This window comes from Castor canadensis, chromosome 18 (assembly GCF_047511655.1).
Source record: "Castor canadensis chromosome 18, mCasCan1.hap1v2, whole genome shotgun sequence".
Taxonomy (NCBI): domain Eukaryota; kingdom Metazoa; phylum Chordata; class Mammalia; order Rodentia; family Castoridae; genus Castor; species Castor canadensis.
This window is the reverse complement of record NC_133403.1, coordinates 39,946,688-40,230,712: the sequence shown is the minus strand read 5'-3', so window position 1 is coordinate 40,230,712 and position 284,025 is coordinate 39,946,688. Positions and strand designations below refer to the sequence as shown.

Here is a 284,025-nt window from a genome sequence, read left to right as displayed (position 1 = left end):
TAAACCAGGGTTTCTTCCATGAGCCTCCAAGTGAATTCCCACCCCAGGCCTCTTTCCGATGAGGTAGCTGCCAGCTAGGCCCAAGCCTGAGGCAGCCAGAGGGTAGAGCATGGGGCCAGCAGCAAAGGTAAGTGATCTTCACCTCTCCCCAAGCTCCCAAACCTCTTTTGTGGGACTGTCAGTCTACCCTGGCTTGACCCTTTTCTCTACTTAGGGTTCTGGGGACCTTTTTTTTTGTGTGTGTGGTACTAGGGTTTGAACTCAGGGCCTTATGCTTACTAGACAGGAGCTCTACCACTTGAGCCACTCCTCCAACTGTGTGTGTGTGTGTGTGTGTGTGTGTGTGTTTGTTTGTTTGTTTTGCCTATTTTGGAGATAGAGTCTTGAAAACTATTTTTCCCGACCTAAAACTGAGATCCTCCTCATTAGTTAGGATTACAGGCATGAGCCACCAACGCCCAGGTGGAACCTTCACTTCTGACATGTATAGACCTGGTCTCCTCCTCTCTGCCAACTTCATCTGAGAGATAGTCTGAGTTCTGTCTCACCAGCCAGTAAGGGCTTCTTCCTAGTCACCCTGGAATAGCTTAGAACCTGACTTTGGCAGACTCTTTTCCTACTGAGGAGCCTCCTTCCGATCTTCCCACCCCACCCTGGCAGCAGGCAGGCCCTCCATGATTGAATCCTAGTTACCTTGACAGCAGGTCTGGCTGCCTCACTCCCCAGCCACTGAGAAACTTGAAGACTGTTTTTTAGCTGCAGTGTATTTGCTCAGGCTGGGCATCCTCCCATGTATACTGCCTGCTTCCACACATTACAGCTTAGTTCAAGTGTCAGGCAACTCTCAGTCTTCTCTGAGCCATTGGTTGTGGTCTCTAAATTGGTCTCAAAAACTTCGCAAACTTGAACACAAATTGCCTCTCAATAAACCTGTTGGAAAAAAGGAATGGATGAGTTGCTGTCAATTTGTCTAGGGGGACCCTTGACCCAGAAGGTGCAGCTTCTGCCCAGTGATGAGAGAGTTTGTGTTTCTACCTAAGAGTTTGGGGTGGGTCCTGGCCTCCCCTTCCTGCTCTGCTGTTTTTGGGTTTCAGGGGTAGTCAATGCTACCCTCTGGTGGCCATGCCTTGTCTTCACTTGCTGGAAATAACCTGGCATTTATGGAACTGCCAGGTTGGCAATTTGCTCTACAAAAAGAAATTTACTTGATCTTTACTGAAAGCTTGAAAGTCGGGAGTCTGTGGGGTCAGAGGCAAGAAGATTCTGGGCAAATCAGCCCCTCTCTGAAGAAACCGTCATTTGTCCCATGATGCAGCGGACAGGGTTTTACTAGAAACAAGCTTCACCTACCCTCGATGGAAAGGTCACACACCATGCTTGGACCCCTAGAATCCTTCTGCCACCCCTGACCTGGCTTGAGTAGATGACACAGCCCAGGAGAACAGTGATCTCACCCCACAGCTGTTTGATGAGGGGTGAGAGAATTTCCTGGGAGGAAATACATGAAGTCGGTTGAAGAGAGAACACTTCATTACATTTCTTGGTGGGGGTACGGTTTTCAATCTCTCCAAACTACACGGAAGGGGACCCGGCTGATCTCAACTAGCTCCAAGGCCTACCCCGTCCCCAGCAGTGTCTTGCTAGATTCGCGTCTCTGGCCCCTTGTTGGAAGGAGTGGATTGCTCACGCGGTTTGAGCGGAGGCGGCTCATTGCGGCTGTCCAGCAGAGGGAGTCACCTGTCCGCGATGCGGTCCTAGGGCAGTGGGGGGAGTAGGTAAGCGGAACCGCACTGTTAGCCTGCGCACACCCACAGACGCTCTGAGGGCCGTGGTCAACCTAGGTGGGCAAGCACGACCTCTGTCCCAGCATCTTCCTGAAAACCACCGCAGCTACATCCACCCTACGGGGAAACTGAGCCACAGGCCGACTTGCGCCAAGCTACATAGCTGGTGGGACAAACTGGTGGGGGGCTTGCCTCAGAACTTGAGAACTGGCTCCTCGAACCCAGGTGCTGGGATGCAGTCTGCCAAGCAAGGATTCCCTCTCCAGAGGGTTGGGGGGCCGAGTCGGCCAATCAGAGGGTCTCCGCCAGAAGGCGGAGCCGTGCCAGCCTGGAGCTCCCGAGTGGAGCAGTGGCATCAACACAGTCTTGTCCGCGGCGGGGGTGGGGGGGCGCGCAGTGACGCGCAGGATGGAGATGGGATTGAGAGCTGCGCTTGAGGCTGAGCACCCCTTCCCTCAGCTGCCTCAGTTTCCCTGGGAATGAGAGGTGCACATCCAGGTCCCCGACCTAGTAGAAAGGAACTGAAGCTAGGAGGTGGGCCCGGGAGCCTGCCTGGTGGAGGTGGCTCCCGCACCACCGGGGAGGGGCTTCTCCAGCCCCGCCCCGCAGCCCCGCCCCCGCCCAATTGCTCAGCCTGGCTGTACCCGGCGCGCAGCCTCCAGTGCTGCCGGCACCGGGCGATGGACGCCCCGGGGGCCCCGGCCCAAACCGCCGCCCCTGGCACAGGGAGGAAGGAGCTGAAGATCGTGATCGTGGGTGACGGCGGCTGCGGCAAGACATCGCTGCTCATGGTGTACAGCCAGGGATCCTTTCCTGAGGTGAGGCCCACCAGTGGACCGGAGGGGATAGGATGGGGGGGGGTGCGCGGATGACTTGGGACCCCAGGGGGCCGGAGATGTCCCTCAACCCGCGCGCCTTGCTGGATCCTGAGGTCCCTGGCACCCTAAGCACGCCGCCACCCCGGGGCTTCCCCTCGGGAATTCCAGAGTCCTGAGAGTTGCAGGGGCGCGGGGGATGGGGGCTGAGCCAGATGTAGTTAAGGTTTTGGGCAGTGGACCCCATGCCTCCACCGCTGTCCTCAAAAACCAATCTGACCCTCTCCCATAGCACTATGCTCCGTCGGTATTTGAGAAGTACACGGCCAGCGTGACAGTGGGGAGCAAGGAGGTGACCCTGAATCTCTATGACACAGCCGGTGAGTGAGTCTGCGCACTGAGGGTCCCGGTGCTCAGTCCCAAGGGTCCCCCCTCACACTACACTAGGGCATCCCCACAGACAGCCTCTTCCCAGGAGGCAGGGAAGCCCTGGAGTCTGAGAGGACCCAACTGTAAGTGGAGGTGATTTGAATGGAGGGGTGAATTCCTGGACCACTGTCCCAGCCTCTGTACCCTTCCCCAGGCTTGTTCCTCTCCTGTGGTTCTACAAAACGTGGGCTGCATGTCTGCCTCCCATGGTTGCAGAGTGGTCTCTAATTTGAGTCCCCTGGAGCTAGTAGGATTGCGTAGGCTGTGTTTCTGGATCCTGAGGTGCTTGAGATGCTGGGGCTCCAGGATTCTGTGGCTGGCAGTTCTGCGTCCTAGGACTCCAAGGTCCTGTGGGTGTGAGTTTTGTGCCTCCTCCAGCTTCTGGGATTCTGTAGCTACAGTTGGTTTTGTGCTTTCCTGGTTTCCAAGGGGGAAACAAGACAACTTTAGAAAATGAACTGAGGAAGGAACCTGCCACACACACAGCTCCTCACAGGGAGGATTTGTGTAATTGTGTGAGTCATGAGTTGTGTTGTGGGGGTGGAAGAAACATGGTCCATAGGAAGACCCTGACTCCCTCTCAGCATTGGGGGACAAAGGTTGGAATGACCAGGTAGAGCCTCACCCAGCTCGGTGACTCAGTGTTTAGTGACCTGAGTGGAATCACGTCACAGATAGCTTTCCCTGCCAGCCCAGCCTGTGCCTGTAAGATGAAGTCTCTGACTGACTTTGGATGGAGCCATAATCCAGACATCCCTTCTGGAGAGGACCAGAAAAGGGGCTGTACCCACTCCAGACCTCTCCTACATTTTTGCCTTGGCCAGGGAGTTATCCACCCCTCCAGTGGCCTCTGAGGATCCCCCTTTTGGATGAGGGCCTAGGGTAGAGCCCTGCCTCCAGCCTCAGGTGAGCTGGGAAAGCCAGAGGCCTCAGAGAAGTTCCTAGGGCGTGGCCAATAGGGTAGTAAATGTCTGTTTGGGACACTTTTGCTTTCACACGTCTTATCCAGGAGCCAGGAGGAGCCAAGGTCATTAACCCCACTTTGGAAGATGCGCTGATGGGGCAGAAGTGCAGCCACCCACAGCCCCAGAGAGGACAAGGTGTCTGCTCTTTCCTCCTCCCTCTGTCAGCAGCCTCTCCTGTCAGGTCTCGGTGGGATTCCTTGTTTACAGCAACCTTCCCTGGCAGACTGAGAGCAGAGACCATTTCTGCACTTCCTGGCTTCATCCTGAGAAAGATGGTCAGCGATCGTGTCAGAGTACGTTGTCATGTAGGCTTCTGGAAAGCCACTTGGAGAAAAAGTTTGTGCCAAGAGCCCAGGAAGGGATGGAGGGACTCCCAGTGGTTGTCATCAGAATTTTGTAACCACTGTGCAGTGATGGGCCCAATCTTAGCTTCCCACCACCTGCTCTGGAGTCAGACTTGGGCTTTGATGCTGGATGTGTATCACTGGAGACATCTAGACCTCAGTGTCCTCATCTGTATCAGGGCTAAAATAGTCATGAGGATTAAACCAGATTAATTTGTATAACACATAGCACAAGAGGCTAGCTCTCAGAGGGTCTGGGTATATATTATCATTGTAAATTTTTCATTTGTTTATCTATTTACTTATGTGCTGTGCCGGGAACTGAACTCAGGGCCTTGTGCATGCTAGGCAAGTGCTCTGTCACTAAGCTATAGCTGAACCCTCATTGTGATTTTTAAAAAACCTTCCTGCCACTTAGACCCAGGCCCCTGCATTGATGATAGAGGAGTAGGTAGTGGTTGTCCTTGAGGACACAGGACCTGCAGAGCTCTGTGCTGGCCCCCAGCTCCTGTTGCAGAGAGGACAATCATCTTTCCTGGCCATCTCTCTCTTCTGACCAGCAGAAAAGCAGCGCTGGGAGTCCCTAGGGACACAGGTAGCCTCATGGTCAACAGGCAGGGTGGACGAAGGAGGGATAGTCAGGAGGAACGATCTAGCTGCTCCCTCAAGGGTGTCCACTGTGGCTGGGGGAAGCCCTGCAGCAGGAGGAAATTCCCTGGTCGGTGAGTAACCTGTTGGTGAGACCGGGTGATTCCTCTTCTAGGAGAGACTGGAGTGAATGAACAGGGCTTCACCCAGAAGATAATTCAGCTCTAACCATGGGTGGATGGAGATCAGGAGAATGTGGCAGAAAAGGATGGTCAGTGACCACAAAGAAAGGTGGAGGCTAAAGGGGTGAGGGCAGTGGCTGAGCTAGAAATGGGTCAAGTAAATGCTGTAGAAAGTTCTAGAACCTCATGGGCTAGACCCAGTGGGGAGGGGAACATCTTCCCAGTCAGTGGTGATCAGAGCTTTGGGACAGGAGGGGTCCTGGAGGCTAAATTTCTCCACATCTAGGACCAAGTGATGGCCGCGGGTGGTGTTAGGACCTTGCCCACAGGGCTGCGTGCAAGGCCAGTCTGACTGCTTGTCTCCATCCCACGGAAGCAGTTACAGCCACCACAGCGGTCTGACGAGTGCTCAGTGCTCAGAGGTGGAGGGAGGGCAGGGGCCAAGCACCCATTGGCTCAGCAGCATCGTCTGTACCCCAACATCCTCAGAGACAGGAAGCTGTGGTGGGGCCCAAAGGTTCCTGAACAGAGGGGCGGTGGGGCGAGGGGGCTGTTAGGACACCAGCTAGAGCCAGCTCATTTGGGACATGAGGGGTGCAAAGTCGTGAGATGGGAACAGTAGGAAAAGAGAGGCCCCCGGAGTTGCTAAGACAAGGGGTCAGAGACAAAAGGGGTGTCATGGGCCCTGAAAGCCTCAGGCAAGCTGAGGTGGCCTCTGCTCTAGATCTGGAGCTGCCTGGACTCCCCTGTCTCTGGGGAGGAAACAGGTGGGTGGGCCCTAGCAGAGACAGTAAAAGTGGGTTCCTCCTCTGGCAGCTTCCCCTTCTCATGCTGCCTGCACTCCTTCCCCGACCAGCGCCCCCACTAGAGCTGGGAACCACCTTTGTGTGCCTCTAGCAAATGTGGGGACCACTGTGGCTCGATGACACTCCTCTCTCCTCAACTCACCTCCAGGCCTTAGGGACCCCTGTCCTCAGAGAGGACTGCCACGGCAAAACCATATCCCACAAAGGAAATACCCAGGGTGAGGTTAGAGTCTTACTTCCGCCCGCCCACAGCACCGCCCAGTGCAAGAAGATGGGTGACTTCAAGAAAGGCCAGGCCCAGAGACCTTTCCTCACCAGAAGCAAGTACATCCTTTTGCATGGAACCCTGGGGCTTTTAGAACATCGGAAGCCCATCATGGAGGCTGGGCAGCAGCCTGTGTGACTGTGGGTGGGTGACTGGGCTCTGTAAATCTTGGCATCTTTGTAGGCAAAAAAAGGAAGGTAAATAGTGTTACCTGGTGGCCAGGAGGCCCCGCAAAGCTTGTGGATCCTAAGACTCCTGGATTCCAACCCCACCCAAGCTATTAACTTCCCTTGGAAGTTTCTGTTTCAGTAGTAACTGCATTAGCAGTCTCTCAGCTCTGCCCAGCCTTGCCCAGCTCCAAAGTCCCTTTTTTTTTTTTTGGTATTACTGGGGTTTGAACTTAAGGCTTTGTGCTTGCTAGGCAAGCACTCTACTGCTTGAGCCACACCTCCAGCCCAGCTCCAAAGTCCTTTTACTTCCCAAATCAGGGCACGATCATCACTCCCTTTCCCAGATAAAGAAACTGAGGCCCAGAAAGAAAGATGCCAAGGTCCCAGAATGTATGTCCGAGTGGACTCTGCTGCTCCTGACTCACAGGGAAGAGGATATCCAGAACCCTCCAGTGCTCCCAAGGAGCCATGGTGCAGTAGTACCTGAAGTCCACAGCCTGGTCCCTGTAAGAGGCCCACACTGAATCAAGGGAAAGCTGAGCTGAGTGAGATCAAGCCAGGAAGGTAACCTGGAGGAAGACCTGGGGATCTGGGCTGGCCACCCATCCCTTCCCAGAGGCCCTCTTTCTTGAAATACCTGTGTTTGCAGTTATTTTTCTCTCACCTGGTCAAGGGTAGGGTGTGTAGGGTGAGCATCATTCCCTACTTTCTGGGGTAGGCTGAAGGAAAAGCATCCTGATCATCCACTGCCGTTTGCAAAGCTTCCCCTTGGCTGTGTGACCTTGCGTAAGTTGCTTCAGCTCTCTGTGCTTTGGTTTCTCCATCAGTAAAATGGAGATGACAGAAGTGCCTCCCCTGGAGGGTCGTTGTATGGAATGGCGAGTTCATGCAGATGAAGGGCTTTGAGCAGGATAAGTCTTCAGGAATGGATACTGTTCTTACTGGTCATCTTTATAATTACTCACCTGCTTTTCACAGCTCCATTTCACACATGAAGAAACTGAGGGCAGGGGGTTCATTCCTAATGAGGAAAGCCTACTGGGAGAACTGGTGTTTTTAGACTGGCCTGGCAGACAGCTGACCTTGTTATTGGGGACTGACCTGGTGCGCCAACTCACAGGGTGCCTATGACCTTGACAGAGGCCAGGCTCAGCCACTTGGGCTCTCAACAGGAAGAACTTTCCCTGGCCAGCGCAGTCACAGGCAGCTGCTTGAATGAGCACAGGTCAGGAAGTGAAATGCCCGGGTGAGCAAGGGCTGAAGGGCAGAGAGCTGGTTACACTTTATTCCTCCTCTCACTCGCTTGTTCCTGTGCTCGCCAAACACTTATTGAACTCACCTGGGTTACAGGGAGCACAGTGGGGAGCAGTACGGAGGTGGCCCTCTTCTCCCTTGGAGGAGAGAAACCAAAACCAAGAAAATACTGTGACGTCAAGTAGCGAGATGTGCCCTGAAGCAAAAGAAAGCCACAGTCATGAACAGGACACCTAGGAGGGTGTTGCTTCAGGAGGTAACATTACTGCAAAGACCTGAGCAAAGGAAGGAGCAAACCATGCTGTGACCTGTCAGAAGAACTTTCTGGAAAAGGGAACAGCAAGAGCAGAGGCCCCTCCTGAGCTGGCTGGCTGTGATTGCTCCCAGCTCTCGTGGTGAGACTTCCTCCATCCCGACTCACTACATCCACTGAGATCACTCCTCCTAATGTCACCACAACCCAAAATTGCAAAACCAGTGGCACATCTCTGCTGCGTTTGACAGGAGTTGATCCACTGCAAGACAACGATTAGCCAATATTTCCTGGATCTAGCAGGTGCCAGGAATTCTTTTCAAGGATAGACATGGTCCCAACCCTCATGGTATGAACTGCCTACAGGACAAAAGTCCTCTAAAAGACCAACAAAGTATAAGGTGTATTATTATGAAGGTAGAAGTAGAGAAAAAGCAGTTATCCTGGGAAAGACAATGATATAACTGAATATTTAAGAATAAAATGCAATGAAGAAAATAGAGGGGGGGAAAAAGAGAAAGAAATGAGGGGACAATATTCCAGGGCTGGGGAATAGCAGGTGCAAAGGCTCTGAGAGGCACAAGGGATTGGTGAGTTGAGAAACAGTTGAGTGACAGCTTTGGCTGGACTGCAGTGAGTAAGGGGTGGGCACCAGGCTTGTGGACCACGAGATGTTTGGACTTTATACAGAAGGCCACAGGGAGTCATTGCGAGTGTTTTCACTAGAGATGGGGCAGAACTGACTGGTGTTTTAGGAGCTGTCCAGCAGCCATGTGCAGAATAGACTCATTGAAGATGCTGTAGGAGACCAGAGAAGAGGTGGCACAAGAAGCTGACCAGGTTTTGATTGGCAAGCAATTGACAGAGCTTCACTGTCCATGGGACTTTCTGCAGTGTTGGGCATGCCATATACCTGAGCTGCCCACTAGGGTGGCCACCGACCCTGTATGCCAGTTGAAATGTAGTTAGTGCCTCAAGGGGCTGGTGGCGGCCCTATTGGACAGTACAAGCCAGAAAGACATGGACAGAGGTTAGGAGAGGGGACCATTTGGGGACATGTGGGAACATGCTGGGCCAGTCTCAGAGTGTCTCCACAGCTTTGTGGTGAGGAGGATGGAGGGGTCTGAGCCCCCACCCCTTCCTTACTGTTGGAAGGACACCGTGGATAGTCCTCTTCCTCCAGCCACCACCATAATGATGGCCCCATGTGTTTGGGGCATTGGTTGGTGACAGCCCACAAGGTAGGTTTTATTAAGATGTCCATGTTCCATGGTGGGAACACAGGCTTCCTTAAGTGCTCTTTGTAAATCAAGGTCACTGTAGCAAGTAAGAGGCAGAGCTGGGAATTGAACTCATGTCTTATCTGCCTCTAGTGCCTGTGAGCTTGAGCACTGTGCTGTGGTGGAGCTGACTGAGGACTTTCAGGGTCTCTGGGTTGAGGGGGACAGCCAGAGAGAGAGGATAGCTGTGCCTTGCATCAGTGGGGACAAGGAGGGTCAGGAGCAGGATGTGACATTGGTAAGGCAGCTGTGGAACGCAGGCTGGTGCCACCTGGGCACCTCCAGCAGTGAGGGGACAAGGTGGGGTGGGAGTTCCTGGGCCTCTGTGTTCCTTGCTCAGCGTTCAATGGAAGAACATCCTGGAGCCTTTCTGCAGAGGTGGCTGGGGTCGTAAATGAGCCTGACTCCATTCTCACTGCAGGAGTTAAAAAAAATACCAGAGCATAATAACTAAACACCAGTGTAATCCTGGCCTGCCCCTCACCCAAAGGACACCATTGGTGAAATGAGTGAAATCTGAATAGGCCTGTGGCGGGGTCAGAGGACAGGGTAGCTGGCTTCCTGGGTTTGACACACCACCTTAGTAGGTAAGGAACTCCCTCTCAGCTTTAGAGACAGTGTTTATATACAGATAAAGCAAGTGGGTGAAATGTAAACACTGGATCTGAGTGCTGGAGCTCTCTCTACTCTGCAGCAATTTTTCTCTAAGTTTGAAACTGTCAACATACAAGGTTACTTCCCCCGCCCAAAGGGGAAAAAAAAAACTTTAGAAAGCAGAAGAACCCAGCCATGGGCCTAGTCTCTAGACTCTGATCGGGTTGGGGTCTGAGAAGGACAGACATCAGATTGCTTCACTGTCCCCAGGTAGGACTGATATGCAGCTGAGTGGACAGATGCTGTGGGGTGCTGCCATGCTCTTTACTCCCTGCTGTCCCACCAGAATCCAGGAGGCTGGCCAGAGCCCAGCACGCATTCTGGACACCCACGGTTGCCCAGCCCCCAGATCTAGGGGCAGGCAGGGGGGCACATCACCGTTGACAGAACTGCTAGCAGTTTCCTGCTCTTACCCTGTAATCAGCCCAGCTCTAGGCTCTGCATGGGTTTGTTCTCGTGTAATCTATTATGGGCTGCCCCTCCCCTGTTTTATAGATAAGAAACTGAGGCCTAGAGGCCACCCAGCCCATCAGAGCCCAGAGAGTGCCCAGGTGGACAAGTGCATGCATCTCTCTGACCCTCTTCTGGTTTCAGGGCAGGAAGACTATGACCGATTGCGGCCCCTCTCCTACCAGAACACCCACCTCGTGCTCATCTGCTACGACGTCATGAACCCCACCAGCTACGACAACGTCCTCATCAAGGTGAGCTCCCCCTGCCTGCCTCTGGCGTGGGGGCCGCAGAGCTAGGGCAGCCCTAGCACTGATGCCCTGACTCCTCCCCCCACAGTGGTTCCCTGAAGTCACACATTTCTGCCGCGGGACCCCCATGGTGCTCATTGGCTGCAAGACAGACCTGAGGAAGGACAAGGAGCAGCTGCGGAAGCTCCGGGCGGTACAGCAGGAACCCATCACCTACATGCAGGTAGGCCAGGCCCCAGGCCTCACCTACCAGTCCCCAGGCACAGCCATGCCAGAAACCTCCCAGGCCTTTGTCTTCTGCAACTGGGGTGTCTTAGCAGCCTTTCCAGGAGCTGAAGCAAGCAGGACCCTAAGAATAATTTAAAACTACTAAGTCCACACCCCTTCCTCCACCCCATGGATCTGAGTGCTTTCCAGTACTTAGCTCGTTGAATCCGTATGCCTCTAACACAGGTACCGTTAACAACCCCCCCAGTTTGTGGGGGAAAATTGAGGCCCAGCTAGGTTAAGCAGCTTGCCCAGAGTTACACAGCAAACTTGAAGTGGAGACAGGATCTGAGTCCTAGTCACTCAGGTTCCCAAATCTGCACTATCAACAGCCATCTGTTCAGTCTGCCCAGGGGCACTAGAATGTTGGCCCTTACTTCAAAGTAGGCATCCACTGTCCCCAAGGGTCATGGGTAAAATCCAGACCCTTTAGCTTTTAGGTGAGGCATGGGAGAATACATAGAAGAAAAGAGAACACATACACATACATAAATTAATAAAGAAACTTTAATACAGGCGAGATGGCAAACACCGGTAATCCTAGTACTCAGGAGGCTGAGGTGGAAGATCAAGAGTTCAAGACCAGCCTGGGCTTATAATGTGACCTTGTGTCAAAAACATAACAAAAAAATCTGGTGCGGTGGTTTGCACCTGTAATTCCAGCTACTCAGGAGGCAGAAACTGGGAGGATAATGGTTCAAGGCTAGCCTGGGCAAAAAGTTAGCAAGACTTCATCTCAACCAATGAGCTGGGCGTGGTGGCACACACTTGTCATTCTAGCTACGTGGGAGGCATAAACCAGGAGGATCAGAGTTCAGGCTGGCCCAAGCAAAAACTTGAGACTCTATTTGAAAAATAATTCAAGCATAAAGAGCTAAGTAAGGCATGGCTGAAGGGGGAGAGCACCTGCTTAGAAAGTGCAAAGCCCTGCATTCAAAACCCCAGTATTACCAAAAAGAGAAATTTAATAAAAAGGAATAAGCATTAATAATAGTAAATTCATATTAAAAATAAAGTTTTTTTAAAAAAAGAAAACCGCTACTAGCAAACTCAGTGGTCCAAAGTGTGTCATCAGAGAAGGGAGGAGTGTATAGAGGTCCTTTCTGTCTTGAGGCCCTCCAGCTCTTCTCATTGGCCCGAGAGACACAACCCAGCCCCAGTTCTCAGAGCTGGAGAGAGGACAGGTGGGGACAAGCATGGGGCGGGCTTCTCCCAGAAACCAGGGTGCAGCCAGCTATGGAAATACCAACCTTACACTAGAGAGAGCCAGCACTGGAATGGAGAAGGGACAGGGGTGCCCATCCAAGTCTTCTTCATCTCTGGAGAGCCCCCAAAGCCACCTCCAAAGCCCTCAAGCCCTAAGGAGGTGTCAGGAGGCTCCAGGACTTCCCCACTGCAGGCCCCTCATCTAATGCTTTCTCTTCCCCCATCTAGGGCTTGAGTGCCTGTGAACAAATCCAAGCTGCACTCTACCTGGAATGTTCTGCCAAGTTTCGAGAAAACGTGGAGGACGTCTTCCGAGAAGCTGCCAAAGTGGCTCTCAGAGCTCTGAAGAAAGGAGATCGGCAGAAGAAACAGCGGTACTGCCTGCTGGTGTGACCCCAGGGCAGGCAGCCCTGAGACAAGACTGACAGGACTTGGGAACCAGGCCCAGACCATTCCTGAGATCCCACCCCATCCCCAGCTCTGCATCACCTGTGTCTGGAGACAGAATTGTAGAACAGTCTGGAACTCTCCTTTTTCATGAACTCACCTTTGGGCGAACCCTGGAGTGCAGTGAATGAGGCTGCCAGATCCATCTCCTTCCACCCTGGAACCAGCATTTATGCCCAAATGGGATTCTGGAGGGCCCTTGTCCCAGCTCCCCCAACCCCCAGCCATGTGTGTCTCACTTTGCAAATCCAATGTGTACTTGAAACTTAGAACTACAATGGGAATATGGGCAAATGTGGACTTGGCAGTGGTCCACGTGGTGCCCCAAGCCCACTGCTCCTGTGTCACTGCCTCCCTGGGCTCCTGAGATAGGCGCAGCTGCATCCTCCAGCCTCTTCCTTCTTTCCCCGGGGAACTCAGGGGCCACCATGGATGGGCCCTATCTAGAGAACACAGGCAACAGCCCGGACATGGGACCGGTACCAGCCCCTCCCCATTCCTCTGTCCCACACGGAGGACCTCAGCCACAGCTTGGTCACCATCTTTTTCTGACTTGGGCCCATGTGCCTGGGGGAGAAGAATCGGTCTCTGAAAAGGTCTAAGTGTGCCCTGGGGCACCCATGTGATGCCCACTCAGGGTCTCACCTCTGAATACACATCTGAGACTTGGGATAGAGAGTGCCACCAGCTCTCTGGGGACCTGTTTCCCCATCTTCAAAGGGATAGGATTAGGCCATTTAAATGGTCAAGCTCTCCACATTCTGCCTGTCACAGACTGCTTCTGCCCTGATGTGGAGCTCAGGCCCATCCTGTCCTCCTTTCAGAACTGACATGCTCAACCCCCAGCACACGAGGCAATTTCTCAAAAGTGGCCCACAGACTGCCGTGTCACTGACCGCCAGATTCCTGAACCCTAAACTTTTTTCTGGAACATATAGAATTGGGGGTCCAGGACTTTTCAAACAAGTGCTGCAGTGGCTAATACCCACGAGAGAACTGCTGGTTCTGGGGTAAGCTGAGGAGATGGCTGGCCCCCGGCCTTCCAGTACCATCTCCTCAGCCCCTTTGCCCACTGCTAAGCCCAAGTTGCCAGGGAAAGAGACTTCTAAACCCCCTCCCCAGGCTCCCTAAGGCTCTGTTGTCCCCCGGGGGGGGGTATCAACCAAGGACCTCTTGTTCTCACAGAACCTGAGACCACATGGACAAGTGATGATAAAGGGCAGAGGTCAGCAAACCACAGCCTGGGGATGACGTCTGGCCCCTGTTTTGTAAACTGAGTTTTACTGGAACATGGCCTTGCTTTTGTTTTGCAGCTCTGGACTGGTGTACTCGCCATGGCACCACATAGCCCACGTATTTGCCACCTGGCCGTTGATAGAAAATGTCTGCTGAGTCCTAATCTGGGGCAAAACTCAGGTGCTTGCAAAGGGCAGAACAGGAGACTCAAGGGTGGACGACCCAGTGAGGGAAGCAGGGAAGGGACAAGGGGGTGGGTGCCAAATTGGAGAACAGGTGCCCTGTCTTGCCCAACTGTGGGAATGTTGCCAGGTCTTCTGGGGTTTTAGGGAAAGTTGAAACCTGTGTTCTTATGTGGAATCTCACTGTGAGGGAAGGGAAATATTATTTTCAAAATGTAACTAAAGAATTTAAAACCCTTGAGAGCCAAGCATGTCTGTGGATCTTCATGTTGGGTACCAGCTGTGAAGTCTTTTCTTCATGGATCTGCAGGGATATAGTTAAGGGTAGCTGAAGTCCGTAGGTGGAAAGGGGTTCCTCTGTCCTCCCCACCTGAGAACCTGGAGCTGGCTGGGTGACCAGCACACCTGCCCTGGCCTCACAGGGTGTCTCCCCTGTGGTAAGCCTGTTCAGGCTAGCCCTCCTTCCCTCATGGTCCAGAACCTCTGAAGTGGAGAGAGGTGGGGAGTGGGCAACCTCTAGATGGCTTAAGTCCCAGTCAGCACTGGGAGGTCTGGGTCCTACTCCCTGACGACTCACAGCAAGTTTGGGAAGGAGGGACTGAAGGGTGGCAGTCAGGAAACCCTCAAGAGCCCACTAGAACTTTCAGTATCAACACCAGCCAAACAGTCAAGAGGCTGGGGTGCCCTCTGGTGGTGGTCCTCCTTAAAACCCCGCTACCTCAGGGCCACCTTCTTCATGGTGACTCAGGAAAGCACAAAGCATGAGGCAGAGACAGGCAGTGGTTCTCTGAGAACTTAAATAAGCCCCAGCCACAGAGGGTGGGGACCATGGAGGGGCTTACAGAAGAGGCGGTGACCCAGGGAAGGGGGCTCCACAAGATGTGGTTTCATTCCACCTCACCCCTGGGACATAGTAAGTAGCAGGTCAGTATAAGTCCAACCCTGGAGGCACATCCAAACCCCACTGAGGGGTTCAAATGATGGGAGTGAGGACAGAGGGGCTCCCTGAGGCTTTCGGCCTCTCCCTGGAAGACTGACCAAGACTTGGTCATTACCAAGAGCAGCAGGGAAGGCCTCAGTTTCCAGGGAAGCTGGAAGGACCCAGCATTAAATAACATCATAAATAGGCTAGGATGAGTTAACACTGTGCGCACAGGTGGGCTTCACATTCCTCGTGCCTGGGGACCAGGGCCTCAGCCCTTCTCCCAGCGATACCGCTGGCCCCTGAGATGATGCTGCCCGTGGACACCGGTGACCAGCAGTTGGGGTGCTGACTGGAATCCCCAGCAGTCTCAAAAGTCCTGAGGTTCACGGCTGCTTTGTCTTGTTTCTGTTCTTCTGGAGTTTGGCATGTACAACTTTGAGTGTGGTCAGGAAATTGCCAAGGAAGAGGACCAGGAAGGTGAGCGCCAGCACGAACACCTGGGGGATCCCGAGACACAGTGCCAGTTGTGCCCACGCAGAGGACACAGGGTAGACAGGACAGGAGGGAGAGGTCAGCTCAACTGCCATTGAAGAGCCTGCCCTCCTCCTTACCCCAGGAACCCAACAAAGCTACAGGGATGGCCAGCAGAAGGTAGAAGTGGGCAAATGGAATGGAGGGACCCAGGGTCAGGCAGGGTCCTAGGAGAGCATCTGGTGGGGTGAACCTCCTCGGCTCATAGACCCTGAGGGCCTCCCTGGCCTCCTGAATTTCCTCCCTCCGTCTCACAGACCCCAGCAGCAAAGAAAAGGAGGTAGCTGAGTACAGAATTCTCCCCAAGTCAGCCCAGCTCTCCCCAGCTCCCCACCCTGTGCTAACACACACACACATCACACACACACACACACCATACCTGCCATTCTCTGCATTCCTCATGGCTGGAGAGTTCAAACAGTGTTACCGCATTGTAGAGCTGCCAGAACTGGAGACGGGAAGACAGGCACAGCTCACCCACCCATTCTCCTGCGACCCACATGGAAAGCCAGGGAAAAGGACCAGCCCCCTCCCCGCCCCAGCTTTAGGTATCGGCAGTCCAAGACACCCCTCCCCCAGGACCCTCATCCCCCCCTGCCCCGCCCATGAAACTGCAGGCATCTTAGGTAGAGCAGGTCTAAGGGCCAGTTCTGTCTTTTATCCCTAGTGTCCCTGGACCCAGAGGAATGGGGACGGAAGAGATCCCTGAGGCTTTCTGCCCCTTCTCCAATCCCAGTCAGGAAGGAAGACTGACTCAGATTTGGCCACTGCTCTGAGCAGCAGGGAAAGCCTCAGATTGCAGGGAAGCTGGGAGACCCTGGCACCGAATGTATCTTGAATAGTGAAGCTACGATGGCTGATACTGTGGACAGGCTTGTGAAGGAGGGAGAGGCCTGAAGACCTTCTGTTCCTGGGAGAGAGCCCAGAGAAAGGCACCCACAAACTGCAGTGAACTCACATGACCACAGAAGAGGAAAGGCAGGAGGAAGGTGAGACCTCGCCACATCCAGGACTGGAACCCTTCTGTGAAGAGGAAGGAGGAACTCAGGGTCATCAGGTACCACAGCCCAGCCAGAAAGGCACCCTAATATTAGCTAGGGACAAATGCCACACAGGTCGTGTTCACCTTCTATAGGTGGGTGAATGGTATGAAAGGAAAAAAAAGAAAAACAAAACCCAGACAGCCTGCACAGCCCATGCCACCAGCCCAAATGTTCTTTCTCCAGCCACCATGAGTCAGATGGCCTGGCAACACTCTTTTTACAGTTTTACAGGAACTGTCTTTTTACTAATTTCCTCATTTGAGCAGGATTTAATGGTGTATTTTAAAATGGACACTTGCACAAATCATTTCAATCATGTCTTGTTAAAGTAGGGCCTGTTTTGCAGAGCAATTGGATGGCCACCTGAATAGGCATCCGGAATGATAGCAGAGTTTCATTTTTTTGGCAACACTGAGGCTTGAGCTCAGGGGCTTCACACTTCCTAGGCAGGTGCTCTACCACTTGAGCCACTCTGCCAGCCCAATAGCAGACTCTTCTTAGAATAGTTTCCTCTAAAAGTTTGGATGAGGGGGTCTCTAAACCCTTCTGACTGGACTCCCTGTGTGTGAAAACGAAGCATATATCCCCAATGGATATGTTTATCTACTTACATGTAGATATGTTTACCTAAGTTATATGTACAACCAATACTAGGTGTGTGTGTGTGACTTTTCTCTTCCTGAGATGGAGGCCTCACTCTCTTGCCCAGGCTAGCTTCAAAACTCCTGGGCTCATGTGATCCTCTGGCCTCAGCCTCCCAAGTAGCTGGGACTACAGATGTATAACACAGAGCCCCATGTTATGTCTATTATAAAATGAAGAGAAAATTAGGTACTTAAAAAGGTTAAGGTCAAGGCCTAGCTCCTAGGGCCTGGCATTTAGCCGGCCTCACACCTGGCAGCTGAAACAGAACCTATAATGGATTATGAAGAACAACTCAGGGAAAGGAAGGTGGCCCTGGCTTTGCTGCATGGGAGTTCTTACATTCTTGCAGGGACATGCCCCCAGTGAGGACTGCTGGGCGGGTCCAGGGCTCCTCTCCCCCTGGCCAGGTACTCACCCACCGTGAGGTCCAGGTGATTCCTCTCGCCCAGGGCCCGCAGCCTGTAGAGGCAGCCCCTCTGGTAATAGTATTGTAGGAACTGGACGCAGCCTGCAGGGGGAGCACAGTGCCCAGGCTCAGGGCTGTGCACCCCAAGACAGGGCAACCATGCCTCTCTCCTCCAAGTCCAACAGACCTTACCAAACTGCAGGCTGGTGGGTTAGCAACAACCCTGTCCCACCTTCTACCCCTGACACACACGCATACACACACACACACAGTCCTTCACACTGGTCTGAACCTGCTTTATCCCTATCCAAATACAGAGTTCAGAGGACCCATGTAAGCCTCAACTAGATTAGAAACTTCTAGAGGGATGAGGGGGAGAGACAAGGGGAGCAATGTAACTAATATACAATACAAGTCTAATCAGAATTGTCACTATGAATCCGCCCAACCCTGTATAATGAATATATCCTAATTTTTAAAAAAAGAAAGACAAAAAGAAACTTCTGGAGTAGGCACTCAATGTTTTCTGGAATGCAAGATCTGCAAAGCTGGGAGTTATAATGCTAAGACATACAAGAGATAGTTCCGTACGGAGGGAAGTTCTGCAGCTGTTTAACAGCAGCAGGTCATAGGCCAGGTACCAGGACTCACACCTGTAATCCCAGCTACTCAGGAAGCAGAGATCAGGAGGATCACAGTTCTAGGCCAGCCCAGGCAAACAGTTCATGAGACCCTATCTTAAAAAAACCCTTCACAAAAACAAAGGCTGGTGGAGTGGCTCAAGGTGTAGGCCCTGAGTTCAAACCCTAGCACCACAAAAAAAAAAAAAAGGTTATAATAATACAATTCAAGGTACAGAAAGATGACATATTTGTAAAATACACACTGCAATACACATATATGTATATTTATGAATAAAACATTTGAAAGAACAGAGTTCTTTTTTTTTTCTTTTCTTTTTTTGTGGTACTGGGGTTTGAACTCAGGGTTTCACACCTGATAGGCCAGAACTCTACCATCTGAGTCACTCTACCATCTGAGTCACTCCACCAGCCCTTTGCTGTGCTGGGTATTTTAGAGATAGGGTCTCTCAAACTACTTTCCCCAGCTCAAACTTCACTCCTCCTGATCTCTGCCTCCTGAGTAGATAGAATTATAGACGTGAGCCACCAGCGCCCAGCAGAATGGAGATCTTAACATTGATCACTCCTAAGGAAAGGATTATATGCAGCTTCCAGTTTTGGCCTTATATATCTATATCTGTTTGCAAACAGGCTTTTATTTAAAAATTAAATTATGATTTTATGGGACTGGGTATGGTGGTCCCAGCTAAAGAAGAATGATCCTTTGAGCCCAGGAGTTTCAGACCAGCTGAGCAACATAGCCAAGACCCCGTCTCAAAAAAAAAAGGAGGTAAGGAACCGAGGGGCAGCTAAATGGTAGAACAAGGCCCTGGGTCCCATCCCCAACACTAAAAAAAAACAAAAGGCGGGGGTAGGAGGGAACCCTTGGAACTGGTTGTTTTATATGAATCCAGAGCTATTCTTGAATGAAAAAAATATGTTTTTTTTCACTTTAAGGATTTATTTAAAACTGAGAGGCAAGGTTCACACTGTCAACATTACTCAATTCCCAAAAGGTGCACTGGGTCCTGCCTCAGCAAAGCTGGCGGGGGGGAAGGGGAGGAGGCTCCAGCAGCTGGTGTGGGCTGGGGTCAGGAGGGTAGAATGGAGTTGATCAGGGGGAAAATGACTCTTTTCTGGGTTTCTGGTCAGGGGCCTCTGCTTCCCCAGCCTCACTTTCAAGCAGGCCAGCACTGATATCCACTGGGGATGCCGTTGGGGAAAGCCCCCAGGATACCAAGCCCTCCCCCAAAGCTGAGTTCAGAAGACACTCACTCTGAAAAATTGAAAATGCTAAAAACTGATTGCGAAACTTCTGATAAATTAGTCCATTAGGCCTGGAAAAACAAAAGAGCCATGTTGTGAAATCAGACATTCATCCCTGTCCCATCTCTACACCACCCAAGAAAGAAAACATCTTAAAGTTCAACTGAGGTCCTGGATTTCTGCCTGTCTTTGTCCTTGGGGCTGGACCAAGTCACGACCACCATCCTTTCTTGAACCAGAGGGGCTCACTCAGTCACTCTGAAGCCTCGTGCACTCCCTCCAGCCTTGCTGCTCCCTGTCACCTCTGCCCCAGCTAGCAAGGACTGTGTAATATTCCCCAGAAAACTCCCAGGTGGCTTGGCAGGGCCTGGGAAGCTGGGCCTTTGGACCAGTTTTTTAAGTTCACACTCGCCTTCCAGACCCCAAAAGTCAGTTCTGGAAGCCCTCCCTCCCCAAATCTAGATCAGCTCCTCCCCATTCCCCAGCCCCAGCTCTAGTTCCCAGGACAAGTGAGTGATGACTCACCAGGTCAGCATCACTCCAGACAGGAATGCAGAGACGTAATGATGAGACACCCACCAACCTTTAATTCTCGGGGGAACAAGAGAAGGAAAGACACTCAGGCAGGGAGAGAATCGCAGATGTCACTTCTCTACTTCTCAGCCGTGCAGGCAGAGGACATGCTGCAGCTAGAAACAGCCTCTTGGAGTGCAAGGTGGACCCAAGCCATACCTTGCCCTTCTCTCAGTCCTACAGAGATATATAATCCTAAACGAACTACCTCAGATTAGCACAGAGACCCACTCAGGCTTTCAGAGGCTTCTGTGACACTCAGAACACATCCCTAACCTCACCAGGCCTTAAAGCCCACCTCCCTCCTCACCAGCACTAAGATGCTCCAAGCATCCTTGCCTTTCCTTGAACTAGCCAAGCCTGTTGCTACCTCAGAGCCTCTTACGGACTGAACTGTGTCTCCCAAAATTCCATACTGGAGTCTTAACTCCCCAATACCTGAGAATGTGACTGACTACAGTTGGAGATAGGACTTCAGAGGTAACTGAGGTTAAGAGAGGTCACAAAGTGGGGCCCTAGTCTAGTATGAGTGGTGTCTTGGGAAGAGGAAGAGGTACCAGTGATGCTTGTGCACAGGAGGCCATGTGAGGACAGGACAGGAAGGCAGTGTCCACAATCTAAGGAAAAAGGCCTCAGGAGAAAACAGCTCTGCCGACACCTTGACCCTAGACGTCCAGCCTCCAGAACCATGAGAAAGAAATATCTGTTGTTTAAAAAGCCTAGTTATGACAGCAACCCAGCTGATTAACACAGGGCCTTTGCACTTGCTGTCTTCTCTGCTCCAAGACTTTTGCCTGCCTGGTTCTGGGTCCAAATTCAGGTTTCAGACCAACTGTCACCTCCTGTAAAGGGCCTTCCCTGCTCACCTTACCTAAAACAGCCCCACGGCCCCACTCCAGACCACATTCCTGCTTCATTTTCTTCATAGTTCTTACCTGGCAGTGAAGGAAGTGTGGTTATAACTTCTCCTCAACATCAGGACCAATCTAGGAGGAAAGGAGTTGGATCCTCCCCTTTTTCCCTTCAAAGTCCTGGGGTCTGTCCCTAGCCTTGGCTGGCTTCCCTAGCTCCCCTCAAGGAGCTTCTATCCAAACACATGGCAGCAAAATGCTTTGCCAAAAGCACTCTGGGAGCAATCAGGCTCCTCTCTCTAAAGACTGGGCAGGAGGGACTGAGATGCCTGTGTGAATAGTAATCACCTTGGACCCTCCAAAACTCTCATTCTCATTCATTCATTCTCTCTCTCCCTCTTACACACACACACACACACACACACACACACACACACACACACAGGGGCAAGGCTGAACAGGGAGATGGATCCAAGGTATTACCTCCCACAAGAAAGGGGAACCACGAGGACTGCCAATGGGGCAGGGGATGCTAGCCAAGACTTCCTTTCTAAATTCCATTTTTGTTTGAAAGCATCCTGTGACCTGTTCTCTTGTCCTAACTGCCAGATCAGTCAACAGTTCTAGACATGTCATTCTTAAATGTCACATGACATTCCAAAGTATGGGTCTGCAATAGTCTACTCAGCTCTTCCACAACATCATTATGCCTTTCAAAGCTGTCGTGACATCCTTGTGGAAGTCTCCCAGTCTCCATGGTGGCTCCAGGAAAGTGGCTGGGTGAGGGCACAGTGCATTGTTACTTGTCAAACTACTCTCTAAATGAGCTCTACGCCAGGCACCAGTTGCTCATGTCTGTAATCCTAACTACTGAGGAGGCAAAGATCAGAAGGGTCGTGGTTCGAAGCCAGCCAAGGCAAAATAGTTTGCAAGACTCTATCTCAAAAAAACCCTTCACAAAAAAGGGCTGGTGGAGTGGTTCAAGGTGTAGACCCTGAGTTCAAACCCCAGCACTGCAAAAAAAAAAAAGTAAACCAGCTCTGCTCTTACACTCCTATGAGCAGTATGGGACCATCTGGTCCCCCAAACCTCACCAACAGTGAAGATCACCTTTTAAATTTCTGCCAATCTTATTTGGTGAAAATTGGTATGTCATCGAAGTGATTTTTGTTTGTTTTCTTTTCTTTGTGACTCTGGGGATAGAACCCAGGAACTCGTGAGTGCAAGGGCACCCTACCACTAAGCCAGCCTCTGTCATTGAGGTTTTTTTTAATTTGCTTTTCCTTAGCAAGCAGTTTGGATCTGTCTTAGAAACTTCCCATCAGAATAAGCAGATCACAAGAGCAGGGGCTAGATCTCAACCATCCCCGCCTCTCTTCACAGCACACCCAACACACTGGACATAAATTAGCTGTTCAGAAAACAGCCTGCACACACCTCAAGAGTTACAGTAACACAGGCTTTATGTGGCTCTGTATTCCTAGCACAAACAGCACCAGGTAAACAACAGGCACTTAATAAATGTTGACATGAATGTCTAGGTCATATGGCTATTGAAAGCAGCAGCTAGTCTGCATGCCACAGCACAGAGATGACACAAAGGACAGGATAAGATATCCATCTACTTCTTTGTTCCCAGTACTCCAGCCAGCCCCAAAGTCCCCCTCTTGCCTGTTAGAGTCTAAGAGACTCTGGATCCAGTTTCCTAATAGCAAAGGCAATTGGTCAGACCCTCGGACTTGCAGCTTAAAGAGTGACCAGAGGTCTTGCTGCAGCCTCCTCAGAGCTCTGCAAACCCTAGAGCCCTCAGGTCTCAGCCGCCCCCACACTCCTTTATCCTGCTCCCTGTGGAGGAGTGACTTGAGCTAGAGGCTTGAGCTAGACGCAGACTCTGGGCAACAAGCTTGACTGAGCAGCAGCTTTTAATTTCACAGCCGCCGTAGCCAGAGCCCAGCTCCAGCAGATCCCACCAACCATTGTAGCTCAGTGCCATCAGTGAAACTAGAAATCACTTCTCCCTCACACTGGAATTCATGATCCCCATCCTGCATCTGCAGGCCCCAAGGCTCTGGGCTGGCTTTGTGCAGTGTGTGTTTATATAACAATTGTTATTGCAATATAATTCAGATACTACACAATTCATCCATTTCAAATACACAGTCCAGCGGTTTTCAGCATATTCACAGAGCTGTGCAACCATCACCATAATCCATTTTAGAACCCTGGATCACCCCTAAAAGAAACCTGCACCCCTACGTAGTCATTCTCTGGGTTTCTTTGCCCTGGAAATGAAGCTTGCAGGGGCTTGTGTTTTTTTGTTTTTGTTTTTTTTAATGAGCAGACTGTAGAGGCCCCAAGAAGAACAAGTGATGAAGAGGTAGAAACAGCACATCCCTGGTCTGGGGGCGAGGTGGGGTGTGTTCTAGAGGATGGCTACTTACCCATGTTTGCTATGTGCAGAAGAGATGTGCACCAGGCACTATTCAACCCATCAGGTTCTGGCCTTGTCCTTTGAGCTCTCAGGACAGTGGGGGAATGGCTTCTACACTGAGGACTCTCCCCTGTCTGGTCTGCCACCCTCTATATATTTGTTCCAAGGCTAACACCTAAAAAAGCCAGTGAGAGCCAAGCACCATGGGTTGGCGCTAGAAAAGCCAACATGACTGACAATTCATGATTCATTCTGGCCTAGATGAACTATAATGGACAATGGACATTGGGCAACTGTCAATCACCATCTATCCTGGTTCCCAGGGCCTCTGCTTCTTTATGGGGAACCACCGCACCCGTAAAGTGGTTTGGATGAAGCTAAGGAATATATCTGGGCACGTGACTACAGCTGGCCAAATAATAGAGACTGGCTCAGAGGTCTGTAGGGAACCCAAGACTAGGCAATCATAAGTCAGTCTGAAGGTGCTGCATCTGTAGTAATAAAGGACAAGGTTCTTTGCTCTGGAGTTACTGATCTGGTGGGAGGCCAGCCTGGGCTGCAGGAAACCAGGCAGGGGAAAAGAACAGGGAACCAGAGGAGGGGGCTGTTAACATTGTTGGGATCCTTTTCACCACCTTCAGCTTCCCAGTTACATGGGCTGTAAGTGCCCCTTCAGATGTAGTCCCTATTGGGTGGGTTTCTGCCATTTGCAAAATATGCAAGGGAAGCTGACTTGTCTGTTGAGCTACAGCTCAGGTAGGAGGCATCAGACACACATCAAGGGTGGCTCTGTCTCATAATGGGGAAGTTCCCACCTCTGTACACCCAGACCCTATTCCCTGACCACTTCTCCTGACCCAACTCTGATCTCAGGTACAACTGGAAACTGGACATCAGAGCCTCAGTGAGATCAAACAGGGCAGCAAGCCCCCAGGAAACCCACATGGTTCAGTCCTGCTACCCCAGGTCACCAGCATGGCCCCAAGGACCCCTCCTCACTACACAACTTGGGTTCAATTCATCTCAACAAGATCTGTAGAGTGTCTACAAGGTGCCAGCCAGGAGTTTCTGAGCAGGCTCTGGGATCCATAAGAGATGCCAAAGGGAAAGTTCTTCAGAACGTGGATCCCTCCCAGCACCTCCTCACTGTGCTTTCTGGAAAAAGTCTCTTAGCTGTTCCCTGGTAAGGGGCTGGAGTGGGACAGAACCTCCAAGTTTCTTCTCACTGGCAGGGTAAGTCAGCCCTGACTGGGAGCCAGAGGAGGATGGAGGCTAACTCTCCAACAGATGTTCAGGATAAGTCATAAGTTTTAGTCACCCAGATTCAGCCCACCTGCCTTGCAGACAGACCCCACAAACTGGTCTGTCTCTGTAGTCATTCTAAAAGCTGAGGCCCCTATTGGGCTCACCAGCTTCACTCCAGACTCCCCCCTCCCAGGTCATTTTAGGGAGACAGGCCTGGAAGAATGGTTCTGCTGCAGCTTGGAACTGCTTGGTCAGTGTTGGCAATGAAGGGCTTTAAAAAAAAAACAAAAACCAAAAAACTCTGTGGGTGCCCCCAAGAGGCCCAGTGTGAGTTCTCTCATAATCCCTAACTCAGCGTCTAGCACAGAGGAGAAACTTAGTAAGTGTGTGATGAAGGTATGGAGCCCATCTGCACGGGCTCCAGGGAACCCAGAAACTCTTGCTAAACTGTTAGGCAAGTAAGGCTTGGCTCTGAACTCCAGCTCTCCATTTAGTCCTCCCGCTGAGCTCCACACTGTCAGGGACATACTCAGAGTCCTTACTCCTTTTCGCTAATAACTTATCATCCACTGCTTAACTGAGAGAGAGACACACAACAAGCTATCTACACTAACTGTTACTGAAGCGTGAGTGACTGCTAAAGACAGCATGCCCCCTAAGCACTCTTAATAAGAGTCCAGCAGATGGGTGAAACTCCAAGACTGAGAGTGAGCCCATGGGTGCAGGAAAAGAACAGGCAACAAGGTGGCCTTGTCAATTGCCCCAGACTGATTTTCTCACCATACACTATCTTGGCTTCCTTCCAGCCACACACCAAAGCAGACACAGACTGTCCAGTCTAAAATTAAGGGAAACTGTGAATGTTATTTATTTATTCAGTAAGGTTTTCTACTTTAGTGTTTCCCAAAGCATGGGGTACAAAGCACTCAGTTTTAGCTGATGCTAGAAAGTGAACCACATGGGAGGAGGTCAGTCATTTAGTTCTCTTTCCATCCTCTGGATTAAGTCAAGGAAAGAGGCTCAGCTAGCACAGCTTTAATGCCTCTTGAGATCTGCTTGTCTTCCTTTTTCTATACACACACTCACACACACGGAGAGAGAGCAGATCTTAAGCTCAGAAGCTCAGGACCAAAGAAGAGCTGAGTTCAGTAATTTCTACCACAAAAAAAATGAAAGGATATTTTTACTGGTGATCTCTTTCTTGCAACTGATGCTGGTTTTCCATGGATGGTGGTGAAATAAGGGTTCCTTTTAAATTAACATTTACCAAAGTTAAAAAAAAAAAGAGAGAGATGGGCACGGTGGCACTTCTGAGTGCTTCATCACTCAGAAGGTTGAGGCAGGAAGATCTTGACTTGAGGCCAGCCTGGGCTACATAGAGAGACCCTGTCTTAAAAGACCGAGAAAGGGGTGGGGGTTGATTTAAAATGTGAGCAAACTGTCATCCAGGTGGAACACGGACATGGCAAAAAAGCAAGGATAGAGCAAGCATGAGAATAGTTTGAGGAACACCAATTATCTACACAGCTACATGCCACAGACTGCATTTCTAAGAGTCCTACCATGCCTACCAGCAGGTCTGGCAAGGGGTAAGCACTAGCCCTTACATAACTCTTGGCTCTAAGTTCTGGGTGAGATCCAGCAGGGCAGGCACCTGCCATAAAAGACCACTGGGCAGAAAAGTGAGAAGGGACAGATGATTGAGGAGGTGGGGCAGGTGGTAGACATCCCCAATTTTTAGACACTAAGCTCTTGGCTGAACCTCACTAGCTCCAGGAGGGGGGAAGTGGGAGGGGTTGGAAGGGTGTTAATGGTTGCCCTGAAAAGGAATCAGACCTTCACAAAATTAGTCCTCTGAGTGAAAAGTCACAGATTTTTTTTTTTCTTTTTTTCCAGTGCTGGGGACTGATCCCAGGGCCTTGTGTATGCTAAGAACCAGCTCTACCACTGAGCTATACCTCCAGCCCCCAAGTCATGGATCTTAACTGGGCCCCAAGATTCTGCTCGTAGGCAGGCAGCAAAGAAAAGAGATTAAGAGAAAATAGTAGGATTTCTTGAACTCACAATCCTTTAGAGATGGAGGCCTCCAATCATGCCTAGACTCATTCAGTGACACTGTAACACAATCACTCCCCTAGGACTCTGAAACAGCCCAAAGAGGGAATGGCCTTCCCAATGTTACATAGCTTCTCAATGACACTCCTGGCAGGGCAGTTTTGGCCCAAGACCCTGATCCCCTCACTCTTCTTCCCTGCTTCTTGCAGGAGATCATCTGCTTTTGTCACCAAAATCCATCCATCCTCCTAGTAACAATAGCCCAGTGTCCCCTCCTGGCCAATCACAGCAATGCATACACTGGCAACAGTGATTGGTTGAGAGATAGGCATGTGAGCCAGACACCACCTGGACCAGCCAATGGAATCCCGCCAGTGATACTCTTGGAAGAGAGGAATGACCCCTGTCTGCTAAGAGTAATGATCTGAGCCAGGAGCTGGTGGGAGCCTACTACCTGGAGACTGAGAATAAAGACAACAGAAGGCAGAGGCAAGAGACAGACAGAAATTGCATCCTGATGATACCGTCTGAACACCTGGATTAAGCCATACCTGAAGTCAGTCCCTATAAACCCATTCTCCGACACCACAGAGTTCCCATTACACTAAGCCACTTTGAGTTAGGGCTCCTGCTGCTTGTCAGCAAGAGACTGACTTGTAAATAAGTGATACTGCACCAACAGCATCAGCACCTCCTCCCAAGAAGGAAGGGAATGCAGGTTAATGCATCAAACCTCACCTGACCCCTCCATGACATACTTCCCTTTGGCCCCCTCTGCACCCCCCCACGAGCTGGGACCCCAGTTACCTCGAGCCGTTGCTGATGAGAATACTCTCCCGAATGGTAAGGGTGCAGTAATACCACACGAGCAGGAAGTTAAAGACTTCGTCCGTCACCCTGGCGTGAAGAAACAGCCCCCGGGGGTGGGGGGGCAGTGTGAGATCCAGGGACAGCTAGACCATCCTCAGCCCAACAGGACAGCAAGTCAGAATGAGAGCTGCCCAGGGCAGGCACACCTCTGGAAACCGCTAGTACCACCCCAGCAGCAGAGTCCAGCCCTCTGCACCTCCTCTCCCCATCTTATGCCCAGGTTGCTGCTCCCCTCTACCTGGCAGAGGCTCCTCTCCTCCCTACATGTCAGCCCAGGGCAACCCATCTCTCCTGGAAACCCTTCACTTGGGGTTGATATGAAGTTTCTGGTGATGGTAACAGGACTGACTTTAAGAACAGGAGCCAATTCTGTTTTTCAGGTTGTCTGCAGTGGTAAGAGGTACTCCCCCTCCAGCCCCTAAAACCAGCAGGAAACTTTGGGTAAACTTTGTTACACATATGGCCTGTATGGAACGTAAGGCTAACTGAAGAATGAACCCCAATATTTCCTCTATAGTGACCACAGCCACAACTGATCTGAGTTGGCCTCCAAGGTAGACAGAGTGGGCTGCTGGAGCCTGTGGGACATGGTCAGAGTGGAGAGCTTGTCAGAGACCCACTGGTCTCAGTCTGCCATCTGACACCCTACAGAGTCTCCCTGGGTACAGGGTCCTGGGAGAGGGCAGTGATGGACACCCCTCCAAGACACCCACCACTGCTGGTCTCTGAGGAGACTGTGACTCCACCAGAGAAGCTCCTGAGCACCTCTCAGTATCACAGACTCCCCCAAAGACAGCATAGGTACGAGCTGTCTACATGGAGAGGTGGGATATACCTGTCTCCATTTCTCTCCCTGACCCAGAAGACCCATTTCCCTGACTATAACAGCCGGGAGGCAGGGGGGGAAACGGAACTTTAATAAACAATAGAACAATGTTGGAGGGTGTCTCTGAAGCTATAATTGTTTTGTGGCGGCAGATTGCAGTCATTCTTGCCCACAGAGGCAATCTTGCGGTGGTCTCTCAAGAATCAGAATCACACTGGAATCCCAGGACCTGAGTTCAAATCCAGACTTTGCCCCTTCCCAGCTGTGGGGACTGAGGACGGGTGAGTTACTCCTCCAAACCAATACTTCCTATCTGCACAGTGTGGATAAAGTCACCTGCCACGTGGAGCTGCCTGAGTTTAACACACAAAGTGTCCAGGACAATGTCTCCAGCATGGCAAAGCTGAACATCTTCCCCATTATAATTCTGGGAGCAAAAGACTGTCCACAATCTGAGACCTGAGCTCGGAAGCCTACAGCTGAGGAAGCAGAGGCCTACAGGACTCTGGCAGGAATCCAGGGTGATGGAGAACAGCCCTCCCCAGGCAGAAGGCCACTTTCAATTCCAACCTTCCAGCTGACCTGGAAAGAGGCAGGAAGCAGGCCTGATAGTCTGTTGTGGATACCAGGATATTTTTCACTGGTCCCTTCCCAAGTGTTCTGGGGGAAGAGAGTAGTGAAAACAATTTCTGTGGATCTAGCCCTTGCTCCAACATGCATGCGGTGCTGGTCTTAATCTGCTCTGCAGAGCATGTGAGTTTCCAGTGGCTGCTATAACAAGTCACCTCAAACTTAACTGATTTAAAGCAACACACGCTTATTCTCTTACAGTTCTGGAGATCAGAAGTACCAAGCTGTTGGCTGGGCTGGTCCCTTCTACAGGCCCTAGGAGAGAATCCTCTTCCTGGCCTTTCCAGATTCTAGCGGCCACTACATTTCTTGTCTCTGGTACAGACCGGAAGGAGTAGGTGTCTCAGCCCCATGGGAAAGATGAGGAAGCAGACACGAGGAGGTCAAGGGTTCTACTCAAAGTCAACAAGAGCTGGAACTAGAATCCAGAATTCTGAAGCTGTGGACTTAGAAGTACCAAGAAGGGCTTTTGGGTGGGGCATACAGCAAAGAAATGACCCCAACTGAGCAAGAATAAGGAAAGGGAATCCTACTAGTTGGATGCAGTGGATATTAAGCTGTGATGTTTTTCCTGGCAGCAAAAACAGGAAATGTTAACATGTCAATGGCAAGCTTCCCTGTGGGTGCCAGAAGAGAGATGAGTGGCCCATCCAGTCCTGCTACCAAGCCAGGACTGAATCCAGGTGTACTGGATTCAAATAGTGTCCCTTCCAAAAAATTCATGTCCACTAGGACCTCAGAATGTGACCTTATTTGGAAATAATGTCTTTGTAATTGTGATTAATTAGGATGAGGTCATGCTGGGTTAGGGTGTGCCCTAAATCCAATGACTGATGTCCTTATGAGAAGACCATGAGTGAGACCTGTGGGAAAAGAGGCTGTCAGAGATGACAGAGGCAGTGATTAGAGTAAAATAGCCAAGGAACAAGGACTGCCAGCAACCACCAGAAGCAAGTAGAGTCAAAGAAGGATTCTCTTTAGGGCCTCAGAGCCAGCCTGGCCCTGCCAACAGCTGGATTTCTGACTTCCGGCCTTCAGATCTGTGAGATAATAGTTTCTGTTGTGTTAAGCCCTCCAGTTGGGGAGACTTTGGGTGTTTGTTTTGTCTTTTGGCAGTACTGGGATTTGAACTCAGGGTTTCACACTTACTAGACAAGCACTCTACCACTTGAGCCATGCCTCCATATTTTTCAGGTAGGATCTCACGCTTTGCCTGGGCCAGCCTCAGACCTCAATCCTCCTACCTATGCCTTCCGTGGAGCTGGGATTACAGACATGAGCCACTGTGCCCAGCCAGGGGGGACTTTGTTATAGAAGCAATATGAGACTGTCACAGAAGGGGAAGGGGAGAAATAGGAATATCCAGGTCCTGGGTAAAGCTGAGAACTTGGCAACACATCACAGGCTGTCCCTGGAGGGCTCCAGGTCACCAAGAGGGACATGTGAGCAGGCATTACTGGTGAGCACAGCCTTTGCCCTCAGGGACAAGGACCAGGCCCCAACAGAAGGCTCTTGCAGGCCCAGGGCACCTGGGATATTCGAGTGGCTGGGCCAGCAGCTGGACTCTTAGCAAAGCCAGTAAATACACCCTTGACACGTGGGCCAAATGCCCACGCCATACTTGGCTGTTTTCCCTAGGGGCAGAAAACTCAGGGCAGAGGGAGGAGTAGACACTCTAGGCAGCAAACTCCTGCCTCCCTCCTCAGCGCAGTCCAAGCCTTTTTTGGGGGGAGGAGGCACAGTACGGGGTTTGAACTCTGGGCCTTACACTTGCTAGCAGATACTCTACCATTCGAGCCATGCCTCCTGCTCAGCCCATCTTGCTTCTGTATCCAGCACGTGGGCCTTGCACAGCCATGCATGGTGTGAACTCAGTGAATTAACTGCAACAACCCTGTGAGGTTCGGCCTGATGGCACCTTGTGTGACACATGAGGAATCTAAAGCTCCCAAAGGGAATTTGCTCATGCTAATAGCCATTTGGTCTTAAAGCCAGGATTTAAACCCACTCCTCATCCCCCAGCCCCTGACAAGCACTGATCCACTTTCTGTCTTTATGGACTGCCCATTCTGGATATTTCTTATCAATAGAATCAAGCAGTACATGGCCTTTTCCATCTGGCTTCCTTCACTTAGCATGTTCACAAATATTGAAGCTATTTTATGGCTAATAGTCCGTTGACTAGATAAGCCAAATGGGATCTTTGTTAAGTTGTCATGAGGCCCTTCCAGATGCCCTTTAATACCCTTGCCAGAAAATGGCAAGAATGCCATTTTTCAAGAGTACTAGTCTTTCCCTACCTTACTCGCTACTGCACCACTCACCATGGATGTAGGAGAGATCCTGCATCCCTTGGACCCCACTCTCCTGATCCCATGCCCACACCCACACCGCCATGCCCACTACCTGTAGTGAAGAACAAAGCGACACGCCACGGCACCCAGAAGCAGGATTATGGTTAGGTAGAGCTTGAACTTCTCATACTCGTCCTTGTAGGCAAACCTGCCATGACAGATAGCCAGGAAAGGTCCTGTATTACTACTCCATGCCACCCTGCCTGGGGGCTGGACCTTCGGTGACATCAGACCCTAGACCTACTACCACTGTTTCACCCACCCCTCAACGAACTGCTCATCTGCTAAAGGGGAACCTGGCCTTGAATTAGTGATAACTAATGAAGGACAGAGGCCCAACTACAAAAGTTTCCCGTCCCCGGACTCCTGGGTCAGTAAGGGCTCTGGACTCATGTTGGGGACAGGTAGGGCTAGAAAGGGACTCCTTCCTCAACCAAGAGCTGCAGCAGAAACACCAAGGGCCAATGTCACCTGGAAATGGATAGGTTTCGATAAACAGGACTCCCAATTCCTATGAGAAATGCTGTGATGAGGTGTGAAATAGAGCAGAAGACACTCCACTCATGTATCAACCCATACACAGATGGCGGACAGAGTCATAGCCACCCATATATTGGCACTGGGAAAGGAAGGAAAGTTTCCCCATGCAGAGGAGGACAGAGTTTAGAAAGAATGAAAGTCAGAACCCCAACTGCTAACAAGCCTTGATTTATGCAAAAATTCTACCTTGGACCTATCTTCCCTGAATGGAAAGAGCAAGACGCCTGAATTCCTTTGTACCAGTAAGGGTCCCGGCATACTCACTTGGCCTGGTTGCTGAGGAGGGTCACATTCACATTGCCAAGGACCAGATTCAAGTACAGCCTGGAAGGAAAGAACTGTGAGGACGCGTTCCTTAAGCGCCCTGGGAGCAGCCCCAACCCCAACTATCTGAGCTTAAAGAGTGCAAGTTGAGCCCCCCACATGAGAAAACAGGATGCTAAGATGGCGGGCAAATGGGTCTAAGAAAAATGATTAGCGAACAGAACAACTGTGATCATGACAGTATGATTATCCAGTTCCCCTCCCAAAGCTGGTTTAGAGACCACAGTTCCCAGTCTTCCTTGCAGCCAGATGCAAGCATGTGACTACGTTTCAGCCGATGAGGAGAAAGCATAGGTCCAAAGCATGGGTCTCTTTAAAATTGCTTTATAATCTTCCTACGTGCACGTATCTTTTATGTAAGCAAGATGAATTTTTACATATTTATACATTTAACTAGCAGCCAGATCACAGAATGAAACATTTCCAGTCTCAGAAGCTCCTTCATGGCCACTTCCTACCCAGGACAGCAGCCTCACCTCACCAAAGGCATCCACTGGCATGCCTACTACCATGAATCCGTTCTGCCTATTTTCTAACTTCACATAATGTACACAGTGTGGAATCATTTATGCCTGGCTTCTGCCCCTCACTATTTTGTCTTAGCCACACCCGTGTTGCCAGAACTTTTGGTAGCTCCCTCTTCATGGTGTATAGCATTCCAATGAGTGGACAGACCACCACTAATTTATTTCCTCTACTGTTGTTGAACATTTGGCTTATTTTCACCTTTTGGCTTTTTGTTTTTGCAGGACTAGGGAATTGAACTCAGGGCCTTGCACTTATGAGGCAAGTGCTCTACCAACTTGAGCCACAGCTCCAGCCCCGTTGTTTCCTTTAGTTTGTTTTTCAGATGAGGTCTTTTACTACCTTTGTCCAAGCTGGCCTCAAACCCTCCCACCTCTGCCTCCTGCATACTTGGCTATTTTTCTGTGTGTGCTAAGACTACCAAAAATCCACTCTCAGCAAATTTCCAATAAGTAATATTGGAAATTTTTTTTTTGGCTGTACTGGGGTTTGAACTCAGGCCCTCATGCTTGCTAGGTAGATGCTCTACCTCTTGAGCCACTCCGCCAGTCCTTTTTTTGTGTTGGGTATTGTTGAGTTAGGGTCTCTGTGACCTACTTGCCTGGGATAGTTTCAAACCACCATCCTCCTGATCTCTGCCTCCTGAGTAGCTAGGATTACAGGTGTGGGCCACCGGTGCCCAGCTAAGACAATATTCTTGACTAAAATCCTCATACTGCCCACTAGTTCCCCAGACTTACTCATACTACTCAACTGTGTTTGTCTACTTTGACTGACACCTCCCCATCTGCCCCTGGTAACCACCAAGTCACCCTCTCTTTTCCATATATTCATTTTTTTCCTATTAGATTACAAATACAGGTGAAATCATGCAGTCTTTTTCTTTCTACATCCAGCTTACTTCACTGAGCCCAATGTCACCCAGGTACATCCATGTGTCTTCAGTTTTAGGCTAGCTGTGAACATTCTTCTTTTTTTAAATTGAGACATAATTCATGCTCCATAAAAATCTCTTTTAAAGTGTACAATTCAATGCTTTCTAACACATTTACAGTGTTCTATCACCAACCATTATTAAATTCCAGAACATTTCTATCACCTAAAAAGAACCCTGTACCACCAGCAGTCACTCCCTACTCCACTCCCGAGTCCCTGGAAAACAGGACCATACAATATGTAACCTTCTTTTTTTTTTTTTTTAAGTTTTTTAAAATTATCATATTAATAATATTATCATATTATTGTTGTACTGGGGGGCACATTGTGACATTTACGAAAGTTCTACAATATATCATAATTGAATTCACCCCTCCATCATTCTCCTTTACCCCTTACCCCCAAAATATGTGTCCTTCTGTGTCCAATTTGCTGTGAGCATTCTTTTACAGGACATAGCACTATTTCCACTGGGTATAAATTCAGGAGTGGAATTTCTGGGTCACAGTGTATGTACGTGTTTAGCTTCCATAGGAAATGGCAAACATTTTTTTGTAAAAAAACCTTTCCTGATTCTCTTTTCCCTTCCTGAGAATGCAATGGTGGGAGTCATCTTTGTCCATGTGGATGAGGATAACTCCCACAGGGTGGAAAAGCAGGCAGCTGGAAGTACCCTGGGCCCCCAGATGACTCATGAGCCCACCACTCTTGGCCTCTCTTGCTTGAGCCATAATATGGTTGGTCCTGTTACACTAGACTCTCCTCGAACCACCAACAATGGTGCAAATACAAGCTTGTGAGAGCTCAGGGAAGAAGGGTAAATTCCATGGAGGGACAAGGATTTGGAGAGGCTTCACTGAGATGGTGATATCAGATACCTGAAGCTGGAGAGGAGAAAACAGAAGAGCATTCTTTCTAGCTGTGAGTGAATTCTCGGGCATTGCAGTCTGCAGAAGTAACTGCAGCTGAAGTGTAAGCAGGATATCTAGCATTAAGTCCCTACATCCTGCAAGGGTAATTGCAATGCTCTTCAGAAAACCACTTCCCCCACGGGAAGACACATGACCATGGCTTGGCCAATAAAAGCAGTGCATCCTATTGATTGGTTTAACAGTGGTCATTTGCCACTTAATCTAGGCCAATGAGAAACAGCTCTGAGATTTCTCCCAGAACCAATGAGGAATAGACTTTCTCTGCTAGAATTGCTAAACAGGTAGGATGCAAGCCCAGAGCTGCTGGGGGACAGTTCATAGAGAAACCCTGTCTAAGAATAAAATGTAACTGAGTACCAATGGCTCACACCTGTAATCCTAGCTACTCGGGAGGCAGAGATCAGGAGGATCGTGGTTTGAAGCCAGCCCAGGCAAATAGTTCACGAGACCCTATCTCAAAAAAACCCTTCACAAAAAAGGGCTGGTGGAGTGGCTCAAGGTATAGGCCCTGACTTCAAGCACCAGTACTGAAAAAAAGAAAAAAATGAATGAAATGTACACATTGGAAAGTAAAGTAAAAAGAAAGCTAAATGAGAGACAGGCCTTAACAAAATAATTTGAACAGCAGAATCCAGCCATACCTGAAGCTGGATTCAAAATGGGGGGAAAAAAATCCCCCATTTTTTCTTAGGCAACTTTGGGATTCCTGACTAAGGAAAATGCACAAAAGTCTAGGAAAAGAGAAGATGGGGAGGTGGATTTGAGCATCATTGTAAAGAGGAGTCGTGAATGTTGGGCTGCTGTTTCATTCTGTAGAAATTATTGCCAAAAAAAAGAAGAAGGAAGAGGGAAGAAAGAAGGAAGAATAGGGAAGGGGGAAGGGAATGCAAGGGAAGGGAAGAGAAGGAAAGGAAGAAAATGACTGCTAACTAACTGGAGGAGTTTTAAACACAAATACACTAAAAAAGAAGCCAAGAGGAACAGCTCAAAGTGTAATAGGGCTACCAAGTCACCTCCCAGCCCACTGTGGGTCTAAAAGGGATTCCCCTTTCCTCCTCCTGATGGAGGCGCTCACCCAGTTCCAGTCTGAACCAGGAAATGGGGTCAGGGTCAGAATGTCTCATGTTCACATCCTGGCCTGACCAAAGTTGGGCTGAGCCCCTGTGGATGCATATCCCTTAATGTTTCTGAATCTCATAAAAATGGGGATACCTTAATCTGATACACTGGGTTGTTGAGGACAAAATAACTGAAGTCACAGGAGTGTCCAGCACAATGCTGGGCATGCAGTAAGCACTCAATAAATGTTGGTACTTTTGGGAGAGTACACTCCTTCCCGACCCCAGATGGCACACGCACAGTAGATGCTGACTTCCCACTAGAATTCTCCCAGGAATATAACTGCCACCAAGCAGGAGTTGAGGCCCCCTCTGGGCTCAGAGGACCGAATGGGTAAGCATCCTCCTCCTTCCTATCCTTGCCCTTCACTTCCTCTCAATGTCGGCTCCCAGCAGGGAGGTATGAGCCCCGTATGATGGGTGGGTGGGCTACGGCTCCTACCCGTTCTTCTTGGGCAGGTAGGCCTCCATGTCGAAGAAGACATTCTGCCGTTCCTTGATGTGTGCGCTCATCTGCTGGACGAGCTCCGCCTCCTCCTGACTGGCATGGCGCTTGTACCTGTGGTGGGAAGTATGGTTGAAGAGGCAAGGGCACTGTTCAGTAGCAGGAAGAGCCTGAATGCTCTGGGCATCACCCTGGGTGTATCCAGTTCAATCAACACCTCTCACAACCTCAGTACCCCATCTGTCCCCAGGTGACCTGTGACCTTAGCAAAGTCTTTGAACCTCTCTGCCTTATTCCATAATAGAAAAATAGGGACAGCATCAGGGTACCTCACAGACAACAGCCTGCAGTGAAGCTTCTAGAATGATACTAGACACATGCTACAGACTCAATGAACATTAGCTGGCAAAACTATTTTGCTTCCACACTACAACAGAAGAAACTGAAGATTACTAAAAGGATGGACCTAGAGGCATGCAAAAGTATACACAATCAACCAACCAACCAACCAATTTCCCTTCAGTGAGATGAAACACTCAACACCAGAAATACAAGTCGGAAGACGCAGCACCCTCAGAGCGGGAGAGATCCTTGGTCTAGACACTAACTCACAAGTCAACTTTTCTACCTGGACCTTCTCAACTGGGGACACTGAACAATGTCTGAGGACATCCTGGTTGACACCACAGAAGTGGCAGGTACTCTTGGCATCTAGTGAGGTGAGTCTAAACATCTTACACTGCTCAGGCAAGTCCTCCATAGCAGGGAATTACTAGCAGGGCAGACCGTGAAAACCCTTCGCCGAAATCAGCTTGCAACCCTAGAGGCTTGCCACAGGAAGATGTGCTCTGCCAAGGAAACCATCTATACTCTCTACCCCATGACTAATGGGCCCCCATTCCCAAAATGAGCAGCCAAGGCTAGGTGTATAATTTTTTTATTACTTTTCCCCAAAACTGTCCACAAGAGAAGGGAAAAACTAGAGGGAGTCACAGATTATGGAATGAAGGCCCAAGTAAGTGATGTGGATTACGTCACTCAGCCTTAGTTTCCTGCCTGCCTAGAGGGGATAATAACATCTACTGGATTCCTTCAAGGGTAAGAGAACTTCCCAATCCATGAACACATGAAGATTAGGAAGCACACACAATCCAGGATCAGGAACCAAACTAAGTCATGAGCTCAAGTATGTTCGTCTCCACCTGGGATGCCAACCCGACACCAGAGACCCTGGTGGGGCGTACCCCTCCACAGTCATAGGAATACCTGCTATTCATGTGGGCAGCAGGAATTCTTCTTAACAGCACCTCAACTTTCACCTGAGAAACTGCCCCTCATCCTCCTACACTTGGATCAGGTATATTCCTTCCACCCCCAAGGTCCACACACTGAGCACAAGAGATGATCTTGCCCAAGCAGAACTTCAGTGATTGGTTCACATGAACAATCTCAGCCAATGAGGACCATACTCAGAACTTCTGCTAAAGTTGGGAAAAAGAAGTTCTCATTCTGTTGGGGTGGTCAAGCTAGGGGGAAGGAAGGCTGGAGAATCTAAGCTTGGCACTCCACATGGCCACCTCAATGACCAGGAGGGACAGTCTGAGGGCAAAGCCACTCTACAGGAAGGCAGATTTAGAGGAAAAAAAAAAAAAAAACAGAATCCTACAAACACCCTTTGACCCCTTGGATCCTGCATGCCTCAAGCAACTCCTGGTTTTTTCCATTAAAATTTCCATTTTTTGCTTAAGCTAGATTTTTCTTTTGTAATCTATTTATTTGTTTATTTTTTTTCTGACCTCCAACTCATGATCCTTCTGCCCCAGCCTCCCAAGTGCTGCGATTTCAAGAATGTGCCACCATACCCAGAATTAGGCCAGTTTTGAAATCTGTCCCTTAAAACCAGGAGCACTTTTAAGTCACAGCCCTGCTTACCTCTGGAGTGTATGCTTCAGATCCCTGAGGCGCTTCTTCTGCTTGCTGATGGAACCACTACACAGCGTCTGCAGAGCGGTCAGCTCCTCCAGCTTCTGCTTGTAGATCCTGTGGGTCTCCTAAAGCAGCCGGGATGGGGGTTGGGGAAGAATGTGAACAGGTCATTTTCATAGGTCAGGAGATGGTGACTATACAGGTCACAGTTTGACAGCTAAAATGGTCCATCTATCAAAGATACAGCTGGGAGAATTGGGATTGCAATTGGGAAAGGCAACATGACACAGTGCCTGTATAATAAGTACCTGCTGCTTTTTCCTACCCAGGTTTCAGTCTTTTTTATTATAACAGCAATCAGATACGCCACTGAGGGGCATATTCATGTCAATTTTATTTTTTATTTGAGTGCAGTTTTTTTTATTTATTGCAGCTATTCACAATAGCCAAGTTATGGAAACAGCCAAGATGCCCCACTACTGACAAATGGATCAAGAAAATGTGGTATCTATACACAATGGCATTTTATGCAGCCATGAAGAAGAACGAAATGTTATCATTCGCTGGTAAATGGATGGAATTGGAGAACATCATTCTGAGTGAGGTTAGCCTGGCCCAAAAGACCAAAAATTGTATGTTCTCCCTCATATGTGGACATTAGATCAAGGGCAAACACAACAAGGGGATTGGACTTTGATCACATGATAAAAACGAGAGCACACAAGGGAGGGGTGAGGATAGGTAAGACACCTAAAAAACTAGCTAGCATTTATTGCCCTTAAGTCAGAGAAACTAAAGCAGATACCTTAAAAGCAACTGAGCCAATAGGAGAAGGGGACCAGGAACTAGAGAAAAGCTTAGTTCAAGAAGAATTAACTTAGAAGGTAACACACATGCACAGGAAATCAATGTGAGTCAACTGCCTGTATAGCTATCCTTATCTCAACTAGCAAAAACCCTTGGTCTTTCCTATTATTGCTTATACTCTCTCTGCAACAAAATTAGAGATAAGGGCAAAATAGTTTCTGCCGGGTAATGAGGGGGTGGGGGGGAAGGAGGGGGCCGGGGGAGGGGGGAGAAATGACTCAAACATTGTATGCACATATGAATTAAAAAAAAATAACATTTTTGTTACAAAGCAACATATGATAAAAATGTAGATTAAGAAAAACAATAAAACAAATTCATCCTTAAAAAAATAAATAAAGGGGTGGAGTGGGTGGTAAGGGAGGGGGTGGGGGCAGGGGGGAGAAATGAACCAAGCCTTGTATGCACATATGAATAATAAAAGAAAAATGAAAAATAAATAAATAAATAAATAAATAAATAAAAAGGTTTTTTTAGGGCTGAGAGCTGGCTGCTCGTGCCTGTAATCCTAGCTACTGAGGAGAAAGAAATCAGGAGGATTGCAGTTCAAAGACAGCCTGAACAAATAGTTCTCGAGCCCTATCTTGAAAAAAATCCATCACAAAAAAGAGATGGTAGAGTGACTCAAGGTGCAGGCCCTGAGTTCAAACCCCAGTACCTTCGCCTGGTAGCGAAGGGGTGGGGGGGAGAGGGAGGGGGTGGAGTGGGTGGTAAGGGAGGGGGTGGGGGCAGGGGAGAGAAATGACCCAAGCCTTGTATGCACATATGAATAATAACAAAAAAAAAAAAAAGAATTGAGAGATGGTAAGAGACAGAATCTCACAGTATCTGCTGTGGGGCCATATATGGTTTGTCTCAAAGTTCTATGTGCTAGAAGTTGGTCCCCAAGGTCATGGTATTAAGAGGTGGTGGACCTTTAAAAGGCAGGACCAAGTGGGAGTTAACTAGTCCCGGGAGCACCTTTGGAAGGAATCCATGACTCCCCTGCAGGAGTGGGTTAGGTTTCCCAGGACTGTATTAGTACTCATCAGAGTAGCTAGTCATAAAGAGAGATTCTCCGCCTTAATCTCTCTCAAACACCTGCTCTTCCACATGCACCCACTCCACTCTTATGTGCTCCTACCATGTTATGACACAGCATGAGGCCTTTGCTGGACATGGCCACCTGAGCTTGGACTTTTCAGCCTCCAAAACCATAAAGAACTTAATTTCTGTGCTGTAACAACACATTTTGTAACATCATTTTGTAACAACACAAAATGATTTTCAGCTTTGGTTTAAACAAGTCTGAATGGCATGCTATGTAATACCCTAGTTGTATGAATTGACAACTTTTTTTACTTTGAGTTGAATTTCTGATCCTGACAATGAAGACAGGTCTTGCTAAGTCAACTAGAAAAAGCACATACCTCATCCTTGAAGCCATCTTGCCTACCCTAGTCAATAAATAATTATGATCACTCATTCTTAGAAATAACCATTCAGGACCATAATAGGAAACTTAATCCCAGTGCTAGAAGGATGGAACACAGTGAGTTCTTGAATTGCTGCCACAGCACACCTCTCAATAAGTAATGCCTCTGCAGGCAAGGGAAGCAACCAATACAGAGGAAGAGGAACATGAAACTAAAATCAATAAGCCAGTGGACATACTTTAAATAGCTGTTTCCTCAGCTGGCAAAGAAATATATTTAGCAGAGGAAGAGAAGAAGGGGATGGTCACACAGTGAGGACACAGCTTAAACTCTCATGTCTGCCAAGCAGCATTCCTAGATATGAAGCTGCACCAGAAAACATGGAAGAAGTGAAGGCAGAGAAGTGAGTAAATAACAATTAGGGGGAACATCCAAGAATACGTAAGTGAGCCACCCTGGTCCACTTACTTGGAAGAAGGAAAGGACCAGTAGCCTCCTCCTCTCCTTCCTTGGCTACCCAGAGAAGACAATCACGTTCTTTCTTTTCATATTTCCATTTATTTAATTTTAAAATAATTTTAAACTTGCAGAATTATGAGAACAATAGAAAGAACTCCTCTGATACCCTTCCTCCAGAATTAACTGACTATTCTATTTTCATTATACTATATCTGCTTATCTCTTGTGTATGTACATACACTTTTTCTACATTAGGCATCAATAACCCTCAGGCCAAATCTGGTATCTAATTCCGAATGGGCAGTAAGATGGAAATGAGTTATTTAGGGTTGAAAAATCATCGAAAGAATATTTCATGATACATGAAACTTACGTGCAGTTGGAACTGTGGAATACATACATATGATGTAATTGGCCCCCACATTTACATGTGGTCTGTGGCTGCTTTGGCCTGCAATAGCAGAGTGGTTGTGACAGACCATATGGCCTCTACAGCCCAGAATCGCCACCGTTTGGCCTTTTACCAAAAAGGCTTGTCGACACCTGTGCTACTCATTTGGGAGTTAGCTGTAGACAGCATGCCTCTCCACTTCTAAGTGCTCAGTGAGCCTCTCCAAGGAACAATGATATTCTCATGTCCAGAATACAATCAACATCTGACCACTCTACAACATCTGAGCACACCCACCATCCCAGTTCACATCTGGTCAACTGTCTCTGCCACTGTACTTCTTCAGATCCTGGGTCCTGTTTGGTTTCATGTCGTGTATTCCTGCTCATCTCTCTAGTCCCCTTTAACTCAGAACAGTGGCTCAAACTTTGGCCTCCGTGAACTGACATTTTAGAGAGTTATGTCCAGTTGTTTTGAAGGACAACCCTCAGTCTGGGTTTGCCTGATGTTTCCTCCTGTTTAGATTTTGTTTGTGCATTGGGGCTGGAGTGCCACGAAGGTGGTGCTCTGTCCTCTGAGTCTCCTGTCAGGAGGGACAGTGTCCCTGATGTCAGTTTAGATCACTCAGAAAAGATGCCCATCTGATGTTGCCACTGTGCAGTGACCAACTTTTTCTATTGGTAATTAGTAAGTTACCTTGGGGCTGGGGCTGTAGCTCAGTGGTAGAGTGCTTGCCTGGCGTGCACGAGGCCCCGGATTTGGTCCCAAGCACAAAAAATAATAAATAAATAAGGGGAAGGGCAATAAGGAGTAACAGAGGGGGGTGAATGTGATTAAAGTATACTATGTACATGTATAGGCATATCACAATGAAACCTCCTGTACAGTTAACATATGCTAACAAATTTTATTAGATCACAAACAAAAAAGGTATTGGGTGGAAAGAGGCAGAGTATGAATCACTTATGAATTCTTTGGTGCTAGACTGCCCTCTAGGTTCAACATTATCTGTTGGTGACAAAGGAAACCTTCTGGGACAGTCCAAGGAGCACAGAAGCAGAGATAACCTTCCAGAAGGTGTGGCCTTTGGATAAAAGGCTCTAGGAAGATAAAGGGTGCACCACCAACTGGCACTCTTTGGTGTTAGGTTCTTAAGACAGAGAGATAAGACAAAGCCCGCAGAATCGGCTGCCAGATGCTCACCAGGCCCTCTTCAGTGTGAATTAATATTTAATTTCACAAGTAAAACATGAAGACATTATTCCTGTTAAAAATTAAAACACTACAGCTGCAGCTAAAGTCTGCTTTGAATATACCTCTAACCTATATCCTCCCTCCTCCCCAGAAGTACCCATTGTTATCAATTTCTTCTTCCAGACCTTTTGCTATGTATTCTTCCAGGCCATAATCTATATATCTGTGTATTTCTAAAGAACTTTATGTTTAGCATGGGGAAGGGTGCAAGGCCCTTAGTTTAATCCCAGAACCCCCCAAAAATGAGAGAAAAGAAGAAACCTTGTGAAGTATGACTAACATACAGTAACTGTAAGGTCTACAGATTTAATGTATACAATGTGATAAGTTTGAAGACAAGTATACAACCATGAAGTCATGCTATAAACCTATTCATCACCTGCAAGTATTTCCTCCCGCCCTCTTTCCTATTACTTATTTCTGTGTAATAAGAACACTTAACATATTTTAAAGTATACAATACAGCACTGATACCTGTAGGCACTCTGCTGTACACAGGCCTCTAGGACTAACTCAGCTTGATTGATTTTGCTCTTGTTTTGTTTTGGTTTGGTTTTCTTTCTTTCTTTTTTTTTTGCAGTGTTGGTGGTAGAACCCAGGACCCACACATGCTAGGCAAGCAGTCTAGCTTACCCCTGAGCTATAGGCCCAGCCAGGCTTCCTCTTACATATCTGAAACTCTGTACCTTTGACTAACATCCCCACTTCCTTCTCCCTTTAGCTACGTATTTCTGTATTCTACACAGACCTACTTTTTCACACATACGGTAATATGCGCACACCTGTATACACGTACGTGAAAAGCGAATACTGCTGCAAAAAGCAATTGTCCTTAACGGTTCCTTTTACTAACAGGATGACTCCCAAGCTACAGCTAGGCATGTGGATGCCCAGCTATGGACTACATTTCCCAGCCTGCCTTGCAACCAGCTATAATGGAATAACTAAGAGTTACCAATAAGATGCAAACAGAGGCAATGTATGCAAGCTCTGAACCACGTTGTAAGGCAATGCTTTCCATCTACGGCCTCCCATCTATGGCCTCCCTGGCTGGGACGCAGCAGAAATGTGTAGATGCCACATGATTCAAATAGCAGAGTCCACGGCCCCTTCCCGACCAAACCAACCTTGGTTCTGGGGTGACTTTATGGGACAGAGCTTCTCATATGTGATAGTTTTAAAATGTGGCCACTCGTTCTATGTGTCTCACATGGAGAGGTGAGGTCACTGTTTCCCTTCACTTCAGTCTAGGTAGGCTTGTGACTAAGTCACCACTCTGACCAGTAGAATGTGCCAAAAGGATTGCCATGCAACTTCTGAAAAAGTCACAGGAGGCCATGCAGCTTCCCCCTTATTTGCTGGAATTTTAACTCTTGGAGAAGAGGCTAGTAACCCTAAGGCCATCATGCTGAATGGAAGTTCTAACAACACAAAAAAGGGCACTCTGATCAATGACATTAAGACAAATCTTCTTGTTTCTCCAGCCTAGGCACCAGACATGTACATAAAGAAACCAGCAAATGATTCTCACTCTGGCCATGTAAGTTATCCTGAGCCATCCAAGTGTTCCCAGAGAAGACCCCACTTATAAAGCATGGCCAGGCTCCTTCCACACACACCATGCCCTGCCTAAATTTCAGAGTCCGTGAGCTTAATGTAGTTATTATTACATGCAGTAGGAGAACCCACACTTGCCCTGGGCCCCACCTCCCTCACGTGAGAAAGAAAGGGGTGGCCTTCTTGAAGCTGTTTCATTTGGGGGATCTATTTGTTAGGGAAGCATAGCTCATACCGAAACTCTTCATAGTGCTGGGAAGGACTTCAAGCTTTGGTATACTATAATTTACTTATTTATTCCCCTCTTGCTGGATAATTACGTTGTTTTGGGGCTCTGACTGTAATCAGCAATACATCATTGACAACAGCCTGGCACTGCCTCTCTCAGCACACATGCAAGTATTTCCCTAGGGAAGATGCTCTCTGTGAAAGAGAAGTGGAATTCCTGCGTCAGAGGATACGGCTTGTATTTAGTGTTGTTTGTTTATTTGTTTGTTTTGTTGGTACTTGGGATTTAACTCCCAGCCCTTGCTAGGCAGGTACTTTACCACTTGAGCCATTCTCCAGGCCCTTTTTACTCTACTTATTTTTCAGGTAGGCGCTTGCATTTTTTGCCCTGGCCAGCCTATTTATACCTCCTTTGTAGCTGGGATGACTGGCGTATACCACAATACCCAGCTTATTCGTTGAGATGGGGATCTCAAGAACTTTTTGCCCAGACTGGTCTTGTACTGTGATCTTCTAGGTACGCATCTCCTGAGTAGCTAGAATTACAGGTGTAACTAAGCCACCATATCCAGACTCTTTTTTTTTCAGCCCTGGGGATTGAACCCAGAGCCTCACACTTGCTAGGCAAGTGCTCTACCACTTGAGCTATGTCCCCCCACCTTTTTGTTCTTTTATTTTGTTTTTGAGATAGGGTCTTGCTAACTTTGCCAGGACCAGCTTCAAACTCTTGATCCTCCTGTCTCCATCTCCTAAGTAGCTGGGATTACAAGCATGTACCACCACACCTGACTGTTTCTAGTCTTCATAGGTCTTGGCAAACTACTCCACAGGTAGCTGTTACCAACATATAACCCCACCTACAGCATATGACAGTTGTACACACCTCCCCAACACTCAATGCTGTCAACATTTAATTTTTTTCCAGGTGCTTTTCCAATGTTTCACTGGTGATATTGTCTGCTGAACCCTAAGGCATTAGATACATGGGGATGGGAGACCCATGGGCCTTCCTTCCCATAATTTTCCTCTTGGTATCTGAGGTCAATTCTGTTCCCCTATAGTTCTCTCAATCTGCCACTGGCCAAACCACTTCTCAAGGGAGAGCCCATACCAGAGATTACACACCTGGTACACTCCCAGCCTTGACTCAGGCTTAGGATTAGCCAGCCACAAAGTGGGGAAACTGGGGAAGGGGAGTCAGAAGCAAGGACTTCAGTCTACGGCCGTACTACCCTGAACACACCCGATCTCATCTGATCTCGGATGCTAAGCAGGGAAAGGCCTGGTAAGTACCTGAAAGGGAGAAACAAGGACCTTATTAGTGTCAGCAGTAGGAAAGGCCACTGATTCATTTTTTGGATCCTTACCTTCTTCTAGACAGTGGTTTCTCTCATTTCTGACTCATGACAAAATACACACAACATAGAAGTCACCATGTTAACCACTGTAAATAGTGGCATTAGTACAGCCACACTGTTGGACAGTCATCACCACATTCACCTCCAGAACATTCCAATATGTGAAACTGAAATGAACCCATCACACAGTAGCTCCATCTCCCCTCCCCCCAGCCCTGGAAAACCACCATTCTATTTTCTGTCTCTGAATCTACTCTAGGTACATCATGTAAGTGGACTCATCAGTATTTGTCCTCTTGGGACGGGTTTATTACTTGGCATAGTGTGTTTGAGGTGCACCCATGTGGTAGCATGCATCAGAATTTCCTTCCTGTTGAAAGCCGAATCATGTTCCATTGTGCAGCTACAGCCCCCGCCCCCACCTTTGTTTAGCCATTCGTGGGGCACATTTGGGTTGCTTCCAACTTTTGGCTGCTGTAGTAATGCTGCTCTGAGTATGGATAGACAATATTTTTTAAGACCTTACTTCCAGTTCGTTCAGGTACATACCCACAAATGGACTTGCTGGATCGTAAGGTCACTCTATGTTTAGCCATACTGTTTTCCACAGTGGCTACACCATTTAACCACAGCTATACATGGGCATTTCTATCTGGTGACAAGGTTACCATTCCTGTTTTCCCTCTGCACATGAGGGTGTCACCATCACACTCTCAGTTGGCCCTGTGTCATGAGTGGCTTCTTCCAGCAATAAGATAAAGGAACTGAGGTGTTCCAATCCTCCCTCTCCTCCAAGCAACCTTGGCCTCTCAAATGGAACCAGAGGGCAGATGGAGGCCTTCTGTTGTTTTTGCCAACCAACAGCCATTCCTCTTCTGATTTGTATCCACCAGGGTTTCTTTGGAGACCCATTTCTCCCCACATGCTGTCCATGAGATCTAGTCAGGGGTAGGATTGGCCCCACCCCAGGCTCAAGGAGGCCATATGACCCAGGACTGGTAAACCACATCAGCTCCTGACCCAGCTGGCTGATTCAAGGATGACTGCCCAGAACCAAAGACAGACAATGTGGGAGCTTGTATAAGAACTGTTGTCAAAATTAGAGATAAGGGCAGAACAGATTCTGCCTGGAACTGAGGGGGGTGGGGGAGAGAGGGAGGAGGCAGGGGGTAGGGGGAGAAATGGCCCAAACAATGTATGCACATATGAGTAAATGAATAAAAAAAGAACTGTTGAAACAGAGCAGCTCTGTTCCAAAATAGCAAGACAGAGGCCCAGAGTTAAGAGGGCTGTCCTACTGTGTTTGGGGGATCTTGCCTGAGGCTGATAGAGAGGTGAAAGGTGAGCCCTAATGATTTTATTGGAGCCTCTGCTTCCCAAATGCGGTAAGAAAACACACTCCATTTTGTTCTGTGTTGATTTGCTAGTTTGGGTTGAATGTCTTCATTTCAGAGGCAAATGTCAGAATCCAGATTAACTGCAAGGAGCAGAGCATCCCTTCTGGGCAAGATTAACCACACTAATTAAGAGGCAAAGCCAAGGATCTTGGACATTTTATTACCAGTCTTTTGCCCAGAACACTGTCATCTTAAAGACGCTAAAACCCAGGACTTGGAGGCTGGTTGATGGATTCCTTCATCAAGCCAGTAACTAAACAGACACCCAAACATGTAGATCTCTAAAAAGCAACACTGGGTATTTTTCCACTAAACCACAAACCTAAAGCATCATTTTTGTACTGCCTTTTTTTTTGGGAGGGGTGTGTGGGGGGGTTGTTTTTAAAGACAGGACCTGGAGGGGCTAGGCATGGTGGTGCATGCCTGTAATCCCAGCTCACTAGAGAGGATTATGGTTCAAGGCCAGCCCAGGAAAAAAAGTTAGTGAGATCCTGTCTTAACAAATAAGGCAGGAAGCCAGGCACTGGTGGCTCATGCCTGTAATCCTAGCTATTAGGGAGGTTAAGATCAGAAGGACTGACGTTTAAGACCAGCCCAGACAAATAGTTCATGAGACTTCATCTCCAAAATAACCAGAGCAAGATGGACTGGAGGTATGACACTTTGCAAGAGCAAACCCCTGAGTTCAAACCCCAAATAATAAGGTAGATAGAATGGTTCTTATCAGTCATCTCAGCTAGGCAGGGCATAGGAAGGAGAATCATAGTCCCAGGCCAGCTCTAGGCAAAAAACAAGACCCTATCTAAAAATTAACCCAAAGCAAAAAGGGTTGGAGGCATGGCTCAATTGACAGAGCACTTGCCTAGCAAGTGCAAGATCTGAGTTCAAACCCCAGTACCACCAACCCCCCCAAAAAAGAAAAAAGACAGGATCTTGCTAGCCTCAAACTCAAAATCCTCCTGATTTAGTCACCTAAGTGCTGGGATTGCAGGTGTGAACCACTACACCCAACTTCTAAAGCATTATTTTGAACAACTTCACTGGTGTATAATTTACATACCATAAAATTCACCCATGTTAAGTGTACAGTTCAGTGATTTTTGCACATTTACTAAGCTGTACACCATCACTGTATCTAATATTAGTGCATTCCATCGCCCAGTAAGATTCCTGGGGTCTATTAGCAGTCTCCCCATTTCCTCTTCTTTCCAGCCCCTGGCAACCACCATGCTCCTTTCTGTCTCTCTACATTTGTCTGTTTTGGATATTTCAGATAACTGGAGTCATATCATATGGTCGCTGCATCTGGCTTCTTTGACTTAGCATTTGAACTGAGTTCAAACTTCAGCTTCACCAAAAAAAAAACAAAACCAAAAAAAACTGGCTAAGGAAGGGCTAACTGAAAAGAGGACATGAGGGCTGGTGGAGTGGCTCAAGACATAGGCCCTGAGTTCCAACCTTAGTACTGAAAAAAAAAAGAAAAGGACATTTGAAGCCAGGTGTCAATGGCTCACACCTGTAATCCTAACTTCCTAACTACTCGGGAGGCAGAGATCAGGAGCATCAGTTTGAAGCCATCCCTGGGCAAAGTCATTTGCAAGACCCCACCTCAAAAATACCTAACACAAAAAAGGGCTGGCAACATGGCTCAAGTGGTAGAGAGCCTGCCTAACAAGCATGAGGTCCTGAGTTCAAGCCTCAGTACTGCAGAGAGAGAGGGACAAAGGAAAGAAGGAAGGAAGAGAGAAAGAAAGGGGTTTTTGAGGTTTATCTATGTTGTAGCATGTATCAGGGTGTTTCTTGCTACTCAAGAATAAAAGTGTAGTGCACATAGACTGTTTGTTGGAATTCTGGGTTGTTTCCATTTTTGGGATATTGCCAGTAATGCTGCTGTGCAGAGATGACAAGTCTTTGTGTAGACGTGTATTTTCATTTCTGTTGAGCTGATGCATACAAATGGAACTGGTGGATTGTATAGTAAAAAAAAAAAATGTTGGGCCCTACTAGCGGTTGAACCCAGGGCCTCACACTTGCTAGGTAAGTACTTTACCACTTGAGCTATGCCTCCAGCCTTGTATAGTAAATTTCTAACTTCTAATGAAAACACCACACTGCAGAATTGGTATTTTTATTTGTAAGCTTGGCAGCAAGGGACTGGAACACAGGAGACACTCACCCCATGGGGAGTCAGCTCTCTGCAGACAGAGCCATTTGCCTCCTAAACCAGCTTATTAAATGTGATTGACTCCCACATCAAGTTGCTACTTCTAAAAATAACCCAGAGAGCTGGGGGCACCAAGCAGTGGAGCAGCTGTGGAGAAAATACTCCCTTGTGCAGTCCAAAGCAAGCCCCAGTCCCCCGACTATCTAGTTCAAGACCAAAACAAATAAACAAACAAACAAACAAAAGCACACTTGATAAGGATGGAGCTGCAGTGCACTGGGGGGAGGGGAGGTAATTATAAAGAAAACATTTCCAGCAAAGAAGCAAATGCTAAAACACTTATTTTTCCAAGAGCAAAAATACAATCATAGTATACTACTTAATTCTGCCATAAATGGTGATCACATGGTCCTAACCACATAAATGACTGCTATTCAGGCCACAGAACTATTTCTCTTTAGAATCCTTTCGGTATTTTTTAGTCTCCTCTTATCTTATTATGAAGTACTTCAGACATTTAAAAAAAAGAGAGACAATCCCATAATTAACCCACCTCCTTGCTTAAGAACTAATAGAGCCCCATATCCTTCCTAGAAGATATTCCCATGCTCCCCCTCAAAGAGGTGAATCATTTTTTGCTGGTTATTTCTGCACTCCATGCCCACCCCAGGTCAGTTCTATCTTTCTGACTCCCATGCTCTGTGCCTCTGACTACGCTGCTCTGCCCCCTCATTGGCTTTGGCCAATGGGAGTCCCCAGCAGAGGAGGTGGAGGGAAGAAAAGAGAGGGATGGGGTGTTTGTTCTTCCTACTTCCTCCCTGTTTGCTGCTTTCTTTAACCATGACAGCTCCTGATGACAGCTCCAACCCCAGCAAGGAGCTGTGGCCACGCTCAGATGACTCCAATTTCCCAGCCCCTAACCCTCAGGGTTCAGACTAGCACCAGCTCCCTGCTGCTGCCAACTACGGGGGGGAGGGGTCCCCATACCTCAGAAAGTCATCCCTTTTTTTCAGTGGCACTCTTAACAAAGTCATTTGCTTCTTGCCAGTGCCCTGCTATACTGAGTTTGGTCTTTATCATTCGCTAGCAAGTCTTTATACTTAGACCACATACCTATGTATCATTAAGCAATGCAGTACTGCTTTGAATGTTTTAAACTATATTATCAGTGGCCTTCTGCTCAGTGTTGCTACCTGTAGCTCCAGTTCATTCTAGCCCACTTTGTGGACATTCAGTTAATTATCCATTCTGGTGGATAGTCAGGTTTCCAGTGTCTAGCTTTTACAAGAACATATTTAAGAATTATTATACAGGTCTGTTATTAGAATTCTTTTCCTTTGGTGGGACTGAAGGTTGAACTTAGACCTTCATGTTTGCAAAGCAGGCACTCTACTGCTTGGGTCACATCTCCAACCCATTTTGCTCTGGTTATTTTGGACATGGAGGTCTCAAACTATTTGCCTAGGCTGGCCTCCAACAGAGATCTTCCTGATCTCGGCCTCCCAAATAGCTAGGATTATAGGCGTGAGCCACCACACCTGGCAATTATTAGAATTTTTAACTGTGTGGCTACACATTGCTAATAAAAATATAGAATGGATTCCATTTGGATAGTCATGCTAACATTAGATCTGTGAATTGGGATGCCGGTAGCATCTTCCCTCCATGTCTAATTCCCATCCTCCACATGTAAAAGACACAAACAAGTGAGTCTTTGATGAAGGATTTGGAGAGCTGGGCCACCTCTCCTGTCCTCTGAGGCCCCACACTCAGCCCCAGTGGGGAGGTGAGGTTAATGACTCCAGGTCCCAGCACGGCTGTGAACCATCTGGAAATGCCTTCTCTACACAATGAGGCTGAATCTTAAGATCCAGAACAGGGCATTCAGACCTCCTGAGTCGACATTTATAGCAAGAATTGCCAGCCAGAGGAACCTCAAGGCACCTACAGATGCTAGACCAGGAGTGTCAGAAACTGGTAGCAACCCTGTACACTGCAACAGAAATGTGGCTACCACCAGAGTGTGGTGCCTTTTAGCTGTGCCTCTTGCTGGTAGTAAATATTCAAGAAATTACTTTTATAAAGCTCACTTTCTAAGAATTCATCAGCAAATAGATTTTCAGATGCTGACTATACTTACTAGGACCTGTCACCATAGAAACACTACCAAGGATGGCAAGTGGATTTCACCTGAAGTGTATCTGTTCTGTACTAGGAAAGCTTCTGAGTCATGTGCCAGGGTCCATTAGTGATGTCTGTAATATGAGCAGTGGGCAGAGGCATAGCTGGGAGGCAGGATAGAAGGATAGTTAAGTGATTAGGTTCTGCAGTCAGACTGAGTGCCAATCAGCGTCTGCCACCTCAGTTTCCTCAGCGATGAAAAGGCTGGAAGGTCAGTTATGCACAACAGGTCATGTGCTGTCACCAAGACGTGATATCAAAAAGCTTCTCAGGAAGCAGCGATCAGGAGATCATGAGTTAAGACCAGTCTGGGCAAAAAGTTCACAAGACTTCATCTCAAGCAATGGCTGGGCACAGTGGTATGTACCTGTCATCCCAGCTATGCAGCGAAGCACAAATAGGGAGACCCCAGTCCAGGCCAGCCTGGGCATAAAGAGAGACCCTGCCTCAAAAATAACCAATGCAAGCTGGGCGCCAGTGGCTCACGCCTGTAATCCTAGCTACTCAGGAGACAGAGATCAGGAGGATTGCAGTTCGAAGCCAGCCCCTAGCAAATAGTTCGAGAGACCCTATCTCAAAAAAACTCATCACATAAAAGGACTGGGTGCAGTGGCTTGAGTGGTACCATACCTGCCTAGAAAGCTCAAGGCCCTGAGGTTTAACCCCTAATATTGCCAAAAAAAAAAAAAAAAAAAAGTGCGATATAATGTGCAAATGAGAACTGTCCCCAAGATAGCAGCTTAAGTGGTGTCCAACATGTCACTATGTTCCCCTTGGAAACTTAAATTATCCTACAGTGCCCCTATGAGCTTTCTGCAGCTCCTGGGGAGGTCCCTTGACACACAGTTTGAGAACCACAGACATAGACATTTCTTTTCCAGCCCCTCCACCCCCCCAACCCCCCAACCCCCATACCCCCACCTAAGAGAGATGCTCGGCTAGCATCTCTTTGTTTTTCTCTTCTAGCATTTAGATTTTCCTCCACAGGATTACCCCACTATTACAGTATGGATGGCACTGACGCTATTTCTAGGCTCCAGAGGCAGACATGTGACCAAGGCCTGGCCACTCAGTGCCACAGTGATTATTTGAGTAAGGGATGATCACATGACCTAAACTGACACAATGAGAGTCACCCCAGGGACTCTTGCTGGAACTAAGGGGCAGTTGGGAGAAGATGCTCTTTGTCTGCCAGCTTTGCTAAGTTGGTAGATGTCAGCATGAGACAGCTAGAGGCCATCTTTGCCACATCGTAGGAGAGAGTGCCTGAGAATGAAACTCAGAGAAAGAGACAAGGAGAGACATACACAGACATCATTTTGAGCTCCTGGATCCAGCCTTGCCTGAAGAAATTTGCCACTGGATTTCCCAAGGCATAAGCCAATAACTCCCTTTGAGCCTTAAAACCTGTTGAGCTTAGTTTCTGTCACTTTCATTGTATAAAATCTCCATATGAATGAAAAGATCCAGCAAATTCAAAAGTTTTCTTCTACAGCTAAGAGCCTCAAATCAAGATAGTTCTGGAGCCCAATGTGTTAGGGACACAAAGAGCACCTGAGTCAAACAGCAGACCTGGGTTCAAATTCTGATTCCATGATTTTCAAGTTGATAAATATCTCAGCTTCAGTCTCCTTATGAACTGTTCCATAAAACAGCGAGGTTGATGTTCAGATTAAACAAGATAATCCATGTAGCACATGGTTTGCTGTTGTGGTGGGTGTTGTCATTTTTGTCAGACTTTGTTGTTTTGTTTTGTTTTGCAGTACTGAGGTTTGAACTCACGGCCCATACCTTGAGCCACTCCACCAGCCCTTTTCTGTGATGGGTTTTTCAAGATAGGGTCTCGAGAACTATTTGCCTGGGCTGGCTTTGAACTGGGGCCTCCTGAGTAACTAGGATTATAGGAGTGAGCACCTGGCTCCTGGCCAACAGGAGTTCCTGGGATACAGATTTGCCTGGAGTAGTAGTTAAGAACGGACTCTAGTGTTCAACAGCCTGGATTTGAATCCTGGCTCTAGCACTTTAAGTCACGTGATGTTAGGCAACCAACTTAATCTCTGTAAAATGGAACAACAGTAATATAGAATAACAAGATCTATTTCACAGGGTTTTAATGGCATAATACTGACCTTCTTATTTCTAGGCCTCTCTCCCTGTTGTTTTTTTGGTTTTGTGGTGCTGCAGCTTGAACTCAGGTCTTCATGTACACAGCAGCAGCCAGAGGGATGTCCTTTCACTGGCAGTAAAACCAAAATTATTACAATCACCTACAAGACCCCTATAAGGTCAGACACTGGAGAAAGCTGCTTCCTAAGCTGGGAGGGACAGGGTCAGGTTTCCAGTAATGCAAGGTAGGAACTGATCGTTAAATCACCTGCCACTGTCTCTAAGTGACCTTCTGTGGTCACATCATAGGCCAGGGGGGTCAGGCATGTACTGATTTCAGATTGATGCTCAACTCACAAGCATGGGCAAAAACTCAACCACCCAAAAACTAGGTCTTCATGAACATTCAACTTTCCCCAGAGCCCATCTAAGGTCCAGACAGATGAAAATCATAGTCATTTCCAAAAACAATGATCCTATTCTCTCTAAAAAGTCCCAGGTACTATATTGGGTTTTTTTTTTTTTTTTTTTTTTTGCTTTTGTTTTTTTGTGAAGAAGGGGGATTCCAAAGACCTTTCAAATTCTCCAGGATCTGAGAATTAGGCTTCCTCTTTCCTTCATTTCAAAAAGGGAAGGAGAGGTAAACACAGACATGATATATCACCCAGAATGGGAAAGATGCAAATATGAAATCCATGAATCCCAAATTCTCAAGCACATGTTGGAAAAGTTATATTGACCAGAATTTTCTGATGGAAGAGAAAAGTCCCTGCTATTGTTAATCTTTCTAGTTGCAGTCTGCTCTTTCCCCACCACCTGCATTACTCTTTGGTTCCCCAGTAAATGTCTCTGATTGGGAGTCTCTGTCCAACACACACACAATGTACGTAATTCCAGAGACTGTCACTCCAGGAGTTCAAAGCTCTCTCACACAGAGGAGACAGGAGTCTCTCAACATTTCAAGAACTAAGTTCTAGCCCCAACTTTACCTAAATAGTGTGTGATCCCATCTTGGTCAATCAGCATGTCTAAGCTTCAGCTTCCTCATCTGTAAATCCAAGATGTAGATGGTACTTTTGCTCCAGTCTATGACCTTGAGTCACTGGCCTCTGACCCAGCAGCTGACCACCAAAACCTGCAACCAATAGGGTCCCTCTTCCCCAAAGTAGGATCCAATCTGTTCCAGTTGCCCTATAGCTAAAGAAGTCCTCCCAGCTGGGTTTTCTTTAACCCTTAGGGATGAAATCCAGATTAACTCATGATTCCTCTGTCCCTGACACATCTTGACATCCCACTGTCCAAGTAGGAACATAACAACAAATTGCAGGACTCCTGCAACATTTGCCTGCCAAGACTTGCTATCTAATTGCTGTTAATTGGATTAATTGCAAAGCTCTGAAGTATAGGTTCTTTTTCCAACCCCTCCTAATCTAAGGCTGGGCAAGGGAAAGGAATTACAAACAACAAAAGTCCCACACAGAAAGCCCCTTCTACTCCCAACCCCAAGACCCACTGTGCAGCTTCATAACTAGGCATGACCTCAGAACCCAATGGGACAAAGCATTAAGAAATGGCTAAGTCTTTGGGTGTGGTGGTGCACACCTATAATTCCAACACTTGGGAGGTTAAAGCAGGAGGAGTCAAGTTCAAAGCCAGCCTGGGATATATAGTAAGACCCTGTCCCAAAAATGGAAGGAAGGAAAGAATGGCTGAGACTTCAAAAGGGTTCCCCAAACCCTGGAAGGGATCCAAGTCCTAAAGGAGAAGGCCCCAACCCACACATGCTAGAGAGGCCCAGAAAGAGACAGGACAGTCCTGGGTACCTTATCCTCTGCACAAGCCTGAAACAGCACCCTGCTTTCCCGCTCAGGCTCGCCAGGACCCCCCACTCCCTTACTGAGACATAGTCTCAGGTCTAGAAAGACCCATCACAGACACACCGCAAGCTCCTTCCTCTCCCCTCTTCTGGACACTGAGGAGGACAAGCCGACGGCAGACAGGTGGTACAGGGACAGAGAAAATGCCAATGTGCCAACTAAGCAGAGGAGAGGAGGCATTAAGAGTGTCTGATGTGATTTCAGGCAAACACAACACAGCCTCCTGAGAAAACAACCCCATGGCTGGAGAGGGAACAGCTCCAGAAATGGTCCCGGTGTCCCTCCTGGTCAAGCTCAAGGTTTCCGGAGAAATCACTAGTCCCCAAAGCATGCAGCTGAAGCCTTTCTGGGCCTGTCAGAAAGGACACTCCTGCCAGGACCCTTTTGCAATGCCATTCACTCAAAGGACGCTTCTAACACTCCCTTTGCCCCACCCGAGGGAAGGCTCTGGGCCAGAAGGGTGAAGACTGGATGCAGCCTCTATCACTGGGTGAGGCAACCAGCTGTCAGAACTGACGGATGCGTTCCACAACGCCACACTCAGTCTGCAGCAGCTCAGAGGAAGCACCACACTAGAGCCCCCAAAGACAGGGGATAGGGGTCCCTAATCCTCAAGTACATCCTAGGGGTTCAAGGTGAACCGCTCCTAAGCACATCGCCCAAAATGGAGCTGCAGGAGAGGACTGCCCCACCAGTCAGCGTGGAAGGAGAGTTGAGCTGCCAACAGCAAGTGCAGAGGGTAGGGCTAGAGACCCTTGCAGCAGTGGGAGCTGGGCTTCCCCAGCACCCACCAACCCCCTCACGCTTCTTCCACACGGACACACGTGGAACTTGCCCTCAGGAGCCGCAGACCAACTTTCTGCAGCGATGGAGGTGTGCGGAGGAGAGAGGAGAACCTGAGCAGGATCAGAGAACGCGTGAGAGCGCGGGAGAACGCGGGGCTTCCACCAAGCACCCCATGAAGGTGAAGAACTGAAGCGCGGGGTGATGGGAGGGGACTGGTCTACGCGAATCACCAGCCCCCACCCACATGGTCTAGCCAGAGGCACCTCCTGGGCCCTGACCGCCCCACCTCCTAGGCTGTAGTAGCAGGAAGGGGATGGCACCGCAGCACAGGTAGCAGAGCTGCGGGACCAGGTCATCCGGCCCTACCTGCAGTTCCTGAAATTCTCCCTCCAGTTCGTGCCACTCGCGCTCGCAACACTCCAGCTGCCCGGACATGGTGCAATGGTGCCAGGCGGCGGCAGCTGCTCTCGCAGCGTGGCCTCGCCGGCCACCAGCAACCTCACGCCCGCACGCCCGCCTGCCTGCCGGCCGCCTGTGCGAGAACCAGCTGTTCCTGCGCAGCCGGAGCCACGCGCGCACCTGACGTCACGAGCCCCGCCCCGGCGCCCGCCCCACCCGCCTGGCCCGAGAGGCGGGGCCCGCGCATGCGCATGCTCCTCCCGGGTGGCGGTCTTCGCGGCGCAGGGTACCCGCCTGGACTGTGTAGTTTGCAAGATCTTAGCTGGGGGCGGGGGGTGGGAGGTTGGGGGGGGCGGTCTGTCGCTTCTCCCTTGGAAGTGCCTCAGTGTCTCCAGAATCTTTCTCTTCTCGGAGGGGCGTGACGAATTTGTCGACAAGCTGCGTTTGCAGAGCTATGTTACTTAGATGGTGGTTTAGGGAGTTTCGACTGATGGGGGTGGAGAGAGGTTTGTGGGGAGGTGAAAGCTCATTCACCCCTTAACATGGCCTGACCTGGGCCAAAGCCAATGTCCTGGAATGCCGGGACTGACTTTCACCAGCAGCAAGGACGGGGGCTGGGCGGGGAAGCGCAGAGAGGGCCTGTCATCTCATATTGCCATTATATTTACAGCATCCAATACACCCTAAATTCCTGCCCTCTAAGACACGGCGTAGCTCTTGACAGCTGCTTCTGTCGCTCAGTGACACAACTACTGTCAAGCTGACTGAATCCTGTCCTTCCCTCCCCTCTTCAAAGTCCTATAAGATCTGCTCACAGCCTGGCTTTCCGATCACACCTCCCACCTCTGGGACATGGATGGATACAACTCTCTAGCCATTGTTTTCCTCGTCCTGACCTTGCATTCTTCTGTCTAAATTCTCAGGTGGTTGCCTCTTCTTCTCATCATGGGAGCCTCAGTTCAAATGACACCTGGGGGACTAGTGAAGTGGCTCAAGTGGTAGAACACTTGTGTAACAAGTTTGAGGCCCTGAGTTCGAACCCAAGTATAGCCAAATGCACTTCTATTAGCTTCCTAGGGCTGTAGTAACTACAAACTGGGCACTTTAAGTACGAGTAACTGGGATTACAGGTATGAGCCATCATGCCTAACATTGTTTTTAAAACTCTTGCATATTCTGGGCACTGGTAGCTTGCAGCTGTAATCCTAGCTACTGAGGAGGCAGAGTCAGGAGGATAGCAGTTCGAAGCCAGACCTGGACAAAATATAGTTCAGAGATCCTATCTCAGGGGGAAAAAAAAAACACAAAAATAAGGGCTGGTGTAGTGGCTCAAGCAGTAAGAGCTCCTGCCTAGCAAGCATGAGGCCCTGAGTTCAAACCCCTCAGTGCTTCCAAAAAAAAAAACAAACCTCTTCTAGAGGCAGACACAGTGGCTCACACTGTACAAGTGTAAACAAAAGGTTCAATGGTCCAGGCCAGCTAGGCAAAAATGTGAAGTCTTACCTGAAAAATTAAAAAAGGCCTGGGGTAGTGCCTCAAGTGGTAGAGCACTTGCCTAGCAAGCTTGAAGCCCCAGGTTCAAACCCCAGTACTGCAAAAAAAAAAAAGTCAAATGATGGAAGGAATAAACTTTAAGGGTCTTCTTCCCCTTAGAAGTTCACATTTTGGGTTCATAGTTCCCTCTGAAAACTCTGAATGGGGAAAACGCACATAAACACAATGAAATATTTGCAATTATTTTTTATGTATGGGATTGATTAATAAAAATTAATAGGAGCTGGGAAGGCTACTTGACAGGCAGAGATCAGGAGGAGGGGAGGCAGTGAGGAAGAATGATGGAGGGGGTACAAGGTACATTGTAAGCATATATGGAGATGTCACAATGAAACCCCCTGTATAATTAATATATGCTAATTAAAATGCTTAATTTTGTTCTCTTTTTTAAATTTAATTTTATCATTTTTACATTTACTCACATGTGTATATATTGTTGGGAGCCACCTCTTCCCTTCCCCCCAAAATGCTTAAAATTTTTTTTAAAAGCCAAACATGGTGGCACCAGCACTGAGGAGGTTGAGGTAGGAGAATCTCAAGTTCAAGCCCAGACTGAACTACATAGCAAGACACTCAAAAAGGAAAAAAGAAAATTGAGCCAGGCATTGATGGCTCACACCTGTATTCCTAGCCATATGGGAGACAGAGATCAGGAGGATCATGATTAGAGGCCAGCCAGGGCAAATAGTTTGCAAGACCCTATCTCAAAAAAACCCATCACAAAAAAGGACTGGTCAAGTAGCTCAATGTGTAGGCTCTGAGTTCAAGTCCCAGTACTACAAAAAACAAAAACAAAACAATAATTTTTTAAAAACATTTTATTGAATATCTACTATGTGTCAGTCACTGTTCTAGGCTTTGAAGACAGAAACAACTAAAACAAGGCAAACCCTCCTGCCTTTATGAATCTTACATTCTAGTATGCCCTGAAATCCAACCTGAAGTATTTATGGTTTAGAGGGCTTTTTGTTGTTGTTTGGTGGTGCTGGGGGATGGAACTCAGGGCTTTGCACATGCTAGGCAAGTGCTCTACCACTGAGCTATACCCCCAGCCCAGTGTTTTTTTGCTTTGTGGAGGGAAAACTTCAGATATATCTATAGTAGAGAGAATTGTACTTAGCACTCAACTTCTTTCTTTTTCTTTCTTTCTGTTTTTTATTTTTGTGGGACTGAGGTTTGAACTCAGGGCTTCACGCTTCCAAGGCAAGCCCTCTACAGCTTGAGCCACACCTCCAATCCTCAGCAGTCAATTTCAGTGCTTATCAACTTCTGAGCTATCTTATTTTATTTACATTCCCACCCACTTGTTTGTTTTTGTATCACTTTGAAGTAAATTCTAGGCATCACATTCCAAAGGGATTTCTTTCTATGAGATTTAGTGATGGGTAATTACATATAATTATAGATATTTAAAAAGGTGGGGGAGGGCCTGAGAGCTGCTGACTCCCACCTGTAATCCTAGCTACTCAGAAGGCAGAGATCGAGAGGATCATGGTTCAAGCCACCCCAGGCAAATAGTTCGCAAGACCCTACCTGGAAAAGGGGTACTGGAGTGACTCAGAGTGTAGTCCCTGAGTTCAAACCCCAGTACCACCAAAAAAAAAAAAAAAGAGAGAGGGAAAAAATAACCTTGAAGTAAGAAAAAAAAATTTTTTTTGAGACAGGATATCGCTGTGTAGCCTAAGTTGGCCTCAACCTCACAATTCTGCCTCTACCTCCTGAATGCTGCTTATAGGTATGTGTCACTACACCCAGCAAGAAAATAATTTATTCCAAGTCAAGGCATGAGTGACCATGACTTGAAAACAGAAACTCAAGTTATCCAGAATGACATGGGTCCTCCAAGAACATGGTCCTTCGTGAGGAGAGTACATAAGGTTTTCCTTCTCCCAAAGGAAGGTAGGTGTGGTCATCAAGTGGACAGACTACAAAGAGACAGAAAAATCTTCCCCAAGACTCAGATGTTGGCTTTTAAACAAGGTGTGGAAGTTTCCTAGAGGATTAGGTGCTGTGTCATTCCCAGCCTTAAGGTTGAGAGGGGTCAGAGGTCGGTCAGGTCTATCATACATTTTATGATCTTATCCAGTAGTCAGAACAATGCTACCTCAGACACAGAGCCCAGTAATAAAAGGTACAATAGTGGGATCTGCAGAAAGATAGCCCAATCTAACCTTGACTTCTTGGTCTATAACATTCCATCTCTCCACAAGGTCATGATGCTACAATCTGCAAAATTCAAACAATTCAAACAAGCTTTTTTTTGTTTGTTTGTTTAGTACTGGAGTTTGAACTAAGGGCCTCACACTTGCTAGGCAGGTGCTCTACTGCTTGAGCCACTCTGCCAACCCAATCTATAAGAGCTTAAATGCAAAAGTTGCCTCTTTTGAGGACTAAAGTTCAGATAGTAAAATTCATTCTGCTTGGCATACAGTTTCATGAGTTTTTTTGGTTCGGTTTTTTTTTTTGGCGGTTCTGAGGTTTGAACTCAGGGCTTCACATTCACTAGGGAGGTCCTCTAACACTTGAGCCACTCCATCAGCCCTTTTTTGTGATGGGTTTTTTTGAGATAGGATCTGTTGACTGTTTGCCTGGGCTGGCTTGGAACTGCAATTCTTCTGATCTCTGCCTTCTGAGCAGATAGGATTACAGGAGTGAGCCACCAACCCCAGCATGAAATATACTTTTATTAACTTGTTTCAGTGCCTCATCTGCTAGTTCTAATATTTGTGTCTGTTTGGGATTGATTTTCATTAATTCTTTTTCTCCTCTTTATTTTTCTGTTGATCGTCTTCCTGCTTCTGTGCAAGACTGCTTTTATTGATGAATATCAGCATTACAAATTTTACTTTGTTGGGCTCTCGCTCTTTTCTTTGCAGTACTGGGGTTTAAATTTAGGGCCTCCACCAGCCTTTTTTATGATGGGTATTTTTGAGATAGGGTCTTGAGAACTATTTGCCTGGGCTGGCTTCAAACTGTGATCCTCCTGATCTCTGCCTCCTTAATAGCTAGAATTACAGGCGTGAGCCACTAGCTCTTTTTCTTTTCTTCCTCCTCTTCTTCTTTCCTCCTCCTTCCTCTTTCCTTGTATTTTGGAATTCCTCAGAATATACTTGAGCTTCATAATGAATGCAATCAAGTTATTTGCAGATACTTTGATCCTTTTGGATGTTGTTTTGACTTTTAAGTTCAACTACTGAGACAAGATCAAGACCTAATAAATCATGAGGTTTTCCAGGGAGCTGATGGTATCAGCACTATCCTCAGGCCTGTGTGAATACCAGGCATTTGAACTTCTACCCCTTTCAGGTGGTTCTTTGGCCTGGGGTAATCATCCTTTTGTGCATGAACTGACCAGTACTCAGCTGACTGCTGGAGGGGTGCTCTATAGAGAGCAGCTGTCCTTACTTGGGAACTCTGACCTCCTTGGGCCCTCTGGACTCTCAGCTCTGTCTTCTCAACTCAGGAATCACTATCCTGCATTGTCCTGCCCATTGTCTTGAAAGCCATTGTTTCATATATAGTTTGTCCATTTTGGAGGTTGCTTGGGGGAGAAGGTAAGTCTCATCCCTGTCACTGTATCTTGGTCAGCATAATGCATTTGATATTATTCTACACTGTTGTGAATATTGGTCGCTCATTTATTTATTTATTTTTTCTTTTCCTGAACACAAGTTCATTGTATGAACATGTCACATGTCACAATTTTTCCACTTAGCCAGCCAAAGGACTTTTGGGTTCTTTCCAGTTTGGTTTGATTATGTGTGTGTGTGTGTGTGTGTGTGTGTGTGTGTGTGTGTGTGTGTTACTGGGGCTTTGAAATCAGGGCCTCACATTTGCTAGTCAGGCACAATGTCATTCAGGCAACGCCTCCAATTCTTTTTGCTTTAGTCATTTTTTCAATAGGGTCTCAAATTTTTGCCCAGACGGGCTTACATCTGGATCCTCCTATTGTGTCTCCTACATATCTGGAATGCTGCCATGAACCACCACACCCAGCCAACTGACTGAGATGGAGTCTTGGTAACTTTCATCCTCCCCATCTCTGCCTCCCGAATAGCTGGGATTACAGATGTGAGCCATGGTGACCTGCCTCTATGTAAACTTTTTTTTTTTGAACTCAGGACCTACACCTTGAGCCACTCCACCAACCCTTCTTTTGTGATGGCTTTTTTTCGAGATAAGGTCTTGAAAACTATTTGCCTGGGCTGGCTTTGAACCTCAATCCTCCTGATCTCTTCTCTGCCTTCTGAGTAGCTAGGATTACAGGTGTGAGCTACTGGTGCCCAGCTATGTAAGCATTTTTTAAAACAGACTCACTCCTGTAATCTCAGTACTCAGAAGGTGGAAGCAGGAGAATCTTGAGTTTGAGACTAACCCCCTTTTTTTTTTTTTTTTTGGTACTGGAGTTTGAACTCAGGGCCTTCAACTTGAGCCACTCCACCAGCCCTATTTTTGTGATGGATTTTTTTGAGCTGGGATCTTGAGAACTATTTTCCCAGGCTAGCTTTGAACGGATCTCTGCCTCCTGAGTAGCTAGGATTACAGGCGTGAGCCACTGGCGCCTGGCCCAGACTTACACTTTTTGAAAAATGGAACAATCTGGTCATACTGGGCTCACACTCTGGCATGGCAATTGGCTGGAACAAAGTAACAGATGTCTTCTTTACAGGGGCTGCCAGTGGCCACAGTTCCCACTCTCTTCAATTGTCCTTTTCTGGCCTACTCCATGTATTTGTTACCTGCTGATCTCTAGAGATATTTGAGTTTGAGATTCCTGATACAACGTGTCAACAAGATTCCAAAAGCTGGGCTGGTGGAGTGGCTCAAATGTAGAGCACCTGCTTAGCAAGTGAGAGGCCCTCAATTCAATCCACAGTAGCACCAGGAAAAAAAAAACAGCAGCCAAATCCCTTGGATGGTAGAAAAACAAAAAAGAGTTTATTTAATCCGATTTAATAGTATCAAAAGAAAACACAACATGGGGGCCTTGAAGGATGAACACAATGTTACCACTCAGAGGATTTGGGAAGAAGATGCCTCCTTTGCAGGGCTGTGATTCAAACAGATCTCTAGGTCACAAGCTGCCCGTGGGCAGGAGAGGCTGGCCCTATCCCCCAGGGGGATCTGGGCAGGTTCCACATTATAAGCAGGTTGGCCTGAAAGTTAGGTTGCAGATCTGAGACTTCTCTTTGTGGGGTCAGGACTCCACATGTATTATCCACAAGCCTTTCTCTACATGGCACAGGCTGACTGTTCCCATCAGAATAACCTCTTGGATGCCAGAAGTACACAGTCTTATCTGACTTCCATCCTGGCCCAATTCCTGCCCCAAGCACTTTTAGACTTGCTCATCAGCAGCCTGGGGCTAGACCTGACTCTCCTTAGAGACAAGACAGTGTATTACAAGACTATTCCCCACCCACACCACCAGAGGGAACTCTCTCTTACTTGTTTTTTTAAGGCACTCCACTTTGAGCCATCCCCAGGACTTTACCAGCTGGGGAGAGTCACAGAAGTAGCAAGCACATAGCAGCATATGCCTGGCACTCTTCTGTATACCACACAGCATGCATTAACTAGTCACGACAACCTTAGGAGAAAGAAGCTTGATTATTCCTGTTTGACAGTAAGTATAGATGCTCAGGAATTTACAGTGGGATTACCTCCCAATAAACCTATTGTAGGTTGAAAATATCATTAGTTTAAAATGCATTTAATACACCTAACCTACCAAACAACATGGGTTAGCAATATAGTACACTGCAGTGTCAGGTTTTTCCCTTCACGATGCAAGAGCCAACAGAACTACAGCTCAGTGCTGTCACATGGGTCCATACTATATATGGTTAGCTTGGGTTAAGATCGAAATCCAAAATTCAATGCATAGTTTCTACTGGATGCATAATGATTTTTGCACCATCAATAAAATTTTTTATAATCCTAAATCCAAGCCAGGTGTGGTAGCATACAGCTGTAATCCCAACATTCGGGATATTGAGGCAGGAAGATGGGAAATTTGAGTCCCAACTGGGCTACATAGTCCTAGAAAAAAAATCCTAAATCCAACAATAGTACATCGGGGACTGTCTGTGCTTTCCAGTGTAATTTCTCCAACTTGTTTTGTTGAGACTTAGATTTGAACTTGGGGCTTCATGCTTGCAAAGCAGGCGTTCTATTATTTAAGCCACTCTATCAACCCTGTTTTGTGTTGGGCATTTTTGAGATTGGGTCTTGAAAATTATTTGCCTGGGCTGCCCTCAAACCTCAGTCTCCCGATTTCAACCTCCCAAGTAGCTAGGAACACAGGTGTGAGTCACAAGCACTCAGCTTTCCCCAACTTTTAATGTATCTATGAACTGCACCCCAGGATCTTGTAAAATGCAGATTCAGCTGCAGTAGATTCCATGAGGGGTCCAAAATCTTGTCATTCCACAAGCTCCTATGAAGAAATTTACCCAAGATCACCCAGCTATTAGCAGCTGTGTTACTTACATATTACAAAATACTCAGATCCAATTTCTTTTTTTTCTTTTTTGGTGGGACTGGTGTTTGAACTCAGGGCTTCCTGCTTACAAAGCAGGTGCTCTACCACTTGAGCCATAGCTCCAGTCTATTTTACTGTAGTTATTTTGGATATGGAGTTTCTCAAACTATTTGCCTGGGCTAACCTTGAATCTGAGTCTTCCCAATCTCAGCCTCTCAAGTAGCTAGGATTACAGGCATGAGCCACCAGTGCCCAGCTCAGAGCCAATTTCTTAAGAAGTATACCATTCCAAGTCAAGTAGCTCAATCCCAGGAGGTGGAGATGGAAGGATCAAGGTTCAAGGCCAGTGTGAACAAAAACATTAGTAAGGGAGCTGGGGAGTAGCTCAGTGGTAGAGAGAGTGCTTGCTAGCATATGCAAGGCCCTCAGTTCAATCCCCAGTACCAAAAAGAAAAGAAAAGAAAAAAAGTTAATTAAGACTTTATCTCCAAAAGTAGCTGAAGTTGGGCATGATTGCCCACTATTATAATCCTAGCTACTTGAGAGGCAGAGATCAGGAGGATTAAGGTTCAAGTCCACCCCAAGCAAAATGTTTGAGAGACCTCCTTCCATTTAAGCCAAAAAAGTTGGGTATGGTAGAGTACACTTGTCAACCCAGCTGCCCCAGCTTCAGGGGAAGTACCAATAGGAGCATTGAGGTCCAGGCCAGCCCAGGCATAACCAGAAGACCCTATTCAAAAAATACCTAAAACAAAAAGGGCCTGGCTTAAGTGGTAGAGTACCTGCATAGCAAGCTTAAGGCTCTAAGTTCAAACCTCAGTACCTCAAGAAAAAAAAATTCCAGGGACTTTTCCTTTACTTACTTCCCACAAATGCCATGCTCAAAATAGTCCCAAACACTATAACAAGCAATTTATACAAAGATGTTTAAAGTAGCACTTTTTAGATCAGCCACAAACTGGAACCACACTAGGGAAACAGTTAAGTAAGCTGTACTCTTTCTGTAGCATGTAATGCTGTATGGCTGTTAAATTGATAAGTATCTATAAACAGATATAGTAAATCATGTTTGGTTTAAAAAAAAAAAAAAAGGGTGTGTGTGCTGGTGGAGTGGCTCAGTTGGTGGAGTGCCTGCTTAGCAAAAGTGAAACCCTGAGTTCAAAGACCACTTCCACAAAAAAAAAAAAAAAAAAAAGTAGAGCCCACCCCTGTAACCCTAGCTTACTGTGGAGGCAGAGATCAGGGGGATCTAGGTTTGAGGTCAGCCTGGGCAAACTGTCCTCAAGATTTTATTTGGAAAATACCCAACACAAGAAAGGGCTGCTGGCATGACTCAAGTGGTAGAGTGCTGGCTTAGCAAGCGTGAGACCCTGAGTTCAAACCCTAGTACTGCCAAAAAAATTTTTTTTTTTAAAAAGTAGAACCAAAAATAATATGCTCACAGTGATTGAAGTTATGTGATCATTCCTGTGCCCTGAAAAAAAGATGGAATTATGATTCCTTTTTTTAAACTGTAGTTCCTAAATTCATGACTTCCTCCCCAGGACAGGTGATAGAAACTCACAACTTGGCTGCTGTTCTGTCTTAGAGTTGGCCATAAAGAAACTCTGGCCTATGTTGTGGACAGTGCATCCTAGCCCAACTCATTCCAGAGGAGTTGGCGTCATGCCCTGGAGGAATGCTGCACAGATAGATGCACAGAAGGGCCAGGAGGAAGCTGAATAAACAGGCTGTGCTGGGTTTCCCTATCCACAGTTGATTAGCCATCATGCCTGTGCAGTGGGTATCCAGTATCAAAATACCCCTTATGTCCTTATGGACTTTTTTGCATTGCTGGACCTACTGGGGATAGTAAAGTTCACCTTGGACGGGGGGGGGGGGGGGCTTGTGATTTGTTTGGCCCAGTGGGTCAAACCTGAGTTCAAATCTTGGGGGCTCAAAAGGCTGAGGCAGAAGAATCTCTTGAGTCCAGAAGTTCAAGGGCAACCTAGGCACATTAGTGACAGCCTGTCTTTAAAAAAAAAAAAAGTCGGTGCTGGGGATGTAGCTTAGTGGTTTAGTGTTTGCCTACATGCACAAGGCCCTGGGCTCAATCCCCAGTACCACAAAAAAAAAAAAAAAAAAGAGAGTAAAGGCCAGGCGCCAGGAGGCAGAGATCAAGAAGATCAAGATTCAAAGCTAGCCCCGGGTAAATAGGTAAGGAGATGCTATCTCAAAAAAACCCATTACATAAAAAGACTGCTGGTGGAATGGCTCAACTTCTAAGAGTGGATGCCTAGCAAGCATGAGGCCCTAAGTTCAAACCCCAGGGCTGCCAAAAAAAAAAAAAAGAATAAGTCAAAATAAAAATTGAAAAAAATCCCACCTGGGTACCTTGTGGCTCACACCTGTAATCCTGGCTACCTCAGTACTACCAAAAAAAAAAAAGCTGAGCTGGGCGTATGTGCCTATCATCCCAGCTACTTGGGAGTCATAAACACGAGACCCTACTTGAAACATACCTAAAATATAAAGGACTGGGCTGTGTGGCTGAGGTGGTAGAACACCTGTCTAACAAACTCAATGTCCTGAGTTCAAACCCCAATACTGCCAAAAAAAAAAAAAAAAAATGTGTCACTTAGTAGATGGCTGCTCTTGAACACCTCATTTACTTTCTCTGTAAATATTGCAAATCCTTCTTGTAGGATCCAACGTACTTACAATTACATATTTGTGTTTTCTGAAAAACAGATATTTTATTTAGAATATTTTTAGATTTGCAAAAAAAAAAAAAAAAAAGTGCAGCCAGACTCCGGAGGTTCACGCCTATAATCCTAGCTACTCAGGAGGCAGAGATCAGGAGGATCAAAGGTGGAAGGGAGCTCAGGCAAATAGTTCAAGAGATCCTATCTTGAAAAAAGACATCACAAAAAAATGGTCTGGTAGAGTGGCTCAAAGTTTAGGCCCTGAGTTCAAGCATCAGTACCACACACACACACACAAAGTTAAAAAATGTCTGGGAGTGTAGGTTGGTATAGAGCATTTGCCTATATCATGTGAGAGACCCTAGGTTCCATCCCCAGCATGCAAAAAGAGCTCCCATATACCCTTTGCTGATTCCCCTATTGTTGAAAGTTTTACATAACCATGGCACGTTTATCAAAACAAAGAAATCAACACTGGTAAATTACTACTAACTAAAGTAATAGTAATCTATTCACCTTTATTTATTTATTTTTCAGTACTGGGGCTTGAACTCAGGGCCTACCCCTTGAGCCACTCCACCAGCCCTTTTTCGTGTCAGGTATTTTCAAGACAGGGTCTTGAGAACTATTTCCCTGGGCAGGCTTCAAACCTGGATCCTCCTGAGTAGCTAGGATTACAGGTGCGAGCCACCAGCACCTGGCAAGTGTTTTGAAAACATTATACCAAAAGATGAGGGGCCCAGTTTCAAACACAGCTCATAAAAGTGAATTCTTAGGAGTGGGTCTGAATTGAGATAGATATTTGCTGATTTTGCATAGGTCCAACAAATGAAGGGAAGATTTTTGATGTGTCCCAGACATTCCCTTTCAGCCTGGCTCCAATGGGCAGCCCTTGGCTTGCTCTGCTGGTTTCTGGAGAGACATCACTTTCAGCTGGGTTGAGCATAGCAGGCAGAGCTGCCAGGCATCATAGCTTATGCTTTTTCAGAACTACATCTTGGCACCCCAGCATACAACTGAGCCTGCCCACCTTTTTTTTTTTGGTACTGGGGTTTGAACTCAGGGCCTTCACCTTGAGCCACTCCACCAGCTCTTTTTTGTGAAAGGTTTTTTCGAAGATAGAGTCTCTTGAACTATTTGCCCAGGCTGGCTTCAAACCACTACCCTCCTTATCTCTGCCTCATGAGTAGCTAGGAGTACAGGGGAGATCTAGCAGCGCTCAGATCCCTGCCCACTTTTAAATAGGGTTATTTGTCTTTTTATTGACTCTTTTTGTAAAGCTGTAAGAACTTTTGGTATATTATACACACAAGTACCTTAGCCTATACACAAGTGGCAAATACTGTAAGAAGTACACACCTGTAGCTTCAGCTACTCCGGAGGCTGGAGCAGGAGGGTCATGTGAGCCCAGGTGTTTGAGGCTAGCCTTGTCAATATCGCAAGACCATGTCTTCTAAAAAGTTTTTTTAAAAGCTGGTTAGCAGTCTGCAAAAAACTGAAACTAGATCCATGTATATCACCCTAAACCAATATTAACTCAAAATGGATCAAAGATCTTAATATCAGACCCCAAACTCTAAAGTTGATACAGGAAAGAGTAGGAAATACTCTGGAGTTAGTAGGTATAGGTAAGAACTTTTTCAATGGAACCCCAGCAGCACAGCAACTAAGAGATAGCATAGATAAATGGGACTTCATAAAACTAAAAAGCTTCTGCTCATCAAAAGAAATGGTCTCTAAACTGAAGAGAACACCCACAGAGTGGGAGAAAATATTTGCCAACTATACATCAGACAAAGGACTGATAACCAGAATATACAGGGAACTTAAAAAACTAAATTCTCCCAAAACTAATGAACCAATAAAGAAATGGGCAAATGAACTAAATAGAACTTTATCAAAAGAAGAAATTCAAATGGCCAAAAAACACATGAAAAAATGCTCACCATCTCTAGCAATAAAGGAAATGCAAAGTAAAACCACACTAAGATTCCACCTCACCCCTGTTAGAATAGTCATCATCAGCAACACCACTAACAACAGGTGTTGGCGAGGATGTGGGGAAAAAGGAACCCTCTTATACTGCTGGTGGGAATGTAGACTAGTACAACCACTCTGGAAAAAAATTTGGAGGCTACTTAAAAAGCTAAACATTGATCTACCATTTGATCCAGCAATACCACTCCTGGGGATTTACCCAAAAGACTGTGACACAGGTTACTCCAAAGGCACCTGCACACCCATGTTTATTGCAGCACTATTCACAATAGCCAAGTTATGGAAACAGCCAAGATGCCCCACTACTGACAAATGGATCAAGAAAATGTGATATCTATACACAATGGAATTTTATGCAGCCATGAAGAAGAACGAAATGTTATCATTTGCTGATAAATGGATGGAATTGGAGAACATCATTCTGAGTGAGGTTAGCCTGGCCCAAAAGACCAAAAATCGTATGTTCTCCCTCATATGTGGACATTAGATCAAGGGCAAACACAACAAGGGGATTGGACTTTGATCACATGATAAAAACGAGAGCACACAAGGGAAATATGAAGATAGGTAAGACACCTAAAAAATTAGCTAGCATTTATTGCCCTTAAGTCAGAGAAACTAAAGCAGATACCTTAAAAGCAACTGAGCCAATAGGAGAAGGGGACCAGGAACTAGAGAAAAGTTTAGTTCAAGAAGAATTAACTTAGAAGTTAACACACATGCACAGGAAATCAATGTGAGTCAACTGCCTGTATAGCTATCCTTATCTCAACTAGCAAAAACCCTTGGTCTTTCCTATTATTGCTTATACTCTCTCTGCAACAAAATTAGAGATAAGGGCAAAATAGTTTCTGCCGGGTAGTGAGGGGGTGGGGGGGAAAGGAGGGGGCCGGGGGAGGGGGGAGAAATGACTCAAACATTGTATGCACATATGAATTAAAAAAATAATAACATTTTTGTTACAAAGCAACATATGATAAAAATGTAGATTAAGAAAAACAATAAAACAAATTCATCCTTAAAAAAATAAATAAATAAAAAGGTTTTTTTAGGGCTGAGAGCTGGCGGCTCGTGCCTGTAATCCTAGGTACTGAGGAGAAAGAAATCAGGAAGATTGCAGTTCAAAGACAGCCTGAACAAATAGTTCTTGAGCCCTATCTTAAAAAAAATCCATCACAAAAAAGAGATGGTAGAGTGACTCAAGGTGTAGGCCCTGAGTTCAAACCCCAGTACCTCCAAAAAAAAAAAAAAAGAAAAGAAAAAGGAGGGCTGAGAGTGTAGTTCAGTGGTACAGCACTTGCTTAGAATGTGCAAGGCCCTGGATTTGATCCCCATCTCAAGAAAAAAAAAAAGGAGCTAGACATGTGGCTCAAGCCTTAGAGCACCTACCTAGCAAATGCAAAGCCCTGAGTTCAAACCCCAGTACCACAAAAGAGAAAGAAAGAAAGAAAGAAAAAAGAAAGAAAACCAGAATAGGATGGGTGGGATGGGATGTATTTATTTATAAAGAAACCTTTGCTGCCCTCATTGGCTGTATGTACAAAAAGCCCTAAGTGCTGGTCCCAGCCACATCCGTTATTTTGAAGCAAGAATCAAGCAGCAGAGAGAAAATACCAAGTGTCTATGTTTCCATCTTTATTCAATGCATTTGAAGAATTAAGTCTAACAGTTCCCCCATTTAAGCCCTGTTTACCAGGTTCTTTTGTATAATGTCAGATATAATTGTGAAATTCACAAGAAATGCTTTCCAATAGCCAGGTAAAGTGTTGACTGCTTTTTGTTTGTTTTGGTTGCTTTTTTAAGGCTTCGTGATTAAATCTTGTTTCCTTGTGCCACCTGCTGGCAATTTCTTGGAATTTCTATTTCCTCCAACAAAAGGTAAAAGGTTTAGTTAACAAAAATCATTAATACATTTTCTGCCAGGCCCCGAGTTCAATACCCAGCATTGCAAAAAATAAAACAAAAATGTCCTCACCTGAAAGTCTACCACTCACAGAAAATCAACTAATATTCTTGGGTAGGAAAATGATTTCAAGTTCATTTATCCTTAATAAGACAAAATATTTGCTTTCCAAAATTTCAACAATATACATCATGCATACAGAAAAGTGTATACAATATGTATATATAGCTTAAGTAATAATTGTAAAAGAAATCTATGTAACTATGGCCCATGTCAGGAATAAGACATTACCATCACCAGAGAACAAATAAAGTACTTTTTTTTAAATGAATAATATAAAAATTCAGTGTGGCTATTTAGTTTGCAAATTTTCCATGGTTATTCTTGCATTTAACAAATATATTCTGTGTTCAACATCATTAGTCATTAGGAAATACAAATCAAGTTATGGTGAAATGTCACTTCACACCTGCTAGGATGGCAAAGTTAAAAAGACAAACAACAATTTTTTTTTTTCAATTAAGACAAACAACTATTTAGGCATGAGGATCCTAGTTCAAGACCAGTCTGGCAAAAAGTTTGAGAAACCCCATCTTAACCAATGACTAGGTGTGATGGTGTGGACTTCTTATTCTAGTTAGGCACAAATAGGAGGATCATGGTTCTGACCAGCCTGGGCAGAAAGCGAGACCCTATCTCAAAAATGACCAATGCAAAAAGGAACATTCATAAATGAAAATAATACATGGAGCTATAAAGAAGAAGAAATATTCATTTTATTTTGATCTTTTTGGGACAGGGTCTCATAGGCCAGGCTGGCCTGGAACTTGCTTTGTAGCATAGGCAGACTTTGAACTCAGGGCCTACACTTTGAGTAATTCCACCATCCTTTTTTGTGATTATTTTTTTCAAGATAGGGTCTCAAGGAACTGTTTTCCCGGAGTTGGCTTCAAACCTCCATCCTCCTGATCTCTGCCTCCTGAATAACTAGGATTACAGGTATGATCCACCAATGCCTGGCTGCCTTTTTTCTTTCACCCAGTATTATGACTTAATAATAGGCTCATCTATTGCTGCATATGACAAGAAATCATCCATGAAATTCTTTTTTTAAATTTCTTTTTTTTTTTTGGTGGCACTGGGGTTTAAACTCAGGGCCTCACACTTGCTAGGAAGGTGCTCATACCACATGAGCCCTCTGCCAGCCCTCACAGCTGAGATTCTATTGTATAAATAGCACACAGATGATTTCCCCATGCCATCGCTGGTAATCATTTGGATCAATTCCAGTTTGGGGTTTGAAGAACAATGCCAAGTAGACATCTTTGTTCCATTCTTCTGATACCTACCTAGGGTATGGTCTTTCATCCACCTTCCACAGTATTTCACACACCCTGAGAGAATTCAAACCTTCTGTTTTTCCAAATCATCTTGGAAAAGCATATTTCACTTGGTTTGTGGCTTAAAAACAATTGCCAGGCGCCAGTAGCTCACACTTGTAATCCTAGCTACTCAGGAAGCAGAGATCAGGAAGATCACGGTTTGAAGCCAGCACAGGGAAAATAGTTCAAGAGACCCTCTCTCAAAAAACCCTTCACAAAAATAGGGCTGGTGGAGTGGCTCAAGGTATAGGCTCTGAGTTCAAGCCCCAGTACCAAAAAAAAAAAAAAAAGAAAAGAAAGAAAAGAAAAAGAAAACAATTGAAGTAGGTTTCCCCCGAAAGTGGACATTGAGCTAATTTTGCACTGGGAAGAGAAGCCACCTGCTAGAAGAAAGCACTTGAGAGTTCAGCAAACTCAGGTCTCTTAACCCTGCCCAGTATTTGACAACAGGCCAAACACCACCACTACTACATTTCCCACACACCTTCATGTGAACAGCAGTTACACTGTTTATGCCATGGCTTCATAAGCACTATTTCATTTGTCCTCATAACAATCCTGAGAGGTAAATGTGATTCTTGTGTATTTTTGAGATAATGAAACTGAGCCTCAAAGAGGAAAAGCTGTATAGAGAAGCCATTGCACTGCTGCAATGCAGCGGCTTGTACCTTAGGTTATTTCTTTTCATCACACCATGACTAGGAACTTGAGATAACATCTTATTGCACAGAAAGTTCTGTTTTAAAAGGCGCATTGTAACCAGATCAACAGCCCAGCATTCTGCAGAGACAAAGTGTGCCTCTTTACTTCTTAGTTTGGGATTTGGTCATACAATTTGTTTCGGTCAAGGTTACCAAAGGTTTGAAGATCATTTGAGTAAGTAGACTTGCTCTTGTGCTATCATTGCAATGAGGAGAATATGCCTGAATGACCAATGATTCCAGAGGGAAGGTGAGAGACACTTGACACACAGCAGCCCTGGCCAAGGCCAGCCAAGAACAGCCAGTCCTCAAGAAGGCAATGGTGGGACACTGGGAACAGGAGAGGAAAAAGCTGGGGCCTGTCTTTCCCTTTTTCTTTGCCTTGGGCAGTAACTGCAGGACAGCCATGGCTGAGATGCCCAAACCGGTTCCCCATCAGTAAAGCCTCCTCCAGTGCTGGGTGCCAGTGGTTCATGCCTATAATCCTAGCTACTCAAGAGACAGAGATCAGGAACATCACAGTTTGAAGCCAGTCCAGACAAATAGTTCTCAAGCCCCTATCTCAAAAAGAACCAACACGAAAAAAGGCTGGTGTAAAAAAAAAATAGAAAAAGAAAAAGAAAAAAAGCTGGTGGAATGGCCCTGAGTTGAACCACAATACCACAAAAACAAATACATAAAGCCTCCTCCAGCTGACTCTGGATTCCAACTCTGGTCATACTACCTCCTTCTTCTGTCCCACCAGTCCTACTGTGGTGACTTTCTACTGTTACTAATTCCTGGATTGCCTGCTGGTTCCCCTATTTATGTTCTGCTATGATCTAGATGTTTATGTCTCCCAACATGTTGAAATCCTAACCCCCAAGTGATGATATAAGCTTTTTTGGGAGATGAGACATGGGGCCAACTATGTAATTCATACAGGGGCTACATAGGTCACATACCCATAAGGCTGACCCTGTGAGGAGCACTGTACTACATAATAGGGGATTTTGAATCCACGTAAGGGTTTCCTCTTCAATTATTTTTCTGTGATCTTTATAAAGTACTTATAAAGCAATTCATTCTTTTTCTAGTAGGTCCACTTTTAGCCTGGGACTGTTCTAAGAGCCTATTTCTCAAGGGGAAGATAGTTTAGGGAAATAGTGGCTACTCAAATTTCTCTCATAAAATGTCATAAAATGACCAACTTCCTCAGGCAATCAAAAAATCACCTTTCTTTTTTTTCAGCTTTTTGAATCATTGATTAGGACACCTAACTCTCAGCTTGGAGGTTTTTCAGCCAAAGAATGCATTAGCTCGAGACTTTTTTTTTTTTTTTGTGGTACTGGGGTTTAAACTCAGGGCCTTGAGCCCCTCCATCAGCCTTTTTTTGTTTTTGTGATTATAAGCGTGAGCCACCAGTGCCCGGACTTGTTTAATGAATCTTTCTAACCTTTTTCCTGACTAGGACAGAAGTTCATGTAACAGGGAACTTGTTTCATATATATGTGTGTGTGTGTGTATATATATATATATATTTTTTTTTTTTTTTTTTTTTTCCTTTGGAGGGACTGGGGTTTGAACTCAGGGCTTCACATTTCCAAAGCAGGCTTTTTACCGCTTGTGCCATACCTCCAGTCCATCATCCATCTTGCTTTGGTTATTTTTTTGGAGATGTGATCTCTCGAACCACTTGCCCGGCTCGGCTTCGAACCGTCATTCTTCTGATCTTAGCCTCCCCAGAAGCTAGGATTACAGGTGAGTCACCGGCGCCCGGTTCTCTAAAACCTTTATGACATATGTCGACAAGAAGTCATTTTGAAATTGAAAGGCAATCTATGTGTCCGTGTTCGGGGCTTCGTGTCCATATTACGTTGTTCGTAATTTTGCAGCACAGCACCACGGGTATTACCGACATCAGCATTCCGCTACACGCGCTTTTGTGGCTCTTCTCCTCTAGGCCCGGAACGCAGTCCTGCCCACTTCCGGCAGCGGTGCTCAGAGCGCAGGCGCAACTCCAGTGGCCACTCAGCCTCCCAACCCAGTGTTGGTGAGTGCGCGTGCGCAAGGTGGAGAAGTTGGTTAATTACGTAGGCGAATGTAGGTTTGCCGAACTCACGCGACTGCCCCGCCCACTTAAGTCGGTGGGCGGAGCCTAGAGCCTCTCCGGGCTTCAGACGGCGCACGCGCACTCAATGCGAGAACGTGGCGCAGTCACGGGGGCCAGTTTTACGGCTTTGCGCATGCTTATTTAAATAAGGCACGATGCTTATGACGTCACTTTCATAACCCGCCTTTTTTCTTTCATCATCCGCCTCTGGCTTTTAAAGGGGTAGGGTCCTGTTCCACCGGGCTCAGGTTTTGTTTTGTAATTTTATTTTATTGTGATGAGAACACTTCATGTGAGACTGCCCTCTTAGTGAATATTTATTTTTTATCTTAGTAAATATTTAAGTTTACAATGCGTATTATTGACTAAAGGTATAACTGAATTGCTTTTTAAAATTTATTGAAGCCCAGTGCGGTGGCTCACATCTGTAATCCTAACTACTCAGGAGGCAGAAATCAGGCGGATCGCGGTTTGAAGCCCGCCGGGGCAAATAGTTCATGAGACCCTATCTCGAAAATATCCATCACAAAAAAAGGGCTGATGGAGAGTGGCTCAAGGTGCTGAGTTCAAGCCCCAGTACTGCAAAAAATAAATAAAATTTATTTAGTGCCTACTGTGTGTCTGGACAAACATATTGTCTCCTTTGTGCACTATCCAGTTTTTCTGTACTGTGTAACAATTATGTTCATATGTATTTTTTTTTGCAAAAATTAAAGATTTCTTCCTGCACCTAACTGTACTATTCCCATGGACCCATTTCTGTTAAACGCAAGTCAACGTGGTGTTCTGGGCAGATTTTCCCAGCTTAAAAGATGTTGAGACTAAATCTTGACTCCTCCACCTTCTTGCTCTTACTCTGAATATGTTACTAACAGTGAGCCTAAGAGTTTTCTGCTTTCTAAAATTCAGTTAACAATAGCTACCAGCCTCCTAGGATTGTGGGTAAATTTTATTGTACGTCTGTGAAGTGTCAAATACTTACTATACCTCACCCCAGCTACACAGTCATTAAGTGGAATTCTTCACTCGGAATATAGCTTTGTAGTTCCAATAGCATAGCTGCAGAAGGTTCTTTGAGAGGATTTACCTAATTGCAAGGATGGCTAGGTGTGCGTAATGGTGTCTCAGCCTGGAGCGCAGTCACTATCACAGTTCACCATTTTTACTCACTTTTCCTAGTCTAGACAGTGTGTAATGGTATGCAAGGTTATTTTAACTTTCATTTCTTTAATTGCTAGTGTGGCCATGCTTTTTTCCTTGGGATGATTTATTAGTTTTATTGCTTTGCCTAACAACTATTTTCAAGCACTGTAATTTCCACTGGCTTATCCCTGCAGACATTATGTTTGGTTCTGACAGAGCATTTTGTTGACCATTTGTCTTGAAAGAGAGAAGGTTGGTGAGGGGAGAGAGAAGCAAAAGGAAGCTTTCCAAAGAAGAGATAGAGACTAGAGGTCAGAGCTCTGTCCAGAATTTTCTATGATGACTGGAACATTCTGAGTGTGTGATGTCTCATAGGGGGTCCAGCACTCTAGAGAGTAGAACACAGTAAGGGAGAAAGGAGAGAAAAAAAGGGAACCTGCAAAGTCAGTTGAAAGTTGCCCACATGTATACAAAAAAACTCAAATTTAGACTTTCAATATTGTTCCTGGGAGAGACAGTCCCACAGACTATCAGTTTTGACAAGATTATATTTAGTTTGTGACAATTTCAATCTATACACTGATGCTCTATCCATTTTTCTGTATGTTTTACACTTCAATAAAATGTCTAATAGGGTTGGGGGGTGTCACTCAATGGCAGCAAGCCTTCTTAACATTTATAAAGCCTTGGATTCCATCCTTGGCACCAAAAGAGAAAAAAACTTTAAACTGACCACACTTTGTTTCCCTCTTTTGGCATTTCCCTAATTTTTAGTAAACATCTCCAAAAAATGGTAGTGAGTGGAACTGGGGATGTAGCTCAATGTACAGCACCTTAGCGTGGGTGCGCGCGTGTGTGTAGGGGGGGCGGGGAGGGTACCCCAGGTTCAATCCCCAGAGCCACAAAAAATAAAACTGGCCTGTGACTTTCTGTAGACACCTGAATGCCCCTAGAGGGCGCTCATTCTGCGTTGGAGACCTTGAAAACAGCTTTATTGAGATATAATTCATCTAACATAAAATTCACTCATTTAAAGTGCACGATTGTATGGTTTTTAGTCTACTCACAGAGGGGCGCAACCATCACCACAGCCCATTTTGAACATTTCTATCACCCCAAAAAGAAATTCCACACCCCTCTCCCACTCCTGGCACCCACCAATATACTTTCTGTTTCTATGGATTTGCCCATTGCGGACATTTCAAATGAATGCAATCATACAAGTAATTATTGGCCCTTTTTGTCTGGCTTCTTCCACCCAGCATCATGTTTTCAAGGTTCATCCATGTTGTTGCATGTATCAGAACGCCATTCCTTTTTACAGCCAAATAATATCCCATTGTACAGACAGACTACATTTTGTTCATTCATTCATCTGCTGATGGATACTTGGGCTGTCTCCATCTTTTGTCTATTGTGTGCATTGGAGACTTGCCGGTCCAGACAGGTGGGTCCTTCCTGGTACTTCTGGGAAGGTTGAGACCTAGGCCACTATGCACCAGGAAGCCCCACTTAGGAGTGAACTGTGTTCTTAAGAGTGGACTACAGCATAATCCGTGCCCCCCCACCCCCACCCAATCCCCGGCCCCGAGTTGTACTATACATCAGAGATTGGATGAAGTCACAGGAATTTTCCACCAGGACAGAGCATCCAGGCCTCAAGCCAAAGCTTGGGCGCCAGGAAAATGTGGCCAGGACCACACCTCCCCTAAGAAACACTTACCTGCAGGAGTGCAGGGGAGCTCTCTCATCCCAGACCACACAGGGGAACTCCCTTCACCCCAAGCTGTAAACAAGGCCTGTGAGAGGAGTCTTGCCAAATTCCAGCTGTTAAGATCTGCCAAGTGATTATTAGAAGGCGATTTGGGGTAGGAGTTCCCAAAGGTGACATATTGGGGAGTGGCTAGTTCAAGTCAACTACTCAGGGACTTGTAAAAAATTCCACCAGACTCTGTCTCCATAGAGAGAATAATCTCATAGATTTGTAACCAGCCCTTCCAGTCAGCTGCTGATGAACAGCAGATAAACTATAGCCCACATTCTTCACTATGGGACAGTCCTGGCTTCCTCTGAGCCAGGGTCTGATGAGGGGTTGTGAAAGTGCTACCTGCAGCAGGGAGTTGGGGCCTGGGGATGTGTCATATCCTGGCTTAGGGAGAATGAAGTTCTAGACCATAAGGCTCCACCCAGCAGGTGGCTCTGGATAGGACCGCCAGCCAACGGACAGTTTGTATCAGGGTGAGAGCTGGCCGGGGTTGTTGGCCAGTGCCTGAGGAGAAGTAGAAAATGTCATGGGAGGACCAGTGTCCATGGCATGACTGCATAGAGGTGGACTCTAGAACCTAGTTAGGCCAGTCAGAAATTTGAGATTGGAATTTGGAAACAGTCAATGTCTGCAAGAGGTTAGAATTATGATGAAATAAGAGGCAGCTCATTTTCTACCCTGAGCATGAGAATCTGATGGCAGAATGAGAAAGGTGAAGGAGATACACAGAGAAAAGTGGAGCATGAGAGGGGGGGGGAGAGAGAGAGAGAGAGAGAGAGAGAGAGAGGATGACTTTGCTGTCCACACCTCTCCAGCTGGAAAGTACAGTTCCTTGTAAACTCCACTTGAATTTCCTGATCTTGTCCTCCATATGATACTTTGTATCCTTGTAATAAATTTCCCTTTTTGGATTAGATGAGATGCTTTCTTTACTTGAAGCAGGAAGGTACACTGCAGAAGTTCTCTGTCCATCAATTACAATCTACTGGGGTGACAGATGAATTCAATATAAGTGGTGTGATAAGAAGAGCCCTCTGGCTGAGCGCCAGTGATTCACGCCTGTAATCCTAGTTACTCAGGAGGCAGAGATCAGGAGGATCGTGGTTCGAAGCCAGCCCGGGCAAATAGTTCGTGAGACCCTATCTCAAAAAAAACCGTCACAAAAATGGGCTGATGGAGTGGCTCAAGATGTAGGCCTGAGTTCAAGCCCCAGGCCCAGTACCACAAAAAAAAAAAAAAAAAAAAAGAAGAAGAAGAAAAGAAGAGCCCTTTGGTAATCTCAGAAAATCCATGAACACCAGATGCATGCCTGTTATCCCAGCACGTGGGAGGCTGAAGCAGGAGGATCATGAGTTTGAGACCACCTTAGACTCCACAGGGAGACCATGTCTCAAAAAAAACAAACAAACATAACCCCCCACAAAGCTCACCAAAGTGCTATATTTTTTCCTATAAGATTGGTGAAGCATTTTTTTTGGGGGGGGGGTTTGTGGTACTGGGGTTTGAACTCGGGGCTTCATGATTGCGAGGCAGGTGCTCTACCACTTGAACCACTGGTGAAGAAGCACTTTTAAAACAATACCCAATGTAGGCAAAGGAAAAAAGTGGGAAAAACATAGATATTCTTCTATTCTGTTGATGAAATTGGTACAATTATTGGAGGGCAATTTTGTAATATATATTAAGAACTGGGAATTCCTTATGCATGCCCTCTGACCCATAACTCTGCTTTTGGGAATTTAGCCTAAGAAAATAAGCCGTGGTGGGCACCCACATTTATGCATAGGGACATTTGTCAAATCAACATGTCTACTGGGGAACACTGGCAATAAATCTGGTGCTAATCAACAGAAGGCTGAAGGGAATGCTCTTCTCTTGTTAAGATACTGTTCTGAAGGCTGGCAGAGTGGTTCAAGTGGTAGAGCCCCTGCCTAGCAAGCATGAGGCCCTGAGTTCAAACCCTGGTACCACCAAAAAAAAAAAAAAAAAACCACCAAAGAAAGAAAAATAAAAAACCTTCACATCAGAGTTTGCCCAATCTTGAAGGAAGACCCTTCACACTCAAGGGGCTCAATTCCCAGGCCCTTCCAGCCCCCCAGCAGACAGGATTGACAGCTCCAGGAGCTCGGAGACACTCTTCTGCAGAACCAGAGCTAGAAGAGGCCCAGCCCTTAGAAGCCAGGGATGAGCACATAGACTGCTGCCAACAGTGTCGGCTACACAAAGTCCTGGGTCGCCTGCACCAACCAGGGACATAGTTTTGTTGTTATTGGTCCCTAACCACATTACTTGTTAGAGTAGTCCATTAAGTCTTGGTCTAGGTAGAAAAACACTATCCAGGCCAGGTAGTTGGACAAAGGGAATTTAATATACAGGAAATGGTTACAAAGGTGCAGGGAGCCCCAAAGATCACCAGGGGAAAAGAAGACACCCCTCACCCTCCCTTATGAATGACTGCAGGAAGCTACCACCATGCCTAGGGCTGCAGAGGAAGAGGAGGCAGGGGGTGACAGAGTCCAGGGGCCAGACCTGTACAACAGGAGATGCAACCAGGTAATTCTCTTCCAGAGACACCACCTGAGGCAGAGAGGTGAGGAGAAATAGCCCAGCTTCTCCCTTCTTCCTTCCTGTCCATGTCTTCCAAAAGGTCAAGTCAGCTGGAAGTCACTGATCAGAGGCCTGGGAACCACGGTTGGCAGGACACAGTCTCCCTGCTGAACAGTGGGGCACAGTAAAGCAAGAATGGATCTGAGGACAGACAGGCTGAGGAGCATCACCTTTAACCAATCTATTCAACAGAGCCTTGTGATTTGCCAGATGTTGGGGGCACAGTCCGACTGACAACACAGAGAACACTGTTTGGAGCGAGACAGAGCTGCTTCTGTGCAGCTGTGCGACCTCCACCCCAGGAAAACAGTTACTTTCTCAGGGCTGTCTGGCCTCTGCTGCACCTTTGTACAAACTAAAAAAGTAGTCCCTGCAGCAGGAGGACCTAGGCCCACAACTTTGCAAGCAGCTGGAGATTCTGTTGAGATTCTTTTTTTTTTTTTTTTTTGTGGTATTGGAGGTTGAACTCAGGGCTTTGCACTTGCCAGGCAGCCACTCCATAGCTTGAACCACACTTCCAGCTGATGCCTGGAGATTCTGGTTCCTCCCTAGCAAAAGTCTTTAAATTCAGGTCCACTCTGGAGCAGAAGTCCCTGAATGCCCATCATTCATTCATTTGACAAATATTTTTTGAGTGAGTATTACATGCCTGGCACTCTTCTGGATCCTACAGAGACATCAGTGAAAAAAACACTAAATCTTCTATGGTAAAATGTCAGTAATGGTAACAGGTGTTCCATGTAGTTACGTTTTCCTGCGTATTTGAAATTTTTTACTGAAAATAAAAGTGGGAAGAAAAAAATCTTTGTCTTCATAGACAGTGTGTGTGTGTGTGTGTGTGTGTGTGTGTGTGTGTATGTGTTAGTGCTAAGTGCTAAACAGAACATGAAACAGAAATGACGATTGACCAATACGTGCGGAGATTCCAACTTTAAGTAGGGTGTTTCTGGGACTACTCGGTAAAGAGGTGACATTTGAACAAAGGTCCAGAAGGACAGAAAGGAATGATCCAAGCTGCTATCTTGGAGGAAGAGATGTCCTGGATGTGTTCCCAGAGAGTCAAAGGCAGGAAAATACCCAGTATTTTCCAGGAACCACAAGGAAGTGAGAGTGTGGCTGGGGCAGAGACTGGGTGGGAGGAGTAGGAGACAAGGGCAGAGAGGAAAGTGGACTGCCTGGACAGGACACACAGGGTCTTGAAGGCCACCATAAGGATTGGTGGCTCTTGTGAGCACTGGTGCAGATGTAATATGTATGCATCCTCAGGGGAGGGGGGGCGGTGGGCTATGGAGCATCCCCAGACTTTTCCAACAGTCTAGACCCCTGCAAGACTAAGGAGCAATATGATACTGGTTTGCTCTCAAAGTTTCCCTCCACCCTGTCTCTGCTGGAAGGGGCGGACACTGCCGGCTTGCTTTGCTGGGGCGTCATGTTGCCATAGCGACCCCAGCCGGGCTTTGTTGGCTGAGCGTGAGGCAGAAGGCTGAGACCAACTGCAGGTAAGCGTAGATGGACACAGGTGGGCTGGGGCCTGGATCTGACCCTCAAGCCATCTGAGCCCCACCCCTCCACCTTCCACTATGGTCCTCATTGTTTAGGATCAAAACAACCTGGGCAGGCCTATCTTATCCTATCAAGTGCTCTTGTAGTAAGACTGCAACCTGGCCTTGGGTGGAATCTATGCAGGACAGAGGTGGGTTTTATATTCCACGGATGAAGCAGGCCCAGTGACATCATAGAAAGTTGTTAAGAGTCTTGGTCAGGAAATGTGGCTCAGTGGTGGAGTGCTGGCCTAGCAGGTGCAAGTCGATGGGTTCCGACTCCTCCTGTAGAATTCTATTTTGTGAGGCTCTAGATATTGCAAAGCTCCTTTGTTCTAACAGGAAGCAGGTCACTGAGTCTGGAGGCTAGAGGGGATTATTGCAAGGAGATTTGAGGACGAGGGTCTCTATCTGTATTGTGGTGATAGTTACAATAACATACATAGTTGTCAAAACTCTTCAAAGTGTATGTTTTTTTGGTGGGACTAGGATTTGAACTCAGGGCTTCATGTTTGCAAAGCAGGTGCTCTGCCACTTGAGCCACACCTCAAGTCCATTTTGTTCTGGTTATTTTGGAAATGGGGGTCTGGAGAACTGTTTGCCAGGGCTGACCTCCAACCACAATCCTCCCAATCAGCTAGGATTACAGGCGTGAGCCTGGCAAACTGTACATTTTCGGTGGGCATATTTTATTGTGTATAAATTGTACCTCAACAAAGTTAATGTTTAAAAATTAAAAGAAAAAAAAAAAACTTGGTCTGAGAATGTAGCTCAGTGGTAGAGCGCTTGCCTAGCATATGCAAAAAGGCCTTGGGTTCTATCCCCAGCATAGAAAAAAAAAAAAAAGGAAAAGAAAAAAAACCCACCAAAAGGTATCAGTTTGGGTTCTCTTATACTTCTGAATAAAACAAGCAGAGGAGGAGAAAATACTAGTTTGCGGCTAACATGTCATTAACTCCTCTCTTAACTTTTTTCTTCCTGCACTGGGATTTGAACTCAAGGCCTCATGCTTGCTAAGGCAGGCACGCTACCACTTGACCCGCTTCGCCAGCCCATTAACTCCTCTCTTAACGTTTAGTCATCTTTCATTTTAACGGAGCCCTTGGTAGCCAGTCAACTATTATAAACCACACTATCTGGCTAAGACTTAAGTTGGCTTTTTTCAGTATTTTTATTTTTACAGTTTTCTTCCCCTGAGGGTATCTGGTACTGGTTTTCCACTTATACTAATAATATGTGAAGTCAACTTTTTGGATAAATAGATCAAGTTTGCAAAGTGAGTTAAATATAAACATTAATACAAGTGCAGGCAATAGTTGGGAGAGACCATTACATTGAGGACCAGAGCCTTGTTGACATGCCCAGCTTTTGTTTATGCTATTTTCTTTACCCTGGAGCAATTCTCCTTCTTCCTTGGCATGACTGTAAAATATGTAGCCAACAGTATGGTCCAGGCCCCAGAACCTGGTCAACCTTGTGGAGGTCTGGGCTGAGGCTGGGCTGGGGTGGCAGCCTTTCAATCCACAGCAAGGAGCAACCCTGCCCCCCGTCCCCCATATCTAGGTTAAGGTATGTAGAGTCAGAGAAAGCAAAATGACAGAAAGAAAGGAGGGGAAGAGAAAAAGAGAAAGGGTGCAGTCAGAACCCCCTTGGCTCTTCTTAGCTGAGAGGCTACTTTGTGTGAGGCATTGGGTGTGGTGGGAAGGGAAGAAACAGACACAGTCCCTGCTAAGGAACCCTTCTCACAGAGGTGGAAGGCAGAGCGCAGGGGATTCCAACCCCAGGCTCTCCCAGAATGAGAAGGTGCAACTGAGGTTGGTCTTGATGAATGCTGCAAATGCAGACTGGCAACCCCAATATTAAACCAGAAGCAAAATCCTTCTCTAACACTGTCCCAGCTCCTAGGTCCCTTCTCCCCATCCTAGGCCCTACCAGAACTCTATACTTCCACAGGTGTGAGGGGCAGAGGCACAGGGCAAAATGTAAACACAGGGCCTGTGCTCAAAAAGTACAAGAATTTCAAGCTCAGTGCCCATGGCTCATGCCTGTAATCCTAGCTACTCAGGAGGCAGAGATACGAGAATGGCAGTTCAAAGCCAGCCCATGAAAATAGTTCTCTAGACCCTTTCTTGAAAAAGCCCATCATGAAAAAAGGGTGCTGGAGTGGCTCAAGGTGTAGGCTCTGAATTCAAATTCCAGTACCTCCAAAAAAAAAAAATCACAACAGTGACAGCAGAGCCGTAACAAAAAGTGGGCTCTTTTGGGGGTGGGATTATGCAGCTGCACAGCAGACACATGACCGTGGCTCCTGCCCATTAAGTGTGGTCCTGGTGGATCATGCTGGATACCATGATCTCCTGGAGGAAGCTGCCTTATCCTAGGGTCATTCTGACTGGTAGCATGTGTGTGTGCTGATGGTGAAAGTTTTAATGGGAGTGGCCCCAGATTCCATGGAGCATAAAGTTGGGTGTGGTGGTGCACACCTATGAGCCCAGCACTTTGGAGCCTGAGGCAGGAGAATCCTGAACTCAAGCCGGGCTGGGCTACAACAGAGTGAGACCCTGTCTCAAAAAAATAAACAAACAAAAAAAGGCCATGTGTGAACCTGTCAGTTCAGCTACCTGGAAGGCAGAGATAGGGTTATAGCTCAAAGACAGCCTGGGCAAAATAAGTCAGCAAGATCCTATATCAAGAAAACAAGTCAGGTATAGTGGCACACACCTGTAATCCCAGCTACAAGGTAGGGTAAGTAGGAAGATTGAGGTCTGGGGCTGGCGTGGGCACAAAAGTGTGCAATCCTATCTGAAAAATAACTAAAAGTGTGAAAGGCTGAAGGCATTTCTCAAGTGGTACAGTGCTTGCCTAGAAAGCACAAGGCCCTGAGTTTAAACACAAGCACTACCCCCTCCAAATTCCCTGGAGTATTGTTATATTTTTTGAGGGGGGCAGGGATTCCCAGGATTTGGAGAAGACTGTGTCCATGGAGACAGAAAGATGGACGTGAATGTGTGCACTAGAGGTCCTGCAGATATGAGAAACATCTCTGACACTGGGCAGAGGCCCAAAGCACCCAATATTCCTCTGCAACACCAAGCAGGGCCAGGGAAAAGCAGGATCTAGTGGGAAAAAAAACTAACCCCCCCGCAGAGAAACTAAAGCAGATACCTTAAAAGCAACTGAGGCCAATAGGAGAAGGGGACCAGGAACTACAGAAAAGGTTAGATCAAAAAGAATTAATCTAGAAGGTAACACACGCACACAAGAAATCAATGCAAGTCAACTCCCTGTATAGCTATCCTTATCTCAGCCAGGAAAAACACTTGTTCCTTCCTATTATTGCTTATACTCTCTCTTCAATAAAATTAGAGATAAGGGCAAAATAGTTTCTGCCAGGTAGTGAGGGGGTGGGGGGGCGAGGGAGGGAGTGGGGGTGAGTGGTAAGGGTGGGTGGGGAGAAATGACCCAAGCATTGTATGCACATATGAAAAAAAAAAAAAAACCAAAAAAAACTAACCCTGCAATGGGGCAGACAGCCTAGGCAAAGGTCACAGGGCAGATGTAGAAGGGTGATCAGCAGTCTTGGCATGCCTGAAACTGTCTGTTTTAGCATTGAAGGACCAAGGACCCAAGGAACCTTCTGGTCCTGGAAAACTGGGACAGTTGGTCATCCTACAGGCAGTCTCTTTAATTGGTGGGCCCTTCCACTAACTGCAAAACCCCACAAAAGCTTTACCACCAGACAGATGATACAGACCAAGGGGGCAGATGCTGGACCAGTGACATCCCTGCAGGCTATGCAGAAGCCAACTGTCGGTCAAACAATCCAATTCTCCAGGAGTGGAACCCAGTGCTCCCCACCACCTAGCCTTTCCCCCCGGGATCCTCTAACCTTTGGGCCAGCACCCACTCTGATTGGCAATTCTAAGTCATTAAATATGTGGCTATCCTCCTTCATCACCTTCTTTCTGATGCCATCACAAACCCTGGGTTCTTACTGGTCTCCCTGGGTTCCCAAGCAATTGTGCCATCAGATGCACCCCTAGAGGAGGCCCCAGGAGAAAGCAAAGTAGGGGACAGCCCATGGTCAGGCCAGCACAAAAGGGTCCCCACCAAGGGCTGCTCATCCGCCCTGGTGATTTAGAACACACATGACTCATCTCACTTGAACTCAGACAGGGGCCTCCTTGAAAGGAACTCAGCATCCCTGGGCACACTGAGCCCCTGATGTCCCTAACCCTTGCCAGTATCCTCCAGCCCCACAGAAGCAGCCAACATGCCAGTCACCAAGTGCCCAAAAAAGTCAGAACCCCTGTGGAAGGGGTGGGAGCAGAAAACCCAGAAGAATGGACTGAGGCACCAGGTGTACGCAGTGAATGGAGACCACTACGTGGGCGAATGGAAGGACAACACAAAACATGGTGAGCGGGAGCTCCCTCAGGGGGTCAGGCAGCCAGTGTGGGGTTGGCACCATAGTGGGTGGGCGATAAGGCCAGGAAACCCGTGTTCAGAGCTCACTGGAGTCATAAATGGTGTCCCCAAAACTCCCATAAGTGGTGAGTGCTGGCCAGGACCAGCCAAGGGCCTTCATGGTATTCTGGAACCAACCTCAGGCCTGACTTCAACTGGGCAAGGGTCTCCAGACCAGCAGGGGACAAAAGTGTCCTCAGAAGCCAACTGGGGCTCTGGGGACTGAGCTCCATCTCTGTGCTCTAAGACACTGGCTAAGCCTGGAGCTTAGCCCCTTAGAAACTGGCTTGCAGCTGGGGGTCTGGGCTCTGGGCTCAGCCCCGATGCTCTGCATAGGGCTGAATGTAGAGTCTGGGCAGCAGGGCACATGCAGGACCCCTCCATCCCCAGAGTATCTGGAGTTCCTGCCCCACGAAATGGGCTTCTGAGCTCTGGGGCTGAACAGTAGGGAGTGAGGAGGTTCTCATGATACAATCCAAACCCTAGTGGGGTGGGGGGGCAGTTTTTATTAAAAAAAACTGGACAGGACTTCTCACTCCAGTCTTGCAATTCCAGAGTCTATATTCTTAACCACTCACCTGCCCTCCTGAGTTAAATACAGTGGGGTCCATAAACCTGGGTTATTAGAACCCCAGTTCCACCAACCATGACCTTGAATGAGTCATTATATCACTCCGAGCCTCAATTTCCCCATCTGTAGAATGAAAATAATACCTAGCCATGCAAGATGACATCTACTAAGTGTATATTCCAGGGTCTGTGCAGAAGGGGAACTTCTAGAATGTTCTCTGAGGATTGAGTATGGTAGAGATCAGTACTCAAAACCTTCCTTGTCCATGCTGGGCATTGATGACTCATGCCTGTAATCCTAGCTACTCAGGAGGCAGAAGTCAGGAGGACTGCAGTTCAAAGCCAGCACCAGGCAAACAGTCTGTGAGACCCTATCTCAAGGCTGGTGGAGTGGCCCAAGTGGTAGAGCACCTGCCTAGCAAGTGTGAGGCCCTGAGTTCAAGCCCCAGGACTGCATAAGGGGGCAAAAAAAACCTTCCTTGTCCAAGCCCTTCAAAGTAGACCTGGTTCAGTGTGTAACACAGGACTCACCCCAGCACGTACTCAGCCCAGCTGTGCTGAACTCTGCAAACTCTGTGTGTAGTTAAAGATGTCTGGGTGTGGTCTGCAATTCCTCTGAGCAGCACATAGTAGGTCCAGGGCCTTGGACCAGGATTTAGGACTGACGGTCTGGACCTGACTTTACCATTGGGTAGTTGGGAGTCCAGGTAAATCACGTCCCATCATCTGGATCCTGTTTTCCCTACCTTGACTGACACTGTGGGCTGACATTGCCCTCCACGGCTGCCTTCTGTGTGAGTCCTGCCTCTCCTCAGACCCTGCAGGTGAAGACCCAGAGCTGAGGGGCCTGGGTTGCAGAACACAGACCTGTCAGAGAATCAGGCACTTGACCACGCTGAAGTGAGTACAGGCAGATCAGAAGCAGTCAGGAGAGCAGTTGATTACACAGGATGAGGATGGGGTGGCTGGATGGTTCCTCAGGCTGTCTCCTTTGCAAAAATACATATTAAGCTGCCACTCTGTCCTGTGCTGGGCACCTGGCACATCCCAACCCTCAGAAGCTTCCTATCTTGCAGAGAACTGATATAATAAGTTACCATCACATCTTACAAATGACCAGCTCTGACGAAGGGAGTAACTACTCAAGGTCAAGCAGCTAAAAATGGTGGCATTTGCTGGGTGCTGGTGACTCACGCCTGTAATCCTTGCTACTCAGAGACAGAGATCGGGAGGATCGAGGTTCAAAGCCAGCTTCAGCAGATAGTTTGCAAAACCCTATCTTGAAAAAAATCTATCACAAACAAAAGGGCTGGTGGAGTGGCTCAAGGTGTAGACCCTGAGTTCAAATCCCAGGACCACAAAATAAATAAATTAATTAATAAAAATAAAAATGGTAGCATCAGGATAAAAGAGGAGAGCAAGGGGACCATGAGAGCATAGACATCCAGCAGGTGATGTATGAGCTGGGCTCAAAAGATGAGAACGAGTTAACCAGGCAGAGAGGCATTTCGTCCAGATAGTAGAATTAGAACTAGGTGGACAGAGTGTGGCTTGATTAAGGAAAAGATGGAAGTCAGTGTGACTGGAGCAGAGTACAGGATAGGAGAGAGTGTCCCTGGCCAGTCAGTAAGGCTAACCATACAGGGCCTCATCACCCATGGTGAGCTTATCTCAGGGAGAAAGAGGAAATAGCTTAAAGGTAGAGGTGAGGCTTAGTCAACACTATGTCTTCATTATTTCTGACACCCAGAGGGCCATACACCAAATATTAACTGAATGATGATGGGTGAGTCTACCCTGGTCAGGAGTGGCCCACCTACAACTGACTCCACAATATTGAACACCAACTAAGCATCAAGACTGTCCTAAATGCTGTGGGGAAGTAGCAGAGAAGAAAGCAAAGTTGTCTGTCCTCCTGAGTTTTGTGTTTAGTAGGACTAGACAGGCAGCAAATAACAAATCTAATTTAAACAACCTCATAATATAGTATGTTAAGGTTGAGGTGTATGCAAATGCAAACCGAAGTGCCAGAATAACGGAGTTCTGGATTTTGCAGAATTAAGTAGGGTGGTCTCATCTCAGCGAGCAGGGGAGTTCTGAGTCAAGATGTGGAAGTGGGGGAGTTAGCTGGATGGAGGTTTGCAGGGACTAGCATTGCAGGTGGGTGGAACAACTGGGGCAGAGAATCATACTGAGTGGGTCCAGGAAGGTCAAGGTGGCCAGTGTGGCTCGGAATAGAGTAAGGAGGAACAGGAGGGTCAGAGTGGTTGTGGAATGGGGAAGGAAGCCAGGTCACATGGGGCCTTGGGGGCCAAGGTGTGAGCATTGGAGTTTATACTGAGGGAGGGTTTGGGCACAGTGACATAATCTACCTCACATCCTACAGTGGCCATTGTGTTGTGAAGACGGTGGAGGCATGGGTGGGGGCCAGGAGGCCAGTCCACAGGGAGCATTTGAAGATGTGCTGGTGAGAGAGGACAGCTGTAAGAAATCAGGGGACAAGCCCCCTCATGAAAGCAAGACACTGAAAAGGCAGGGATGGAACCAGCAGGGAGACCCTGGGGACTATCTTTCTATTTGTTTCTGTGCCTCTCTTGGTGAGTTTCCCCCTCATACTGCATGATAAATGTGTGGCTGCCATGTCTTAATAAAAGAATGGAGGTATTCTCTTCACTTTAGTGTATTTAGTATATTAGACAATGTCCACTCCTTTATGCTTTCAGAATATCACCATCATGCAAAAAAGAAACCCCATACCTATCAGGCTTCACTCTCTCCCTTCCCCCAGCCCCCAGCAAGCACAAATCTACTTTCTCTCTCTATGGATTTGCCTATTCTGGGTATTTCCTATAAATGAATCCTACACTATGTGCTTTTTTGTGTCTGGCTTCTTTTACTAAGGGTGATATTTTCAAGTTCATTCATGTTGTAACATGTGTCAATACGTCATTACCTTTTACGGCAGAGTAATATTACCCTGTGTGGACAGACCACATTTTGCTTATCCATTCATCTGTTAAATACAGATTTTGGGTTGATGAGTATTTTGGTTGTTTCTACCATGTGGCTATGATGAACAATGCCGCTGTTTCTTTTTTTGTGGTTCTGGGGTTTGAACTCAGTGCCTCACGCTTGCTAGCCAGACACTCTACCGTTTGAGCTATTCCACCAGCCCAAGAATTCCGCTGTGAACATGTATATACAAATTTTTGTTTAAACATCTGCTTTTAATTCTATTGAGTGGAACCGGTGGGTCTTATGGTAACCCCTGTTTACTTACTGAGGAACTGCTCAACTATTTCCCCCAGTGTCTGTACCAATGTACATTCCCACCAGCAACACATGAGCGTTCCGTATCTTTATCAGCTTTCTAGGGTTTTGGTTCATTTTTTTCCCTACGTTGGGGATGGAACCCAGGTCTCACATATGCTAGGCAAGTGCTCTACCATGAACTACACCTGTGAACTACACCTGTAGCCCCACAAGTTCTACTTTTTAAAAGTCCAGCAGTTGTAGTATAGCTCAGTGGTAGAGCACTTGCCTGGCATATATAAGGTCCTGGGTTCAATTCCCAAAGCCACTAAAAAATAAATAACAAAAATCCAAAGAAAGGGCTCTGATTGGCCCAGCCTGGGTCACATGATCTCCAGGAGTGAAATCTGTTGCCAGTAGATGGTGGAAAAAATGCTTGAGACAAGCTGGGTTCCAATGGCTCAGGCCTATAATCCTAGCTACTCAGGAGGCAGAGATCCGGAGGATCGCCGTTCCAAGCCAGCCCGTGCAAAAAGTTCGCTAAACCCTCTCTCGAAAAAACTCATGACTAAAAAGGTGGCTCAAGTGGTAGAGTGCTTGCCTAACAAGCATTAGGCCCTGAGTTCAAACCCCACTGATGCGAAAAGAAAAAAAAAAAAACCAACCCAAGATGCTTGAAGCATTTAAGCAATACAAGTTCAGCTATGGTTGGATTCACAGTCTAATATAACTGGAACTTGCCTCTCCCTCCATCACTGTACTTTGCTTTCCTCTGGGTTAGGTTCATCCTTAGGGGAACTCCCAGCATCCCCAGCAGCATCCCAAGTAGGTTAACAACCAGGTCTGCCTCACTCGCAGAAAGAGACCACCCCCCTCTCCAAGCACCACCAGCTCCGCATAAAGGTCTGGCTTTAAGTCTCACTGGCCCACCCTAGGGCACATGCCCTTCAGTCAGCCAATCACAGTAGCCTGGGTGGGTAGACTATGCTGATTAGCTCGGGCTGAGGTGTGTGTGCGGGGGATGTCAGCCTCACTCAAATCTCAGTTACTAAGGAGGAGAGGGGATTTCTCGCAAGGAAATAAAACAAGAGGGAACAGGGGAACTGGATAAGCAGTGACAATCCAATGTCCCCTACAGTGTGGCTGGGCCACACCAGACCATGGGCTCCTCCAGGGCAAAAATAGGAATAAACTAACATTACTGTCACATTTTGTATATATTCCCTGTTCCGGGTGTTCTGCATATACCCTTGAATTTAGTGATGAGAAAAACCCTTGACTTTTTGCTGTTTCTGTTTATTTTGGTGCTGGGGATCAAACCAGAGCTTCCCACGTGCTAAGCAGGCACTCTTAACGACTGAGCTTAAATCCCAGTCCTTTTTTTTCTTTTAGCAGAAAATGTGAGTGGTCCTATAATTAGTAACAAAATTGAATCTTTTCCCCCCAGTTTTATTATGGTATGATTGACAAATAAAAATTGTATATACTTAAGGTATACAACATGTTTTCATAAAAGTCTACATTTTGCAGTGGCTAGGGAAATTAAGATAATTAGCATCTCCTTGCATTATTTCCGTGTGTGTGTGTGTGTGTGTGTGTGTTAAGAACACAATATCTACTTTTTATAGCAAATTTCAAGCTTACATACCGTTTTATTGACTATTATAATTACCATGCTGTACAGTAGTCACCTTATAACTGAAATTTGTATTTGTTTTTTTTTTCTTGGTGGTACCGGGATTTGAACTCAGGGCCTATGCTTGGCAGGCAGGTGCTCTTACTGTTTGAGCCACTCTACCAGCTCTTTCTTGTTTTTTTTCGAGATTAGGGTCTTCTGAACTCTTTGCCCAGGCTGGCTTCGAATGGTGATCATCCCGATCTCTGCATCCTGAGTAGCTAGGATTACAGGGGTGAGCCACCAGTGCCAACGATAGTTCGTATTTTTTGATCTACATCCCCCCATTTCCCTCACCCCCAGCTCCGGGAACCATCGTTCTGTTTGCACGAGTTTCACTTTTTTGGATTCCACATAAAAGTGACATCATGTGGTGTTTGTCCTTCTGGGTCTGGCTTATTTCACTTATCATAATATCCTCCAGGGTCACCCGTGCTGTCACAGATGTTTTTCCTCCTTATTTTTTCTCTTTCCTTTTCTTTTGGGGTTACTGAGAATTAAACCCAGGATCTCACACATGCTAGGCAAGTCTCTACCACTGAGCTACACTCCAGCCCTTTTTTACTTTATTTTGAGAGCGTCTCGATAAGTTGCCCAGGCCTCATTATGTAGCCCATGCGGTCTCAAACTCTGAATCTTCCTCCCTCAGCTGGGAATACAGGTGTGCACCTGCTAGCATTTCTTCTTCTTAAAGGCTGAATAATATTTTGTTCTCTCTCTCTTGCATTTTATATCTCACATTTTCTTTATCCACTCACTTGCTGATGGACACATAGGGGAGATATTCTTATCTCTGTTACAGAACAGAAATCTCAGGGCTAGAGAGACCCAAGGAATTAAGTTACCTGCCCGAGGTCACAAAGTTCATAGGAACAATTCTGTATTTGTTCCGAGGTTATCAAGAACTTAGACATAAATTAGCACATACAGGTACTCCACAAATATTTCATTCATCCCTTTGCCCAACGTCCTATGTCATGCCAGGCACCATTCTTTGGCATAGACTGTGCCCTCATGGAACTCACATTTTCCTGGAAGGAATGGACAAATGACAAGTAAGAGATGTGTCTATTATATTAGGATCTGATAAGGGACATGGAAAGAAACAGAGCAGGGTAAGGAGGTAGGGAGAGTTTATAGTTGTACATGGATGGTCAGGGGCCTAACTGAGAAAGTAAGATTTCAACAAAAGTTTGCAGGAGGTAGGCAGGTAGTGAATATCTAGAAAGGAGTGTTCCAGGCCAAGGGACCAGCTGGTGCAAAGGCCTGGGGCCCTGAGGCAGAAGCATGGCTGGTATGAAAGCCATACTGGTTGGGTACATTACGGAAAATGGAGTTAGGGAAGGAGAAGGGGCTTGATTAGTAGGAGATGGGTCTCCAATTGTGGTTAGGAGAACTGAAGAAAAATCCAGAATATGTTCTCTAGATCTTGGTATCCATGCAGTATTAGTAAGAGATGAGGTTAATCCTACCTGCCCAGGAAGCAGAGATCAGGAGGCTCTTGGTTTGAAGTCAGCCCAGGCAAATGGTTCGTGAGACCCTATCTCGAAAAAACTCCCAACACATCAAACCTCAGTTTTATCCACCCCTCCCCCCACACAAAAAAAAGTCTGGTGGAGTGGCTCTGCTTGCTTGTCAAGTGTGAGGCCTTGAGTTCAAACCCCAGTACCACCAAAAAACACAAACAGATGAGACTGAATCTTTTAATCGTTCTTTCTTTTGACAGGACCAGAGTTTGAACTCAGGGCTTTGCCCTTGCAAAGCAGGCACTCTATCACTTGAGCCATTTTACTAAGTCCATTTTACTCTGGTTATTTTGGAGGCAGGGATCTTGCTTTTCTTTTTTTCTTTTTTTTGGCCCAGGGTTGACCTCCTGATCTCAGTCTCCCAAGTAGTTAGGATTACAGATGTGAGCCACCAGTGCCCAGCTCTTTTCTTCTTACTCATTTTTTGTTTGTTTGCTTTTGTATTTTAAAGACAGGACTTACTATGTAGCCCAGGGTGGCCTGGAACTCAAGATCCTCTTGCCTCAGTCTCCAGCTTGCTGTGATTATAGATGTGAGCTACCATTCCCGGCTGAGGGGGTTTGGGATTTCAGTCTGGCATCAGGGCAATGGGCACTCGCCTTGTGTATACATGGAACTTTCCTGGGGCTCTCCTGAACACTGACAGTTTGAAGATGAGGCACAGACCCTGTCCCAACCCTAGAGAACTGTCCTGTGTAGCAGTTCTTGAGGCCTTGGCAGGCACATGGTCTCCAGCCCCAGGTGGTTGTGTCTACAGTGATGGTCCATCTGTATGTTACCAGGAAAAGGAACACAGGTCTGGAAAAAGACAGGTGCCATCTATGAAGGCGACTGGAAGTTTGGGAAGAGAGATGGCTATGGCACCCTCAGCCTTCCAGACCAAGAGACAGGAAAGTACAGGAGAATCTACTCGGGCTGGTGGAAAGGTGATAAGAAATCGGTGAGTGCTTCCCAGCATGCCCTGGTTGTGGCAGACTGACAGCCAGACTCTGAGTGTGATTCTGTGTGTGTGTCTGTAGGGAGGATGAGGCCTGGAGGTGTGGCTCAAGTGGTAGAGTGCCTGCTTTGCAAGTGCAAAGCCCTGAGTTCAAACCCCAGTCCCACCAAAAAAAAAAAAAAAAAATCCCATTGGCCTGCTTTGTAGGGAGGTAGGGAGGACGAAAGGGTGGGGAGTGGAGACATACAGCCAGGAGGAATTGTCAAGGCTTCTCAGAACAAAGCCAAGCAAACAGGAAGCAAAAGGAGTGTGTTCAGGGAGGAGCCCATGAACCCTGTGGCTATAAGAAGGCAGCAGGCTATGGGTGGGGTTTCCTCCACCCACTTCCCCCTCCTTTCCTGGCTTTCTTTGTCCTGGGCATCCCTTCCTGAGAAACCCCCTTGTGTTAGACCTGGGTAAAATGGGAGGGTAGGAAACCAGGCATGGTAGCACAGACTGCAGTCCAAGCATTTGGAAAACAAGGCAGGGAGATGGTGAGTTCCAGACCAGCCTCAAGAAAGATATTGCCTCAAGAAACAAACAAAAGGGAGGGTAAGAAGCAAGAGTGGTTCACACCTGTAATTCTAGCTACTCTATTGCTTATACTCTCTCTTCAACAAAATTAGAGATAAGGGCAAAATAGTTTCTGCCAGGTATCGAAGGGGTGGGGGGGAGAGGGAGGGGGTGGGGGGGTGGTAAGGGAGGGGGTGGGGGGAGGGGGGAGAAATGACCCAAACATTGTATGCACATATGAATAATAAATAAATAAATAAAATAAACAACAACAACAACAAAATTCTAGCTACTCAGGAGGCAGAGATCAGGAGGATTGAAGTTCGAAGCCAGCCCAGACCCTGTCTCAAAAAATAACCATCACAAAACAGGGCTGGTGGAGTAGCTCATGAGTTAAGACCACCTGCCTTGCAAGCATGAGGCCCTGAGTTTAAACCCCAGTGCTGCCTAAAAGAAAAAAAAAAAAAAAAAAGGAAGAAAGGGCTAGAAGTTAGCCAGGGGCAAGTCTTCAGCCCCTAAATGCCCATACCCAGGTGAACTTGAGTGAATCGTCACCATGGAGATTAGTAATGACAGTATTGCTATTGAGCTTCGATTATTGTGAGCCTGAAACGTGTCTGGTGCATGAATTAACTCTTACAACAACTTTATGTCATCATCATTCCATTCGACTGATGGAGAAACAAGCTCAGAGAGGTGAAGTACCTTGCCTGTGGTTTCACAGCTGGCAAGTGGCAGAGCCCAAGATTTCTTGTTCCTTGCTCCCCAATTTTTTATTGGCCAGTGGGAAGACTGAGCCCAGAATAAACAAGTTGTGTATAATAGCTGTGTTCCCAGGGTACCCAGAGGAAGGTCTTTAAGTCCAGCCTAGAGCATACAGGGCTGGCTTTCTATAGGTGACAAGGAAAGATGCTAGGAGTTACCCACAGAGAGAAAGGAGGACTGGGGACAAACAGCAATGGGAAGGAGCTGTCAAACAGCAGTACACATGGACCTGGGGAGGGAGGGCCTCAGGGTATTGAGTAGACTTGGGCTGCTCAACCCAACCTCCTGGTGGGATGGCCAGGAAGTTCCTGAATCCTTGTGGTTGGACGCAAGTATGATGTTTATGTCATGTTTCATAACTTTTATGATTCTCAGAGGCAGTTGACTGCAACGGATCAAAATCAGAGTTGGGCGGGTAGGTGGGTGAGGGGCAAACGAGATCAGATGGGCCATTAAAGATCTTTCTGGCCGCTGTGTGGAGGGTGCATGGGATTGGGGGCGGAGAAGAGGCGACCACAGAGGAGGGAGAAATGTTGGCGAGCTGCAGGGAGGTGGTCGCAGAGGGATAGAGGACATGCAGAGCTTGAGCTGAGGGAGGGAGAAGCTCAGGTGTGCGGCTTTGTCCCTGGGAAGCAGGTGGGCTCACCTAGGGTTTGAGGGCGCAGTGAACAGGGACACTTTCGTGCTTTCAGGGCTACGGGATCCAGTTTTTCGGACCCAAGGATTATTACGAGGGTGAGTGGTGTGGCAACCAGCGCTGCGGGTGGGGCCGCATGTACTACAGGAACGGCGACATCTACGAGGGCTGGTGGTGGAACAACAAACCCGAAAGGGAGGGCATGTTACGTCTGAGTAAGTGCCCCGCCCCTGACCACGCCCCACTCCAGCAGACCCCCCTACTGACCACGCCCCCTTCCTCCCGGGCATTGCCGAAGGCCCCACTCTTGGCACGGCACGCCCACATGACCACGCCCCCTCGTTACCACGCCCCCGTGGGGCTACAGCGCATAAACGAATAGGATGCCTTAATCCCTTCCTTTTGGGATCTTATACACTGATAAGAAAGGCTAACAATAAATAGATAAATAAGACAATTTCTTATTTTTGGATGGGATTTAGGATTTGAACGCAGGGCTTCGCATTTGCAAAGCAACTGCTCTACCGCTTGAGCCACACCTCTGGTCCATTTTGCTCTGATTATTTTAGAGATGGGGGAGGTGTGTGTCTCATGAACTATTTGCCCGGGCTGGTCTCGAACCTTGATGGTACCAATCCTCCCAAGTAGGTAGGATTACTGGTGTGAGCCACCAGCAGCAGGCGACAATTTTTATAATCATTATAATCATAGGAATAAACCATTTTAATCCACAACAATCCTACAAATCTGATACTCTTTATCATTACGACGGTACAGATGAACTGAGGCACAGAGAGGTGAAGTCATACAGGATGTTAGTTGTAGGTCAAAAAGGCTAAGGAGGCCCAGCATGGTGGTACACACCTGGAATTCCATTCCAGCATGTGGGAGGCTGAGGCAGGAGGATACAAGTTCAAGACCAGCCTGGACTACATAGAAAAGCCTGTCTCAAAAAAAAAAAAAAAAAAAGTGCTAAGGAATGCTTAGGAAACAGGAAAGTGTGTTGGGAGAGGACTATTTAGCATGACTTACAGTCAGGAAAAGCCTCTCTGAGGAGGTGACATTTGAAGGAAGAGGAGCTGGATATGTATCGAGTGAGAGCAATCCTATAATTAATAGGAAACACGCATCAATGTCAGCATTTAATCTTTATAGTCTTCTCTCTACATAGGAACCAGAATGAACTTTTTTCTTTTGCGGTACTGGGGTTTGAATTCAGGGCCTACACCTTGAGCCACTTCACCAGCCCTTTTTTGAGTTGGGTATTTTCGAGATAGGGTTTCACAACCTATTTGCCTTATTGGCTTTGAACAGCAATCCTCCTGATCTCTGCCTCCTGTGCAGCTAGGATTACAGGTTTGAGTCACCAGTGCCTGGCCAGAATGAACTCTTTAAAACACAATTGGACCTCACTTCTGCCCTGTTTTGAAATCTTCCATAGCTCTCTATGGCTCTCAGACTGAGTTCTAAGCCTTTACTCTTTGGGGCCCTGCTTGTTTGTCTCTGCTCACTCCTCTAGCTTCTTCACTTCCTTCTTCTCTTTCCCTGGACTTTGGTTTCAACCATAGTGACTTTATTTCTTCCAACACTTTCTGCCTCAGGGCCCTTGCACTACTGTTCTGTTTGTGGAATGCTTTTTCTTAGATCTTTCCATTGTCCTTGCCTCAGATAGGTCTTCCTTATCTAAAACACATTCTTCTCAGTACCTGGTTCCTTTCCTTCCTAGCACTGGCTGTATCATCTTGGGCAAGTTACTTTCCCTCTGAGCCTCAATTTCCTTATCTGTCAAATAGAGATAATAGCAGTGCTCATTTCATGGAGTTGTGGGGAGGGCAAGATGAGTTAATATGTGTAAAGTGCTAGAACAGGGCCTGGCTACCAGTAGACTCTACATGAGGGCATCATGGTCCCTCTAGACAGCCGCATAAGGAGACTGTTTGTTCCCCACTGTTTCCCTGGGGCCCAGCACATGGTGGGTGCTCTTGGTGAGGACATGAACCAGACCCTAATCTCCTGAAAAATAAGGACTTTGACTTCCAAGCTGAGGCACTGGGCAGCTGGGAGGGCTTAGGCAGCTGTTCTGTCTGTTCTTCTAGTCTCCCATGCTCCCCAGCTCTGATCCTGCTTCTAGTGAGCATCCACTATGAGTGGCCAGCCAGGGCCTATGCAGTGTGATGGCTCTCAGCGCGTCATTTCTCATGGCCAGGACTTGGCTGGCTGGCCTGGGAGCAGATCCTGACCTGAACTCATATTGGCACTGGGACCTCGAGTGATTTGCTTAAACTGTGCTTTGGTTTCCTTGTTCTAAATGTATAGACAAAAATAAAACTCAGGCTGGGATGTAGTGCAGAAACAGAGAGATTGCCTAGTGTACTGGAGGCCCTGGATTCTATCCCCAGTCCTGAAAGACAAAACAACAACAAAAAAAGACTGGGGTTGAAGCTCAGCGGCTGTACATGTGCAGGTCCTAGTTTCAACACCTGGCACTAACAGATAAAACAAAGTAAACGAAGCTCACCTCTCCAAATGACTGACAAGTTTAAATGAGGGCTCAAGGGCCTCTCGTTGATTAGTCCACACCTGTCAACAACCACAGTGCTGGTGGAGCCACAGCCTGCCAATCGGGCTGGTTTGGGGTGCCTGGGACCCATGCCTCTCTGTCCTTTCCCCAGAGAATGGAAACCGCTACGAGGGCAACTGGGAGAGAGGCATGAAGAACGGGCATGGGCGTTTCTTCTACCTGGACCATGGTCAGCTATTTGAAGGTTTCTGGGTGGATGATGTGCCCAAGTGTGGCACCATGATCGACTTTGGCCGCGATGAGGCCCCGGAGCCTACCCAGTTCCCCATTCCTGAGGTGGGCAGCCCTCCCAGGGCCCTGCGACACCTAGAAAGAGACAGGAACAACCCTCTCCCATCCCCCAGCCTACCTCACCTGAGGATGCCTTGTTTTCAGGCAGGGCAACTGGGGCCTTCCCAGCTCCTCAATATAACCCTCATTGCCTTCCTTCAGCTCAAACTTCTAGACCCTGATGGTGTGTTGGAGGAAGCCTTGGTCATGTTCAAAAAAACAGAGGAAGGAGGACACTGATGCCAGGTGAGGAAGTGGGCACATCTGCCACCTTTGATGAGGTGTCTCATCAAAGTCTCTGGGGCTTGGAACAACATAGTCTCCAAAGGGCTGAGAGGCAAGGCCAGAGAGGGCAGGTTTTTGCCTCCGGTGGTCCACCTGGTCCTTTTTAGTTCTTTGAAACCCAGTGTATTCTAGCCCTGCCCAGATCTACCCATTTGCATGTTGGGCCTTCTTGGTGGGCACTGGGCTGAAGTCAGGTGATCTGATGCCCTTGAGTGAGGCTCCGGGCCCAGGTCTCCTTTGACACAACTGTCTGGTGGGACTCGTGCAGTCATAGCCCCTCCCAGGGTGTGGGTGAGCCTGGGAAAGGGCACTAGTCCAGCATTTTTCCACACCAGCTCCACTGTTGTCCTCACCCCTGCAGAGAGAGCCAAGGCTCAGGAGAAACTCAGTTCAAGCCCTTGTCACCCAACTGCTCAGACCAGTGCGATGTGGCTCCTGAGGGAGGAGCCAGCAGTGACTCCGGACACACCCATGGCACTCTCAGAGGGCACCACACTCCTCCTAGTATGAGGTCATTCTTTACCAATGGGGGCCAGTGTGTCTCTCCAGCTGGCCTTGGGGACCCTCTTATTAAGGCCTTCATTCTATGACCTATATTGCAGAATAAAGAAGAAACCTGCTGGCCTTAGCTCAGGGTCCGTGGAATGAGTAGGGGTGGAAGGGCTTGGAGGGATGTCAGATAGATGGAAGACAGTTTCCTGGGTTAGGGGAAAAGGGTCAGGCAGCTCCAGGTTTCTGACCACTGAGCTAGCCCAGAGAGCAGAGTAAACTTGTCTCCCACCAGTTCTCAAGACTTGAGATTCAAGCTGGACCCACGTTCTCAATGGGTGTTCTCAATTTTGGAATCCCGTGGAAGCTTTCAAGGCTGTGGATGCCTGGGTCCCATGCCTAGGGACTCCCATCTGATTCAACTGGGGTGAGGCTTAAGCTTTCAAAAAACTACCCAGGGGATTCTGATATGGAGCTGGGGTCAAGACCCCATGACTGAGAGGCTGTGTGACTCTAATCAGGTGGTCTCAGTTGTTCCATCTGTAAAATGGGTCTGAGGAGACCTCACAAGAATGCTTGGAGACTTTAACAGATGAGAGAATACGTGTTAAGGTTAACTGTGCACCAGCTTTCTGGAAAGAACTCTGCAGAAAACCCTATGTGCCATTCTCGAGCAGTGAGAGAGACTCTTGCACACTGGGTAGGAGTGTGAGCCCTGAAGCCAGTTTGCCTGGATGGAAAGCCCAGAGCTGTGTGTTCTTGACAGTGTCACCCACTCTATTCTGTAGGCGCCCTCACTTGTAATGTGGGACAATAACAGAATTTACCACCTGGGGTTATTGTGGATAGTTACTGTGATGATGAAATTGCACAGTAATTTTAAACTGGGTGGTATTTTTTTCCTTCAGGAACATTTGGTAGTGTCTGGAGACACTTGTGGTTGTCACAGTTGGCAGAGAGAAATGCTACTGCTTGCTCTCTAGAGGGTAGGAATCAGGGATATTGCTACAATGTAAAAAACACTACAAAGGAATTATTCAGCTCAAAGTCAAGTGTTGTGGTAGAGAAACCCTGAAATTTGCTGACGTTTGTAAAGCCCTCAGCCAGTACCTAGCACACACTAAAGACTCACTGACATTCACTGCCCCCTAAATCATAATTTGGCCTGGCCTAAGGCGTGGTGCTCCATCTATACCTGACCCCAGGAAGTCAAGACTGTCCACTGCAGTCAACAGTAACTACCAGATACTCAGTGGAGGGCTAGGGGCATGGTTCAAGTGGTAGAGCTCCTGCCTAGCCTTGAGTTCAAACCTCAGTACTGCCAAAAAAGAAAGAAGGTCCCAGAACTGGGTGCCAGAGGCTCAATCCTGTAATCCTACGGACTCAGGAGGCAGAGATCAGGAGGATTGTGGTTTGAAGGCAGTTTGGGCAAATAGTTCCTGAGACCCTATCTAAAAAAAGCCCATCACAAGAAAAGGGCTGGAGTGGCTCATGTGCCAAGTCGTGTTGGCAGCTTCATTTGCCTCCCCTCCCATGATTCCTCAACAGTCTGTGAGGTGTCCTGCTATTTATTAGTATCATTTTAGAGGAGGAAATGGAGGTCTGGGGAAGTTCACAAGCCTCCAAAGTACTGCTGTGCCTAAACTTGTATCTGTCTGCTCTGAAGGAGGGTTACCATTTTGTTTTGGAAACAGTGTGGGGAGGGTGCATTTGTTTGTGTATAAAATATCATTGGGTAGGGACAAAATAAACTGGCAATAATGGTTGTCTCCAGGGAAAACTGGGGACCTGGGAACAGAACTTTTTACTGTTTTATTTGGAACCATGTGAATGTATTATCTGCTGTATTCGAAATATAAATAAAGCTGAAATTAAAGAGATTGTGACTTTTTATTCCTTTATTTTGGTGCTGGGGATGGAACCCAGGGTCTCGTGCAGGCTAAGCAGGTACTCTACTATGGAGCTGCACCCCAGCCCTGAGATGAGCTTTCAACGAGTGTTTGCCTAAATTGCCAGGGTGTGAGTGCTTGCAGTGCTCATTAGAAATAGATTCCAGACACACCCAGACCAACTTGAAGCAGACTCTAGATCACTGGGGGTGAGTGTAGGGGTGCTTGGGTATCTACATTCTACAAGCCAGGCTGGTGACTCTGTCTTGGCAAGTTTAGGAAAGAGAACCCAAGACTACAGAATCATAGCCCAGAAATTACTCCAGCCAGATCCAGGCTCTGCAGAAGTAGTGCAGTGGGTATCCCTGGGAAAGGTACAGAAGACCTCCAAGCTTCTCTGGGGAGTAGAAGGGGCTTCACACAGGGAACCCTACACAGCCCTAACCAGTCCGTCTGAGGGTGGTCCTGGTGGATGTGATGCAAAGATTCAGGGTGGATGTGAAGTGATGAGGGAGAGAAATATTAGGCCCTATCCAACTTTACTTTCACTAGAGCTTTTTACAAAACCCCTGGGCAGTGGTAGCGTGCTTGCTTAGTATGTGCAAAGCCTTGGGCTCCATTCCTAGTACTGTAAAAAAGAAAATGCACAAACCAACCACCATTTATATGTTGGGTTTCTGGGAAAGACAAAAATCTCAAAGTCAGGGAATGTGGGGGCCAAGCAAGCAACATTAGTGCAAGACAAGAGATAAGGACTGTGGCAAAGATAGGCGCTTGGGGTGACTGTAATGGCCCCTCCTGGCCTTTGTTGCACTCTCTGTAAGTAGGTCCAGTGAGCCTGGATCTTCCTATTTTTTCAAGCAAAGCCAGAAGCAGCCCAGGTAAAATTTTTGTGAGGGCCTGGGCTCTGAGCCAGACTTTCCAGGTTGGAATCCCAGCAAGTTACTTATGATGGTTAATCTTGACTGTCAACTTGATTGGATTAAGAAACGCCTAGGAGATTAGTAAAGCATACCTCTGTGAGACCATTTCCAGAGACAACTAGATCATAAAAGCTGTGACCTAATGAATGGATTAATCCCTTGATGGATTTATACCATGATGGCATTATTAAGGAGGTGGTGAAAGATAGGAGGTGAGGCCTAGTTAGAGGAAGTGGGTTTACTGGAGATGTGTTCTTGATGGGGGCACTAGATCTTGCCTGGCTCCTTCTTTTATCCCATTCTCTGCTCCTTAGCTACCAGGACTTGAACTGACTGCTCTGTTACTGTACACCCTCCCCACCATGGTGAATTGACACTTCTGAAATGAAGCCAAAATCTTTCCTTATTTCAATTGCTTTTCTCAGGTATTTGCCAAACAGATGGAAAAGCCTAACTAATACACTAAACTCCCTTGAGCATCAAATTTGTTTTCTGCAAAATGGAGGTAACAGTACTGCAGGTTAAATGAGTGACACACCGTGCTTTGAACAGCCTATGCATACAATGGTTACCTAGTCTTATTTTGCTGTTTAAAGGAATCCTGAATCACACAGACAATTCCTGCCATTGCACACAATCTGATTGCAATCATGAGAGAATATCAGAGAAGTCATTCTCTAAAACCACAGGCCTGGACTCTTCAAAAATGGTAATGTTGCAAAAGATAAAGATTGAGGAACTGCTCCATATTAGAGACTTAAGACATTAAGTCTATGCATGGTCCAGGATTGGAAAAAGCATTCCTAGAAAGGACATTCTTGGGACACGCAGGAAATTGAACATGAATGTTATATTAGATAGTTGCAGTGAATTGTGGTTGTGTAGTGGAATATCCTTGGTTTTAGGCTGAAGGACTGGTATCTGCACCTAAAACGTATATATTCAGGGGGAAATATGCACAATCCACCTTGTTATTTGTGGTTTCAGGATTCACAAGTTCACCTGCTTGCTAAGGTCTAAGCTCTGCCTTCCAGTTTCAGCTCCTACACTGTTAACAAGTGTCCTTTTCACTGTCTACTTAGTGTCACATTGCTGTGCTTTTTGTTGGTGACTTTGCTGTTTAAAATGGTCTCCAGTGGGCTAGGGGTGTAACTCAGTCATAGATGCCTGAGGCTGTGGTTCAATTCCCAGTAGGAAAAGAAGGGAAGAGAAAGAAAGGAGAAGGGGGAAAGGGAAGGGGAAGAGAGAAAGGGGGAAGTGAGGGAAAGGGAAAGAAAAGAAAAAAGGGGAAGAGGGAAAGGAGGGGAAGGGGAAGAGAAAAAAAAAAAAGTCTCAAGCGTAATACTGGATATCTGTCTGGCATTCCTAAACCTAAAAAGGTTATGGTGTACCTCACAGAGAAAATATATGTGTTAGATAAGCTTTGTTTAGACACAAGTTACAGTGCTGCTGGCTGTGAGTTCAATGGTAAGAGATTAACAACATAAAGATGTCTTTAAACAGAATAATCCTAAATCAACTGACAAAAACATCATGACCAGAGACTGGCAGGACCCTAACCCTAGACCTCCCCTAAGAGCAATGGTTCAGGACTGTTACTCCAGTGCTCATGGTGACTTTATACGACATAACTGCTACCAATAAAAAGAAAGGACTGAACTTATTTCACTTACTATTCATGCAGTTATTTTTGTAGATTGGAAATTTCTCAAAAAAAAAAAAAAAATCACTCGCTGGGCACCTAGTACCCAGGAGGAAGAGATTAGGAGGATTGCGGTTGGAACCCAGCCTGGGCAAATATATTGTGAGACCCTATCATGAAAAACCCTTCACAAAAAAGGGCTGGTGGAGTGGCTCAAGGTGTAGGCCCTGAGTTCACACCCCAGTACTGAAGAAAAAAAAAAAAAAAATTACTTAGGCGGGGGATGTAGCTCAGTGGTAGAGCACTTGCCCAGCATGTGAGAAGCCCTAGGTTTGATCTCCAGCACTGAAAAAAAAAAAAAAAGTTTAAAGAAATGTTTATTTTTATAATGCTGGAGATAGAATTCAGGGCCTTGAGCTTGCCAGGGAAGTGCTCTACCATGGAGTTGTACCCCCACTTAAAAAAAAACCCCAAAAAACACTTAGCAGCTCACATGATAGTGACACCAAGAGAAATCATAATAGACCTAACAAACACAGACACCAGGAAAAGTGTCCCTTGTGAGTATATTTCTGTGTTCACACACATGCACACACTCGACGCTGAATGACACAGAAGGGACAGGAAGCATCTGGGTGGCACTGGCATGGGATGAAGTAGGGACAAAGACAACATCTGTTCCCACTCTGGCCCCACCACCTCCTACCAGGAGGAGAGCTGCAGGTGGAAGAACAGGGAGTGCTTACTCTCTTATAGGAAAGTCTCAAAGTGCAATCATTTCTTTTAAAAAAGGCTCTTCCCTCCATTCTCTGCCCTGGGTGAAGCCCAGCCCCCTGCAAAGCTGTCCCCTCTGGGCTGGGGCAGGACAAGGTCATGGGGAAAGGCGTAAGGCTAAAGCTCCGAAGGGCTCAGTGGTGAGGGCTTAAGCATAGTGACTGCCAGGCGTCAGGGGGTGGTCCCCTCTGTGGTCCAGCTGGTCCTGCAAGCGGGCAAACTCAGCCAGCTCATTGAGCTCCTGGAACTGTCGGTCCGTCTTGTGGCTGACCAGTGATCGGTAGAAGTGGACAGCAAAGACGATAAAGACAAGACCACAGGGGACCATGATGGCAGTGGAGGCAATGGCTGCTGCCTGACCTGGGGTGATGCCACCGCTGCTGGCATTGTGGTCTGAGCCATCCTGGGGCTGGCTTGTGGCACTTGGCTGGCCTGGATGCTTCTTGAGAGGCAAAAACTTGACCCAGCAGAGCAGCACGACCTCAGCCAGGAAAAGCAGGGTGCCAATGACAGTGGAGAAGGCCCAGGCCAGCTCGATGTGACGATGCATGCGCTCATGGGGTGACTCCTTGACTGAGTTGAGGTTGTGCACGTTGCTCACCGCCTCAATGTTGGGCAGGATGCAGGTGCTGATCATGAGTGCGAACAGATGCACGGCCACCAGCACCGTGGTGCAGGCGCTGAAGACAATGAGCAACCCTGGTGGGTAGTCATGGTCGGCGTCCAGCTGCACCTCCACCATCGCCACCTGGGGGAGGGGACAGATGGGTGAGTGGCGTGTTCAAATCCTGCCTCTCCTCCCATCAGACTAAGGGACCCTGGTTTGATCAGGGCCACTTAACCTCTCTGAGCCGTAGTGGGAGAGGGATCATAAAGTCTACCCGTTTGGGATTGAGAATTGGCAGAAGGTACTGGTGAAGAAAGCAAGCTTAGAGCTCATTAGCTGTGTGTCCATGAGTAAGTCACTTAGCCCCTCTGAGTTGCACCTTATCTGGGAAATGGGGATATCACATTAATTCATAAAATTATTTTAACAATTAAATGAGAGTTTCCGGTACTTGGTAAACGCCACCGAGATGGTAACAATTCCATTGCTAACCAAACATAAATGGTCTGTGGTAGCTTTTTATGTTATGCATACTTTATAATGATTTAAAATATGCAAAGACTTCAGGTGTAGCTCAGCAGTAAAGCATGTGCCTAACAAGAGTGAGGTCCTGGGTTCTATCATCAGCATTGCAAAGATAATCAATTAATTAAAAATAACGAACCACCATCCTTATTGGTCCCACACACGCACACCCAAGTGGGGCCTTTTTCATGCCCTGCCCTGGGGACAAGTAGAATGAGGGCTGGAGAGGTAAAGACCCTCACATGTCACACCCAGATCCTTTCTGAGAACAAAGTGCACAGACTGACAAGGAACCCCCACAGGCTTCCCAGAAGAGATGGGCCCAACCCAGTGCTCATCTTTTGATTGAGTGGCCAGCAAGCCTCAAGGCTATCATCTCCTCCCCTGGCTCCAGGGCTGATGCACTGGCTGCTCCCCAGTTCCTGGAGACCTGGGTCACCAAGGACATGCTCTGGGTATGCCACCTGCTCTTCTCACCTGTCTTCTTGCCTGAGCCTTGCAAATCACCCCCATGCAAAGGAGCCAGCTCATCAGATTTGAGCCAGAAGAAGCGGGCAGTAGGCAGGCTGCCAGGGTCTGACCCTGCAGGCTGGAGGTACAAGGGCAGCAGGCACCAATGACAATAACACCATCAAGGAATAGTTGACTCCTTTTTTGTCTTTTAAGACAAGGTCTCACTATGTAGCCCAGGCTGACCTCAAACTCTTGATCCTCCTACCTCTACCTCCCAAGTACTGGGATTACAGGTGTGTAATACCATGCCCAGTTTAGGATGGTGACTCTAAAGGTTATCTGATGTTAAAGTTTGCCCACTAGCCTCATCAACTGACTTCAAGCAGGCAGGTGAATAGAGCCCTGAGCTCAGGGCTCTGTTCACCCCTAGGAAGGGGCTTGGGTTCCTTCCTTCCCCACAAGTTCTCCTTTTGCCAGTCTGCCTGGCTTTGAACCCTGACTCCTTTGCCCTGTAATATTTTTTGGCAGTACTGAGGTTTGAACTCAGGGCCTCAGGCTTGCTAGGCAAGTGCTATACTGCTTAAGTTATTCCACCAGCCCTGTTTTGTGTTGGGTATTTTTAAGATAGTGTCTTGCAAACTATTTCCCAAGGCTGGCTTCAAACTGCAATCCTCCTAATCTCTGCCTTCTGAGTAGCTAGGATTACAGGCATAAGCCACTGGTGCCTGGCTCCTCTGCCCTTTTATTAGGCTGTATGACTCTGGCAAGATTCCTTCAACTTTCTGTGCCTCAGTTTACACATCTGTAAAACAGGAATAATGCTACATGCCTCAGAGGGCTGTTATGAGGATTGAGTTAATCACATGAATACTTGGTACCTGGCTACAGTAAAGTCAGTAAAAGTGAGATTTACTGTTATTTCTGTTTAGAAACCTCATGCTCAAACCCATGTTTCTTTGCTCCTATCCTATCCTCCTCCTGAAGGGGCAGGCTCAGCCTGAGGGAAGCAGGCCAATTGCAGATCTAGCTCCATAACCTGAACTGCCCCTGCCTCACTGTGGGGCCTGGTCCAGACTCTCCCCTTTCTGTAAAGGAGGGGAGTGGCAAGATTAAGGTAGCAGTCCAGAGCCGACCTTTGAGAATCTAGGGGAAATGGTGGACATGTCTCTTAAACAGCCAGGTTTATATATTCCTAGGACTTTTCAGACCATTTCAATGAGATTCACAGCCTTTTACCCAAGAATTCCCGTAGCTGGCAAGGATATGGACTTTGTAGCCTAGGAGTTTACAAAACAGTTCAAGCTCATGTAAATTTGGGGCAGTGCCATCAGGATTTTGAAGATCACTAGTGGCGTAAAGCCCAGCCTCAGAAGTTAGCGCATGCGGGTGAGGGACACAGGGCGTCAGGGCAGGCCACTAGCTGGACAGTTAGCAGCCACACACTGAAGCTCCCTGGTCTCTGCCCCAAGGCTACCTAAGCCTGGAAAAGCGGGCACCCTCTCAGGAGTGCCTCCTGCCACCTCGACACCCTTGCACTTCCTCTTCCTGTTTTGGCCTGCTGTCCCAGAACCTGAAACCTGAGAAAGGACAAGCAGGAGAGGCTGCTGCCTAACTGCCCCAAGTCCAAGGGCTACTTCTCCACCCGATGGAAATGTTCAGAGTCCTCAGGCGGGACAGGCCCCAAGCTGGGTGCTGGGGAGTTTTAGCTGGTGGGATGCATGTGTTTTATACAGGTAATTCAGTGCCTCCCCTGAATCTCAGCCCCTCAGCTCCTCTCTAGAGCCCTTAGCCACAACCACAGCCATGTGAAAAACTGGTTATCTATGCTACAAAGCTGGTGACCTTGAACAAGTATTTCAACTTCTCTGTGCCCCAGTTTCTATGTCTATAAAATGGAGGCCTACTTCTTATGGGTGTTATGAGGTTCCAAAGAGATAAAGTATCAATGATTCTTAGTAATATCATTATACAGGTTGAGAATGTAGATCAGTGGTAGCGTGCCCAGCATGCATGCGCGCGCACACACACACACACACACACACACACACACAGAGGTACGGCTCACCCTTGTAATCCTAGCTACTTGGGAGTCAGAAATCAGGAGGATCACGATTTGAAGCCAGCCCCAGGCAAATAGTTCTGAAGAACCTATCTTGAAAAAACATCCATCACAAAAAAACGGGTTGGTGAAGGGGCTCCAGTACTAAGAGCATCTGCCTAGCAAGCGTGAGGCCCTGAGTTCAAACCCCAGTACCACAAAAAAAAAAAAAAAAAAACAACACATACACACAAAAGTGGCTCAAGTGGTAGAGTGCCTGCCTAGCAAGTTCAAAGCCCTGAGCTCAAACCCCAGTGCTGCCAATATATAATCTTTGCAAATGAAGAAACTGAGTCTCAGAGAGGTGAGATTAACATCAAAGGTGTTACTTTGCTCATGTGTGGAGGATTCCAACTCACAACCACTCTAAAGCCCATGTACAATGGGAGGTCATAGAGTGCTTCCTTCATATGGTCTCTGAGGAGGAGGTTAAATGAGGTTTTGATGTGTAAATGTTTAGCATAAAGTCAGCCACAGGAGAAGCTCAATAAATCTTAGTTAAAAAGAAAAACAGAGAGCTGGAAGCGGAAGAGAAATAGCTCAGAGACTCAGCCCAGGCAGGAGAGGGGCTGACTCCACATGCCCAAGTTCCGCCCCTCACTCTGGGCCTCATCTGCCCCATTCTGAGGTAGCCTTCGCTCCCTGGTTTAGCACAGAGAATGTGTACCCCATACCACACTGATCACCTGGGCAGGACAGAGCCCACTCTACACCACTCCATTTGCTCAGAGGTTTGAAAACCCAGCTGCTGGGGTACAGCCAGCCTGTGGACACCAAAACTAGCCACCCCCCAACCCCCTCTGGGGAGAGGCTGGGGCCCTCCAAGGAAGAGGAAGGGGCCTGCTGCCCTGCTCCAGAAAAAACCCCATCACCCTTGCTGGACCCGATCATTCCTGGAACTCCAACCACACACAGGCTGGCTGTATGCACCACTGCCACATTTGGGACTACATTCAATGCCATAGGGCCGCATACAAGGAATGATTCTGACAGAAGAAAGGGATGGTTGGCATAAATCATAGGTCCTTATGAAAAATGCTCAAAAGCAAAAAAGCCACTGCTTTTCCCCAAATAGTTCCCATTTGGGAAATGTCTCCACGGGTGGGGAGAGTATGGTCAGGGGGACCTTGCAGGAGCTGGCAGCTGGACTCCCAGAGATCAGAGCAGATCAGATTGCACACAGGCAGCTTCGCAAAGTAAATATAGCCTTGTGAGAGCTGGGACCGTTAACCCAAAATAAATAGCTCCCAGCCAGCCAGCCACGGGCCTCCGGGACACCGCAGCTTAAAGGAATAAGGAAGGGCACAGGACTACCAGCCCCAACTCACACAGGTCCACGGAACTCCACAGGGGACTTGGGAGATGCCAAACCTCAGGCTGAAGAAGATTCTGTGATTTCACAGAGGGCAGGGCCTGGCTGGCTTTGGTCTGGACTTTGTCTACCTTGCCCAAATGCCAGCCAGCCCTCCTTCCAACCTGCTGGGCTCCAAGGAGACCCTGGACACCTGGTGCCTTGAAGTCCAGGCCCTTCTAAGGCAGCCGGCTCCCATGCCAGGCCCAACCCCAGCGCCCACAGTGGGAGATATAACTTTTCACTCCCCAGCCCAGGTTTGTTCATTTTTTTAGGAGGGTGGGAAGCTGCAGCTGGAACACAGGGGCTCCCAAGCTGTGGTCACACAGAGTCACCCCCAGCTGTTTGCCTCAGCTCAAATGCGAACAGTTTATTAAGAGACATCTGAGGCCTAATCCAGTGGTTTACAAACTCTCTTGACTGTGACAGTCCAGTATTCCAACTGTTTCTATAAATAGACACGCACACTTTTATAACAGAAATGAAACTTTCACCAAACACCACTTACAATTGAAGCCTGCCAATCGTTTATTCTTACAAGACACATGCTGCTCTATTTCATTCCATTCTGGGTTTTGCGGTTTTTTTTGTTTTGTTTTTGCAGTGCTGGGGATGGAACCCAAGGCCTCGAGCATGCCAGGCAAGCGTTCTACAGCTAAGCTACACTCCCAGCCTTCATTCTTAACTCATTTAAAAAAATGCTAGTTGCCACTTGCTAAATTTGTATCACAAGCCATTAACAGGTTAAATCTGTAGATGGGGAAAAGGAAAAGGGAGACAAACTTAGACTTTCTCTTCATCTGGAAATTTGGGCTTCTTTAGGTTTTATACTTCAAGTTACTGCTGTTTTAGACATAAAGCAGGGAACAAGACAGCAAGATTGCTGCCCCAAAAATGAAGGAGAAAGACAGGCGCTAAACACAAGCAAATAGTATTTCCAGACTGTGATAAGAGCCTTGAAGTCAGGAGTAGTGATGTATGACTATAATCCCAGGACTGGGAGGATGAGGCAGGAGGATCACCAGTTTGAGAATAGCAAGACCCTATCTCAAAAAAAGTGCTGACATGCAGCTTAAGCAGGAGAGCACCTGCCTAGCAAACTTGAAGCCCTGAGTTCAAACCCCAGTACTGCCCTTTCCCACAAAGAAAAGAGCATTCAATCAATGTTTCCCCTTCACCACACTTAATCATGTCCTAAAGACAGAATCAAATGTCTACTGCCTCTATTCTCCACTAGCCCTGGACCTCAGTACAAGGAAGCTGAAGGAACATAGGCAGGTAAGAACTCACCTTGGCATATCTCAGCCCAGGGTCTCCAAAGCGTCCAGTGACAATCCCAGGTGACCCCTTGGAATTAGATCATATTAGACGTTCCACGACAGTCATTATCTTTTTTTTTTTTTTTTTTTTTTGAGGTACTGAGGGGGCTTGAACTCAGAGCCTACCCCTTAAGCCACTCCACCAGCCCTTTTTGTGTTAGGTATTTTTGAGATAAGGTTTTGTAAACTACCTTGCCAGGGCTGGCTTTGAACTATGATTCTCCTCATCTCTGCCTCCTGAGTAGCTAGGATTACAGGCATGAGCCACTAGCACCCAGCTATTTTCTCATCTCTTAAAGTATCTTTGTGTGAAGTGCTAGAGATCAAACCCAAGGGCCTGTATATGCTAGGCAAGCACTCTACGACTGAGCTACACCTCCAGCTCTCAACTTTTCTGTATTTACACTTGCTAGGCAGGCACTCTACCACTTGAGCCACTCTACTAGCTGTATTTTATTTTAAGTATGTTGATAATTACATGATGTTTCCTTTTCTTTTTCTTTTTGGTGGGACTGGGGTTTGAACTTAGGGCTTCATGCTTACAAACCAGGCCCTCTATCACTTGAGCTACACCTCCAGCCTATTTTACTCTGGTTATTTTAGAGATGGAGTCTAGAGAACTACTTGCCTGGGTTGGCCTTGAACCATGATCCTCCCAATCTCCAAGAGGTAGGATTACAAACACGAGCCACCAGTGCCCGGCCCTACATGATGTTTTCTTAAAATGCATATATCATTTATAAAAATACAAACTGTAGTCAGGCACATCATACCTGTAATCTTGGGAGATCAGGAGGATCTTAGTTCAAGGCCAACCCAGACAAAAGAATGAGACCCCCATCTCAACCAATAAAAAGCTGAGTACAGTAGTGTATACCTGGCATCCCAGCTACTTGGAAGACCTAAAAATGAGGATTGAGTCAAATGGGAGATCCTATTTGAAAAATACCTAAAGCAAAAGCAGAAAGGGCTGGGGGCATGACTCAAGTGGTAGAATGCTTGGCTAGCAAATAAAGGCCCTGAGTTCAAACCCCCAGAACCACCTAAACAAACAAACAAACAAACAAACAAACAAATCAAGCTGGGCACTAGTGGCTCACTCCTGTAACCCTAGCTACTCAGGAGGAGGAGATCAGGAGGATTATGGTTCAAAGTCATCCTGGGCAAATAGTTCTTGAGATTCGATCTCAAAAAAACCCACCACAAAAACAGGGCTGGTGGAATGGCTCAAGGTGTAAAGCCCTGAGTTCAAACCCCAGCACTGAAAATAAATAAATAAATAAAAATAAATAAATAGAATAGTGAGCTAGTGCTACAACTTTTTGGCACAGTATGTGATCAAAAGTCTGGACAAGCTGGGTGCCGGTGGCTCATGCCTGTAATCTTAGCCGATCAGGAGGATCGCAGCTCAGCTCAAAACCAGCCCAGGCAAATAGTTCCACAAGAACCTATCTCGAAAAACCCTTCACAAAAAAAGGGCTGGTGGAGTGGCTCAAGGTGTAGGTCCTGAGTTCAAGCCCCATTACTGCAAAAAAAAAAAAAAAAGTTTGGAGAACACAGTTCAGACCAGGGATTGGCCAATTAGGACCCACACTAACTTTGAAAGTGAAGTTGCATTGGCACACACCCATTATTGGTTATGCTCATTAACTTACACATAGTCTACGGACAATAACAGAGGTGAGTAGTTACTACAGAAACCACATTGCCCTTCACTGTAAAATGTGACTGAACCCTGGGTTAGAGAAATGCTCTCCAAAGGGGAGTGTCAACAGTAACACAAGATTCTTCTCCAAACAGGCATTATGGAGCGTGCCTAGAATCCTAGCCCTGGAGAGGCTGAGACAGAAGAATTTTGAGTTTCAGGCCAGCCTGGGCTATACAGTATGTCAAAAAAACAAAATAAGCTGGGCACTGGTGTGCTCACACCTGCAAGTAGCTAGGGCTACTTGTGAGGCTGAGATCAGGAGGACAGAGGTTTGAGGTCAGCTCAACCAAATAGTTTGAGAGATCCCATCTCCAAAATAACCAGAGCAAAAGGGACTGAAGCACCTGCCTTTGCAAGTGCAAAGCCCTGAGTTCAAAACCCAGCCCCATTAAAAACACACACACACACACACACAAACACACACCAAACAAAAATAGATTCTGCTCCAAAAAAAAAGTCTGTGGTACAATCAGTCTGAGATGTCACTTCCGTGGAGCATATTAAAGGACCCTTAGGAGTCCCATCAGAGGGAAATCTCATGTTTAAACTTTATATCTGGCTTCATTCCACCAAAAGGACTCTATCCCCCACCTCTACCCAATATCCATCATTATAGGAAGCCTACTTAAGTTTCCCCTTTGCCAGCCAGGGACCCAGGAACCAGGGCTCCTCACTGCTCCCAGATGAAAACTCCAGGAACTTGCCACAGGCACTTACAGTTTCACAAAAGGCCTCTCTGCTGGACAGACAGTACCTTCCTCTTGGGACATTCTGCAAAATCCCACTTACACCCAGTCCAACATACAAATCTAGTATGCAGAATCGGACATCTAGAGACCTCAAAGGCCCAGTTATCAACCAGCTAAGGGGTAATGTGACAAGGGTGGGGGAGAGTAGAAAAGGCTCAAATCATACAGTCTAAAGCCTGAATCCACTAGCTGGTGATCTGAGCCTGTAAGAAGCCCAGTTTTCTTATATAGAGCACATACTTTTAAGAGCTGCTGTGAGGATTAAATAAGAAAGAAAAGGGCTCAGGTTCATGCCTGGCACAACAGGGGTTCAATACATAGTGTCACTTTCACCATCACTATTATGAAATTCATGCAACTCCTCTGTTTACAACCTTCATAGGCACCTCAATGCCTATTCACAAGTTCAAGCTTCCTAAACAGCTAATGAAGACCCTCAATCCAGAGCACAACCCCAGCCACACCAATCTTCCCACCTTTCCCCAAGACCCTATAACTTCTCATCACTGGAATGACTCCTGCAAGCTCCTCTGACTGGAAGGCTTTTCTCCAAGTCCTAACCCCACCGTCCTCAAGACTCAGCTGGAATCACTTCTTAGGAAGCAGCTTTAACACCAGGTGCTACACTGCTGCAATCCAGCACTCAGAGGCTGAGGCAGGAGGATCTCGAGTTTGAGGCCACACAGACAGAACCTGTCTCAAAAACATACAAATAACCAGGTGCCAGTGGCTCACGCATGTAATCCTAGCTACTCAGGAGGCAGAGATCAGGAGGATCGCTATTCAAAGCTGGCCCAGACAAATAGTTCGTGAGATCCTATCTCGAAAACATCCATCACAAAAAAAAAGGGCTGGTGGAGTGGCTCAAGGTGTAGGCCCTGTGTTCAAGCCCCAGTACTATAAAACACACACACACACACACACACAAACAAATAAACAAATGGACAATGGGTGGAGGGAAGAAGCAAGCAGGCACAACATCATGGGAGCAAGGGGCAAGGGTGAGCAAGTTTCCTGGATACCTAGTCAGGTATTGTAAGTGCTTTGCAAATACTCAGTGAATCCTCACACCAGTGAAGTTGGTGCTAGTATTACCCCATTTTACAGATGAGGAAACTGAGGCCCAGAGAGGTTAAGTAACTTCCCCAAGGTCTCACAGTCACAAGAGACAGAGCTGGAATTTGAACCTGAGTTGTCTAGCTTTAGCGCCTACTCCTGATTTTGCTCTACTATACTTCAGCTTTTCGATTCTGTCCTCCTACCACTCTCTGATGTTTGCTCTCTTTCTGTAACAGTCAAATGGCCCTGTAGCTCTTCAGCCAGGCTTGCTCAGGCAATTCACTCATCTGGGAGGACGAGCTGCCTTCACCAGGCTGTACAGAGGACAGAAGATGGCAGGCACTTGGTACAGTGGCTAGCCTAGTGCAAGAGGCCCATCAACCCCGGCAGTAAGGATAATTTCTGGGGATGAGTACTGAGCAGTGTGCACCCCATGAACTCCAAACATGTCACAAAGGCTCAATAATACCCCATGACTTGAGTGCTTCCTTCCAATTCATTTTCACAAAAATTCCTGCCAAATTTTGAACCTGTTCTGGAACCTGGAACAAAAGGGTGCTGGGGGCAAAGAACTTGAGGAGGCAGATAATCCAAAAATAATTGATCCCAGGTCGTGGCAAGCATTTTGTTTACTGCAGCAGGCTGACCTTCCCAATTAACATCTGCTTAGGCTAACATTACAGCCTGCCCTCCCCAACACACAGGATTGCGTGTGTTCACCATAGTTTTGCAGGGGACAGGGTCAGACCCAGGCTGGCTGCCCACTGCTGAGTGGTAACCTGAGGCACAGACGGCCCAAAGCAAGGTCCCCAAGGGGACTCTTGGCTCTAGAGGCCCTGCAGGATGGAGATCATATGCTATATCCAGGGCCCCTCGTTTTGTATCTGCTGAGTCAGCCAAGGGTGGCTGTTTGTAGAAATGCTGTCAAGAGCGGAACCTTGTTTGCAGACTGGAGAGGGTGCAGCCAATTTCAGATCCTGAAATTCCCCAACTGTTCACAGGCTCAGCCTAGCCTTGTAATGCATCCTCATGCAAGGTGAGAGGAAGAGTAGGATCTTTCCATGTTTGTGCACAAGAGAAAACTGACTTCAAACATGTCGAGCCACTTGCCCCAGTCTATTCCCAACATTTCACTGGGATCTGGCCAGGCTCTTCCACCTGGCAGTGGGAAATGGCTCAATCTCCATCAGTCTTTTTTGGGAGGCTCTCCCTGGTGAGCAGGAGATCAAAGGTCATGTCAACTTGTCTGGTTTTCCAGGTCTCTAGGAAGGAAGCCCTCTGGGGGCAGGAAGCTGGTTATGCTGACTCATAGGCCAAAGGAGAGTAATCCAGGAAACCTGTCACTGTTACCATGGTGTCCGCTGCCTGGCACCCCTTCCTCTCTAAGGCTTACTCAAGGGTTGGGTGTCAGCAGTGACTGTGGGGCCGGTCAGATCTCCCACCCTGCACTCAAATCTCACCCATAGAATTACAGCTTTGTGGCAAATGTGGGTGCCTTCTTGTAATCACTGCCCCAAAATGGAGGATGTCCCCAGGTTCCCTTCTCTGCCTAGAGAATTTAGGGGTTGCCATTAGCACAACCTGGAGCCTTCTCCACCCAGGCAGTGTAGAAAAAAAAGGTCCCAGGAAAACAAAAATCCTGACGAGGTAGTAAGCCAAGGTCCATCCAATTTCACTGGGGGCCCCAGCTCCCCAACTTTCCCGACTATTTTCAGCAAGAGGAAGAAGGCCTGTTTTCTTGGGGAGGAAGAGAACTTGAGAAGTCAGGAAAGTGTCACCCATTTGACTCTCATCTCTCCTGGGGTGAGAAGGGGTCTGGGCAGTTATGATTTATGACCACAAGGAAAAGGGAACAGGTGTCCCATTATCCTAAACCCAGAGCTCTGCAAGGAAGAGCTCACAAATGGTGAGTCCCTTCTGCCAACGTGTAAAACTTTCCTTGGCTGCAAAGAAACTTTTTTCTCATTCTCTAGGCCTGGTCCTACCTGTCCATATCTGAACACTGATCAGAGCTCCATACACAAATGGTACAAGTGCCTAAGCAAGTTCTAGATGCGGCAGACCTGGGTTCAAGTCCCGCTCTACCTGACTAGCTGTGTGGCCTTGGGAAAGTCCCTAGATAACATCAAAGGACTGGTGAGAAGTGAGTGAGACTACACAGTACATGGCACATAGTGTTTGGTGTTTGGCAAATGTCAACTGTTCTTAAGGGATTCAGGTGCAAGGTAGAGACTGGTCTCTTAGGATTTGGAAACGACAGATTAGAATTTCATCATTTCCACCTAAACTAAAAATTAGGGAGTCACCCCTTTATTCTCTCCTTGATCCCCTCTTAAGGGCTCCCTTAATTTTGTCCTCAAGGTCAGAAGAACTGCTTTGCAAATGTGAAGCCCTGAGTTCAAACCTTAGTCCACCCCCAAGAAAAAAACAGTCAGAAAAACTTTTGAAGAACGGTTTTCATTTACCATTTCAGAAATCAAGGTCCAGAGAGATAGTGATTGGCCTGAAGTCACAAAGGCAGCAAGTACCAGAGCTGGGAGAAGTGCTTCCTGATCCCCATTCTCCTGGCCTTTCCACTGTGGCTCTGAGCAGTTTGGGATTCTAAATATTCAGACTCCACTACACTGGCCTACTTGTTTGCAGAACACGGGGAGAGACCCAGACAGACACACTCCCTTCCCAAGAAAACACCAAGGGTGCAGCCACTCCCTTCCTCAAGGCTAAGAGCTTAGCTCACCCAGGAGGGAGAGACCCCATTCATGCAGGCTGATGTCACCTAGAGTGATAATAATGTAGTTGTTATGTAGCACCTTGCCCCAGAGAAACTCCAAGATTTCAGGTTGAAAGTATCCCCAGAACCACTTTCTGGGTCCCAACCTGCAGCTGCTTGGGCTCCACCCCTTAGAGGGTTCTGTGGCCAGCTCCTTGGGACATGGGGGTAGGAAAAACAGGCTTACCCCCTAATCAAGTAAGAGCCTGTTTAAGAGTAACAGGTCCCACCCTCCTCCCCCACACTCAGTGACTCACTGGCAAGTTTTTGGAGAAGAAACTGAGGGTGGGTAGTGGTTGTCAAACCCCCAAGCTGAGGGAGAATGCGGTGGAAAAAAAGATGTCAGGAAATCCCCTCTACTGACTGACACAAGAGGCTGGCCGATACCTTCAGGTCTCAGGTGTGGGCGCACAAGACAGCTCTCTTCAGCTCCACCTCCTGACACCTGTCCCCAGATGGGTCGGACCCTCTGAGTCCCTTCTTTTCCCCCTGAACGCAAGCAGGACTGTTTTCTTACTAAACTTTGGGGGCGCATCATTCTTTGTGTCCCTTCCCCCTTTGCTGCACTTGAGCTGCCTGCCCATCTGAAGGCACCTGAGCCCCCCCTAAGCCTGGACACCTGCACAGCTTATCACCATCTCTTTTCGCCCACTTTCTCCCCACGTCCAGCATCCACGACGGCTTCTACAGCTCTTCCCGTCCCCTCCCCAGTGGACCGGTCGGGGCTGCGGGCGGGAGCGGCCAGGGCAAGAGGGAGTGTGGGGGGAGGGCAGGGTGTCCCGAGCTCACCATGGCGAAGCCGGAGAGCAGAGCCGAGGTCCGGCTGGAGGCTTTGAGCTTGGCGCGGCTCAAGTAGAGCTTGCGCCAGGACAGCGCCTGCATGGAGTGCTCGTTGAGACTCATCACCTCGTTGTAACTCTGGCCGATCCAGTCCGGGTAGCTGACGGCAGGCGGCGGCGGCGGCGGCGGGGCCCCCGGGGGCTCCCCGTCCCCGCTGCGGCGGCGGCTCCGGCGGCTGCCGCTAGTGGTGCTGCCGCCGCTAAAGGGAAGCTCGGGACTGTTGCTGTCCGGGGGCGGGGCGGGCTCCGGATGCATGGAGCACGCTGCGAAGGCGCGGCCAGCCCGGGAGCCTGCGAGGGCAGCGGCCCGGGTCTCGCCACACACTCCGCCCGCTCCCTCTCGCCTCACACGTGGGCCCGGCCTCACCGGGTCGGCCGGCCGCCGTGAACCTAAGAGGTACAACAAGCAGCTGCAGCCCCAGCTCTCAGGCCCGCCGCACAGTTCCGAAAACCCGAAGCGACCGCGACGCGAGCCTGCGCGCCGACCGGCGTCCGGTTCCAGGCCGGGACCCTCGACGCGCTCCGTGATTGGCCAGCGCCCGTGGGTGATTTGCATACGGACCGCCTACCAAGACGCCCCTCGTGGGCGGTGTTTGTGCGAGTCATGTGACCCGCCGCCCTCGACGGCACCGCCCACAGTCCCTGGCGCGCCGACGCCGGCGTCCGCGCCCGTTTGCTGGAAGCGTCCCGTGACGGTAGGTCTCGTCTCGCATCTGTGCAGCTGCTCCGTGGCCCTGCTCCCGGAGCTTCGACTCCTGGGTTGGGCCGCCTGAGGTCACCTCTGGGCGCCTCTTGAGGCCGGTTTCCCCTTGGCGCAAGGTCTGTTGGAAAAAGAGCAAGCTGAGGTCTACAGCTAATGTTTGTTGAGCGCCTGCTAGATGCCAGCGCTGTTCACCTGCACAGAGAACAAAGTCCCCCGCCCTCTTGGAGCTTGCATTCTAGTGGAAGATCCGTCCAAACATCAATGAGTAAATTATAATAGTTTAAAAGGTTGTAAATGTATAGAAACGATAAAGCAGGGTAAGGGAGGTGAGTAGTACCAGGGTGGCCCTTTTCATTTCATTTATTTTTTGGGTTTTTGACGCAGGGTCTCACTATATATGTAGTCCAGGCTGGTCTTGAACCTGGTCTGTAGCCCAGGTTGGCCTGGAACTCACTATCCTCCTTTCTTAGCCTCCTGAGTGCTGGGATTACAGGTGTGTACCACTGTGCCCAGCTCCATTTTAACTTAATTTTTGTTTTTCTAGGACTTTTTTGTTGTTTTGTTCAGTTATATTAACTAGCGTTTGATTTATATTAGGCCAGTCATTGCCTGAAGTTTTGGTTGGTTGTCTTTTTTTTTTTTTTTAAGCCGTACTAATGTTTGAATTCAGGGCCTCACGCTTACAGGTGCTCTACCAGTTGAGCCACACCTCCAGTCCTGTTTGTCCTTTTTTTTTCCTACAGAGCTAGTGATTTTCTTGTTTGTCTTTTTGAGACAGAATCTTACTTACCGGACTGGCCTCAAACTTGGGATCCTCCTGCAACCACCTCAGAATGCTGGGATGACAGGCATGTACCACTCTACCCAACTACCAGATAAGGATCTTTTGCACAGCGGGGTGCCGTGGCTTGCACCTATAATCCCAGCTACTCAGGAGGCAGAGATCAGTAGGATCACGGTTTGAAGGCATATAGTCAGTAATACCCTATCTCGAAAAAACCCATCACACACACACACACACAAACACACACACACAAGGTCTGGGTGGAGTGGCTCAAGGTGTAGGCTCTGAGTTCAGACACACACACACACACACACACACACACACACACACACACAAGGTCTGGGTGGAGTGGCTCAAGGTGTAGGCTCTGAGTTCAGGCCCCAGAACTGCCAAAAAGAAAAAATTTTTTTAAGCAAATGAATCCTCAAATCCATTCAAAAGCTGTGTTCGGAGCACACATTGAGTGCTAGGTGAGGGATTCCTGCAAAATGATAACCTTTATGAAATCTCAGATGGGGTGTAGGGAGAGCATTCCTGTAGAGCCCTGAGGCAGCAATGCAAAGAACCAGAACCTAGCTCTGCAGGGGGGAAAGTGACTGCAAATGCAGAGCCCCTGCAGCGGGGCTCTCTGGCTTTTGGAGCATTTGCTGCCACTTTTGTTTTGGGATATTGGGGAGCCACTGTGTTGTGGGGTAGAGCACTGTCTAGGATGTCACCTCCTGGGTAGGACCTTTACAGTTTCACAGCTCTAACTCCCAGAGTTCAGATATCACCTGGCACATTCTTGGCACTCAGAAAAATATTTGTTGAGTGAATAAATGTGGGAAAAACAGGAATGAATGACAGAATTTAGCCCACAGTAAAGTCACAAGCATGTGGCATTCCAGGTCTGTGGAGTGACGTTTAATTCTTGTTACCACCAGAGGGCGCTCATCTGCTCAGTCACATTGTACACTAAACCTGGAGGCCCCCTCTTCCCAAGTTTGTGGGATTCCCCCAAAGACCATCCTCTGTTTTTATGGAGAGTGGGAACTTGGAATTTGAAATTTCGCCCCACTGAGGTCCTTTTTATGGTGGACTTTGTAATTTTTACTCCTTCCACATGCCACCTGCCTCTCCTCAACATCACATCCAAAGAGATCTTTCCCTCTAAGTAGCCCCACCCCCTGTCAGAATCTGTCACTCGCCCCATGTCTTCAGTTCATACTCTGATTCCTACAACATCTGTCCCTGTCATGTGTCTCAGGGCAAGAGTGTCCTGAAAGCCAAGTTTGTGCCTCCCAACGGAAACAAATTCAATGAATAAATAGTGAAATGGTCTTGCTTCAGAGAAACCCCAGTATAGGACAAGGTACACACAATGTTAAGGTCACCAGGGCCTGAGGTCTGGAGGGGGAAGAGGTTGAAAGCCAGGAGGATTTTCTGATTTAGGAAGAACAAAAGGATCTGGGACTGGGGTGGGGGTAGTTTCTCTTTTCCAGCTCTCCAACTGCCTAGCAAGTATGAGGTCCTGAGTTCAAACCCCAGTACTACAAAAAACAATTAATAAAAATAAATAAATACAAAAAGGCTGAGTGCAGTGTGGAACACCTGTAATCCCATCACTCAAGAGGTTGAAGCAGGAGGATCATGAGTTTGAGGCCAATATGGATTACATAGAGATTCTGTCTCAAAAAAAGGGCTTTGGATGACTGGGAGTGTAACTCAGTAGCAGAGCACACACTCAGCATGTAGAAGACTCTGGTTCAATTCCAGAACTAGAAGAGAAAGGGTAAAAATATCCAGACCTGGGGTGGAGGGAGGATGTCTGGGCAATTGCTGCCTGCTACCCCAAACTGCTAAAATGCCAGAAGTTAGTAACCTTTCTCTACCTGGTTAGAAATAGCTGGGACCATAAGCCACACTAAACCATTTAACAGATGGAGAAACTGAGGTCCCCACAGACAGGAAACAAACCTGTGGACAATCAACATTGGAACCTAGGCACCCCATTCTACAATGGCTCTAATGATCATGTATGACTCCCTTTAGCAGCCAGGAGGTATGCTGTCAGCCTTTTGGGGTTTATATCTGAAAAAAAAAAACAAAACAATTTTTTCAGTCAACTCTGTATATGAGGGTATAGAGACCCAAATGAAAGGACCTGGCCCATGGTGACCAATGGCCACTTCCCAGGACTGACTAAAGATGGTATGGACTGCCTTGAGAGGTAGCAGGCTCCCCATCACATAGGGTGAAAAAAATACTTGCTAATGACAGGTACTATTCTAAGCACCTTATACTAAACACACAAAATTATCTTGTTATTTAATTATATTAAATATGTTATATTAAACTCAAGAATTCCTCACAACAACCCCATGATAGTAATAGCATGATTTTAAAGATGAGAAAATTGAGGCCCAGAGGAAACAGTAGGACAAGGTGGGTCTGGGATTTCACTACCACCCCTGTCATTCCTGCCATCTACATCAGAATCTCCAGAGAGATTTGTGTTAAAATGCAAGTTATACAAGCCACTCAAGAAGTTCAGTTTTAGCAAGTTCTTCAGGTAAAGTTTGAGAACCACTGAACTAAGTGTTCAAGTATTTTGAGTCTTTTACTTGTCCCTTTGGATGCTCAGTTGTAGTGTGACCTTGGGGAAATTATTCAACCTTTTCTAAGTCCCAATTCCCTAAGAGAAAATGAGATATTACAAGTACCTAGTCACAGGCCCTGATGTTAGATACCCAGTAGCTTCATACAGATTTCTCAGGCGAGGTCAGCCCCGAGAGTACAGCTCTGGAGGATCCCACTTGCCCCTCCTTGCCCAACAAGGCTTCAAAGGAGTCTCCACTTTCCTCTAGTTCAAAAAGAGAGCGCTCTGTCATAGTCCTCATTGTGGTTTACTTCTGTTTACTCCTTTTGCCCCCCAACTGCGTTAAAGCTACAAGCCCCTAAATTAGTAAGAATAAAAGTTGTTCAAAGTTGTCCTGTGCTGGAATTAGCCTCCCTCTGTGTATTCATGTAGAATATGTGAAATTGCTTGGCCGCCCAGCCCTTGTCCCAACTTAATAGATCATCTGGATGGTAGCATTAGTGAGTGATTCAGAAGGTTTTCATGGTCAAAGAATTAATCTGGCAACCAAGTTAGACACTGTCAGGGACTGATTATGAAATTGAAAATTAGGAGTTGTGGACTCTGGTATTGATCTCAAAATGATCCTTTGTTCCTAGAGCTCAGAGACCATCCCAGGAGAGCACCTGCTGTGTTTCCCTGTTCCCCACACCCTTCTGAGGCTTGTAGGGCTCAGTCCAGTCCCCTATCCTCACCTGCATCAGAAGACTTTGCTGGGTCTTCAGTGTTTGTGCCCAGGCCCTTTTTTTTTTTCCTGATATTGGGGCTTGAACTCAAGGCCTACACCTTGAGCCACTCCACCAACCCTTTTTTGTGAAGGATTTTTTTCAAGACAGGGTGTCACAAACTATTTGCCTGGGTTGGCTTTGAACCATGACCCTCATGATCTCTGCCTCCTGAGTAGCTAGGATTACAGGTGTGAGCTACTAGTGCCCTGCTGTGCCCAGGCCTTTTATGGTTGTTGCTTTTTGTATTCTGGATAAGAAATCTTTTCTAGTCTCAAGGTCATGATGACATTCACCTGTGTGTGTTTATTTTAACTTTAGTGTTTTTGCTTATATGTTTTGGTTTATGATCACCCCAATCTCATTTTCAGGTGAAATAATTTTCTCCATTGAAATGCCTAGACATTTTTGTCCATGAGGTATAGTTCAAAGGTAGAATTGCTGACATGCTTAGCATGTGCAAGACCCTAGGTTTAATCCCCAGCACCAAAATAAGTAAATAAATAAATGCAAATCTCAAAGTGAAGTAAAGGTAAGACTTGATTTTGTTCTCCTTTTTCTTTTTTTTTTTTTTTGTGTGTGGTACTGTGGTTTGAACGCAGGGCCTTCACCTTGAGCCACTTCTCCAGCCCTATTTTATTAATGGGTTTTTTTTTGATAGGATCTCATGAACTATTTGCTCGGCTGGCTTCGAACCACGATCCTCCTGATCTCTGCCTCCTGAACAGCTAGGATTGTAGGCATGAGCCTCTGGCACCCGGCTCCTTTTTCAAAATTGGTTTGGCTATATGAAGTCCTTTTTATCCCCCCCTCATCCCATGTCTCCTAGTCACAACACAGATCAGGCCCTGTGCCTGGGCTGAGGTGTATACATGGGTAGCCTCTTCTTTCTATACAGTCAGTATAAGAACACAGCCTGTGGTAAGCATTAGGAGGCTTATGAAGCCCTTTATATGCATTTTGTAGAAAAATATTGGGTTAAGTTTTGTTAGTTCATACATGACTGGAGGAACATTGTTGCATCCCTTATAGGTGTGGGGTGTCAGTAGAACTAAATGTCTTCCTGAAAGGTCTAATATCTTCTACTAACAAAACAGGACCAATCAGGGCACACTAGAGAAATTAAGCAACAGCAATGAACAAGAATTTGTATGGGTTGAATAGTGTCCCCTAAAAAAGTTGTGGAAGCCCTAACCCTCAGTACCTCAGAATCTGACCTTATTCGAGAATGGGGTCTTTATAGAGGTGATCAAGTTAAAGGGAAGTTATTGGAGTGGGCTCTAGTTTAATATGAGTAATACCCTTATAAGAAGGAGAAATTTGGACACACAGACAGAAATGCACAGAGACGATATGAAGAAACACAGGGAAAAGATGGTTATCCACAAGACTAGGAATACATGAGGCTACCAGAAACTGAGAAAAGCCTGGAACAGATCCATCCCTAAATTCTTTAGGAGTGTTTCTGATGACATGTAGAGGAGACTGGGTGACTCCTTTTGGAATTCTGGCCTCCAGAACTGTGAGACAATAAATGCTTGTGTTCTAAGCCCCCTAGATTGTGGTGCTTTGTCATAGTAGCACTAAGAAATGAACGTAAGAAGTCTGGAGTGGGTCAGGCCCTGGTGGTCAAGCCTATGATCCTAGCTACTCAGGAGGCAGAGATCAGGAGGATCAGGGCTCAAAGTCAGCCCCAGGCAAACAGTTTAAGAGACCCTATCTTGAAAATACCCAGCACACACACAAAAAAGGCTGGTGGAGTGGCTCAAGTGGTAAGGGTACCTGCTAGCAAGTATGAGGCCCTAAGTTCAAACCCCAGTGCTATTAAACAAAAAAAGAAGTCAGTTGGAGAGGATTCTTTAGCCAGCCAAGGAAGCAGTGTCCTTATGTTTTTATCAGGGGGCTGCAAATATGTTCAGGGTGTCAACAGAGATTAGAAAAATCACAAAGACTTTGGAGCATGGCACACCTGGGTTTGAACCCCAACTGTGCCACTTTGGGCAAATAGCCCAACCTCTCTAAGCCCCATCTGTCAAGTGGGAATAGTGATGGCACTTGGCAGCAAGGGTTGCTGTGAGTGTTCCACGAAAGAACATTTGTCTGGCAGTCAGCACAATGCTCAATAAATGGTGGCTACTTTTTTCCTCTTGTGGGATGTGCTGGGCTCAAAGAATGATTGCTTCCTTCTAAACCTAGTGAATTGACTGATCTGTATTTACCAAAAGCAGTATGTTCCCGAGAAGAGAATCCAAACAGGAAAAACAGGTACCAGAATAGAGGAACTGATAAGCAGTTGCCCCATAGATGGTAAGGCCTCTGGAGAAAGACAAATTAGAGAGGTTGAAACCTCTACAGATTAGCAACAGCACGGGGCTTCCACCACCCCCAGGGCTGGGAGGATGGAGAAGGGAGGTGGATTTATGGTACCTAGAAGGGACTGGAGTCACTAGGTAGATGCTGGACTATACTCTGCCTGTCTGGTGGGAAGGAGGTGGAGAAACAGGAGGTGTGGCTGAGGTGGGAGAAATAACTTGCCTCCTCCTTTCCTCCCATCCACCAGGCTTTTGTCCCTGCCTCCCATTGATGTGTCTGTGCAAAAAACCACAGGAAGCCATGGGCTACCCTGTGATCCAGAGCAAAGCAGGGGAAGAGCAAGTGATGGATTTTAGGGCAATGAATCTCAGGCCACCACTAGGGACTGGGGTTGCACTTATTCTCTAAGGCTTCACATTCCCTAGACTCCCCATCTAGAAATTGGGGAAAATAATACTATCTATTCATAGGGTAGCTGGGCACATAAAACACACATTAACAGTTTGGCTCAGTGCCAGGCACATGGTCGGCAGTATGGATGAAGGGGATTGGTGTATATAGATAGATGTTTTCTGCTGAGGATGAAAGAGGGCATGAGGACTGGGGCCTGGGAATAAACCCATCAGGTGATATTTTTATCCAGATGGATACCCGTCCATTTGTTCAGTATCCATTCTAAGCTGATGAGTGTATGAGACTCCTTTTAGAAGTCCTGAGTCACAGTGGGCCACACCAGGTTCAGGGTAGTGGGAAGTTTGGTCTCCTCGTTTCCTCAAAAGGGTTTCACATCCACTGGATTTTTACTGGGTGTCTCTGCCTTCAAGTGCTGCTGCCAAACTTTCCTTGCCGCCCCCAGCCTGGGGCTGGGCCCTTTCCCAGGATCTCTCTTTGTATAATTAAAAAGAAAAATAGAACAGCTGATGTTGCCAAACATGTATTTAAAGTGACACCCTGAGTTCAGGGAGTGAGAAATAAAAACGTTTAAGGTTTAGATTAAAAGTCTCCACGCTTGGCTGTCTCCTGACCTGGAATTTCTGGGCAGTCTGGCTGATTTTAATCCCTTTCCCTGGCTCATAAAACCCTTTAGACTGAGGGCATTTATTTCCCAGAGAACTGTTCCAGGCTAATCACAAAAAAAGAAAAAAAGAAAAAAAAAAAAAAGCCCAGCTACCTGGGAACAGCCTGTCAAATGTACTGTGGCTGTATGAGGCCCCAGGGAAAGTGGAGAAATTGCAATGCCAATCAGCTGAGGAGACACCTCAAGTCCCTTTCTTTCACTGGGCACTTCTCCCACAACATATCCAATCTATTAGATAATCCAGACGATTCTGGCCCTTTATTAAACTGTGAGCTCTCCTGCCCAGCTTCCTTTCTTCCATCTTATCCAGGCAGCCAACACCACTCATGCAAATATCTGCTGTCACCTGTCTCCTTGTGGCTGCTACTCTTGATCCTCCTAAAGCCCATTTTGTAAGAGCAATCAGAAAAATCTCTCTAAAACATACATCTGATCATGTTCCTCCTCTAGTTGTGTTAGTTTCCAATTGTTGCTATAACAAATGACCACAAGTGTAGTTGCTTAACACAAATTGATTCTTTTACAGTTCTGGAAATCATAATTCCAAAATGAATTGGCAGGGGTTAAAATTAAAAGGATGGTAAGCCTGGTTCCTTCTGGAGGCTCTCAGAGGAGACCCCAGTTCCTCTCCCTTTTCACCTTCTAGTTGGACTCCTGGATTCCTTGGCTTGTGGACCCTTCCTCAATCTTCAGAGCACATCCACTCCAATCTTGGCTTCCTTTATCACATCTGTTTTTCTCTCCAATCCTCTGCCTGCTTCTTGTAAAGATCCTTGTGATCACATTAGGCCCACCTGGATAATATAGGCTAATCTTCCCATCTCAAGATCTTTGACTAAATCACATCTGTTAAGTTCCTTCTTCCATGTATGGTCCCATCCATATTCACAGGTTTCTGGAACTAGGACATGGAAATCTTGGGGCTGCTACCCAGACTATTACACTGTGGAAGGCTCTGCATCTAACACCTAAGTTCCTTATCTCGAAAACCTTACCTGGTCCAGCCCCTTCCTATCTCCCCAACACCTGGATTTCCTGCTGCACAACCCTTATTTGCCCAGGAGCCTCAATGTCCTTGCGGTTCTCTCCACTGGTCAAGTTCATTATTGCTTCAAGGCTTCTGTAATTGCTGTTCCCTCTGCCTATAATGTTTTTCCCCCAGATTGTCTAGTCTATAGCATGACTAGTGCTATACACTCAATATTCATGTCCCACTAAAATTCATATGTTGAAACCTAACCTCCAAAATGAGAATATTAGGAGGTAGGGCCCTTGGGAGGTGATAAGGTCAGGAGGTTGGAACCTTCATAAGTGGGATTAGTGTCCTTATAAAAGAAGCCCCATAGAGAACCCTTATCCCTTCTACCACTTGAAAACATAACAAGAAGCTGCCATCTACAAACCAGGAAGCAGGTCCTCACCAGATATCAAATTGCTAGAGTCTTTTATCTTGGACTCCAAGCCCCCAGAACTGTGAGAAATAAATTTCTGGGCTTATTTAGCTGGTTCTAGGGGTTGAACTTAGGGCTTCATGCTTGCTAGGCAGGCACTCTATCACTTGAGCCATTCCATCAGCCCAAATTTCTGTTTTGATAAGCTATGGGAGTTTGCTATGGCAGCCCAAATGGATTCGGCAGGCTGCCTCTCCCTTTTATCTTAATTTTATTAGCATATAATAATTGCACAGGGGGATACATTGTGATATGTACATATGAATTCATCTTACCCACCTCCCTACAGTTTCTCATTACCTGGGTTTAATTAGTGTCAACATTAAGTCCTTGTTTTTTGGAAATTTGTTTATGTATGTTTTTGTGCTACTGGGATTTGAACTTAGGGTTTCATGCTTGCTAGGCAGACGCCCTACCACTTGAGCCACCTCTGCCAGCTCATTCTCCCTTGTTAGAATATGAGTAAATGAGAGAAAACCTCTTCCTTGCATTGCTCACTGTCTTATCCCCAGTATCTGGTAGTTCCTTGATCAGTACTTACTGGATGGATGGGGAGATGGATGGATGGATGGATGGATGAATGGATGATTGGTAGATGGATGGATAGGATAAAAACAATGAAGGATGAATGATAGAGAATGGATGGATGGTATGGACTTCCAGTTTGGTCTCTGTGTTGAAGTGTCTGAAATTCAGCATCAGGATGGAAGTAGGTCAGAAAGGCAACATTTCAGGACTTCTTTTTCTGGTTGTACTAGGGCTTGAACTCAGGACCTCATGCTTGCTAGGCTTGCTATGCAGGCACTCTACCATTTGAGCCACTCCACTAGCCCTAATTTCAGGACTTCTTGCTTGCAGGCTCAATACTGTTCTTTCATACAATTCAACATTTATTAAATGCCTACAGAACCAGGTGTGGTACAAGTGATTTATTCATGTATTATTTGTTCAATTAGAGGAATATTTATTGAGTGCCTATTGAATGCTAGGTCTTAGCCTGTCATTCAATTCAGTGCACATTTATCAAGCACCTACTGGATAACACTGTGCCCAGTCAGTGCTTGGGTATATAGCAGCTCAATTAATGTCTGAACGAAAGAGTCCCTGGTCTTCCTGTTGAAATGGCCTGTAAATAAATAACTCTAACATGCAAAGAAAAGGCTATAATGTGGGTGTGTTCACAGTGCAGGGGGCCCCTTATCGCCTTGTACTGCCAGGTACCTTTCTCAGAGACTTATCTTCTCAACTAGGGAATAGCTCCATGAAAGTAAGGCCCAACAGGTTCCTGCCACTTGCTTGTCTGTTCTTGGGCACCCCAGGAGTATGCCTCTAGCAAGTCTCCCTCTTGGCTTGGGATCTGGTTACAGTCACAGCAGTGGGTGTGTGCTGCTTTATTCACTCACCTGGCAAGAGGGCAGTGGCTGGGCTCCAAATCTGGTGCTGCTGGTAGTGAGCTGGGAGCCAGATAGGCTGTCTGGTTGCTCCATTTGGCCTGACCTTTCCAGCTGTAAAATGAAGGACTAAACCCTTCCTTGTTATGAACCTTTGCTTGGACTTTTACAATTACAAATGAAATTTTTTTAATTATAGAGGTAATACCTAACTAATTTTTATAGAAATTTAGACAATGTATAGAAATGATTAAAGACTAAAATTCTTACCAGAGTTACAAAGCTTTGCACCATGTGATACTTCCCCTCCTTTTTCTTTTCTTCTTTTTTTGAGTCATGGTGTTGCTCTGTGGCCCTGGCTGACCTTGAATTCCTGATCCTCCCACTTCAGCCTCTCAAGTGCTGGGGTTACAGTGAGGGCTACCATGCCTGGCCTCCCTTATCCTTTTTTAATTGTGGCAAAATACAACATAAAATGTTATCATTTTAGCCGGGCGCCAGTGACTCAGCCTATTATCTTACCTACTTGAGAGGCTGAGATCAGGAGGATCATGGTTTGAGGCCAGCCCAGGCAAATAATTTGCAAGACCTCCCTCTTCAAAATTAACCAGACCACACTGGGCTCACATCCATAATCCTAGCTTCTCAAGAGGATCGCAGTTTGAAGCCAGCCTGGGCAAATAGTTTGCAAGACTATATCTCAAAAAACCCATCACAAAAAGGAGCTAGTGGAGTGGCTCAAGGTGTAGTCCCTGAGTTCAAACCCCAGTCACACCAATTTAAAGAAAAAAAAAAAAGGTTAAAATGAGGCTGGGTGTGGTGACTCAAGCCTGTAACCTTAACTACTCAAGAGGTTAAGATGGAAAGAACTGTGTCTTGAGGCCAGCCTGGGCAAAAGGTTGGCAGGATCCCCATCTCAACCAATAAAATTCGGACATGGTATTGTACGTCTATCATCCCAGCTACACAAGAAGCGTAAATAGGGGCTGATGGAGTTGTTCAAATGGCAGAGCCTGCCTAGCAAGCATGAAGTTCTGAGTTCCACCACCACCAAAAAAAAAAAGAAGCACAAATAGGAGGATCTTGGTCCACGTCAGCCTGGACAAAATGTGAGACCCTTCCTGAACAATAACGAAAACAAAAAAAGGGCTGCGGCTCAAGTTGTATAGTGGTAGAGTGCTTTCTAGTAAGCATGAGACCCTGAGTTCAAGGGTCTGGTACTAATAAAAAACAAATTAACAGAAACAAACAGAAACAAAAATAAACAACTTTATATTCTGTATATTTTCTCACAATTAAAAAATAAACATGGCACTATGAATATTAAAAATGTCATGATGCAGAGAAGAGGGTCATGGCCCTTGTGAAAGGATGGTAAATTTATGAAGCATTCCATATTAAAATGACAACAGTCATCCATCATTACCAGAAACTTTCTTTTTCTCTATGGCCCACCCCTATCTCCTCCCTTGGAAGGATCTACTGTTTTCTGTTTTGTATTTGTCTCATACTGTTCCATGCTTGCCTTTTTTTTTTTTTTTTTTTAATGTGTGTGTGCTGGGAATCCAACCAGAGCCTTGTGCAAGGATCCTAGGCAAAGATTCCATCACAGAGTTACCACTCCACCCCAGCCCTGTTTTTTTTAATTAATTTTTTTTCTTGGTTACTGTTTGGCCATAATAGAGTTTGATGTTATTTATTTGTGGCACTGGGGTTTGAACTCAGGGCCTCATGTTTGCTAGGCAGGAGCTCTTAACGCTTTAGCCACTCCACCAGCTCTGTAGTGGGGTTTGAAATCAGGGCTTCATTCTTGGTAGGCAAGTGCTCTATCACTTGAGCCACACCTCCAGCGTTAAATTTATTTTGGGGTGCTTAGAATTGAACCTAGGACCTTGTATGCTAAGCACACGCTGTAGCACTGAGTTGCATCCCCAGCCCCTCTTTTAATTTTAAATATTTAATTGACAAAAACTGTATATATTTAAAGTGTTCAATATGAGAATCTGATATACACATAGATTGTGTACTGATTACCCTGGTCTCACTTTTTTTTGACCGGGGACTGGCCTCCAACTTCTCAATCTTTCTGTCTGCTTCTGTCTCCAGAGTACTTACTGTTCCCATTACTTCACCTGCCCATCACTTCTACTCCAGTAGTCACCGTTTTACATTGGCTTGTTTTGGGACCATATGCATACGCTGTGGTGTGAATGGTAATATCACTCGAAAATTGCTACTTAGAATGTGATACCTAATGTGATAGTGTTGAGACGTGAGTCCTTTTGAAGTGATTAAGTCATGGGGGCTTTGCCCTCAAGAATGGGATTCGTAGCTAGGCCCTGCTGGCTCATGCCTGTCACCCTAGCTACTTGGGAGGCTGAGATCAGGAGAAACGCAGATCCAGGCCAGCCTGGGCAAAAAAGTTTTTGAGACCCCACTCAATGGAAAGAAGCTGGGTGCAGTGGCACATACCAGCCATTCTTGTTATGGTAGGAAGCCTAAAATAGAATAGTGATTCAGGCTGGCCTGGGCAAAAAGTAAGACCTTTTATTCAAAATAAAGCAAAAAGGGCTGGAGGTGTGGCTCAAGCTATAGAATGCCTGCCTAGCCCTAAGTTCAAACCCCAGTACCGCCAAAAAAAAAAAAGATTAGTGCCCATATAACAGAGGCCTCAGCCTCAGGGCTAGGGGTATAGCTCAGAAGTAGAGCATTTGCTTATTACATGATCCTGGTTCAATCCTCAGCACTGCAAAAAAAAAAAGAAAAAAATAAGGTGGGGAAAGAGGCCTAAAGAGGCCCAGCTAGCACCTTTCCAACCTGTAGAGATGCAGCAAAAAGGCATCATCTGTGAGATAGACTGAGCCTTCTCCAGAGACAGAGACCCAGTCTGCTGGTGCCTTGTTCTTGGACTTCCCAGCCCCCAGTCCTATGAATAAATTTTTCTTTTTTTTTTGACGATATCGGAGTTTGAACTCAGGGCTTTATGCTTGCTAGGCAGGCACTCTACCACTTGAGCTACACCACTAGCAACTTGCTTAGGTTATTTTTGGGATCGAGTTTTTGCTTGGACTGGCCTGGCCCACAATCCTCCTATTTATGATTCCTGTGTAGCTGGGATGACAGGCAACTGGTATGCCACCACACCTAGCTTTTATTAGTAGAGATGAGGTCTTATGAACTGGGCTCGCCTTGAACCAAGATCTTCCTCCAAGATTCTCCCAATCTTCTGCCTTCTAAGTAGCCGGGATTACAGATGTGAGCCACCATGCCCAGCTGAACAGTACATTTCTGTTGTTTGTAAATTATCTAGTATAAGGTATAGCAGCCCAAATGGACTGTCAGCATAATTTAGCAACCTTTTTTTTCATGATTTTTTAGAGTTGATGCCTGTAACTATGGGCTACATAGCTCCTGTCCTGCAAACCCACATTTCATAGGCCTCTTCAGACCTTCTTGACCACTTGTTCCAGGAACCCTTCTGTGGTGGGTTCTGGCTGACATGCTCCTGCCTGGGACTTCTTTGTATGGCTGAAGTGTGAGATGCTGAGGGAGTCAGGAGGTTCTCATACAAGTGCATCCAGAGTAGGAGGCAGTTACTGCACTTTGGGCGCATCTTTGACCAGGATCCAGCAGATGAATCCTTCTTTGTCCCTATATGCCTCTGTAAATATGGCCCCTCCTCATTACCCTCCCATTGACTCACCACCCCTGCCCTCACTTTGGCTTCCCCAGGACTGCACACACTCTCCAGTAAAGTAACACCATGTAGGCATTTGATGCAGGTGGTTTTCTTCTAAGGAAAATTGCTCTGCAAACCAGTGTACCCCCTGTTGATAAGCACTTGTCTCCCACTTTTTGTGATTGCTTACAATGCTATTAGGGCCAGCATTCATATCTGTGACTTGTGTCTGTTCCTCTACAAAGTTCCTAGTAAGTGAAACTGCTGAATCCTAGGTTATACATTCTCAGCTTGGTTGGATACTACTTGGTTCTTTCCCCAACTGGCTACTTATTGTTCCTAGCTGTTTCACCCCCAGTGCCCCACGCCACAGCTCACTCCCCTCTGTCATATGGGCCTTCTTTCAGTTCCTTTACCATGTGTGCCCCAATCATGAGGCCTTTGCATCTGCTGTTTTCTCTGCTGAGGGCACTTCCCCAAGACACAGCCCAGCTCTTCTCTCACCTCCGAGCTCAGCTTTATGCATCACTTCCTTGCAACAGCTTTCCCTGACTTCCTCCCCAAGCACAGACCAGTTCAGCCTCCCCATATATTATGTACCTGTATATATCATATACCTCCCCTGCTGGGGAGGGGATAACTCACTAAGCATGTGGGAAGCCCTGGGTCCCATCTATCTGTCTACCTATGTGTCTGTCCATCTATCCATCCATTCCTCTCCTTTGCAAAACTTAGCAGTTGCAATGATCCACCTAGAATATCTGTGCAACTATTGGGACAGTCTTCCCCCCACCACTACACTATAAATTCTGAAAGCAGTGACCACCCTGTTTATTTCAGCTCATTGTCCTGTCTGCGGCATCCAACATGGTGCCTGGCACATACCGGAGTTGATGTTGTATACTTTATCCTTACTCATATTTGAATTTAGTAATTTTTCTAGCATGTTTTAATATTGGCACCTACTAGATTGGAGGTGTTGCTTAGTGGTAGGGTGCTTGACTTGCATGTGCAAGGTCTTGGGTTCCATCCTAAGCACCATCACAAGGGGAAAAAAAAAGCACCTACTAGGGCCAAGATAATGACAATGTAGAGTTTCTCCCCTCAGGTTCACAGACTCAGGTCAATAAACGTTGAGTTTGCTGAACTGTGACATATTTTAAGTGCTTAGCAACTGTTTGACTCAGAGGTCCCCTTTAGTCTAAGGATTACTAGAAGGAGTAAGGATGTAAGGATGGCTAACGTTTGTTGAGCACTTGCTATCATTTCATCCATCCTCACATCCTAATGGGGAGGTTCAATTATAACCTTCATTCTACAGGTGAGAAAACTGAGCAGGTGAAGTCAGTTATTCCTGGTCACACAGCTAACTTGTGCCTTTTGTCATGATGCTACATTCCTTCCATCCTAACTACATTGCTTTCAGTGAGATTCCAGAGACTGAGTTCCCTTTTTTTTTTTTTTTTGGTGGTACTGTGTTTTTGAACTTGGTTTCATGCTTGCTAGGCAACTGCTCTATCACTTGAGACACTCTACCAGCCCTGTTTTGTTAGGCTTTTTTTTTTTTTTTTTTGATGGGTTTTTTTCAAGATAGGGTCTCATGTAACTATTTTCCTGGGCAGGCCTCGAACCTTGATCCTCCTGATCTCTGCCTCCTGAGTAGTTATGACTACTCTTTCAGGTGTGAGTGCCCAGCTGAGTATGAGTTTGAATCGCAGTGTCCACCACTACCAGGTACTTAACCATTCATTCAAATATTTACTGAGAATCTACAATGTTCCAAGCTGTTGTAGGGTCCCTGGGTATAAAGGTGAACAAAATAAAATCAACTCTCTCTTTTGTGGCATTGACAGCCTAGAGGCAGGAGAAAAAAATGAAGGCAAGTGTATGATGGGGATAGTGATAACCTTTTTCTCTTTAGAGAAAAGGAGAACAAAAAAGGGAACCAGTGAGTACAATGATGGTGATTGCTCTTTCTTTTCTTTCTTGACAGTGGTTTCTATGTTCTATTTCTGTCCCTCAACAAATTGAGATGTACAAATGAGAAGGAGGTTCAGAGAAGTGAAGTCACTTCCCTGGGGACGCACAGCTGAGCAGTCAGGACTCTGGAAGATCTGAGGATCCATGCTGTCAGTCACTCTTCCCTGTGCTCCTAGCACTGTAGTGGATATAACACAAGCATCAGACTTTTTTTTTTCCAAGAGCTTAAGATCCAGCAGGCAGGTAAGCTGACCCTTGTGAGCCAGGGAGGCGCAGAGTTCTATGGAGGCCTCCCTGTGGTGCCTGGGGCAGACATCAAGCATGAGCACCCTACAGGAGATGGATGCAGAGGCTGGCAAGGAGGCTCAGCTGACAATTCCAGAGTTGAGAAGCAGAAAGGGAAGGTCCCCTAGGACAAGCCCAGCCTAATAGCTGGCTTTGAGCCCCACCTCCTTCTCCTCTGCCTCTAGCCCCTAGGCCAGGCAGGGTAACACAGAGAGGCCAGTTGCCCAGGGAAGCCACCACCTCATGCAAATCATAGCCTCTCCCTTCCACCCAGCATCCCTAGCTTGGGATCCTGGAGGAGAATGTGGGCTTTAGCTGCCTGCGATGACAGCTGGTCCTTTGCCCTCAGGTGGCCTTGCAACTCAGTTTCTGCCCAGGGGACCTCATGGAATAGAGTGGGAATAGAGTGGAAGGAGCTAGACAGCTGTAGAGCTCTGTTTCCACCCCCTCCTACCCAAATGAACATGTCTTTTGGACCTCATGAGGGCCTCCAAGAACCTTTTTATCTTCTTCAAAGAGGTTTAGTTGATCAAGGTGAAAAACAGACATATTTTGGAATTTGAGGGATTTACTCATTCAACAAATTATTTTTTTTGTGTGTGGTACTTGGGCTTGAACTCAGGGCCTTCATCTTGAGCTACTTCACCAGCCCTTTTTTGTGATGGGTTTTTTCAAGATAAGGTCTATCAAACTATTTGCTGGGGCTAGCTTTGAACCATGATCCTCTGATCTCTACTTTCTGAGTAGCTAGGATTACAGATGTGAGCCACCAGTGCCTGGCTAACAAATGATTTTTTTTATACTGTGTATTTTATTTATTTTTGATTTTTTGTCATCATGGCTTGATATTGTTAAGACTATATTGACATTTACAAAATATATCATAGTTGAATTCACCTCCCCCAACGGACTTTTTTTGAGTAGTTTTGTGAACCAGGTGCTAGGGACAGAGGACAAGCAATGGTAGGAGAGATAAGGTCAGTCTCCTCAGGAACTTCTCAGGCAGATGTTAAGTGGTTAACATGAATACTTCAATCATGAGAGGTATCTTCCATGATTTAGTGTGATCAGAAACACCTGCTCTCAGTCTGCAAGGAGGCACCTCAGATTTCTCTCTGGGGGCTGCAGAGAGGAGCCAACTGTCCTCATTCAGAGCATACCAGAATATTCCACCTACACAGGGGAGGGAGGGAAGCCCTGCTCTCTTGCCAGGAACAGGATCTGCAGAGTGAATAGGAGCATGTCCTATAAAGGCTGCCTTGTGGGCAAAGCAAGGTTGTGCTCCATGAATAATGCCCAATTGGTGACAGCTTGAGGAAGATTAAAAGCCACTGGTAGCACCTGCAAGGGTGGTGCAATATGGTTACCCAGGGAAAGTGTCTCAGCAGAGCAACTACTAGATTTCTGGAAGGGTGAGTAGTTTAGGAGCCTGGGGAAGAACATTTGGGGTGCTGGGCTTCCACTGAATGTATACTTTTAGAGTTAAGTAGATGGTGATGCTGTGTGAGGTAGGAGATTCATTAAAGAAGGGGACAGGCAGGGTCCCTACCCACAGGTCTCTTTTGGTGAGTGCAGAGGCAACAAGTTTTCTCTCCTATCTGAAAGTTCAGCTTCTGTGGATGGGATTTCTTTTTTTTTTTTCTTTTGTTTTTGCAGTTCCGGGGATTGAACGTCAGACCGTGCACATGGTCAGTACTGCTGGACTAAACTCCCAGCCCTAGAACATAACATTAGTTAACAACTACAGTAGAACAGCAACGTACATAGCCTTTGCATCGTGTTAGGTGTTATAAGTAATGTAGAGATGATTTAAATAATACAGGAGAATGGCAGACACTGCCATTTTATATAAAGGACCTGGGCATCCTTGGTTTTTTGGTGGGACTGGGGTTTGAACTCAGGACTTCACACTTGCAAAGCAGGCACTCTACTGCTTGAGCCACACCTTCAGTTCATTTGGCTCTGGCTAGTTTTGGAGATGGGGAACTATTTGCCCAGGCTGGCTTATATCTTAGCTTCCCAAGGATCACTGGGGTGAGTCACAGGTGCCCAACCATCCTTGCATCTGTGTGTGTTTGTGGGGGGATGGTGTTTGTGGGGGTATGGTAGTGTGTGTGTGGGGGGTGGTTCTGGAACCCTGTGGTTCTCCCCCACCCCCAGAATACCTAGGAACAACAATAATGTGATCAGCATAGGAGGGGAGGTGGGAAAGAGATTAAGCAGATTTCAGAGGACCTTTGGAGGGGAGGCAGCCTGGTAAGACAAAGTGCTGGGGGAGGGGATCACATGTACAAAGGCCTGGAAGACAGCAAGTTGGTTTACTCAAAGAATTCCACATCTCAGCATGGCGTGGTCAGGCTTTGAGAGTCTATGTGGAGAGATATGGAAGTTTCTTCCATCACAAGTGATCTTCCTCCTCAGCCTTAAACTTGAGGGAAAGCTATAATGTTAGGGTTATAGAAATGTTAGGGTCTTGATAGAAATTGACTCATACAGTCGGTACGTCACTCTAATGTGCTTCACATTACCACCCCCATTTCACAGATGAGAAAACAGACTCAGCTGCAATCCTTTGTTCATGGTTATGTAGCTAGCTCACTATACTATTTGGGGACTTAGAATGTTTCCTTATGTCAATGCTTATGTTTTAGGAATGCCCTTTACATGAGGTAATACATGTAAAAGTCTTTAGGAGTTTTGCTGGACTTCTGTTTCTATCCAGTTCAGCCTGCAGCATTCAGGGAGCTCAGGAAGGGGCCATAATTAAAGCCAAAAGGTCCAATAGCCACTCAAAATTCCCCACGTCTGCTCTGGTTCCTGCTGTAGGGCACCTCCTGATATCATCTTCTGCCAAATAGGGGGTTTGTTTCTCAGAAGTTGCAAGATGTGGGCGGTTTAAAAAAATCAGCAACAACTACAAAAACCCCTGCAGCAGCCTGAACACAAAGGGTTTGAGTTTTGAACAAAGGGCAGGGTGAAATGCTGACATATCCTCTCTCCAGCTGTGAACTGGGGGTCTGAGGGCTGCTGCAAAGGTCATCTGTCTCCACATCTTTGGGCAGGAAATGCAATTCAATCCTCCCAGTGACTGATCACTTTGCAAGATTAATGGAATCATCTCCAACACAGGTCTCTGTTCTGATAGCATAAAAAGTCAACCAAGCTTCTCTCCCCTCTCCTCCTACTCATCCAAGGTCCGGTGATTGCCCATTTTAAAAGTTCAAAACTTTTCTCCAGGAGAAAAGTTCCTGAGTATTCTTTTGCTAGGTGAAATCCTGTCTTTCAGGGTCAGATCCAAAGGTGGCACTCAAAGGTCTGAGGGTTCTTCTGTCCCTACTTCATCTTTCAAAAGAAAATAAATACAAAGAGCACCGTCCTCCCTGAAAGGGTTAACTGCCAGCCCTCTTGTCCATCCCTCAGGGATTGTCAACCAATGACAGCTGAGCATGATGAAGTAATGCCTGGTTTTTTATTTCCATTGGTTAACACACTTGTCCATCAATCCAAAGAAGCAAGTTTTGAAAGAATCTTTGAACTTTTATGACTCTCTTCCTGGCATTAACCCTTTAATTAACTCACCTGTTATTTCCAATCCTCACGCAGGAAGAGAGATAGTATAAAATGCAGAATTCTAGATAGAAAAATTGGCTTTCCCACATGGTCAAGGCTGGACAATCAGTCTATGTATCATTTTGCACTTCCTTTTTTACTTCAATTCACAGGGAATGGAGGACTGAAAATCAAAACAAAAAAGCTTATTTGAGAACAGTCTCTTTAACAGAAATCAACACATGGTCTGTTTTCCTCCTGGATTAAAATAAACACAAGTTTATATTTTTACATCACAAAAGTAATTCAAAATATGGCAGAACTCTTTAAGATTTGGCAATACTGGGTACTGGATACACAAGTTTTTGCTATATTTATATTTTCTATGCTTTTATTTATTTTTATTTTTTTCCTGCTCTCCCCATGCTAGGCAAGGCCTCTACCCCTGAGCTATACCCCCAGCCTGGAATTTATTTTTGAGTAGGTATCATATCTCTATGGTGCAAAATTCAAAAGGTAATACAGCATATAAAATGAAATTAACTCTTGTCAGGTTCAAAACTACGCAACATTCATATATTCATGTGATAAGTTTCACATTCTACCAAAGAATAGCTTTTCCTCTGTGTCACAGTTCTTTTTCCTATTTGATTCTTCCAAAGGAAATTCTGTGTACATAAAAGAAGTCATTACAATATAGTATTCTGTGTCTTGTTTTAATTTAAGGATATAATGTAATCATCCTATATCAGCATGCATAGTTACTTTCTCCCCCCCACTCCAAACCAAGGGTGCAGACCTTTACTGCTACCTTATTCTTTTTAATAATTAAATATAATTTTTTGAGTACATATATAGTGTAAAAATGGTTTACTTAGTTCCCCAACTTTTACATTGTTTTCAGTTTCTTTCTTTTTTTTTTCAGTTCTGATGCTCAAATCAGGGCCTCATGCATGCTAGGCAATCAGTCTATCACTGAACTTCATCTCCAACTTCAATTTTTTTTGTGGTACTGGGGTTTGGACTCAGAGTTTCACACTTGCTAGGCAGGTGTTCTACCACTTGAGCTATTTCACCAGCAATTTTTTTTGTGATGGGATTTTTTGAGATAGGGTCTCACAAACTATTTGGCTTTGAACCTCAATCCTCCTGATCTCTACTTTTTTTTTGCGGTACTGGGGTTTGAACTCAGGGCCTATACCTTGAATCGCTCCTACAGCCCTTTTTTATAATGGGATTTTTCGAGATAGTGTCTCCAGCTATTTTTCCAGGCTGGCTTTGAACTTCGATCTTAACATTCTTTCTTTTTTTTTTTTTTTTGGTGGCACTGGAGTTGAACTCTGGGTCTTGTGCTTGCTAGACAGGTGCTCTACCATTTGAGTCATTCTACCCGATGAGCTCTGCCTCCTGTGTAGCTAGCATTAAAGGCCTGGGCCACTGGTGCCCAACTTCAATTTTCTGATTGCATTACTGTGTTTGAGTATATCCATAGGTTATTTATCTGGAAGTGGTTACCCACATGGTCCTTGAGAAGTTTACTTGTTAAATCTGGGCAGGTGAGCCTGAATGGCTCCCAGACTCCTGTACTGTGCCATGCCTCTGGCAGGTACTCACAGCAGGTGGCTTGAAGGTCCACACTTCTTCCAGGAAACCTTTACTGATATCATGGCTCCCTTTCCCCACTGAACCTTCATTCATTCCACAGAATTTTCCAAGAAGTTGGTTACAGGGACCCAGGGCCAAAACAGACCTTGAGGAATATGCAGCCTAGTAGGTGGTTTAAGAAAAATGGTAGAGGGCTGGCAGAATAGTAAAATGTCTGCCTAGCAAGTGTGAGGCCCTGAGTTTAAACTCCAGTGCCACTAAAAAAAAGAAAGAAAAATGGTAGAAAATATTCTGACATTCCGAGGCAGTCCTGTTTTTTGTTTTTGGGACAGGATCAATTCCTTCCCCACTCTTGAACCAGCAGCTCAAGTGATCCTCTGCCTCAAGCATCCTGAATAGCATGCACCCTTGTGCCCAGCTACTTTCTTTTCTTTTCCAGTACTGGGGCTTGAACTCAGGGCCTACATCTTGAGCCACTCCACTAGCCCTTTTTTGTGATGGGTTTTTTTTAAGATAGGGTCTCACAAACGATTTGCTCCAGCTAGCTTCCAACCACAATCCTCCTGATCTCTGCCTCCTGAGCATCTAGGATTACAGGGGTGAGCCACCAGTGCCTGGCTGGTACAGGGGTTTGAACTCAGGTTCTCATGCTTGCTAGTCAGGTGCTCTACCACTTGAACCACTTCACCAGCCCTTTTTGTGTTGGGTATTTTTTGAGATAGGGTATCAGAAACTATTTGTTGGAGGCTGTCTTTGAACTGAGATTCTCCTGATCTCTGCCTCCTGAGTAGCTAGTTAGAGGTATGAGCCACTGACACCCAGCTTTTGTTTTTTTTTTTCCGTTGTTTTTTTTGAGATAAGGTCTCACTATGTAGCCGAGGCTGGCTTCAAACTCTTGATCCTCATGCCTGCTTCAGGGATGCTGAGATTCCTGGCATGTACCACCATGCCTGGCTCCCAGTCTAACTTTTTAAAATTTGGGCTATGAGTGTAGTTCAGTGGCGGACCCTGTGCTTAGCATGCATGAGGGTCTGGGTTCTCTCCTCAGCACAGAAACAACAGCAATGACAACAACAAGAACAAAACCCTCAAACCCAACAATTCATTAACCCAGTTACCCATATCTGTCTGCTCAAAAAACAGATGAGGCTGAAGGCAGTTCTCTTAGACAGAATGGATACATAACATGGTCATCATCTTGTTCTATGGCACAATCCTGCAGGGAAGCTTACATGGTGGCCAATCCTGTGGGCTTCTGCGTTCAAATCCTGTAGCTGTTTTAGCATAGTGAAGTAACTTGACTTCTGAGCCTTAGCTCAAAGAGCAAATTGTGAGGAACGTTCAAAGGCACAGGTAAGTTTTTATAAGCCAGAAGCAATTATATTTCTGAATATGAGAAAAGCCTCTCAGTTTCCTGGATTCTGGTTTCATTTTTCTGGTGATCCAGGGTTTTGAACTCAGGGCCTTATGTTTGCTAAGCAGATGCTCTACCACTTAAGTCACTCCACCAGCCCTGTTTTATATTTGGATATTTTTGAGATAGAGTCTCAGGGCTGGCTTTGAACCATGATTCTCCTGACCTCTGTCTCCTAAGTAGCTAGGATTACAGGTGAGAGCCACTGGCGCCTGGCTAGGATTTTGATTTCTGAGGGCTTCATCCAGCATCAGCCTTTCCTTTGGGACACCCATTGGTCCATTTCCCTGCCACCCCCGAAGTACGTGTATGAGAGAGTTACTGTCTCTTCTCTCCTTTCTGTGCTATCTTTGGGCACAGAACTACTCAATAAACCTTTGACCATGGAAGAAAGGAATGAATGGGGATACCACAGGCAGGATCTAACTGGGTCTTTTACAAAACCAAGCAGGAAAGTCCAGGAAATTATTATTTTGTTTAATTCAAGTGTTCTGTAGTTTTCCTGCAAGAAAAAGTTAATCTTTTGGATAAGCACCTTCAAACTCGGTCCCCACCTACTCAACAATCAGCCAATGCCAGAGCTTAAGGGTCTTGGCCCTTCCCCCTTTGGCCCAAAATAACCTCCTCCCCCACTTTGAGCAAATGCTTGGAATTCTTTCAACAGGAGGACAAAGCCTTTCATCTGCCAATTACTGATAAAGAGAAAATGCAAATATGCTGAGGAAGGTGATCCATCAAGGGCCCAACATTTATTGAGTGACCACTTAGACCTAGCGACAGGGTAGGCATTCTGGGGGAGTCAAAGGGGAGCAAACCCCCAGCAGCCCATTCTTCTCTCTACTTTGCGGTTTCCTCAAAGTTTGTAAAGGAAGGGGATTAAATTAGGTGACTAGTCAACTCCTTCCCACTCTGACATGCCAGGAACTCCCCACAGAGGTGATATGTGGATTTAACTGTTTTTACACTAAGGTGGCTGACATCAGAACTTTTCCTAATGCCAGCTTTTGGTGACACTATGAAGCCACTTAAGGAAAGAGTAGAGTCTTGGGGGAAAGATAAAGGATGAAGATAAAACGTTCTGTTTCCCAGTTTTGCTTTATTCTACTTAACTCACTTCACTTGGTCCCCAGCCCAGGTCCCTTTTTTTTTTTTTTTGGCATAGCATTTGAACTCAGGGTTTCATGCTTGCTAGACAGGTGCTTGAGTCACTCCACCAACCCAGATCCTCCTTTGAGCATGTTTATTTCATTATGTGGGAAAAGTGGAGCTGTTTAATAGCTGAAAAATGCAGCCAAGACAGGCTCTGATTGGAGCACCAGCAGTCCAACTGGCAAGCTGTGTGATCTTGGGTGAGTGGCTCTGCCTTTCTGAGCTGTTTCTTCCTTTGTAAAATGGAAACATTTCTCTTAACCGGTTCTCTCTTAAGAGAGAAATAAAATAGTCTTTGGCCTTCTTTCTTGATAGAAGGCCAAAGAATCATCACTCACACCAAGGGGTGCTACTGGATGCAGCTGAGTCAACATGGGAAATTTCAGTTTGGAGACAAATTCATCAGCACTTGAGGTTGAGGCAGGAGGATTCTGAATTCAAAGGTCAGTCTGGGCTATATGGCAAGACCTATCTCCAAAAAACCAAAGTAGCCTTTGGGGACAGGTGGAAAAAGACTACAGGACAATGATAAAAAATTTTAAGGTGAAAGCAAAACTGACTTTTAGGATGACCAGTGCAGTGCTCATGGGTCCTGTCTGATCAGAGGTGGGGAACCACTTCCCACATCTGTCTGTTGACGTGGGAAGATACAGAGGCAGGGCAATCTCACCTAGCCTCATCATTTATCCCAGCCTCAGTTTCTCAACCTGCAAAATGATCTGCTCCAAGTAGCCCACAGGGTTAATGGCAGAAGTAAAATGTGTTTGATGCCTGCTGGGAGCATCTGTGATGTCCCTTATAGTAGCTCTGGTGTCATGTCATGTTTATCACCTTTGCCCCCCAAACCAGGCCTTGCAAAGCTCAGAGGCTGGGCTAAAGGAAAGTTTAGGGCCAGCTTTCTCGAAACTCCACAGACTCGACTGTTGTTCATGATGGAATTCCAGGAACACACAGGCCCAATTCTGGGGGCAGTCACAAGCACTACGGAGGGGAGTGGAGGGGCACTGAGATCGAATCATATTCCATATATGCATAGAGGGTGCCCCTACCTCCTCTTAGAAGCTCTCTAGGATTAATCAAATGTGCCCAAAGTTTCCCGTGCCCATCCTTGAGAGCCAAGCGCCTTTCGCTCCACTTTTCCGCCAAGGGCTTACCTTTTGCTTCTAGGCGAGCTTCGTTAGGGAGATGCCGGATGCGATTCTCTGGGTATTTCCCTCCTGAGCATCGATTTTCTCCTCTTGGCAAGCAAGGACCTTTAAAAAAATATGTCCAGTTTCTGTTTCAGGGCTCATCGCCTAGTAAAGAACTCCAGCGAGGCAGGCAGAATGAATGAATGAAAGACAACGTCTTCCGGTCAGCTGCGGTCTGAAAAGGCTCTGGTCTGGCTGCATTTCCTGTACCTGTGTGTGTCCAACTTTAAGTCCGGGGAGTTTAAAAGTTATTATGCAGTCCATTCAGATACGAAGCTGCGCTAATTTGCTCCTAAGCCTCTCAAATGCCTCCTCCATATGGCAGGTTCGCAAATGAGGTTCTGGACAGGATCCCCCACCACCTCAAAAAGATATGCAGTAAAAAAGCAAAAAAAAAAAAAAAAAAGTTACACAAGATTCTTTGAATTTGGGTCGCTAAACCAGGTAATGGGATACAGTAGATGAAGGAAGAGGGGCAACCTTAGGCAATGGGGGCAGGGACGGTGATGGGGGGTCATTTTGGGGGATGCCAGGCCCCGGGGGCTTTCGGGCCAGCAGGCTCGGCTTGCATTTCCGCGCCTCCCGCTGAGGCCATCCGTGCAAATCTGCACCTTCCTCCCCACCCCCTCCTCCTTCCCTCCCTCCCTGCCCCGCCATCTCCGGGATGCGCCCGCCGCCTACAACTCAGCCCTCCAAAAGTCAGCTCTGCACACAACTCCCGGGCGGCGGCGGCGCCTGCGTGCAGAGGCGCACTCGTGACCCAACAACAAAACAGCGATGCCAGGGCGCTAACCGCGCCGGGTACCTCCGGGGCTCCCTCCCCGCCCCACACCTCCTCGGGTCGCCGCCCCCGCCCCCCCCCACCCCGGGCCGAGTGCCCCCCCCCCAACTAGTCGGGCCGCGGGCTCGGAGCGCGATCGGCAACAATGTTTACGTTCCGGGGATTATGACGTCGACGCCTCCCCCCCACAACTGCTGAAAATGGTTTCCTAGGACTTTGCAAACGGATCTGCCTAAGTGTTGGTGCAAAACTTTGTAGATCTCGGCTGTGGCTTGCTTTATTTATTTATTTTTTGGTTTGTTTTCTTTGGTCTTCCCTCCTTCCCCCCTCCGCCAAAATGCAGGGGGCAGGAGTGTTGACAATTAATTGGTGAACTCTCCTAAAAAAATGGAGGCAGAGAAAGACTCTGGAAGAAGATTGGTGTGTAGCTTTTTTTTTTTTTCCCAAATCTGTATCTGGTATATGATAGATTTATTTTTTTGGTTGTTTCTTGCTGCCTTTCCTTTCCTTCTCTGTATTTTGCAAGAGGACCGGAAAAAATAATAAATTGCATGCAAAAGGAAGCAAGCAGCTTACTCCTCCAGTCCCTTGTGAGCCTCAGGGTCTCAGACACTTAAGTGGGGAGGTGGTAGCGAGGAAAGGCGTGGAGGAGGGCTGAGCGGGCTCGGGGTTCGTCCGGAATCTGGGGGGCTGCGGGGCCGGGCATTGGGCTGTGGAGGGAGGAGGCAGGGGGATGCGGGGAGTGGTGGGGGAGTCTCCTTAGGAAGTGAGTGTGCGCGCGCGCTCGTGGGGAGATGAGGCAGCTGCTGGTGCGTTTTGGGGTCTCCGATGGGAGCTTTGTGGCGGGCCGGCTGCCTCTCCCCCTCCCAAGCCCCGAACCTCCTCCTCTCACCTTCTTTTCTTGCACTGGCGGGCGGTCGGCGGGGGCGGCTAGGGTCTCAGCCTTCCGTTCCTGCTTTCCAGCTTCCCTGGTAGCTCGGGGGCGGCTCCAGCCTTAGAAATGCCGCCGGCCTCGGGTTCCGGCTTCCCGGCTTGCCGCCGCGGCCGCCGGGGCTGCTGTTACCGCCGAGCCGGGCGCTGCAGCGGCTCCTCCCGGGGCCTACATCTGCCCCGCCAGCCCGTGCCCGGAGCCCCCTTTGCGGGTTACATAACCAGGCTCCCGGCCGAATGGGCAAAGCTCAACACATTACTGGGTTGGGGGCTAGGGAGAGCCCCCAGATACTCCTTCCATGGTTTCCAAAGATACAGGAGAGAAGGGCTTCGTGTTGGGCGCTGCCGGACTCTGGGGGTGCGGGCCCCTTTCCTTTTCCTGCTTTTCAGCATCTTTGGCATCTGCGCGAAGTTGCTCAGATTACAGTGATGGGGTGCAGGGGGCGCAAGGCTCTTGCACCTGTTCGTGCTGGGCCCAGGGTGAGAGGCGACCCCCAGTCCCCTCAATAATGTCCCGGGCTCTCTGGTTGGGTCCCTGCAGCGCCCGATTGACCGCCAGAGATACGACGAGAACGAAGACTTGTCGGACGTGGAGGAGATCGTTAGCGTCCGTGGCTTCAGCCTGGAGGAGAAGCTGCGCAGCCAGCTGTACCAGGGGGACTTCGTGCACGCCATGGAGGGCAAAGGTGAGGTGCCCCCTCCCCGGGCCGCCCTCCGTGCCGCGGGCTGCGCGCACGTGGGGAGGGAGCTGCCTGTGGCTGGGTTCGTATTTCGCGCCCGCGTCCCCCATTCCAGGGGATCCGGTGACGAAACAAGGCCGAACACTGGGGGGGTGGGGTGGGGTGGTGAGGGAGGAGGGCAGGCGGGAAAGGGGCCGGGCGCGGGCCTAGGCCTGGTCTGCGCCCACCACCAGCACCGGGGTGGGCAGAGCCAGCGGGCTGGTGGACATAGAGGGACCTGGGGACAGACTGTCGGACAGAGGAAGGGCATGAGCGCGGCGTCCTCCCCCTCCCCAGCTGGTCGCGCTCCCTGTGCTGCCAGAGGTGCAACCTCTTAGCTGGAGCGGGGCTTTGGGCGCCCCTGTGATGTCGGGGTGAGGTCCTCTGGCTTGAAGACTCCCAAAACCCTTGTCATTCCGAGCACTGCCAGTTAGAAATTGGTGATGGGGTGCCTTGGGATGTTGGGGTTCCGCGCTTTGAGTTGTTGGGGTTTCACCCATTCAGGCCTGGGGTGTGTAGGTTGGCGTCCCTTGCTGGGCCCTGTAGGATTTGAGCCGGGGGTATGTTGGCAGTGAGTTGTTGGTCTGAACCGTCACTAAGCTTGAGGCCTCCAGCAGGACAATCTTGACAGTTTGAATCAGGGAGTCGGGGATAAGCACCTCAGGCTTAAAGCTGAGATCCTGTCCTCTGGCAGTTTTCCGAGAGTCTTGTTTCCATGCCTGAGACCCTGAGAGCTCTGTCCCCTGTGGATTGGGAGGGTCCACAGGGGACATCCCAGATGTGGGGAAGCTCCAAGGTTTTGGAGTGCCCCTTCAGTGTGGGACCTTCAGAGCCAGTGTTTCTCCCTGGTTCTCCTACTAGGAAGGTGCCTGTGGTGTCCTTCAGATGTGGGGGTGATGTTCCTATTTGGGGCTGAGGCCTTGGGAGCCCTGACTCAGGGTGACCTATGGGGTTGGGGTTTTGAGATGCCCTGACCTTCTCAGGCCATTCTAGCACGTGTGTATTCATTTTTTCCCCTCTCAGATGTTGTATTTCCTTTCAATTACTCAGTTTCCATTTCCTGGCTCCCCACCCCCTTGGAAAGCCCTTCCCCCTCAGTGAGCTGACAGCCTGGGAAGGGCCTCCCTCCTCCAGGTTCTGGTTGAGTGGCTGGGGCCTGAAGAGACTGTCCCAGCTTTGCATTTTTGAAGTTTCTCTTTTGTGCTCATTGCCTCCTGGGGCGCTGAGCTCTGGTGGGGTGGGGGAGAGAGAAGTGGAGGGAGGGAAGAAGAAATTTTTTCCAGCCTGCCCAACCAAGAGCTGGGTGCTAGTACCAACTGCATTTACGTTTCTTCCCTAGAAGTGGGATTTTAATTTCTCGCCTTTCTTCTTCCATTTTACTGAGTTTGACAGAGCCTATGAAAAACAATTGCAAACTCTTCCTAGTCATTTGTCAGGAATCCTTAGCCCAGGATCTCGGAGCTTGGGCTTGTTTGAGGAAGCTGCAGTGGGGGGCGGTGTGGGATGGGGGCTTGGGGTGTGTGGGTCAGGGCATCCTTAAATCTGCTGTCCTAGTTCCTTTCAAAGGCCTTAGGGTTTTGCTAGTTAATTCAGATCTGGGCCCAAAATTCGAGGGAGGAGCTGAGAAACAGAAGGAGCCCTTAGCCTGGATTCAGAACAGAACTTCTTAAACTTCCTTTAAATCCTTAGGAATCCCCATTCACTGGGAGCCCCCGGGGATCTGAGCCCCTGAGGTCAGGGCTTTCCCTGCTCCAGGTTTTGTTCTTTCTCTCTTCTGAGCCAGTTGCCTTGGCCTCCTCCTCCCCCAAGGCTGCCCTGGTGAACTGTTTCCCCGGGGCTGAGGCTTCAGTAGCTTGAGGACTCATCCCTTTCCCTTCTAACCAGCCATAGAGGGTATGCTCTTGTGGATTACTTGACTCACTTGATAATTTGGGAGATCATAAGGATTTATCTCAGCCTCCCTCATCTCCATATTCAGGGATTTGGTTAGGTCAGATCCACTTGGGAATTAAGAAGGAAAGAAAGATTAGTTTAAGGTCTCCTTGATTCTCCAGGGTCTTGAACAAAGATTTGGGGACCTACACCATAAAACTCCAGATTGAAAACTGCCCTGTGTCCTGTTTGCACAGTACACCTGAAGAGCAACCCTCTTGGTTATCCAGTTGAAGCAAGTATTGTGATGGCTCTAGCATTATTTTACTAGGAAGACCACAAAGCTGTGCCTAGTTCCCTAGTTATTTTGGCACCAAATACAGAGTTTCCAGGGAAACCGGCTCCCCCCCCCCCCCGCCCCTTCACCATGCAGAATATTACAATAAGATTTTCACTGATGCTCAGCTACAATGAGAGCCCTCCTCCCAGCTTCTCCGGGGCTGCAGATCCTCCCAGGTCAGGTGTGCTTCAATTTTTCAGTCCCTTTACTGTCTGAACTCAGACTGGGATGTGTTAGTCCCTCTGTTTAAGCAAGAGCTGAGGCTCTTTCAGAGTGGGGCTCTTTCTAAGTCTCCTCCCCAGCCCTTGCTGGTCTCAGGCTGTTCATTGACAAGTTTGGACCCGTGGGGCATGCAGAGAATGGCTGAGTAGGCAGAGGAGCTGATGGAGGGCAGGGCATGGCTTCCTTTGGGCTTTGCCTTATCCTTTTTCCTGTCATTTTTCCAAGGAGCTTTTGCCATAAAGCTAGTGCCTGCACCTGTGTGACCTTATGGCTTCCTTTATCAGTCTTCCCCCTCACCCATGGATCATGGTTCATGTGCTCTTGAATAACTTAACCAACTTGTTTTAATCCAAATGTCCAAACAGATTTCAACTATGAGTACGTTCAGAGAGAAGCTCTCAGGGTTCCCCTGGTATTTCGAGAAAAGGACGGACTAGGAATTAAGTAAGTTGCTGAAATTCAATTGCTCTTTCCCCTGTCTTCCTCAATGCAGTATATGGCTTGGGATGGGTTTCTCCCACCCTCTTCTCACCACTCATCACTGAGAAGGACCTTTCTGTATGATCTGGCAACTCCTTGTTCAAAGCCAGAGCAAGGGGAAAACCCTCCAAAGATTTTTTTTTTTAATTCAGTAATTTGGGGGAGAAAACAGAAAACAGGGTACTTTAAGCAGTGGTGGCTTTTCCCCTGACCTATTCTAGTTCTGTGCAGCAGCTTCCAACTGAGAATTTTACCTCTTCTCCTTCCCTATCCTCAAACCAGGAAACTAAGGCAGAGCCTGAGCTGCAAAGGGACTGGCCCAAGTCTAAGCCAAGACTCAGGGTATTAGGGTACATGTTTTCTGTGCAGACTTCCACCGTGTGAGAAGTGGGTCCCTTTTTAGTAGATGTGTGTGCTTTCTTCTGGTGCCAGTGTCTTCCCTTTCTCTGTCTGCTATGTCTGCCTGTCATTCTGGGTAAGATCTGCCTGCACTCCAAGCAGGGGAAGAGATGGAAGCAGGCTGGAAGAACAGGTTTCTGCCCCTTGGGCAGGGGTAGAGGAAGAGGTTTAGGATGTCATCCTAGGCTGCCTCCCTCTCCAACATCTGCCAGTCTAGCTCAAGAGTCATGTTCCTAGGAGTGGGAATGAAACCTTCAGCCTCTTTGTTAATTAATAGCGAGTATTGCTATGGTTCATGTAGATAGTGTTGTCAAATCCCTGGAATGTGGTATGATGTGTTTTGTTTTTGTTTTTGTCCCCCGCCCTTCTGACCCTAAAGGGGTCCCTAAAGGTGTGTAGAGAGTTTTCCATAGGGAGAAAGAGCCACCCTAAATTAAAGCAGGTGTTTGGCTCTTGACTCCAGACTTTGGTTTTTCCTGCAGAAGGGGTAGACGGTGGATGTTCCATGTTCTGCTGAGGTTCAGGCTTAGTTTGCCTCTTAAGGCGGGGAAGGAACTCCATGGTTCTAGAATGTATTTTGTATTCCCCAAGTGTGAGCAAGGAACTCCTCTTGGAAAAATGGCTTCCCCCTGGGCCCAGGGTAGAGGTAGCTCTGTTGTTTATGGTGTCTCTCAAATGTCTGTGCTTCTCTTTCTGCAGGATGCCTGACCCTGATTTCACAGTCCGAGATGTCAAACTCCTAGTAGGTAAGTTGTTTGCTGTGTGCATGGCTCAGAGACGCTGAAGTAGGGAGCAGAAGGAAAGGGGAGGCCTTCACCCCTGGCCCATTTCAACTGCTGTAGAAAAGAAAGTCTCTGGCAGGTGTGAGCTGCAACCGTCTCATTCTGGAGAACAGGTCAGATTGCAAAGTCCTAAGAAGCCATATCAAAGGGCGTTTGCTGGTACACAGTTTTATGAGACTGACTTGGAGCCAGCTTCCAGCTTGGGCGTCAGCAACACAATCTTAGATCTCTCCTTTGTGTTTGTTGTGGGTTGCTGGGTAAACACTCGGTGCTTCGTGACCCCCACAAGAGTTTTATGCTTTTGAGGGGAGGAATTGCTCCTCCTGCTTCCTCAGGGTCTAGATAGGCCCAGGGTGTGGCTTGCTGCTCAGTGCTCAGCAAATGCCTGTTAACTCCCCAAGCACCTGCAGACCTACTACTCCAGACTATCCAGGAGATAGTAGGTGGGATTTTAGATCTTATAGCAAGTTGTTGGATAACTCCATTCTTCCTAGGAAAACACTTCTAGTTGACCATGGTGGGCTGTGAATATGACAAAGATCCCTGCCCTCTTGTTGGAGTAACAGGCAATAAAGAAGTAAACTGCCAATCCCCTGTTCTGCCACAAAAAAAACCCGCGTTCAATAGTGATAAGAGCTTTGAAGAAAAAAAGCTGGGTAACAGGATGGAGTGTGGTAGGACTATATTTTATGTAGGGTGGTCATGGAAGACCTCCTAGGAATTGAGAGGGGACATTTGGACTGGGACCTGACTGATGAGAGTCAGCTATAGGAGAAAACATTCTAGAATGTTCTAGGCTGAGAGATGAGCAAGTAGGAAGGTCAGGAGTGAGGACGAGCTTGGTGTGTGGAGGACCTGAGTGAGTGAGGGGAAAGTGGTAGGAGAGGAAGCAGAGGCCCCAGGGTCAGGCCAGTAGGGCCTTGTAGGCCAGGTAGGGAATTTGGATTAGACGCTTAGTGCCATGGGAAGTTATGGGGAAATTAAAAGTAGGATGTGGGGGATAGCTATGTGACTTGATAAAGTTCACCATTTAACTGTCTTTAAGGGTATAATTCAGTGGTTTTTAGTATATTCCTAATGTACAACCATCATCACCACTGTCTATTTCCAGACTACTTACATCACCTTAAAAACAAACGCTCCCAATTCCCCTCTTCCATCATCCCCTAGTGACTACTAATCTGTCCCGCGGCGCCTCCCCCCACCATGGAATGTCCTATTTGGACATTGGATATAAGTGGAATCAAATAATATTTGACCTTTTGTGATTGGATAATTGGCTTCTTTCACACAGAATGTCTTCAGAGTTCATCCATGTTGTAGCACAAATCAGTGTGTCATTGTTTTTTTTTTTTTTTGTGTTCTTGTTCTGGGGATTGAACGGGGAGGGCTTTGTGCATTCTAAGCAGGTGCTCTACCATTGAGCTACATTCCCTAGTCCACAACGGTTTAATAATATTCCATTGTATGGCTGGATCCCATTTTGTTTATATATTCATCCATGAATGGACATTTCAGTTTTGTCTGTTTTGAATAATGCTTTGAATATTCATGTACAAGTTTTTGAGTGAACATATATTTCCATTTTTCTTGGGGCTATATTTAGATCGTATGGTATTTTAGTCTGCTTTTTGTTGCTATAAAAACATACCTCAGGTTGGGGTTCATTTTTGGTTCATGATTCTGGAGGCTGGCAGTTCAAGGGCATGGTGCTGGCACCTGCTCAGCTTCTAGTGAGAGCTTTGTACTGCTTCAGATCATGGCAGGAAGAGGAAGGGCAAGCTGGCATGTGTCAAAGAGACAAAATATGAGTAACATCTTGCCTTATGAACACCCTGCTATCTTGGTAACTAATCCATTCCCCTGAGAAAATCATTAATGCATTCATGAAAGGTCCCCACCCTCATGGTCCACACACCCACCACTAGGCCCCACCTCCCACTGCCACATTGAGGAATTAAGTTTCCAACACATGGACTTGTGGGGGCCAGACTCAAGCCATATATGGTAAGTGTGTTTAGCTTTACAAGGAACTGCCAGCCTGTTTTCCAAAGTAGCAGCTGTGCCTTTTTACACTCGCATCAGCTTTTTTTTTTTTTTTTTTTGGCTGTACTGGGGTTTGAACTCCGTGCCTCTATACTTCACGCTCACTAGGCAGGTGCTCTACTGCTTGAGCCACACCTCTAGTCCTTTTTGCATTGGTAATTTTGGAGATTTTGCTTTTTGCCTGGGCCTGCCTGGATCATGATCCTCTGCACCTAGCTATTGGTTGAGATGGGGTCAGGAGAACTATTTCCCTGGACTGGTCTCCAACCATGATCCTCCCAATCTCAGCCTCCCAAGTAGCTAGGATTACAGGCATGAGCCACTGGTGGTGGGCTTCCCATCAGCTCTGTATGAAAGTTTTGATTTCTCTTCATTCTTGTCTATGTTTTTTGATGGTGGCTATGCTAGTGGGTGAGAAGTGGTGTGATAGGATTGGAGTTTTAAAAAATCCCACTTTGGGGCCTGTGTAGAGGATGAAGATGTTGATCTGATTAAAATAATTGACCCAAAAGTCTGTGAACAGATAGATACTTGTTGGGGTGGGAGCGAACATACTGACTCAAGGAAATGGTACTGAGAACAGAGAGGAGGATCAGACTTAATTGGAGAGGGCTTGCTCAAGAAGTAGAGTTTTATTTTTTCTGATAGATTCTAGGGGCTGGGAGTATAGCTCAAGATGTCCTGAGTTAAAACCCTAGTACTGCCTCCCTCCGCCCCGCCAAAAAAAAAAATTGCTTTTCTTACATATTTTAGAAATTTTAAAGGAAGTGAACACCAGAGCAGAGGAAACAAACTATTCTAGTAAGGGCAAAAGATGAGACAATGCAACCTTTAAATCAAGTCCGTGCACAGGCAACTTGGCTTTGCCTTCAACGCAGTCCATCTTTTCGCTGTTGAACACCCTTGCTTTGAGGTTGACCTCTGCTACTTGACTGACTGATTTGGGGCAAGTTACTTAATTTGCCTAAAGCCTCAGTTTCTTCATCTGCATAGTGGAACGAATAACAGAATCTGCCTTGAAGAAGGATTATAAGAAAATAGATGAATGCCTACTTAGCATTACAAGGATGAGGAGAATTCAATAAAAGTTCCCCCGAGTTACTTTATTATATTTGGTGGTATTGGAGATTGAACCCTGGGCTTTGTCTCCTGCTCTGTCATTTGAACCATGCCTTTTTTTGGTGAGGGGATGAAACTGGGGTTTGAACTCAGGGTCTCATGCTTGCTAGGCAGGCTCTTTACCACTTGAGCCACTCTACCAGCCCTTGAGTCTCATTCTTATGGCAGAAGCAGTAGGATCCAATTAGATGGTCCCAAAGTCCTTGCCAGTGCTGGATTGGCCTAGGATGGCAAAGAGAACAGGAACAGCCAGCCTACCTCCATCTCTGTTGGGGTTTCCGTGGTGATCAAATGTACAATGAATGATAATATGCTTTGTGACTGTATTATGAGCTCTGACTCTGTGTGGGATGCTGGTGGCTGTTGCTTGCCTGGGTATTATAATGCCCATTTTTTGCGTCTGAATGCACAGGGTTCTGAAGGGTGGGGATAGGCACATTTGTCATAAGTGACAGAAGTGACAAATGTAACTCAGGCTGGCCTCAGCAAAACAGAATCCATTGGCTTACATAATAAGTCCAGGTTGTAACCTACAGGCACGAGTAGACCTATGTGCTCCAAAATTATTCCAAGAGGTTGTCTCTGTTTTCTGTCTTCTACTTCCCTCTTTGCTTCCTCTTTTTGCTTTGTTTCCAGGCAGGTGTCTCCCCTTGTGGCAGCAAAGAGCAGAGCCAGCAGCTCCAGGCTGACCTCTTACCAGCTCAGGGTCCTCCTCTCTAAGCCTCTGCCTTCCATACTGCCTCTGGCTTAGTTAGCACAACCCCAGTACTGGAACTGGTGGCAGGGTCAGCCACAGCAAACCCAGGCCATCTGAGGGTGGGAAGCAATGATTTTGCGGGGCCTGGAGTCCCAGTGCTGCTTGGGAAGTGGAGGGAAGGCCGTCCAGCCAGTGGCCCCTGTTCAGGTACAACTTGAGTCAGTCACTGCTTTCTCTGATGCAGTTCTAAAATCAGACTTCTCTGAGCCAGCCATCTGTTCCTAGCTTCCTGCCTGTTGCTTAAATACGTGGGTCTCCCTCTGTGGCCCAAGCTGGCTTTGCACGCTTGGATTCAAGTCATCCTCCTGCCTCAGCCTACTGAGTGGGTGGGAATATAGGCCATGGTACTGTGCTTGCTTTCTTTCTTTTTTTTTGTTTAAAAAAAAGACACTTTCCATTTCTATAACACTACTGTTAACACTACCTCCCTCCCTTTTTTTTTGAGACAAGTTCTTGCTATGTAGCCGCGCCTGGTCTCTGCCTCCCAAGTGTTTGGAATTATAGGTGTGCACCACAACTTTGAAGAAAGGTGGTTTAACAAGGATTCCAGCCTGGGCTATGTAGTAAGTTTGAGACCAGAGTGTTCTATGTAGTGAAACCCTGTCTCAGGAAACGAGACAAAAGAGAGCAAAAGCCTTTTTATTGAAATATATTCATCTGGAGAAGTGCATGCATCCCAAACATATCTGACTTTTTTGGGGGGTACTGGGGCTTAAACTCAGGCCTACACCTTGAGCCACTCCACCAGCCCTTTCTGTGTTAGATATTTTCAAGATTGGGTCTTGAGAACTATTTGCCCAGGCTGGCTTTGAACTGTGATCTTCCTGATCTCTGCTTCCTGAGTAGCTGGGATTACAGGTGTGAGCCACCAGCGCCCAGCTCTTGGATGATTTTAAGTAAGCAGACAGTCTCTCTTGCATTCCCACCAGCCCCACCGGCACTGCTATCCTGACAGCATGGATGAGTTTGCTTGTTTTCCTGTGGATCAGTGGAATACAGGGTATCCTCTTAAGGTTTTGGCTGCTTGGTTCAAGTTTGTACTCATGAGATTCATCTATGTTGTTTGTTGTATGTAGTTGTGGATTTATTTATTTATTTATTGGCAGTATTGAGGCTTGAACCCAGGACTTCATGCTTGCTAAGCAAGCACTCTTAACCGCTGGAGCCACTCCACCAGGCCTTTTTTGTGATTTTTTTTTTTTTTTGGGGGGGGATAGGGTCTCACAAACTGTTTAATGCCTAGGGCTGACTTTGAACCTCAGTCCTCTTGATCTCTGCCTCCGGAGTATCTAGGATTTCAGGAGTGAGCCACCAGTGCCCTGTAATTGCCTCCGATTTAAAGACTTATTCCTGAATACAGTTACGTTCTTAGATACTGGAGGTTAGGACTTTCACATGAATTTGTTTTAGGGGACAGTATTTAGCCCATAACATATATCTTTTCCACTCATGTACTGTCTTTTTCTGTTTGTTTGTTGGATGCAGTGCCTCACGATGTAACCCAAGCCTAGCCTCAGTCTTGTGGTCCTCCTACCTCAGCTTCTCAATTGCTGGGATTATAGCTGTGCTCTACCACGTCCTGGCATGGGTTGTCTTTTCACATTCTTTTTTTTTTTTTATTAACACTGGGGTTTGAACTCTCAGGGTGTCATGCTTGCCAGGCAGGTGCTCTATCACTTGACCACTCCACTAGCCTTTTTTTTATATTGGGTATTTTTGAGAAAGGGTCTCTCCAATTACTTGCCCAGGCTGGCCTCAAATTGTGATACTTCTGATCTCTGTCTCTCAAGTAGCTAGGATTATAGGTGTGAGCCACCAGTACCCGGCTTTTCATTCAAGATGTCTTTGAATGAATAGAAAGGTATTTTGTTTGCTTTTTTGAGATAGGGTCTCACTATTTTTCCCATGCTAGCTCCAGGCTCAGGTGATTCTTTGCCTCAGTCTTCTAAGAAGTTGGGATTATTGGTGTCACCACTGTGCCTGGCAAAAGTTCTTAATTTAAAAAAAAATTTTTTAGCATAAATTAATTGCTCAAAAGGGAGTTCATTGTGATTCATATTTATGTACTTTGCATATAATGTATTTTGACCAAATTCACTCCATCTGTTTTTTTCTTTCTTAACCCTCTTCCTTCCTTTCCCCTCCATTTTAAGTCTTTACTGAATTTCATTATGCTATTTTCATATATATAATATATATTTCATACATATATAATTGGCCATATTCACCTTTCTAGAAATTATTACTGTTTTTTGATGGGACTGGGGTTTGAACCCAGGGCTTTACTCTTGCAAAGCAGGTGCTCTACCATTTGAGCCATACCTCCAGTCCATTTGGCTCTGGTTATTTTGGAAATGGGATCTCATGAGCTATTTGTTCAGACTGGCCTCAAACCTGAATCCTCCTGATCTCAGGCTCCCAAGTAGCTAGGATTACAGGTGTGAGCCACTTACACCTTGCAGAATTTTTTTTTTTTTGTGGAACTGAGATTTGAACTCAGGGCCTTTTGCTTGCTAGGAAGCTCTCTACCATTTAAGCCACTCTACCACCCATCAGAAATTCTTAATTTTAACAGAAACTATGTAGTTTTGCTTCACTCATTAATTCTTTTCTTATCTGTTTAAGAAATTTTTGCCTACTCCAAGGTAACAAAGATGCTTACACATTTTTTCTCAAAAAGCTTTGCTGTTTGAATGCTCACATTTAAATCTGTAGGTCATCTGGAACTGATTTTCATGTTTGGTAAGAGACAGGGGTCATGATACTTTATAAAAAAATCCATATGGTTATCCAGTTGACCCAGCACCACTATTAAAAAGATAGTCTCTCCCCATGTCACTGAAGTAATGTTTTGTCATTTATCAGGTAACTACATTTGTGGGCATCTGTTTCTAGATGATCTAATCTGCTCTATTGGTCAGTCTGTCTACCTTGAAGCCAGTGCCATGCTGTGTCAGTTAATGTTATAATAGGACTTGTCACCTGACAAAGTCCCAGCTTTTTTCTTTTTTCTTTTTTTGTGGTACTGGGGCTTGAACTCATGGCCTACACCTCAAGTTACTCCACCAGCCCTGTTTTTGTGAAGAGTTTTTCAAGATAGGGTCTTGGGAACTATTTGCCCAGGCTGGTTTCGAACTGAGATCCTCCTTATCTCTGCCTCCTGAGTCTCTAGGATTATAGGTGTGAGCCACCGGCACCCAGCATGTTCTTTTTCAAGATTGCCTTTACTTATCACCCTTGTACATTTCCATATGAATTTTATTTTATCTTACTTTATTTTGTAGTGCCAGAAGTTGAACTTAGGGCCTCCTGCATGCTAGGCAAGCATTTTACCACTGACCTCAACCCTCCATATGAATTTTAGAATCAGGTTGTCAATCTGTTTAAAAATCCTGCTCTCATTTTGATTGAAATCATGTTTCACGAGTCTATGAATCAACTGGGAAAATTGTGACCAGGTGGGGTAGTATATGTCTGCAATTGTAGCATGTGTGTGGCTGGCAGGATGATTGGGTTAGGTCAGCCTGGCAACACAGTGAGTTCAAGGCTAGCCTGGGCTATGTAGTAAGACCCTGTGTCAAAAAAGAAGAGAAAAGGGAAAAATAATTGGGAAATTGGTGATATCATACTAGTTTTCTAATCAGTGAACATGGTATGTTCTGTTTATTTGTAGGGTTTTTTTTTTGTGGTACCAGGGTTTGAACTCAGGACCTCATGCATGCTAGGCAGTTCTACTGCTTGAGCCACTCTGCCAGCCCTTTTTTGTGATGGGTTTTTTCGAGATAGGGTCTCTCAAACTATTTGCCCAGGGCTGGATTTGAACCGTGATTCTTCTGCTCTCTGCCTCCCCAGTAACTAGGATTACAGGCATGAGTCACTGGCACCTGGCTATTTGTAGTTTTTGTGGTAGACAATTTTGTATATCACTTTTGTGTAATTGTGACCAAAATCCCCACGAGAACAATTTAAAGGAGAAAGAATTTATTTGACTAATGGTTTCAGAGGGCTCTGTCCATGGTTTGCCTGTCCCATGAGCCTGGGCAAGCATCATGGTGGCACTGAGCTTCTTCCCCTCACTGTGGACAGGGAGCAGAGTGCAGCGGAACAGGAACTGACTTGGGCAAGGTACAGTACCCATCTACACACCTCTGGTAACCTACTTCCTCCAGCCAGGTCCCACCTTCCATAGTTCCACAATGTCCCGATAGTCCATCCAAGATTGAATCCATCAGCCGATTAAACCATTCATTAGGTCAGAGCAGTCACTGGTCCAATTACTTCTGAAAAAACACTCACAGACACACCCAGAGCTGTGCTTTGCTAATGTCTAGGCATTTCTCAGTCCAAGTTGACAAGATTAGCCATCACAAGCAGGGCAATGGTGTCTCATCCCTGTAATCCTAGCTATTCAGGAGGCAGAGATCAGGAAAATCGTAGTTCTAAGCTAGCCTGGGCAAATAGTTTGCGAGACCCTATCTTGAAAATACCCAATACAAAACAGGACTGGTGGAGTGGCTCAAGAGGGAGGGTACCTGCCTAGCAAGCATGAGGCCCTGAGTTCAAAACCCAGTACCACCAAAAAAAAAAGTTAACCACAAACAAGGCTGAAGATGTAGCTCAGTGGTAGTGTACTTGCCTACCATGTATAAGGTTTTGGGTTTGATCCCCAGTACAGAAAGAAAACAAAGATTAACCATCACAACTCGCATATGTTATTTGATTTATTCCTAGGTGTTTGATTTTTGGAGGGGTTGCTGTTTTAAATTACCCAATCATATCTCCTAACAATACCCATTTTATTTCTTCCAATTTTTATATTTTCATTTGTTGTCTTTGTCTTATTGTACTGACTGTGGTGTTGTGTTAGTTAAGTTTTTGCTGGTATAACAAAATATCTGAGGCAGGCTGCTTATGAAGAAAAGAGGTTTATTTAGTCAGTAGTTTTGGAGGTCCAGGGACATGGCACTGGCATTTTGCTCAGCTCCAGGAGGGCCCTCGTGGCTGTGTCACATCATGGTATAGTGGCCTATGACAATGAGTGAGTATGGGAACAGGTGATTACATCACCAAACAGAAAGACAGAACTGGTGGGCCAGGCTCAGGCTTTTAGAACAATTCTCTCCAAAAATTAACCCGGGTCCCGGGAGAAATTCCTAAATTCCCCTCAGGGACATTCTCCCCACCTCTCCCACTAGGCCTCACTTTTTTTCTGGGTGGGGGGGCAATACTTCGGGTTGCATCCTGGGCAGGTGCTCTACCATTTTAGCCACTTCTCCAGGCCTGCACCTCACCCCTTTAAGGTTCCATCATCTCACAACAATGCCACAATGGGGACCAAGCCTCCAACACGTGGACCCTTAGAGACAAACCACATCCGAAGTACAGCAGACCTCCACTTACAGTCAGTCCTCTTTTAAAGTCCTTTCACTTCCTTTGTTCCTTTTTTTTGCCCCTTAGTAATATTGGGGATTGATCTGAGTTTATTCCTTCTGATACTTACAAAGGAGACTCTGAGGCAAGAAGGAATGGTTGTTTCTCCAACTTTTTATTTTGAAAAATTTCAAACCTGTAGAAAAATTGCCAGAATAATATAATGAACTGCTGGTGTGGCTCAAGTGGTAGAGCAATTGCCTAGTACGTGCAATGCAAGGTCCTGAGTTCAAACTCTGGTATTGCCAAAAAAAAGAATAGTACAATGAGCAACTATATTCACCTAGATTCACCAGTCATTAATTCACATTTTGCTACATTTGTTTTCCTGCGTACACACACACTCACACACACACACATACATACACACAGTCACACTCTCACAGACACACCCCTCATCCCTAAATGCTCCAGTGAGCATCTTTCTACATCTCAGTAGAATCGTCAGTCACACCCAGGAAACTTAACACTGATACAATGGTTAATCAACAGTTTCCCATTTGTCCCCAAAATTTCCTTTATAGGTGTTGTTACTACTATTTGTTTTTTACTTTTAATCCAGCATGCAATTAAGCCTCACTCATTGCATGTACAGACATCCCTTGTTATCCATGGGAGGACTGATTCCAGAGGTCCCCAAAGACACCCAAATCTGCAGGTGCTCAGGTCCCTTATATAAAACAGCACAGTATTTAGACATGTACACATCTTCCTGTGCACTTTAAATCATTGTTAAAGTACTTGCAATACTTAATACATTGTCACTGCTGTGTAAGTATTTGTCATACTGCATTGCTTAGGGAATAATGACAAGAAAGTAAGTCCGTACATGTTCAGTAAAGATGTGATTGAAAAAATTTTGTGGTGTTGAGGATTTAACTCAGGGTCTTGCACTCTCTCACTGAGCTAAATCCTCAGTCATAAGAGGCCCATGGTGGCCTCAAACTCATGATCCTCCTGCCTTAGCCTTCTGAGTGCTGCCACTATACCTGTCCATAATTTTTCCTCCCAGATGTTTTCCCTCTGAGGTTGATTGAGTGTGCAGATGTGGAACCTATGGATTATGGAAGGCCGACTATATGATTATGTCTGTTTTATCTCCATTACTCTAAAAACTGTTCCCCGGTTTTCCTTTTTTTTTTTTTTTTTGGGACTGGGGGTTGAACTCAGGGCTTCATGCTTGTACAGCAGATGCTCTACCATTTGAGCCACAACTCCGGTCCATTTTGCTCTGGTTATTTTGGAGATGGGTCTCACAAGCTATTTGCCCAGACTGGCCTCGAACCTGGATCCTCCTGATCTCAGCCCCCTAAGTAGCTAGGATTACAGGCGTGAGCCACTGGCATCAGGCCCTTACCTCTGTCTTAGGAAGAACTTTGAGCCCCAGGGACTTTTGACTCCTTGCGGTGGCTTCACTGGGTGATGCACTCATTCACAGAGTGGGGCTCATAGCTGGGTTTTTCTACCAGTCCAAGGTGGACCTGGGGAACAGATGGTGTTATATATGGCCTCAGGGTCTCTGCCTGCGACTCTTCACTTAAGAAGACTAGAGCTGGGTGCTGGTGGTTCACACTTGTAATCCTAGCTCCTCAGGGGGCAGAGATCAGGAGGATCATGGTTCAAAGCCAGCCTGGGCAAGTAGTTTAAGAGACTCTACCTTGAAGAAAAAACGCAACACAAAAATGGGCTTGTGGAGTGGCTCAAATGGTAGAGTGTCTGCCTAGCAAGTGTGAGGCCCTGGGATATTTTTACATCTTGGAGTTGGAAATTGAGGGAGTAAGAAAACCGAGGAAGAGAATTCTAGTTTGTTCTGAAGATGCTTTATGCTTTCTGACAGTAGAGATCCATAAAATTCAAAACTCCCCCCTCTTCTCTATACTTAGGTCATTAAAGGGTGGGGTGAGCCATGGCTATGAGGTCTTGAATGTTCCTTTTTTTTTTTTTTTTAACCTTTTTTGGCGGCACTGGAGTTTGAACTCAGGGCTCCACAGCACTGAACTGCAGCTTGTGTACAGTGGAGCCAGGCCCTGCCCAGCTCTGGCGTTTCCAGTGTCACGTCTTTGCCTTACAAATCTGTTTCTCCTGCTTCCCTCACATACTGACTGGAGGTCTGAACTGTGTCAGGTTCTGTGCTTAAGGAGCCTCTGGAGGCAGGGACTCTGCTCTTAAATGCCTCAGTCCTTGGAAGTCAACAGAGGCTGATTTGTCCCCAGACTTTTTGTTGGTTTTATTCTTTTTTTTTTTTTTTTTGAAACAGAGTCTTGCCAGGTAGCTCAGGCTGGGCTCAAACTTGTGATCCTCTTGCCTGGGCCTCAAGAGTGTTGGGTTTATAGGAATGAGCTATCATACCTGGCTCCATCTCCAGACCTTTTAAAAATTTGTTTAAAATCTTAAGACTTTTTCTGGTTTTATTTATTTCTTCATTTATTTATTATGGGGCTGGAGCTTCTTGAGTGCTAGGCAAGCCCTCTACCACTAAGCTGAATGTCTAGCCCATATTTTTCCAGTTTTAAACTTGAGAAAGGTTCTTAGAAATCTCCTTTCCCATTTCACAGCTGAGAAAAACTTGACACTTCGAGAGAAATTACTTTTTTAAAATTTTTTTTGTTTTTTACTAGTAGGGTTTGAACTCAGGGCTTCGTGCTTGCTAGGCAGGTGCTCTACCACTTGAGCCACCCCCCTTGCCCTTTTTGATTTTAGTTTTTTTTCAGCTAAGTCTTGTGCTTTTTGCCAGGGCTGGTGTTGGACCGAGATCCTCCTATTTATGCCTCTTGCCTAGCTGGGATTATAGGTATGTGCTACCTGTTGAGATGGGAGGCTCAGTAAGTTTTTGCTTGGATTGATGTTGGATCTCAGTCCTCCCAAACTCTGCCACAGGAGCTGGGGTTACAGGCATGTACCACCATCCTGGACCCCAGAAATGACTTTTGAGTAGCTCAAATGGAATATCACATGGTCCGTGGCATATCAGATTCACATACGGGCTTGACTTTCAGTGCTTGGGGGAAGATGAGGCTCTACAGAACTCCAAAGGAAAAGTGACTTGCCAGGTGTATATAGGTGTGTTTAATTCTGGCCATGGTAACTTTGAGCTCAGGAGAGAAGTGAAGGAAGCAGGCAACTGGCCAGAGGGACAGAAATGCAAGGAGGGGGATGATCGTGAAGTCAGGTACACCGAAGATCAAGAGCCCAAGGGAGGAGGGTTCAGGGGTTTATTCTCTTCCCCTGCTTTCCTGGGAAGCTGGTGTTGTAGGCAAAACCTTTCTGGTACTTAGGTCCTAGAGATGCTACACATGCTTCTTCCCACTGTTCTAACTAAATCACCCTTTGTGAGGTAGCTTGTTAATAATAAACACCACTGCTCCTTAATGAATGAAGGAATCATATATGGGTAAACCCATCATAAAGGGAAAATATTCTAAGTAAAAGTGCATTTGTAGGCCAGGTATGGTGAGTAGCATCTGGAATCCTAGCTACTCAGGAGGCAGAGATGGGGAAGATCGAGGTTTGAGGCCAGCCAGGCAGGGCAAACAAATTAGCCAGATGAGGTGATATGCAACTGTGATCCCAGATAGGTGAAGTGTAGGGAGGAGGCTTGCTGTTTGACGACAGCCCTTGGCAAAAAATGGTGGACGCTACCTGAAAAATAAATAAAGCATAAAAGGACTGAGGGTATGGCTCCAGTGGTAGAGCACCTGACAGCAAGTGTGAGACTCTGAGTTCCAACCCTAGTACCACAAAAAAAAAAAAAAAAAAAAAAAGTGCCTGAGCATCACTGCTTAGTAACAGCACACAGTCTGTACTGCTGTTTACCATCACGATCATGGGGCTCACTGGGAGTTGTGGCTGGCTGTGGTTGCTGCCCAGCGTTGGAAGAATATGGAGTTGCCTGGGAACAGACCAAAACCCAGAAGTCAAAGGGTGGCTTCTGAATGCGTAATAGTAAAGTCAAAAAATTGTAAGGTAAACCATCCCTAGTCGAGGAACTGTTTGTAACAGCCTTAGCTACTGCTTTCAGAGATCTTAACTATGAGCCTGTACCTCTTCTGCATTATTTTCTAATGTACATAAACCCCTATTTTATCACTACAGCCTTTTTTTTTGTGATGCTGGAGATGGAACCCAGGGCCTCATGTATGCTAAGATAAGGTCTCTATCATTGAGCTACACCCCATAACCCCTTGCCTATTTTAAAAGTGAGGTGGGGGTAGGTTTAACTCACTGATAGAGTGCTGGTCTAGCAGGCACAAGGTTCTGAGTTCAATACCCAACACTGCAAAGAAAAAAAAAAAAAGACAGAAACACCTCTCTACCTCCAATGGGGGAAAAAAAGCCCAATCAACCAACCAATCAAAAAGAAATCCAAGGGTTGTGAGTGGAAGTGTTAAGATTGTGCCCATATCTGTTTGACTGCAGAGCCTGTTCTTGTAACGTCTACATGGTGTTGTGGCTGGTGCTCAGCCATCAATCGTTCAGAAGTCTTCCTTGTTGCTAGCTTGGGTGATTTTTCTGATTTTCTTGCCTGGTTGTGTTCATTTTTCTTTTTCTTTTGTTTTTGGTGGTACTAGGGGTTGAACCTAGGGCCTCTCATATGTTAGGCAAATGCCCCCAGCCCATTTGTTTATATTTTATTTTTGAGATAGGGTCTTGCTAATTTCTTTGCGTGGGCTAGCTTCAAACTTGAGATCCTACTGACTTACTGGGATTATAGGCATATGCTACCATACCCAGTTTTTTTTTTTCCTCCTAAGTACTGGGGATTGAACCCAAGGCCTCGTACAGGTTAGACAAGCAATTTACTACTTGAGGTATGCCTTTCCTGGCTCCATTTAGCCCAGTTTTGTCAATTTGAGTTTGTGTCTTCTTAGGCCTGATTGACTACCCATGAAGGTCTGTGTCTTGAGGCACAGGGGAGCAAGTCCTGGGGATCATTTTAAAAGGTGGAGTCAGAAGACATTAGGGCCTAGGGAACACCTGGGGACTTTGTATCCATTCTCCTATTTCACAGTGAGCAAACTGAAGCCTAGATCTTGGAGACTTGTCCCTAGTCATTCAGGGCCCTTCTTTCCCACCCTCTTGCCCCTTCAGTTTGGGACACCATCCTCAAGAGAACCCCTGCTATTAAGTTTTCCAAATGCTTTTGATAAGTGTGTGAGGTCGGGAGGGCTGGTCCTGTATCTCCACTTTATAACTGAGAAAACAGGCTCAGAGAGGTTCAGGATTGTATCTGAGGCCCTGCTGTTAGAAACAGTGGACTAGAGTGGGATTTGAACCTGTGGCCAGTGCCCGTGCTAATAAATGCTGGCTCTGTGAGATGGACAGGAGCTACTTACTCCCAAGGAGCAGAATCAAAAGCCAGCTCAGATGCTTATGTGATGTGGAACAGTTCTGTGCCCTTTGTGAAGAATGGGGCTTAGGGGTCAGTGCCTGTATGTGCTTTCTGGTAGCCTTCAAGGTGACTTTCAGCAGTCTCCTACTTGGCTCCAAGTCTACAGCTGTGGGAGCTGACTGATAGAGCCTTCAGAACAAGGGGCAAGGGCCATGGCTGAATTTCTGCAGTTGGAATCTATCGAATGCGTTTGCAGCCCGTGCAGGAGGGGGTGGTGGAGGGAGAAGGAGCGAGTGAGGCTGCTGGCCTACTTAGGCACTCAAGCTGTGCTCTGAGGTGGAAAATTTCCCCTGCAACCCACTGACTTCAGGGCTTCCAGCAATGTGGATCTGCCAACAGGTTCCAAAGGGCAACTTGTCTCTGTCACCTGATCCAAGGTTGGCTGATCTGTCACTTCTGTGCCTTTGGGGTACAGAAGCTGAGCCTCTTGCTCAGAGGCCTACCTGGCTCTTATACCCTGTTCATCTTTGTCACTGTGGTGGATTTAGATTGACCACCAACTTTTTTTTTTTTTTTTTTTTGGTACTAGGGTTTGAACTCAGGGCCTCCCTCTTGCCAGGCAGGCACTGTATCATTTCTATCATTTGAGCTATGCCCTCAGCCCTTTTTGCTTTAGTTATTTTTTAAATAAGGTCTGGCTTTTATGCCTGGGCCAGCCGGCATGGATCGAGATCCTCCTGATCGCTACCTCCTAAGTGAGCTCCTCGGATTACTGGCGTGAGCCACTGTGCTCAGTTTGTGACTGCTAATTCTTTTTCTGTCAGCTCAGGCCCACAGGGGTTGGCAGGCTCCACTGTCCTCAGTGGCCTCTCTGGATAGCCTTGTGGTCTCTTTCCTCAGCTGCACTGATGGGAAGCAATGAGTAATCAGGAACTAGACTAAAAGTCAGTGTGTTGGCCCTGAGAAAGGACCTAAAACTGACCTAACCTGGTAGTTTTTCAAAGGGAAATCCCAGGAATTGGTCTCAATTCTGAGTCATACTCCCCTACTCCCCAGCCTAGGCTGCTTGTTTTTATTTATGTATTTGACTCTCATCAAAGCTTTTATTTGAAGAAAGAGTTCTTTGCCAAAAGGGGAAAAAAAGTATAAAGGTCAACTTCTTCCTGTCTTTACCCACGAGGGCAGCTAAGACCTGAACGGGCTCTGTTGGGGTTGCTGTGAGTGCCTCTAAGCACTATCTTGAGTGTACTTGAGGCTTCCCTGCGTACATCCAGGGTCTCTGTAGGCCATCAATGGTGGGAAGAGGTCAGGTACTCAGTGCCTCCAAAACCTGGCTCATTACAGGAAAATCAAAGAGCCCACATAGGGCTTGGTGGCTCATGGGTAAAGTGTGGGTGTCTAAAAAGTTCATATAAAGGGGAAAAAGAGCTTCCTTTACCTTCTGGTCTGGTCTGATGGGACACTCCTCACTTAATGACTCTTTCAACATTCCCAGACCTGCTCAGTGGCTGATGGCTATGTGTGTTATACAACCTACCATGTGCCAGTTGTGTTAGGCTCTTGATACTACATGTGTTATATAAGACTAGAAAGGATAAGTGAGCACCTTAAGCCACTGGGCTAGTGAGTAGCACAATTAAGATTTTTTTTGTGTTGGTACTCGCCTCATACTTACTCTACTGTTTGAGCCCCCAGCACATATAGCTATTTTTGTTTTTGTTTTTTGCTATACTGGGGTTTGAACTCAGGGTCTCCATCTTGAATCACTCTACCAGCCTTTTTTTGTGATGGTTTTTTTTTTTTTTCCAGATAGGGTCTTGTAAACTATTTGCCTGGGCTGGCTTTGAACTGAGATCCTCCTGATCTCTGCTTCCTGAGTAGCTAAGATTATAGACGTGAGCCACTGACTCCCAGCTTAGAGCTGGGATTTTTTTAAAAAAATAATTTTATTGCAAATTTTTTTGTTGTTATGGTGCTGGAAATTAAACCTAAGCCTTGTTCATGCTAAGCAAGTGCTCTACCACTGAATTACACAGCGCCCCCCCCCCCCCCCACCCCAGTGTGAGAATTTTAAATTGTAACAGAAGTAGAAAGTATAATGAACTCCCAGTACCCATCACCTGGGCTCAATCCCCCATCCATCCAACTATAACTCACCTGCAGTAGTGAAGGTTATCTAATGTTACACATCTTTTTATCCATAGACTTTTCAGTTCAGAGTTTTAAATGAGAAAGAAAACTTTTTTTGTTTTGGTAGTACTGGGACTTGAACTCAGGGCTTCATGCTTTTGAGACAGGTGCTCTACCACTTGAGCCATGCCTGTAGCCCTCAAGAAGAAAATTTTAACACCATAAACACAATGCCATGCTCATACTTAATGTTTTAAAATGTTACTTCTTTTTTGTTTGTGGTGGTGAAGGGGTTTGAACTCACAGCCTCACACTTGCTAGGCAGGTGTTCTACCACTTGAGCTACTCCTCCAGCCCTTTCATTGTGAGAAGTCTCACAATGAAAAGTTGAGAAGTTTTGTAGTTTTATACTTCCTGGGTTCTTCTTCCAACCTGAAGAACTAAGGTTTGATTGGTGTGGGGTTTTCCAACATCTGTATTTTGCCAACAGCATTACAATAGAGTCATTTAGTATCCATCCTCTCTCGTTCCTGTAAATGGTAGTTAGATGTCCAGATTCAAGGTCTTTATCTCATTCATTCATGTATTCATGATTTGTGGCAAGACTGCTTCATAGTTTGTGTTCTGTTGTTCAATAAGGAAGCACATGTCAAATCTCTCTGATGTTAGCAGTCTTTGGCAGTAGTAGGGTTTGAACTCAGGGCTTCACACCTGCTTAGGCACTGCAGCCCTTGAGCCGTTCCACCAGCCGTTAGCAGCCTTTGTGGCCCAGTGCTTCACACCAGCCATTATTTCACTAGTAGCTGCACAGCGGTGAGGGTCTCAGTCTGTCATCCTTTGTCATTCATTGGCTGAAATCTGCTGTTCTGTTTAGAGCTGTCCCCTAACTCATTTCAGACTCCAAAGCCAGTGGTTACTTCTACCCAAATCATCCTGCTAGCTAGGCAATGTGCCATCTTGCTCACGGTTTCCACTGCCACTGGGGGCTGGAATCCTGCAGTGTTGTATTAGCACTGGGTTACTGGTGCATTTGTTTGGCTAGGGGTGTCTATAAAGCCCAGGAGCCCAGCAGAACTGACTTCCTTTCATCCTCCCTCCACTCCCACTCTGACCCCTAGAAGTCATGATCTTGTGGCTTCTAGGACACCTGGAGAGCTGGACAGAGTTCCCAGCACACCAAGCAAGCTATTCTTAGAACCAAGTGTCTTAGCCTCCAGCTCCTGATACTGTCAGCTGGCCTCTCCTACCTTGCCTTCAGACACAGCTGCTTCCCACAACCCTACCCCAGGCTTAGGAAGGAATGGGGCCAAGTTAAGCCACTCAGAGTACTGACTCCTCTTTCGTCAGAGGATGGGGCCAGCTGAGGTGGGGTCATCTGGGGACCTTTTCCTGGTGAGGAGCCTCTCAGTTTTGGTTCCCAGTGGCCTCTGTCACTTTGGGGCAGAAGGCAGTGAGACACCCCGGGGAGTGTGATGGGAGCTGGGAGGGCTGGTTGTTGCCCTCCACGGTAAACATAGCCTTCCCTCAGGAAGGATGTGTCCAGTCTTCTTGTGTTCCGTCCTGTGGTTCCAGGGCTGGGGCTCCTGACTGCTCAGGAGTGTTCTAGGGGTGTGTGTGTGTGTGTGAGTCGTCATCCTTTTCTTGGGCATTTCTACATCTACCAACCCCTGGTGACCCCAGCCATTTCTTCACTTCATCTGTAATTAACATGTGAAGGCATGTGTTATTTGTCAGACAGGACATAAGAATAAAATAACAAAATGCATTTATTCATTCAACAAAGATTTACTAACCTGGTGCTGTGGCTCGTGTCTGTAATCCTAGTATGTGGGAGGTAGAGATTGGGAGGATCGCAGTTTGAGGACTGAATTTTTGCCATTTATAGAACTGTGCTGGTGTTCCTGGTAATTCCTTCACCAGCCCTTATCTTAGTTTCATAGTATAGCCTGGGTGGCTTTAGACCTTAAAGTTTATCCTCTCTTGGTTCTGGAGTCCAGAAGTCTGTGTGGAGTGCTGGCAGGTGACTTAAGTAGTAGAGCACCTGCCTAATATGCATGAGACCCTGGGTCCAACTCCATTACCAAAAAAAAAAAAAGCAACCTTGGACTGGAAATGTGGCTCAAGTGGTAGGGCATCTGCTTAGCAAGCACAAGATCCTGAGTTCAGATCCACTCAGTACTCTCCCAAAATCCATTAGCAGAATAGAGAAGTTGAGGTTAGGCTCGGGAGGAGAGCTGCCCAATGTTTTTTAATTTTGTTTTTGGTGCTGAGGATTGAAGCTTCCAGCGTTTTATATGGGCATCTTTGTTTCTCACCACTGTTTTTCTTTTTAATTTTAATTTTTATTTATTTACTGTTATTATTATTAAAGCTTTTTAAAATTTCTTACACTAGTATTAGTTTTTTGATATCTTGACACATGCAAAATGAGTATAACATTTTCAGGGTGTTAAGGTACAATTTTGTAAATGGCTACATCCTTCTAAGTGAATGACACTATTAAACCAATTCTTTTATTTTATGTTATCTTATTTTGTTTTATTTTTTGTGGTTCTGGGGATTGAATCCAGGGCTTCACACAGGCTAGGCAGATGCTCTACCACAAAGCTATCCTGCTAGCTAGTCCCTTTTACACAAAATACGATTCATGTGTATTTTTTTCTTTTTTCTTTTGGTGGCACTGGGACTTAAACTGAGGGCCTCATGCTTGCTAGGCAGGCGCTCTGACCACTTGAACCACTCTACCGGCCCTTTTTTTGTGATTTTTTTTTTTTCAAGATAAGGTCTATTGAACTATTTGCCCGGGCTGGCTTCAAACTGTGATCCTCATGATCTCTGCCTCCTGAGTAGCTAGGATTGCAGGCGTGAGGCACCAGTGCCCACTGTCATGTGTTTTAAGATTTCTCAAATATTTACCTAATGAATCCTGGATGCCCCCCTTTTTGGTCCACATTTGGATTAAGATTAAAAAATAATTTTTGGGTTAATATTTGTGTGCATGTGGGAGGGATTCATACACAAGTGTTATACAAAGTATCTTACAAAGGGCAAGTATTTTATTTATTTTTTGGTGGGACTGGGATTTTGAACTCAGAGCCTTGTATTGCAAATCAGGTGCTCTACTGCTTGAGCCATATTCCCAGTTCATTTTGCTCTGGTTATTTTGAAAATAGGGTTTCATGAACTGTTTGGCCTGGCTGGCCTTAAACCACAGTCCACGGAGGGAGGAGGGTGAATGAAGGAGATGAAGGTGACTGTAAATGGTGGATGGACTTCATATATTTATATGAAACAGAACAAAGAAACCTCTTGCAACTGCTTTAAATGGGGTGGGGAGGGGGTTGAGGGGGAGAGAGGGTGGAGGTGATCTAACCAATGTACAATATAAGCCTAATTGGAATTATTGAATCCCCCCATATAACGAATATACCCTAATAAAAATTTGTTTTTATTAAAAAACAAAACAAACCACAATCTACCTGATTGCAGTCTCTTAAGTAACTAGGATTACAGGCTTGAGCCATTAGTACTTGGCCATTGGTTTTCTTTTCTTTTCTTTTTTTTTTTTTTTCTGGTAGGTCTCAGAGCAGTGCATGGGAGGTTTTCTTGATGTTTTTTTTCTGCAAGCTTGGGGATCAGGTTGGTGAGTCAGAACTGTTCTGAAAGTGAAGGGTGCACAAAAACTTGTTGAGATTGTCAGGTGTGGGAAGGTATGTTTTGTGCACGAATCTTCAACTTCTGTGCAGCAAGGTGCTGTGCTGTGTTTGGTCCCCTGAAAGGGACCAGTGGTTTTTTTGAGGTAGGTAATCTAATATCCATGTTGCAAGTGAGGAAATGAGGTACCTTGCTTAAAGATCTTATTTTGTGGGGACTGGAATCTTAGACTTTTTTTTAATTATTGTTTTTTGAGAAAAGGTCTTGCTGTGTAGCCCAGGCTGGCTTTGAATTTGAGATCCCCCAGCCTTAGACTCCCATGTGCTGGGATTACAGGTGCATACCACCATGCCCGGCAGCTCTGACCCACTTTGATATGTGTGTGTATATGCAAAGTGTATTATACATGTGAAAGAGTTTAAGGAAAAGTTATAAAATGATACCTGCCATCCTGGTTAAGAAATGTCACAATTCCTTACCAGCTCCCAGGTGACTTCTCTTGTCCCAGAGGTGACTCCTGTCCTTGTGCTATCTTCCTTGGGCTGCCATAGCAAAGTACCACAAAACTGGATGACTGAAAACGAGTTTATTTTCACAATTTTGGAGGCCAGAAGTCTAAATCAAGATGTTGGCAGCGTTGGTTCCTTCTAGGGTCTCTTGGGGCACAACCCTGCAAATTGTAGTGACCCTAGGATTCCTCAGCATGTTGACACATCATTCCAGTCTCAGTCTTCACATGACCTTCTTGCTCCGTGTCTCTGACTTTACATGACACCAGTCATTGAATTTAAGGCCTGCCCTAAATCCAGAATGGTCTCTTCCCAAGATTATTACCTTAATTATGTATGCAGAGACCCTTCTTCCAAATAAGGTCATATTCTGGAGTTCTGGGTGGGCATCTGTTTTGAAGGCCACCATTCAACATTTCCATTCCACCACCATCCTTACCATATCTATAATTTCCTGGCCTCTCTTCAGCATTTTCCACCTGTACCTGCATCCACAAGCCACAAATTAAATTGTGCAGAACCGAGTCAAAGCATATGCTGGTATGGGAGAGGGAGGGTCCTTGGGACGAGTTGTGAAGTCGAGAGCTAGTGATCCAAGTTCTAGAGCTATGAGAATAGGAAAGAGTCACACCTGAGAAACAGTTTGATAAAGAAAAAAGAGAGATGGGAACGCGTGAAGTTCTTGCTCTTGCCCGAGTGGGGGGATTATATGGGATTTAAAATAATGTCTCACATTTTTTCTCTATTAAAAAAAGAACCATTTCAAAGCTTATAATTCAGTGCTGTTTAGCACATTCACAAGAGTGTGCAGCCACCATCTCTGTCTAGTTCAAGAACATTTTCAGGCTGGGCACTGGTGGTTTATGCCTATAATTCCAGCCTCTCAGGAGGCAGAGATCAGGAGGATCATGGTTTGAGGCCAGCCTGGGCAGATAGTTTGTGAGACTTTATCTGGAAAATACCCAACACAAAAAAGGCCTGGTGGAGTGGCTCAAGTGGTGGAGTGCCTGCCTCGCAAGCGTGAGGCCCTGAGTTCAAACCCCAGTACTTTCCCCCCCACCATAAAAAAGAACATTTGTATTACCCCAAAAAGAAGACCTATATCCATTCAGCAGTCACTACACCACCCCTGCTCCTGGTCTGTGGTAACCACTAATCCACTTTCTATCTCGGATTTACCTGTTCTAAACATTTCAGATAAATGACATCATCCAGTAGGTGACTTTTTGTTTGGCTTCTTTGACTTTGCATGTTTTCAAGGCTTATCTATGTTGTGGCATGTGTCAGTGCTTTGTTCTTTTTTATGGCTAAATCCTTTTTTTAAGTTGATAGAAGACTCTTGAATGGAGCAAGGAGACTTTTGTTCTCTTTCTTTTCTTTAGTACTGGGCTTTGAACTCAGGGTCTCACACTTGCTAGGCAAGTGCTCTACCACTTGAGCCACTTCACCAGCACCAAGGAGATTTTTGAAAGGAATAATTACTTTTATGAAAAAATCAGCTTTGGCACTAGTAGAGTGGCGTAGAGTGCCTAGCTAGCAAGTCTGAGGCCCTGAGTTCAAACACCAGTAATGCCAAAAAAAAAAAACCAAAACCATTAAAACTCCCAACTTTCTTCATTTAGTGCCTGATTTTTTTTTTTTTTTTAATAATACCAGCTTTAGGACTGGGCATAGCAGTATATGCCTGTAATCTGTTATTTGCCTGTAATCCCATCATTTTGGGACGTGGAGGTAGAAGAATTGCAGTTTGTGGCCTGCCCAGGAAAAAAGTTAGCAAGACCCTATTTCAAAAATAAGGCACAGCCTACATGCTCAACACAAAACAGCTGGCGGAGTGGCTCAAGTGGTAGAGCATCTGCCTAGCGAGTGTGAGGCCCTGAGTTCAAATCCCAAAATTGTAGAAGTCACTGGTTGTTAATATATTCACAGAGCTGTGCAACTATCACCACAAACAATTTTAGAACATCCTCAGTACTCCCTGTAAATCCCCCATACTGATTAGCTATCCTGATCATGTTTTAGGAGTTGACTGTTCAGTTCATTTGGACTCGTGGGCAAAGGTTTAACTGGCTTAGACATTAAGCAGTTTCATAAACTTTCCACTGCTTCATTCTCCACCTGTACCGTCAGCTCTATCCACAGATTGAGCCCATTGTGGATTGAACATTTTAGAAAAAGAAGTGTGTTTTTGTTCAACACACACAGACTCTTGTTCTTCTTATTTCTCTCTGAACAACATAGTATGTCAGCTATTTCATAGCATTTGCATTGTATTAGGTGTTATAAGTATTTGATTTATAGATGTGGGAGGATGTGCCTATGTTATATGCAAATGCAAGGTCATTTATATAAGGGACATGAGCATTCTTGGATTTAAGTATCTTTTTGAGGGTTCCTGAAATTGTTCTCCCCTTGAAGCTGAGTGATTATTCTAGTTATAAATGTAATTGACTGACTCGGTAACACTACCTTTTGGTAGGCACTTCTTGTATTTTTTGTGCATTAATTCATTTAAGTCTCGCGACAATCTCTGGCTTGGCTATTATTTTTGTCCCTATATTACAGATGGAGAAACTGATACTCAGATATACTAAGAGGCCTAAGAGGTAGGCTGAAGCCTCACTGGGATTTGAACTCATGAAGTCTTAACTGCTTCATGGTGCTGGCAGGGGCAGCTCAACTTGGCCTGCAATGCTGACCTGCAGGAGCTTCTGATACTGTGGAGATTTTGGTACTCTTTATCCCATCTCCTACCTGCCCAGCAAATACCCTTGAACTTGACTTTGAACAAGGTTAGGACTGAAAGATGGGCAGAGGTGGGAGGTTGGCCAAAGAGGGAGAATGCCTGGGGGCTCAAACAACAGGTTCGCTGCCAGGTAGGACTCCCAGAAAACCTGAGGGGAGTCCACCTGTTCCTGGTCCCAGAGTTAAGGAAGGGCAAGCACTGACTGCTAAGATCACAGTCAGAATCTCCAGCAAAGGCCAGGGATGCCCCCTGGTGGATCTGCACCTTCCCAACTTGAAAACAGAGTTGTTCCTCCTTGGATCTGCTTCGCAGGATCTGTGGCGCTGGTGTTTGGTGACTGAAGGCTGAGGGTCGATGTTTTCAACCTTAGCATGTGATCAGAATATGTAGCATTGCACCAGGTGACCTAAGATCCTGGGCTCTGGCATTTGATCAAATTGGTTTCAAATCTCAGCTCTGCCACTCATTAACTGGGCATATTTGGGCAAGTTAACTATCAGTTTGTCATCCATCAATGTGTATAATTGGTGTCATCTCACAGAACTATGACTAGGAAAATGCCTGTGTAGAGGGTGTGTCTGTACTGAAGTGCTCAGTGTCACTGGTTGTAATTGTTAGGAAGGGTATGTTCCAGGGAACTTGAGCCAGTTACTTAATGTGTGGCCCTTGGTTTCCTCATTTGTAAAGAGGAGACCATTTTCCTAGCTTCCAGGGTTGCTGTGAAAATCCAATTCTGAACCAAAAGACAGGCACACCCAAGTTGGCCTACACGCTTAAGAGGTTACCTTTATTACCCAGTTCCTACTATGTGAAAGGTACTGTGTTTGTTTATTCAACAAATATTAGTCATGGGCCTGTTAGAGGGCAGGTCTGTGCCCTGAGCTGGGCATGAGACTATTAACCCACGTCGGTATTCGAGTTCAGCGAGAGCTTACTCTCGTATGAGGGTCGGCAAACTTTCTCAGAAAGAGACAGAGAGTAACATTGCAGGATTCGAGGGACAAGCACTTCTGTTGCAACTGCTCAGGTCCTAGACATTACGGGAAGGAGTGCGTGTGGCCAAGCAAGCTTTATATGTGGACCTGGGCGTTTGAATTTCAGATCATTTCCACATCATGAAATCTTCTGATTCCCACCACGGCATTTAAAAGTGTAAAATCCATTCTCAAAACCAAGCACAGTAGCTTGTGTCTGTAATCCCAGCTACTCAGGAGGTAGAGATCAGAAAGATTAAGATTTGAAGCCAGCCCAGGCAAAAAGTGAGCGAGACCCCTCACAAAAGCTGGAGATGGTGGCACTTGTCTGTCATTCCAGCTCTGCAGGAAGCATAAGTAGGAGGTTCACAGTCTGGGCCAGCCTGAGCAAAACTCTGAGACCTTATCTCAAAAATGACAAAGCAAAAAGGGCTGGGGCCATGGAGTAAGTGGTTCACTGCCCACCTAGCAAGTGCAAGACCCTGAATTCAAATCCCAGTACTGGCAAGGGGAAAGAAATCTTAGCTTGTGAGCCACACACAAAAGCAGGCAGTGGCCTAAATTGGTCCAGGGACTGTGATGGTACGAATGTAGCCATAACCTTTTGAGGTAGCTCAAAAGGAAGTCACCCGTTTTTGTTGTTACTGTTAGGGTTTTTCAGACCAAGTGGTGTCTTTAGTCATTATGCTCATTTTGAGTGTGACGCACAGGAGGTGCCAGCCTCCTTAATAAATCACCTTGAACTTGGCAGCCTGCTTTGTGTGTGTGTTCTCCCTTCTCAGAGCCCTTCTCTTAGGCCCATTCCTTTCTTGCCCCTTGGTGGAAGTTCTGGAGACACTGTTACCCATTTCAGAGATGAGCAAACGGAGTCCAGAAAAGGTTAAGATTCCCTTGAGGGTTCATTAGTCAGTGGGGCTCTGGGGCTAACCTGGAGGCTTCCTGTCTCTAGTCAGAGCTGATTCCCTTCTCTCTGGCGTGCTATGAGAGGGAGGCATAGAGATTTCTTAGCTGAGATGCAAGGCTGGACTTCCCTGAGCTGGGGCACTCGGTGTCTTCCATTCAGCAGCCAATCAGGTGAAATCATATGTTCCCTGCTGGGTAAGACAGTCCCTCATTCATTATTTGTTCATAAGCAAGACAGAGTTTACAGAATAGCAGGGAAGAGGGTTGGTGGTGTGGCTTGAGTGGTAGAATGCCTACTAACAAGCATGAGGCCCTGACTTCAGATCTCCATTACCCTCCCACCCCCCCCCCCAATTAAAAAGAGCAAGGAGGAGAGCAAAGACGTATGGTCTTAGCAATAGTGATTAGTGCTAGAAAGTAATGGGGGACCCATTCACATGCCAGACACTGTGCTAAGTGCTTCTGTAGTGATATGTGATGTGATTTGTTCCTCACAGCCAGCCTATCAGAAAGGCTGGCAAGATGAAGACACAGAGGTTCAGAGAAGGCAAGTAACTGCTGGCTCCACAGACCAGAGAGGGAGACTTCTAAACAAACCAGTGACTGCTCTGCAGAGATAAGAGCTATCCTAGTGCTGTGGAGTGTACAGAAAGACCCTGTGTACTGCGCTAAGAGGTTCTTTAGTAGGCAATTGGGAATCATTGAAGGTTTTAAGCAGAGGGAGAAGGGAGTATCCGTGGTCAGGTCTGTTGTGGAAAGCTCACCCTGGTAGCATTGTGGGGCATGAGTGGGAGGAATAGACTGGAGACCCCTAGGAAAGCATTGTGCTCACCTTGGAGAGCAGTTACAGAGGACTGCCGTCGTGGTAGAGGGAGGCAGATGGACTGGAGCAAGGGGTGAGGTCATCCGCAGACATGGAGTAGAGGTGACGAGAGGGGGGTACCCTGAAGGAGGAGGAGCTGTTGTTGGTGGGGGACTTCCAGTGGGGTGTGGAGCCCTGAGATGGCAGGAGTGACCGTCCTGTGCCTTCTGCCCCAGGGAGCCGGCGGCTGGTGGACGTGATGGACGTGAACACCCAGAAGGGCACAGAGATGAGCATGTCCCAGTTTGTGCGGTATTACGAGACACCCGAGGCACAGCGGGACAAGCTGTACAACGTCATCAGCCTGGAGTTCAGCCACACCAAGCTGGAGCACCTGGTCAAGCGTCCCACTGTGGTAGGCCCCTCCTCATACCTTGTCTGCCTCCCTTGCTACCTGACTCTAGGCTGGCCTGTCCCTTGAGATGGGGTGGCTGGTGTGGGCTTGGCTGTTTCCTGGGAAGGGGGTGTTGGGAGCAAGGTTTTGGCTCCGATGCTGGCTGAGACTGGAGGAGGGGGTAGAGTGGGTGAGGGAGCTATAGCCCCAGGCACACGGGGACACCAGGGACAGAAGGGGGCATTTGCTTTGGCTGGTCTATCTGTGGTGGAGGCTGGGAGCACTGATGTGGCCTGGCTTTCAGGTGGACCTGGTGGACTGGGTGGACAACATGTGGCCACAGCACCTGAAGGAGAAGCAGACAGAAGCCACAAATGCCATCGCAGAGATGAAGTACCCCAAAGTGAAGAAGTAAGAATGCTGAACTGTTGACAGGGGTGGTCCCAAGTCTTGGTGGAACTGACCTGGGCTTCCTGGCTGTCCAGGAAGCGGGCTTGAGCGTTGCCTTGCAGCTGACCCCCTGCAGAGCTGAAGGACCGCAGCCCACTGGGTCACAGGTGGCATGAGGGATGGGATCCTTGGTGTGAGTGGGCTGGCATCTGGCTTCCATGGTCCTGCACTGGGCCAGGCTCTGCATCCAGCTGGCCCATGGGCCTTCTTGCAGCTCCCGGGTTGGGGGCGGGGGGTGGTAACTGATGTGAGGAGGAGAATTGATGGGAAGCACTCTGTGTGCATCTGTGTGTGAGCTTTCATGTGGAGATATGTGTTTGTGTGTACTCCAAACCTCAATCCATTTCCTCCAGGTGACAGCTGTGTCTTGGGGGTAGACAGCCTTTTCAGAGGGACCTTCTACAGTAGACTGCTTTTGGAAAGGAATAGGGACGGAGCTGGTTTAGTGTTTATCTTTTCCTTGGTGTTGAGAACCGGGACCTCAGACCCAGAAGAACCTTTCCTGAACCAAGCTCAGGGTTTCAACTTAGTCTTAGTGCTCTTCAAGCAGAAGGTTGGCACAGGGCTAGGAAGGTAATGACAGTCAAGACCAGAGACCTCACTATCTGTAGTAGGACCAGCATGTCCTGAGACTGATTGCTCAACCTAGGCAGAGGCACCTGTGGGCTCCTTCAGGTCTCAAATAATGGACTCTCAGGAGGAAAAAGTCACCTTGGGGACTCCCACCATTGCAGGCCATCTGTTTCCATCTAAAAGGGGAAGTTGATGCTGGCTGTCCCAGGCACAGCTAGTGCTCTGGGCTTCCTAGACAAGTTGGCACAGGTGGCCTAGATCCATTAGCATCCCTGTTCAGCCCTGATGCCAGCAGTGCCCCTAGGAAATCCCAGCTGTGAACTTTTCATTCCCTTGGCTCTCCATTCCATATTGAATGCACACTTTGTGCCAGGCTTATAAGGGAGGCCAGCACGCAGGCCCTGGGCTACTTAAGGTTTTTCTTTCAGTCTCTCTTTCTAATTACTTCATAGACATTTTTCCTCTCCTCCAAGCTGAAGCTCCATAAATCCCTTGAACCCGGGTTGCATCCAAGGCAGAGACTGGGCTCCAGGTATGGTGGGAAGGTAGCAGGGTTTGTTTCTAATTCTGTTCTGTTCTGATTGGATGGAAACAAAACGTACAGGGCCCCTGGGATTGGGAAGTAAACAACTGAAGCTAGGTATGGTGGTTCATGCCTGTAATCCCAGCTACTTTGGACATGGAAGCAAGAGGATCACAAGTTTGAGGCCAGCCTGGGCTAAATTAGTGAGACCCTACCTCAAAAGCAAAATATAAGCTGGGCACTGGTGGCTCATGCCTGTAATCCTAGCTACTCAGAGATCAGGAGGATCACAGTTTAAGTCCAGCCAGACAAATAGCTCATGAGACCCTATCTTGAAAATACCCAACATAAAAGAGCAGCTGGCACAATGGCTCAAGTAATAGAGTGCTTGCATAGCAAGTGTGAGGGCCCTGAGTTCAAACCCCAGTATTGCAAAAAAAGAAAAAACAAATTACAAACAAAAGCGCTGGGAGTGTGGCTCAAATGGTACCATGCTTGCCTACCATGTACAAATTTCTGGGCTTAACCCCCCCAGTACCACAAAGGAAAAAAAAAAAAAAAAAAGAACAAAACTAAAGCCCCACCCTCTTGAGGACAGCTGTGTAGCACAGGATGCGATGACCTGAAGCAGAGGCGACGACAGAGTCCAGGGAGGGAAGCAGGGGCAGGAGGAATCTTTTTGGGCTGGTACTATCAGGAGGGCTACTTGGAGGGGACATTTAACCTGGACTTTAGATGGCAGAGGAGATGGGACATTGAGTGGAGGGATGAAAGAAGGAAGTAGGTGAAGGTGCAGCTGGAAGAAAGGGTTAGGTTAGTTTGAGGAAGATTGTGGTTGTCATGGACGGATTCATCCAGTTATTCATTCATTCATTCATTGAGCAGCTATGTATTGACCCTGTTGGAGCTGGGCATTGGGATGGGGGAGGGCGGAGAAGCCCTGATGAGGTCTCTGTCCTCAAGGAGTGTACAGATGATAATCCCACAATGACAGAAACAGCTTGCAGCTGTTGGAGGCCACAACAGAGGTGAAAAGGTGCTTCCCACCTGGTCAAGGAGGCTAGAAGGTATCTGGAGCTGAGATCCAGTGGCTTTCAAGGTTCCTTAGGTAAAGAGGACTGGAAAGGACTTTCTTTTTTATTTTTTTGTGGTACTAGAGTTTGAACTCAGGGCCTACACCTTGAGTCACTCCTTCAGCCCCTAGGATTACAGGTATGAGCCACCAGTGCTGGCTTTGGGAAGGGCTTTCCTACCTGGGTGGTGAGGGCAGGGAGGGACACTGGGACAGGCACGGGGATGCTTGGTGAGATAGGATCAGAGGGGGGCATCATGTGTGAGGTGGGAGTGGGCCAGGCTAAACAGGCCCGATCCCCCAGTGTTCCCTCAGAATAGTTGGAAATCTCACCGAGGTTTCATTTTCTTTTATTTATTAATTAAAAAAAAATTTTTTTTAAATAGTACTGGGGATTGAACTCAGGGCCTAACACTCAAGTGCTCTACCTCTTGAGCTTTGACCCAGCCCTTTTGTTTTAGTTTGTCAGATAGGGTCTTAGGCTAACTTTGCCTGGGCCAACCTCAGATGGTGATCCTCCTAACTCTGCTTCCTGATTTGCTGGGACTACAGGCATGTACCACCACACCCGGAATTTTGGTTATGTTTTGTTTTGAACTCAGGGCCTCATACATGCTAGGCAGGTGCTCTGCCACTTGAGCCACATTCTCACTATAGTCCACTTTTTGCTTTTAGTTATTTTTCAGACCTGTTTTTTGCCCCAGGCAGTTCTGTTTCACAGTCCTCCAATTGCACCTCCCCCACGGCTGGGACTACAGGAGTGCCACCAAGCTTTGCCTCTCTCTGAGAGTTTAAGCAGGGCGGGATGTATTCAGGTTAATATTCTGCAAAATCCTCTTGCTATGTGGATTGGAGGGGGTGGGGCGTAGCAGGTCCTAGATAGAGAATGAGTGGGCAAGGGAGATGGAAAAGGGGAGGACACCTGGGAATATATTTTGGAAGTAAAATAGCACTGGGCAATGTAGATATCAATTAATTAATTAGGTCTACCTTGTCTTCCTGAGATCTTCAGTATTTCTGTACTTTATTGAAAGATCCCGTTATTTTTTCATTTTTGGTTGTTCTGGGGGTTGAACTCAGGGCCTCATGCTTGCTAGGCAGGCGCTGTACCACTTTCAGGACTGCACCAGTCCTGAAAGATTCCTTGAAATAGTGAGCTCTTCTAACACATTTAGAATCCACACTAATTACCAAAACTCAGGGGTCATACACAGTTTGCCAGGCCCACATGTCTTTGATGTGTTGGTGGGATCATGTGGCAAGGAGATTTACAAATTCTGTCAGTGGTCACAGGAACTCGTTACAGGATTTGAACTTGTTAGGAAATTGTCACCTTGGAAGAGTTGTTTGTTCAGCTGAAAAGAATGCTGATTTCAAATGTTCATAAGTAAGGTAAAAATAAAAGAAAAAAATCCCACCATGATGGAGTCCTCTGGGACTGTGGGATGGTTCTGTGGAATTTAATTAAAATGACATTGTTTCTAGAAATTGCAGAGCTTCCTTGCTGGAGGCACCTGCAGAGCAGAGACAGCTGATAGCCCTCCTGATTGGAAAGAAGGTTTATGGTGCGGATGGGGAACTGTGACAAACACCACTGCTTTGCTTTCTCCCTGGCTTTAGCGTATGCTGTTCAGTTGTGGCCAAAGGTTTAGAAATTTTAATGGGTGAGATCCTTAAAGCAAGGGAAGGTCACGGAGTCCGTTAGTAGCTACAAATTCATGGGAGACAAAAGGTTTGTAAAAAGAATGTTAATGTATTAATTATCTTTGGGATAGGCTGCTACTATAAGTAGTACAGTGAATAAAGCCAAGTCCCCATTCTCATGGAACTTACATTGTGGTGGGAAGAAGAGATAGGCAAGCAGACAAGGGTGGGAAGGAGAGAATATCAGGGATGGGCTGACTGGACACCATTGTCACCCACGGTTCTGCCATTGCCTCCTTCCCCTTCATCTCCACCCTGCATAAATGCTTGATTGTGTAAAATTGTCTTGGAAAATTCCTTCTAACTGTTAAAACAGTGACAATGATTTGGGGCTACCCAACATTGCTGTTTATTGATGCATAATCATTACCCTAAAAGTCCTTTTTGCTTTATGTATTTTTCAAATATGGTCTCCTGTTTAACCAGACCAGCTTGGACAGCATTCTTCCTATGGATGCGTCCCTTGAAGCTGTGATGGCAGGTGTGCACCACCATGCCCAGCTTTTCTTTTTTGCTGTTGAGATGTGGTCTTGCTAACTCTTTTGTCTTGACTGTCCTTGAACCATGATCCTCCAATCTTTACCCTCTGAGTAGCTAGGATTACAGGTGTGAACCACAGTGCCTGGCTGTTAACAGCTTAACAAAAACAAGTTTAAAATACCAAAAATTATCTCACAGTTTCTGTAGGTCAGATGGCTTAGCTGGGTCGTTCTGACTCAGGGTCTCTTATGAGCTTATATCAAGACTTAGGCCTGGGTTGCATTCATCTGAAGGCTCGACTGAGGATATATCCACTTCCAAGTTGACACTTGCAAGCCTGTTGGCAGAAGACTTCAGTTCCTTGTCACTTGGACCTCTCCACAGTCTGCTTGAGGGTCTTCATGGCATAGCAGCTTTCTCCAGAGTGAGAGATTTAAAAAAGACTAAGGAGGACACAATGCCTTTTATGATCTAATTTTGAAAGTCCTCCTATTCTGTTTGCTTCTGGTATGTTCTATTCATTAATCTAGCCCATGCTTAAGGGGATGGAAATTTCGCTCTACCCCTTGTAGGGAGGAGCATGAAAGAATCTGTGGGCATGTTTCAAAGCCTCCCTATGTCTATGACATAGGTGTTCCTTTTTGACTAAGGAGGACTGAGCATTATAATACATTCCAGAAGGGGATTAGCGAGTCTCCTCCCCTCTGCTGCCATAGCACTAGGGTTTGCAGAAATGAGATTTGTTGGTGTAATGAAGATACACTATGGACCGACAAGCAGGGAAGGAGCTCAGAAGCCCAGTAAAAGATAAGGTACCTCACATAAAACATACATTTAGCTCCCAAATAATTGAGAGTTGAAAACATTTTTCTCCCGTGTTTTTTAAACACTTGTTTTCTGAGGGTGACAGGAAAAGCTGGGGGAAAATATTTGGGTAAGAAGCTGAACCAGAGAGAATGAAAGTAGGCAGTGGGCTGAGCAAGTTTTAGGGGCTGCCTCTGCCATTCTCTGGTCCCGGCAAGTCTTTCATCTCCTTTTGGAGACTCAGGTTAACCTTCTGCAAAGTGGGGCTCTGTCATCCCTACCCTGCCTCCCTCCCTTGCTGTGGGGAAGATGGAGCAGACAGTGCATGTGGAATGGTGCCCATGTGGGACAAGATATTTATCCTGTGACCTGTTGGAATTTGGCTTCCTCTGCTCTTAGGTCTGTCCTACCTCACACTTGTCTAGGGCTTTTCTCTATAGTCACATTCACTTTAAGACTTCCTCTCATCAGTTGTGTTTGCTGGCATTGTAGGTGATTTTCCTCGTGCCCTTCCTTGCAGGGAAACTGGCCTTGAGAGGCTGCCCATGCATACACGGAGGAAGTCATGGGCCATGCAGCAGACCCCAGGCCTCCGGATTCCTGGCTTTTTCTCTTCTTCTATCTTTAATAGAGGAACACAGGAAGCCAGCATTTCTTCTGCTTGGTGTAGATCCAGGCACTAACTGGCATGCATTTCCCAGCGTACTGTTGGCAGGTGTACGTCCCTCATTTTACAGATAAGGAAACTGAAATTCATCAGTGGAGGTAATACAGTTCAGAGTGGATAGGAAGGGCTGGTGGATGACTGGTAAGCCATTAAACATGCTAAATTTTTAAATTTTATTTATTTTCTGGTGCTGGGAATTAAACCCAGGACCTTGCTTATCCTAGGCAACCACTCTAACCACTGAGCAACACTCTCAGTGTTTGGTTTCTTTCTTTCTTTCTTTTTTTTTTTTTTTTTGCAGTTCTGGGATTTGAACTCAGGGCCTACACCTTGAGCCACTCCACCAACCCTTTTTTGTGTTGTGTAATTTTGAGATAGGGTCTTGTGAACTGTTTGCCTGGCTTTGAACTGCGATCCTCCTGATCTCTGCTTCCTGAGTAGCTAGAATTACAGGTATGAGCCACCAGTGCCTGGCTCAGCCCTTGGTTTCTTAAAACAGGGTGGAGCCCAGACTTGCCTCAAACTCACAATCCTCCTGCCTCAGCCTCCCGAGTGCTGGGATTACAGGCATGTATCACCAGGCCCTGCTCTAGAAATTATTATTACTTCAAATTGCTAACCAAAGTAAATACATCTGGGACCAGTTAGAGGCCCTTGACTAGTTCAACAGATGGGGATGCTGACTTCCTGAAAAGGAGAAATTGTGCAAGGTCATATAGCTGATTAGAATAAGTACAAAATTGTTGTAGGGTGCTGTACTTTTACAGATGAGTCAGATATGTTTCCTGCCATCAGGAGCTGAGGCATTTGTGCCTAAAAAAGATAATTCTCTCATGTGGACAGCCTGGTCCAGCTGTTAGGGTGGTCTCCTCTGCCAGCTTTGTTAACTCCACATCCATTTCTTAAGTGTGACAAATCCAAGATAGAGAAATTCCTTAGAACTGTTAATTTTGGGGAGTTGGGTATAGTGACTTGTGTGGAATCCCAGCTGCCTAGATGGCAGGACAATCAAGGTTTGAGGACAGCTGGGGCAAAAAGTTAGCAAAACCCCATCTCAATCAATAAACCAAGCATGGTGACATACCCCTATGTTCCCAGCTGAGCAAGAGGTGTAAGTAGGACAGTGGCCCCCAGGATGGTCAGGGCAAAAAGTGAGACCCTACCTGAAAAAAATAACCTAAAAAGCAAAAGAGGTTGGAGGTGTGGCTTTGTAGCAAGCAAAGGCCTTGAGTTCAAACCCTAGTACAGCTTCCTTCCCCCGCCCCCAGAAAAACAAACATGTTATTTTTTTCCTTTAAATAGCAAAACATACACCTGGTAAAAATCCAACCAGTTCCATGGACAGACCTCTGGAAGGCACTAACAATTGACTGACATAATGACACTAGGAAGTATACCCTGCCCAGGGCAGTGACCTCCATGAAATGGGTTCAATGTTTGCATCCCTAAGATGGGGATGATGGGGTTGTTTCAAGAGTGCAACAGCTGTTAGTATCATCACTTGAATAATTAGAACCTGTTAATTAGTATTGCTGCATAGCCCCTTCCCCCCATCCTATATGGCAGAAGAATGGAGATGCTTAGTTTCTGCCCCTGCAGAGGCTATCCAACCATCTCCTGCCCCCTTGTGGTTTGGAGGGAGTAGGGTGGGGGAAGGGTGGGGAGGAGGCCAGGGTCCTTGGTCATCTGGAGGGTGGTGGGACTTCTGATTTGAGCTGGATCACCTCCTGGGAAGTGGACGTTGAGGTTTGGCAGTAAATTTTATAGTTAAGTGTTGGGATTGTCAGGGTAGACCAAGGAGGCCAGGTGGTGGTCAGTGAGCACCAGGACTTACTTGGGCTTATGCCCAGGATGAGGACCTGTACCTCTGAGCCCAGATTTCTCATCTGAAAAATGAGGACACTCCTAGGAATGATCTCAGTAGGGTTGCTGTTAAGTTTTAATTAACAATCCTAGGTTTTATAGGTTTTAGCGGGTATTTAATCTCAGTGAATTCCTACAATAATTCTTCGCAGTTATTTAGAGGGGCACGCAGGGGAAGGAGGTGGTAGCAGAAGGACCTCTTAGAATGCAGTTTAACTTAAGGTCGCCTCCTTCCTGTTTGAGGGGATCAGGAACTGGCTTAGAGAATAGAAGTAAGTTGCCTAAGGTTACACAGCTAGTTTCAGGATCAGAGCTTCATCCTCCCTTTTTTGGCTGTCATACTCCAATCAAAAGCTCTCTGGTCCTTCCTCCAGTTGTGCCTGAAGGTACACATGTAAGGAGGGTGGTTTTTCAAGGTTGTCACCCCTCCCAACCCAGCAGCAGGGTGGCGTCCCACACTCTGGGAAACTCGGATGCGGTGGTCCCCAAGCTGCTGCCAGGAGGCGGGGGTGGAGAGAGCTACCCTCGGTGCCGCCACCCAGCCGGGGCAAGGGGGCGGCTGTGGGCGGCGGCGACGTCCCGTGGCGCTGGCCCGATGCGCTTCCCTGTCGCCGCCGCGGCCTCCCTCCGCCTCCCTGGCGGCCTCCGCGCCGCGCCGCGCCGGTGTTCAGTTTCAGCGCGGGGATGAGCGCAGGCTGCGCGGGGCTCCTCGAGGAAAGAAGGCAACGCGGTGGAGGGGACTCGGCTCCGGTCGTCGCCGCGGCCGGGCGCGCGTCGAGGCTCCGCCGCCGAAGGGGTCACCCGGGAGCCGCGCCGCCGCCGAGGGTAACCGGGACGCGCCGGGCGGGCGTCCCCGCGCTGTGCCCGCTCCTTTGTGGCGCGCGGGGCGGGTGTGGGTGGCCTCCCGCCCGCGGGCTGCACGGCCGGCGTTGCGGAGCAGCTCTTTGTGTCTCCCGGGGCCCGTGGAAGCACGCAGGGTGCGCGTTCGTGCTGGCGCCGAGTCTCTAGCCGCCACTCGGTGCCAGTTTTCCAGCCCCCCCCAACCCCCACTTCCCCGCCAAACCTTTGCCCGAGGGGGACACGGGCTGGGCCACCCAGGGGAGAGTTTCTCTAAGTTGGAGGGAAAAGGGCGAGGCGAGGCTGCCCCGCCTCCGCAGACCCCAGGCCGCGCCCCAAAGTTGGTGCGGCAGGTGCAGCGCCCCCCTCCTAGCCATAGCCGGCCCAGCCTTGGAGGCGGGAACCCCTCAAGGGCTTAGCTCCGGGGCTCCTGCTTTTCAACCGTCCACTTGGAGGGTGGCCTCCTGCACAGAAGCCACCTGGCTGGAGGTGTCGGGTGCGCTGCCGTCCTGATGGGGGGCTGCCGGGGTGGTTGCGGAAGCCGGGAAGCCGGGCTGGCTAGCCGGCGGGCGGTGGGGAGAGCTTAGCGGCTGTGGCACAGAGCTGGGTGCCCATGTGACTGCGGTGTGCTTGGGAAGAGGAAGCTGTAGAGGTCAGTGCAAAGGCGTCACGCCAGAGCGAGCAGGAGCTGGGGGGGAGCCCTGTCAGCATGGGGCGGGGAGCCTGGGGTGGCCCGCCTGCCGAAGAGGCCAGGACAAAGCCGCCCTGTCACAGCCACCGTGGCCACCCTAGTGCTTGCCATCTACGGGTTGGGAGGGTTGGCTCAGGCCTGGCGGCCAGGAAATGAGAGACACTGGGAGGAGGGACCACTTCAGGAGAGGCCGCTCTGGAAGTGGTGTCCCCAGCCCCCAAGGGCTCCTGAAGCCAGAGCAGACACAGGCTCAACTTGGAGAACTTTCCCTGCACACAGCAGTTGGGGATTCCCATTTTCCCATTTTCCATGTGCAGGGGAGGTTGGAGCAGGTGACTGGAAGATGGGCAAAGTGGGGGTAACCAGTTTGGCCAGGCAGCCTGGAGGCCTACAGCTGGGGAGCCAACAAGGTCCTGTCCTGTTTGCTGCTGTGGGTACCCCCTTGGGCATCCAGCTGCAGTCAAGGAAGCAGTTCTCCTGGCTCTACCCCACACACACTTAAATTGTTTTCCCTAGACTGTGTTCAGTTGAGGCCTGGAGGGGGTTGGAAACCAAGGTTAGATTTAAAAAAGAGAAGAAAGAAAAAACAAACCAAGAGGTGGTTTTAGGAAAATGAGGACTAATATTTTGAAGTGTTGCTTCAAAAAGAGTAAGAGGCAGTGTGGTCTGTGGGGATGGGATGGGTGAGGACTTCAAGGACCCCACCCCCACCCCCAATTCCTGGTGAGAAGCCGTTAATCTTCGGCTCCAAGGCTGTTAGTCTGGGGACCCACCTGACCCAGGAGGGCAGGCGGACCTGGGAGGGTGTGGAGCCCAGACTCAGGACTTCAGCAGCCCCAGTGCCAGCTTCGTGACAGCCTTTTCGTCCTGGGCTGTCAACTACACCCCTCAGATGGGGTTGCTAGGCAGCAGGGCTCTGATGTACGGGAAGGCTTCTGATTTGTCAGCCTCCTGCAGACACATGGTTAAGGCTCCTTCCAGCCTATCCGGAGGAGGGACGCGGGGCACGCTGCCTGCATACTGCCGAGCCCTGGGTCCACCTGAACGGGAGGTGCAAAAGGCAGCCAGAAGGAGGGGACTCCTGGAGCCTCCTCCTGCCTTCTAACCAGCTCAGCCCCACGTCCCCCCACCCCCATTCTCTGCACTGGGGCTTGCTTCTGGCTCCTCCCTGCCCGTTCCCGCCCCATTCCTCCCCTCTTCCCCAAACCACGGAAAAGCAAAGTGCAGCAGGGAAAAGAGGTCAGTGGGGTAAGCGCGTGTGCGCGCGCGAGGGGCCTCTGGAGGTGCCAAAGGTGCATGGCATGAGCGGGGGAGGCTGCCCTGGCTGTATTCTCCCAGGGCTTGTGGGAAGGGGTGAGTGGGGGGCTGGGACTGGGGGGTGGCTCCGTTGTTTGCCAGGCCTGGACTTGGAAGCCTGCTCCGTGCCCCCTCCTCCTCAGGCTCTGTCCACCCCTCGGAGGACCCCTAGGAGGCAGGCAGGCGGACTGGTGTGCTCCTGCAAGGAAGAGTAGGCTGTCTAGCTTTCACTGGTGCTCAGAAGGGAGGGGAGCTGCTGGCGGGTTCCTTCTTCCCCTAAACGCAGGAATTCCTCCCCAGCCGCCAAGACTGGGGTTCTCTCCTCCTTTCTGCCTGATCCACACCACAGGGTCTTAATCTCTTTACTTTTTTTTTCTTTTTTAACAGCTTTGTTGAGATATAATTCACATACCATTCACCCGTGAAAAGCGAGCAATCCAATGGTTTTTACTATGTTCACAGAGTTGTGCAACCACAGTCAATTTTAGAACATTTTCATCAGCCCCACAGTGAAATCCTGAAGTCATTAGTGTCACTCCCCATCCCTTGCCACCCCAGCCCCTGGCCACTACTATTCTATCTATATATACATCCTTTACAGATGGATTTGCTTACTCTGGACATTTCATGTAGGTGGAATCACTCTGTGGGCTTTGGTGGCTGTATTGCTTATTTGGTGATCCACTGCAGTTAGTCTTTGCTATGTAACTTTTCCATTTCGAAGGTCTTACACTTCTCTACACACTTCTCTCAAAGCCGTCTAGCACACCTCAATGTGATCTAGCACATGGCTGGATCACTGGTTGGATGAATGGGACTGGTAATTGGCAAACCACTCAGGTGGCTTACAACTGAATTCCAGGGGGCCCAGCAGCTACAAAGGGTTCTGACAGCTCACAAGAACTGCAGGTATCAGAGTTGTGAAGAAGCAGAAAGGAAGCTTCTCACTTGGGTGGAGGTGGGGAAGGAGTAGAAACCAGTAGTGGCCTGCTCTCTTGGGAGCCTGAAAGCAAAAGTGCTGCCTCCAGTCTCTGGGGAGGGTGGCCCATGCTTGAGATTTGTCACTTGATCACAGGAGCATGGGGTGGGGAGATTCCAATTAGATTTTTTTGTGTGTGTGTCTCTGTGATACTGGGGTTTGAACTCAGGACTTTGTGCTTGCTAGGCAGTTGCTCTACCACTTGACCCACACCCCTAGCCCTTTTTTTGCTTTAGTTACTTTTTAGGTAGGGTCTCAGATTTTTGCCTGAGTCTTGTACCTCTGCCTCCCACACAGCTGGGATTCAAGTGTGCAGCTTATTTGTTGAGAGGGGGTTCTTGCTAACTTTTTTTTTTTTTTTTTGGTGGGGCTGGGGTTTGAACTCAAGGTTTCATACTTGCAAAGTTGATGCTTTATTGCTTTAGCCACACCTCCAGTCCATTTTGTCTGCTTATTTTGGAAATGAGGTCTTTGCAACCTGTTTACCTAGGTTGGCCTGGAATTAGGATCTTCTAGATCTCAGCCTCCCAAGTAGCCAGTAGCTGGCTCATTAACTTTTTTGTTCCCACTGACTTCTAAGCTCAATCTTCCCTATCTCCACCTTCCATGAAGCCGAGATTATAGGTGTGAGCCACTGTGCCTGGCCTAGATTTGGATTTCAAAAACAAAAACAAAAACAAAAAACTTCCCAGCGTCAGCATTTATAAAACAGCAGCAGATCCGGCTCCTCTGAGGGGTATGCTCACTTCCTGTGATCTGGTTGTTACATTGTTTTTTCTACCCCCCACTCCCTTCTTCTGTGCTACAGGTACTGTCTGATGAGTGTGAAAGGTTGTTTCACTGACTTCCACATTGACTTCGGAGGCACTTCCGTGTGGTACCATGTTTTCCGGGGTGGGAAGGTGAGTCCAGTTGAATCTCTAGCTTTGGGGCATCTCTGGTCTTTGTGTGTGGAGGGGGGCTGGCTTACCCCTTCCCTTCCTTTTGCCCCTCTCCTTCAACCAGCCCTTGCCCTGTGAGTACCTTCAGAGCCCCTCCATCCCCTAAGGCCACCTTTTGGCTTTCTGCCTCATTCTAGCAGGGAAGGTCAGCTATATTGCCTTACATCAGGTCACCCAGTTCATGCCCACTTGCCCAGTCTAGTGTTCCTGAGCATTTTAGGCCAGTTTGAAGCTGTTTGATCCCTGAATACCTCCAGTATGCCTTCCCCCTTGGCTGTGGCTTCAGCTCCAGCATCGGGACCTTTTAATTTCGAAGTCTAGTTGCCAACACCACCTGTTTCCAATAAGATTTTACACCAGGGATAGACAACACCTCCAAAAAGGAGGTGGAGTGTACATTCAGGGTGCTCAGCTCTTGTGTACAAGTCCATGTGGGAATGTAGGTGTCCTTGTGTGGACATGGGTGCTTCTTGAGAATGCTGGGTGCTTCCCTGCTCCTGTTTTCATGTGCATTTGCTTTAAATGAATGTGTTGGAAAGAGATTCTGGGAGGAAGTCAATCCACTGATTCCAGATGTTTTCCTCCTTCTCTAAAGTGAGCCCAGGCTGAATTTATTTATTGGGTCATTTTATCATATCATAGGAAATTCTCTTCCTTTCCTCCCCTGACCTCCCAGACAGGAGAAGAAATGTTCAACTCAATGCAGGAAGTATTCCTACCCTGCTATGTCAGCTGGAATGGAGAGTCCATAAAGGTGGCTACAGCCCTCTCTGCCTCCTTAGAGCCCCTTTATGCCTGGTTTTAGACCCCGGGGATGATGGATTCTTTCCTCTTATCACCCTCACTCCCCAGGCAGCTGTCTGTTTGGGTTGAGCAGGACCTGGAAGAAATCAGAGACTCTTTGATCTAATCGCCTTCTTTTCCTCCCAAGATCTTTTGGCTGATCCCTCCCACCCTGCACAATTTGGCACTGTATGAGGAGTGGGTACTGTCAGGCAAACAGAGCGACATCTTTCTGGGAGACCGTGTGGAACGATGCCAAAGAATTGAGCTGAAACAGGGCTACACGTTTTTCATCCCTTCTGGTAGGTGTTCCTTTGTGGCTACTGGCTGCTCCTGTGGTCTCAGTGTGGGGTTGAGGGCTTCTTTGCACCTGGTGGTTTTCACTGGTCACTAGATGTCCCTGTTCCAAGGTGAGCAGACCTTAGGCGTCAGGGGAAGCATCCAACCTGCATCTCCATGCCTGCCGGCTGGACTTCTCTGTCCCCTGGAGAAAGCTGCAGGGCCACCCCCGGGACGTTTCAGTGCCTCCCCAGCACTTCTGCTGGAGACTTCTTTGTGAAATAATGACGGGTCCTTTGGGTACTGGGGGTGATTGTACCCCACGGACAGCCTCAGTTGGCATTTTGGCTCTGCTGCTTTACCTCTCTGGGCCTCAGTGTTCTCACCTGTAAAATTAGAGTGAGACTTCTCAGGGTGGTGTGAGTGAGCTCAGATCTACTGTCTGCAGTTTTGGAGATAGACTGAGGGCTTTTAGCTGGTTGCAGGCTGAGTCACTAGTGGATGTGGCGAATGACCTAAAGGGCCAGGGAGTTGGGTCTCAGGATGCATTGATAAAAGCATTCTACCCAGGGTGAGAGATGTGACAGTCCAACTGTAGACAGAGACAAAGGGTCAGACCACACATGGGAAGCGTGTACCTCTTGGTCATCATACTTTGGAGAGGCTGTCAACCTGAAGTAAGAGGAGTCTGGAAACCAACTCGAGTGAACAGTTGAGTAGTTTTGCCTGAGAAGAGGTATGTGGTAGGACTGTGTCCTGAAAGAAAAGGGATAGCGGGTAGTATTGGAAAGACTTCCTCTGCTAGGTAGCAAACTTGCCATCACTGGAGGTGTGCAAGTAACGCTAGACATAGGCATCTCAAGGTGCTTGCCATGGGAGCCAGAGGATAGGAATATCCTTGGAGGCTCTTGAGATCCTTGGCCACCTTTAGTGTCTGATCATTGACCTGGGCTCTGGACCCGTAGCACTGATCTGTGGTAGCAATAGAAGGGTATGTGTGGCAGGGGGAATGTGGTAGCTACTCCCACTGTGGAGTTGGGACAGGTACACCCAGGCTTTTCTAGAAAGATAGGCAAAATGTGGTATTTGGAGGTGGCAGGGTTTAGTAAGGGTCTGTGCTCGGTCCTGCTGGACTCAGGGAAAGACAGAGGGGATTGTTCTTGGTGGACAAGACATGGAGACCCGGGAAGGAGGTGGACTTCTTCTGTTGTGTGCTCCAGCCCTACAGGCGTGAGAAGGATGGCACTGGTGGGTTCAGAGAAACACTTGGCCTTGCTGCTGACCTTCTTTGTGACCTTGGGCTGGTCTCTTCCTCTCTTTTCACCTCAAACATTGCACCTCTATAATGGGGGGGTCCCTGGGCCTCTCCTAAAGCCCTGTGCAGAACTCAAAAAAATGACTCATCCCAGCTGGGATACTGGTGGCTCACGCCTGTAATCCCAGTTACTCGGGGCAGAGATCAGGAGGATCATGGTTCCAAGCCAGCCAAGGCAAATAGTTTATGAGACACTATCTTGAAAAAAACCCATCACAAAAATAGGGCTGGTGGAGTGGCTCAAGTTGTAGGCCCTGAATTCAAACCCCAGTATAGAAAAAAATATATATAATTAATTAATTAAATAAAAGACTCATCCTGGGGACAGGAGGGCTGTTGACTCTGGTAACTTCCACAAGTTGGAGAGGGTCTTGGAAAGCAGCCTCCAAGCCCACAGCAGGGTTGTGGCTGCCTTGAGGACAGGAAGAAGAGCTATGGATTTGAACCTCAGCAAGCAGGAGTTAGACGCCAGCAAAGGCTTCTGGAAGTAAGGGTGTTGAGTAAGATACTGAAATTTATTTATTTATTCTGGATATGGAATCTCATCTCGTTGCTCAGGCTGGACTTATATTCCTGGGCTTGGGACTACAGATGTGCATCATTACACCTGGCTTTCTGGATTCTTTAGAGGTAGAAAAGGGACAGTTGGAAATTTCCAATTTCAGGGGTTGTAGAGGCCAAAAGCATAGTTTGTGGTTCCCAGGCATTGTTTCATGGTCTAGTGAAATTAAAAAAAGAAAAGTTTAGAAACTGATCCAGAGTTGTAACTTAGGGGCTGAGGGTGTGGCTCAGGTGGTAGAGTGAGTGCCTGCCTAGCAAGTGTGAGGCCCTGAGTTCAATCCCCAGTGCTTCAAAAAAAAAAAAAAGAGTTACTTACTAAAGATGGACATTGGTTGAAAATAAGAGTGCTGGGGCTGTAGCTCAGTGGTAGAGCACTTGCATAACATCTACAAGACCCTGGAGTCATCCCTAGCATTGCAAAACAAATGAAAAAGAAAAATCCTCTATTTCTGACCTGACACCAACAGAGTTGGATGTACAGCTGAACTTTCGTATCTCGTACCTCTCATGGATACCAAAATCCGTCTCTAGATGACCCTTGCCACCTGAAAAAATGTAAATGTCATTTATTGGTTTAGGACATAATGACAAGAAGAGTCAGTATATGTTCAGTACAGATGTGATTTTCTTCCCCAGGTATTTAATTTTCTTCAGTTGGCTGAATGCATAGATGCAGAACCCTTGGGTGAGCAGGGCTAACATGAATATATTTCAAAATAAAGGATAGTACTTTAAATTTGTTAGTTTTGAGTTTAGGCAAATGTATACCATCTTTATTTTTTTCTCATTGTTTTACCAACTAGGGGAAAACTGAAAGATTGGCGTTTTATACTTTACAGACTCAGATGAATGTTTTGAGGTCTGCTAGGGACCTGGGGATTCTCTCGAGCATCCTCCCCTCTGAGCCACTGACACACACAGTCTGAGATTTGTGGTCATCAGCTTGTGGCTTTGGGTGGAGAGAAAGCCTTTGGGAATCCACGAAGGGTTTAAAAACAGTAGCCTCCTGGTGTGAGTTTTTCTATATTAGAGAAGCTAGTTCTCTGACCTGGGTTGGTGACTTTTTTTTTTTTTTTTTTTTAAGTTATTTATTCATTTACTTATTTTGAGGCAGGGTCTTGCTATGTAGCCCAGCCTCTGCCTCCTGTGTGCTGGGATTACAGGTACCACTCACGGCCCTCACATGACTTGCCTCACAACTGCCTACCCAGTCTTCAGTTCTCTGAAAACTCATGGGATACTAATCGGTTAGGAAGATTTTAAATGACACAATATTTTGTGAGATTCAGTTTAACTTTTTCTTCCTGTATCTGAGGGTGAAATGGCTGTGGTTTCAGGGCTAGTGGTTCTTCAGGTCTCACTTCTGGGCAGTCCAAGACAGCTGCCTGGAAGAGAAAGACTGTTGAAAGTGACTGAAGAATAGGAGGACCCAGAGAAAGGGGTTTGGATATCTCCTGCTGAGCTGTCCACCCTCAATGAAGCAGAGGAAATGGGAACATAGCATCAGGGTCAGGAGCATTCCGTCAAAGGGACTCTGGGTTTCAGCTTGATCATAATGAATAAGCATAGCTGGAAGAAGTCATTGTCAAAGGATAGGAAGTACCTGGATGAATCAGATGGCATCTTTTTCTCCAACGTCCTGACCACATTTGTGGGCTCAGCCTCCCCTCTACCATCTGAGGTGAGCTATAGGTAATAGCTTTGGGCAGGAAACATTTTGTTTTTTTGATGGTACTGGGGTTGGAACTTAGGGCCTCACCTGGCCTGAGCAGAAATTATTTTTCATACATTATTTATCTTCTCTATAATCACATAAAGAGAAACTTAACTCTACCCTTTACAAAGAAATAAAGGGCGGGGCACAGTGGCTTACATCTGGAATCCTAGCTACTCAAGAGGCAGAGATTACGAGGATCTCGGTTCAAAGCCAGACCAGGCAAATAGTTCACAAGACCCTATCTCAAAAAAAAACCCATCACAAAAAAGGGTTGCTGGAGTGGCTCAAGGTGTAGGGTCTGAGTTCAAACCCCAATACTACAAAAAAAAGAAACAAAGGTACTTGTGACCCAAGGTTCTGCAGTGAGTGACAGGGTCAGGGTAAGAATCTAGATGTACCTAGTTTCTAAGTCCACCTTCCTAGGCTGCTCACCTGGTTCCCTGTCAGTTTGTGATTCAGGAAACTTGAGCTCTACTCTTCCTCCTTGGCCATGTGACTTTGGGAGGATTATTTTCTCTCATTTAGCAAATGTTCTTAAGGATCTGATTGGTTCCAGGCAGCCTGGGAGGGACTAAAGGGACAAAGACACATCTTCTCTCTCCTAAGTGCTTGTCCAGCCAGGTAGCAGGCAGGCTGATGGCTCCCAGTATGGGGACCACCGTATTAGTCATTCGGGGGATGGTATCTGGGAAGGACCTGGAGCCACTGACTTGGGCTGTCCTGAGGTATTTCCCGTCACTGCCTTGTAGTAAGAGCCAAGCTTCCTCATAGCCAGGTATTCTCAGACTCAGGCAGTGTGATTAGGTCTTAGTTGGTCCATTTATGAAATGGATACAGAGCAGGCACGAGGCAACCAGGAAGCTGCCGAACGTGATGCAGAGGGTGTTGGGAGCATGGGAATCCCGGAAATTGCTGCTCAGTGCCAGCCAGTTGGGGCCAGGTGGGAATGGGGCCTGTCACGTGGCTCTCCCCCTTTACTAGGAAGGAAGCAATTCAGATTGTCATATGAAATTTCTCTATTATGTATCATGCCCCTGGACTGATAGAGCCCAGCTTGCCAGTTTGGGCTCCTGGTACCAGGTACCAACTTCTTGAGAAAAGAGGCCATTCTTGCTTCATGTCAGTAATCACAGTGCCCCTGGGGCCCATGAAGGAGGCAGGGCCTCCATGGGTCATGGTGTCTGTGAGGTTATCCCTGCCACAGCTGCAAAAGCAGAGGCAGATGTGAAAAGGGGGCTTGAAGCCTGAGCATTGGGCTGTGGTGAAACTCTGTGTCTCCACTGTCGTTCTTGACCCCCCTAGTGTCCCAGAGATCAGCCTGGCAGTGAGTTTTATGGGTCACCACTCTCCTTCCATGGTTGCCTTGTCTCTTGGCCTGAATAGCCTGTTTATTGCTTGCATATTGCTGATGGCAGATGCTGGCCTCCCTTGCCCAGTCACAGCCCAGGACACCTGCTCTCAGGTTTCCTGGAGTGTTGTCAAGAACAAGCTGCCCTCAGGAGTATAGGTACGGATGGTGCTTCTGATTGCTGTGCTTTCTCCTCACTGGTTCTTCCTGAGGGCAGCACTGAGGCAGTGAAGCAGATGCGAACAGGGCTTGGGGAGGGACCTGGCAGCTCTTCTAATCCAGGGGAGGCTGCCTGACCCACCTGGGAGGCCCTGGGGTGGGAAGGAAGGCAGGTAATGCATCTCGATTGTCCAGACATACAGATTCCTACAATGACATCTCCTGTTTTCTTTCTTGCTCACACATCAAGGTAATAAATACAAGTTAGATGGACCTGTAGGAGAGAAGGGAGAGTCCAGGCTGATAATACAGATTTATGTGGGTACCATCCTTTTCCAAATCCTCATTATCAGTGACACTGTCACTGATACCCTGCATCAGTTGGGTTCTTGCTCAAGTTCTTCTCAAAGAAAGGAGTGGTCCCTTTCAGTTGGGCACACTGAGGCCAGGACAGGAAACATTCTCATGGTGCCCCTTGTCACATGGTGATCAACACTGGGATATGGTGATCAACACTGGGATATTCTGAAAGCCGGGTACTTGAGCTTGGGTGGAGAGGCATGTGGGCATGTGAAGAATTGTAGGAATAGGACCTTGAGGCTTGGGATCTTCAGTTCCAGGCTCACAAAGTGTTGCTTAAACAACGCTGATGGTGGTAATGACAACAATAGCAGATAGTGCAGCTCTGCTTGGGGGAAACCAGAAATGTGGTTCTTCGAAGATCAGCTGGCAGGCAGCAGAGGCGGGAGGCTGGAGCAAATGTGGAAGCCGGGGCCCTTGAAAGGTGGCAGCCATTGTTTTTCTGCACAACAGCATGAAGGCCCAGGTAGCTCAACTGTCGCTTTCAGTGACACACCTGGCCACAGGGCAGCTGCCTCTGATGGTTCAAGCCAGAGACCTGGAGAGTGAAAATCAGAGTGAGGTTGCATAAAGCAACCTATGCCCAGCATTGTCTAGCTCGTGGTGACAGTGTCTCCTTTGCTCTTCCCCAGCAGGGAGGGCTGGTGGCTGAGTGCCCAGCAGTGGTCTTTCGGCCTCCAAGTGCTTTACCAAGGGTGGCAGTCTGCTCCCAGCAGTTTTGGCCAAGTGTGACTCAGGGCTGACATGTCTCAGTTCACTGAGGGAGAGACTGGAACTGCTTGGGGCCTGTGGGGGTGGGGACTCTGTCATTTCCCTTCTAGCAAAGGAACTAGGCACATGGGCAGAAAAGGTTGCCGCCTCCCCTCTGGCTGACACTCTTGTCTTTTCGCTGTGAGTTTCTCTGCCCTTGTTTTCTGTCTTTGCCTCAGTCCCTTATTTCTCACCATGTTTTCTTTTGCCTCCCCAGTGTGTTTCTGTGCCCATCCTCGGGGGCTCCAGGGCAGTGCAGAGTCAAGGCTAAAAACAGCTGCTTCCCTCACCAGATGTGATTTTTTTTTTTTTCAGCCTGTAGCTTATCTCCTCTGAGCCTCAGTTTCAGCATCTATAAATTGAAGTTGATATAAAATCATCCCTTCCCTCTTGGTTGGAGGTGTGGCTCAAATGGTAAAGCACATGCTTCAGAATCATGAGGCCCTGAGTTCAAGCCCCAGTACCACCAAAACTGTCCCTTAGTTCTGTGTCCAATTGTTAGTCTCTCAAGCACTTGCCACATGGACAGACTAGATTGAGGTGTTAGTCCATTGAACAAATTAGGTGGATTTCTTTGTCCCTAGCTTTTATAGACCAGGCAGAGGCTGGGTTCAAAATCCTGATAGGTGACTTCAACTTTCTGTGCCTCAGTTTCTTCATCTGAAACTGAGTTTGGAGTTGAAAATAATATGTCTTTTGTAGGACTTCTGTGAGAATTAATGATCTGAGGCCTGGAAGCCCTTAGACTATGCCTGGCACAGGCTGAGCACTCTAGTGTCCTTACCATGATGACTGTGCCAAGCTGTGACCTGGGAGCCTGGGGAGGTGATAGGTGATGGTCCCACACCATTCAGCCTGTGGGGCAGGGTGGAAGCAGTGCTGAGGTGGGGCACAGATGTTGTGTGACTGAAGAGACCACCTTAGTGCTGCAGAGTCCAAGTCCTGCTGTTGTAGCAGGACTTCACTCCATAGTCAGGGCTCTGAACTGCCTTTTGTGACCCCTACTGAGACTGCTCAAAGGGATGGTGAGGAGAAGGCTCAGGATGGACATGCAGCCTGGGAAGGGGTCTTCAGCTCCACGGCCAGTGTGGAAGCCAGGAATAGGGCCTGCCTCTCTATTGGCAGCTGCAGCTGGGTCCCAGGAGAAAGCATGGGTCATGAAGGTCCTCGAGGTAGGGGGCTGGTCTGCAGCTTCTGACTACCCAGCACCACTAGAGGCTGTCAGGCTGAGTCCTCCAGGCTAGCTGGGAGTCTTGTGTTTCCGTGCTATCCTGCATGTGGTCTTTCCCTCCCTTCAGCCTTGTGAGAAGAGGGTTTCCAGGGTCCAGAGCTCATCTTCCCTCTGCCCTCCTTGCGCAGGTTGGATCCATGCAGTCTACACCCCTGTAGACTCTCTGGTGTTCGGCGGGAACATCCTGCACAGCTTCAACGTGCCCATGCAGCTGCGGATCTACGAGATCGAGGACAGAACCCGGGTAAGGAGGCTTCTGGCTCTCCTGGGGGTGCGCCAGCCCTTCTGGAGGTCTCTGCAGTCGCCCTCCCTCCCACTCCCGGTCTTAAGCTGGGCCTCATCCTGGGAATAAGGGGGTATTCCCACAAGAGCCCTTTCTCCAACCCCCTGGAGTTTCTGTTTGCCTCCTGTCCTGAGGCAGCCAAAACCTGCTGTGGAAGAGGAAGCTTTCGTCTCTTGAGAAAGCAGCGTGAGATGTCAAGAATCCAGCCTTTTCCTTCTTCTCCAGTGTAGAAAGGGTGCACAGGGTTGGGGGGATCTTGCTGATATTTGTAGAGGCCAGAGGCCTTGCAAAGAGAATCAGCCTGGTCCAGGGTCAGGTCTTGGCTGTGCATTCTTTTGGGGACCTGAAATTTGATAATGAAGAAGCCTGTGTGAGTCCCCCATGCCCCATCGCTGAGCCAGTCTGTGGGTTTGCTGGGGGTGTCTCAAGCTTCCTGAGGAAGGCTTTTCTGTGCTCTTGACCTCCTGTCCTGAGGCAGGGCAGTGATGGTGGTAGTTCTCAGATACCAAGTCTCACCCACCACATGCCTCAGGACCAAGTTCTAATGTGCGTCCACCACTCCATGAGTTTTCCCTGAAAAGCTTTGGTGGCTGGGAAAAGCTTTGGTGGCTGGGACCTTCCCACCCTCTTTCCCATGCTGCAGCTTGACCACGTGTCCTAGGCATCTAATACTGGTCCAAAGGTCTCTTTTTTTATTTTTATGTGGCTATTTAAAGATTTCTTTTTCACATACCATAAAATTCACTACTTGAAATTCACAATGGCTTTTAATATATTCACAAATGTAACCATCACCACTAATTCCAGAACATTTTCATCACCCCCAAAAGAAACCCTGTACCTGTTAGCAGTCACTCCTGTCCTCCCCTCCCCTTGTAGCCCCTAATCTACTTTCTGTCTCTGGGGGTTTGCTTATTCTGGACATGTGATATAAATGGAATCTTACAATATGTGGCCTTTTATGTCTGGCTTCTTTCACTCAGCATGGTGTTCTCAAGGTTCATCTATGGCGGTAACACGAGTAGGTCATTCCTTCTTATGGCTGAACAATATCCTATTGTATGGATAGAAGACACCATATTCTTCTTGTAATTTGCCAGAGATGGCTTTCCCCCAAAGGGTAGTTGATGTGCCTGGACCCTAAAGAAACATCTCACAGCCGCTCTGGGCTGAATCTGTCCTTCCAATCTGTTTTTCAGGCCTAGATTTTTATGGCGTTACATACCTGAGTCAACATCTTAGCCACTCTGTATTGACCTCTTTAACAGGCCTGGTCCAAGAGACCACTTTGGAGCCCTTATTAGCAGTTAGGTGTGCTCCCAGGGCGCACCTACATTTCTAGGTGGTTGATCTGCTGTCTTTGATGCCCAGGTCTACAGAGACCTGGGTCTAGGCCAGGACACTGTGTAAACCTCTCCCTTCTCTGTCACCCATCCTGTTCAGGCCTGAAAAGGCCAGACCAGGCGCCATATGCTGTTCAGAAGAAAGGCACTGTTGGGGTACAAATGGTCATCTCTCGGTCTGAGTCAAGTGCTCTCTGGGCTCTGGCCAACTGTTCTTTGGCAACCCTGAAGAATAGGCCTGTCTGTTTTTGAGCAGACCAGCAGGTGTGGATGGAAGCAGTGCAATCTAGAGGGAGAATTCAGGCCCAGACTTTCCAGGCAATTCTTAAAAGCCATAGTCAGGCTGAGCTTTCCAAAGGCTTTGGCAACTTGCTGGGCAGCTGTCCTCGCCCTGAGGAATCTGATGGCATATATCTTAGGACGTGGGCCCCATCATTCTCCAGGAGCCCAGCTTTTCCCACTGTGGCACTTGAGGCAGGAGGCAGGGTAACAGAGGGACCCCTAGCATCAGGCTGAGCTCTTGTGGAATTTTTCACCCACATCAAGATGTGTGGCAGGGACCCTCCCTGCCCTATCCCTGTCCTCTGAGTGGGCACCCCATCTGGCTTCCCTTAAGCACATTGGTGGTTGGGGGGCTTGTGGGCAGGCTGAGCAGGAAGCAACAACAGGCTTTTTAATCTGCTTTTTATCTCTGGTCTTCAGAGAGGGGCTTGGCTACAAGGCCCAGTTGTTTATGTCTTCGGAGCCAAAGCAGACAAAAGGTGCTGAGGAGACAGTCCTGGAAGCCAGATAAAATGCCAGTGCTCCTTGTCAGCACCCTACAGCTTAATTCTTTACATCCTTGTGAGCTCCCTTAAGAAGGTTATGACCATATGAAAACGGTTTTTCCAGGAATCCTAAAACATGGCCTTGCCAGAGGTGGGGCAGAAGAAACTGTCAGTCTGTAAGTCCCATGCTGTGGGTTTGTCTTAGAAAAGGAATTTGTCTCTGTGGCTCAAGGCAGTGGATCTTCAATTCAGACTCGAGACTCCAAGATTCTGTCAGGGTTAGGAAGCCATGTCTCATTCTCACTGTTTTCATTTTTCTGGGCTGGATGGTATGCGACCTCTTCCGGAAGTGTCACGCCTGTAAGGCAGCACGAACAGGTACAGGTCTTTGGGGACCTGTGTGATGGGAGAGCCTCAGCAGAATGGATGTACTGCATGCTTATTCTTTTACGACAATGTCACAACAATCACGACATACTTTTAACTCCAATGAGGCTAATAAGGGATAGGATGGGCCAAATGATCACTGGTCAAACTGTCATCTCTCTTATGCTTATCTTTTTTTTCCTTAATGGCTCTAGTGAAAGCAGCCTTCCCAGAAAAGGTAATGCCGGCACGCCCTTCCCTTGCAGCCAGTGAATCTGTTTGGAAATCGCAAATAATTTACCTTTCCTCTTCCTTCCCCCATCATTGGATTTTTTTTTTTCCCCCTATTGATTTTTTTTTTTCCAGGAGAAAACCAAAATTTAAGATACTTCCACCCACCCTTGTATTTTAGTTTTTCAACTCCTTGAGATCTGGGAGTTATATATGCACGGAGACACCTGCAGTTCTCATCTTCAGAGGCCACTTGGTTCTCAAATGACTTGCACCTCCAAGAAAGGACTCAGGCCAGGTGCCACTCAAATGGGCCTTTGGAACTCAGATTGAACCCTTGAGATCGGCTGATACGTTGATTATCTTCCAGGCTGGGAACAGGGAGTGCTTTCTGACTGCCTTGCCTTTTGTTTTGGACTGAGGTTCGTTAAACTCAGTTTGGTGAGGCTCCAGGTTTGTCACCAAATAATATTGAGCAATCGTGTGTTTAATGTTCCCAGGCATGTGGCTGAAACCTTTTGAAGGCGAAGGGTGGAAGGCGACAACCTGTTTGTAAGTCAATTCTTTGCAAATTTTGTTTCCTGCAGTCCTCTCTTGGAAAAAAAAAAAAAAAATTAAAAAATAAAAACTTGAATTCCTTCATCAGCATTTATTTTCACCCAGCTGGTTTCCCTTGGGTTCAGCAACAAAGAGGGGAGATTTATCTTCCCTTCTTGAAATACAGCCTCCCTCCCAATTTTTTTTTTTCCTGTACTAGAAAGATTCTCAGGTGTCACGGTGCCCATCAATGGCATAGTGGCTTGGAGAGTGTCCAAAAATTTGAAAAGTCGAAATGGACTTCAAAGATTTAATTAGTTGAGTCTACCATCAGGAGCTGCATTAGGGATTGGCAAATTGTTTGAAAATCATTTGGCCCTTGCTCTGGAATAGTGGTGGGGCTGAGGGCCCCCCACAAACCCTTTGTCATAGGTTAAGGTCTGTTTCCTGTCAAAGAGCCCCTCTGTTTCATAAACTTCGTGGGGCACTAATCCAGTAACTGTAAAAAAGATTCATACTATCCCAGCAATGAGACTGGGGTCCTCAGAAAGTAGCTGGAGCCAAGGAAAACGCTAGAATATGATCCCAACTCCATGCATCTCCCCAAGGAGCTGAAAAAGCATGTGACGGCCATGATGTCATTCCAAAGCACATCATCCACCAGAGGCAGGGAGGTCAAATGGGCCTGAGACGTGATGGAAAAGTGAGGCCCTGAGCGCCGGAAAAGGGCCTCACAACTGAAAACTCAGGGAGCAGGAGTGGATGAGGTGCTGAGGACAGAATGGGGGCCGTTTCTAGGTGGGCACTTGGAGAATTGCAGAGCAAATGGAGGACTTGAGTCTGCTTGTCTTTCTCTTCACCCCAGTGCCGCCTTTACACTGTCAGCAGAAAAGGGGCAGATAGGGACATTAACACTTGCTCAGTGTCCAACTCCCCAAGTTTCTGGAGAAAGGGAGCAGTGAGGAGGGGTCTCGGACCCTCACAGACATACCCTTGGCAAGATGGCCAGATGTGAGTGTGGACATACGTGGTATCTGGAGGAGATGGCCCTGTGGTGGGAGGCAGGGGCCACCCTTCCACATCCTCGCTCCTCCCTTGTCCACTCAGGCTGCGCTTTCCAGAATGTTCCTCTGTGCCAGGGCCAGCAGTGCTGTTGGTCCTTTCCATCTCTCGACGTCATTTCCCCGCACTACCACCCATCAGACTCCTCCTGATGCCTCAGCCTTTTTATAGTTCCCATTCACACTATTTTCCACCTTTGCTTTCCCCGCCATAAGAAACCGCCAAGAGGGGATCTCCCCATGACTCCAGTTCCAGACCTGGGTGTGTGTACCCTGGCGTGAGAACATCTCAGCAATGCTGGAGACCTGAAGTCCTGGGGAGCCTGTGGTAGAAATACAGCTGGGCAGTGCAGGTGGCTGTGGGGGACCGGCAGGAGGTGGACACCTATGAGGCCTTGTCCCTGGAGGTTGGCAAGGCCACACGCCCTCATCGTCATTGGTCCTCCCTGCAGAGTGCAGGAGGAGGTTCCATAGCCTGTCTGTTGATGGGTAAGGTTTGGGAGAGAATTTCTGTTTCTCAGTGGGAGGGAAGGGATAGCAGTCTATGCAAGAATACTCTAGAATGAGGAGCCAGCCGTATCTGTGCAGTAGCTGGAATCAGGCAGGGCTTGCATCTGTAGGTACTCATAGCACTGGTGGAAGATCAGGGGAGAGTTTGGTTTTTCTTCATTTCACAGAAGCAAGAAGTGGACCCCGTCCACCTTCTGATCGTGCAGCTCAGGGACCATTGAAGTGATGCTCTTGCTCAGGCCGCCTCCTCCACCTCATTTGTGCATGCTGCTGGCATTCTCCCCTTACAGTGCCTCCCTCTTGCCTCTCTTGTCAGTGTCACCCCTGTTTCCCCCTGCCATTTGTGCTCTTGCTAAGACGATGAGAATGAGCCCTACCCCAGGGTGCCTCCCCCCCCCCCCCATGGCTCTCCCTCCTTTTCCTGTCACCTTCAGAACCTGATCTCTGCCCCCTGATCTTTGCTTTCAGGTTCAGCCCAAGTTCCGCTACCCCTTCTACTATGAGATGTGCTGGTATGTCTTGGAGAGATACGTGTACTGTGTGACCCAGCGCTCCTACCTCACTCAGGAATACCAGAGAGAATCCATGCTTGTTGGTGAGTAACCCACATGGAGTCAACAGCCAGCTACTTGGCTGGGGTAGAAATGGTTTCTTCCGTGGGACCTGGAGTCAGTCTTGGATTCATGGGATTCTTTTGAACCTTAGTGTTGGGTAGGATTCTGGTGATCACTCAGAGGAAGCCTTCCTTAGCTTCGCGCCTGGAATAGCGAGGTCAAGAAAATGTACCCTCAGAGCCACATCTGGCACGTCCAGACTATGACTGTGCAGGTGCACAGATGAGGTGGTCACCGGCCTGGTTGCTGAAGCAGGACCTTCCCAAAAAGCAAAGAATCCTGGTTATTTTTGTACCCCTTGGTCACCAGTTGATTTTTACCCCTGACACTGAGAGGTTGAGATTTTTGTTTTGTTTGGTGTGACTGGGGTTTGAACGCAGATCTTCATTCTTGTAAAGCAGGCTCTCTGCTGGATGAGCCATGCCTCCAGTTCATTTTGCTCTGGTTATTTTAGAGATGTGGCCTCTCAAACTATTTCCCCAGTCTGGCCTAGAACTGCAGTCCTCCCAGTCTCAGCCTCCCAAGTAGCTAGGTGTGAACCACTGGTGCTCAGCTCTGGAGGTTGGGTCTTTGTCTCTATAGGAGCAGGCTGGTGCAAAGCTGCCCCACAACCCAGGCCGTCTTTGTGCCAGTGGAATGGAGACCAGTATTGGAAATGCAAGCTTGGGGGTTGGAGAGAGCAGTTTCTGATGGAGGCTAGGAAAGCATTTAGAGCTGCAGGTCTAGTGGTGTGCCCTGCTGCCGGTACTTAAACAGATTCCCCTGTGTGGCTCTGTTTGTAAATCTTGACTTACTCATGCCTGTCCTGAAGTTGGTCTAGCAGTGACAAGTCCCAACTAGTGATGTGTAGGAAGTGCGTGGTTCTTTCCCTCTGTGTCACTGAGCTGGTAGCATTGAGGGGTTCTCCCAGATGTATGTCAAGTCACAGTGTGTGCATCATCCCCTGATGATTGGCCTGGACCCTTTAGGGTCTGCAAGATTTCTCCTGCAGTTTCCAAATTTTTAACAATGCATTTATTTGTTTGATTATTTATTTATTTATTTTGGTGGAACTGGGGTTTGAACTCAGGGCTATGTACTTGCTAGGTGGGTGCTCTACCACTCAAGCCACACCTCTAGCCCCAGTCTACAAATTTAGAACCCCTTCCCATTCCCAGTAAGCCTTCTTCCTCCCTTCCCTTTGCCCTGATCCTGAGTGACTTTTAGGAATTCTAGGCTGAACGTATATAGAACGAGTACATCTTTATTGGGAAGTCAGCTTTGCCTGCGGGGGGCTGCTGTGACTCTTCCATCAGGTGATTCAGCATTGGGTACTGGAAAACACTGAAACCCCACAGCGCACTCTTCTGGGACTCCTAGACAAGTAGGAGGGAGGGATGGGCAGTTAACACTGAAATGGCAGGATTGCCACTGTGACTGGAGGCTATGCCTTCCTGTGGGGACCAGAGGCTGGGGAGAATGAGAAGACTGTGGGTCCATGACAGTCTCCAGGTCAGGGAACACAGGATCGGTTCTGTTGGTTAAATATTTAGAGCAATAGAAAATGTCTCTGATTCCATTCAAGGACATAAGAGGAAATCCAAAGGCAGTGTTTGGGTAACCGTTTCCATTTTTGCCTTACATTTTCTTACCACTGTTTTGCCACTGGCCCTTGTCCATCTGCCAGAGGTGTCATGGAGACACCTTTTTTATTGACTGCTACTTGCATGCCAGGAGGCTCTACCACTTGATTTGATGCCACCTGTTTAATCCTCACAACTCACAAGTCTTTAGAGGAAATATTCTTTTTACCTTCTCTTTTTTTTTTTTTTGTCGAGCTGGGGATCAAAATTTAAGTCCTCATGCATGCTAGGCAAGCACTGTACCACTGAGCCACATTTGCAGCTTGTATTTTTAAAACAGCTCTATTAGGATAGCATTCGTGTATCATACAATCTACCCATTTAAAATGTATAACTCAGTGGCTTTTGTCTATTCACAGGTATTTGCAACCATCACATTTTAGAACATTTTCATCATCTCAGAAAGAAACACATACCCTTTAGCTATCATCTCATCTCCCCTCCTACTCCCCAGCCCTACCAATCTAGTTTTTGTCTCTAGGGGTTTCACCCTGTTACACACAATTCCATTGTGTGAATGGAATTGTATAATCTATGCTCTTTTTACCTGATATTTATACATTTAATAAAGCACCAGTTGTGTTCAGAGAGGAGAAGCAACCTATGTGAATGCACACAGCTGGGGAAAGGCAGAAGTTAGGTTTTGAACCTGCATCTGGATGACCACAGCCTTTCTAGAGGCTGGGAGCTATAAACTGTTAGGATGCTCAGAGCCTTGTTCTCTGCAGAGGGGGGGCTGTGGCAAGGAGTTTCCATAACCTCCAGCCACTAGTAAGGCTATCATCTCAGTGTCTTGTGATCTCATCCCCTGTAGATGCCCCGAGAAAAGCCAGCATAGACGGCTTCTCATCTGATTCCTGGCTGGAGATGGAGGAGGAGTCCTGTGAGCAGCAACCCCAGGAAGAGGAGGAGGAGAAGGAGGAAGAGGGAGATGGTGCAGATAAGGTGCCCAAGCCTCCCACAGATGGCCCTGCTTCACCCACCAGCACCCCATCGGAGGAGCAGGACAACTCTGGGAAGAGGCCCAAAGCACCTGCCATGCGGTTCCTCAAGAGGACTTTGTCGAACGAGTCGGAGGAAAGTGTGAAGTCGGCAACGATGCCCATAGACTACCCGAAGACGCCCACTGGCTCTCCTGCCACTGAGGTCTCTGCCAAGTGGACCCACCTCACAGAGTTTGAGTTGAAGGGCCTAAAGGCCCTGGTGGAGAAACTGGAATCCCTGCCAGAGAATAAGAAGTGTGTTCCCGAGGGCATCGAGGACCCCCAGGCACTCCTGGAGGGCGTGAAGGTGGGCAGGGGTCCAGGCTGGGTCCAGGCAGCAAGGGACTGGGCAGGTTCTGTTCGATGTGATAGTGGGTAGCTTGGCTTCGCGTCCACCGCTCTGGGGTCTGTCGAGGTCCTGGGCTTGTGTCCAGGCAAGCCTGTCTGTGGTGTCTAAGGAGGGCCCAGCTTTGGAGCTGCACAGGGACCTCTGGGTTAAGACTGGCTTTCGGGGTGACAGCACGTTCTTTCTTAGTACTTGTTGGAATTGGAGGCATTGCTGGCAGAAGGCATTCTGTGTACAGCAACAGAGCTGGTGTTGGCTTTGGGTGACAGACTTTCCCCTTCTGGTCAGACAGTCTTGGTGTATTGGGCTGGGTCCCTGGAGCCGCACATCTGTGTCACACGAACAGCTTGTACATCTTGGAGGTCCTATTCACGACCAGCCTATGTGGGCTTCACGTAACTGTCTGAGAGGGTGCCGTTATCATGTGCATTTAACCCATGAATAAGTAGGCTGACAGAGGTTTAGGGAACTCCTTGAGGTCACAGAGCAGGCAGGTGGCAGTGCTGGGAGGAGGACCAGAGGCAACTCCAGAGCTCTTGTGTGTACTCCATGGCACAGGACTGCCTCACGTCCAGCATCACTAGGGCTTTGTGGGTGAGGGAGGCTGTGGAGCCATGGGCTCCTGATGTTTGCTGAGATTGGAAACTGAACTTCAGTTTCTTCAGGAATTGGTAGTTCACTTGGAAACTTTGTGCCAGGTCCTGGGATGTAGAAATATTTTCACTGTCTTGCCTGCTAGGGGTTCAATGACCAGAGGCAATAAAAATAAATTTAGAGTTGGAACATCAGGCAATCTGACAGGTGCCACCAGTAGAGGGAGCTAGTGGACAAAATTGCTAATCCAAGTGTACCTCACTTTTTTCTTTTTTTTTTTAATTTTACGGTACTGGGTATTGATCCCGGGGCCTCACACATGCTAAGCATGCACCCTGCCACTGAGGTACATCCGCAGCCATTGTAACTCACTTTATTTTCTTGTGGCACTGGAGTTTGAACTCAGGGCCTACACCTTGAGCCACTCCCCCATCCCTTTTTTGTGGAGGGTATTTTCGAGATAGGGTCTCATGAACTATTTGCCCGGGATGACTTCGAACCATGATCCTCCTGATCTCTGCCTTCTGAGTAGCTAGGATTACAGGCACCCGGCCTGTACCTCACTTTAATTTGAAGCATGCTTCCCTACAGATACTATGAAATTAAAAACCTACAACTTGGGAACTGCCAGGTAAAAGAACTTCCTTTACTTGTGAATGGGTCGAGTTCACTGATTCTTGACTACTTTTGGAGGAGGCTGTTGTGAAGGCTTTCCATGCAATGTTAGGAGCTCCTGGACTCCTAAGCTCCTTCCTGGATCCCATAATCTTTTTATTTTTTTCTTTTATGGTGCTGGGGATTGAACTCAGGGACCCACGCATGCTAGGCAGGCACTCTACCACTGAGTCACCTCATTCTTTTTTTTTTTTTTGGTGATACTGGGATTTGAATTCGTGGCCTTGTGGTTGATAGCCATATATTCTCCCAATTGAGGTGCACCCCCACCCTTTTTTGTTTCAGGTATTTTTCAAATAGGGTCCTGGGCCAGCCTATGTAATCCTCCTATTTATGCTTCATGCATAGCTGAGTTGATAGGTGCATGGTACCACACCCACCGTTTCTTGGTTGATGTGGGATCTTGCAAACTTTCTGCCTGGGCTGGCCTCTAACCTTGATCCTCCTGTTCTCTACCTTCTGAGTAACTAGGATTACAGGCATGGGCCACCATGCCCAGCCACATCCCCATTCCTGACTGCATTTTTGTATGTTTGATTTCCTAAAGGAAAATTAGGTATGGTGGCTCACAAGCTGTTGTAATTCCAGGTACTCAGGAGGAGGAGATTGGGGGAATTGCTAGACCTGGGCAAAAACAGGAGAGCCTACCTAATAACCAAAGCAAAAAATGGCTTGGGGCATGGTTCAAGTGGTAGAATGTCTGCCTAGCAAGCATTAGGTCCTGAGTTCAAACCCCAGTACTACCAAAACATGAAATATATTTCCCAAAGGAACCTTTAGGATTCTGTTCTGTAGAGTTACTTTTTTTTTTCCCCTTCCGAGCTCCTCTAAAGAGAAAACAAGGTATTTTTATTAATCATAAAACAATAGTATTGAGTCCTCTTGGAAATGGATTAAAAACTCATTCATTTGAAGAGGAAACCCCCCCCTTTTTTTTTTTAGTGTGACTGGGGTTTGAACTCAGGACTTTGCACTTGCAAAGCTGATGCTCTACTGCTTGAGCCACACCTCCAGTCCGTTTTGCTCTGGTTATTTTTTTTTTTTTTTTGAAGATGGGTGTATCACAAACTAATTGCCCAGGTTGGCCTTGAACCTTGGTCCTCCCAATCTCAGCCTCCCAAGTAGCTGGGATTACAGGCATGGGCCACCGGTGCCTGGCTGGAAACCTTTTTTTTTTTTTTAACTTTCAAAGCATGTTTGTGTGTCTGATCTGTTTTTGTGTAGTGTTCCTGTTTCCTGGTTGGTCAGATTTCTAGGGATGAGATTGGCCCTTCCTACCCTTCACCTCTACCACTTGATGGCCCTCTGAGGCTGGCTGGATTCAGCGTGGACTCCTTGCTGGTGTGTAGGAGGCGTGGAGTGGGTAGGGTTTTAGACAGAGTGCCATGAGTCTAGCACTCCTGCTCTGAAGCCCATTGCTGTAAGGCCTAGTGCTTCCCCCCTCTCCCTAACACCCTTCAGTAGTTACATGCCAGCAGAGGAGTTATCCCTGTGTAGACTCACTCAAACTTCCCAGCAGCCCTTCCTGGTACTTTTATTTTCCCCATTTTACAGATGAGAAAATTGAGGAGCAGAGAGGTTAAGTAATTTGTCAACCGCTGCAAACGTTCAGTGTGTGTGTGTGTGTGTGTGTGTGTGTGTGTGTGTGTGTCCGTCCACCCACTGCCCATACAGCTTTGTTCGGTGGCTGTTGAGAAAGTGATTTTCTCCCTTCTCAAGAGACCACCCCAAATTTATGGAGAAGATATTGAGTAGAAAGCTTGGGCTTTCTTTATAGAGCAAGCAACTGATTTTGTCTTGGGATAGGAGTTGCTAGTTAGCTGCCCCTGGATCAAATCCAGGTTCTTAGGCATTGCATTTGATCTGCACTGTATTAAATATGTTTTTGTAAGTAGTTGGCAACATTAAAGAATATGGGGGGAGTCATATAAAATATCCTGGTTCTGAGCCAGGCACTAGGGGTTCACACTTGTAATCCTAGCTACTCAGGAGGCAGAGATCGGGAGGATTATGGTTCAAAGCCAATCCAGGGCAAATAGTTCCTGAGACCCTATCTCAAAAAAACCCATCACAAAAAAGGGCTAGTGGAGTGGCTCAAGGTGTAGGTCCTGAGTTCAAACCCAGTACTGCAAAATAAATAAATAAATAAATAAATAAATAAATAAAAATCCTGGCTCTCCTTGCCCTTGTTCCTGATTCGCTATAACCAGCAGGAAGTGAATAGCAGCTGACCCCATATGCTCCAGTCCGCACTACTTCCTATTGCCTCCCCAAGTGTCACACCATGAGGCATGCACATCTCTTTTCCATATTACCTGGCCTTACAAATTGTGTTGACAAGGCCTTCTTAGAGCCCTGGGAAACTGGGAAGCTCTGCTAGTGTCTCTGTATGGGATAGTGGTCTCCTCAATCTTTTCCAGAGTAGGGTGTTTCCTGGTTCTCTGGCCAGGCCATCAGCCTGCCACTATCCCTGGACATCAGCCCCTCCTTCCCAGCTGCAGGCGCCTGTCCTCCTGTTTTCTTCCTCTCAGCTATTAGGGAATCTTCTGCATGATCTGAGGAATAACAAACAGCTCAGGAATGTGAGTTAGAGACAGAATTCGTAACTTATGTCCACGTCCCTTGCGCCTATTGAGCGATCCCTGTTTCTAGCCTGTAGTGGGTTCCCTCATCCTCCGTGGCTGACCAGTCACAGTCTTTGGCTTGGGTTTCAGAAAGATGGTCCTTCTCCTCCTCTGCCTTTTCTGGTACCAGAGATGCTGAGCAGAGTCCCTGGAGATGGCGACAGTTCTCATCCCACTCAGTCCTTCAATGGCCAGTTTTAGCTTTTACCCAAAGCCCATTGTTTTCCTTCACTTGCAATGTATTTTTTAATTGTGGGAAAATACACATAACACCAGTACTGCCCCAAAATTTTTTTAAAGAAGTTTTTAATTTTGACAGCGTTTCATGATCCATGTAAAAGAATTAAGACAGTGGAGGGTCAGAATAGGTAAGTAACCATGTATTAAATGTACTTCCAGAGCTTTCTTCTCAGCCCCATTACACAGCATATACAGTGTCAATTGGTACCTGTGTGTGATTGGTCCAGGCCCCAAATCTATGGATGCTCAAGTGTCCTATATAAAATGACAGAGTTGTGTTTTTGTTTTTGTTTTTTTTTTTTTGAATTTTTGTGGTGGTACCAGGGTTTGAACTCAGCCTTGCACTTGCTAGGCAAGCAGTCTACAACTTAAGCCATTTTGTTTTAGGTTATTTTTCAGAAAAGTTCTCAGTGCTTTTTGCCTGGAGCAGCCCTTAGACTCATTCCTACTCCCTGTGCCTCCCTGGAAGCAGGGATTATAGCTGTATATCACCACACCCAACTTGTTTGTTGAAATGGGGCCTTGCTATTTTTTTGCCTGGGTTGGCCTAGAACTGTGATCCTCCCAATCTTTACCTCCTGAGTAGCTACGATTACAGGCGTGAGCCACCTGACCTGGCAATGGCAGAATAATTTACATGGAACCTACACAAATTCTCTTGTATATTTTGAATCATATCTAGGTGACTTATACTCCACCATGCAGTATAAATGCTGTGTAAGTAGTTATTCTGTATTGTTTACAGAATAATGACAAGAAAAAAGCCTATATATTTCCATTACAGATGCAGTTTTGATCCTTCTTTGGTTGAATTTGAGGATGTAGAATTCCTGGATATGGAAGGCTCACTATACAAAATTTAAAATGTGAGAGCATACCATGCTGCAGCTTGCTTTTCTCCCATAGAGCTTTCTTTCCTGTGTTTGTGCCTTTATGTTTGTCTTACTCAGGGTCTCAGTCTGTAACCAAGGCTTGATCTCTTGAGCCTCCTCTCAGCCTCCCAAGTGCTGGGATTCCAGGTGTGCATCACCACACCCTGCTCCCTGGGCATAACTTTTGAAAGCTGAGTTTGTCCTTTTCAGCCATAATGAGGACATTACCTTGGTGGCTTGCTAAGTTTAGTGTTTATTTAGATTCAAACTGAAATGACCATCTTGTTCAATTTGGTTTGTGAAAGGAAGAGAGATGGTGCTGGATGCCTTCTCTGACTTCCTTCTTTAAAGATACATGTTCTGATAGAAGCACCAGGACAAAATGAGAAGAACAGGAAATCAGGACACAGAAGAGACCCTTGAGTTCAGATTTGGCATCTGCTGTTAGGTACTTTCTAGACAGGCGCTCTACCATGTGAGCCACTCCACCAGGCCTGCTGTTAGGTACTTTCTGTGTGGCCTTGGGTAAGTCACTCCACCTCTCTGTGTACCTGTATGTAACATGAGGACATTGGAGAAGATATGCTTTGTCCTTCTGGGGACCAGATTCAGGGGTTCCTTGGCCATAATGAAGAGTTTAGGCAGTTCACTAAAACCTAAGCATTCTGGGAGGTGTGGCTCAAGTGGTAGCGTGCCTGCTTTAAGCCCTGAGTTCAAACCCTAGTACCACCAAAAAAATATATATAATTTCTAGGGGGGTGTGAATATGACTAATTACATATGTATGAGAAATATTATACATTATATATATGAAAATAGCTTAATGAAACTCATTAAAAACTGCTAAAAAGAAGGGGAGGGAGCTGGCGGAGTGGCTCAAGTAGCAGAGCAAGCATGAGCCCTGAGTTCAAACCCCCAATCCCAGTCTCATCAAAAAGGGGGGAAAAAAATCTTAAAAACAAAAACCCTAAGCCTCCTCACTGTAAAATGGGCACGGTGACAGGACTTATGCCATGGAATTATTTGAGGAACAACGAGGTAATGAGCCTAATTTCCTAGGAGGACAGTGAGCTGTTCTTAGGGAACAGTGGAGGAAGAGAGCCAGGCTTTCCCTGGCTCCCCACTCTTCCTCCTCCTCCGCAGTCACTGGCCCTCATGCCTCCTTCAGGGATGCAGTTGTCATCTGCATTAGTGTCCTAGGACTGACCCGTAGCATCACCCCGAGTGCCTGGGTAGCTTAAACATTAGAGGTGTGTCCTCCCGTGGGTCTGGAGGCCAGGAGTCTAAAATCAAGGTGGCCACAGAGTCTTGCTTCCTCCCCTCTAGAGTAGGACCCTCTCTTGCCCCCTTTGGGTTTTGTTTTTTTTTTCTTCTTCTTTCTCTTTTTGCTGTACTGGGGAATGAACTCATGGCCTGTTATAGCCTCTCATGGACTAAACGAGTGCTCTGCCACTTGAGCCATCCCTTTTCTTTGTATTTTGTTTCTGAGATAACTTTGCCCCTGCTAGCCTTGAACTTGCCATTTTCCTGCCACCGCCTCCCAAGTATCTGGGGCTACAGGCATGGACCACCATGCCCGGCATCTCCTCCACTTCTGGTGGTTGCTAGCTATCCTTAGTGTTCCTTGGTTTGAAGCTGTTATTTCTCCTGTCTGCTTCCTGGCTAAGTTCTGTTGTCAATGGCTGTCTGTGTTCTCAATGGCTGGCACCAGTCATTGGATTAAGGCCCAGTCTAATCTAGTATGATCTCATCTTAATTTACTTAGATCTGCAAAGACCCCATAGTCATCTTCTGAGACTTTGGGTACGCATGAAAGTTGGGGGCACACTATTCAACTCAGGGTATCATTTTTTTCCCTCTTGCCTCTTGTATTGGCAACCGTTAATTGGGACACTTAGAAACTGACAGCAAGATGGGATTACCTTGAGTGCTGTGCCTTCTAGAAGCTCTCTGCTTTCAGCTAGAACTCAGTGAGAGCAGTAGCTCCTGATGGAAGGGAGGGTGGGTGGGGCTACGTGGGGGATAATTGCAGTCCTCAACTTTTTTTTTTTTTGTAGCAGTATTGGGGATTGAACTCAGGGCCTTGAGCTTGCTAGGCAAGTGCTCTACTATTTGAGCCATATCTTCAGCCCTCAAACAGATTCTAAATGACTTGAAAATTACTGGGTATATGGCAAGGTTGTGAAGGGCTTGGACCTAAGTGGTCAGTGACCAATGAGGCTGGAGGTGGATGATTTTGTTGGATGTGATTAGCAAGGCAGTGCTGCAGCTGCTTCCGTGAGTGAGCAGCAGGCAGGCCTAATGACCATTAACAAAGATAATGCCATGCCCTCCTTCCCATGATTCCATGCTCCTCTGGCTACCATGGTGTCAGCTTGGGGTGGAAATGCCAGCTCACTGTACATACCTGCCTTTCTTACAGCATGGGATTATGGAACTACTTGGAATTATGGGACTGAGTAGAATTATTGGACTGTGTAGAATTATGGGGCTGAGACAGGACCCACTGTATTCAGTGGCTGGTACTGGGGTTTGAACTCAGGGCCTTACACTTGTTAGGCAGACACTCTGCCACTTGGGCCACTCTGCCAGTCCCATTGTTCTTTTTTCTTAACAACAAAATAGAGATCAATTTCATTGTTCTTGCATAAAACCCCAACAATAACAAGAAAGAAAATCCTAATTAAGGCTACATCATCCAAACAGGTGTTATCTTTCATTATTTATTTACTTATTTATTTTTGCAGTATTGGGACTTGAACTTAGGACCTACACTTTGAGCCACTCCGCCAGCCCCTTTTTGTAAAGTTTTTTTTTTTTTTTTTTTTTTTTTGAGATAGGGTCTGGAAAACTATTGCCCAAGCTGGCTTCGACCCACAATCCTCCTGATCTCTGTCTCCTGAGTAGCTGGGATTACAGCTGTGAGCCACTGGTGCCTGGCAGGTATTATCTTTTAAGACCAAAAGTTCTGGAGTCAGGCTGAATTCCCTGAGCTGTCCATTTTCCATTGGAATGGTCTTGGGGAATGTGGTAAAATGGACTGGTGAGAGTGCCTGCATCACAGCTCATGTATGTAAACCAGAGCTGCTGCTGTTATTAATTACTGTTATTTCACACACCTTGGAATGAAAACGTGCTGGTTTTAGGGTCAAGTTTAAGAGCTTGTGAAACGCATGACTGTGGAGGGCATGCACATCTTTTCTCTCTTGAGATCATCAAGTCCTGACTCAAGCATACCTGTGTTTAAGCTCCTCCACTCACATCTTGCCTTGCTGGTTTGCAAAACTGAGGGGTAGTGCCTAGAACACCTGCACTGGCTTTTTATTTGTGGTGGTGGAAGTTGAAGCCAGGAGTTAGGACATCCTAAACATCCTCTGGGTGCCACCCCAGCCCCTTGTGGACTTTGTAAAATGATTATGCCCTTGCCTACTTAAGAAGTCACAGGGCTGACTCCCAGTGTGATGGCAGAACAAGTCATGTGTCACCTGTCCCCTGCCTGTATGATGTCAGACATCAGGAGAACGAAGGAGAGCAGAGAGGCAAGGGATCGCAGTTTCAGACATGGAGGTGAACCCCATCTCTGATAAATAGGTAATCATGGATTCAGGACCACCTTATGTCTCCAAAGACCCTTGCTCCTAGTAAGGTTGCAGTCACGGGCACTGAGGACTGGGACTGAACACATCTTTTGGGGACACGGTGTAGCTCACCACTGATAGGCTTTTACAGGCAGGCACAGATGGTTGGGCTGGAGTGGAGGGGGAAGGAAGAGACACACTGCTGGCTGATGGGTGTCCTTGCCTGTAGCAAGGGGGGACTCCTAAGGAGGCGGGGCAGTCTCGGCCTTGTTAATTCTCCTTTTACTTGTGGTTGGTGCTGTTCTTCTGATGCCTGGCCCTGCCTTGTTATCATAGTGGTGTTATTTTTAGTCACTTCATAGATGGAGTTCCTAGTTATTACCCCCCTACCCTGGGGAGCAATGGGCCCTGAATTCATTGTTAGGAAATTAAACTCTGTGAAGTAAGTAGACTTAGGGGGACCCAAGGCTTTCTTGGTAGGTCACCTCTGGGGCAGATTCCAGCAAAAAGGGCCTGGTGGCCCAGTCCTCCTCCTCTTACAAAGTATACCCCTTAGGGGCTGAGCTGGTGCACCCAGTCTTCCTTGAATCTGTGATTCCAAGAGCCCCAGGGAATGTATAAATTCAGGCAGAGCCTAGGGAAGCTCCAGCACAATCTATTTTTCAGAGACAAAAATCTCCCCTGGGGATATGTACCCCTCCCCCAACCTGTCAGTACAAATGAAAATGCTTCCCTGAGGGACAGAGCTCGGGGCTCCCCCTGGTGGCCACGGTGGGCCATACCTTAGGGAAACCTGGCTTCTCTTGAAGTGTGTGTGTGAAATCCAGCACTCAAGTGCGCTTATGGAAAAACTTAAAAAAATATTTTTCACAGGGTCACAGGTCCAGCGCGGTATGTCAGTATGGCTGGGTGCTGAACAGTAATAAATTAGCCAGTGTTTTTCAAGTGGTAGAGCACCTGTCGAGCAAGCCCAGGATCCTGAGTTTAAACCCCAGTAGTATCCCCCCAAGAAACTAATAAATTAAGCCACACAGTCCCCCCAAATTTTAATAAAAACAATTTAAATCAGTGTTTACCACTTTATTACTACTACCTCAGCAATAACTTTTTCTTGGTGGTACTGGGGCTTGAACTCAGGGCTTCACACTTGCTAGGCAAGCGCTCTACCACTTGAGCCACTCTGCCAACCGTATTTTTGTGCTGGGTTTTTTGAGATAGGGTCTTGAGAACTATTTGCCCAGCCCTGGCTTCTAACCTCGATCCAGTGACCAGTGGATCCAGTGTCCAGTGACCAGAGATTCTTCTGCTCTAGTGCTTGTGAGTTACTGACTCTTGCTCTGATACTGACAAGAAGTCTTTTGGGGTTTTTTTGTTTGTTTTCTGGTGATGGTGGGTATTTTGTGCGTGTTGAGCAGGTACAGCCACCATTGTGTGAACTTGGCGACTCTAAGTAGACTCATGCAGAATTTACCTTTTTATGTCTGGCTTATTTCATTTTGTGTCCACATGGCTCTTCCATACAATGGCAGAATTTTCCATTTCAACACTGAATAATACTCCATTGTATGGCTAGACCACATTGTCCATTCAGCAGTCAGTGGACACTTGGGTTACTTCTGCCTTTAGACAAGTGTGAGCAATGCAAATATGTTGCCAGATATAGTAGCACATAGCTGTAATCCCAACAGTCAAAAGGCCAAGGCAAGAGAATTGTGAGTTTCAGGCCAGTCTGGGCTAAATAAATAAATAAATAAAAGCCCTCTCTATGGCTGGGTGCAGTGGTAGATGTCTATAATCCCAGCTGCTCAGGAAGGGGATATGGGGAAGATTTGTGGTTTGAGGCCAACCTGGGAAAAACTTCAGCAGGAATCCATCTCAATGAATAAAAATCTGGGCATGGGGGTACACATCTATCATCCCAGCTACACAAGGTGAATGGCAGCCCAGTCTGGCCTGGGCAAAAATTCAAAACCTTACTCAAAAAATAACTAAAGGAAGAGGGGCACGGCTCAAGTGGTAGAGTTTCCCTAGTGAGCACCAAGCTCTTAATTCAAACCCAGTACTGCCAAATATAAAATCCTTTCTCAAAAGAAAAGCAAAACAAAGCAAAGATGGGCTAAGTGATACCAGGATTAAAGAGCACAAGCTTTGAAGTTGGCTTTGCCAGGATTCTGCCAGTCTGTACCTCTTTATTTGGTGGGGGAGTGGTACCAGGGTTTGAATTCAGGGCCTCGTGCCTCTAGGCAGGTGCTCTACCAATTTAGCCAATCCACCAGCCCTTTTTTGTGATAGTTTTTTTCAAGATAAGGTCTCTCAAGTTTTTTTCCCTAAGCTGGCTTTGAACCACAATCCTGATCTCTGCTTCCCTGACGCCTGGCCAGTCTCCATTTCTTAAAGCTGTGTGGTCTTGGGTAGTTTCCTTCATCTGCCTAAACCTGGATTTTCTCATCTATTGCATGGAAATGCTGATAGTCCTGTCATAGACTACTCAAAAGGGTTGAATGAGAAAGTGGACAGGAAACTTCTATTATAGTGCTCTGCCCAGAGCAGGCACTCAGTACCTCCTACTCTCATACAGTCACTCAGCAGCTGCTTGCACTTCTTTGGTTTATGTTTGTGCCCTTTACCTGGCCAGCCCTGCTTAACCCTGAGTGGTGGGGTGAGGTGAGGAGGGGACATGGGACTGCCTCCCCAGTATGCAAGTAATAAAGCATATAGTGTCTACAGTGCATTTAAAACAGTAATTAGGCTGGGGGCGTAGCTCGCTGGTAGAGTACATATTTATCAGCAAATATGAGGCTTTGGGTTCAGTCCCTAGCACCAAAAAACAGACAAAACTAATTTGTTTACTAATTAAAACAAAACCAATTAAAAGTTAGTCTGCCGTTCATCGTCGTCATGAGCTGGCAGCTCTAAAAACCGTGATCAAACACCCCTCTCCCCAGGGGTGGGGGACCTCCACTGCCCCCGACTTCCTCCGGTAGCCTTTCTTACCCTGGGTGGTGAAGACCAAGCCTGAGTTGCATCACGTTTGTTCTTAGTTCCTTTTCTGCTGTACAGTTGTCCCTCCGTGTCTGTGGTTCTGCATCTGTGGATTCAACCAATCTTGAGTTGAAAATAAGGATGAGAGGGAGGCAATTAAAAAATAATACAAACCAAAGAGTAGCAACTATTTACGTAGCATCTACATTGTCTTAGGTATTGTAAGTCACCATACCTGGCAAATGAACCTCCAAAACGGTCATAACAGAATGAGCACAGTGTGCCATGGGGGAGACCCCAACCTCATATGTCCATCACAGCCCATTTTTCTGCCAGCATTTGACCAGATGATTCCATCCCTGTGTTCAGGACATAACAAGGATACTAACAAGAAGTGAGGACTCTGAAAATGTCAGGACCTGCCAGGTGGTTTTATTTGTTTCCCTGAGTACATAGTTGAATTTGGGAACATTAGAGGATCTAAAGTGCTGTGGTCCAGCCCTCCTAGGGTATTTGGTAAGAAGTGAGATTTTGCCCATGAGAGTCCAAAGTGCTCTGAGCAAGTGATTGGTGTCATAAGTGTGATGCATTTGTGGAAGTGACAGGGAGGTGTGTGATTTGCTTTATAAAAACCTTTTTGAAGAGGGGATATAATACGTATTATGGACCTCAGAGGACCCTGGTGACTTGGTTTCTGGTGCATGGTGGATGGTGGTGGGCAGGCATTGATTTTGTGGAGGGCTTTCAGTCTTTTGCCGGATGGGTGAGGTCCGGCCTCCAGCCCCCTTTGGAGATCTCCCCCACCCTGCGCTAACATGGCTCCTTTGTTTGGCCACAGAATGTCCTGAAGGAGCATGCCGACGATGATCCCAGTCTGGCTATCACTGGGGTCCCTGTGGTCAGTTGGCCAAAGAAGACTCCAAAGGTAAGACACAGACTGCTCACAGTAGGGACACCACCTCCCCCTGCCGTTCACACCTCCTACAGGATGACGGTCAGGAGCTTTTCAGGGGACTTCTGGAGCTTTTCAGAGGACTTCTGGAGCTTTTCAGAGGGCACCCAGTTAAGGTGAATGATTTTAGTGATGGGTTCCTTGTAAATGTTTGGTTTTTGTTTTGTTTTGTTTATTTGAGATAGGGTCTTGCTGGCCTCTCCAGGGCTGGAGACTACCCGTATGGGCCACTGTGCTCAGTCTCAAATGTTTGGTTTTCATTTTCATTTTAATTTTTTTTAATTTATCATACATTACTATGAGAGTATTTCGTTGTGATAATTCCTTACATACATACAATGTACCTTGAACAAGTTTACCCCCTCCCTTATGTTTCCACCGCCCCCCTTCTTCCACACAGGGTTTGGTGGGTTTCCTTATGCTGTCTTCATATGTATATATACATGAAATATATGTACATATGAAATACATGTGTGTGTATATACACACACATACATATGCAGCAACACTTCCATCCTCCTCGGCCCTTAGTATCTTTCCTTTCTACCCCTCCTGCTGATCCCCACCACCACGCAATGTGGGTTTTTTGTTTTTTGGGGTTTTTTTTGCCTTTTTTGGTGCTGTGATTAAACCCAGCAGTTGCTAGGCAAGTGCTCTCCCACTGAGCTACACCCCGGCCAGGTGGTTTTTGTTTTTTACATTTTAATTAGCATATATTAGTTGTGAAGAGGGTTTCATTGTGACATTTACAGATGTGCTTACAGTATATCTTAGTTACCCCCTCCATCATTCTCCCTCATCCTCTTCTTACAACAAATTTCATTGCTCTGTTTTCATGCACATACACAAAGTGCACCAACCATATTCACCCTCCTTCACCATTTCCATTTACCCACAGACAGGACCTATTTTACCTTTCTGTCCTTCATTAATTTAAGTGTACATTGATTGTTCAAGGGGGTTTCCTCCTTTTAAAAGCCTTGATTTCACTTAACTGTGGAATCTAAGCAGTGCCCCCTGGTGGTCACCTACTTAATTGTGGGGTCGCCTTTCTCTGTTACAAGGTAGATCTTGTTTCTTTCCTCTCTCCTTTACCTTTTTTTCCCCTCCTCTCTTTTCCTTTAGCTGCTCCACGAACTATTTTCCTCCCTTTTGAAAGTAACTTCTTTCTCGTCATAAAATTGATCAATGCTCAGCGTAAAAATGTCTAATCAAATAGCAAGGGACAACTAGGAAAAAGAATAGAAGTGACATGGAGAACTTGGAACGAGCGGCTGCTGCTTCTTCACACTAGCTGGGCAGGCACCCTACCACTGAGCCTGCACCCCAGCCCCGTCCCAGCTTCTAGATTTTTCTTTGTCCTTATAATGAAGCTAGGAGGTGGATAGTCTCATCTGCACGGTCTAGTTGAGGAGACTCGGGGACTCAGAGAGATACGCAGTATACCTCAGGCCACACAGCTCGTGAGCAGTGAGGTATTTGTCCCCAGATCTGCCTGTTTCTCTCATGACTTTCTGTGAGAACCCAGTGAAATGTGACCGAGTGAAGCGGGGGGAGGCTGGTGCTGTATTTATGCATTTCCTGGCTGGTGGGGTTAAAAAGTTAACAGGAAAGGAAGGAATAAGTGATCCACTGACTGCCTGGGCCACCCGGGTCTCTGGGTTCCCAGGTTCTCAGCCGGCTTCCTCCGAATTTGATGCCTGCCCGTTGGGTTGAAAGATCAAGGGTGCTCACTGAGGCTGTCAGGATGCAAGGCTGGTAGCGGGGTCTGTTCCGGGTCGGGTTACTCAACAAGTAATTAATGCTCAATGATGATTAGAAAGAAATGCTTTGATCTCCCAGACGTCTCTGGAACTGATTAGGCACCGTGAGGTCATTTCTGACGCGGTGTTCTTCAAATCCATGATGTCACTGAATTGCCATCCGTCACCATTCACCTGATTGGCTGTTTTCATGAGTGGTGTTGGCCTTGTTTTGATCTGTCTGCACTCTGGCTGCTTCCTTTTATGACCAGGTGGCAGAATTTTGGGGGCCTGTGACCCTAAAGGCAAGGCAAGGGAACTGAGCTTATTTGAAGTCCGGCCTTTGACATTGACCTTATTAGGGAGCTGACCTTCCGCTCACAAGCTAGACTCTTCTGCTGCCTGGCTTGCAGGTTCATTCCCAAAGGAGGCAACTGTGGAAGGAGGGGACACTGAGGCACAGCTGCCCCAGCAAGAGAGCCTACTGAAGCATCCTGTTTCTTAATCCATTCTCTCTAGTGGCCAAAACAAGTGCCACTTGAATTTCACTGATTGGAAATTTTTCTGGAGTTAGGAGCAGGGAGGCTGTGCAGAAAAATGCTCCAACAGCGGACATGAAACAGCCCCCTTTCAGTAGTTACTGGATCAGCTTTCTTACTGGGACGTTATGGGTGCAGGAGGAAGCAGTACACATCCCCAGTCCCCATGTCACCTGTGGTTTTGCTTTGTTTCCCTTCCCCTTTCTTTGTAGTTGGGCAGATAGATCTGAGAGGCCTGATCAGTCTGGGGTCCCTCGGGTGTGACATGCACGCAGCCTGTCCTTGAAGGAGAGGCACATCATTCAGTAAAAGGCACTTCCTGTCTTGTATTCTACCCTCCTCTCAATTCCCGTCAGCCATAGAGTAATTAAGTTGATGAGAAGGAGAGGTGGCTGGTGACAACAGCTACATGGGGCCCGTCATTTCCTAGGAAGGCAGTGTGGTCTAATGAGGACCAGTCCTTAGACTGGTGGCTTAAGCTTCATTTGGGGAACTTATTTTAAAAAATACAGTTTCAGGCTGGAGATACAGCTAAGTGGTAGACTGCCTACCTAGCAATCACAAAGCCCAAGTTCAAACCCCAGTACTGCCAAAACTAAACAGTTTCCTGGGACCTACTCTAGAGCTTATGATTCAGTAGGCTTGAGGTGGGGCCTGGGAACCTGCACCTCTAAAATTTTCATGTATGTCCACGGGTGGGCTTTGGAGGCAGATGCACCTGGGTACTGAAACCTGGCTCTGCCACTGACTAGCTGTGAAGTCTTGGGCAAGTCTGTGCCTCAGTTTACTCATTTGTAAAAGGGGCTAACAGCAGAATACTGGCTGGGTTGCTGTGAGAGGTTTTTTTGTAATCTACCTCTATTGTAGGCCATTGACCAGTGGTACCTATTTCAGTTTTTCTTTCAGAATTATGGCATATTAGTACTCAATGACCCTGAATCTGCCCATCCAGAAGACTGATGATACTTCTTGAGGTAGAGGACACAGCTGAGTGTGGTGGAGTGTGCCTGTAATCCCAGCACTGGGGAGGCTGAGGCAAGAGGGTTGCAAGTTTGAGGCCAGCCTGGGCTATACAAGGAGACCCTGTTTCAGAAAAAAAAAAAATAGAGGACACAGAAAAAGGGTCAGGGAGCAAAGGAATGAAGTGGAGTGAGACATTTCCCCATCCTTAAATTAACCATTTGCTTGTACAAAATTTAATTCTGAGCCGGGGCCTGAATGGCTTAATTTCCTTGAAATAGTTATGGCTGTGCTGAAATGGGCTGGTGTTTCCTGGGGGGGAGGGGACTGGGTTATGAAGCCTACCATCATTTATCCCTTTCTAGCAGGGAGAAGCCTTAGGCCCTTCTGGAGGGAGGGTATCCATTTCCTTAGACTGTGTCCCTGGGGGCTTTGAGGCAGCTGAGGCTATGTGCTCAGTGTTGCCGCTGGGTCGGGGTAAGCGGAGAGGGTGTCAAAGGCTGAGGGTGTTAGCTATCCAGTCCTTCCAGACTGTTTGTGAAAGCCTCATTCGAAAACAACCTTCTTGAATGGGCCAGGTAACTCAGTGAGGAGGCAGGTGACAGAAGTTGCTAAGCCAGGAGGTCAAAGAAAGGCACACGAAGCTGTTGACCTCAGGAGGGTACAGTGAGGGGCTCTTGATCTGGAATTCAAAGGCTAAATTATCTGTGAAGTTCGGAGTTTAATAAAAAAACCTCTGATAATGCTGGGTGCCAGTAGCTCACGCCTATAATCCCAGCTACTCAGGAGGCAGAGATCAGGAGGATCGGTTTGAAGCCAGCCAGCGCAAATAGTTTACCAGACCCTATCTTTAAAATACCCATCACATAAAAGGGCTGGTAGAGTGGCTCAAGGTATAGGTCCTGAGTTCAAATTCCTGTACCACAAAAAAAAAAAACTCTGATAAAGGAATATCTACCAAGATGGTCCATATGTTCCAAATAAGTTTCTGTGTATCAGCAGCAACAGAAAAAATCTAGTTGAGAGAAAATAATGAGTGGTTATAGGATGCCCCATGTGTTAGCATTCCATGACTGTAACGAAGGAAAGTTTCTCATTGGCTCACAGTTTTGGAGGTTTCATTCCATAGTCAGTTGGATCTGGTGGTTTTGGGCCTGTGGTGAGGTTGCACCTCATGGTGGGTACATGTGTTGAAGCAAAGCTGTTCACATTACAACCAGAAGGTGAGATAGAGGGAAGGGGCTAGGATCCTAATATCTCCTTCAAGGGCATATCCTGGTGACCAGAAGCCCTTCCACTAGGCCCCACTTCTTTCTCTCTCTCTCTCTCTCTCTTAAGAGTGCTGGGATTACAGGCATGTGATAACCTGCCCATCTTGGGCCTCACTTCTTAAAATTTCCACCACCTCCCAACAGTGCCAAGCTGGGGACATTCCAAATCCAAACTGTAGCATCCCAGTGAGTGTCTTAGGAGCTAGGACCGAGGTCTTTGGCCAGTGTGTGTGGGCTCCATTTCCATGCGTGCTGGTGGCACCACCATATTATTTTGTCCTTGGTGGGCCTGTGGCAAGAGTCCTATCGAGGCCTTCTTCACATTCTTCTAGTGGGGTGCACTGAAGCTAGACAGTAGAAATTTTTCCTTTTTTTTGTGGTGATGGGGATTGAACCCAGGACCTCGACAAGTACTGTGCCACTGAGCTACACCCCCAGCCCTAAAGTGAAGATTTGTAAAATCACACCACAGGTGAGATCCAAGCAGGATGGATAACAGCCTGATGACTTTTGTAATTAGAGTTCAAGCCCCAGTACCACCGAGAAAGAGAGACCCAGGTATATTTGGGTATGTTGGGGACGGGTTAGGTAGGATGGACAGGACTAGAGTTGATTTTGGTTTGGGGGCAAAGGGAGGTGTCAGAGATGGCGTGCAGCAAGGCAAGAGGACTTAGTGTCCTTGCTTCTCCCTGGAAACGCAACCATGGGATGATTTAACAGCACCCTCAAACTTGAGCTGCCCCTTTGCTCTAGGCTCTGAAAACCTGGTCATCTAACTAAATAAAGATTAGGCCTTGGCATGCCACTCACTTACAGTTTGTCAGGGCCACAGTAAGAGAGTGCCATAGCCTGTGTGGCTAAGTGACAGCAGCTGCTTGTCTCAGTCCTGGAGGCCAGAAGTCCCAGCTGTAGCTCTGCCATAGAAGCTCCTTATGGCCTCACCTCTTCCTTCCACTGCAAGGGAGCCATGTTTCTCCATGTTTTCTGGTGTCTTGCCTTCTTCTCTTTGCTCACACTTTGCCTCTTCTCATAGCATCACTCATATTTCCTCGGACATAGATCTCTTCACTCCAAGCCCAGTCTAACTCCTCCCTCACCAGGAAGCTTCCTGAACTGGATGTTCCCCAGTCCCACCTCCAGGTCCCTCTGCAGTTTGCTCTGGAAGCTGCATCAAAGGGCTTCCCTGCCTCTTGGCTTCTGGTTGGTGTCAGTTCCCTCCCTGTGGGATTGCTGCAGGTTCCTTCCTTTCTTCCTTCCTTCCTTCCTTCCTTCCTGTACTGGGGTTTGAACTCAGGGCCTACTCCACAAGCCCTTTTTTGTGAGGGTTTTTTTTTCAGATAGGGTCTCACCGAACTATTTGCCTGGTTTGCTTCAAACTGCAATCCTCCTGATCTCAGTCTCCTGAGTAGCTAGGATTACAGGTGTTCGGCTTGCAGGTTTCTAACTGTGGAAGACCACACCCTCTCTTTCTAGTGCTAGATAAGCACTCTACACTGGAGCCATGCTCCCAGCCCTTTTGTTTGTATTTTATTTTAGAGACAGGATTTTACTAACTTTGCCTGATTTGGCCTTGAATTTGAGATCTTCCTGTCTCTGCCTCCTGAGTAACTGGGATTGCAGGCATGAGCCACCATATCTGGCATCTTCTTTCTCCTTGTGTGTAGCAACTGTTCTCTCCTCTACCCCACTGTCCAAGAGGAAATAATGGCTTGTCACTGTCCCTAGGCTTGGAGTACATCTCTAGGCCTCAGTGGATTTTTCTTTAGCCCTATTCATGCTCAGAGCCTCTGTTAAACTCTCCGTTACTCAATGTGAGGGTGCCAGGGCACACTTCATTTCCTATTAAGATCATGCTGGATACACTTCCCCAGTTTCTTCTCCCTCTGAACTTCTATACTGTATTCTGCATTTTGGTTGACTGTCCTAGGCCTCCACTGGCATTTTGAGACTAGAGCTCTTGTTGATTTTTTTCCTGTCAGTACAGGATTGTTCCCAGATAGCAAGGGCCCTGAAAATAATTGTAGAATAATGAACATGGTAGCAAAATTTTCCCAGAGCTTCTAAAGATAAAATCATATCCAGGCTGTTTCATCTCTTTATTCTCTTTCACCTGTTTGCCAGATGCTTCTGATACCTCTTTGGTGATTTAATTCACTGTTTCACTTTGGTGTCCCTGTCCTGGCCAGCTGCTAAAAGAACACTAATTGGAAGAGAACTAAGATTTCCAGCACTCTCTAAGCCCTTTGTCCCTTAAGTTGAGCCACTCCCCTTTATTCTACTGGACTTGGGAAGATCTTGCACTAGAATTGATCAGCCATTATTTGTATCTTTTTACTCTAAGTTCATGACAGCATTCAGCTGAAATAACTAATAATTCAAGCCTGTAGCCAAGGATTAGGATTTCTTTTTCAATCTGATAACCTGCTCAACTGTCTGTGTTAATAACTAGAGTGACAGGCTAGAGGCATGGCTTTTGTGATAGAGCTCCTGCCTAGCAAGCTTGAGGCCCTGAGTTCCTGGGTTCATAACTCCAGTACCACCAAAAAAATAAATAAATAAATAAATAAATAAAACAAGTAAACACTTTTTAACGAAAAAAAATAATAATGCCAGTGACAAATTCTTGGAAAGCAACTGAAATAATGAAGGCTTATGCCTTTGATGGAGTCATGAGAAAGCCCAGCAGGCATTGTAATAATCATTTTCTTTCCAGAACAGTGACCAATCCCAGAGATGAGTTGTCGTGTTCTTTTTGTTATTACTGTTTTTTCCTTCTTTCTCTAATTTGGCATCATTAGAAGATGGATGCGTGTTTGATCACATGATGCTTTTAGATAATCTGCCCTTCCGATTTAGGGAAAAAATGGGCAAGATTAGGTAAAGCAGGTGGAATTTATTTTGGGGAGCTGGGGATTGAACCCAGGGCCTTGAGTTTGCTAAGCACTAATGACAAATATATGTGGTTTATAAATGCTTGTGGAATAGCTCTCCAGGGGAAAAATAAAACACAATTAAATATGAAGCCTGTAATCCTAGCTACTTGAGAGGCAGAGATTGGGAGGATTGCAGTTCAAGGCCCAAGCAAAATGTTCATGAAAACCTCATCTCAACCAATAGCTGGACACAGTGGTGTGTACCTGTCATCCCAGCTATATGGGGAAGTACAAATAGGATTGTGGTCCAGACCAACCTGGGTAAAATAACCACTGCAAAAAGGGCTGATAGAATGGCTTAAGTGGTAGAGTGCCTACCTGGCAAGTGTGAGGCCCTGAGTTCAACCTCCCCAGTACCATAAATAAATTAATAAATAAACAAATGAAGCAGTTAAGTAGCATTAGAAATTTCCTTAGCGGAAATCACTGCAGCTCCCTGGTCCCATAGTTTTTTGTCTGTAAGCCCAGAGTCTGGGTGGGGTTGGGCATTTGTCTGGTCTGTTTTTTCCTTCCCCACTCCAGGAAGTGGGCAAGGAGAGGATGATGGAGAATGGGTGTCAGGACTTGGGCTGTAGCTCAGTGGTAAGAGCGCTTGCCTGGCAAGTGTGCAGCCCAGGGTTCCAGCCCCAGCACACACACACACAAACAAGAAAGAATGGACATCAAATATTTTGTTATTATTCAAAATAAGCCTATAAACAAACATTTATTCAGGTTTGAAATTTTACTGTGAATAATTTGCTAATTTACTAGGCTTTTTTTTGTGTATATGTGTGTGTTTGTGGTACTGGGGTTTGAACTCAGGGCCTCACGCTTGCTAGACAGGTACTCTACCACTTGAGCCACTCTGCCAGTTCTTTTTTGTGTTGGTTTTCTTTACTTTTTTTGTGTGGTACTGAGGTTTTAACTGAGAGCTTACACCTTGAACCTCTCCATCAGCCTTTTTTTTTTGTGAAGGATTTTTTCGAGATAAGGTCTCAGGAACTATTTGCTTGGGCTGGCTTCGAACCATGATACTCCTGATCTCTGGCTCCTGAACAACTAGGATTACATGTGTCAGCCACTGGCACCCAGCTGTAGACAAGGTTTTTATTAAGCTAGTAGAAGGCATAGATTCTTGAACCACCCATGCCTGGCTTTTTTTCTTTCTTTTTTTTTTTTTTGAAGCAGCCCAGGCTGGCCTTGAATTCCAGATTCTCTTGCCTCTACCGTCTGAGTGCTAGGATTACAGGCATAAGCCACCACAACCAGCCTACTGGTTCTTAAGACTATATAAAAGCTGATGAGACGAGACATTAACTTACTGTCCTGAGGAAGACACAAACACATAAACTATAGGGGCTGGGGGCGGAGCTCTGGGATAGGGTATTTAGCATTTTCAAGGCCCTAGGTTTAATCCTTAGCACCAAAAAAAAAAAAAAAAAAACCCATAATAAAATCAAAGAGTGGGACCTAAGAGGAATGTAAACTAAAAGCTGTGTGATCCCAGAGACAGAAGAAATGCTTACCTATGGGATGCTAGACAGAATTTTGGGAAAGCCATGGTCATTTCTTCTTTCCTCCCTTTAAAGAATAGAGAAGAATGTGGAGAGACCTTTCTGATGGCCTTTTATGACTTTTTATTTTCATATTAGGAAGAATTCATGAATACATGACTTACTCATAATCAAAATCCATTTTGACTAGCACTCCCAATTTTGGACTTTTCATCATTGATTACCCTAATCCTTTCCTCATCTTAATCAATTTGCAGTTGATGTTTCCAGGTGTTTTACTGTAGAGTAACATACATCTATCAAACATGAATCAACAGAATATGTAGAGTGTCATTTACAGATGTGTATTTAATATAAATGATAGGTTTTGTGCATACCTTTCTCTCTTTCTTGCAGTACTGGGGCAAGCACTCTATCACTTGAGCCACATCTCCAGTCAAGGGAACATTCTTGAGGTCTCATGAAGTCTCTGGTCTGATGGGCAGTCCAGAAAATTCAGTGACACCCAGAGAGAAAGCAGGGAGTGGGTGGTGCCTGTGACCAAGGAGGACTTGTCATTGGGTCCTCCTGGCTCAAGGAGGCACCTATTGTCATCACCTTTGGGAGCTTTCTAAAAACATGAGCGGGTTCTGGCTCTGTGGAGCAGGGACAGTGTCCAGTTCTTCAGGTCACTCATGATGAGGTAGAGGTGGAGAGAGGACCAGCAGAGATACCATGTAGGCAATACATTTTAAGGTGGTAAGAGATGGCATAATTCTTTTTGTTTGGTTTTATTTTTGCGGTACTGGGGTTTGAACTCAAGGCAGTCGCTCTACCACTTGAGCCACATCCCCAGTTCTCACAATTCTTATTTTATATACATTCTGGCATTCTGGCACACCATTAATACAGACAGATGTCAGATAATTGTGTGCACTGGTTAACTAAAGGAAACTTGATGAACGAGGCAGAGAAGGAAGAAGCTCTTTGCAGTCTTTGCAAGGGTCAGCACTGGATTCCTGAGAGGTGTCACAATAGTGGCTAGTGGAGCCTTTTACTGTTTGGCGAACTCCAGCACCTTACAGTTGACCCTGGACAGATCAGGCAACAGGCTGGCCATTCCAAACCAGACCTGCCCTCCTTGGGAATGAATTTGAACGGAGAATACAGAATTTATAAAATCTAGTAAGAGAGAAGTCTGAGTGTAGCACTTGGATTATGACACCAGTCCTGTTTGGCATCTTCCTTTCTTACCTCCATTACCATCCAGTGTGAGGCACTGAAGTGGCATGGTTAAGAGCCCTGGTATGAGTTGCCCACAGGGTCAGAGCTGGGTCTTTCCACTTCCTAGCAGCAGTGTGCCTCAGTTTCCTTATCTGTAAAATGGGTACAAAGTACACTGTTTAAACTATATCTACCCTGTGGCCTTAAATGAGATATCGTGTCCATAGTACACTTAGTCCTGGGCCTGGGCCTTGGAATATGCTCAGTAACAATCAGCTGTGTTACGTCTTGAACCTCACAGGGGGGGCTCTCTTTTGATGGTGTTAGAGAAAGGATTCTTGGCTTGAGAACTACTTCCTAGTTTTCTTTGGGTCTCCATAACCTTACATGCGTGTATGTCCTGGGGAAGTGTGGCAAGAACTCTTCCAGATCTGAAATGGTCTAAGGGAAAGGAATGAGGTTTGTGTTCACACTTTCCCTTGCTCCTCTTTGAGCCATGATAATGGAGAACTGTGTCATTTCACTTTCTTAAATACTGGAAGTGAGTTTTTGAGAGTCCTCAAAGGAAATCAGCCCCAGGCCAGTTCTATCGAATAGACTTGCTCAGTATTCTTAACAGAGAGAACTGTTAAGTAGGAGGACTCCATGTTCAAGGCCAGCCTGAGGAAGGGAAAAAAACCCCTAAAGATCTGTGAGAAAAATTTAAAAATTTTGCTGTCAGACATTACCTTTTTTCTTTTTCTTTTTTGGTTGGTTTGCACTCATGGTTTTGAACTTGCAAATCAGGAGCTCTACTGCTTAAGCCACACTCCAGGCCATTTTGCTCTGGTTATTTTGGAGATGAGGTCTAGAGAACTGTTTTTCTGGCTGGCCTCGAGCTTTGATCCTCCCAACCTCAGCCTTCTAAGTAGCTAGGATTACAGGTGTGAGCCATCAGCCCTTGGTCAGCATTTATTCTTGATGTTTTTATGTCATTTGGTTGTGTCTGTGCCCATGCAGGTTTGATCATTTGCAATGAAGGGAATGCATGGTTTGCTTTGTTTTTTGTTTTGTTTTATTTTTTGCAGTTCTGGGGATGGAACCCAGGGCTACAGGCATGCTAGGCAAGTGCTCTACCGCTGAGCTTCTGCACCCTAAGCCCCATGGTTTGCATTTTATCAGCCCCTTCCAACTCCTGTAGAGGGCTTCCTGATGGGTGGGGTAGTTCCTAAGAGCTCAGAGACAGACTTCAGTCCAGACAAGGTAGCTTTTAAAAAAAAAAAAAAGCTGGTACTGGGATGGAGGCATGACTCAAGCAGTAGAGGGCCTGCCTAGCACGTGTGAAGTCCTAAGTTTAAATATCAATTCCTCCCTCCACCCCAAAAAAAGTTGGTACCTTTGGGGGTTAAAGATTTGGGGGTAGGTGTTCTTTTCCTGTTGTGTTTTTGTTGTAACCTTGAGTGAACTGTGAAAAAAATAGAAGAGAGAAGGAAAACTCAGCAGTTATGTTTCAGTAAAGAGCAACTCTGCTAGGATTTTTTCCATAGTGTCAGTGGGTGTATAAATTTCAGACAGATTTTAAAATCCACTCAGTGAAACTGACATCCCTGCTTATTCACTCTTCCCTACTCTGCTAGAAGCCTCAAGAGTGTTATTTACAACACATTCTGCTTTCTTTGAAAGCCCAGTCCATGTCCAGCCTGTTGGATCCTCTTGTTCTCTCTAGATTTCGTGGCCAGTGGCCTGGACATGGGTAACAGTTGGATGGTGGTGGCAGATTTGGTCACCTGACTTCATAGCTAATGGGCTTATTATTGGGAAAGCCTCTGGTCTCTTCAGGTTCCCTCTCCCCTGTAACTCATCCCATTTTATAGATGGAGGCACTGAGCAGGTACCAGCATGCGTAGCTAGTGTCACCTTGGACAAGTGGATGATATGTGTGCCAACTGCCCAGTGAAGTCATGTTGCTTTGTGACTGGTGTTTAACTACAGTTTTGGTGCCTGTAACAGCATTGGTCATTCTGGCTAAAGGTCATGAGCTCTTCTTTCAGAATAAGGGCTACTGGCGTAAGTGCCTGATAGACTTTCTTTTGCAATAAAGATCAGTCTAGGTTTCTAGCAACAATTTTCTGTGGCAGTGGCCTGCTTTTGGAGTAAGTACTAGGAACCTTCATAGTTTTAAGAATTCAGAAACCCACACCTTCCGGGCCAGCCTAGGGAGTACCGAGCTGTGGCTTGCAGTGCCTCAGCCCTTCTGAGGTCAGCTCCTGGGCACCGCAGGAAGGAGGGAGGGTTCCAGTCCAAGGGGGTGGGGCGCCCACCTCACGGCAGGGTCCGAGCTTCTGACAGCCCCCAAGTCAGGCGACAAGAGCCAGCACTGCCCCACGTTTGACGCTGCATCTCGACCTTGGAAAGGTAAACCGGAGAGCCAAGAGGTCAGCCGCTGGCCGGGCCAAACCCAGCCACCCGCATTTGGGGAAACCAGGACCCCAGATCTTATCCAGACTGGTGGGCCAGCAGCTCTGGGTAGGGGCTGGGCTGTCGGACTCCAGGCATCAGGTCCTGATCTCAGAGCGTATGCAAAGCCTGTAGCTCAGGTGCCCACTACAGGGGGGCCTAGGAGTCGGTACCTGGCGCAGCTAATAGGGCTGTCCCCCTCCGGCGGCCTGTGCGCGCCGGGGCTCCCGCGGGACGCCCCGCAGGACCACACAAAAGACCCCACCCCAGGCCGGGCGTGCATTTCCTGTTGCAGCGGCAACGGCGGCGTGCAGCCACCCATGTGCATCCCGTGGCGCGCGGGCCGGGCCGGGCGGGGCGCGGGGCACGCCCCCACGCAGCCCCAGTCCCCGCGCGCCGGCCTCGAGGGGCCGCCCTCGGTGGGCCCGCCCCCGTGTCACCGCAGGCCGGGCTCCCTTTGTGTGCGGCCCGAACGCCGCGGCCGCGCCATTGGCCCGCCCGCCCGGGGGGCCAGCCCCTTCCTGGCTCGCCTCATGCATATGCATGAGCGCCCCGGCCCTCCCCGCGCCGGCCCCTCCCCGCCCCCTCCCGCGCGGGCGTGCGAGGCGCGCGGCGGCTCCCTCCTCGCGGCGCGGGAGCCCGAGCCCGAGCCCGAGCCAGGGCGAGCCGAGCCTGCTCCCGGCGGGCGGCGGCGGCGGCGCCGCTCCGGCCATGTCAGCGCGCTCGAGCCTGGGCCCACCATGAGCCATGGCCATGTCCGTGAGCGCCGAGGACGACGACTATGAATCGGAGCCGGACCAGGTCGGCGGCCCGGGGTGGGGCTGAGGGAGGGACCCTCCACCCGACCTCCCGACCGCCTGCCTGACGCGCCGAGGGCGGCCGCGACGCCGCCGCCGCTGCCGCGATGTAGAGAAAGTTTTGCAGCCGCTGCCGCCGGCAGGGCCGCCAGGGCCGAGCCCGAGCTGAGCGTGGAGGAGCGCGGCAGGCCGGCGGGCCCGCAGCCGGCGCGGGCAGGGGGCGTGTGCGGGCGACGGGCGGGCCGGCGGGCGGGCGTGCGCACGGGTGGCCCCGGGCGCCGCAGGGACAATGTGGGCCGCCGGGCCTCGCCGTCGGGCGGGCCTGTCGGGCGCGGGCCACGGCCCCGCGGGCAAGTTGCGGGTGGCCGCGGGGCGCACCGCGCCCTCTCCGGTGCCCTCGCCCCGCGTCCCACGCGCGTACCGGCCGCCCGGGTCGCACCCGGACCTGCGGCGCCGGCGCCTCCTTCCTTTCTGCTGGCAAAGTTGCAACCGGGACCCTCGGCCTCCGAGCTGGAGGACGCCCGCGGCCCGTGGGCCCGACGGCCCGAGCTTTTGTCTGGGCGCCGCGCGCTCGCCGTGGGCAGCGGGGACAGGAAGGGGTGCGAGCCGCGGCCGGCGCGGGCCATCCGGAACCCGGCGAGTGCGCTCGGCCGCCGCGGCGGCGGAGGAAGCCCTGACCCCAGATGGCACGGTTCGGCCTCGGTCGGATTTAGAAGTAAAAGGACCTCTCTTGGGATCCGGGGGTAGAAATCTGCGTGTAAAACAAAGCCGTGGGCGTGTTGACGGCGTGGATTTACTCTGGGGCGGGGGAAGAGAGTTGAGGTTTTACCAAGTATAATCTGCAAAATAATAATCACAGGAAAAACACAGGCCAGGTAGACTTGGCCAAGCAATCGCGAATGGGATGGGTTGAGTTCTGATGTGGGCATTGGACCGCCTGGGTGAATGTGATGCTTGTTTGCAATCCTGGTGCATTTCTTCCGTGGAATAAAGATGTTTTGCAATGTTCAAGTCAAAATGTGGGAACTTTTTTTTTTCTTCTCAACGTGAGGCGTCATTGAGGAAGTACTAGATAGATAGGCTTGCTCTTAAGTCGGATCCTGTGTATTAAGTGGTTTCATTTAACAAAGTTCAGTTTTTCGGTTTCTTGGTTCTGTCTGTTTTTCAAGGCTGTATCTCCTAGTCGTTTGGGTTGCATGAACCCAGGACAATTCAAGTGGTTTGGGCATGGAACTTTTATTCCCTAGGTAGCTCTCTATGTGTGAGTGGCTCTCAGATTCTTGTTACATAGTTCACACCTCAACTCACGGTTTGAACGTTTGCGGGTCAGTTTGGGACTAACTAACCCTGCCAACACTTTAGCATTCCCCTGGCATCTGGTCATCCTGGGATGTCGACATTCACTTCGGAGTGGGCTTGAGGTTCCTCTTACCTGGTTTTTAAAAATTTGGTCACACCCTATGGCCTGTGGGAGATACAATCTTTGACACTGCAGGGGACAAGACTTAGTATGTCTCCGGGCTTAAGAACAGGTTTCAGGTCCTGCCACTCCTGAGCCAGACTACCATTAGAAGGGAGCCTCACTCCTACAGTCTGGTAGTTTTCTTCCTCCTGGCATGGGTCAGCCAGGTGTGGCACTTTCCAGAACTGATAGCAACAAACGTTCTCTCCAAGTTTCCCTGTTCATTTTAAGATGATTTTTCTCCCCCTCACATTCATTGAGGAAGACAATGTTTAAGCCAGGGCCCTGGGCAGCATTTTTTTTTTTTCTCATATTCTCTCGCAGGAGTGATGTCAGCTTCACACATGGGGACATTCCAGGCTGTGGCCCACTGCCCTTTGCCTCCCCCGACACTTCAGCAATTTTCTCAGCCCAGGGATTCTTCTTTAGGCCTGAGAAGAATGGTTTCCCCTGAGGACAGACGGCACCTGCTACTTCCTATCTGAAGGCACCAGGCCTAGCTCTTATTGAATCTCTCTCTCCCAGTCCCTCTGCCCCCCTCTACTGGAGGGATGGGTTTGGCACCAAAGGCTGCCGCCCTTCATGAGGATGATGAACATGCAAGCCTATACTTGGCCACCTGCTACATGGAAGGATTCTGGAGGGGGACTTATTGGGGAGTTGTTATCAGCTGGGTGGGGCCTCATCAGAGTTCTGGTTGTCCTGCCTAAAAAATACACACTTCTCTCGTCCCCACCTGAGACTGGTCTCCAGTCCTAGGCAGTGTCAGGCTTCTTTAGGCATGTCCTGTTGGGCTGACCTGTCTACCTTCACCTTTCTCTACAGCCACCCAGGTTTCCCCAGGTGGAACAGCTAGGGGATGATGGCCAGTGTGTCATGGTGGCAGGGGACTCCCTGCTTGTTCTTGCTGGTGTGCACCTTAACAGAGCCTTCTTCTCCAATAGAGAATGTGTGAGGAGGTGCCCCTTAGGAGCTGTCAGTGAAAAGAGTTTTCATTCCATCCTGAAGTACTTTTTTTTTTTTTTTTTTGGCAGTACTGGCATTTGAACTCAGAGCCTCATGCTTGCTAGGCAGGCACTCTACCACTTCAGCCACTCCTCTAGGGCTTTGTTGGTGTTGGGTATTTTTTCATCATAGAGTGTCACAAACTATTTGTGCATCCTAGAGTCTTTCGGGTTTTTTCAGTGCTGGAGTTTGAGCTCAGGGCCTACACCCTGAGACACTCCATCAGGCCATTTTTGTGATTGTTTTTTTGTTTGCTTGTTTTTTGAGATAGGGTGTCTTGAATTATTTGACTGGGTTGACTTTCATCCTCAATCCTCCTGATCTCTGCCTCCTGAGTAGCTAGGATTACAGGCGTGAGCCACTGGTGCCTGGACCTGGAGTACTTTTTTAACCCCTGAAATGAAAACAGCTTGCTTTTGTTTTTGGTGGGTAGCACTCTACCACTCGAGCCATACCTCCTGTCCATTTTACTCTGGTTATTTTGGAGATGAGGGGGGTGTCGCTCAAATCATTTGTCTGGGCTGGTCTCGAACCATGATCCTTCTGATCTCTGCCTCCTGAGTAGCTAGAATTACAAGTGTGAGCCACCAGCACCTGGCTGAAAATAGCTTTGTTCCTTTGTTTCCCCAATAAAAATAACTACAAGTTGTTGAGAACAATAATAATTAGGGAAATAAGGGAAAGAAAATCTCAAAAATTTGTGTGGTCAAACCACTGTGTTACCTATCCAGTTTAACTTCCTAAATAGTGAAATTTTAAGACAGGAGTCCCTGAGTCTTCCTGAAAATGTAGGGGAAAGTTAGTGACTCTGTGTCTATGTGCATATTTCTGGGGGAAAGAGTCGTAGCTTTCCTCAGAATCTCCAGAGGTGCCCCTATCCCCTAGGCGTTCTGTGTTTTTATTCTCTTGTTTCTTATCCTCAGAACATAAACAAACCAGGGCCTCCCTGGAGTCTGCAGGTGTGTGTTCAGGAGCCCACACACTTGTCAAATCTAGCTTTTTCTAGGATGGCCATTATGCTAGGAGATTTGAAGAAAGACAACCCTTGGTATAAATAAGACTATGTTGTGCAGCAGGATGCAACATTAGCATGTCCAAAGAAACTTGTGGAGTAAAATGTTAGTAATGCTGTTGTTAAGGATAGTTTGATGGAAAATTTAGAGAAGTTTTGTTTTTATTGTTGTTTGGCGGTACTGGGGATTGAACCCAAGGCTTTGTGTATGTAGGCAAGTATCTACCACTTGAGCCAAGTTCCCAGCCCTGGTGAAAACCTTAGAACTGTCTTTAACTGTAAAAACATTTAGGTAGTACCGGGTGCCAGTGGCTCATGCCTGTAATCCTAGCTACTCAGGAGGCAGAGATCAGGAGGATCACAGTTCAAAGCCAGCCTGGGGAAACAGTTTGTGAGACCCTATCTCGAAAAAACCCAACACGAAAAAGGGCTGGTGGAGTGGCTCAAGGTGTAGGCTCTGAGTTCAAACCCTAATACCACAAAAAGCCAAACAATAACAGTAAAAATAAATTAAATAAATAAATAGGTACATTTAATTGTTTTTCTCACATCTCTTGACAGTGGAAACTCTTGACCTCTCCCTTCTTGAGACTCCTCCCTGGCTCCTGATTCACAGCCTCCTGCTGCTCTTTGGCCATTCCTCAATGGGTCACTATTTCCTGCCTTCACCTTAAGTGTTTTTGATCTTGAGGATACTGTTGAAGCCTCTTCACTGCCCATTCCCCTTGAGAGCCCATGGATGTAACATAATTTAACACTCCTGCCATGTTGGCTCCCAAATGTTTATTTTACCTTCCTGGTGGTCCCTTTGGTTTCTTAGACTCCCCATGTCCACGGCAGTGCCATTGTTCCCCTCTTCTCCTAAGCCGCCTTATTCCTCCTTTTGCTCAGGCCAGAAATCTCACAGTCTTCCAGGATTCTTCCTGCCTGCATTCCTAGTCACCCCAGTCTAAAACTGGATCTGTGCTAAAACATCTGAATTGTCTCTTCCTGTCCTCCTATCTGTTGTGTCTGTTCATGACCTCATTATCTTCAGCTGCTCTCTGCCTTTATTTTGTCTTGCCCAAGAAATATCCACTCAACACACTATTGGCAGGACACAGTCCTACTGCTCCTGTGAGTGAATTCCTTTGGTGGCACTGGGGCTTGAACTCAGAGCTTCACCCTTGCTAAGTAGGTACTCTACTACTTGAGCCACTCCAACAGCCCCTTTTTTGTGTGTTGGTTATTTTCGAAATAGGATCCTGTGAACTGTTTGCCCAGGGCTAGCTTCAAACCTCAGTCCTCCTGATCTCTGCCTCCTGAGTAGCTAGGATTGCAGGCATAAGCCACCAGCACCTGGCCTTTTTGTACTCTGTAACAGAGCACATTTCCCTGGTAGGGCAGATTAGGCTCCTTTCACCTCAGAGCTGTTTTCCAGCAACTGTGTTGAGCTATTTCCAGTTACTTGAATGTGTTGTGTAGTTTCACATCTCTGTCTTACTTTCCTTCTGCCTTAACTGTCCATTCCCAACCACACCCCCACTCCTGGCCTACAGAGTCCTGTTCTTCCTTTTAAGGCTAGCCTAGTCACTAGCTGCTGTGGTCTGGGTGCTTTTCCTCACCTGCCTTTCCCATGAGTTGAGGCATTTCTTCTGGGTCAGTATGCCAGGGTCCAGGCTTAGAGCTCTTAGCTTTGTCATTTATTGGCAGATTGACATTGGGCAGATTATTTAACTGTATTGTGCCTCAGTTTTCTCATTTGTAAATGGAGATAATTCCTACCTTCTATGTTGTTGATGCAAACATTGAAAAGAATGACTAGCACTTCAGTCAGTGCTAGCTTGTGATAGTATCATGTGGTTACATTTCTTTCTCCCTGCAGACTGCCATGCCTTTTAAGAGTACGGAGTAGATCTTACTCATCTCTGTAGTCCCAACACTTAGCATTGGTTCTGGTACATTCACAGCCAAAAAACAGTTGGGTGGGCGGAGAGGTGGGTGAAGGTGTGAATGAGGGGGGTTAATGAATGAGTCCCCTGTTCAGATCACACACTGTATTACCTAGTGATGCAAAGCATCTTTTCCTGTGCTTATTGGCCATTTGTATATCTGGTTTTTTTTGTTTTTTGTTCTTTGTTTTTGAGAAATAGCTATTTATTGTCCTTTGTGTTTTTTGTAGTGAAAGTGACAGCAAAGTTTATTTGGAAAGGAATACACTTTCAAGTAGGTCATCTATCAAGAGAGAGTGAGAATGAACCCTTTGCCCATTTTTGAATTGGCATTTTTGTCTTTTATTGTTGAGCTGTTACTGTTAGGGTTTTTTTCTTTTGAGACATGGTCTCCCTTTGTAGCCCAGACTGGCCTCGAGTTTGTGATGCTCTTTTCTATACCTTCCAAGTGCTGGGATTATAGGCATGCACCACCACACCCAGCTAGAATTCTTCATATAGTCTGATACTAGCTCTTTACTAGATAGATGATTTGCAGATATGTTCTACTGTTCTATGGGGTTTTGTTTGTTTGTTTTTGGCAGTACTGGGTCTTGACTCAGTGCCTTCACCTTGAGCTACTCTACCAGCCCTTTTTTGTGATGGGTTTTTTTTGAGATAGGATCTCAAGAACTCTTTGCCCAGGCTGGCTTCCTGATCTCTGCTTCCTGAGTAGCTAGGATTACAGGAGTGAGCCACCAGCACCCAGCCATGTTCTGTGGGTTTTTTCACAAAACTAATTTTGATGAGGTCTAATATACCATTTTTGTTTTGTTACTTTTGTTGTCATATCCAAGAAGCCATTGCCTGGTCCAAAGTCATGGAAATTTATACCTATGTGGGGTTTTTTTTGTTGGTTTGTTTTGGGTTTTTTAGTGGTTTTTTTTTTTTGGGGGGGTGGTGGTACTGCACTGGGGTTTGAACTCGAGGCCTCATGCTTACTAGGCAGGTGCTCTATTACTTGAGTCAATCCATCAGCCTTTTTTTGGTATGTGTGTGTTGGATATTTTTAATATAGGGTCTCTCAAAACTATTTGCCCAAGCCGACTTCAAACCATGATCCTCTTAATCTCTATCTCCTGAGTAGCTAGGATTACAGGCATGAGCCACTGATAACCTGGCTACACCTATTTTCTTTCTTTTTTTTTTTTTGGCAGTAGTGGGGTTTGAACTTAGGGCCTCACAACTGCTGCTAGGTTGTAACTGTACCACCTACCTTTTTTGTGTTGCATATTTTCAATATAGGGGCTTCCAAACTATTTTCTGGGGCTGGCTTCGAACCTTGATCCTCCTGATCTCTGCCTCCTGAGTAGCTAAGATTACAGGCATTAGTTACGAGCATCCAGCTATACTTGTTTTCTTCTTATAAGTTTTATTGTGGGTTGGTGGAGTGGCTCAAGTGGAAGAGCGCCTGCCTAGTAAGCATGAGCTCAAACACCAGAACTGCCCAAAAAAAAAAAAAAAATTGTTTCTAGCTCTGTTTAGATCTTTGATTTGTTTTTTTCTTTAATCTGTTTTTGAGTTAACTTTTGTATGTGGTATGAGATAGCAGTATGTCTTTTACATATTGATATCCACTTGTCTGAGTACCATATGTTAAAAAAAATTTTTTACGTGGTACTAGTTTGAATTCAGGGCTTCATGCTTGCAAACCAGGTACTCTACCACTTGGGCCATGTCTTCAGTCCATTTTATTCTGGTTATTTTGGAGATGATGTCTTTTGGACTGTTTGCCCAGACTGACCTTGATCTACAATCCTCTTGATCTCAGCCTCCTGAGTAGTTAGAATTACAGGCTTAAGCCACTGTAGCCATTCTTTAAAAACCAAATTTAAAAGGCAAATTAAAAAAAAATTGTCTTTGCCATCTTTGTTGAAAATCAGTTGGCAAATTAATTAATTCAAAAACTAGCTTATTTCTGGAGTACGGCAGTGATTTTCACCCACTGAATATGTTTGTCCTTAGGCCAGCACCGTGCTGCCATGCTGTCTGTGTACTGTAGCTTCGTAATAAGTTAGGTTTGAAATCGGGATGTTTGAGTCCTTCACTTGGGACGGTTTGTTTTTTAGGGGTTTTTTTTGGTGCTGAGAGTTGAACCCAGGGCCTCATGCATCCTAATTACATGTTCTGCCACTGAGCTATTTCCAGCCCTGACTTTTTTTTTTAATTGGCAGTACTGGAGTTTGAACTCAGGGCCTTGGACTTGCTAGGCAGGTGCTGTACTTCTTTTTGCTTTAATTATTTTTCTAATAGGGTCTTGAGTTTTTTGTCAGGGAACAACCTGGACCTTGATCCTCCTACCAGTGCCTCCGGTGTAACTGGAATTGATTAAAGTACCATCATACTTGGCTTGTTAGTTAAGGTGGGATCTCTCTAATGTTTTGCCCAAGCTGGTCTTGAGTTCAGTTTTTCTGATCTCTGCTTCCTGAGAAGCTGGGATTATAGAAGTGCACCACAACATCTGTCAACTTGTTCTTTAAAGTTGTTTTGGCAGAGTATCTTGCCAGTTGCACATGAATTTGGGGATCAGTTTGTCAATTTCTGCAAAAAAAGTTGTTTTTTTTGTTTTGTTTTGTTTTTTGTGGTGCTGGGGATCAAACCCTGGGCCTTCTGTGTGCTAGGCTGCCCCAACCCCTAGTAGGGATTGCATTGGAGATCACTCTGGAGAGTGTATCCATCTAGTCTTCTAATTCATGAACAAAGATGCTTTGCATTAATTTATATTGATCTAAGTAGTTTTAATCCAGTATTTTAGAGAGGAAGGACTGTGAAAGTTTAACCCATGAGTTTTCTGGAAGATGGGAAGAACTCATAATGAACTGAGTAAATGAACAAAGCACCTTGGTTGTATTTCCTTTAAGGGAGATTTGTTTGAATTGCTCATGGAGAAAAAAAGGTATTAGAATACTGACATGTGTGTGTGTGTTCCAGGTGTTTCTAACCTTTTGTAGCTAGATGAGGATGTAGATAGAGTTGGGGCATGGATTTGTAAGTGACTGTGGGTGCCATCATTCCCTTTGCTGGGACAAGAGATAAAGTATGCTTTAGAATTTGTGTTGAAACATTGGACAGTATACAATAGATAGATAATAGGACAGAAGTTTTGTGGCAAAATGAGATGACTGTAGCTAACTCACCTTCCTTTTTATTTATTCTTTTTGTCCGTTTTTTGTGTCACTGTTATCTAGTATTCTGGCACAGTATTTAGTATTATTCCACAGTGTTTCTTGGTTGGTTTTTCAGAGTCCTAGTTGGATTGTTGGTTTTTGGTTTTTTGTTTTGTTTTGTTTTTTTGATGTTATTGGGGTTTGAACTCAGGGCCTTGTGCTTGCTAGGCAGGTGCTCTAATGAACCAAGCTGCCAGCCTTCTTTCTTTCTTTTTTCTATAGTAAAAGTAATAGTGAAGTTTATTAGGAAAGGAATTCAGTGTAACAGGGTAAGAGTGGGGAGAAATGGGAAAAAAGAGAAACATTTCCTGTCCCCCATGCAGGAAATGGGAATGGACACTCCTCTCTTTATTTTTTGAATAGGGTCTCACGTTTTTGCCTGGGCCATCCTGGACCTCTATCTTCCTATATATGCCTCCCACTGAGCTGGAATGACAGGCATATGTCACCATGCCCAACTTACTGGTTGAGATGGGGTTTCATGAACTTTTTTGCCTGGGCTGGCCTCCAACTGCAATCCTTCCTGTCTCTACTTCCTGAGTAGCTGGGATTACAGGTGTGAGCCACCTTGTCCAGCCACCTGATTTTTTTGTTTTGTTTTTGGTGAGACTAGGATTGAAACTCAGGGCTTCATGCTTGAGCCACACCTCCAGTTCATTTTGCTCTGGTTGTTTTAGAGATGGGGTCTCACAAAGTATTTGCCCAGGCTGGCCTGGAACTGCTATCCTCCTGATCTCAGCCTCCTAAATATCTAGGATTACAGGTGTAAGCCCCACTGCCCTGCAGGATCCTGCATTTCACTGTTGCTCAGTTTCCTCCTGACACCTCCTGGTGGCCACAGTGAAAGCTTTTCTAGCTTAATTTGTAGCCAGGTAAAAAGGACAAGAATTGAGGTTTTGGGAAACAGGGCTTCTTTCAAGGCATTATTTTGTCATTTTCTAGGATATCTCTGCCAGTGAGGTCCAGGCAGATTTGTTTCCTATAGGTGCAAAATGTACATCTTTTGGATGTGAACATGTTTAGAAAGCGAGGGAAGGTGAGCACTTCTGGTTTCACTGGCCCTCGATACCCAGCATTACCTTGTACTCCTACAGTTTCTTCAGTGTTTCTCCAAAGAGATTGGTCTTTGGAGTCTCCTGCTTCAAGTGTCAGAGCTTGAGCCCTTTTCCCTCCGGTTTTGCTCCAGGGCTCCCAGAAGCTGTCCACATCCGTCCCTGGGGCTTAGGGATTCAAGGACTGAGCTAGTAACAGGTACATTCCCTTCATAGTCATAGGGGGAGAAGTAGAAGATGCTGTGGAGACGGAGGAGCCCGCCCGGGCTCTGCTTCTCCAGGGTGACTGTTCTCTGCCGCTCTTGCTGCACCTTCATAATGAAGGAATGAGGCTGTAACCGAACCCTTGCAGGGGTACGTTGCAGTTCTGGTGGACTTTGTGGGATTGTCGCCCTACTTAGCATGTGCACCTGGCAAGTCCGAAGGGTGGCTGTGAGGCTGGGCCTTCTCTGCTGGCTCTGTAACCTTGGGTGAGTCACTTGACCTCTCTAGTTTCCTCATCTGAAAAATAGGGACATTAAGGCAACTCTGATAAGGGTATTACTGAGAAAATTAGATTTTATGTACATACATATATACGTGTGTGTGCATGCATGTGCGTGTGTGTGCATGCATGTGCATGTGCGTGTGTGTGCATGTGTGTCCCCACAGTGCCTGAGTATATTGTGTGCTCAGAAAATACCATAATTCCTGGCATCATTGCCGCTTCCTTTGGAATTTTTTCGTTGCTCTCTGGGCAGCTGCTAAGTTTCTAGGTTCATATTCCCTTTTCTACTATTCTCAAATCCAAAAGCTCTAGACATTGTGTTTTACTTCTTATTGGACAGCACACATGACTTGCCCTAACATGCATGGTGTGTAGGCTGATGCATCCCACTAAAGGTGTGAGCATAGTGCAGGGTTCACATGTATGATTGGCAACAGCCTCGATCTCACAGTAAGGACTCTACTGCTTAAAGGAAGAGTGACTTGCTGAGGGCAGCCCCTTCTCTGAAGCTGCTGGACTGCCCCAAAGGTGAGGGTGGGCATGACTGAGAGAATCGGTGCAGGACAGTGGATGTGAGGACTACTGGGCCAGAAGAGACATGGTAGTAAGTTGAGGTTCAGAGCAAGTTGAGTAGATATCAGAATTTCCATGCTTCCTGAAGTAAGCACTTGGGCCTGCAGAGTCCTGGCAGCTTCCTTGAATACTACAGGCTGCTGGGAAGATCAGACTTGGGTGTCACTACCAAAGGGAGGTGTGTGTGTGAGATTGACAGTTTCCTCTAGGGACTGCTATACTGTGGGAGAAAATTAGTGGCAGCCTGGCTGTGTTTGTGAAAAAAGGTGGACCGCTTTTCTTCCCGATGTGGATGTTCTGGGAAGCCTGTGGCATCAGGGCGGTTGGGTATGGGCCCTCCCCCTCTTCATTGTTGTACCGCATACTAACAGCTCTCCAGGCCTGCAAGTTTAACAGGATGGAGTTCCATGTGGAGATCCTAGCATGATAAGCTATGAAAGTTAGAGGGACTGACACATGATCTGTTGTCAGAAAGGGGGCTTAAGCATTAGTTGCCAGTTAGAGGATTTCTATATGAGCACTGTCTCCCCTGAAAGAGGGACAAAGCACATCCCAGCAGACTCATACTCTAAAAGGATGCTTCAGACAGGACCAACTGCCATCTTAGTCCGTCCTTCCTCAGATGCTTGGTACACAGTAGCTCCTAGCAGCTAGCTTAGCAGGTTCATCATGCATCCTGGTTTGTAAGAGGCTCCCAGACTGGTGGCAGGAATTGTGGCTGTCTCATTCACTGTTTAGCATTCAGTGCTACTTTCTGTTGGTCTCTTTTTCATCTGAATCACAAGGAAAGAAGCACTTGGAGCCCATTTAGGGGATGTCTCAGAAGTCAGAAATCCTTAGGTTTCTGTCCTGTTCTCTCATCTCTTCGAGATACAGTGATGTATGGGATCCCAGTGATGATGCCCCATCTCAGAGGGAAGACTAGCAGGAGACAGGCCCACTCATGAGATGAGGGCTGGGCGAGGCCTATGACAGGGGCCTCTGCGTAGGTGGGCAGGGAGGGCTTCAAGGGGAGGCCTAGTGTGAACTGGTCCTACGGGATTCATGCTTGACTAAGTGCCATGGGAAGGGGGCTGGTGTTCCTGGCAGAGGGAACAGAGGTTGACTGTGTGGTCCCATGCTGCCTTTCTGAGGAAGGACAGCCTGTCTGCACGCAGGAGGAAGCTAGAGAGGCAGGTAGAAGCCTGTCCAGTGTGGTGCTGAAAGATTTTGAGCCAGGGCCTGCTGCTGGCAGAGGCAGGGTTGCTCCCAGTAGTTACTTAGAGCTGCCTTAATGGGGGACCTAAAATCACAGACCAGAAGTCTGAGATCAAGGTGTGGGACCATAGGGCCAACCTTGCTCCCAAGGGTCTAGTGGCAAATCCTTCCTTGTCTCTCCCAAGCTTCTGGTGTTGTCCTTGGTTTTGTGACAAGACTCAGCCACATGTTCATTTCTCCCTATGTCTTCACATGCGTTCTTGCTGTACATGTCTGCCTCTGTTCACATTTCCCCCTTTCAGGACACTGACCCTATGAGATTAGGGTTCATCTTTAACCCAAGTACCTCTGTAAAGTCCCTGTCTTCAAATAAGGTCACATTCTGAGGTACCAGGGTTTAGAACTTCACCATCTCTTTCTTGGGGATACAGCTCAATTTCAACAAGCTTTCCTGGGGCTTCCTATCTCACTTGTTCTATCTGTTCTGCAGAACCGGGCGGTGGGTCGCCCCAAGGGCAAGCTGGGCCCAGCCTCCGCGGTGAAGTTGGCTGCCAACAGGACCACAGCAGGGGCTCGCCGGCGCCGGACGAGATGCCGCAAGTGCGAGGCCTGCCTGCGGACGGAGTGCGGAGAGTGCCACTTCTGCAAGGACATGAAGAAGTTCGGGGGCCCTGGGCGGATGAAACAGAGCTGCATCATGCGGCAGTGCATCGCGGTGAGTGCATGGCTTCCAGGTGCCGCCCGGGCTGCAGCTCGGTGTCCTGGCTTGTTGGTCTGTCCTCCTGAGAGTGCTCCCTATGGGTGGAGGGAACTCGGCAGCTGGGTCAGGCTCCCGTTTATTCATAGTGTGGTGGTCTGTAACTCTTCCCTTCCTCAGATGGCCAAGAACATTGAAGTCCATCTCATTAAAGATGTTAGGACAGCCTGTCCTGCCTGTGAACCCATTGCTGATTATGGTTTAGTTCATGACTGTTCTGGGCCCTCTTCTTCCTATCCTGCCTTCAGAGTCAGAAGTCTGGATGGAAGGTCAAGGCCCCCTCTTCTAATGGGACTCCCAAAACAAAGAGGAGTAATGTATGGCGTCCAGGAGTTGGGCCCGTGGAGAACCTGACCCTCCCCTCCAGTTTGTTAGGAAGTGACCTGGGGCCACTGGCTTACCCCAGGAACAGGCAGTGGGTGTGAACTTTGACAACTTGGCATGGTCCTGAGTTGGCCCTTGAGTTCCTCCTCCACACACCCCACATACTTTGCCTTCCCTGGGGCACTGCTCCCTGGGGGCCCACTGGTCCTCTCCCTGTTCCCCTGGAAAAGCCGGCTCAGCTGGAGGGACAGGATTCCTTGGCCCTGGAGAGCTAGTCCACAGGCCAAGCCCAGTACAGGGTAAGCCCTTTCTCCTTGGCTGCTGATGCCCCTCTAAGCCCTTGGCACCTTCTTCTCCTAGCACATACATCCTGCTGTGTTCCTTGTTGCTCACGGTCAAAAAGTACATACAATAAAATTTACCGTCTTGGCTATTGTTGAGTATACAGTTTGGTAGTGTTAACTATGCACATTGTTATGTACCCCATCTAGAATTCTTTCACATTGCAAAACCAAAACTCTAGCCATAGAACAATTCCTTTTCCCTTTTACCCAGCCCCTGGCAACTACCCACCATTCCATTTTCAGTTTCTGATAATTCATCCTCTAGGTTAAGAGTCCACCTCATGTAAGTGCACTCATGCAGTGCTTGGGCTTATTTCACTTAGCATAATGTCCTCAAGGCTCTTCCATGTTGTCGTGTATGACAGGATTTTTTTTAAGATTGAGTAATACTCTGTTATATATATATATGCATAAAACACCTTTTCTTTGTCCATTCATCTGTCAGTGATATCTGAGCTGCTACCTCTTAGCTGTTGTAAATAATGCTACAGTGACTGTGGATATGGAAGTATCTCTTTGAGATCCTGTTTTGGATCAGAAATGGAGTTGTTGGATCATAGTATAGTTCAGTTTTTAATTTTTTAAATTTTATTTTTGAAGTAGCATACAATAATAATAGGGGGTTTCATTGTGATAATTCCATAGATTCATATAGCATACTCCGAACAAGTTCACCCCCTCCATTATATTCCAGAACCTCTTCTGTCCCCTGCCCCCATTCTTTTTGATTTTTTGAGGCTCTACCATTCTGTTTCCATATGTTGTCACACTATCATCTTAAATTCCTGTGAGCAATGCACAGATTCTCGTTTCTTCATACGTGGACCAACACCAGCTTTTTGGGAGGGGGTGTTTGTTTTTTGACAGTAGCCATCCTAATGTGTGTGAGGTGGAACCTCGCTGTGGTTTGATGTACACTTCCCTGTGATTAGCAGTATTGAGCATCTTTTCATGTACATTTGTTTATCTTTGGAAAAATGCTGTTTCAAGTCCTTTGCCCATTTTTCAATTGGATGTATGTGTGTGTTGTCCGACGAGTTGTAGAAGTTCTTCATATAATCTGGCTATCACCCTTTTTTTGTTTGTTTGTTTTGCTTTTTGTTTTGCAGTAGTGGGGCTTGAACCCAGGGCCTATACCTCAAGCCACTCCACCAGCCCTTTTTTTGTGAAGGGTTTTTTTTTTTTTTTCAGATAGGGTCTTGAGAACTATTTGCCTAGCTGGCTTCAGATGACTGATCATTCTGATCTCTGCCTCCTGAGAACCACCAGTGCCCAGCTAAATGTAGATTTTTGTCTGTGTATCTGCATTTTTCTTAAGAGAAGTTCTGCATAAACCATTGAACCATAGATTTTAAGGCACTTTTCTGTGGAGACTGGTGATTTGTGAGAACAGTATCACCTAAAACTTAGCATGTTGGCTGTGAACCCAGGATTCTCTTTTCTCTTCTACCCTGGTACCCTGGGCCTAGTTACAGGAAACCCGCGTGATGGGCCACCTTATCTTTGCACTTCTAGTGCCTGGCTCAGTGCCTGGCAGGCTGGGCTAAGTTGTAGAAGGAAGCCCCTCTCTGTGGGCTTCTTCTTCTTTGTGAAGAAACCCCATGTGGCTTCTTGAGCCCAGGGTCCTTCCAACTCTTCTTCCAGCCTTTCCACCTTGTCAGGGCCCTTCCTCCAACATTTTAGCCACCTGTGACCTACGTAGGCTCTCCTCATCCTTTTTTTGCTATTCTCTTCACGTGTGAAGTTTCCTTCCTGGAAGGAGCTCCCTGTCTTCATTTGGCTTCCTCCACAGACTTCTGCTACCTATGGTCCAAACCTGTTTCCCCTCCAGTACCTTTGTCTCTGGTGCCTCCTCTCCTTCTGTTGTGAGTCAGTTCCTCCACCTCAGGCCCTCCTTGGCCCCATGGGCTGTTCCCCATCCTTGTTCCTGGCTGGCTTCTATGTTGAAGGCTTATCTGGCCTTGGTCACTTCAAGGTCTCTTCTGCCTTCCTTGTCCAAGTCCTCCAGAAACTGGCCTTCACTGCTTCAGATAATGCTTTAACACAACTTTTGCTTATTTTTCTTGGATTTCAGTGAGTTAGGTCTTTGTCTTCCCAAATACCTCAAGGGGAGCAACTGTCTCCTCATTCCTGCACCCCACTGCCTTGTTTCAGGCTTTGGCAGATGCTCATAAAGAATTTGTTGAACAGTTGATGACTCTTCATTATTCTATTTGAATTCAGATATCTGCCTTTTTTTTTTTTTTTTTTTTTTTTTGTGGCACTGGGGCTTGAACTCCTGGCCTACACTTTGAGCCATTCTACCAGCCCTTTTTTGATGGGCTTTTTTCAAGACAGGGTTTCGCAAACTTTTTTCCCCAGGCTGGCTTTGAACCTCAGTCCTCCTGATCTCTGCCTCCTGAGAAGCTAGGATTACAGGCATGATGTCTGTGCCATTTTATAAATGACTTTTTCACTTATCACTGGAGTATGTATCCCAGCTTATTTGTGGCGCCTTGAAGCAGTTCCATAAAAACCAACTGTTTTTTCTGCTTTCCAGGCATGCATCAGTATTGGGAGGCTGGGCAGGCATAGGGAAAGCAGAAGATCTGCCCTGGCTCCTGACTTTGGCAAGTACTGTTAGGTATATCATTTCTCAAATTATGTGGTCTCAGGACCCCTTTATGCTCTTAAAAATTCCGAAGACCCAGCTCATCTGTAATCCCATCTACCTTGAAGGAGTGTCAAGGTCTATGCTGGCTCTTTGCAAAAAAGGAAAAACAAAAAACAAGAACCCCACAAGACTCTATCTGGAAAATAAAGCAAAACAGGGCTGGGGCAAGCTCAAGTGGTAGAGCACCTGCTTAGTAAGCACAAGGCCCTGAGTTCAAACCCCAGCATTGCTAAAAAGATTACAAGGTTCCCAAAGAACTCTTGTTTATGTGGCTTATTTATTAACATTCAAAATTAAAGTTGAGAAAATTTTTAAAATACTAAATTCATTTTCAAATAGTGTATCTTTATATGGACCAGCTACATTTTCCAAAACAAAAAATAGTAACAGGAAGAATGATACTGCTTTATGTTCTTGTAAATCTTCCTGTCTTGTTATTAGAAAGAACCTGGATTTTCCTATCTGCTGCTCTATTCTATCTGTTGTGATATGTTGTTTTGGAAAGAAGATGAGGAAAATCCAGCCTCCCTCAGATAGGTACTCCACAAGGGAGGAGTATGTTAATAGTTTTTGCAGATAATTGTAGATACTCTGGTACTCCCAGAATTCCACAGGTGGCTGTTTCTTAAAGGTTAGTTGCAAAGTAGAATCTGAAACTGTATCACACTTTTCATACTGTTGCCATGAAAGTCATCAGTCTTGCCCTTTGAGTAGCTTGTTTGTTCTAGTGGGTGCTTTAACATTATGCATTGGTCACTTGGAAACTGTTGGCTCACTGAGGCAAGTTTTCCAAATATTGCCACATGTCATTCATTTATACTATGTACTATTTGCATAAAATCACATTTGAGAATTATCACCACCAGTCTCATCAGAAAAGCCTTTCAGTTCATGGACAGTCTCCCAGTGAAGATCAACATCTCATTTCCCTTCTGATACTTGAGTTTTGTCATTTGCATCAAATGCTGTCCAGTGTTTTTCTGGAAATGACAGGCTCACTTTTGTCTTTAAGAAAACATGCCAGAACCCACTATTTCATTGTTTTGTTTTGTTTCAATCTTTCAAATAAAAATGGTCTTCTCTGGAGAAGGTCTTACAACTTTGTCAGGAGTGCTTTCCTTTGATAACTGTTCCTCAGCATTTGAAAGTACTGTGTGCATACTTCCTGTGTTGAGAGGATGTGCGCTCAAGCATCAAGGTTTTCATGAAGTTCCATATCAAGTGGAACTGGCGATCTTTTCAGTGTCCATGCAGCCCTCAGCTCAGTAGCCATGACTGGGCCTGGCCTCTAGTACTGAGGAGCCAGTAGTTTGGCTACCAGTGCTTTTGCACTGGCAGTGCATTTAACTCAGTGCAGAAGGCAAATCATGTCTTACTGTATTTTGAAGACAGCTTGACCTCACAGCCTTCCTGCAGAGAAACTCTGAGACTGTGAACTGCTCTGATACCTGCTGGTGAGATGAGCCTGAGCCCTCCATGGATCTGGACTGGGCTCCATTGCACCTCCTTCAGTTCTTTTCCAAGTGGGAGACATTGCCTCCACACTTAAAATTAGCCCCCTTTCACAGTCACCCATGGTCCTGGCCATACCTTATCTTTACCCATACTCCTTGATCTGTTATTCATTTTGTCTACCTCCCTCCACTAAAAGATAAGCTCAGGATGGCAAAGACTTTGATCTGTCTTATTTTTTCCTATATTCCTGGCTTTTACGGAGTACCTGGCACATAGAGGTAACAGCCTGATAAGTGTGTGAATAAGTGACTGAATGTGCCTGGGCCAGCTTTCTGACGTTTCCTGGCAGGTTCAGGAGAACAGTTCATTGCCCTTGACAGACGGTCTGTCCTCCCTCCCTACTGATTTCTGTGTTTCCTGGCTCCTCAGCCAGTGCTGCCCCACACCGCTGTGTGCCTTGTGTGTGGCGAGGCAGGGAAGGAGGACACTGTGGAAGAGGAAGAAGGCAAGTTTAACCTCATGCTCATGGAGTGCTCCATCTGCAACGAGATTATCCACCCTGGATGCCTTAAGGTAGCAGCCCCTGGGAGCCCTGGGCATTTTGGGCCTGTGTTGTGCTGATGCGGGGTGGGGCTAGGGTCCCTCCCCAAAGACTGCTGGTGAGCTGGTGGATGCAGGGCCTGGACCAGGGAGGGCAGGTCCTGAGCAACAGATAGTTAACCTGTGCCACCAGGAACCGGTTCTTGTGGTGTGCCAGGGCATGGCTGCCTTGCGGGTGACCTCTGTGCCTGCCTGGCTTAGGCAGCAGGTTGTACTTTGGAAAGGAAGAGACCACTCAGACTGGCCCACGCCTCTGTCCCAGGAGAATGCAGTGTCAGCCTGTGTGTCTGCAGGCCAGCCCAGGATGAGACTTCAGCTCTGCAGGAGCCGCATCCCCTCAGCAGTGTCGCAGACCTTTGTTTTGGCCCTCACTCTCACATCACAAACACAGACACAGACACACCCTCCAAGGCCAGTGCTGTTGCCTGGTCTCTGCTCTCCCCCAGCTCATGCAGATGCACAGCACATGGCAGGTCCTCTTTGTGTGCCGGGCCCTGAGTGATTGCTTTCCCCAGGTCCTCAGAGAGATGGGCACACTCCCTCCATGGACAAGGACCCTGGCAATAGAGACAGGAACTGGCCCAGCACGGCTGAATCAGTCAAGGGGCAGAAGGTTCAGCATCTAGACCCTGGCCCGACCCAGAACCAGTCCCACCAGCTCCCCACAGCTGTGCTTTCTTTCGGCTAGATGCCGGACGGACATGGCTGTGGGGAGGGGTGTAGAGTTCTTGGACAGACTGGGCCTCACAGGGACCCTGCATCCTTGCCACCCATCTGGACACCCTTCCCTACTCACTGAGTCCTGGCCTGTTCTTGCAGATTAAAGAGTCAGAGGGTGTGGTCAACGATGAGCTTCCCAATTGCTGGGAGTGTCCGAAGTGTAACCACGCCGGCAAGACCGGGAAAGTGAGTGCGGGCTCCAAGTCCCAGTTTGGGTTGGCGGAGAGGGGCGGGCCAGACCTTGCCGGAACCAGCCCATCCCCAGGTTGTCAGGTGGAGTGCGGTGGGTTGGGTAAGGGGGAAGGGCAAGTCCAAAGATATACAGTCGGGTTGTTCCTTCTCTCTTTTTGGCCTACAAGCAAAAGCGTGGCCCTGGCTTTAAGTATGCCTCCAACCTGCCCGGCTCCCTGCTCAAGGAGCAGAAGATGAACCGGGACAACAAGGAAGGGCAGGAGCCTGCCAAGCGGAGGAGTGAGTGTGAGGAGGCGCCCCGGCGTAGGTCAGACGAGCACCCCAAGAAGGTGCCTCCAGACAGCATCCTGCGCCGAAAGTCTGATGATGTGCACCTGAGGAGGAAGCGGAAATACGAGAAGCCCCAAGAGCTGAGTGGACGCAAGCGAGTACGGATGGGAGGTCCCTGGCAGAGGAGGGGTGGTATGGCTGGTCTCGGGTGCTGGGTGGAGGGTGGGGACAGGGATGGGCAGCGGGTAGAACTCGGGATCCTGGCCTCTTGCTGCCTTGACCAGGTCACCTAAGTCCTGAGAGCCCGGCCCAAAAGAAAGAGAAAAACCAGCAAGTCACTCCTCTTCCCACCCCCTTTAGGCCTCGACTCTTCAAACGTCCCCCGGTTCCTCCTCTCACCTCTCGCCGAGGCCCCCTCTAGGCAGCAGCCTCAGCCCCTGGTGGAGATCCAGTCTCACTTACTTCCAGCAGCAGGTGCTCCCATGCCCCACCCTCCCAAGGCCCTGGGGACTTGCCAGTCTGGGCTGTCCCCCTCCCTGCCCCTCATGTCCCCAGCCCATTGCCACAGACGGTCCTGAGGCCTGGCCCCAGGTCTGTGGCAGGGTGTGGGAGCTCAGTGAGGAGAGCCTCTGTTGGTTGGGGATGAAGCTGAAGCTGCAGCTGGGAAGCCCTGTGAGTTCAGGGAACTTCAGGATCGTGGTGGCTTCATCCGTTGGTTTTGCCGCCACTGGCCACAAGGTGGCACTTGGAGCCTCTCCTGGCTCAGGCTTGGCTGGGGATCCCTACAGGCCTGCACTTCAGCCCCCGCTCTCTGAGCTGAGCAGAGGCTGCTGTGATGGACACCTGCAATCTCTGGTCTGTCTGGGGTGGGAGGTTAGCTGGGTGGGAACAGTCAGCCATCCTCTATTTCCAGCTTCTTCCTGGAAGCATACAGGGATACAGTCTGTCAGACATGAAGGAGGAGATGGCATTTGTGGGGAAGGCGTCCCTCCAGCCCCTGCTCTAGAGACCAGGCTTTACAGTGGTGTTGGGTATAGGGGACCACCTCCCTTGAGGCTGGGAGCAAGCTTTGCATCCTTTCTTCCTCATGACAGCTAAAACCTGGCAAAGAAGATAAGCTTTTCAGGAAAAAGGTACCATCTTCTCCTCCACGCCCCCCCACTCCCCCACCCCCCTGGTTCATCTCTCACCAAGGTCCCCTTTAGGAGCCCCCAGACTGCTCCAAGCTTTCAGAGCTGTAGGGAACACCCTGGGTGACCCATCCATCCCATGGAAGAGGGTAGGGAGGCTTAGGGAGGCTTGAGATGGGCACTACCCTAAACCCTGTGGGCTGACCTTTGGCCTGCCCGCTCTCCATCCTTCCCTTCCTGCAGCGGCGGTCCTGGAAGAACGCTGAGGATCGGCTGGCTCTGGCCAACAAGCCCCTCCGACGCTTCAAGCAGGAACCTGAGGACGATCTGCCTGAGGCACCCCCCAAGACCAGGGAGAGCGACCATTCACGCTCCAGTTCACCCACCGCTGGGCCCAGCACCGAGGGAGCCGAGGGCCCAGAGGAGAAGAAGAAGGTGAAGATGCGCAGGAAACGGCGACTTCCCAACAAAGAGCTGAGCAAGGAGCTGAGTAAGGAGCTCAATCATGAGATCCAGAAGACAGAGAGCAGCCTGGCCCATGAGAACCACCAGCCCATCAAGTCAGAGCCTGAGAGCGAGAACGAGGAGCCCAAGCGGCCCCTGGGCCTCTGTGAGCGCCCTCACCGCTTTAGTAAGGGGCTCAACGGCACCCCCCGGGAACTGCGGCACCCGCTGGGGCCCAGCCTGCGCAGCCCACCCCGGGTCATCTCCCGGCCCCCGCCCTCTGTGTCCCCACCTAAGTGCATCCAGATGGAGCGCCATGTGATCCGGCCACCTCCCATCAGCCCCCCACCTGACTCGCTGCCCCTGGACGATGGGGCAGCCCATGTCATGCACAGGGAGGTGTGGATGGCCGTCTTCAGCTACCTCAGCCACCAAGACCTTTGTGTCTGCATGCGGGTCTGCAGGACCTGGAACCGCTGGTGAGGGGCCTCCATGTGTCAGACTCCAGCTTGAGGCTTAGACTGGCCTAGGATGGCCCATGGTGGCATGTGTTCCCACTTGAGTCACTTGTGGCACACTTTCCTTCTAAGTCCTGGTAAAGCTTAGTTAACTGCTGCAGACTCTCAGGCTGTCACAGCACTCCTCAGCCCAGTCTTGTTAGAGGAGAAACCCATTTGCTTTCCTGATCTAGCTCCCTGGAAGCTAAGAAAGGACCATGTGGAGTCCTTGTTTAGAGTTAGCTAAGATTGAAGTGTGCTGGTACTGACTGTAATCCCGCTCTGACATTTCCTGGCTTCCTGCCTTGGCAGAGTTCCTTACCATCATGTACTGAGGAGGCATGGTGCCTCCTTAAGAGCTTGTTTGGAGGTGTGGGGTAGAGGCCACAAGAGAAACTTGGTAGAAAGCGAATGAGTGGTAGGTGGGGAGAGTTACCACAGCTTACAGAGGCTCCCCAAGTGAACCCTCACCTCTGATGGTGTTTCTGCCCCACTCCCACCCCATCCCTAGGTGCTGCGATAAGCGGTTGTGGACCCGCATTGACCTGAACCACTGCAAGTCCATCACGCCTCTGATGCTGAGTGGCATCATCCGGCGACAGCCTGTCTCTCTCGACCTCAGCTGGACCAATATCTCCAAGAAGCAGCTGAGCTGGCTCATCAACCGGTTGCCTGGTGAGCTCTGGGTCAGGGACCCCGGTGTGCAGGAGTGGGGACTGGGGCGTATCACCTGACCGATGCCTCCTTCTCTACTCCCCACCCCCAGGGCTTCGAGACTTGGTGCTGTCAGGCTGCTCTTGGATTGCAGTCTCAGCCCTCTGTAGCTCCAGTTGTCCATTGCTCCGGACCCTGGATGTCCAGTGGGTAGAAGGACTAAAAGATGCCCAGATGAGGGACCTCCTCTCCCCACCCACAGATAACAGGCCAGGTGAGGTGCTAAGCTGGGGCTGTGCCCTGAGGTCTGTCTCACAGAGACAGGGTGATGGAACTGCCATCAGGTCTGGTTCTAACAATAGACCCATCTGGTGCTAGTGTCCTTCAGCCGGGAGGACACAGAAGAGCCCCGCTGCTGTGTTCAGTCAGCTGTGGGTCAGGGGACCCAGGTGGGAAAGACTGCTGTGCACGTGCCAAGTCTTCTTCACTCCTGGGGCTCTGGACATCTGACTGCTGCTCTGTTAACTCGTTCTTCGCTGGCTTCAGACCTCTAGTATCAGTCACAGTGGCTGGATGAGGGCTTGAAACTTGACATACTCCTACATCAGCTGCTTGGGTCACTGTCCCCTACCCAAGCAGAAAATGGAAAATGGACAGGGCTGCCAGGCCATCTGTGCATAAGTTGGCTAATTACTGCTGGGTAGAATGTAGGCTCAGTTTGCAGAGAATCTAGAATTTAAAAATTTTTTGCTGTTTTGAGACGGTCTCACTCTAGCCCGGGTGGCTTTGAATGCATGATCCTACCGCATGTCCCTCCCAATTGCTGGGGTTACAGACATGGGCCAACCATGCCTGGCCTTAGAAATCTGAATTTTGGTGTAGAGTCTTCTGAGGTTTTTTGTTGGGTTTGTTTTCTGGCAGTACTGGGAATTGAACTCAGGGCCTCACATGCTTTTACCACTTAACCCCTAGTCCTTATGCTTTTAGTTGGTTTTTCAGATAGGGTCTCACACTTTTGTCCAGGCCAGACTCAGGCCTTGATCCTTCTGTGTCCATCTCCCAAGTAGCTAGGATTCTGAACCCTGAATTTTCTGGTTTTAAATGCTATTATTCTGATATTTGGGGGAAACACTTTTAGAGTGTCAAATCAGATCTGATCTCCCTGGTCAGGCTGACAGGGCATCCCTCTCCTACCTGCCCCACCAGGTCAGATGGACAATCGGAGCAAGCTCCGGAACATTGTGGAGTTGCGCCTGGCTGGCCTGGACATCACAGATGCCTCCCTGCGACTCATCATCCGCCACATGCCCTTGCTCTCCAGGCTTCACCTCAGTTACTGTAACCATGTCACCGACCAGTCCATCAACCTGCTCACTGCAGTCGGCACCACTACCCGAGATTCCCTGACCGAGATCAACCTGTCAGGTGAGGTGGGGCCTGCCCCCGCCATGGGTCTGCCCAGCACCTGTGAGATGGCTGAGAGTTGCATGTTTGTTAAGAACTGTATGCCTAATTCTGTCTGATCACAGTGCTAGGTATGAGGAAATCCCAATGAAACATCCTAGTCTAGATGGGAAGTGTGCATTGCCTAAGTCACTACTGGAATTGTAATAACTACTACCAAAAATAGTACTGATAGCAGTGCTTCCTGTTTCAAAATACAGGTTAGGGATGGCTTCCCAGGGGTGACAGAGACAAGCTGATACCTGACAGCTAGGGTTTGGGGGACAGTGCTGAGCTGTGAGGCAGGGGCCACAGCAGACAGGGCTCTGATCCATGGGCTAGCAGTCAGGCAGAAACCAAGTTTGTTGTCATTGCTTATATGTACCCCTTGTGACCCTCTGTCAAAGGGGCTTGTTAAAAAGAAAACCCCAGTTCCATTGTTGTTCCATGTCTGTCACATGCCACAGAATCCTCGATTCTTCACTCGCTGATAGGGTAGCAGGTGACTCTAAAGAAGCTGGCCTGTTAACGTATGGTGAGGTGCACAGAAGCAATCAGTGCTGCCTGTCCTTATCCCAGCCACCCCAGTGTAGGTCTGGTAGCTGCAGATGGTCTGGATTGTGACATTTGGATGAGACAAAAAAAAAAAAAAAAGACACTTGCATCTTTTTTTTCCCAGATTACCAAGTATTAAGGAATAGACTCACTTCATTTCAATGATGTGACACACTGTCATTGTGATGTTTTGCCTTATCAGGATTTGTGTTCTTTCATTGTTTGCCTGTCTTTACACCCCACGTCCATGTCTGAAACACCTTCCTGTAACCTGTGCCACACACAGGTAGGCTAGGGAGGTTTGAATGGTACGAGATCATTCCCCTAGGTCTCTTGGGAGCCATTCCTCCTTGTCATAGTTTTGGTGGCAGGGGTTATCGCACTCATAGAGGCAAGGAAAATTGCCACGGCTAAAGGAAGCTTTCACCACAGTGACACCAGTTCAAGGCTCAGTTCATAAACTGATGACTGACCCTTCTTGGAGATAGGCTGGGGAGGCATCTGGTTCTAGGCATTTTTATAGTATGTTCTAATTTAGTTGTCACATATGTCTAATACATCTTAGTCTAAAGTCACTCCCCTTCAGTGCAGTGCAATTTCATCTTCTGTTTTTCTACCACAGTACACTGAGGTCATCTTTGTCATCTCTTCGTCTTAGTACACTTTTTTTTTTTTTTTTTGTGGTACTGAGGCTTATACTCAGGGCCTCTTCCTTGAGTCCCTCCACCAGTCCTTTTGTGTGTGTGATGGATATTTTCGAGATAGGTTCTTGCAAACTATTTGTTCAGGCTGGCTTTGAACCATGATCCTCCTGCTCTCTGCCTCCTGAGTAGCTAGGATTACAGGCGTGAGCCTCTGGCACCCAGCTCCTTGTTCATTCTTGTTAAGAGCTATGAAGTATGTTAAAACCTGTCTCTATTAATATAAGTAGTTAATGATAAATTAAGATGATATCACTAACCAGATGACAGTTGACATCTTTCAGGATGCATAAATGTGGTTGGAGGATCTGACCTCGTGACAAGGGAAGTTGCAATCCTAGCTGTTCCATTTAAGCTAAATTTCATCCTAGAAATATTTCTTTGATGCTCGAGGTGGTTCCATGTCTTCTCTCTCCACCTTGATCCTCACTGCTTTAGGGTGGCCCTTTGAGCTCGAGCTGTCTTCCAGGCATCTGCCTGTTTCCAAGTAGCCTTTGCTGCCACTGCCATTCAGACACAGTGCCTTTGTAGGACACAAGGATTTTCTGCTGTGTGCCTCCCCTTTTTCTTCTCCCTCACTTTTCCAATTTTTGGTTAATGTGCTATTATTTACCTTATTGTGACCATGTAAATATTGTTCACTTTTAAGGCAAATAGTGTATTATGAGTACACTTTCTTTTCTGCACAATAGCTGTCTGTTTTATTGTTGCAAATGACACAACTAAGCAGTGTACAAAAGGACTACGTACTCTTTCCTTCCACACACACTCATCAGCCCCACCACCAGTTTTTGCAGACTTTTCTCCTGGCCTTTTCCAGGAAATCCTTTGGTCTTTTTGTCTCTCTCTCATGTCTTTTGATCCCTTACCATCTTTCTTGGTTGACATAAAACATTATTATTCATTCACGTTTAGTTGATAGTTAAGCTAGATACAGAAGCCTGCCTTGAGCCATGTTGCTTTAGAAAATGAAAAGTATTTTGCACCTTTCAGAGACAAAGTCCAAAACTTTGGGGTTTTCATTATTGTTGTTTTTTGGTCTTTTTTGGTACTGGGATAGAGCCCAGTACCAAAAACTGCTAGGCAGGCACTCTACCACTGAGCACATCTCAGCCCAAAGTCCAAAATTTTGGCTCTTCATCCATCCATGAGTTTGTTCTCTGGTGTTTGCACAAGTTTTGTAACTGATCATGAGCCTTGGTTGAGGTGTGTTCATCAGCCACACTAAACTGAGCCCTTTCCATACAAGAATGTCTTCAGTTCTGCGCAAATCCCTGAGTTCCCTCATAACTTTTCCCCTTTATTTCTGGACTAGTGTTCTGGTACCTTTTTGTTTTACCCCGCCAGTTTTCTACTTTTTTGCTGTGTTCTAACAGTTTTCTTCCCATTTTACATACAACTCCAACTGAGAGTTCTTCATTCCTGCTGTCACGTAGGTTGAACCATCTGAAATTGCTGGTTATCCTTATGTAGCTCAGTGGTAGTGCACTTGCTTAGTATGCACAACTCCCAGGGTTCCATCCCCGATCCTCGTGTGTCAGTGACTGCTCATGGCATAGGTAGCTTCCCAATACCACCTATTCAAGTTCATTTCTACTGTCTTTGTGAGACTGGGTTATCTTTACATAGTCTGAACTGCGCATCCAAGAATTTGCAAGCCACTGTGTAAAGGTTTTCTGCTAACATGAGGCTCCATCTGCCAGGGCTAATGCTATAAAGACAGTCATTCTATGGGTGAGGTGATTGTGTGGTGTGGTCTCTACTTCCTCAACCTACTGCTGAGCCTGGGGCACTTTGATAATATGCAGATAACATAGACGGCCTTGCGTGTCTTATTTAGCCTTTACTGTTTATCTTCCCACTCAATTTAATAGGAAAATGAAAGTGTTAATGTTAGTGATGATAAGCAAAAGTCTCAAACTTAACACCATTGACAGAAGGTAGGAACCATGTCTGTTCCATATGATCTGCCCAGGAAAAAAAAATCATTCATCTTGCTGGAGGGTGAGTCTCAATTGACAGTCTCAACATTGACATTAAGCCAACTGACTGGATTCAGTTCTAAAAGTAACAGCAGGAAAGAAGAGTCCAAATTAATAGAAGAAATACGCAGCTTAACAGTACATCTATAGGGGAGCACCTGGTAAAGGATTCTGAATTCTGTTTTGCTCCCTGTAGACCCAAACTCTCTCCAGCCCCTTGTAGTATATTGGTCTTCTTCACAGCATATTCAGTCCTTGGGGAAAAACAAAAAGCTGGCAACCGTGCTTCTCTTCTCGGTGGATAAGAAGGAAGGCTCCTGAGATAACCTGATGGATTCTCACTGGACCAGATCTTTCTCCCCAGGATTTATCAGGAGAGAATAGGCAGATGAGTACATGGCAATGCACATAGAGAGATACTCATCAACCATGGAATGAAGAAAGCTACCAGATACATTGTGTAACCCTCTTTTTGGAACACAGCAGATAGGAGACCTAAGTGGAAAGGCAGCCCTGTTGGTACAAATGGTTTTCACTTGGTGTATATAGTCTGGATTTTTTTTTTTTTTTTTTTTTTTTTTTTTTTTGCAGTGCTGGGGATAGAACTAGGGCCTTACACACATGCTTGACAAATGCTCTACCACTGAGCTATGTCCTCAGTGCAGTTTGAATATAACCTTTATAATTGGTGGGTGAAAGCATTCCCCATTTAACGAGATTTTAAGCAAATAGCATTTTCTTTAGGGCATTAGGGACTGGAATATGCTAGAGCACTCCATCCTGCCTCCATTTCCAAGCACTTGGGTCTAGAGCCTACAGACTCTGCACTTTGTGCCCCTCACATCATGTCCTCTTCCTGCAGACTGCAATAAGGTCACTGACCAGTGCCTGTCCTTCTTCAAACGCTGTGGAAACATCTGTCATATTGACCTGAGGTACTGCAAGCAAGTCACCAAGGAAGGCTGTGAGCAGTTCATAGCTGAGATGTCTGTGAGTGTCCAGTTTGGGCAAGTGGAAGAAAAACTCCTGCAAAAACTAAGTTAGTCCAAGGATAAGTATGTAAATATGGGGTGGGTGGGGGAGGGGACATGGCTGGGGATGGGAAAGACTTTACAAGAAAAACGAGGGCTTTTATTTCCCTTTGGAACTTGGAACAACAGACCACAGACAATTCTATTTTGCAAGTCTTGGCCAAGGGAGAAGCCATTCAAGCACCCATTTTGGGGATGAGTGACCCAGAGGCTTTCTCTGGTTTTTCTGCATTGTAACTGTACTGCTTTCTGGACCATTTCTAAGGCAGCCTTTACAAGAAGACATTCCCGGAGAGGAGCATGGGCTTGGAGAAATTCCCTTATTTAGCTAAGGGTTTTCCTTGGTGGTGTTTGTTTTGGACACCTTGTTTCTTGTAACACCTAGGCTTCTGGTGTCAACACAATGTGGACCACAGACCACATCTGCTGCCATCTTGACACATTTTGTTTGGTTTTGTTACATCTTACATTATGCAGAACTATTTTTGTACAAATTGTTTAAAAGTTATTTATGCAAGGTTTGAATGCATACCAGTGTTTTTATTGTTTTGAGATTGCCAACTTTCCTGGTTTCCTTCAGATAGGAGAGAACTTAACCTGTACTTGGACACAAAGAGCCCATCTCCAGATGTGCCCAGATCTGACATAGCGCGGGCTACAACCTTCCACTTAAAAGCATGTTTAATTGGAAATTGAGAGCCTGCTTTCTATGTCAAGAAGTTACTTGAGCATGTTGTGAATAAATGTAAATTACAGCCCAGTAAGACACTCTGCCAACTTTCCTCTATAGAGAATTCACCTTTTTCTCAGAATTTTACAGTTCAAACTTGCGCCTTTGTATTCAGGAGGGTTCACTCCAGCATGAGCTCTTGTATTTACATAGATCTTATTTATACCCTGGGTCAAGAAGTAGAATAATGTGCCCACACGGCCTCTCTTTCCCTTTTTTTTCTCTTGAAGTGTAAGTTGAGTTCTCATTTAGCTTCCTAACCTGGCTATTTCCTAGTTGTAAAGTTCAGCATTCATAAGTGCCATTGTTGTATGTGGTGTTTCCTAGACCTTCCCTCATGCCGTTTGACCTTTGTTGAATTTGTATAAACAGTTGTACAAGAAAACCACTCTTGCTGTTCGAGGGTTTTTGTTGCTGGTTTTTGTTGTTGGTTTTAGGTGGCCAAGAGGGTCTATTAGCCCTCGTGTACACCACCACACTAAGGGCATTGAGGGGCTTGTTTTAGGCAGAGACTAGAAATTTAATTGGAAAGCCAGGGTCAGTAGAGTCTGAACACTAGTGTTGTATTGTTTTGAGACCAAGCAATAGAATTTCGTTCATCCAAATAATGTGGCGACCTGTGGTAATGATTTTTTTTCCTTTTTCTTCTTCAGAATGAGATCTGTTTCTGGTCAGTAAACATAATGAGAAAGAACTTGCTACAACAATAGCACAAGTAAAAACTAAAGCTCAGACTCAGGGGCAGCGGCTCACCTGTTTGGATGCCTGTTACCAGACCTGTACAAAACAACCTCCTTAGCTATTTGGCCTTACCCTTTGCTGGAAGTTTTCTAGATTTGGGGGTGGTGGTCATTTCCTCAACCTCCTGCCAAAGGCGGCTGGGGGAGGCACTTGGTGATGTGGCAGCCTCCTCGGGTAGCAGATGAGAACTAGTGAGAATTTTAGACCACAAACTTTAAATAGGGGCCTATACATCTAGTGAATCTGAAAGTGAGGACCATGACTTTCTCAGTCATCAAGAGCAATATAAGACGTTGGTCCTGTGAGATAAACCCTTCCTATTAACAGTGCAGTTTTGTATTTTCCTCTTGTTTTTTCTAATCTCCTTTGACAAATTGGTTTTATTAAAATGGTATGGGCTGGTGAAGTGGCTCAAGCAGTAAGAGCACCTGCCTAGCAAGTGAGAGGCCCTAAGTTCAAACTCCAGTGCCACCAAAAAAATGAAGTAAAACTGCACAAGAAGGCAGTCTAACCACTGCTATTCAGAATTGGCACTACAGATTCCCCATACAATAAATATATGCTAATAAAATTTTTTTTAAATCCAGAGACCAGATCCCTTCTGATTCAAACTAGAGGCACTGTAGCCATTACAGCCTAGAACTTAGACACAGGACCCACTTGACAGGATTAAGATTAGTTACCACTCTACGGTTTACTTGTAAAGATATGGCTTACCTTTCGGGCCCAATGCCTTGTCGTGCAGATGGGAAGTTTCTGTCTTCGTGGTGCTCTGAATTCTCTGACCCTCTAAATAAAAAGTTACCTTACTGTTTGGGAAAGTTGTTCTCTTCTTTGGGAACTGCTTTAAGGGTGTCGGTTTTCAGGTGAATGGTCCTTGTGAGTAGCTAACAGATACAAAGCTGCTTAATTGGAAGCAGGGCTCAGGTTAGAGGCAGCTCAGTATTCCTCCTGCAAGGATTCCTGGGGCATACAAATTATACATAAGAGGCTAAGGGAGGCTGTCAAGACTGGGGTTCCATGCCACCAAATGAAGATGCAACAAAGACATGGCATATCTCCAGGTACAAGAGAGGCCACAGCAATGCAGAAGTCATAGATGAGCTCCTTGCCAAGCCTGTGACACTGAAAATTTTTGTTGAATGGTTGGTCACTAAACCAGGGTGCCTTAGAAATGCTTACTGAAGTAGCCACCTTTAAGTTTTTGACTCCTGCTATAAAGAACCTAAGAAAACAGCAAGTTATTTCAAACCGTGACTACATATAAGCAAATCTTTTTTTTTTTTTTTTTTTTTTTTTTTTTTACTAGCTAGGAGGCACTGTACTGCTTGAACCATATACAGCCCTTTTGCTTTATTTATTTTTGGCAGTACTGGGATTTGAACTCAAGGTCTCACGCTTGCTAGGCAGGCACCCTACTGCTTGAGTCACTCCAACAGCCCTGTTTTATGTTGGGTATTTTCAAGATGGGTCTTGAGAACTAGATGCCTCGGCTGGCTTTGAACTGTGATCCTCCTGATCTCTGCCTCCTGAGTAGCTAGGATTACACGCAAGAGCCACTGGTGCCCAGCTTGCTTTGATTATTTTTGAGACAGAATCTCACATTTATGCCAAGGTTGGCCTAGACAGCGACCCTATTTACATGGGGGTAGATGGGGTAAGAGATGGCACCACTATGCCCAGCTTCCATTGGTTGAGATGGCAGTCTCACAGACTTTTTGGCTGGGCTGGCTCTGAACTGATTCTCCCAATCTCCATCTCTCAAGTAGGTAGGATTTACCACCCCACTCTGCACAAATATGAACTTCTAAGTTCAACTTAAGACAAGCTGGTGCTGGTGGCTCACACCTGTAATCCTAGCTATTGAAGAGGCAGAGATCAGGAGGATCACTGTTCGAGGCCAGCTCGAGCAAATAGTTCTCAAGACCCTATCTAAAAAAACAACCTAACACAAAAAAAGAGCTGGAGTGGCTGGAGTGGTAGAGCACCTACCTAGCAAGGGTGAGGTCCTGAGTTCAAGCCCCAGTACCACCAAAAAAAAAAAAAAAAAAACCTGAGATAAAACCAGCACCTGAGTGTCACCTTCTGTTTAAATTTACTATCATCTGCTGGCCTGAATTTAAAGACTTCTTACAACCATGTTAGGGACTGGAGGATACATTATGTTTTAAGAGTTTTCATGAGAAGCAGACAGACAAAAGTGGCCACAGGGCTTAGGGCTTTGGGCTTTGGCTGGGGCTCAGCTTTTGCTGCTTTGGTGGGGAAGAAATGGTCTGCTCAAGCTCGTCACTGCCAACCACGGCAGGCAGACACTCACACCAGCTCTGCAGGCAGAAATGAGAGAAGGCCTTTGAAAATAATCCTAAGGCCTTGGTTGACATTGCTTTGACCCTCCAAACCAGAAAAGCAAAAAGGCATGTTTCTTGACAGTTAGCCACACTTTCTGCTTTAAGCTCACAAGTCTCCTTTCTGCCTCTTTAGTTCACAGCTATTTGGAGGTCTGTTGATGGACTAGTAGATCTGAGTACATGAAGGCATGCTTTATTACAATCAAGGCAAGTGGAGGCGTGTCTGAGAAGTCATTGTTTTGGTCTGGTTTTTGTTGGTTTTTAGCAGGGCTGGGGACCTTGCACTCAATAGGGAAGCATTCTTCCACTGAGCTCCGGCAGCCAGCTCTGACGCTAGCCGTTTCTTACAGTGTCTGTCACAAAGTCCTGGTTCAAGCCCAGTCCCAGCAATGAAGCAACTGCCCATCACCAGTGGGATGAATGCACAGTTGGTCTTAACCGAAGCATATTCTGATTCAAGTTGGACCCAAAACAGAAAAAATTTCAGAACCCTTCTGATAAGCTAATACTGATGGAAGGGTTAAAAGAAGCTTGACCACACTGTGGTGTGGACACGTCCAGTGGTCTGGGGATTGAATCCAGGGCCTCGTGCATGTTAAACATTCATCACACCACTGAGCTACATCCCCGGCCTGATACAGCCACTTGTTAACTGCAGGTTTTACACAAGGCCTTTAACCCTCAGAGGCTGGCTTGCCTATGCAAAGTCAGGCGTTCTCCATTTCAGAATGACACCGAGGGCTGCTGCAGAAGGCCACGGTACATGTGATGAGCATGGTGGTGAGCAGCACTGGTCTGCCACGTCTCTCAAGGTGCCCAGCTCTTCTGCAATAGGGTGCTGGGCCAGAGTGCACGTGCCCCTTTGTGCCATATGCAAGTGAGTTAGGAACTGACTATAAACTAAAGCATCATTTGAATCTAATTTTATTCCTAAAGTTGAAATTAGCCAGCAGGTAGCACTAAAAATACACCTTCACTATACAAAACAGTGTAAACTGATTACACATTAATAAGGAATTTAGCACACATACTTGTAACGTAAGAAGCTAGACGCAGCCCTTGCTATAAAAAGCTGTACCTGAACAGAAACGGACATGTTTAGTCTAAGGCCCTGGCAGTTGACTATAGAATGTCAGTCGTCCCCACTTATGTTCAAATGCAGAAATAGCAACAATGTGGAAACTTACATTCATCAAATACTAGCATTTAAAATATACATGACTAATAGAGTAACATTTGGAGCGGCCTGCTGCTCAGCTCGTCCTTGTTAGCCACTGTGGGCAGTGAGCTCATCTCACCCAAAAAGAACAACAGTTTCAAACACAGGAAGAAGGGAAAATAGAGAACACAGGAAGTGTCCTCCCAGTCAACAGTCTGACTTCAACCGTCAGTGCTCGTGGGGGCTGAGAAGGCCCGGTAGACCCAGAGACACTCCCATGTCCACAGGCAGACAGGCTGGTGGCACAGGACCAAGGGTTCTTGACCCCAGGATGAACCTTTCTGTTCCGATTCAGTAATGAAAATAATTTTTTAAAAAGCTGCTGCCTTTGAACAGTAGGTTTAACTCCCTGTGTGCACTGAAATGTCTGGGGCAGTCTGGGCACATGTCCCATCAGGAGAGCCTTGGCTTCAGGACTTGAACACGTGCACTGCCCGCACCACGTACTGCCGGCAGATGGGACACTCGCTCATGCGCTTGCCACACTTGGTGCAGGTGACCATGTGCCCGCACTCCAGCAGGACACAGTCGATGACGGCATCCATGCAGATGCGGCACAGGCTGTCATCTTCCTCGTCCTGCAGCTGCAGCCGCTCACCATCTGAAAAGCAACAGAGCTGTGGTTGTGGCCACGGCCGCCCACCCTGTCGCTCTGTCCAAGCTGAGTAGCCATGGCAGGCCCAAGGCGATCCCACCACTGTAGAGGCAACCGCCAACTTCTCTGCACTTGGGTTCTTTCCACTAGAAATGGCAGTGCTATACCTCATGTTTCTGTGGCTTCGGGCCAGGTTAAGACATTGTGATAGGGAGACACTAATCCTGCATTTAAAATGAAAAAAGAAACATGAACCCTAGGCCTTCTTTCTACACATGGGCCTTGAAGTCAGGCCACTATTGGAATTTCAGCTCAGTGGCCCAGCTGTGTGGCCGTGGTTAGGCGGCAGTCTCAGGAGCCTCAGTCAGGGAGAAGATTGACTATGGTCAGTCTTGCCAGAAGTTACTTGAGGTCAGTCAAACTAGGGAAGGTTCCAGCATGCTAAAACGGTATGTGTGCCACCAAGCTGGAGAATGAACTGGGGGTGAGATTAGGCAGTGAGTTAACCACATGTGTCCTTGCCTCCTACACCATAAAACTCTTTGAGGGTAAGAGTTGCCAGGCATTACCACCACCAGAATGCCCTTCACCAGTCTGCAGCTGGAGCCCCTGAAGGCTCTGTGAACTGATTCTTGGATCTGCCACAGCAGCAGCGTCCTAGTTGGTATACCAAGACCACTCATCACAAAATAAATGCTGTATTTAAGAGAAAACTTCAAGATGGTAAAAGTTAATGCTGAGAGAACTGTTTAAGACCAGGTAAGAACAGAACATCTGTCAGCCTGAACACCACTGATTTATTTTTTCTTGCCCATAAATGCTCTGTGGCTTGGCTCTATTAAGGCAGGAAGGGCTTCTGTGTCACACAAGTTTTTTTTTGTTTGTTTGTTTTTGGTAGGACTGGAGGGCTTTGCACTTGCAAAGCAGGTGCTCTATCGCTTGAATCACATCTCCAGTCCATTTTGCTCTGGTTATTTTGGAGATGAGGTCTTGTGAACTAGTTGCTAGGGCAGGCCTCAAACCTCGATCCTCCTGATCTTTGCCTCCCAAGTAGCTAGGATTACAGGCGTGAGCCACTGGCACTGGGCTCTCACAAATTTTTAATCTCTTTTTGAGACTTCCTCCACTAATACTTAATTTGAGGAATTACTTAATACCTGAGTGCAGTGAATTTCCCTTCCTGTTAGGGTTTAAAAGCTACACCCGAGATAATCAGGATTCTGGCCAGTCTGGGGGTTAATGGGAAAACAGGCAGTTTTATAGACAGAGTTTCATTAGGGTTGTAACCATCAGTTAATTACGTTAAGATGAACCAGGCTAAAGAAATAACTCACTGCCAACAGTGGTCTCTGAGCCCACATCACGTTCTGAACTTATTATTTAAACTAAAGTGACTCACACTTAGTTTCTTGACATTAACTGACTGAATTGTGACAGAAACAAGCCTCTTTCTTTTTTTCCCCCTTTTTGCGGTACTGGGGCTTGAACTCAGAGCCTTCGCCTTGAGCCACTCCACCAGCCCAGTATTTTGTGGTAAGGTTTTTCAAGATAGGGTCTCTCGAACTATTTGCCCAGGCTGACTCTGAACTGCAATCCTCCTGATCTCTGCTTCCTGAGTAGCTAGGAGTACATTCGTGAGCCACTGACGCTCATTTGTTTAAAAACAAGCCTCTTTTAAAAGGCTAAGGAAGGATACCATAGGGATACCATAGGGAAAAAATGAAATAATGAACCTACATGACTTTTGGTTTTCTTCGTTTTCTTTGTACAGCCGGCTTACTTTCTCTACCAGCTCCCACTTTTCACAACAGCCAGAATAGTTGACAAAATTCCGAGCCAAGATTTCCTTCAGCTGGCGTACACTCATCCCTTCCACCTCCTCAAGGCTTGACAGGTCAGAAAGCGAGGCTCTCACTCTCTTCTTAGAGAGGCCAGGGGTCTGAAATCAGAGCTTCCATTACCTCTGTCCCACACATCCAGACCCCTCACCCCCAGTCCTCACAACCCTGAATGCTCTCCCCATACACGTCGGCAGTCCTTCAGCTGCTGTAATGCATCACCCTACCATCAACCCAGAAGAAACATCCTGTCATCCTGTACTAACCTAGAGAAAGCTACAGGGCATCTTCCCTTCCTCCATGCTAAGACATCTGGGAATGAAACTTCATAGCAGGTCTCACCTCCTCCAAGTTGTCATCTTCATCATCGTCATCGTCGTCGTCGTCATCGTCGTCGTCGTCGTCCTCTGTGTTTGCTGAAGCTATTTCACTCTGTACCTACATTCAGAATGTATCTGATTAGGTCAAGAATCAAGTTTTCCATGTCTGGGGGGAGGTACTAGTAGGAGGTGAGTGGCTGAATAAAGGAGATTAAGGTGAGGGTATATGGCTCGTGGATTTCATGTACTTATATGAGACAGAACAAAGAAACCTCTTGCAACTGCTTTAAGTGGGGCAGGGAGGGGGCTGAGAGGGAGAAAGGATGGAGATGATCTAACCAATGTACAGTATAAGCCTAATTGGAATTGTCACTATGAGTCCCCCCCCCCCCATATAATGAATATATCCTATTAAAAAATTTTACAATGGAAAAAATCTAATTTTCCAAGCTGGAGGTGTCATTCAAGTGGTAGAGCACTTGCCTAGCAAGTGTGAGGTACTGAGTTCAAAACTCAGTACAGCCCAAAAAAAAAAAGTTTTCCTGACAGTATCTGGCCATATTTATCACTAGGGAAAGCTTTCCATTGGTCCCCCAAGAATGGCCCAATAGCCTACCACACACCATGTCTTCTTTGAACCCTGAATACTGCTGCCCCTCCCAAAGAGCTGGGCCCTACAAGATTACATCAAGAACTCAATTCCCACTGGGCAATGGTGGCTCACACCTGCAATCCTTGCTGCTTAGGAGGTAGAGATCAGGAGGACTGTGCTTTGAGGCCAGTCCAGGCCAAAAAGGAGATGCTCTCAAAAATACCCAACACAAAGAATGGCTCAAGTGGTAGAGTGCCCCAGGCTGAGGGTATGGGTCAAGCGAGAGGCCCAGAGTTCACACCATAGTACTGGGAAAAAAAAAAAAAAAACAAAACCCACAAAGCTATCTTAAAACACAAATTCTGGTATATTGTGTGAACTGGTTAAAAAAAAAAAATCAGAATATTAACTCTAAGGAAGGTCCCATCAAGGATACAGAGTGGCACTGTGACATCGTAAACCTACAGACGGCAGGTTTCTCTGGAGCAGCTTAGATGCAGAAAGGAAAAAAGCTAAAGCTCTAAGATGAGCCAAGTGTCAGGGGCATCTCAGTCCTGCTCCATTCTGCTTCTAATCCCAAAGAAAGCAATGGATGGCTAATGCTGGTTCTAGTTCCTCAACATAGGGCTGACAGAGTGTCTTAAATGGTAGCATGAGTTTAAACCTCAGTACTGTCCCCCCCTACCCAAAAAAAAATATTCCTCAACATAGCTGGGCACTGGTGGCTCATGCCTATAATCCTAGCTACTTGGGAGGCTGAGATCAGGAGTATTGAAGTTTGACACCAGCCCAGGCAAATAGTGCGTGAGACTCCATCTCCAAAATAACCAAAGCAAAATGGACTGAAGGTTGGCTTAAGTGGTAGAGCTCCTGTCTTACAAGTGCAAACCCCAGTGCCACCAAAAAAAAAAAAAAAAATCCTCAACAATCATGGAAAAACAAATCCCTTTGATTTGGGTTATATACCTGGTTCCTTCACATCATTTTTTTTTTTTTTTTTCCTTTTTTGGGGGAGCAGGTACTGGGGATTGAACTCAGCCCTGCATTTTTAGGCAAGTGCACATCTTTTCACTGTATTTTGACAGCAGCTCTACAATAGTCAAGGTCAGTTCCCAATTTCAAATGTTCCACCCCACAGGCACCATATTGTTGCATCAGCTACCCACGCCTCCCGAATGCTGTCTTGCATCCAAAAGTGGCTCAAAGTCAGATGTGCCTTATGTCTGTATGATAACTGCCAGCTCTCATTTGAAAAAATAATAAAATTCCTGGATTGGACTTACGTAATTTATGAATATTTGGAAGGCAGTTAGACCAAATTTCCCTGTATTTTTTTGAACTAGTTTTTTGAGGCAGGGTCTTACTATGTAAGCCAGGCTTACCTTGAATTTGCAATCCTCCTGCCTCAGCCTTCTGAGTGCTGGAATTACAGGCATGTGCCAACACATTTGGCTTCCCTCTACTTTCAGTAACCACTTTGTTCAAGGATGAAAATTAAATGTGGAGAAAATTATTCAAAACAATTCAGCATTTTATGTTCTGGGGTTTTTTTTGAGACTGAGTCTGGTTATGTTGCCCAAATTGGCCCCAAACTCCTGGGTTCACATGATTCTCCTATGTCAGTCTCCCAAGTAGCTGGGACTCTAAGTACACACTACCACATTCAGCTTAATTTAGCATTGAGAATCATTCATACATAAGAGAATATTAATTATAAGCCCTTGCATATCACTCAATCAAGATGCTCAAGAATCTCCCTGGGGCAGTATTTGAATAATTAGTAAGTACCTTTTTCAGGTGGCTTTTTCGTTGAACAATTTCACATCAGCAAGGTATAAGGTTAACTTACCCAACAGATTGTTTCTATGGTGACACTTGCATACCCATACCAAGTGTACAACTGCAAATGTGTACGTGCTACTTCACGTCATTATATCAACATTTGATGCTTAACTATACAAGACAGAGAAACAGAGGTGACTAACCCAGAAATGGGTGAGCTATTTTTGGTCTCTTTGGGCAGCAGACTTGGGCCAGTCAGCACCTAAGCACTGAGACTGCACAACAGGGGCCAGAAGGTGCCAGTGCAGCTGAGTGAGCCTCTGCCCTGGCCTGTGACTCTTCGTTCATCAGAATTCATCAGATACTGAAGGCCCCACCACGTACTGATAAGTAGAAGCATGCCAGGCCCTCACACCCTCATACCTGTGCCAGCAGTCCAGACCTGGAGGTCCGCTCTCCACCCATAAGCTCTCCCTGAAAGGAAGACACAGTAGCAGAGGGAGCTGTGTAGTTTGAAAAAAATGACTGCGTAAAAAAGCTGGAAGTCTGGGACCGTGAGGAATTCAGACTGCTCGTGTCCAGGTCGTCCTCAGAGCCAAGTCCATGATGGCACAGTACCAGGTCTACCAAGTCTTCCTTCTCTCGACAAGTATCTATGGGGATGTTTCTGAGAATGAGATACTGCCGGAGGTCCTTCACTTTCAGCCGCATCAACCGAGGGCGCTGGAAGGCTGTCTCTTGTAACAAGTGACAAGTAGAACATCTGCGGAAATTTTCTTGTAAGACAGAACAAACGGAGCAAAAATCCTTCTTGCAGTCACAACATACGTGCTGAAGGAACAGACAGAAAGAGGCATTTAACGATAGCAGGATATAAGCCAGCATGTAAACACCATTTTCTTTTTTGCCTTCTATTTCAATTTCAGCCCTTCCAGAAGTCCCCCGTGGCACCAGCCGACTTTCACAGGCACTTAGTGTTCACAAGCCATGAAAATCAACCCAAGCCATGAAAATCAAAATAGTCACTGCCAAGGCAGTTTAGATGCACCGAAGTTTAAGAAAAACATACTCTTGTGTTAATGAATTAAAACCTTTCCACCCCTTGGTACAAACATATAATTAGCAGAACAGAGCTGACAGAGCACACAACCACAAACACTGGTCTTTCCCTATGTGAACAATTTCCCCATTTAAAGAGGAGAAAAAAAGCCTAACAGACAGGGAAAGAGAAAGGCAACTGACCTCTCAAAGTCAATCCAAGAAAACAGGAGCCCACTAAATACAGTAACCTATAATCTACAGAGCCTCAATCACGAGCCAAGCCATTAGCACAGAGAATAGGAAAGGGAACAATAAGAGTGGTCCTTTGTTGGGTGCCTTCTTCCTATAAACACCTTTTTTTGTGTTTAAAAGGACTAAAGTGATGATCAAAGACTGCAAGATGACTTAGTGACAATAACTGTGTCAGTCTAAGTATTTACTGCTGAATCTCTAAATGGAGTTCCTATACTCATTTCTTCATTTGAGGATTAAAAATATGGTCAAACTTTTTTGAAACTTGAGATCACGGAGTAAATCACCTCTAAATAGAACTGAGAATTAATTAAACCTCTTGCTTCAAAAAGTGAGTCATCAGGAAGAGTGAGACAGTACAAACAGGCAGAGTTCAGGAGAAAAGAATACCACAAGAAGTACCAGTATCTACACAGACAGCCTGACAGGAAAACAATCCCTTCAACTGTGTAGTTTTCTAAAAGGAAAATGGTTTAGTGTTTTTATAGAATGAAGGTTCACCTGCTGTTCAAAATACAATTAAGAACTCTGATCTGTGTCTCTCGTAGGTAACATTTCATCCAACTCACCTTCTTTCTAAAGACTGAAAATGAAAGTCCACACGCTTTGCAAACTATATTAGGCCCTTCCGTGGCTGCAGGTGGGTAGGTGGAAAAATCAGAGCTTGGTGTGAATCTGAAGGGGCCGGTGCCTCCTGCAAATCCTGACTGCTGGCCTCTGACAGCACCAGTTCCCATGACTTCATTCAGCAGCCCACAGCACGAAGCCCACATAGATGTGGCACCCGCCTGGAAAGGAACACAAGTGCCACAATTTAAAGCGAAGTAGAACCTGGGCTGCCAGGGATCCTCAGGGAATGCCATTCTGGGGAGCTAAACTTGCCCTAAATAACTTTAGGATCACAGGATGAGCATCTTTAATTCAAACATCCAAAACTTCCAACATTATTTGGGAGCATTTCGGATTCTGGATATTTGAATCAGAGATGCTCAACAGGTAACTCCATGCAAATACTCCAAAATCTAAAACCCTCCAGAATCAGCAGCATGTCTAGTCCCAAGCATTTCAGATGAAGGATATTCAACCTGTATCCCTTTAGACACTAAAATGTCAAGCTATTTGGAAAAATAATTGTCCAAATTATTTTCTGGTATTTCCAAAGCATCTTTTGGCACTGGAAAGTCTCATGATATTTTGTTAAACAAAAGGAACAGATAAAACATGACTTTTGGAGACAGTTTGTCCACAAGCTCGTTTTTAAGCTAGCTTTAAAAGGTGATCTGGAGCATGAATGAGGCTAATGCTATTCTTGCTCCTACCCAGAAGCACTGTTACAGAAGCATGGGGAAGGAGGAGGAAACCACAACAGAAGGTTCAAACAGTCTTAAGGATCAGCGCCACTGATTTAAGCATTATATGTCATCGTACCCTATAATTCTCAAGAAATGGTGATGCCTTTAAAGGTCAGGTAAAATCGTAATTAACAGGTCACACCTCAGACTGTAAGGCCACAATCTGCTTAAACATAAAAGCGTGAAAATCCAGACTTACTAAGAGTGTTCTTTTAAGAAAGGGATTCAGCTGCAGGCCTTTAACGTAAGTGCTCTTAAACAACTGAACACATTTTAAAAGTGTCAATTTGCCCATAATTTTGTAGGGGGGAGGGGATACCTCAACTGTTTAAGTACCATTGGTACAAACTTCTCTTCATGCCAGGAGTCAGAAAAAGTGAAGTGTGAGGGAAGCTTTAGCTCCTGTCTGATCTAGCCACCAAACAATTTAAATGGCCTTACTTACTTTTATTTCCTAATTTAAGTGTGAGGATGCCGCCTCTCCCAGAGCCAAAGTTACAGAAACTTCTGTACAGAAGTTTAAGGATCAGCTGTACGGAAGTATAAGGGTCAGTCTGGCGTTTGTGTGAGATCTAACTAATGGCCTCACACTTGCTAGCCAAGTCTTTTTGAGCCACAACCCCAGACCAATTTTTTTTTTTTTTTTTGGTGGGACTGGGATTTGAACCTTGCTAGGCAGGTGCTCTGCCATTTGAGCCACTCCACCAGCCCTGTTTTTTGTGTTGGATATTTTCAAGAGATTTGCTTGGGCTGGCCTCAAACCGCAATCCTCCTAATCTCTGCCTCCTGAGTAGCTAGGATTACAGACATGAACCACAGGTGCCCAACAAAATTGTGGTTTTGTAGTAAATAAGGTAAAAGATTCGGATCTAGCAGATCAAAAATCTCAGACACTAACTTTCACACTTTCTACTAGAGACAAGTTTGAGCTAAGCAAGGATACAATTTTCAAACCATGCCGAGTATGATCCTTAAAAAAATTTTTTTCTTTGGAAACACATTCTCCTATATAGCCTAAGTTAGCCTAGAATTCACAATCCTCCTGCCTCAGCCTCCCAAGTGCTGACATTAGGCTGGTAGAGTAGCTCAAGTGGTAGCGTGCCTACAAGTGTGAAGCCATGGGTTCAAACCCCAGTGCCACAAAGTGCTGAGATTACAGGCATGCAACACTACAACCAGCTGATGCTTAAAATTTTTTATTCAGAGCTGTGCATGATGGCACATGTCTACAATCAATCTCAGGACTTATGAGGTGGGGGCAGGAGGATCCCAAGTTCATAGCCGGCCTGGACTGCATGTGAGTCTTGTCTAAAAATATGAAAAACTTTTAAATAATTTTTTTTTTTGTGTGTGTGATGGGTTTTTCAAGATTAGGGTCTCAAGAGCTATTTGCCCTAGCTGGCTTTGGACCTCGACCCTCCTGATTTCTGCTTCCTCAGTAGCTAGGATTATAGGCGTGAGAAACCGGTGCCTGGCAAGAAAAAATATTTTTAAATAAAAAATAAAACACGGCTCTGGTGAAGGGAATGGAAGATTTATTTTGGAAAACAGATGGAATCCCAGTAGATGTCATTACTGGAGGGTAATAATTTTGTCCCATTTCTCATGTTTCTTATAAAAGGGCAGGAATTTCCTTTGCATCCCCCAGAAGGAAAGTAATAAAAAGAAAAGAACAATTCTAGCTTTCCTGAGCAACCTCATTATAATATAAAAATTTGAAAACAAAAAAAGCTCCCAGAGCTGCCCAGGCAAAAATATGGTGCTGTAATTCAACACTCAGTAGGACGGATGTCCACGTTACTGTTGTCAGGGTTGGACCACAGCAGGAGACTAGAGGCTGCAGTCTCATTCTCTGGGAACTTAAATCTGGTGGAAATCTCCCAATAGAAAATCGAGTTCCCAGGAGGAGAGTACTCCTAGCAGCTTATTCCAGGGTAAGCCCACTTAGGTTCTCCTCACCAGCCTTCTTCACAATTCAGAGAGCTGAAGCTGGAGGACGAAGGCAAGTTCTACATGAAGTACCCTTCTTTCCCATCCAGACATGTTGTCTTATTTTATTTATGTATGTATTTATTTATTGGCAGCACTGGGGTTTGAACTCAGGGCCTCATACTTGCTAGGCAGGTACTCTACCACTTGAGCCACTCCGCCAGCCCTGTTTTGTGCTGAGATAGGATCTCACTATTTGCTTGGGCTGGCTTTGAACCGCAATCCTCCAGATCTCTCCCTCCTGAGTAGCTAGGATTACAGGTATGAGCCACCAGCACCTGCCATCCAGCATTGCCTGGGCCTGTGACACTGCTCTGAAGACAGCAGTTCTCCAAGATGGGCTAGCAGACACTCCTTCTGGGCACTTGACTTGGGGCATCGTTACATGTCCTTGGAACTCAGCTACTACAGCTGACAGGATAATAACCAAAAAGCTTGTCTTTTGCACCTTCCCTTAAAAGCTTTAGAAACCTGCCCTTAAGATCTTCCTCCAGTTTAAACAGCCTGTACTCCTTTATATTCCTTTTATTCACTCACTGCTCCCATTCTCATAGTGAGATTGGAGCATTTTCCAGATGATTCCATTTCCTCATATATTTTCTAGGCAAGCTGAGTTCCTAGACAGTATAGTAAACACAGTCTCCTGGTCTCTGAATTCACAGAAATTCACTGAGTTGCCAATCTGCCTCAATTCTACAGAGGTGAATTCCTTATATAGGGGTTGCCATCCAGCTCTTTTTTTTTTTTTTTAAAGCAATACTGGAGAATGAACACAGGACCTCAGAGCAAGCACTCTCCCACTTGAGCTACACCCCAGCCTTTTTGTTTCTATTTTGTCTTTGAGACAGGGTCTCACTAACTTTGGTGTGGTCTTGAATGTAAGATCTGCCTACCACTACCCTTCTGTGAGTGAAGCTAAAACCCAGATCACTGGGGCTGACATGCCCTACTTGGGACAGTTGAGAGAACTCTACCAGCTACACTACATATTCCAAGTTATTAGAAAGAACAACAGCTGAATTTCCTCCCTTGACCATGAACGTAAGAGAATAATCTATGCTGGCACAAAACCCACACTGAGGGAACTTAATTATGGGTGCAGCTTACTTTCTAGCCATTAAGAATTACTGAAAATAACTTATTGATAACTGAATCCCTTTCCTACCCACCCCCTTAGGCCAAAACTAACTCAGCCATGGGTCCATGGTCTGCCTGGCCTGTCAGTTAAGAACAAGGCATCGGAGGTGGCAGATTGGGTCAAATGGCAGAGCAAGTGAGGCCCTGAGTTTAATTCCCAGTACCAAAAAAAAAAAAAGCTATCATATTAAAATCCTACATGACTGGAGTAAGAGATAAACTCTAAAACCTGCCTGGACTTGCCCTGACACTTAGATCTCTATATCATTCTGGTATCCAATGACATTTCTGTTCTTATTCTAAAACCTGTGCACCAAAATTTTAGGGGGTTAATAGCACTATCTTTTTTTCATTCCCAGTATGGACCAAGAGAAAAATGGAAATCAAAAAAAAATTTGGTGGCGGGGGGGAGCACTGGGGCTTGAACTCAGGGCCTACATCTTGAGCCATTCACCAGCCGTTTTTTTTTTTGTTGTTGTTTTATGATGGATTTTTTTCAAGACAGGGTCTCAAGAGCTAATTGCCCTGGATGGATTTGGACTTTGATCCTCTTGATCTCTGCCTCCTGAGTAGCTAGGATTACAGGTGTGAGCCACCGGTGCCCAGCAAAATGTTTGCTTTTTTACTGACAGCACCAATTGGAGAACGTGACTTTAGCTCTGCCGCCAATTAACTGGTCTTGATAATATGTCATCTAGTCCCAGCACAGTTAATCAAGGGCATCTTACATCTAGTTGAGTGGAAACCAGAATGCCATCTCCCCTCCAGGAAGGCAGATACGAGAAAGTCCTACAAAGTACTGAGCCAGTCATATTCAGGGTTCCACTGAACTTATCACTACCAAAGTCCCTCTTCCTCTGGTAGCAGGAAGGCTGCAAGTGTTCCCTACACTGTCCCAATACTCCCTTCTGTAGCAGCATGGGGGCTCATGGAGCTGGGGTGGGTTTACTATTCACAAAATGAGCATGACTGACAATTTCCAGCTCTGCGACACTTGTTTCCACAATGGACCACCAATGTTCTGAGCACTGTCAGGTTCCTCAGTCAGATTCAAACAATCTAAACCCATTCTGCATCATTGCTTCAGTGGACAAAACCAAGTGGAAGCCTGTTTGTTTCCTGGAGCACTAGCCCAGCCCTCTTTCTGGCAGAGTGCCAGAATTTTCAAATGGCCTCAAGGTTCAGCTGTGTGTATGATCTAATATGCTGTTAGAATCCCTGTAGAGGGAAAAAAATTCCAATACTCCATGTAAAGAATTAAGTTTACTACAAATTTTGGATCCTGTTCTAAACCACACTAGGATGTGATCCTTTAATGAGCTCATCAAATGTAATATTAATCAGCCAGACTAGACTGTGGTTTCCATGAAGAGTAAATGACAAGGGGGGCAGGGCAGGTATGCTCAGAGGGTGGGGGAATTGATGGATATGAAAACAGAAAACTAAATGATCTAAGTCATTTGCTTTTGATGAAACTAAGTAAATAAGCAGCAGTAACAATGCCATCTCCTAAGAGCATTACTGCGCTTGCCATGACAAAGTTACAGTGATACTTGTTAGTTTCAGGATGTTTCTAGCAGTTTCACACTCAAGAAAATTACTTTTCTCAAACATTGTAAGAAGCTACAAGGACCAGATAGGTATTCTGTTCTTCCACCAGTGAAAGCCTCCGCAGGGAACTCATCCTTTATGGATTTTGTTATAAACTCTGGACAATGTTCAATTTGCTTGTGCTGAAAGGTAAGAAAAAACACATTTCAAATCTTAGCACCAGTGCTGGGGATACAGGTCAGTGGTAGAGCACTTATCTACCATAGGCATGGCCCTGAGTTCAATCCCCAGTACCACAAAGAAAAAAAAAAAAATCTTAGCACCATGATATAAAAGAACACAATTTTAGAGCTTAAATTTCTGTTAGGTTAAACTTCCTATAGAACTTAAAACAGACCAGAAGAAAAGAATCCAGATGATAGCAAAATCTTTACCCTACTTAGAACCACTTGAAACACACATTCCTTAGAATGTGAAAGCATTTCTTATTGAAATTCCTGTTTCCAAGGGCCTGGTGCAGTGGCTCATAGGTGTAATCCCAGCTACTCGGAAAGCAGAGATAGGGAGGATCTTAGTCAAGGCTGCCAGAGCAAAAAGTTGGCAAGCCCCATCTCAACAAATTATCTGGGTGCATGCCTGTGATTCCTGCTTCTTGGGAAGCACAGGTATGATGACCTCAGTCCAGACTAGCCTGGGCATAAATGGTAAGACTCTATCTGAAAAGAAACTTAAAGCAAAAGGGCTGCAGACATGGCTCAAATGGTAGAGTGCTTGCTTTGAAACTCAACGGCCTGAGCTTAAACCTCCCATTGTCCAAAAAAAAAAATTCTTGTTTTGTATGAAATATACAGGGTACTTTTTTTTTTTTTGTAGTACTGGGGTTTAAACTCATGGCTTTGCGCTTGCTAGGGAGGCACTCTACCACTTGAGCAACTCCATCAGCCCATTTTTTGCGATGGTTTTTTTCCAGATAGGTCTCTTGAACTATTTGCTTGGGCTGGCTTCAAACCACAATGCCCCTGATCTCTGCCTCCTAAGTAGCAAGGATTACAGGAGTGAGCCACTAGCACCCAGTAGTGAACTCTTTTTTAATAACTAACAAGTTCTACATCCTAAAACAGATATTCATCCTTAAAATGTAATTGCTATAGGCAAGACATTTGTTAGACTGATACATTTTTACTTCACAATAATGTGCACTATAAATCATAAATGTTACTTTCTTCATGTTTATATTTTTGTCCTTTTTAAAAACAGTATCCTTAGCCAGGTGGGGTGCTGGTAGCTCTCACCTGTAATCTTAGCTACTTAGGAGGCTAAAATAAGGAGGGTTACAATTCCAGGCCAGCCTGGGGAAATAGTTCACAGACCCCATATCCAAAAATAACCAGAGCAAAATAGTAATAGACTGGAAGTGTGGCTCAAGTGATAGAGCGCCTGCTTTGGAATCGTGAAGCCCTGAGTTCAAACCTCAGTCCCACCAAAAAAAATACAAGTGTATTTGATCCTTAGCATCATTCCCCCTCCCCCTTTGAGAGAAATTAAAAAAAGGAAATTCAGTCAGTAGATTACTTTCTTCTTGATACCACATTTTGTATTTATCAAAGGTGAGATTAATGTAAATATGGAAAAACAGGAAAGGATTAAATCAAATTAACATTGGACCAAAAAAAATCCCAATCTGCTTAAAGTACTTGCTTACATGTACCTTCATGTTAGAATTCCATGCTATCAGAAATCAATGACCTTGGCCAGAAATCTACAGATGAGAATATCCACGATCAAAAAACTTTTGACAGAAGTCAACATGAAGTTAAATAATAAACAGCACAAATCCAAAACTTTGTTAATCCAATTCCACAAAACCATAAATGAAAGCATTCATAACTGTCATTTTGCACAGATTGCTGACTACTCAGGTTTGCATTTTGCTTCAGAAAATACATCTTTTCTCCATTTTCAACTGCCACGGAACTGTTTATAAAAATCCAACTTAGAAAGCAGTTAAATGCAAAAATACTTCTTTTTAAAGAACTTATTTAAAAATTTCAACACTGTGCTTCTCCCTAATTTTCTTTCCATACCCTAGATCCTTGATGGGTCACAAATATTAATAAAGATATACATTCTTTGAGATACAAACACTCCTGCTTTTTGGATCTTAACACAGTAAGATGATTTTCAGAAAATAAAGCTACATGTAAATATTTTAATAGGTCTCCTAAATTGAAATAACATTTTATAACTGGGAAGTTAAAAATTAGGATATTATGAAATATCCTAAAGCTTCAAGACACAGTTCAAAAGTTACCTATTCCAAAAGTTGCTTCTTGCAGCCAGAGGTATCTTTTCAATCTGCCTCAGGTTTTCCATTTTTTTGGATACTCTGCATCACTCTGCCTGGTAATGTGGTTATCTGCAAATGTCCTTCCTTTTCATTGGCAAACTCCTTGGATTATTTCTACTCACCATGTCTCCCTCTTGGCTAACACACAGGAGGTGTTTGCTGAATTTCTCCAGCCACTTGGCACTCCCCTTTCAATCTTCATGGTAAACCTCTGACGCTTTGTAAAGGTTGAATCCATCTCGCGGTTCCCTCTTTTACTTTCCTTACCCACATCACACACACACTTCATGGTTGAGATTAATGAAACCGTCTGTCTGGAAGAGTATCACCGTCACCTTATGACTAACCCCCTCTTGGTCGGAGTTCGGCAAATCAATCAGCACTTGGATTGATTACTGTACCAAGCTCCGAAGAACTCTCAGCGATCAAGTTGAGAATCTCTCCCCTTCCCCTGAACTTCTCACGCTGCTCCCACGCTCTCAACTCCCACCTGGGAGAAAAGCTGACAAATTACTTGCTGCGTACCTAGCAGGCGACGCAGACACGTCTACAAGCTAGCGCTCTAGGTCACGGTCCCGGACGGGAAGCCCTCCAACTCCTGGAAGGCGGGGGCCACCCCCCAAGGTATTTCCGACCTGTCAGCTCGCCCCTGGCCTCGTCACTCCCGCCACCAGTCTTTGTTTTTCCTTCAGTCGCATGATATTCCGACATATGGGTTAGTTCAAGGACTCGGGGAAGCCGAGGGCACGCGGTGGGCAAAGACATGGAGGGCGGAGGCGAGAGCTCCGGTTCTGCTCCCGGCCCCCGAGGACACGCACAGGGCCTGGCGCAGAGGGGCCCACGAGGCGTGAGCGCGGGGGGCACCGGCCTCTCCCCCGTCCTCTCCCCCGTCCTCTCGGGCTCGCCGACGGGAGGCACTGCGGGAGCTCAGGAGACTCCGGAAGCCCAGACGCTCAGCCCCGCGCTGGTCACCGCCTCAGAGGCCGCCCGACCAGGCGACCCCCACCCCCGCTTCGGCGGAGGTCCCCGAGGGGCTGGCGGGGTAACCGCTGAGACTCAAAGAAAGGCGCTCCGAGTGCCCCGGCCGGACAGGAGAGGCGGGGAGGGCCTGCCCAGCTCCACCAGCCCCTCACCTTCATGGCCGCGACCACCTCGGATCGGTCGGCTCTGCCGGGGAACTCAGCACCATAGCAGCTCCCACCACAGCCGACCTCCTTCTTTCTAGGTGGTGATTACGGCGCCTCTCGCAAGCGGCTGAGCGTCCCGACGTAATGGGCGTGGCCACGCTCGGCGCACGCCCAGGGAAGAAGGCCGAGTGGCGGCCAAATCAACCAATCAGAATCCAGTGTTTAGGGGGCCGGTCTCCGGACCCAATGAAATAGCGAGAAGGGGGAGGGGCCTCCAGCTCAGCAGGGTGGACGCGGGAGGACTCCATTCCATCCCAAGCGGACATGGGCGGGTCAGGGCGTGGCGGGAGGCGCTTTCCCGAACCGCTTTTTCAGTTGGAAGGTTGAAATGCGTGTCAGCGTCCTCTGAGGAACCAGCGGCTGTACTGTTGGCTTTCTATCGTGGGTGGTCAAGTTCCCGGAGCGGGGAGGGCAAGGAGAGTGGTGAATTTGAAAATGCCGTTGGTGTGAAGGCTTTTGTTATTAACAGGGCAGGGCCTCAGATTTAACCGCGAAACGTTCGTTTCACCCACACCGAGTGATGACCTCGGGTGTCCTCAAGGAGTAGCAATAAGCATAACAGAACGTGCCTTTAAAAAAAAAACAGGATTAATTGAAAATGTTTGGAGAATCAAGGGCTGTCAAGTCCCACCTGCCCTTTTAAAGTGATGTTCAAACATAACCAAAATTACCTAGCGCGCTAAAAGAATTCATGGAGCCAGGCGCTGGTGGCTCACGCCTGTAATCCTAGCTACTCCGGAGACAGAAATCAGGAGGATCGCGGTTCGAAGCCAGCCGGGCAAATAGTTCTTGCGACTTTATCTCAAAAAAACCCATCACACTGAGCTGGTGGAGGTGGTACATTACCTGCCCAGCAAGTGTGCGGCCCTGAGTTCAAACCCCAGTACGGCAAAAACAATCAACCAAAAAAAAAAAAAAAAAACCATCACAAAAAAGGGCAGGAGGAGTGGCTCAAGGTTTAGGCCCTGGGTTCAAACCCCAGTACCGCAAAAATAAATAATAAATAAATAAAGGCATTCATGTGATCCCTTGGGATTTACTTGATGGGTGGGCAGAGAAACTGAGGTTGTAAATGAAGGTGTGGATTTCTTCAGCTCAACTGGATTGAAGTTGGTTTTCCTGTACCTTCTTTCGCTCACTTCTAGTTCAACCAGTACTTGAAATTTTAGATATGCAGATGTCAGTTTGCTCTTAATGAGTAGCCAAGACTGTTCTCTGCCCTTTTACTCTGTTTATATGTACTACATGTCAGATTAAAACACACACAAAAGGCCACTTTCCTTAGGCTGAAATATGTCAGCCT

At 46.9% G+C, this 284,025-nt stretch overlaps 6 protein-coding genes, 1 long non-coding RNA gene and 1 pseudogene across 29 annotated transcripts; 3 read left to right on the top strand and 5 right to left on the bottom strand.

The window, feature by feature from the left end:
* Window positions 1-2,400: 2,400 nt before the first annotated feature.
* Window positions 2,401-14,076, top strand: Rhof (ras homolog family member F, filopodia associated). The gene is made up of 5 exons (XM_020163685.2): window positions 2,401-2,602; window positions 2,892-2,979; window positions 10,384-10,493; window positions 10,579-10,713; window positions 12,192-14,076. Exons 1-5 carry the CDS (start codon window positions 2,465-2,467, stop codon window positions 12,354-12,356), a joined length of 636 nt encoding a protein of 211 aa, XP_020019274.2. The 5' UTR covers window positions 2,401-2,464; the 3' UTR covers window positions 12,357-14,076.
* Tmem120b (transmembrane protein 120B) lies at window positions 11,247-56,453 on the bottom strand. Of its 5 annotated transcripts, none has more exons than XM_074061251.1 (13): window positions 56,255-56,387; window positions 53,249-53,355; window positions 37,855-37,973; window positions 35,920-36,036; window positions 31,907-31,966; window positions 31,155-31,250; window positions 27,230-27,319; window positions 19,793-19,858; window positions 19,277-19,338; window positions 17,388-17,480; window positions 16,243-16,307; window positions 15,664-15,732; window positions 11,247-15,250 (listed from the first exon to the last, which is right to left on the bottom strand). In XM_074061251.1, the coding sequence occupies exons 4-13, from the start codon at window positions 35,988-35,990 to the stop codon at window positions 15,137-15,139; spliced, it is 786 nt and encodes a 261-aa protein (XP_073917352.1). In that variant the 5' UTR covers window positions 35,991-36,036; window positions 37,855-37,973; window positions 53,249-53,355; window positions 56,255-56,387; the 3' UTR covers window positions 11,247-15,136. The 5 variants fall into 5 exon arrangements, with proteins under 5 accessions (XP_073917352.1, XP_073917349.1, XP_020019273.1 ...); XM_074061248.1 differs by lacking the exon at window positions 56,255-56,387 and adding an exon at window positions 54,215-55,720; XM_020163684.2 differs by lacking the exon at window positions 53,249-53,355 and having other exon boundaries at window positions 56,255-56,453.
* Window positions 56,454-80,339: 23,886 nt separating this feature from the next.
* On the bottom strand, window positions 80,340-119,669 carry LOC109686395 (calcium release-activated calcium channel protein 1). Of its 3 annotated transcripts, none has more exons than XM_074061245.1 (3): window positions 118,804-119,669; window positions 111,700-111,756; window positions 80,340-80,707 (listed from the first exon to the last, which is right to left on the bottom strand). In XM_074061245.1, the coding sequence occupies exons 1-3, from the start codon at window positions 119,407-119,409 to the stop codon at window positions 80,642-80,644; spliced, it is 729 nt and encodes a 242-aa protein (XP_073917346.1). In that variant the 5' UTR covers window positions 119,410-119,669; the 3' UTR covers window positions 80,340-80,641. The 3 variants fall into 3 exon arrangements, with proteins under 3 accessions (XP_073917346.1, XP_020019271.1, XP_020019270.1); XM_020163682.2 differs by lacking the exon at window positions 111,700-111,756 and adding an exon at window positions 105,736-106,123 and having other exon boundaries at window positions 118,804-119,379; XM_020163681.2 differs by lacking the exons at window positions 80,340-80,707; window positions 111,700-111,756 and adding an exon at window positions 105,150-106,123 and having other exon boundaries at window positions 118,804-119,371.
* Morn3 (MORN repeat containing 3) lies at window positions 86,396-102,028 on the top strand. The gene is made up of 6 exons (XM_074061254.1): window positions 86,396-86,559; window positions 94,414-94,571; window positions 96,578-96,737; window positions 99,195-99,379; window positions 99,536-99,619; window positions 100,020-102,028. Exons 1-5 carry the CDS (start codon window positions 86,415-86,417, stop codon window positions 99,611-99,613), a joined length of 726 nt encoding a protein of 241 aa, XP_073917355.1. The 5' UTR covers window positions 86,396-86,414; the 3' UTR covers window positions 99,614-99,619; window positions 100,020-102,028.
* Window positions 119,670-124,498: 4,829 nt separating the features above from the next.
* On the bottom strand, window positions 124,499-124,620 carry LOC141419113 (small nucleolar RNA SNORA51; annotated as a pseudogene).
* An 11,764-nt stretch (window positions 124,621-136,384) lies between these two features.
* On the bottom strand, window positions 136,385-147,019 carry LOC141418778 (uncharacterized). The gene is made up of 3 exons (XR_012443412.1): window positions 146,440-147,019; window positions 144,731-145,128; window positions 136,385-139,592 (listed from the first exon to the last, which is right to left on the bottom strand). It is a non-coding gene; the product is annotated as an uncharacterized lncRNA (long non-coding RNA).
* Kdm2b (lysine demethylase 2B) lies at window positions 145,085-262,222 on the top strand. 15 transcript variants are annotated; one of them, XM_074060583.1, is made up of 23 exons: window positions 145,085-145,210; window positions 147,019-147,163; window positions 149,996-150,074; window positions 151,209-151,255; window positions 177,927-178,105; window positions 178,389-178,495; window positions 190,832-190,925; window positions 191,896-192,049; window positions 199,596-199,711; window positions 205,034-205,160; window positions 207,616-208,091; window positions 220,534-220,620; window positions 246,440-246,664; window positions 251,912-252,055; window positions 252,902-252,988; window positions 253,162-253,422; window positions 253,625-253,738; window positions 254,359-254,397; window positions 254,638-255,317; window positions 255,847-256,010; window positions 256,102-256,263; window positions 257,196-257,414; window positions 261,533-262,222. In XM_074060583.1, exons 1-23 carry the CDS (start codon window positions 145,085-145,087, stop codon window positions 261,712-261,714), a joined length of 4,014 nt encoding a protein of 1,337 aa, XP_073916684.1. In that variant the 3' UTR covers window positions 261,715-262,222. The 15 variants fall into 15 exon arrangements, with proteins under 15 accessions (XP_073916684.1, XP_073916678.1, XP_020019265.1 ...); XM_020163676.2 differs by lacking the exon at window positions 145,085-145,210 and adding an exon at window positions 145,649-145,967; XM_074060572.1 differs by lacking the exon at window positions 145,085-145,210 and adding an exon at window positions 145,649-145,967 and having other exon boundaries at window positions 252,902-252,989; window positions 253,154-253,422.
* Window positions 262,223-266,428: 4,206 nt separating this feature from the next.
* On the bottom strand, window positions 266,429-282,823 carry Rnf34 (ring finger protein 34). Of its 3 annotated transcripts, none has more exons than XM_020163679.2 (6): window positions 282,669-282,823; window positions 273,729-273,947; window positions 272,290-272,697; window positions 269,515-269,610; window positions 269,072-269,273; window positions 266,429-267,340 (listed from the first exon to the last, which is right to left on the bottom strand). In XM_020163679.2, the coding sequence occupies exons 1-6, from the start codon at window positions 282,672-282,674 to the stop codon at window positions 267,150-267,152; spliced, it is 1,122 nt and encodes a 373-aa protein (XP_020019268.1). In that variant the 5' UTR covers window positions 282,675-282,823; the 3' UTR covers window positions 266,429-267,149. The 3 variants fall into 3 exon arrangements, with proteins under 3 accessions (XP_020019268.1, XP_020019269.1, XP_073916686.1); XM_020163680.2 differs by lacking the exon at window positions 282,669-282,823 and adding an exon at window positions 281,658-282,568; XM_074060585.1 differs by lacking the exon at window positions 273,729-273,947 and having other exon boundaries at window positions 282,669-282,799.
* Between the last annotated feature and the right edge of the window lie 1,202 nt (window positions 282,824-284,025).

Bases quoted from the DNA above. Each gene is read 5' to 3' on its own strand.
- Kdm2b (XM_074060583.1), top strand. From the start codon at position 145,085: ATGGCAGGTTCGCAAATGAGGTTCTGGACAGGATCCCCCACCACCTCA. The intron at 150,075-151,208 runs GTAAGTTGCTGA...CTCTTTCTGCAG, and splicing joins AAGGACGGACTAGGAATTAA to GATGCCTGACCCTGATTTCA. The intron at 220,621-246,439 runs GTAAGACACAGA...TCTGTTCTGCAG, and splicing joins GGCCAAAGAAGACTCCAAAG to AACCGGGCGGTGGGTCGCCC.
- Rnf34 (XM_020163679.2), bottom strand. The intron at 269,611-272,289 runs GTATGAGGGTGT...TTCTGAATGTAG, and splicing joins GGTCTGGACTGCTGGCACAG to GTACAGAGTGAAATAGCTTC. The intron at 267,341-269,071 runs GTAGGTTCATTA...GTTGCTTTTCAG, and splicing joins CGAAGAAAACCAAAAGTCAT to ATGGTGAGCGGCTGCAGCTG.
- Morn3 (XM_074061254.1), top strand. From the start codon at position 86,415: ATGCCAGTCACCAAGTGCCCAAAAAAGTCAGAACCCCTGTGGAAGGGG. The intron at 86,560-94,413 runs GTGAGCGGGAGC...GTATGTTACCAG, and splicing joins GAAGGACAACACAAAACATG to GAAAAGGAACACAGGTCTGG. The intron at 99,380-99,535 runs GTGGGCAGCCCT...GCCTTCCTTCAG, and splicing joins CCCAGTTCCCCATTCCTGAG to CTCAAACTTCTAGACCCTGA.
- LOC109686395 (XM_020163681.2), bottom strand. From the start codon at position 119,109: ATGCATCCGGAGCCCGCCCCGCCCCCGGACAGCAACAGTCCCGAGCTT. The intron at 106,124-118,803 runs GTGAGCTCGGGA...CCCCTCCCCCAG, and splicing joins TGCTCTCCGGCTTCGCCATG to GTGGCGATGGTGGAGGTGCA.
- Rhof (XM_020163685.2), top strand. From the start codon at position 2,465: ATGGACGCCCCGGGGGCCCCGGCCCAAACCGCCGCCCCTGGCACAGGG. The intron at 2,980-10,383 runs GTGAGTGAGTCT...TTCTGGTTTCAG, and splicing joins GAATCTCTATGACACAGCCG to GGCAGGAAGACTATGACCGA. The intron at 10,494-10,578 runs GTGAGCTCCCCC...CTCCCCCCACAG, and splicing joins ACGACAACGTCCTCATCAAG to TGGTTCCCTGAAGTCACACA.
- Tmem120b (XM_074061248.1), bottom strand. From the start codon at position 54,251: ATGCTGATTGACCAAGATGGGATCACACACTATTTAG. The intron at 53,356-54,214 runs GTAAAGTTGGGG...TTTTACTGCCAG, and splicing joins TGGGATCACACACTATTTAG to TGAAAGGACATCCCTCTGGC. The intron at 27,320-31,154 runs GTAGTGGGCATG...TCTTCACGCCAG, and splicing joins CGCTTTGTTCTTCACTACAG to GGTGACGGACGAAGTCTTTA.